The sequence below is a fragment of the Siphateles boraxobius genome, unplaced genomic scaffold (assembly GCF_051911475.1).
Source record: "Siphateles boraxobius isolate OS27281-9 unplaced genomic scaffold, OSU_SipBor_1 7, whole genome shotgun sequence".
Taxonomy (NCBI): domain Eukaryota; kingdom Metazoa; phylum Chordata; class Actinopteri; order Cypriniformes; family Leuciscidae; genus Siphateles; species Siphateles boraxobius.
In genome coordinates this window covers 16,435,200-16,723,557 of record NW_027509197.1, presented here as the reverse complement: position 1 = coordinate 16,723,557, position 288,358 = coordinate 16,435,200, and the positions used below count along the sequence as shown (strand labels likewise).

General features: G+C 41.5%; 15 protein-coding genes and 1 pseudogene across 26 annotated transcripts; 6 read left to right on the top strand and 10 right to left on the bottom strand.

The window, feature by feature from the left end:
• The first annotated feature begins 4,293 nt into the window (after nucleotides 1-4,293).
• Nucleotides 4,294-8,627, top strand: LOC143724027 (gamma-crystallin M2-like). Of its 3 annotated transcripts, XM_077217060.1 has the most exons (4): nucleotides 4,294-4,310; nucleotides 4,801-4,816; nucleotides 7,919-8,161; nucleotides 8,349-8,627. In XM_077217060.1, the coding sequence occupies exons 1-4, from the start codon at nucleotides 4,294-4,296 to the stop codon at nucleotides 8,619-8,621; spliced, it is 549 nt and encodes a 182-aa protein (XP_077073175.1). In that variant the 3' UTR covers nucleotides 8,622-8,627. The 3 variants fall into 3 exon arrangements, with proteins under 3 accessions (XP_077073175.1, XP_077073176.1, XP_077073177.1); XM_077217061.1 differs by lacking the exons at nucleotides 4,294-4,310; nucleotides 4,801-4,816 and adding an exon at nucleotides 7,590-7,610; XM_077217062.1 differs by lacking the exons at nucleotides 4,294-4,310; nucleotides 4,801-4,816 and adding an exon at nucleotides 7,802-7,813.
• Nucleotides 8,628-12,289: 3,662 nt separating this feature from the next.
• Nucleotides 12,290-15,267, top strand: LOC143724028 (gamma-crystallin M2-like). 2 transcript variants are annotated; one of them, XM_077217063.1, is made up of 3 exons: nucleotides 12,290-12,301; nucleotides 14,649-14,891; nucleotides 14,995-15,267. In XM_077217063.1, the coding sequence occupies exons 1-3, from the start codon at nucleotides 12,290-12,292 to the stop codon at nucleotides 15,265-15,267; spliced, it is 528 nt and encodes a 175-aa protein (XP_077073178.1). The 2 variants fall into 2 exon arrangements, with proteins under 2 accessions (XP_077073178.1, XP_077073179.1); XM_077217064.1 differs by lacking the exon at nucleotides 12,290-12,301 and adding an exon at nucleotides 14,528-14,536.
• A 21,198-nt stretch (nucleotides 15,268-36,465) lies between these two features.
• LOC143723996 (gamma-crystallin M2-like) lies at nucleotides 36,466-47,299 on the bottom strand. The gene is made up of 3 exons (XM_077216969.1): nucleotides 47,293-47,299; nucleotides 36,969-37,211; nucleotides 36,466-36,782 (listed from the first exon to the last, which is right to left on the bottom strand). Exons 2-3 carry the CDS (start codon nucleotides 37,161-37,163, stop codon nucleotides 36,510-36,512), a joined length of 468 nt encoding a protein of 155 aa, XP_077073084.1. The 5' UTR covers nucleotides 37,164-37,211; nucleotides 47,293-47,299; the 3' UTR covers nucleotides 36,466-36,509.
• A 15,940-nt stretch (nucleotides 47,300-63,239) lies between these two features.
• LOC143723628 (uncharacterized) lies at nucleotides 63,240-66,811 on the bottom strand. Its single transcript, XM_077216292.1, has 4 exons — nucleotides 66,376-66,811; nucleotides 64,063-64,152; nucleotides 63,715-63,968; nucleotides 63,240-63,512 (listed from the first exon to the last, which is right to left on the bottom strand). The coding sequence occupies exons 1-4, from the start codon at nucleotides 66,809-66,811 to the stop codon at nucleotides 63,240-63,242; spliced, it is 1,053 nt and encodes a 350-aa protein (XP_077072407.1).
• Nucleotides 66,812-86,558: 19,747 nt separating this feature from the next.
• LOC143723627 (gamma-crystallin M2-like) lies at nucleotides 86,559-87,367 on the top strand. The gene is made up of 3 exons (XM_077216291.1): nucleotides 86,559-86,588; nucleotides 86,703-86,951; nucleotides 87,033-87,367. Exons 1-3 carry the CDS (start codon nucleotides 86,559-86,561, stop codon nucleotides 87,303-87,305), a joined length of 552 nt encoding a protein of 183 aa, XP_077072406.1. The 3' UTR covers nucleotides 87,306-87,367.
• Nucleotides 87,368-96,170: 8,803 nt separating this feature from the next.
• LOC143723979 (gamma-crystallin M2-like) lies at nucleotides 96,171-102,780 on the top strand. 3 transcript variants are annotated; one of them, XM_077216941.1, is made up of 3 exons: nucleotides 96,171-96,197; nucleotides 100,402-100,644; nucleotides 100,817-102,780. In XM_077216941.1, exons 1-3 carry the CDS (start codon nucleotides 96,171-96,173, stop codon nucleotides 101,087-101,089), a joined length of 543 nt encoding a protein of 180 aa, XP_077073056.1. In that variant the 3' UTR covers nucleotides 101,090-102,780. The 3 variants fall into 3 exon arrangements, with proteins under 3 accessions (XP_077073056.1, XP_077073054.1, XP_077073055.1); XM_077216939.1 differs by lacking the exon at nucleotides 96,171-96,197 and adding an exon at nucleotides 99,681-99,690 and having other exon boundaries at nucleotides 100,361-100,644; XM_077216940.1 differs by lacking the exon at nucleotides 96,171-96,197 and adding an exon at nucleotides 100,126-100,175.
• A 23,717-nt stretch (nucleotides 102,781-126,497) lies between these two features.
• On the bottom strand, nucleotides 126,498-127,330 carry LOC143723969 (gamma-crystallin M1). The gene is made up of 3 exons (XM_077216926.1): nucleotides 127,322-127,330; nucleotides 126,901-127,152; nucleotides 126,498-126,773 (listed from the first exon to the last, which is right to left on the bottom strand). The coding sequence occupies exons 1-3, from the start codon at nucleotides 127,328-127,330 to the stop codon at nucleotides 126,498-126,500; spliced, it is 537 nt and encodes a 178-aa protein (XP_077073041.1).
• Nucleotides 127,331-169,012: 41,682 nt separating this feature from the next.
• On the bottom strand, nucleotides 169,013-169,781 carry LOC143723970 (gamma-crystallin M2-like). 2 transcript variants are annotated; one of them, XM_077216928.1, is made up of 3 exons: nucleotides 169,761-169,781; nucleotides 169,382-169,624; nucleotides 169,013-169,285 (listed from the first exon to the last, which is right to left on the bottom strand). In XM_077216928.1, exons 1-3 carry the CDS (start codon nucleotides 169,767-169,769, stop codon nucleotides 169,013-169,015), a joined length of 525 nt encoding a protein of 174 aa, XP_077073043.1. In that variant the 5' UTR covers nucleotides 169,770-169,781. The 2 variants fall into 2 exon arrangements, with proteins under 2 accessions (XP_077073043.1, XP_077073042.1); XM_077216927.1 differs by having other exon boundaries at nucleotides 169,013-169,280; nucleotides 169,377-169,624; nucleotides 169,761-169,769.
• Nucleotides 169,782-171,807: 2,026 nt separating this feature from the next.
• On the bottom strand, nucleotides 171,808-181,199 carry crygm6 (crystallin, gamma M6). Its single transcript, XM_077216608.1, is given in 5 exon segments — nucleotides 171,808-171,955; nucleotides 171,957-172,072; nucleotides 172,244-172,445; nucleotides 172,447-172,478; nucleotides 181,185-181,199. Coding segments are annotated over 5 exon segments (513 nt in total).
• A 4,234-nt stretch (nucleotides 181,200-185,433) lies between these two features.
• LOC143723626 (gamma-crystallin D) lies at nucleotides 185,434-186,284 on the bottom strand. Its single transcript, XM_077216289.1, has 3 exons — nucleotides 186,276-186,284; nucleotides 185,873-186,115; nucleotides 185,434-185,703 (listed from the first exon to the last, which is right to left on the bottom strand). The coding sequence occupies exons 1-3, from the start codon at nucleotides 186,282-186,284 to the stop codon at nucleotides 185,434-185,436; spliced, it is 522 nt and encodes a 173-aa protein (XP_077072404.1).
• Nucleotides 186,285-187,665: 1,381 nt separating this feature from the next.
• Nucleotides 187,666-188,851, bottom strand: crygm7 (crystallin, gamma M7). The gene is given in 3 exon segments (XM_077216288.1): nucleotides 187,666-187,938; nucleotides 188,041-188,338; nucleotides 188,814-188,851. Coding segments are annotated over 3 exon segments (609 nt in total).
• A 789-nt stretch (nucleotides 188,852-189,640) lies between these two features.
• On the bottom strand, nucleotides 189,641-190,741 carry LOC143723619 (gamma-crystallin M2 pseudogene; annotated as a pseudogene). The gene is made up of 3 exons (XR_013197153.1): nucleotides 190,725-190,741; nucleotides 190,149-190,434; nucleotides 189,641-189,968 (listed from the first exon to the last, which is right to left on the bottom strand). The product of XR_013197153.1 is annotated as a gamma-crystallin M2 pseudogene (transcript).
• Nucleotides 190,742-196,382: 5,641 nt separating this feature from the next.
• On the bottom strand, nucleotides 196,383-200,262 carry c9h2orf80 (chromosome 9 C2orf80 homolog). Its single transcript, XM_077216777.1, has 8 exons — nucleotides 200,178-200,262; nucleotides 199,952-200,033; nucleotides 199,698-199,780; nucleotides 199,505-199,595; nucleotides 198,691-198,768; nucleotides 197,210-197,297; nucleotides 196,982-197,088; nucleotides 196,383-196,826 (listed from the first exon to the last, which is right to left on the bottom strand). The coding sequence occupies exons 1-8, from the start codon at nucleotides 200,216-200,218 to the stop codon at nucleotides 196,758-196,760; spliced, it is 639 nt and encodes a 212-aa protein (XP_077072892.1). The 5' UTR covers nucleotides 200,219-200,262; the 3' UTR covers nucleotides 196,383-196,757.
• Nucleotides 200,263-201,062: 800 nt separating this feature from the next.
• On the bottom strand, nucleotides 201,063-208,361 carry sgo2 (shugoshin 2). Of its 2 annotated transcripts, none has more exons than XM_077216773.1 (8): nucleotides 208,183-208,361; nucleotides 208,004-208,087; nucleotides 207,696-207,871; nucleotides 207,375-207,452; nucleotides 207,143-207,182; nucleotides 203,933-205,846; nucleotides 203,688-203,742; nucleotides 201,063-201,381 (listed from the first exon to the last, which is right to left on the bottom strand). In XM_077216773.1, the coding sequence occupies exons 1-8, from the start codon at nucleotides 208,247-208,249 to the stop codon at nucleotides 201,297-201,299; spliced, it is 2,499 nt and encodes an 832-aa protein (XP_077072888.1). In that variant the 5' UTR covers nucleotides 208,250-208,361; the 3' UTR covers nucleotides 201,063-201,296. The 2 variants fall into 2 exon arrangements, with proteins under 2 accessions (XP_077072888.1, XP_077072887.1); XM_077216772.1 differs by having other exon boundaries at nucleotides 203,688-203,793; nucleotides 208,183-208,358.
• Nucleotides 208,362-208,830: 469 nt separating this feature from the next.
• Nucleotides 208,831-220,103, top strand: uchl3 (ubiquitin carboxyl-terminal esterase L3 (ubiquitin thiolesterase)). Of its 2 annotated transcripts, XM_077216774.1 has the most exons (9): nucleotides 208,831-209,017; nucleotides 209,171-209,182; nucleotides 209,534-209,662; nucleotides 218,092-218,248; nucleotides 218,372-218,457; nucleotides 218,570-218,617; nucleotides 219,220-219,295; nucleotides 219,462-219,520; nucleotides 219,603-220,103. In XM_077216774.1, exons 1-9 carry the CDS (start codon nucleotides 208,976-208,978, stop codon nucleotides 219,684-219,686), a joined length of 693 nt encoding a protein of 230 aa, XP_077072889.1. In that variant the 5' UTR covers nucleotides 208,831-208,975; the 3' UTR covers nucleotides 219,687-220,103. The 2 variants fall into 2 exon arrangements, with proteins under 2 accessions (XP_077072889.1, XP_077072891.1); XM_077216776.1 differs by lacking the exons at nucleotides 208,831-209,017; nucleotides 209,171-209,182 and adding an exon at nucleotides 209,226-209,249.
• A 992-nt stretch (nucleotides 220,104-221,095) lies between these two features.
• Nucleotides 221,096-287,715, top strand: lmo7a (LIM domain 7a). 3 transcript variants are annotated; one of them, XM_077217026.1, is made up of 35 exons: nucleotides 221,096-221,380; nucleotides 240,724-240,794; nucleotides 244,458-244,527; nucleotides 247,434-247,540; nucleotides 261,742-261,772; nucleotides 263,047-263,160; nucleotides 263,586-263,781; nucleotides 266,240-266,480; nucleotides 267,051-267,341; nucleotides 267,611-267,892; nucleotides 268,574-268,729; nucleotides 269,860-270,591; nucleotides 272,489-272,518; nucleotides 273,047-273,173; nucleotides 273,595-273,734; nucleotides 274,044-274,674; nucleotides 275,320-275,553; nucleotides 275,881-275,995; nucleotides 276,374-276,535; nucleotides 277,485-277,660; nucleotides 277,774-277,837; nucleotides 278,543-278,599; nucleotides 278,743-278,784; nucleotides 279,838-279,863; nucleotides 280,087-280,194; nucleotides 280,406-280,498; nucleotides 280,868-281,373; nucleotides 282,179-282,235; nucleotides 282,404-282,459; nucleotides 282,638-282,796; nucleotides 283,887-284,085; nucleotides 284,221-284,472; nucleotides 285,459-285,567; nucleotides 286,830-286,932; nucleotides 287,012-287,715. In XM_077217026.1, exons 1-35 carry the CDS (start codon nucleotides 221,312-221,314, stop codon nucleotides 287,032-287,034), a joined length of 5,829 nt encoding a protein of 1,942 aa, XP_077073141.1. In that variant the 5' UTR covers nucleotides 221,096-221,311; the 3' UTR covers nucleotides 287,035-287,715. The 3 variants fall into 3 exon arrangements, with proteins under 3 accessions (XP_077073141.1, XP_077073144.1, XP_077073142.1); XM_077217029.1 differs by lacking the exons at nucleotides 221,096-221,380; nucleotides 240,724-240,794; nucleotides 244,458-244,527; ... (2 more) ...; nucleotides 282,179-282,235; nucleotides 282,638-282,796 and adding an exon at nucleotides 247,170-247,219 and having other exon boundaries at nucleotides 247,325-247,540; nucleotides 275,320-275,505; nucleotides 277,560-277,660; XM_077217027.1 differs by lacking the exons at nucleotides 221,096-221,380; nucleotides 240,724-240,794; nucleotides 244,458-244,527; ... (2 more) ...; nucleotides 282,179-282,235; nucleotides 282,638-282,796 and having other exon boundaries at nucleotides 247,357-247,540; nucleotides 283,890-284,085.
• The last annotated feature ends 643 nt before the right edge of the window (nucleotides 287,716-288,358 follow it).

The following is a 288,358-nucleotide window of genomic DNA, read 5'->3' as shown; positions in this document are numbered from 1 at the left end:
ATGGTTAAGTTGCGGTGTGTGCACGGGGTGGTGGTAAGTTATCCTATAATGCCTGTGTCTGCTGCAGGGGAACGGAGTACTCTGGAGAGAACTATCCTCACAGAGCGCGATGATTTTCCCCTGGAGCAGTCCCAGGACGAGACATTAAAACATGCGTTTAATCAGGTCCGTTCTATCGACGGCCAGGTAGTCCACCCAGACCAACCGCTCTCTTATCCCTATTTTGCTACTTTAAAAGATAAGTTGTATCGGGTGACCCAAGACACCCAGTCAAAAGAGGATACAACGCAGTTATTAGTTCCTAAAAGACGCCGGGAAATGCTTTTTCAGGCGGCTCACTGTAATCCCATTTAGGTCAAACGGCGACACTAAACCGTCTCATGGCCCGGTTCTTCTGGCCGGGCATTCACGAGAATGTGCGCAAGTGGTGCGCGTCTTGTCGTGAATGTCAGTTGGTGAATCCACCGGCTAATCCAAAAGCACCATTGTGCCCCCTTCCGCTAATGCAGGTCCCCTTCGAACGGATTGGTATGGACCTCATCGTGCCATTGGAACGGTCAGCACGTGGGCACCACTTTGCGTTAGTCCTGGTGGATTACGCAACGCGGTACCCTGAAGCAGACCCGCTTCGTAACATTTCTGCCAAAAGTGTTGCGAGCGCGCTCTTCTCGTTAATCTCCCGGGTGGGAATCCCTAAAGAGATTCTCACCGATCAGGGCACGGCGTTTATGTAACGAATTATTCGCGAACTTTATGAATTATTGGGCATTAAAGCGATTCTCACTAGCGTCTACCACCCACAGACAAACGGCTTAGTGGAACGGTTTAATCGCACTTTTTTTAAACGCCAAAAATTGGGATAAGTGGCTAGAACCCCTCTTGTTCGCTGTACGCGAGGTCCCCCAAGCCTCTAGGGGGTTTTCCCCCTTCGAGCTTCTCTATGGGCGTCAGCCCCGCGGGGTGTTAGACGTTCTTAGAGAAACTTGGGAGGACAGACCGACCGCTAGTAAAAACGAAATTCAGTATGTCTTGGACCTGAGAACAAAACTCCACACTTTGGGGCGGCTATCAATGGAGAATTTGTTACAGGCCCAGGACAGACAGAGTCAGCTGTACAACAGGGGGGCTAGACTTCGTCAATTTTCACCGGGAGATAAAGTGCTTGTATTACTCCCTACTTCCAGCTCTAAATTACTCGCAAAGTGGCAAGGACCTTTTGAGGTCACACGGCGGGTCAACGATCTCAATTATGAAGTAGTTCGAACAGATAGGGGCGGAGCACATCAAATTTATCACCTCAACCTCCTCAAAAAGTGGGTTGAGGCAGAGTCAGTGATGCTGGCGACGGTAGTGAGCGGAGAGGAGGATCTCGGGCCAGAAGCGAACAAAAAACCTCAATCTTTCGCGCTGGCTCTTGGTGGAGATCACCTCTCACCCTCCCAGCTCACTGACATTAAAAATTTACAAGCTGAGTTTGCTGATGTGTTCTCTCCCCTGCCTGGTCGAACGGACCTCATTCAGCATCATTGAGACGGAACCGGGTGTGCCGGTGCGCTGCCGCCCGTATCATTTACCTGAACACAAAAAAAGGTAGTTCAAGACGATCTGGAATCGCTAGTCTTGCTCCTCCTTTACGGCCAGCAGGGCATGGTGTTGCTCCCTGTGAAGACCCGCGAGCATTTGGATGAGGTCCGCAAATGGCGTTCCTGGCGGGTTCTGCATGGCGGCGGCAGTCTTCTTCTTCCCGGGTTTCGGCACCAGTGTAGTGAAACTCAGCGTGGGTGTAGGAAGAAGAAGACAGGGTCGGCAGAATTGGGACTCGCACTTTATTTATAAACAAAGAAATAAAAGAAACAAAAAGGGGCGCTCGTGCGCATTCACTGTAGTGAAACACTACAGCACAATATATGAGACACTCTGCCCGCTGTACCAGCTCACGCTGTATGTCTCCAACTCTCACAGTTCAGTCAAATGACCACTCTTTCCACTTTAGCAAAACTCAGTCCGTTTGATCGGCAACTCTTTCCCCTTGAGTAAACTCAGTCCGATCTGCTGCGTGTGCTGCGGGTCGCGTGTGAGTCCCAAGCCTCTCTCTCCCCGCTCACTCATTCCTGGCAGCTTATATGCGGTCCCCACGCCAATCACTGCAATCAGACACAGGTGTTCATCATCTGCACTTGACCTACTTACTCACTGCACAGCTCGCTGACTCGTCTCTCTCTACAGACTTCGCGAGACCACGCCCCCCTCGCCACAGGGAACAACTCCTCCTGACTTCGCAGAGTTGAGAAGAGCCACAGATTTGTCTCTCCGGGCCACTAAAGAGGCGGCACGTGCCATAGGCCGCTCTATGTCAGCTATGATGGCTGCGGAGAGACATCTGTGGCTACATTTGTCCGGTATAAAAGAGAAAGACAAATTTTTCCGGACACTCCGCTATCACCTTCTGGTCTGTTCTCCAACGCTGTCTCTACAGTCGTCGACAGGTTTCAGGAAGCGAAAAAACAGTCAGCGGCGTTCCAATAGTATCTCCCTCGCCGCTCTAATCTAGATATAGGAGGGCTGGTCCTAGTGGCCAGCCTCAGCCATCAACCAGCTCCTCCCATCGGCAAGAGCAAAAAGAGAGCATTGCCTCTAGAGCCCCTCCTGCGGGAGCCTGGCAACAGAGGAAGCACTCTTAACCAAAGTCCTCCAGCCAGAAGGGTGACCTGAGGGCCGTCCTTCAGGCGAATAAGGCTTCGGGAAAGAGGTCATAATTGTAGTTTAGGACCTCGGAGGGCGGCCCCCCAAACAGACGGTACTTTATAGTTCCAAAAAAGGATGGCGGACTCAGGCTGATTTTGAGATCTAAGGCTTTTGAATCGTTCTTTGAGGAGATTCAGGTTCAAAATGCTTACTATTCCCATTATCGTGAACCAAATCAGATCCGAGGACTGGTTTGTCACGATAGATTTAAGAAACGTTAATTTTCATGTCTCCATCCTTCCATGTCACAGGAGGTTCCTGAGGTTCGCTTTCGGGGGCGAAGCATACCAATATCGGGTTATTCCGTTCGGACTAGCACTCTCTCCCCGCACGTTCACTAAGTGTATGGATGCGGCTCTGGCTCCACTGAGTTGGCAGTGGCAGTTCGGCATTGAGATATCGTCCTTGGCCACATTCAGAACCGGGGGTTGAGACTCAACACTAAGAAAAACGTGTTGGACCGAGCTCAGAAGACTACTCTTCTGGGCGTGGTATGGAATTTGATTACGGTGCGGGCACGTATGTCTCCCGCTCGTATCGAATCCATCCTGGCCATGGTGTTTGGGATAAAGCTAGGCCAGGCCATCACTGTAAAGCAATTTCAAAGACTGCTGGGCCTCATCACAGCGGCATCCAACATTATACCTTTGGGCCTTCTTCATATGAGGCCCCTTCAGTGGTGGCTGAAAGCCAAGGGGTTTCCCCCAAGGGGAATCCGTTCCGTATGATCAGAGTAACATGCAGATGCCTTCATTCTCTAGTAATATGGAAGAAACCTTGATTCCTGTCCCAAGGACCAGTGTTAGGAGCGTCATGTCACCGGAAGTCCGTTTCGACAGATGCCTCCTTCATTGGCTGGGGCGCGGTCATGGACGGCCGCTTTGCCAGGGGTCTGTGGCAGGACCATCATCTTTCTTGGCATATAATTTGCCTAGAGATGTTGGCTGTCTTCAGGGCTCTGAGGAGCTTCCTCCCAGACATCAAGGGTTACCATGTCCTAGTACGATCGGACAATACATCAGTGGTAGCTTATCTGAACCGTCAAGGGGGACTCAGATCTTGCCCTCATGACATGTTGGCGCATCAGATTATCCTATGGTCCCAAGGGAAACTACTGTCTATCAGGGCAATGTATGTTCCGGGGGTTCAGAATCAGGGAGCATACATCCTGTCGAGGCAGGGGCTGAGGCCCGGGGAATGGAGACTTCATCCAGACGTGGTGAAGTTGACATGGGAGAGGTTTGGACCATTTGAAGTGGATCTATTCGCGTCTCGGGAGACGTCCTACTGCCCACTTTGGTTCTCCCTTGCACATCCAGCCCCACTGGGGTTGGATGCCACGGTACAGGCCTGGCCGAGGCTTCGCCTGTACACTTTTCCCCGATCGCTCTGCTCCCGGGAGTCCTGGAGAGGGTCCGTCAGGAGGACATCAGTTTACTACTGGTTGCCCCAATGTGGCCGGCCCAAGTATGGTTTTCAGACATAATATCACTCCTGATAGGTCCGCCATGGCAGATTCCTCTGAGGCTCCATCCACTAGGAGATTATATGGCCTCAAGTGGAATGTTTTTTCCATTTGGTGTAGAGAACATGAGTTAGATCCAGTTAACTGCCCAGTGGCTTCAGTTCTAGAGTTTCTTCAAGATCGTTTCTCTGCAAATCTCTCCCCATCCACACGTAGGGTGTACGTGGCTGCCATTGCGGAGTTTCAAGCACCACTAAATGTTGGGCCTTTGGGGAGGCACCAACTGGTGATACTATTTCTCCATGGTATTTGGAGGATGAGACCGACAGTCAGGTCCAGGGTTCCTTCCTGGGACCTGGCGGTGGTTCTCGAAGGGCTATCCCTGGCTCCCTTCGAATACCTCCAGTCGGCTTCGCCTAGGACCTCACGTTCAAGTTAACCTTTCTCTTAGCTATTTCTTTAAAGAGACTGGGAGATATCCAAGCCCTGGCATTATCGCCAGCTTGCTTGGGGTGTGCCCCCGGCGGAGTTAAGGCCATCCTGCATCCGAGACCCAGCTATGTGCCTTAAGTGCAATTTAACATGGCTAGGTCTATGGTCCTGCAAGTATTTCATCCTCCACCTCATGTGTCGGCAGAAAAGGAGAGGTTCCTTGCTCTGCCAGTCAGGGTTCCGAGTATTTACCTTGAGAGGTCCTCTTCTTGGAGGAGGTCGGACCTACCAGAGTGTGTTTTGGGTCACCTATTAGGGGCTCCCGGCTATACAAACCATAAGTAGGCCTACAAGGTGCGCAATTTGCCTTCACCTTTGGCCGCAAAGGCTCATTCTACTAGAGGCATGGCATCCTCTAGGGCCCTCCTCTCGGGAGTGCCCCTCCAGGAGATCTGTGAGCCAGCCGTTTGGGCTACCCCGCACACTTTTATCAGGTTTTTAGTCTGCACCTCCCTAGTACGCCTGGCGCACATGTGCTCTCGTCCTATCTAGTGCCTGAGATCAGTTTCACTCTAGGGCAGGCCTTTTTCGGTGCGTGGCCTAGTGGGCATTCGTTCCCCAAAGAGTCGTTTTCGACGACGCAGTTCGAGTTCCCTCGAAAGGGAACGTCTCGGGTTATGACTATAACCTTGTTCCCTGAGAAGGGAACGAGACACTGCGTCGTCCTGCCACGGCCCCTCGAGGCCTGAGAGCGTCTTGCTTCATCGCTAGGCTAATGTGTGTGTGTGCCGGCGTCACTTTTATGTGCCGTCACATGTTACGTCATGACGCAACACCAATCAGGATTGGATCAGTTTCATTCATGCTTCAGAGGCGCACGCTAAGGGAGCGTCCCCAAAGAGTCTTTTTCGACGACGCAGTGTCTCGTTCCCTTCTCAGGGAACAAGGGTTATAGTCATAACCTGAGACGTTTTCTTTTTATGAATGTAATCCCATGCATTTATTCTTTGGTATGATTGTCGTTTTAGAGAATTGTATCCCAATTAAAGCAGTCAAATGGCCGTGATCACGACTGGTTGCTTACTGACGTTACTGTTGCCTGCCTCTCATTCTAAGGAAACTAATCTAATTTGAATGGATACCGTTAGTTGTGACAATAATGTAGATGGAGAGTAGCCTATTAAAATGTGAATTAATCCCAATGACATGAATCTTTTTCATTGCTTTGAATATTTTCTGCGACAACAGGACAATATATACAGCAATGCTTTCTAATAATTCAATAAAAGAAAGCCAACTTAAACTGTAAAATCACGGAGTTATACTCGCAGTTCAATTGTGGCTGGCTGGATTCAGCGTCCAGCGAGCGTCAGTAAGCAACCAGCCGTGATCACGGCCATTTGACTGCTTTAATTGGGATAAAATTCTCTAAAACAACAATCATACAAAAGAATAAATGCATGAGATTACATTCATAAAAAAACAGACAATGTATGTCCTTGCAGCGAGAATGACAGGCAACGTGTTATACTCACAGTTCAACAGCGGCTGGCTGGATTGAGCATCATACAAACATCAGTAAGAAACCAGTGGTGATCTCGGCCATTTGACAGCTTTAATTGGGATAACCGGCCCCAAAACATCAATCATGCAAAATAATCATATCAACAGATGCATATTAAATGAGCTAGAGAGGGAGGAACACAAAGCACAAAAACAGCCAAACATAAATGGTTTGTGAAACTTGCCAAGGCAGACAGCCAGCCAGCCACTGACAGGTCACGTGACATGCCAGTGGCGGCTCCTGCCAGGCAGCTGAAGATTGAACCCCTACTGGTAACTGGTTGGCATCCCTACAGACACCATCCACTCAGTCACTCACCTGGATTTCACCTACCAGCAGCAACTGAGGTGTGTGTACTTCCATTATCCTGGTTCCAGCCAACACAATCTCTAAAGCATCCAGCAAAGATAAGAGACTGATTAATCCATTTGAATTCACCATTCAACCGGCTCAAAGTCTCAGTCATTTACCTTTTTGTTTGTTCTCTGCTGCTGCTTAAAATAAATGGTTAAACATCATCTGTGCTTCTCTTCTCTGACTATACTTGCTATACTTACTTACTTTAGGGGTCGACCCTACTATGTAAAGTAGTATGATCTGACACACTAATTATTATCTAATGTAGATATATAATACTAAATGGATATAATACTAATTCGGATGAATAGGCTACTATATAAATTTGGATGCATTCAATTTAACTATGCTAAAAAATAAACATGGTTACTTCTTCTTCATCACTCTGCAAAGATACTAGAAAATAACAAGGCAATGAGGGGGGAGGGCAGGACATGATGTAACGACTGTTACAATTATTTAAGCACAATAATTAAACAGAATTTCTAGAACCTAAAAGAGAAACCCTACCTCAAATACGTTTTAGAAAACAATACATCTTAAAACATTTTTTAATCATAAAAATGCTTTAATATAAATAAAAGAATAATCTCTCTTGTTTGTTCAGTGTCCACTGATTTTACACTACTATAAACACATTAATTATTTGATAAACGAAACAAAAAAAATACTAATTTTATTATCTGCCAATTACCTACAGGCAACAGAAACTGAGCAGCTTGTATTTAAATTGTATTAAATACAAAACAATCCTTTTATTCATTATGACCTGCAAAATATTTGTTATACTTCTCTAATTTCCAAATGAAATTGCAAGCAGTATAATTTCTTCCTTGAATAAGTAAATTAGTAAAAACTTAATTATTTGAGTTGAACTCAAGTAAAATAAAAATTAAAAATCCTAAAACAATAAGTTAGTATTGTAATGAAGTGCAATTACCCAAAAAATACTTTAAAACCTCTTTTCACGTGTGTTTAGTTAGTATAGTGCTTCATTATTACAATTTAAACTTCAGATATTCTAGAATGACAAATTTGAGTAGTAAGGTCTAGATACTGAGTTTCAGCTTGAATGGCCTCTTTTCCAACTTGCACAGTCAGGAATTGACTAACAATAGGTGCTGTGTAGTCTTTAGTCTTGGTCTAGTATAAAGGTACGGGTGACAGCAGTCAGTCAACATCCGGAATCAGCTTCAGCTTCTCCTTTGTGGAAAAACTGAGGATCAGCCAGAGCAATCATGATGGGCAAGGTAAACTTCATTGCAGCTATGTTTTCCACCCAGTTTAACTCCAAAAACATTTTATTTGTTGATTTTCACTTTAAACAACTCAAAAGATCAACTTTGATTTTTCAGGTCATATTTTACGAGGACAGGAACTTCCAGGGTCGCTCTTATGAGTGTATGGGTGACAATGGTGACTTCTCCTCCTACATGAACCGCTGTCACTCTTGCAGAGTGGAGAGCGGGTGCTGGATGATGTATGATCATCCCAACTACATGGGAAATCAGTATTTCTTTAAAAGGGGCGAGTACGCTGATTACATGTCTATGTTTGGAATGAGCAACTGCATCAGATCCTGCCGCATGATCCCCATGGTGAGCTCCATGAAAAATTTTGTTTGTAATAAACACTTTTTAATAAACTACTTTTATTTGGAAACACGAAGCATAGAGCCAATTCAAATGTTTGGGACATTGAGGAAAATGTTAAAATCTCGAAAAGATGACACTTTCAGAGAATTTCGCTATACTGTAAACATAACTGACTTCTTTTCCACTACAGTACAAAGGCTCCTATAGAATGAGGATCTACGAGAGGGAGAACTTCATGGGTCAGATGTATGAGATGACGGATGACTGTGACAACATCATGGACCGTTACCGCATGTCTCACTGCCAGTCCTGTCATGTGATGGATGGCCACTGGCTCATGTATGACCAGCCCCACTACCGAGGCAAGATGTCCTACTTCAGGCCTGGAGAGTACAGGAGCTTCAGCAATATGGGTGGCATGAGATTCATGAGCATGAGGCGCATCATGGACTCCTTTTACTAGTTTTCTAGTATTTTTCTAGCATTTCTCAAATAAATAAAATAATTCCTCTACAACACTGTCTGGAAACATCATTAAATGTGTAGGGGTGGTGATGGCGCAGTGGATAAGACACATGCCTCTGATGTGAGAGACGCGGGTTCGAATCCACTGTGAGAAACCAATATGTCCCTGAGCAAGACACTTAACCCCTAGTTGCTCTGAAATATACCAATTGTAAGTCGCTTTGGATAAAAGCGTCAGATAAATGTAAATGGCAATAATATTTTTATGAGCAGTCCACAAAAAACAAAACAAAAAAACAAAAAAAAAAACATTCAGGCCATGCAAAATTTCAAAAACCCCAGTAACCCTCCGGACAGGCACTCTTCAGATTTTGGTAGCACAAAATAAATTTAAGACCAAAAAAAAAAAAAATATGATTGTTTCAAAAATCAATCAAAAACATTTTTAAAACACAAATATTAACAATAAATAAAATAATCAAACACTGTAAAAATAAAAGGTGCCTGGAGGAGCCTTTTGGTGTTCTTCACTTTGCCACACCAGCGGAACCGTCTGCAGATCCTCTAGGCACCCTTTAAAAAGGGGCGGTTCTCTGAGGAACCACACAGGTTTCCTGAGGAACTCTTATATAAGGTACTGTTACCCCTTTTCCACCAAAAAAGAACTGGTTCGGAACTGGTGCTGGTTCAAAGTTGGTTCGGAGTTGTTTCAACTTGCGAACCTTCTCAGAACCTGTTTGTTTTTCCACTGACTAGAGCGCCCAGCGAACGACTTCGTTAGGTCACTGTGTACGTCGCCATACATCTTAGCTAGAAACGCTTGCAAACCTACAACATTACTTTGGGATTATCTCTAACTCGTGAACCAAAAAGGCTTTAAAAACAATTGAAATATGTAAGTCTTTTAACCTTTTCCTTTGATATGTAATCTTTTCTGATTAGTTATGTACCCCTGTCTTGTCTTTTTTCTTTCTTTCCATTTATTTGTTTAATATTGTGACTCTTTTCTTCTTTGCTTACATAATGTTTTCAATAAAAAAAAAATATCGTATATCATAGCGTATCAAGCTGAAGCGGTCTCATTTGAAGCAATCTGAGAGGCGTACCGCGGCTGCAGATGCCATATGCCCCAGGAGCCTCTGAAAAAAAACTTCAATGGAACCGCACTCTTGCGCTTGATAGTCTCAGGCAAGTCAGCAATGGCCGAGTGGAGAAGGCGACCAAGTCCATACCGATGAAAAGAGCTCCTCTGCACGGGGCAAAGTTTACTCCTTTCCCAGTTGACCCGAAGGCCCAGACGAGGTAGGTGCCGGAGCACTGGGTCCCTATGTTCGCAAACCTGGTCCCAGGAGTGGTTTAAGACAGCCAGTCACCGAGATAGTTCAGGATGCGAACCCCGTGTTCCCATGAAGGAACAAAGGCTGCCTCAAGAACCTTTGTGAAGGCGAGAGGAGACAGGGCTAGCCTGAATGGGAGAACAGCGTACTGATATGCGCGCGCCCTGACAGCAAACCGTAGGAATGGTCTGAGTAGAAGGAGACCGGAGACATAAAAGTAGGCGTCCTTCAGGTCGATCGCTGCAAACCAATCCTGTGGCCGTACACATCCAGAAATGCGTTTGGCCAGGAGCATCTTGAACGGCAGCCTGTGAAGGGAGCAGTTCAGATGCTTAGGTCCAGGATTGGCCGTAACCCACCAGACTTTTCCGGGACAATGAGGTAGGGGCTGTAAACCCGGACCTCATTTCGGCTGGAGGGACAGTCTCAATCGCACCCTTCGCCAGTAGGGTAGCAACCTCCGCTCTCATGATAGGGGCATAGCCACCGACCAAAGTGGAGTGGACTTCCCTGAAGCGGGGAGGAGACCGTGCGAACTGAATCGCATAGCCGAGCCAATGGTTCACGCGACCCAGCGGAACAGATAGGGAAGCTTTAGGCAGGCTCCCAACTGTGCCAGCGGCGTCAAGAACCACAGACTTCCCCCCGGTGGTGCAGCGGAGCGGGATGACCGGCCCAGACGTGGACGGCATAGCGGCCCGGTGGGGGCAAGGTCATAACCGCACCCTGACAGAGGAGGCCAGGGAAGGACCAGCGTTCCACTGGGGCCTGCTCTGTCAGGGGTCTGGCGACAGAGGGGGACAGGGGCGAAGCGGTCCGTGGACGGCACGCCGTGTCAACCACCTCTGGGACAGAGGGGGACGAGGAGAGCACGGCTTGTGGGCGGCGCTCTGTGTCGTCCGAGAACTCTGTATGCTCAGAGACGAGAGAGTCAGTTCTTTCTGAATAAGGATTCTTCCCTAGCCCTCCACTCGGGAAAGGAGTGGCCCTGCTACCAACTCCTGGAAAGAACTGAGTCTCATCTCTGAGCAGCATATCTCAAAAGTGCCGCTCAACCGGCGTTTAGCGGGGGGCGGGGCTGGAGAGAGCTGTGGCATACCCCTTACGGTCTTCCAGAGCCAGGCCCGGGTGAATGGGCGGGGTTGGAACCGTGGGAGGGAGCCTTCGGCGGTGGGCAGACTGAGGGATCTGAGCTGACGGCGGGGCCGTCGGGCAGAATAACCTCGATCTGCTCACGGGCGGTTGAGAACTGTAGGGCAGAAGCACTCAACCGCACCGCCGAAGAGGCCGACCAGGGAGATGGGGGTGTCGAGCAGACGGGTCCGCCCGACATCGTGCACATCAGACCGGTCAGCCCCAGACTGGTGAACATCACCTGACTCAGAGAGTGTACGGCCACTTTCGTCACTCGGGGAGCAAGGTCAGTGGCGGCGCGCAGCTCACTGAGAGCCTCGGGTCAGTCCCGCCCTCCTGCATGTCCATGAGTATGTGGGTCAGGTGGACCAGCAGAACGGTCATGGGATGCAGTGAGGCAGCTGCCTGTCCTGTGGCACTATAGGATTTCGCCACAGATTAGTGTAGACGAAAAGCACTACAGGCTTTGGACGGGTGCCTAGGATTGCGCCGGGAAGCACTCTGAGGACATAGTAGCATGGCAACAGAGCGTTCAACCGGGGGAACCCCAGTGTACCCATGGCCAGCGGCCCCTGAGGGGAATAAAGGCGGATGAGACCAACGAGAGGACCCGTGATCTCATCATGCACGTCCGGGAGGAAAGATATTGGGGTTTGGCGTGGACGCGGGTCGGCGGCCTCACCCAAAAACCAATCGTCTCGGGAAAGCATGGCCGTCATCTCCGGATCAGACTCAGGCACAGCCGTATGCACACCAGAAGGGTGGCAGCTGTGACGAGTTATCATTTCCAAAAGAATCAAGCCCACCTAGTGATGCTGCTACAGACACAGCATCATCCTCTGTAGCTTCAAATGAAAACACACGGGCCACCCGAGGGTAGACTCGTGGAATCATCAGTTCGCTAGCGGGCACCGTCATTAAAGAGGGGGGGCTGGGGCGTGGACACAGAGTCGGCGCTTTGTTCCAGACCAACACCCTCAGGTCACCCTGGCCACCAGCCGAAGATCGGGTGGTGGATGAGCGGACTCTCACTCTTGCGAGTTCACCGAGTCTCAACCTATATATGACGCGATGATCACGCTCCCAGAGAGAACATGAGTCATCCACGAGCGCTGTTCAAGCATGATCAAAGCCCAAACACACTAGACAGTGCTCGTGCCCATCAGAGTCCGATACCAGTCCGCTGCAACCAGAAATGCACGGGCGAGCCGTCTTTAAAAAGACGTGCCGCGTGCAAGCTCTTTTATGAGAGGAGAAAAAACTCCGCGATGTTGAAGCGCACAGGGAGACACACACACACTGGCAGATCACTGCACAGATCAGCAGGCACTGTGAGCTCGCTGCAGATCGCCGTCACACCAACACCGGAGAGAGAAGCTCGTCTCGTAGAGCGAAGTCAGAGATGGCTGTGGAGTTAAGAAATACTCTTGGCTCCGAAGCGAAAACATATGTGACCCGTCACAGAAACCAGGGACACAAGTCGGCAGCACAACTTTCGAGCAAAATGAGAAAGAAGAGTTTTTTTTCAAAATTGGTGATTTTCAATTTTTTGGAGAATCTGTTAATTGAAATCACGAAGAAGCCTCTCCATGTTTGAGATAGCAGTATTGGTATATTTAAAAGCTTACATTTTGAGGTTGAAATCGGCTTGTTTTCGGAGATTCTAGCATGCAGTAGGGGCGTGGCGTGTCATTGTCTGTGTGTATTTCCATACTGAATAACCCGGCGCTTTTGCCCCCGCCCTCCAAGTCAACCACAGGGCTACTTATTATGCTGTGCTCTGGCCGGCTCTCTCTGATATCAAAATTCAATGAAGATGGATGCCGCAAAGATTGTCGCAGACGAGCTGAACCGTCTGGCAGTTACACCGAAAATGTTTTCGCCGCACTTCGTGGGCTCGGGAAACTGAACCGGAGGTATGGGCGCAGCGCGTGCGCCCTCAGTGCTTCAATTCGGCGGCTCGGCTCGCTGACAGCGGTGGCTGGCTGTTTCATATGTGACGGAGAATCGAAATAGAGGATGCAGTTAAGACCTTTGCTGCGATGAAGGCCTGCCGTGCGTGTTTCTGAAATGTAAGTTAAGCTTCATTTGCTCTTTAGTCGTTATTTAAGATGCTGAACCTGCTGATGATATAATGTGCTTGCGGACATTTCATTTGTGTGTGTATACGCACATAAGAAAGTGGTGTAAAGAGATTTGCAACAGTAATTAGAGGAGGTGAAATGTGATTATTTGGAAAATTACAGAAATGACTGCTTAAAGAAAAATGCCAGCAGGCATTTGCCTCCTACATAAACTTTAATATTGTTGACATTTTGGGCACACGAGCGTTGCGCACTATTTGCGTTATATGTAGGCCTATGGCTTATTGGTCTTTGTTTGTTGTTGCTGGTTTTGCGTTATATGTATATGGCATATTGGTCTTTGTGTGTTGTTGCTGGTTTTGCGTTATACTGTATGTATATGGCATATTGGCCTTTGTGTGTTGTTGCTGGTTTTGCGTTATATGCAGGCTATATGGCATATTGGTCTTTGTGTGTTGTTGCTGGTTTTGCGTTATATGTATATGGCATATTGGTCTTTATGTGTTGTTGCTGGTTTCGCGTTATATGCAGGCTATATGGCATTATTGGTCTTTGTGTGTTGTTGCTGGTACGTTGCAAATAGAGGGGCAGCACAATTGTTTTTCGCCTAGTGCGGCAGAAGTGCACTCATTCGAAGTGTAAAAAAAGCTGTAAAGCACATGGAGGAGCTTTACAGGGGGTATGGCTTATCTAAATGAGATGTAAATGAGCCCTATTGTCACCCCCAGCAGCAGAGACAGGTGAGAACTGCACAATCTTTAGAGCTCGTTTTCTCCTCTTTGAGCTTTTTTAAGTGCCTACTTTAAAATGGCCACAACTTCTCCAAATATTATCAGATTTCCACATGTTACACATCGTTGGAAAGCTTGGATATTACACTCTCAGAATCTATGAATAACTCAAAATGCCCCAGAACCGACTTGTGTCCCTAGTTTCCGTGACTGGTCACATATCTGCATGTTGCCGGCGTGCAGCGTCCTCCTTTTATACCCACGCGGTGGGGCGGAGATACGCTATGCAAATTCCGCAGACCCATGGCATTTCATCGCCATTGGCTCGTTTTGTAATACTCAGTCGATAGGTGTTCTAAGCGAAACCCCCATTCTCCGTCATCCGACGTAACTCGGAGTGACTCAGTTACATTTGATTCAAGAGATTCAGTTACATTTGACATATTACAAAAGCACTTTATCTTTTCATGGGCCTCTATACCATGCTGCTTTGTCAGGAGTTTCCACAATAGGAGGCACATATTCTTTAGGTTTGGGAAGGTATAAATGTAAGGGTTAACATGAGCAGAGGGTCAGTGTACTAGTACGAAAGTGCTCTAAAAGACTACCACTACCATCATGGGCAGGGTAAGTACTACTGATACTTAAATATAAAAACAATAGTACATCTTTAGGATGCTACTTTTACTCATTTAAAAGTACACAAGTGTCTCATTGTTTCTTTTGTGTTCCAAAACAGGTCATCTTCTACGAGGACAGGAACTTCCAGGGTCGCTCTTATGAGTGTATGAGTGACTGTGGTGACTTCTCCTCCTACCTGAGTCGATGTCACTCTTGCAGAATAGAGAGTGGCTGCTTCATGCTGTATGACTGTCCCAACTACATGGGAAATCAGTTTTTCTTCAGGAGGGGTGATTATGCTGACTACATGTCTATGTTTGGCATGAATGAGTGTATCAGATCTTGCCGTATGATCCCTATGGTAATAGCATTATACATACATCTTTACTCCACCTAGAGCAGTTCACTTAATGCTCTTATAACATTTTAGCACAAATTGTAAATTTCTGTTCATACCTTTGCAGCACAGGGGATCCTACAGAATGAGGATCTACGAGAGGGAGAACTTCATGGGTCAGATGTACGAGATGATGGATGACTGTGACAACATCATGGACCGTTACCGCATGTCTCACTGCCAGTCCTGTCATGTGATGGACGGCCACTGGCTCATGTATGAGCAGCCCCACTACAGAGGCAAGATGTCCTACTTCAGGCCTGGAGAGTACAGGAGCTTCAGCAATATGGGTGGCATGAGATTCATGAGCATGAGGTGTATCAATGATTCTTATTTTTAAAATGTATTTTTGTGGTATACAATAAAGTACAGTTGAACCAGTCCATACATTTAAGGTGTACTCAGTAGTTTTTAAATTTTTTTCATTAAAAAAGTAAAGTGAAAGAAAAAGACAATGTTTTTGAACAAAACCAAAAGGCTATTTTATTTATGGCGCTCCTGGAGCCATTTGTGTAGAACAAATGACAATTTATCTCTTGCAATTTGATAGATCTGTAAAGAGAAATAACAAAAAAACCTTGAATGTGCTTAGCATGTTTCATTGGTTAAATGTGCTTTATAAAACATAAAAAGAATATAAAAACTGTCCAAACTAAATGAGCACAAGAAGACAAATTAAATGTTCAAAGAAGGAGATAGACTCTAGTGTGAAGTAGAAGCAGTTAATAAGCAAACTTCATGCATCAATAGGTATCAGTAGAAACTTCAAGGGAAAAACTGGGGTGAAAAAGAATATTTGTTCGCTGAGATTTGTGAAGTTGCACTAAAGTAGCACCATAAGGCTACTGCAGTTTAACCATGAGAGAAATAGGATTTAATTAATAAAATATATTTAGTTGATGTCGATTTATGAAAACCACAAAACATAATGAAGAAACGTCTCAGGTTACGTATGTAACCCTGGTTCCCTGAGAGGGAACGAGACGCTGCGTTGAGACGCGGTGGGAACGCTCTGCGTGATTGCGTCGTGAAGCACGTGTATAATCAGTCCAATGGAAGAGCGAGACGTCATAGGCGGTGACGTCATAGACCAGGAAGCTATAAAGCACACCAGAAAACAGACCGCGACAGCTTCTGAAAAAGCCTGAAGCAAGTCGATCAGGGCATGCAGGAAGTATGGCGGGAGAACGCAGCGTCTCGTTCCCTCTCAGGGAACCAGGGTTACATACGTAACCTGAGACGTTCCCTTTCAAGGGAACTCGAGCTGCGTTGAGACGCGGTGGGAACCCCATACCCACTACGCCATAAGACAAATGCCCGTTCTGTGTGAAGTCCTTGCGCACACTAGAAGCAAGCAACCTAGCCCCGGGAGTGGAGAGGTGTAGGTCATAAAATCTGACAAATGTATGAGGTGAGGACCAGCCTGCCGCATTACAAATATCCTGAAGGGAAACACCCGAAATTAAAGCCTAGATGCAGCCATACTCCTAGTAGATTGGGCCTGAACAGCCACAGGTGAACGCTGTCCGGCCGCTTCATAAGCAAGTGAGATAGCCTCAACTACCCACTTGCTCATTATCTGTTTAGATGCAGGGCAACCTATCTTAGGTTACCCGAAGCAGACAAATAATTGTTCTGATAAACGCCACTGAGCAGCTCTGTGGACCAAAGCATCCAAAGCCCGGACAGGGCATAACAGATTTAAGATTTTCCTGATCTGGGGTATTAAAGGTGGAGGACAGAAGGCCTGGAGCACAAATGACCGCACATTTAGTAGGGACCTAGAAATACAACCCGATCTGGGGTGAAGAAATACTACCACCAACCAGGTGCAAATCCAAGTACGTGCAGGCCTCAGCCTCATGTACCACGGAGAAGACGAAATTAGGGATCTCTCCTCAGAGATAGCCCAGCAAAGAAACATTCATTACAGAAATCAAGTACTGTACCAAAAAGGGCAGAAACGAGATTCAGAAGGCGTTCTCTGCACCAGGCAGAGAACAGCATATTAGTCTTCTCGTGGAGGGAGCTCTAGACTGGAGTATGGTCTCCACGACCTCGGTCGAGAAACCTGAATCTATGAGCTGGGCCCCCTCAGAGGCCGAGCCCACAGTATCCACAACTCCAGAGCTCCCAGGAGCAAAGATATCGGGAAAAGCGTATAGGTGTAGTGGCAACCACACCTATTACATTACATCCAGTCCAAGCGGAGCTGGATGCGTGAGGGAGAAACACAAGGGCAATGCATTGTACAAGCGATGCGAAAGGTCGACTTGTAGTTTGACCGAAGTTCTCCCTAAGAAGCTCCACCACCTCGGGGTGAAGTCTCCATTCCCCGGGCCACAGCCCCTGCCTCAACAGGATATCTGCTCTGATATACGAGACCATCAGTGTGTTGTCCGGACCCTTCGCCGACCAACCACTCATGATTGCCCCCGACTTGTGAGGGAAACATCCGTCGATAGCATTATGCGTCGACAAGAAGCCCCCAACACTGGGCCTGGGCGAGGAACCAAGGTTCTTCCACATGACCGAGGCACGAAGGCATAGCCGCATGACCTTGATCATGCGAAAACGGATTTCCCCTCGGAGAAAACCCCTTGGTCCCGAGCCACCACTGCAGGGGTCTCATGTACAGAGGGCCAAAAGTAACTACGTTGGACGCAACTGCCATGAGCCCCAGCCAAAGACCGTTCACCGAGCGGCCACTCATGACCGCCCCCCATCCTGTGAGGGAAGCATCCGTCGATAGCGTGACGCGTCGACAAGAAGCACCCAGCACTGGGCCCTGGGCGAGGAACCAAGGCTTCTTCCACATGACCGAGGCACGAAGGCATAGCCGCGTGACCTTGATCATGCGAAAACGGATTTCCCCTCGGAGAAAACCCCTTGGTCCCGAGCCACCACTGCAGGGGTCTCATGTACAGAAGGCCAAAAGTAACTACGTTAGACGCAACTACCATGAGCCCCAACAGTTTCAGAGACTGTTTGCAGTGAGTGACTGACCTAGTTTTACATTCTTTACGGCTGTGAGAATCGCAGAAATACGTGCAGGAGACAGACGTGCTTGCATTGTTGTCGAATCCCATAATACACCTAGAAAGTGGTCCTCTGAGCTGGGAGGAGTACACTCTTTTTGGTGTTGAGCCGCAACCCCAACCTCCTTATGTGGGACAGAACGACATCTCGATGTTGAACTGCCAAAAGCTCGGACTGAGCTAAAAATCAACCAATCGTCGATATAATTTAATACGCGAATGCCCTGGAATCTCAGAGGAGCCAGAGCTGCATCCACGCATATTGTAAAAGGTGTGGGGTGATAACCTAGGCCGAATGGAAGAACCCAATACTGGTATGCTTCGCCCCTGAAAGCAAACCTCAGGAACCTCCTGTGATGAGGATGGATAGATAAGTAAGCGTCCTTTAAGTCTTTTGTGACAAACCAGTCCTCGGACTGAATCTGTGACATAATCATATTTAGCGTAAGCATAATATGCTGTTTAATTGACGCAGGTCTAGAGTAGGACGCAACCCCTCATCCTCTTTCGGAACAATGAAGTAATGGCAGTAAAACCCTGACTGTCTGCCGGGAGGAGGAACCCCTTCTACAGCTCCTTTTGCAGAAGTGTCAGTACTTCCTGCTCCATAACCAAAGCCTGCTCGGGGTCCACCACAGTGGGGAGGACCCCTAGAAATCTGGGCGGACAAGAACCGAATTCTGAACCCTTTTCTATAGTGTGCAGGACCCACCGAGAAATATGTGGCAGTAGTTTCCACGCTGCCAGAAATTCTACTAGGGGAACCAGTCTCTCAAGACTGGCCTCTGGATTTGGTTGAACAGTCAGTACGGTGCCCTGAAGCGGCGAACCGGCAGGGAACAACCGAACTGACCGTTCTACGACCCTCCTCGGAGGATCGTATGGGGACGCTGACACCTCGGTGCCCTGAACGGCGAACCGGCAGGGAACAACCGAACTGGCAGCGCTGCGACCCTCCTCAGAGTCGCACCCCAGAGGGCGCCGAGGAGAAACGATTTCTCAAAACCGTCCCTGCCCCGAAGGAGCCCTCAGAAGCTTTCTTAGAGATGACAGTCCTCAGATCTTGCCTCCCTTTAAATAACTTAGTTCCAATGGCCCTCCTCGGAGGATCATTGGAGAAAGCAGGCACCTCGGCACCCTGAAAAGGCGAACCGGCAGGGAAACCGAACTGACTGCTCTACGACCCCCCTCGGAGGATCGTTTGGGGACACTCACACCTTGGTGTCCTGAACGGCGAACCGGCAGGAAAACCGAACTGGCAGCGCTGCGACCCTCCTCAGAGAGTCGCACCCCAGAGGGCGCCGAGGAGAAACGATTTTCTCAAAAACCATCCCTACCCCGGAGGGGACCACCCTTTAGAAGCCTGATAGCCCCGGCATCAGGGCTTCCTATTGTCCAAGCTTTTTTAGAGATAAAATAGTCCTCAGATCTTGCATATCTCTAACTGGCTAGACTGCTACCGCCACCCAAGTCCCCTTTGATTGTGGAGGAGCCCAAATGGCGATGCTCGCTGTGCTGCGAGGAGCTTAGTAGACTGAGACTGCTCCGCCCAGCAGTCTCAGGAACATAGATTGGTGAGGAAGAAACCTCTGGAACGCCGCTGAACGGTTTATTCTTAGTTTTTTGAAAGCGGAGCATCCAGAAGAACAGACATAATTTTATCTTATTTTTCTTTACTTATAAATCAGAAAAACGTATAAATATATATATATATAAATATATATATATATATATATATATATATATATATATATATATCAGTCCGTGGCCACCAGCAGGAAAACAACCGAACTGGCCGTGTGCGACCCTCCTCAAAGAGTCGCCACCCAGAGGACGCAGAGGAGAAACGATTTCTCGAAACCGTCCCTCCCCAGTATAGTTTATCTGTTTTTGCACGACGCAATTCTCGAATAGCGTCAGTGCTGACAACCTCACATTCATCCATGTCTTTATAATTTACCCACCAGCGTTGCCTAATAAAATTTTTTTTTTTTTTTAGATGGCTGGTGGGTAACGTCGGGGTTAAAAATTATGACGCCGACTCGGGAGAGAGAAAGCTAGCAAGCGTCTCTTTAACCCGAGGCACTGTCATACCATGATACTTAATACCCATAGCATTACTATAGTTAGACGTAGGGCATTAAACACATAAAATAGAAACCGACTTATTCCACGATCTTGACACCTCAGTGTGGTGTGGAGATAGGGAAAAACGGCAGTCCCCGACGAGGAGGCTGAGATACAGAGTTTTTCTGTTTTTAGATATATTTCATCTAATAAACTCCTTATTTCCACTCTCCTAAAGCTCAGCTGGCCAGAAAATATTTAACTAGCAACAGCACTAGATAAACCTCCTTTTAAAGCTCCTCTTTATTCAACAGAGTTATGAGCTGACTTATTTATTCATTTATTGAAAACTCAAACATCTGCCTTTTTTTAATATCTTTATTTGTTTTGTTCTCTTTTTCTAAACAAAACACTAACGATACCAATTCCTCGGAACTGGAAATCGCCAGCACTGGATCTGGCAGGTGAAAGCTGAGATAGGGCGGAGCCCGTCCCAACCCCCGCTGTCAGATCCGTTTGCGAACCCCAAAATGCGAGTCGCCGCCGTGCATCGGCAACACCGGGACCCGCGCGTGGAGCGCGAACCGAACCGTCCTCCTCGAAGAACGCCCGGCGGGAGCGGAGCGTCCTCACGGACAGCTTCTCGCAATGCTCACAGTCAGCCCCCTCGAGAACTGACTGTGGCATGCTCCACTCCCAAATAGTAACAAAAAGCTGATGTGTGTGTCCCCACCCGTGATATAACGTGGGCAGGGAACAACACAAAAGCTGCTTGCTCTCTTTTGCCATAATATATATATATATTGCAACTTGACAGACAACAATAAATATGACAAGGACAGAATACACAGATCGCTTGCTGAAGGCAACAGAAGCTGTCGCGGTCTGTTTTCTGGTGTGCTTTATAGCTTCCTGGTCTATGACGTCACCGCCTATGACGTCTCGCTCTTCCATTGGACTGATTATACACGTGCTTCACGAAGCAATCACGCAGAGCGTTCCCACCGCGTCTCAACGCAGCTCGAGTTCCCTTGAAAGGGAACCATATTTTGGTTGATGTCACCATAAAACATGAATGTGGGTTGATAGATAATCATAACTAACATAATTTGAGACTGATTTCATAATGTTCAAAACATATAGTTGCAAGGCAAATATTTTTAACTTAGCAAGAATAAGGTGGCTAGCTGACTTAAAATAAAATGATATTGCCAGTGATGTTGGTAGGTGTAACGTTTTGTTCAAATATCTCACCCTCTTGTCGAAAAGTCCCTCTTACTAATTAAGAATGGATAGACTAACAGACAATATGACTGCCTCTGAGATTTCTATGTCATGTCATGTTTGGGCTTTAGGTGTCAGTATAAAGTCAAACACTGAGAAAATAAGAGTCCTGTGTAATTCTGATGTCTCTGTTATCATCTTCAGTGTAATGGAAGTGATCAGAAGGCTTAGTGGGATTGAACTCTGTCACATTCATGTGACTAAATGGAGAAGAGACAACAAGGGTATGCTTTCCTTTTTCCAAATAGACCTAGTCACCTGGCATACTCTGACCTCTCCAACATCAAGCACTCAGATCAGTGTTACACATTTGCTGTTGCTCAATTGACAATCTAATTAGCAAAGATTAAAGGTACAATATGTAAGCTTTTTTTAAGAAAATATTTAATAAAACACTTTCACAGTGTGTTATATATTAATGCAGTTGTTTACGTACATTATCCCAAAAGTTCCCAAGGATTTGTAAATCCAGAGAAATTCCAGTTTTAAATAATCGCTCGTCTCTTGTCATTGTCGCCTATCAATGACATAATATCCTAGCTAACCTCGGTTCCCTTTCGTTGTCACTCCGAGTTACGTCGGATGACGACGAATGGGGTTTCGCTTAGAAAGCCTATCAACTTCGAGTATTACAAAACGAGCCAATGGCAAAGAAATGCCATGGGTCTGCGGAATTTGCATGGCGTAACTCCGCCCCACCTCGTGGGTATAAAAGGAGGAAGCCGGCAGCAAGCAGATATGTTTTCGCTTCGGAGCCAGGTGTATTCTTCTCTCCACAGCCATCTCTGAATTGTCAGCTTTACAAACGAGTACCTCGAGTGTTGGTGTGATGGCAATCTATGGCGAGAGCGTGCTTCCGGCTGATCTGTTGCAGTGGTCTGCCAGTCGGAGCGTTTCTCCCCGGGTGCTTCAACACTTGAGTTTTCTCTCACAAAAAGAGCTTACACGTGGCATGTCTTTTTAAAGATGTCTCGCCCGTGTACTTCTGGTTGCGGCAGATTGGTATCGGACTCTGATGGGCACGAGCGTTGCATGGTATGTTTGGGCATTGATCATGCTAGAGCAGCGCTCGTGGATGACTCATGTTCTCTCTGTGGGAACATGACCATCGCGTCATTACGGTCGAGACTCCGTGAACTTGCAAGAGTGAGAGGCCCCTCTCACCTGTGACCTGTTTCCTGCCGAGGGCGCCCTCCTGCGGCTCCCGCCCCTCCCGCCCGGACAACGCAGCAGCCTCCACCCAGGGCCGGTCGCGGAGGAAGCCGCAAGAAGGCGCTTCAGCCCTCTCCTGCCCCGCCCCCCGCTAAACGCCAGGCCAAGCGGCGCTCCTGAGACGGGCTGCTCAGGGATGATGGTTGTTTCTCAGGAAGTGGTAGCAGGACCACTCCTTCCCCCGGTGGAGGGCCGGGGGAGAATCTTTTGTTCTCCACTCCCCACTGCTCACCCACGGGTGGGCAGCACCCTAATGTGGTTAAAGACATAAACAATCCCCTCTTCCCTGAGCTCACAGAGTTCTCGGGCGACACAGAGCGCCGCCCACAAGCCGTGCTCTCCTCGCCCCCCTCTGTCCCAGAGGCGGTTGACACGGTGTGCCGTCCACGGACCGCTTCGCCCTTGTCCCCCTCTGTCGCCAGACCCCTGGCAGAGCAGACCCCCGCGGGATGACCAGCCTGGTCCTCCCCTGGCCCCCTCTGCCAGGGCGCGGTTGCTAACTGTGCCCCCACACCGGGCCGCTATGCCGTCCACGTCTGGGCCAGTTACTCCGCTTCGCTGCCCCTCCGGGGGGACGCCTGTGGTTCGCATGGCTCGGCTATGCGATTCAGTTCGCACGCTCTCCTCCCCGCTTCAGGGGAGTCCGCTCCACTTTGGTCGGTGGCAATGCCCCCATCATGAGAGCAGAGAAGGGTGCAATCGAGATTGTCCCTCCAGCCGAGATGAGGTCCGGCTTCTACAGCCCCTACTTCATTGTCCCAAAGAAAACCGGTGGGTTACGGCCAATCCTGGACTTGCGCGTGCTAAACCGCTCCCTTCACAGGATGCCGTTCAAGATGCTCACCGCCAAACGCGTTTTCGAATGCATACGGCCACAGGGTTCGTTTGCAGCGATCGACCTGAAGGACGCCTACTTCCATGTCTCCATTCTTCCTCGACATAGACCGTTCCTCCGGTTTGCTTTCGAAGGGCAGGCATACCAGTACGCGGTTCTCCCTTTCGGGCTAGCCCTGTCTCCTCGCATCTTCACGAAGGTCGTCGAGGCTGCCCTTGTTCCCCTTCGGGAACACGGGGTTCGCATCCTGAGTTATATCGACGACTGGCTGATCCTAGCTCACTCTCGAGATCAGGTTGCGAACACAGGGACCTAGTGCTTCGGCACCTAGCTCGTCTGGGCCTTCGGGTCAACTGGGAGAAGAGCAAACTTTGCCCCGTGCAGAGGATTTATTTTCTCGGTATGGACATCGACTCGGTCGCCATGTCCGCGCAGCTTACGAGCGAGCGCGCGCAGTCACTGCTGACTTGCCTGAGACAATTCAAGGGCAGGAGTGCGGTTCCACTGAAACTCTTTCAGAGGCTCCTGGGGCATATGGCATCTGCAGCCGCGGTCACGCCGCTCGGATTGCTTCATATGAGACCGCTTCAGCTTTGGCTTCGCGACCGAGTCCCGAGGTGGGCATGGAAACACGGCACGCTCCGAGTACCAGTTACTCCGACCTGCCGTCAGTTCTTCACCCCGTGGTCGAACCTCAGTTTTCTCAGGGCAGGTGTCCCCCTGGAACGAGCTTCCCGGCATGTTGTTGTCTCAACAGATTCCTCCACCACGGGCTCGGGCGCCATGTGCAATGGACATGCTGCTGCGGGCTCCTGGACAGGACCTCAGCGGCTATGGCATGTCAATTGCCTCGAGTTGTTGGCAGTACGCCTTGCCCTGCACCGCTTCCGGGCGCTGCTCAGGGGTCAACACGTACTAGTCCGATCAGACATTACCGCCACGATAGCGTACATCAACCGTCAAGGTGGTCTACGCTCGCGCCGTATGTCACAACTCGCCCGCCACCTCCTCCTATGGAGTCAGAAGCATCTGAGGTCGCTTCGAGCCATTTTCATTCCCGGAGCGCTGAACTGTGCAGCCGACGAGCTCTCACGGCTTCAGCCACTCCCTGGAGAATGGCGACTCCATCCCCAGTCGGTCCAGCTGATTTGGGACCAGTTCGGGGACGCACAGATAGATCTGTTTGCCTCCCACGACTCGACCCATTGCGCCCAGTTTTATTCCCTGACCGAGGGCACGCTCGGCACGGATGCTCTAGCGCACATCTGGCCGCAGGGCCACAAGAATGCGTTTCCCCCAGTGAGCCTTCTTGCGCAGACTTGCGCAAGGTCAGGGAGGACGAGGAGCAGGTCATCCTGGTTGCCCCTTACTGGCCCAACCGGACCTGGTTCCCCGAACTAGTACTCCTCGCGACAGCAACTCCCTGGCCGATCCCTCTGAGGAAGAACCTTCTTTCTCAGGGACGGGGCACCCTATGGCACCCTCGTCCCGATCTCTGGAACCTCCACGTGTGGCTCCTCGACGGGACGAGGCAGGTTTGAGTTCCCTACCACCAGCGGTGGTGGCTACCATCACTTCCGCTAGGGCGTCGTCCACGAGACACGTCTATGCGTTGAAGTGGAACCTCTTCGTCAGCTGGTGCTCTTCTCACCGAGAAGACCCCCGGAGATGCTCGATCAGCGTTGTGCTTTCCTTCCTTCAACAGGGGCTGGAGCGAAGGCTGTCTCCCTCCACCCTGAAGGTCTATGTTGCCGCTATTGCTGCACACCATGACCTCATCGAAGGTAAGTCGGTGGGGAAGCACGACCTGGTCATCAGGTTCCTGAGAGGAGCGAGGAGACTAAATCCGCCTCGCCCTCCTCTCGTTCCCTCTTGGGACCTCTCAGTGGTTCTAACTGCCCTGAAGAGTGCTCCGTTTGAGCCACTGCAATCAGTCGAGCTTAAATGCCTGTCTATGAAGACAGCGCTCCTGGCTGCTCTGGCCTCCATCAAGAGGGTAGGGGACCTGCACGCATTCTCCGTTGACGAAGCGTGCCTGGAATTCGGGCCGGCTTACTCTCACGTGATCCTGAGACCCCGGCCTGGATATGTGCCCAAGGTTCCTACCACTCCCTTCCGGGACCAGGTGGTGAACCTGCAAGCGCTGCCCCCGGAGGAGGCAGACCCAGCCTTGGCACTGCTCTGTCCAGTACGCGCTCTCCGCGCCTGTGTAGACAGGACGCAGTGTTTCAGGACCTCAGACCAGCTCTTTGTCTGTTATGGTGGGAAGCTGAGGGGAAAGGCTCTCTCCAAGCAAAGGTTGTCTCACCGGATAGTGGACGCCATTGCTTTGGCATACCAGCAGCAAGGTCGACCGTGCCCCCTTGGTGTGACTGCCCACTCCACCCGGAGTGTGGCATCCTCTTGGGGTCTAGCGCATGGCGCCTCGCTTACAGACATCTGCAGAGCTGCAGGCTGGGCGACACCTAACACATTCGCCAGATTCTACAATCTCCGAGTGGAGCCAGTTTCCTCTCATGTACTCGCTTCAACCAGCTAGTACTGGACCCGCTCAGGTGTCTTCGCTTGCTCGCCATTCCACTCCACCGACTGGATACGTGCGATATTCTCCTCAGGTGAGCTTCCCCGAAAGCCCTGAGTTCCTCCGGCACTCCTGACGTTTGGCGCCAGTGTCTATTGCCTGTGCGTCGGCTAGGTGCCTCCCGTGTGCATGGTCCCTCCCCTGAGCGACCCCCACATGTGTATTTCCACTGTAAGCCTCTCGGAGAATGTGTCTTTCCCTTGGCAAGCCACCTTGCCACCCCTGGGGTTGAAATATTCCACCTGCGGCTGGATACCCCAGTGTTCTCCATATGCTCCTTCGGGTCATATGTGTATTCTCAAAGTCCCCCCCCCCCCTCCGGGTTGGCATTAATTGCATACTTCCCCTAGCTTGGGATATGCTTCCCAGTGTACCTTGGTATTCCTGTGTTAAATGGAGTCCTTCGTCCAGTCTGGACAGGGATCTCGATTTACGCAGGGCACTGGAAGACAGCTGAGAAGGTGGCGTGATTAGACTGGTAATCCCATTCGTCGTCATCCGACGTAACTCAGAGTGACAACGAAAGGGAACGTCTACGGTTACGAATGTAACCCTCGTTCCCTGAGTAGGGAACGGAGACGTTACGTCTGCCTGCCACTTTCCGCTGTACCGCGGGGATCGCCTGAGCTCAGTCTTGGCTCCTCAGCGAAGAAACATATCTGCTTGCTGCCGGCTTCCTCCTTTTATACCCACGAGGTGGGGCGGAGTTACGCCATGCAAATTCCGCAGACCCATGGCATTTCTTTGCCATTGGCTCGTTTTGTAATCCTCGAAGTTGATAGGCTCTCTAAGCGAAACCCCATTCGTCGTCATCCGACGTAACGTCTCCGCTCCCTACTCAGGGACAAATTTACTTTTTGTATGATTGTTTTAAATATGTAAAACGGTGCAGCATTAACCCATCTTTTGACAAATAGTCACATATTAGTAACAGGCTAATATAGCATTACATTTCACATTCCTTGCAGCTAATTCATTACGATGACATAAAATAGTGTGATCAAACGTACAGATAATACAAAAATATTACCTCACCCGTGAACATGATTCGTGAATTATACGAATTATAACATACATTTCTGGAGGGTGAAAATGATATCCACTCTCCTTCATAACGTCATCAAGCTTCGCCTTTGTTTTGAAAATGCGACCCCTGGCGGTAAAAAATTAGATATTGTAGCTTTAAGTAAAAAAAAAAAAAAAACTGTTTTGCTTTCTTTAAACAGAATCCTAACAAAATTCTTGTTTTCCTGTGCTTTTTGATCCATGTTTGATCCACTCTTTTGACTTGAAGGTAGTTATTTTTTTATTCTTAAAGGGGAAATATCATGCTAAATCAACTTTTTTAGCCCGTAAATGCATTTTTATGTATATTTGGAGTGTTTATAAGTACAGAAAAGTTGAAATTAGTCTCTTCAGGTACTTTGTTGATATCTTTATATTCTGTTTTGGTCATATTTTTCAACCTGTTTCGATTTTTCTGTTATCTATGACGTTTTTTGTACTATTATGTCACAGTATTTGCAGCAGAACTGCCAAATAAGGACATTGACTCCCGGCCCAATACTTTGAGCAGTCCGCCATTTTTATTTCTTTTATTTATTTTGTAGTGCAAGCTCAAGGATGCTGAAGTTACGAGAGGGTAACGGTAGGTACAATACAAATGTTCGGTTGTTGGATGTAGTGACCCACACGCTTCATTACACCGTCTCCCAGCATCAGAACCTCTTCGAAGTGCCTGGTTGAGTTTTATTTATCAAGGAAATGTACCCACATCTCTGGGTAAAGTCATTTTTGTGTGCGCGAAGCACTTCAAGGATAACTAAGTTACTTCAGCAACCTCCGCCAGTATAAAGAAGGATTTGCCGACAGACTTCGTCTGATTGAGGGGTCAATTCCTTCTATCTTTGGAGACGAAGAACAGAGCACTTCGGTAAGCTGTAAATAACGTTAATAAAAATAAAGTAACGTTACTTTACTTTCTCAAAACACACGGTGGTCATGGTTTAGCAGTACCTTTGTCTTTCTTTTTATTTTGTTTTTTAAGTACACGTCTGCAGTATTAATGTTGTTGAGTTTCATCATGACAATGGTCATTTAGCTGCTGTATTTTCTAATGCTTTTCTAAACGTACCATATTATCAATACATATTTTTAGTGGTAAGATTAGGCCGTAGTCATTTGTCTTGTTAGTGTGCTTGTTTTAACAAGAGAAATAATCGACTTTGACTTTATTTAGAGGGCTAAACCAACAAGTCACAAAACGTCTCGGTTACGTATGTAACCCCAGTTCCCTGATAGGGAACGTGACGCTGCGTCAAATGCTGTGGGAACGCCCCTGCGTTGTGCGTCATGAAGCACGTATGGAATCAGCCCAATGGAGAGATGGAACGTTATAGGCGGGTGACGTCATCGACCAGGAAACTATAAAGCACCCCATAAACACAAGCGCAACAGCTTCTGATAGGCCTGAAGGAAGTACTAGCGGGAATGCCGGGAGTATGGTGGAATGACCGAGCCGTTCCCTTTCAAGGGAACTCGAGCTGCGTCAAACGCTGTGGGAACGCTAATACCCACGTCGCCATAGGACCAAGTGACCGCCATGTGAGAACTAGCGCACAGAGGACGAGAGCACCTGTGCCCCAGGGGTAGAACTTAAGTCTAGGTCGTAGAAATTAATGAAAGTATGCGGTGAAGACCATCCAGCCGCATCATAAACGTCACTGAGGGAAACTCCTGACAGTAAGACTTTAGAAGCCGCCATACTCCTGGTAGAGTGGGCTCGTACAGCCAAAGGTGAAGGCTGACCAGCCGACTCATAGGCAAGTGAGATAGCCTCGACCACCCACTTGCTCATTCTCTGTTTAGACGCGGGACACCCCTTCTTGGGTGGCCCAAAGCACACAAATAGTTGTTCTGACTTCCTCCACAGGGCAGTTCTGTGGACGTAGGCGTCTAACGCCCTAACAGGGCAGAGTAAATTAAGTTTCTCCTGGTCAGACGACAGAAATGGAGGAGGACAAAAGGCCTGCAGAACTGTAGGTCTAACAACATTAGTAGGGACCTTGGGAACGTAACCTGGTCTAGGATGCAGAAAAGCCTTAACCATGCCAGGCGAAAATTCCAGGCACGAGGGTGAAACCGACAGAGCCTGCAAATCTCCAATTCTCTTTAGTGAGGAGATAGCAAGAAGAAAGATAGTCTTAAACGTGAGAAACTTCTCAGGAACTTCTTCGATAGGTTCAAGAGGAGCTAGGGAAAGACCTTCTAATACGATGGCCAGATCACAGGCCGGCACCCTTGTACGAACTGCTGGCCTCAGCCTCAGTGTGCCACGAAGGAAACTAGTTATAAGCGGGTGTCTCCCAAGAGAAACTCCACTGAAAGGGACGTAGTAAGCAGCCAGTGCCGCCACATACACCTTTAGTGTGGAGGGGGATAGCCCTGTGGAGAAGCGCTCCTGCAGGAATTACAGCACTGCACCCACTGGGCAGTTAACTGGGTCCTGCAGGTGCTCTCCACACCAAGAAGTGAAGAGTTTCCACTTCAAGGCATAAAGCTTCCTCGTGGATGGAGCTCTGGAGTGAAGAATGGTCTCAACAACCTCGGTTGAGAGACCAGAGTTCATGAGCTGGACCCCTCAGAGGCCAAGCCCACAATACTGGGCGGGGGTGAAATATCATGCTGCCCCCCTGAGAGAGTAGATCCCTCCTGACCGGGAGCTCCAGGGGAGAGCCGTCCAGGAGAGAAATCAGGTCCGCAAACCATACTCGGGCCGGCCAGAACGGGGCTACTAATAGTAGGCTGACCCCATCCCGGCGAACCCTCTCCAGAACTCCAGGTAGCAGAGCAATCGGGGGAAAGGGGAACAGACGTGACCTCGGCCACGGCTGCACCATAGCGTCCAACCCCAGAGGGGCTGGATGGCTGATGGAAAACCACAGATGACAATGCGTGGTCTCCTTGGAAGCGAATAGGTCCACCTCGGCGCGACCGAAACTCAACCAAAGGAGCTCCACCACCTCGGGATGGAGTCTCCAATCCCCCGGCCTCGGCCCCTGTCTCGACAGGGAGTCTGCTACCACATTCAAATACCCAGGAAGATACATTGCTCTCAGAAATAGTAACCTCCCTTGGGACCACAGGAGGATCTGACGGGCCAACTTGTAAAGCCGGCGAAACCGCAGGCCCCCCTGATGATTTATATAAGAGACCACCGACGTGTTGTCTGACTGAACTAACACATGATGACCTCTCAGGTCTGCTAGGAAGTGCTTCAGAGCCTGGAACACCGCCAACATCTCTAGACAATTTATAAGCCGTGATAGATGATGGTCCTGCGACAGCCCTTGGGCTGGATGACCACTCGTGACCGCCCCCCACCCTGTGAGGGAAGCATCCGTCGTTAGCGTTACGCGACGACAAAGAGCCCCCAACACAGGCCCTTTGAATAGGAACCAAGTTTGTTTCCACATGACCAGAGCACGAAGGCAGCGCCGCGTGACTTTGACCGTGCGGAGCGGATTTCCCCTCGGGGAGAATCCCTTGGTCCTGAGCCACCACTGTAGCGATCTCATGTGCAACAGGCCGCAAGGTATAACATCGGACGCTGCTGCCATCAGACCCGACAGTCTCTAAAACTGTTTTACAGTAAGTAGCTGGCCTAGCTTTACTTGTTTCACAGCTGAGAGAATTGAAACGATGCGGGTCGGAGCGAGTCGCGCCTGCATCGAAACCGAAACCCAAACGACACCCAGAAAAGTGGTCTTCTGAGGAGATAATACACTTTTCTTTGCATTCAGCCTCAACTTCCAGATATGAACGAGAACGACATCTCAATGTCGAACCGCCATCTGCTCTGTCTGAGCTAAAATCAACCAATCGTTGATGTAATTGAGGACACGAACACCCTGAAGCATCAGGGGCACTATTGCTGCGTCCATGCATTTTGTGAAAGTGCGGGGAGATAAAGCTAGGCCAAACGGAAGAACCCTGTACTGGTACACCTCGCCCCGAAGGCGAACCTCAGGAACTTCCTGTGTTGTGGAAGGATGGAAATGTGGAAGTACGCGTCCCTTAGATCTATCGTGACAGACCAGTCCTCGGATCTGATTTGTGACACGATCTGCTTGATAGTGAGCATCTTGAATTTTGGCTTCCCTACCGAGCGATTCAATAGGCACAGGTCTAAAATTGGACGCAACCCCCCATCCTATTTTGGAACGATGAAATATCGGCTGTAATAGCCTGACTCCACACTGGGAGGAGGAACCCGTTCTATAGCCTCCTTTTGAAGGAGTGCTTTCACCTCTTGTTCCATAACCAGAGCCTGCTCGGGGCCCACCACTGTAGGCAGAACCCCTCTGATTCTTGGTGGACGACACCTGAATTGGATAGCATAATCCCTTTCTATTGTCTGCAGGACCCAATGAGATATTTTTGGAAGGCTTTTCCACTCTGCCAGAAATTCTACTAAGGGTACCAGTCTCTCGAGACTGGCCTCTGGTGTAACTTGAGCAGCAAACGCAGCGCCCTGTAATGGCACACCAGAGGGGAACAACTGGTTTAACCGCTCTGAAACCCTCCTCAGAGGGAGCGAGCGTCCCTCGGGAAATCGTTCGCTGGGACCGTCTGCGCCCCGGCATGAAGAGCGGCCACCAGAGCTGCCATAGATCGACCCACTAGCTTGGCCGACTCTCTGGATTCGCGAACCACGTCAGCACTGACCTCCTCACTCTCACTCACGTCCCTCAGCATGTCAGCCTGGTATGCCTGCATAATAGACATAGTATGCAGACATGACGCAGCCTGACGCGCCGCCGAATACGCTTTACCCATAAAAACCGAAATATTTCTAAGAGGCTTGGTGGGTAATGCCGGTGCTTTAACCGATGACGCAGCCTCGAGGGAGAAAAAACTCGCAAGCGTCTCTCATATATATATATGCGAGGCATAGCCGAATAACCATATGATTTTGCCCCCACAATATTAGAATATGTTGAAGTCTGGGAACTAAACACTCTATATGACACGATATCGACACCTCAGTGTGGAGATCGGGAAAAAACGGCAAGCACCGGCGTGGAGGTTGCACTTGTGACGGCAAAAATCTCTCATCTAATTTTGATATAGAAACAGACTCCTGTCTAGTCACTGGCCATACAATGCTGAGTTTTTCTACAGCTCTTGTTAATACCTCCACTAGCTCATCACTTTCGGGAGTGTAAGGTGGCGAATCCTCCACATCTCCCTCATTTATAACTGGTGCCTCAGCTCGAGCGGAAGAAACCGCAGCGCGTGCTTCCGAACACGGGACTGAGGCACTGGATCTCACAGGTGAAGGGAGAGATAAGGCAGAGCCCGTCTCTAACCCCGCTGAGAGATCCATCTGCAATCCCCTCGATACGTGTCGTCGCTCTGCCTCGGCAAGAGCAGGACCCGAACCGCGGGGAGCGCGCACCGAACCGCTCTCCTCGAAGAACGCCCGGCGGGAGCGGAGCGTCCTTAATGGCAGACGCTCGCAATGCTCACAATCAGCTCCCTCGAGAGCTGACTGGGCATGCTGCACTCCCAAACAAACAACACAAAGAACGTGTGTATCCCCACTCGTAAAATAACGCGAGCAGGGAGGGACACACTTCCTAAACTGCTATTCGTTCGCCATATCTCTCTTAATATATATATATAAATTGTTTGTGTGGTGCAGAGTATGTAAAGACAGACAATATTCACACAGGGACAGATTCACATATAGCGCGACTGAAGGCACAGAAAGCTGTTGCGCTTGTGTTTATGGGGTGCTTTATAGTTTCCTGGTCGATGACGTCACCCGCCTATGACGTTCCATCTCTCCATTGGGCTGATTCCATACGTACTTCATGACGCACAACGCAGGGGCGTTCCCACAGCGTTTGACGCAGCTCGAGTTCCCTTGAAAGGGAACAACATTTGCTGACAAAGGCTGTCAAACAGAACCCCAGTTGTGCTCAGTTGGGACACTGTAAATACAGTAAGATACACACCATTGCAATTCATCCATCTGAAGACGTTGTTCTGCAGGTTCGTCGTCTTCATTTTCAACTCGCTCCGGGTCCGGCTCTGGCTCGAACATGTAAGGCTTGATTGACAAGTCTTCAGTTGTTGAAATTTTGTTAACGTGTGAATAAAAAGTTTCTGTGCCGCTAGATAATCGTATATCTCTAATCAAACTACAAAAATGGCCGAACGGGGTAGAGTTGAACCGAGTGTCACCTCTGCGAGCTGGAGAGGGGGCGGGGTATGAAGTGTCTCATTTGCATTTAAAGAGACCGCACCAAAATGAGTTGCTCTCAGACGCACATCAGAAAGGGGGTAGAAAAGGGGCCTGTGGAGCTATAATAATGAGGAATTCAGACCCAAGCATTGCAGTTCCGCTTTATATAGACCACAAATGTATGATTTATATGTAAAAAGGAACAATTTAAAAGCATGATATGTACCCTTTAAGGGTTGTGGTTTCGGAATAAGGCTGCTTAGAGGTTGTGATGGCTTTAAACCAGCATAAAAATCAACGTTCACCTGGTCAAACTAGAGAGAGCTCATTATCTCATCTAATTTTGCATTTATGTCTTGTAGTGTGTGGAGAATGCAATTGCTGAATTTATATTGTAAGCTGTTGAATGCAAATTTTATTTATTCTTGCTTGTTAATAATAAGATACTTTTAAAAAATAAGTAATTATGGCATGCCTTATGCTTATGAATGTCATGACACTAATTCTCATATCTGAAGATCTTAAGTCATGCCCGTTTGTAAGGTCTTTAGTGTTTAATAGGGCTCAGTGGCGATTCTAGGGGGTGGTCTGGGGTGGCCAGGGCCACCCCTGAAAGCTCATTGGCCACCCCTGTGGCCACCCCAGATCTGATAGGTAGTTGGTCAAGTTCGTCAACACAAGAAACAAGAGAAATGCTGTCAATCAATGATGACAGCTGATCAACTGATTTAGGGCCAGTTTTACATTTTTAACTAACACCACAATGGTCGTACTGAGGCTGTTAGAGCTGATTTCTGCTCAGCTCGGACGTTTGGCCATGCAGGTCAGGTGACCCATGAGATGAGCGCGCTGGCTGCTGCTGCTACGTGAAACAGGAGGACGGTCGGTCACAGTTACAACAGCAACAATGATAAAAACGCTGGAATCTGTAGATATAGAGGTATGGTAATTTAATGTTTAGTTATATCGTAGTTCCCTCTGAATGTGTAGGAAAACTGAAAAAAAAAAAAGAACTACACTGTACTAGCTAGCTTAGCAGCCTGCAAACCAAGTTAAGAGTGCAGACATTTGAAGAGGCCGCGCGCGCAGCTCTTAAAGGGGCCACACCTTATTTCCACTCGTTACACCGTCATGGAATGCTATTTTCTGGACTGAAGACTTGAGGGTGTTTTTTGCAGATGTGTGTGTTCAATAGAGCTAATGTTATATTTTTGGCCAACCCGTGTGTGAAATATAGTGTGACAGTCTAGATTTAAGTTATAACACAAGAACAAGCTGTGACTTATTTATTTGCTCTGTTATTTAAGGGCTGTTTTTGTTGTATCAGTTAGCTCATCTTCACTTAAATTAACTTATTAATGTATGCTGAATCAAAGCCAATGTTTAAATTTATACCTTCATCGGGGCCTTGGATATGAATACTGTCTTAGTTGAAAACCACTTTTTGCACATTTTCATACATCACAAGATATCCTAATGATATTATTCAGTCATCAGGCCATCCTCTGTGCTACCTGTTACCCGTGTTTGCTTTACTAGATTAAGTCCCCTCTTGTGGTTAAATAAAAACACACCTGGCAAAGAACAAATTAAGAAATTCAAATTCCAGTATCTCTAACAAATTATATCTAAGCTAAATAATAACATATACTAAGCATGTAAAGAACAACATATATTTATATTTTTTTTCTTACAAGCTTAGTTTTTCTTTTGCTTTTACAGGTAAGGTCCTATCTTTAAGCATTTTGGTTTGTCCTGTTGGATTTCTGTGTTTTTATGTAACCACAAGATGGCGGTGCCTCAATTAGTAAAGCAAACTCAGGTAACAATACAGGTGACACAGATGATGAGTTTGATGACTGATGCATGTTATTCTATATAGGATGAGTTAAGAGCAGTTTATTTCGCTACTCTAATCTAACTTATGAAGAGACAAGTTAATCCACTACAAGAAAATAGCTCTTAGAAAATGTTTACCCTATCCTGACCATAATTACTGATTAAAAATAGACATGTTAAAATAACCAGAGATACTTGGGGACTGTGATAGGTGGTTAGGACTGTTTTTAACAGGATAGTCACCTTTATTTGACAGTTATGAGACAGGAAGTCATGGGAGAGAGAGAGGATGTGACATGCAGCAAAGGACCGGGATTCGAACCATGGTCGGCTGCGTACATATACACATTAACTTTGCTATGCCATGGCCACCCCACACTAGCTTTGTGTCCCATCTTGGCCACCCCCCAAAAAATGTCCTGGATACGCCACTGATAGGGCTGGGTATCGTGTCACATCAATGCATTGCAATTATTTGTTTCTCAATTCAATATCGATTCATCAAATCCTATGAATTGATTCAGCCCACCGGCCAGTGGCGGCGCTGTGGGCAGCACTCTAATGAGGGCATTCAGCGCTGTACAAGACACGCTTTACCAGCAAGATGACGGACAGTAGCTGCACTCCGTTCAAGCCTGCACCACCAACCAGGGACGTCGCTAGGCCTATTTTAGGGGGGCTGAAGCTACCCCAAAATGTTCCTAAGCCCCCCTAAATGATAATGAGAACAACAATAAGTCTCCGGGAGTCTCCCGCATATTGATAGCGGCTCCCTGATGTACGCAAATTAGTTCAAATCTCTCGAAATTTAGAGCTCCCTAACTCCAAACCGCGTAGCGCACGCACAACAGAGAGGAAGAGAGCCAGAGTCCTTGCGTGTGTGTGCGAATGTGCGCGCGTGTGCATCACTAAGCGCATTTTTTTAATGAGTATGCATATTTTGTGTTTCTGTTTACATTTCTTTTATAACTTGAATGTATAGGAAGAAAGAAATATACTTTCTATTACAGTTACATGCACTTTAGAGGTGTGTTAATAAAGCACCTGTTTGTTACAGTTGTGGTTTGTATTCAACACATGTACAATATTGTACAGTTTGTTTTGCTAAATAAACAATGACAGGAAACATGCTGGGGTCAATTTGTTCTTAAACATTGGTAATACTGCACACATTATTTAAAAAAATACTCAGGTACTTAATTACTTGTGTATTTACTAATTATTGAATCGATATCGAAGCTAATAAATCAATATCGAATCGAAATCGAATCAAATTGAAGCCTCAAGAATCGAAATCGAATCGAATTGTGAAATTCCTAACAATAGCCCTAGTGTTTAATAACATTTCGTGATTGTGAATTATCTCATGAAGCATTTTTATGGGGATACAAATATTAATGACACTGAAACAAGTTTCATGAAATTGTTCTGTTTTATTTTTATAGAGAAATTAATTTGTTACAATGATAAAACACTAGCACCAAGAGTCCATGATACGCCTCATGCTCATGAATCTCATGCCACCCATATTGCTGAAGCTCCTGTACTCTCCAGGCCTGAAGTAGGACATCTTGCCTCTGTAGTTGGGCTGCTCATACATGAGCCAGTGGCCGTCCATCACATGACAGGACTGGCAGTGAGACATGCGGTAACGGTCCATGATGTTGTCACAGTCATCCATCATCTCGTACATCTGACCCATGAAGTTCTCCCTCTCGTAGATCCTCATTCTGTAAGATCCTCTGTGCTGTTGTGGAAGAGAAGTAATGTAAGTTATATATATATATATATATATACATACACACATATATATATATATATATATATATATATATATATATATATATATATATATATATACATTTTTTGTATTTTACAGTGATTACCCCAAGTTGATTTGTTATGGATACATTAAAATCCTCATAGAACTCACCATTGGGATCATACGGCAGGATCTGATGCAGTTGCTCATTCCAAACATTGACATGTAATCAGCGTACTCGCCCTTCCTGAAGAAATACCCATTTCCCATGTAGTTGGGATGATCATACATCATCCAGCATCCACTCTCCACTCTGCAAGAGTGACAGCGGTTCATGTAGGAGGAGAAGTCACCACTGTCACCCATGCACTCATAAGAGCGACCCTGGAAGTTCCTGTCCTCATAAAAGATGACCTGAAAATTAGTCAAAAATTCTGTTAATTGGTTGATCATGTATCCTGAAATAATATTTGGAATTTGGCAACATTACAATTCATATTTAAGTTGCTATATAACAATTTATAATTTAAATCAAAATGTTAAGAACACACTTTGCCCATGATGTCAGTCTGTTAACTGTTAACAAGTGGATATGGCTCCAATACACTGTTCTTTGCGCTTGGCTACCTTTATATACCTGTCCCAGTTCAAAGACTGTGTGTCCCCTATTGTATATGAATTCCTGACCCAGCATTGCAGTGCACTTGCCTTTTACATAGTCAACTGTGTTCTCCATTCTACATGTGACTAGATCATGCTTTCTACCTGTTTCAATGGTTCCTTTTTTATTCCTTTTTTTCAACAAGAATGAGGGGAATGTTTTCAGCGTTTTCCCCAATTAATTTTAAAATGCTTTTTGGCACAAAAAAGATTATTTTGAATGAATATATTTGGAGGAATCATCCAAAATATCTAGAGCTAAGTGGTTCATCTTATTTGTGGTAGATTAATTTTGAGCTCTGTCATATTTTCATAATCCAATTACTAGTAATACCAAAATTAATTCAAAATTTCCTTAGGCCGTGTGTCTACCAAAGCGTTTTTAGCCGGCTGAAAACGCTAGGCGCTCTGCTGAAAACGCCTAGTACTGGGCGCTTGAGAGTGTTTTGGCAGCGCTGCGTTTTTTCAGTTGAGACGATTCGTTGCTATGATACAGAATATCCGCAGCACAGTTCACTTGTAACTGATTTCGTAGACAATTTGTTTCATACTAAAAATGTATTTTTCATCCATTTTGTTCGGTTAGCTCTGCTGCTAGCTCTGTCTTTGTACAGAAATAATGTTTTGACAGTTGGTCGGTGTGATATTTGTCCCGCCCCTCCTCCACTGTGATTGGACGGCTGTGTAAAAAGTGACAGTGATGAGCGCAGCGTTTTACCCAAAGTTGAAAATTTTTCAACTCTCGGCGACCAGTAAAAAACGCTGGGCGCTAAGCGCTTGAGCGCTAAATACACGCTCAGTGCCTCGTTATGCTCATGGCGTTTAAAAAACGTGGCGCTCCCATTGAAAACAATTGGTATTTTACGCCAGCTGCGTGAAAAAACGCTTTGGTGGACACACGGCCTTACAGTCATGGAACTTAAAATGGATGCAATAAGGGAAATTAGATATTGCCAATCTGTGTTGCATATTCCAGGATCCACCACTCTGAATTAATTAGCTGGAATGACAATTCGTCCCTGCCTATACTCTGTTTTTAAAATTATATATTTTTTTATGTATTGAATGTTTTGGTATATGGTCACGGTATAACACAGTAGAGAGTATATACAGTGCTTAGCATAAGTGAACACACCCATGCTAAAGTTGATTAAAAAGAGGAAAAAAAATCATCTTTTGGAAATTGATCTTAATGCCTTAATGTAAAAAATGAAGAAAAATCCTACCTTTAAGGACACTAATTTTCTTTGTGAATGAATAATGTATTGTAAATAATTAAATGTTCTTCCTTAAAATACAGGTTGCATAAGTGAGGACACCCCTATGTTAAATTCCCATAGAGGCAGGCAGATTTTTTTTTTTAAGGCCAGTAATTTCATGGATCCATGATGCATCCTGATAAAGTTCCCTTGGCCTTTGGATTTAAAATAGCCCCACATCATCACATACCCTTCACCATACCTAGAGATTGGCATGGGGTACTTTCCATCTCTCAATGCAAATCAAATCAGCTATTAGGCTAACTGAAATAAAACCGTGCCAATTTTTGTAAACCGTGTAAACATATTTAAATAAGAGATAAATAAAAAAGAGGGAATATTATCTGGAAATGACACTGATTGTTCTCAAATCCGTCATAGTCTAGATACACCATGACTCAGTTAGTGAACGTATACCATTGTTGAGCCTAAAATATCTTGATTTTTGTACATTAGTTTACGTAACAAATTGGGTAGAGTATGGAACAAACACAATGTTCTTAAGTAAAAATTACATTTAAAGAGATAGTTCACTCAAGCATTCTCTAAACAAAAGTAGCCCTCACTGAATTTCATTAAATGGACAAAAATATATATTTTTAAACAATCTTTATCATAAGAAAGTCATAAGATTGCTAAATAAGTTGGTTAATTTACAAAATTAGCATTTTCGGGTGAACTGCCCATTTAAGATAGTATTTTAAATGTTGTTTTTGTGATACAGTGTTCAAAGTCGTATTTGATGTAGTGCAGTCTGATGTTAGTTTGCATTCCAGTATGCATTTGTTCTTGATAAAGGAGCACATAATGTAAGTTGGACTGTTGATTTAAAATCATTCAACAGTCTGTGTAGTTTTATAAATATACTAATAGCCATAAGCGGAGGGTGAACCAACTCTAGGGCAAGGCTACACGTGACTCCTCCTCAAAAACACATTTAAATAGAATGTAATGAAATAGTGCCGTGTAGCCTATCAACAACCTACACATCCCAGCATAAACACTCTTGTTATTGAATGTGGTTATGTTCACAAACCACTATAATTTGAACAGGCAAGCCAGAATATTATAAACATTGCCTTACCTAATGCAGCAAAACATACTTTTTCTTCAAATTCTGAATGGATTATCGTCTAGAAAGCGTGCAGAAAAGTGCTCCCTTTATAATCACTAAACTGTCACTCATCTTAATTGATCCCAATCTCAAAAAGTTCTGCTAATCGATTAAGCTGACTGAATATCTTAATTAGAATTTGACTGCAGGGGTCCTTTCTTCGTACGTCGCTAACTCAGTTAGCTGGATTTGATTGTTGACGATTTGCCATGATCTTGGAATGTTAGGTTCTTCGAAGCTCATCCTGGACTTGCTGTCATAGCAACAGGTCCTTAACCTTAAAGGGATAGTTCTATGGTTTACTCACCCTGAAGCCATCCTGTGTGTATATGACATTCTTCATTCAGACGAATATGACCGGAGTTATATTAAAAATTGTCCTGAGTGAATGGCTGTCTGTCTTTGGAAGTCCATCAAACGCATCTATTCATGATTAAAGAGCTCCACACGTCTCCGAGGGTTAATAAAGGCCTTCTGAAGTGAAGCGATATGTTCGTGTAAGAAAAATATCCATATTTAAAGCTTTATCGACTAAGAATAACTAGCTTCCAGCAGACGGCCGAGCAAGTTGACTTACGGCCAAAAGAGTAACCCTTGAACTTGACGCGCAACATAATGACGGCAATTAGCCTTTTTTTACACTTCCGGGTTCTGTTTCCGGCGCTCGCCAACACCAGGTAAACTTACTTCCAGTGACAACAACAATGGGAGAGTCCAAGAATAAGTGTTGCTGTAGCGTCCCTCGGTGCAGCAATTCTAAGCAAAAACAACCTTGTTTAAGTTTTCACAGGTTTCCTTTGAACGAAGACCAAAAAAAGAAATGGGTCATCGCTATTAGACGGGACGAAGGGGCTACGTTCATAATTCGGAGAGGTAGCATGTATGTCTGAAGTCAGCATTATACTGCTGTCGACTACATTCCAGGAAGTTCGCGGCTGAAGGTTGAATAGAAATTTCCATGTACTCCCTCAAAGGCTGTCAGCTTTTGAGAGATCTGCTGTTCGACTTGACGCGGATGTACGCATTCAAAAGCAGCCGGTGGAAGATGAAGATGCTCCCAACGAACCAGTCATGATTAAGAACATGACTAAGCGGCACGCCCACCTGCCGGTAAGCACTTATGTTAACTTTTGCTTGTGTATTTTGGTGATAACAGTGTAGACTGTGCCGTGACATGAAATACAAAAATAAAAACAGCATCATTAGTTGCTAACTATATTCTTTACATTTTTATAGGTGAAAAAAGATGAAGCTCTGCAGTACATTGAAGTGCTGGAGGCTAGGCTGCAGAAAATGTCACTAGAGAAACAAACAATAATGAGCAGATTTTGTGTTTCTGATCACACAGTCAGATACTATAGGGACGTCCCACGTGACGTCACGTCATTTGGAGCAGCCATTTTGACGGAATAGAAAATGCTGTACCGCCGGTGATAATACAGCTCGTCACGAAATATTTCTATCATGCCCGAGTGATGCTGTGCAGTTGGATGCGATCAGATACGTGATCATACAAAAGGAATATCTTTATACCGTATCCCAAAAGAAACAAAACGGAGAAACAAGTGGTTGGCGGCAATGAACAGGCAAAACGCTGATGGCGGTGTTACTGTTTGGCTTCCAACTCAACACAGTCCAACTCAACACAGCTTTGCAGTCTTCATTTTGGATCAGGTAAGTTGTCCCCTCGAAGGCTAATTAATGATTTCTCGGAGTTCGGGATCAAATGTTATAAATCCACTGTTGCCATAGAAATCCGCAATGTGTGTGTGCACACTACCATTCAGCATAACATAACAGGGCTCTCAAGTGTCACTCTGTCATGGAATGGCAGGACACAGATAGATTTAGTAACAGCAAGGTTTATTAAGAGCACAAGATCGATAAAGGTAGAAGTCAGATGAACAATGTAGACTAGATGAGAACTGAAGAGAATGGGAGTCTGTACGAGTCTCTTAACTGAATGCAGGCACACTTGGAGAACCGGAGAGAGGAAGGGTGAAGACCAGACTGGAAAGAGGATCAGACGAGCCGAGAACCCAAGGAGACTGGATGGAGACCGGATGATGAAGGTACGCAGACTAGCTGGTTTGTAAACAATGCAGGTTTTGAGGTAGAGAGTCCGGTAAGTCGGTGTAAAAGCGACGAGACCGGACAGAGAACTGACGAAGCTGCTGTGTATAAATAGTGCTAGAAAATTGGATACTGAGTGTCAACAGGTGGTGAAGGCAGGTTTAGATAATTAGTATTCCGGGGAAAGTAAACGAGTGGTTGGAGTGAGGATGTCTGGTGTTGATGATGGTGGATCCGTGACAGTACCCCCCTCCCTCCACGGCCCGCTCCTGAGGGCGGAAATGACCGACGGCGGGGACGTCCACGACCTCTCGGTGCTGGACGATCAGGATGAGCTGTATGGAAGTCTTGCAGAAGAGCTGGGTCTAGAATGTCTTCTCGGTGTACCCAGCACCTTTCTTCCGGACCGAAGCCCTCCCAAGCGACCAGATATTCTAGGTGGCCGCCCCGTCGTTGAGAGTCAAGGATGTCTTGTACCTGATAGATGTTGTCTTCCGATGGATCAATGGTAGGAGGAAGAGGTACTTCGTCAGCATCAGCTTCTGGAGAAGGAGGAACCAGAGGGTTAATGTACGGTTTAAGAAGTGATACATGAAAAGAGGGTGAAATACAGTAGTGTGCTGGGAGAGATAACCGGTAGGTAACTTCGTTGATCTGCCTCTGGATTGCGAACGGACCTATGTATCTGGGACTCAGCTTACGACAGGGCTGTCGGAGACGGATGTCCCTGGTAGAGAGCCAGACCTTCTGTCCAGGTTGATAGGTGGGATTCGCAGACCTCCGAGTGTCTGCCTGGCTCTTGTGTCTCCGAACAGCCCTCTGCAGATGAACGTGTGCTGAGTCCCAGACCCTCTCTTGAAACCAGTGATGGACTGCTGGGACATCAGAAGGCTCACCTGACCAGGGAAACAGGGGAGGCTGATAACCGAGGATGCACTGAAATGGAGTTAGACCGGTAGTAGATTGACGGAGAGAGTTTTGAGCGTACTCGGCCCAGGGTAGATATTGACTCCAGCAGTCTTGTTGACTGTGACAATATGACCGCAGGTACCTCCCGATTTCCTGAATCTTCCTTTCCGTCTGGCCATTGGACTGAGGATGATACCCCGAGGTAAGACTCACAGTGACTCCAAGGAGTTGGAAGAAGGATTTCCAGACGCGAGAAATGAACTGAGGTCCCCGATCTGAAACTATGTCCTCGGGAATCCCGAAATGTCTGAAGACTTGATTGAAGAGGTTTTTTGCGGTCTCAAAAGCTGTGGGTAAGCCAGGTAGCGGAATCAATTTACAGGCTTTCGAAAAGCGGTCTACAACCATCAAAACACAGGTCTGGGAGTCAGAGGAAGGGAGGTCGGTAATGAAGTCCACCCCGAGGTGAGACCAGGGTCTTGTGGGTATTGGAAGTGGAACCAGTTTGCCTTCAGGAAGATGACGAGGGACTTTGGCCATGGCACAGACTGGGCAGCTCCTCACATATCGGGAGGTATCCTGGGTCATATTGGGCCACCAATAGCGTTGTTGTAAGAGCGAGAGGGTTTGTTGGCTGCCTGGGTGTCCAGAGCCCGGAGATGTGTGTACTGAGTCCATGAGGGACAGACGCAAACGTGATGGGACATAGGTCCGTCCCTCAGGACCTCCCGGCGGAGCAGGTTCGGTTTGAGTGGCTTCGGTGATTTGATCATCCATACTCCACTGCATGGGACTGACTAACACGGCTGGGGGGAGGATGGGTTCCGGTTTCAAGGAGGTGGATTCTGGTTGATATAACCGGGAGAGTGAATCAGCCTTGATGTTCTTGGTTCCTGGACGGTAGGAAACAGTGAAGTTGAATCGAGTGAAGAAAAGCGCCCAACGGGCCTGACGGGTGTTGAGTAGTTTTGCTTCTCGAAGATACTCCAGGTTACGATGATCGGTAATGACTTCAAATGGGTACTTCGCTCCCTCCAGCCAGTGTCTCCACTCTTCAAGGGCTAGCTTGATGGCCAGCAGTTCCCGGTTGCCAATGTCATAATTCTGCTCCGCCGGGGACAGTTTCTTGGGGAAGGCACATGGATGGAGTTTGGATGACTGAGGGTAGGAGCGGAGCAGAAGGACTCTTTGAGTTTCTCAAAGGCATTGGTGGCTTCAGTGGTCCAGGACAGAGACTTGGCCCCTTTCTTTAACAGAGAGGTGATGGGTGAACTGATCTTGCTGAAACCTTGAATAAATCTTCTGTAGAAATTGGCGAACCCCAGAAAGCGTTGAATTTCCTTGATCTTGGTAGGTCGTGGCAAGTTAGCAACGGCCTCCACCTTCCTCTGGCCCATGGCGATGCCGTGTGGATGTATCACATAGCCCAGAAACTGGATGGTTTCCTGATGGAATTCACATTTTTCTAATTTAAGGAAGAGCTGGTGATCGTGTAGCCGCTGAAGGACCATCTTCACATGGCGGATGTGTTCAGACAGGTTGGATGAGTAGATGAGTATGTCGTCTATATAAACGACAACAAACCGATGGAGGTAATCTCTGAAGATCTCATTCATAAAACCTTGGAATACCGTGGGAGCGTTGGATAAACCGAAGGGCATGACCCTATACTCGTAGTGCCCAGCAGGAGTGATGAACGCCGTCTTCCATTCATCCCCCTCTTGAATTCGTATCAAATTGTAGGCACTGCGAAGGTCTAGTTTTGAGAAAATCCGGGCATCACGGAGTTGCTCCAAAGCGGCTGGAACCAGAGGAAGGGGATAACGAAATTTGACAGTAGAGGCGTTGAGGGTTCGATAATCAATGCAGGGGCGCAAGCCTCCGTCATTTTTTTTCATAAAGAAAAAACTGGAAGCGGCAGGGGACGTAGAAGGTTGGATGTATTCCTGACGAAGAGCCTCCTCGATGTACTCCTCCATGGCCTTCTGTTCCGGGATGGACAGCGGGTAGATCTTACCGCGAAGTGGTGTCGCCCCAGGCAGGAGGTCGATCGCTCAGTCCCATGGCCGATTAGGTGGAAATTTTGTAGCCAGTTGCTTGCTGAACACATCCTGGAACGCCCGGTAGTAGATGGGGATCTCAGGTTCGAAGTCGGTGGCTGGACTTTCAATCGTGGTTGAACCGATGGATAACTTGGAAACTGAGGTGGAAGAGGAAGAAGAAACCTTCTTGACAGGTGACAGACACTGAGAAAAACAGCTTTCTCCCCACTGACGGATTTCTCCTGTAGACCAGCAGTGCAGGGTTATCAGACAGACAGGCAGTGCGGCGTTGAGCAATGCGGATGCAGCGCTGAATGAGACTCTCCACACCGATGTTATCATCATAAATCACCAGTTGCAAATGTCTCGATTGAGACCCTGACGATAGGCGGTAATCAGGGCTGTCTCATTCCACCCGCTGTTAGCTGCCAGAGTGCGGAACTGTAATGCATATTCTGAAACAGATGACTTTCCTTGTCGCAGACGGAATAATTGATCGTGGATAGACAGAGCATTGGGAGCTTGAGAGAAAACTTCTCGAAAATGACCAATGAAACTTGACAGAGACTGAGTGACGTGCACGTCCAGTGAGAAGTGAAATGATGAAAGCGACCTTCGCTCTTTCCATGGGAAACTGTGAGGCTTGCATTTCCAGATATAGTTCGCACTGAAGCAAGAATCCGCTGCACTGCCCCTCCTCACCTGAGTAGGTCGCTGGTCGGGCCATGGGACTGCCAGAGGCAGATGAAGAAGACTGTGTGACTAGTGGATGAAGAGCTTGAATAATCTCCTGCAAAGTGGTGTTTACAGGAATCGGAGGTGAAGCGTCTTCATCGACATGATCCGTTGGCTCTTGCATATTGGTCCGGTCTTCTGTCATGGAATGGCAGGACACAGATAGATTTAGTAACAGCAAGGTTTATTAAGAGCACAAGATCGATAAAGGTAGAAGTCAGATGAACAATGTAGACTAGATGAGAACTGAAGAGAATGGGGGTCTGAACGAGTCTCATAACTGAATGCAGGCACACTTGGAGAACCGGAGAGAGGAAGGGTGAAGACCAGACTGGAAGGAGGATCAGACGAGACGAGAACCCAAGGAGACTGGATGGAGACTGGATGATGAAGGTAAGCAGACTAGCTGGTTTGTAAACAATGCAGGTTTTGAGGTAGAGATTCTGACAGAGAACTGACGAAGCTGCTGTGTATAAATAGTGCTAGAAAATTGGATACTGAGTGGCAACAGGTGGTGAAGGCAGGTGTAGATAATTAGTATTCCGGGGAAAGTGAACGAGTGGGTGGAGTGAGGATGTCTGGTGTTGATGATGGTGGATCCGTGACACACGCATTGAGCGTGACAGTCACTCATTTCGGTCTTTTGTCACGCTCTCCCGCCACACATTGTATTTCTCATGCTGAAAAACTATTTGTAATATATTTCATATGCCGCAGCGCCCAAAACTCTGTCCGCACCACTCTCACTGTGGAACCGGCAGGAATCAAGCTCACAACTCCTCTGGTGTTGTTCGTCGAGCTACACAATAGCCAATCAGAAAATAGCACTATTGTATCTGGGTAAGATTTAACACAACAACCAATGAAAAAAATGTACACGGTTCTAACGGTGTATGGGTTGACTACATTTTTCTACGTTTTTTTTGTAGCAGTGAAAAAAAAACTACCAACATTAGCTAGAAACACTAGTAGTAAAGAGTAGAGAAGAGAGCCGTGGAACTGCTCAGTTAGCTTCAGAGTCAGTAACGTTACTGGTAAATGCATTTACCTAACACACTGTAGCCAAATGTCAAAACGTTTTTATATAATTCTATTATTAGTATAATAATATACTAATAATATATATTACCCACGGCAATAGATCTATTATTAGGGGTGGCCCAGGCCCACCCCTAATAATAGATCCATTGCCACTGAGTAGCTGACGGATGTATTCCGTCAAAATGGCTGACACGCGGCTAGGGGTCACGTGACTGGGAGATCCCTATACAAAATGTCCCTCACATTAAGTTTTCCAGGTGTTCTGGGAGTCTGTTTGTCCATCTGCCAGCAATCTTGTGTACTGGACCAAAGCACAGAAGATGGGACAGGAAGCGTCTCCAAGCCCTAGCCCTGCTAGGGTCTTGGTTACCATGACTACGATCAGATAAGTTGGTTTTATTGCTGTTAAAATGTGGGCACATGGAAAACGCAGAGGCCATAGAAAAGACCCACAGCCCTTAAAACAGACTTTCCTGCATTTATTTATGGATGAACTGATCTGTAAATACACCCCAGGACACTGTGTGAATGATTTACTGTCTTGTGTAGTGTCTTATGACACTATTCTGTCTTTGATATGTATTTTATGATAGAACCAATGATCAATGTAACCCCACCTGTATCGTGTCTCCTATCTAATTAATCCTCATTTAATGACTCACCTTCTTATAGAATGCAGTGTGTGTTTGTTATATCTATCTGAGTATAAATGGACACAAACAGCAAGGCCTATGTCTAACCACACTTAAGACAGAGCCATAAATCCTCCCAACAGAGGGATTTCCCAGTTGGAAATTCCCCATTTCTTATTGGTTGAGCAAACCCTGAGAGGTGGAAATTTTCTCAGAGTGTTTAGTGTTCGCATTTATGAGGAAGAAACAATGGTATGGACGTGACAGTTCTCCGTACGTGAGCGCTCTCAAAGCGGCACTAAAATATGCTTTAAAACTTTCACAGAGACATCAAACAGAAAGCACAAAACCTTTCTTTGAAGTGAATTTCATTTTGTATTAATTGTATCTTAATTTTAATCAATGTTTCATCAACCAATTGCCTGGATTTAATAAATAAGAAGTAAATATAGCAGATGATAGACGCGTGAACTGGAGCTCGTCTCATAAATGAACCGAAACTCTGCGTATGAGGTAACCTACTTGCCTCACAGACATGTCTACTTTTAAACAGAACCATTCAAAACGAAAGAAAACAGACTACAGACTGCTCTCTGCTTATGTAATCCGTATGAAATGTGCATTTCTCTCTGGTGCGTCTACTGAAAAGGTCGCGAGTCAGCATAGCGAGTCACTTCAGAAATCCTTGTGATATATTCTGTTTGTGCTGGTCTGACTTAAATAAAATAGTGTTTAAAAATTACTTTCTGTTTAAGTCAGTTTTGTGTTTGTGTAGACCATAACGCATAAAAGAACATTAATGGGAACATTAAAGAATGTTTTTTTTAATGTAACTAAAAAGTTACTTTTAACAGTAATGCATTACTTTTTGGTGTAAGTAATCAACAAAGTGATTGAGTTACTTTTTTAATGAAGTAACTAGTAACTGTAACTAGTTACTTTATCTTAGTAACTAGCACAACACTGAAGGAGTGTGGCACAATGTCTTCATTCAATGCAGAAGTCCATCGCAACTCCAACCATCAACTCTTTTTCAGTCAATGCCGAAGAAATCGATTGAGACTCATGGGACCATCAAAATCCTTCTTCAGGAACTTCACGAAATGTTTCACTGCAAAGACCATGTAAGTATACATGTAATGAGGTGCTGATGGTTCTTTTCATAGTTAAATGGAACTTTTCTGTAGTTCCATTTCCTGCTTCCGGTTTCATTCTGTCACTAACCATTTTACATATGCTTGTATGTATGTATGTGTGTTTAGTTTAGTTATGTTTGTGATTTAGTTAATAAAAATTGTGCAAAATACGTATTTGTTTCTGATTCTCTGCTTGCAACAAAGTTTATTTTACGATTTAGATTTTGACTTCAGGCTCTTAGTAGTACTGTACAGTAAGAAAGACATTTCCCTCACCCGGAAATTAACATTTCTTAGAATTAATAAACAAATAACACTGAGTGTTCCCGGGATGAACAGGTGGATTGATTGTAATATTAATTTTACTACATTAAAGTTAATTATATTAACTCATCCAAATATTCATAATCAATTATAACAAGTTATGATTGATTATTAATATTTCTTTAGAGCTAATTTGCTACAATCATAACGAGCAATGACGTTGATTTTACCATATCAATCCTGTCACGGAATGGGTAGATTCAAGGTGCAAGGTCTCAAGTGCATAACCAAATGGGTCTATTTATTAAGAAAACAAACTAAACAACAACTACAAACTAAACAAAAACTACAAACTAAACAAAAACTACAAACAAAACTCCCTCGTGGGGGAAAACGAGACAGAAATCAGGCAGGATCAGGAAATATGAGGAACATGGACAACAAACCAGCACAGGACTACAAACACAGGGAGACTAAATAGGGAAGCAAACTAAATTAGTTTGCTTAATCAATAATTAATCAAATAATGAGATGACAACATGGGCGGGCTAGACAATTGACAGGAGAGCACATGGCACAAGGAAATACATGGCAAGCCACATGGAGACCAGACTAAACACAAACACATGACAATCCGGGAGTGTCAGAGCTCTGTCACCAAACCAAGATATAAACCAGACAGAAGTGACAGAACCCTGGCAAATCCAAGCGCGAGTTGGATGTTAAAACACTGGAAGAACAAGTCATTCAACCCGAACCTCCATCGCATTCGCAAGGACGACTCAAGCAGGACGTTTCTCAGTGATACTGGCTTTAACTTCACATTGTAGAGCACAGCGTCTTCTCGACATGATGCTATCCAGTATCCATAGGAATTAGCTGCAGTGTTTGAGGGGGTTCAAGTTTTCTCTGGTGTCTGCGCGCGTAATAAGTGGATGGATAATATGCTAATGTTTCGTCTTGAAGTCACTACGAAACGGTTTAGGATTTGTTTTAAAAACGAATCATTTGATTGACTCAGAGTCGACTCTTACTTTTGAAAGACAATAACATTATATACGGTGCACTTTCAGGTTTAAAACTTTACAGGATGTTTTCATTCACTTACACCCCTTTTCCACCAAAAAAGAACGGGTTCGGAACTGGTGCTGGTTCAAAGTTGGTTCGGAGTTGGTTCAACTTGCGAACCTCCTCAGAACCTGTTTGTTTTTCCACTTCTAGAGCGCCCAGCGAACGACGTCGTTACGTCACTGTGTACGTCGCTTTACGTCTCAGCTAGAAACGCTTGCAAGTACAACATTACTTTGGGATTATCTCTAACTCGTGAACCAAGAAGGCTTTAAAAACATTTGAAATATGTAAGTCTTTTAATCTTTTCCTTTGATATGTAATCTTTTCTGATTAGTTATGTACACCTGTCTTGTCTTTTTTTTCTCTCCGTTTATTTGTTCTATTTTGTGACTGTTTTCTTCTTTGCTTACATAATGTTTTCAATAAAAAATTTTAAAAAAAAGCTAGAAACGCTTGCGCCAACTTCAAGCATAACAATTACAATGGCGGACTACATCGTGTTTCTGCAAATGTTTCTCCTGGCTTTGCGGTCAGAAAAGATGTTTAGGACACATCTAAACCCGCCCCCAGCCCCCGACGTAAGCATGACGTGGTAAAAGAACGGTTCTCTGGTTCTAGTCCAGCAAAGAGTTGGTGCCGCTTTGGAACCAGTTTTCCTGGCAGAGAACCGGTTCTTTGGCTGTCGAAACACAAAGAACTGGTTCGCGCGCAGGCACCGGCTCCGAACCGGCTCTCAAAACGCTTTGGTGGAAAAGGGGTATTAGAGCTATGTTATTGTAACAGTCACCAGCTGGAGTGCCCTTGAGAGCCACCAGAGGCCACTCCACATGCATCCTTCACATGCTACATCTCCCATAACTCCCTGCCCAGACTCTTCATCCATTATCATGTTCACCTGTGTCTCATTATCTTATTTAGCTCACCCCATATAAGCCTGGTTTTCTCATTCATTATCTGTGAAGGGTGACTGTCAGTGGGGCATGCCTTTAGGCGGTTGACATTAGCTGGATTGTGACTGGAGCGCTGATGGAAGGAAGTAGCGTAGATTCCGGAAGTGATCCGGAAATGGAGGATGTGGATAGTGGAGGTGGTGAAAATGAAAGTGGTAAGTGGAGTGTAGTGGAAAATCGGAAAAGAAAGAAGAATTGGGGAAAATCTTCAGACTCGGGCAGTAAGAAAGGAAATATCCAGGCTAAAAGTAGGAAAGAGGAGTATAAGGTACTGTTGAAGTTTGTTGATTTGGTAAAAGCGATGAATCCGTTGAAGCTGACGAAAGCATTGAAAGAAACGATAAGGACGGTTGAAAGCATTAGGACTTTGAGGGATGGCAATCTGATATTGTTTTGTAAAGACAGTAGGCAGCAAAAATCAGCTTTGGGTGTAAAATTGATGATTGGACATAAGGTGATATGCTCGATACCAGAAGAAAATAATTGGGTCAGAGGTGTTGTATCATGGATTCCGACAGATGTAACGGAGGAGAAGATTAAAAAGAATATCACGGGAGCAGCGGTAAAGTTTGTTAGATGGCTCAAGTGTGTTAGAAATAATGAAAAGACAGACAGCCTCTCAGTAATGATAAACTTTGATGAAAAGAAAATGCCAGAGAACGTTTATTTAGGATTTGTAAGGTATGTGGTAAAACCATATGTTCCTCCACCGATAAGATGTTATAAATGTCAAAAATTCGGTCACATAGCGGCAGTATGCAGAGGTAAACAGAAATGTGCGCGGTGTGGAGGCGGAAAAAGGCAGTCAATGTTCAAAATGTTAAAATGACAGAAGGGATAACATACTCTGAGGCATTTTTGAAGAAAGTAAACCAGACTCGTAAAACAAATAACACTAGGAATGAAGAAATTAATGCAAAACAACAGAGGAAAGAGCGAAGAGATGGAAAGGTAGTAGTGGATGATAAGATGATCAGACATAAATTATCATATGCTAATGATCAGAGTTGCAGAAAAGTACTTGGATCTGGGGAATGTTACTGTTGACATGATAAATGAAAGGCTCAAGATTCCAACATTAAATAGTAGCAGTAAATAGTCAGACAACATGTGGTGGATCTTAATGGTGTTATATATCTTTCAATGAAATGCATGAAGTTTGATTGCAAATGGACAGGAGTTTAAAAATGTATAACAAATCAAGAGAAAAGCCCATGTATACAGGACACTTGGCTTAAATCACAATATAATTTTACAATACATGGCTATGTTACTATTCGGAGGGATAGACATCAAAGGAAAGGAGGTGGAGTAGCTACTTTTATAAAACAAGGAATTGAGTATAAAAAAGTTGAGGTAGATAGGGAAATAGAAGTTGTGGTGGAAATATGGGAAGGATCACGGTGTATTAGAATAATTAAATTTTACAATCCATGTGATAGGTTAAGAAAGGATATTCTAGAAAGTATAGGAGGGAATGGAAGTCAAAAAACGGTGTGGTGTGGTGATTTTAATGCTCACAGTTCAATATGGGGAAGCGCAAAACAGATTATAATGGTGAGATCATCAAAGATAATGCTAGACTGGGGAAGATTAGTGTGCATAAATGATGAAAGTCATACTAGAATTGATTTGTATAAAGGAAGTTATTCAGCATTAGACTTGACAATAGTCTCTGAAAGCTTAGCGAGTAAATGTAAATGGAAAGTATTTAAACAAAGTACAATAGGAAGTGATCATTTTCCTATTTGCAGTAAAGTTGGAGTAGATGTAGAACAAAGAGTGGGATATAGAACTCAATCCTATTGAGTCTCTCAAAGAGGAATTGAGACAACTATTACATGTGGCCAAAGACAATGATTGGATCTCTGAATCTGAACTGAGCTTTTTGTGGAATGAAAACCCAAGAGTGGCATCATTTTATATGCTACCCAAAATCCACAAATGTGTTGATAACCCCCCAGGGAGACCAGTTATCTCCGGAAATGACAGCCTCACTGAACCAAGTACATTGACTATTTTATCAAACCTTGTCTGCCTTCACTTCCAGCATATGTTCAAGACACCACGGATGTTCTTAAAAAGATCACACAACTACAAAACATAGACTCTGATACATTTCTAGTCACTATGGATGTAGAGGCATTGTATACTAACATTGAACATACGCAGGGACTTCCATCTTTGACACATTTTTTGAGTAGAAGACCTGGGTCAGAATTGCCCCCCACTGACTTTTTGGTCTCATTAACTGAATGGACATTGAATAATAATATCTTCATTTTCCAGAATAAGACTTTTAAACAGATAAAAGCTTGTGCTATGGGGGCCTGTTACAGCCCATCATATGCAGGTCTATTTCTAGGAAAATGGGAATAAGATTTTGTCCTTAACCAGGAAAAGAATGCCTTTTTCAAACACATTATCTGGTGGGGACGTTACATTGATGATGTTTCCTTGTTTTGGTCTGGTTCAGAGACAGATTTGAAAGAGTTCTATGTTTTTTTGAATAACATTAACCCCAACATTAAACTGTCTTTGGAATACAGTAAAGATTGTATTAATTTACTTGATCTTAACATATCCAAAGACGATCATGGTGCCCTACACAGTTCAGTTTTTAGAAAACCTACTGACAGGAACACTATCCTACATGCTAAGAGCTTCCACCCTAAGTGGTTGAAGGAAAATGTTCCTTATGGGCAATTCCAGAGAGTGAGGAGAATTTGTGACCAAGACAATTCTTTTGAGCACAAAGCAAAAGAGATGATGTCACGTTTTAAGGAACGGGGTTATAAAGAACACAACTGGGTCAGAATTGCCCCAGCTCTCCAAAAAGCATACTCTCCAACCACCACCCTCCAAAAAGCATACAGCAGGGCCAAATCTGCTAATAGGGAATCACTTTTAGAAAGAAACCCCCCTGAGCCTGTAAAAGATAGACCCATTTTTGTTACTACATATAGTACAGAGGCAGAAAAAATCAAGAGAATAATAAGAAATAACTGGGGTATTATCGAGAGGGATGATGTACTTAGCCAGTTGTTCCCTGAGCCACCTTTGGTTACTTTTAGAAGGTGTCCTACAATTCGTGATAAACTGGTTCGGAGCCATTTGAAACCAAAAGGCCAACAAACATGGCTGGGATCTAAACCCAAATGGTCTTATAAATGTCACCATTGTAATCACTGCAAAAATGTTACAGACTAAAACCTTTGATGATATTTTATCCCGAAAACAGTTCAATATTAACCATTTCATAAGCTGCAAAACGTCTCAGGTTACTATTGTAACCATAGTTCCCTGCGAACAGGGAACGAGACGATGCGTCCATCGACGCCATGGGAACGCCCCCAGCGTGACTGCGTCTGAAGCATCTATGTCAACTAGTCCAATGGAAAGAATGAGCGTCACGGGCGGGTGACGTCATGACCAGGATATGATAAAAGCACATCCGGTGCAAACCGGCATTAGCTTCGAAAATTGCCGAAGCAAGCCGATCACAGGGATGCAGGAAATATGGCAGGGTGACGCATCGTCTCGTTCCCTGTTCTCAGGGAACTATGGTTACAATAGTAACCTGAGACGTTCCCTTACGAAGGGAACTCAACGATGCGTCCATCGACGCCATGGGAACGAGAATACCCAAAGCGCCAGACTTTCAAATGCCTGAGTGTCAGCCTGTTGTCACACTGCACCAAGCACCTGGGATCCTGGGGCAGCATCCAGGTCCAAGCTGTAAAACCTCATGAATGTGAGCGGTGAGGACCAGCCCGCCGCATCACAAACGTCTTGGAGAGAACTCCAGATAATACGCTTAGAAGCCATACTCCTAGTGGAATGAGCCCTGACCACCAAATGGTTGGCCAGAAGACTCACAAGCAAGAAGAATAGTCTCGACTATCTATATGCTCAATAGGTTGGATTTTCTCGACAGAGAAGTCCGATGAACATAAGTGTCCAGTGCTCGCACTGGCACAAGAGGTTCAGCTTTTCCTGGTCCGAAAAATGGGGGAGGACAGAAACCTGCAGCACAATAGGCCTCGGAATAATGGTAGGCACCTTTGGAACATATCCATGTTTTGGGTAAGATTGCCTTGGCCATCCCGGTGCACTCAAGGCAGGTGGGGACCGAAAGGGCCTGAAGGTCTGACTCTTATAGGGACGAAATAGCTAGCATAAAAAAGTCTTAAAAGAAAGGAACTTCTCTGAGACCAAATCTAAGGGCTCGAAGGGAGCCCCAGATAGGCCTTCTAGAACTATTGCAAGGTCCCAAGCCAGCACCTTAGTGCAAGTTGCATGCCTCAGCCTCAAAGTGCCACGAAGGAAACGAGTGATCAGGGGGTCTCGACCCAAAAATGTACTACCCACCAGGGCGTGGAAAGCCGCAATGGCCGCCACACATATTATACCTTAAGCGTGGAAGGACATAGACCTGATACAAAGCGTTCTTGCAGAAACTCGAATACTGTGTTTACTGAACAGTTAACCGGATCCCACTGACGCTGGTAACACCAAGAAGTGAAAAACTCTCGAAATAGTGAATATAGTTTCCTCGTAGCGGGAGCTCTGGAGCTTAGAATGGTCTAAACAACCTCGGTTGAGAGACCACTCTCTATGAGTTGGGCCCCCTCAGAGGCCAAACCCACAGTTCCCAAATCCCCTGCCGGGGGTGCAATATTGCATCCCCTGCCTGAGACAGAAGGTCTCTCCTGATCGGGACCTCCAAGGGAGGTCCGTCGAGGAGAAAAATTAGGTCCGCAAACCAAATTCAGCTCGGCCAGGGTGGTGCTACTAAATAGGCTTATTCCATCCTGGCGGATTCACTCCAGAACTCCTGGGAGCAGAGCAACGGAGGGAAATGCGTACAGACGTAGCCTTGGCCACGTCTGCACCATAGCATCCAGCCCCGAGGGGACTGGTTGAGTGAGGGATAACCAGAGTGGACAGTGCGTCGTATGCTGAGACGAGAACAAATCCACTTCTGCCTGGCCGTAAAACTCCCATATTTGCTCCACCGCCTCGGGGTGGAGTCCCCTGGCCTCAGCCCCTGCCTCGACAGGGTGTCTGCTCCAATATTCTGGCCCCCCCCGGAATATACACTGCCCTCAGACAGCGTAATTTCTTGAGGGACCAAAATAAGAGGCCACCAACGTGTTGTCTGTGGGTCAAGAACCAGAGTTTCCTCCATATAACCAAGGCGCGGGGATACTGCCGCGTGATCTTGATCGTAAGGAGTGGGTTTCCCCTCATGGAGAACCCTCTGGTCCTGAGCCACCTCTGTAAAGGTCTCACGTACAGCAGGTCAAAGGGTATCACATTGGACGCTGCTGCCCTGAGGCCTAACAGTCACTGTTCCAGAACAACACATGATGGCCCCTCAGGTCTGGGAGGAGATGTCTCAACGCATTGAAGACGACCATCATCTCTAGGCAATTCATGTGCCAAGAGAGATGATGACTCCTCCACAAGCCCTGAGCTGAGCGGCCTTCCAATACCGCTCCCCAGCCGGTGAGGGAAGCATCTGTCGAGATCACAACTCGATGGCAAAGAGCTCCCAACACCGGACCCTGGGTTAAGAACCAGTGTTTCCTCCATATAACCAAGGTGCGGAGACACCGCCGCGTGATCTTGATCATACGAAGTGGGTTTCCCCTCGGGGAGAACCCTCTGGTCCTGAGCCACCACTGTAAAGGTCTCATGTACAGCAGGCCAAAAGTTATCCCGTTGAACGCTGCTGTCACAAGACCCAACAGTCTCTCTAACTGTTTTACAGTGCGTGACTGGCCTAGCCTCAGCTCTTTTGTGGCTGTTAGGATAGCAGCTACACGAACGGGCGACAGAGTGGCCCGCATCGTCACTGAATCCAATACCACACCAAGGAAAGTGGTTCTCTGTACTGGAGAAAGCACACTCTTCTTGGCATTGAGCCTCAACCCCAACATCTGCATAGGAGCAAGAACGACACCTCGGTGCCGAACCGCTAACTGTTCTGATTCCGCTAGAATCAGCCAGTCATCTATGCAATTCAGAATGCATATGCACTGCAGCCTGGCGGGGCCAGAGCTGCGTCTACACGCTTCGTGAATGTGCGGGGTGATAGAGCTAGACCGAAAGGAAGTGCCTGATACTGGTGTTCTTTGCCCCAAAGAAAACCTCAGGAACCTCCTGTGCTGAGGGAGGATGGAGATATGGAAGTATGCGTCTTTTAGATCTATCGTGACAAACCAGTCCTCGGATCTGATTTGAGTCACGATCTGTTTGAGTGTCAGCATTTTGGACTTGAGTTCCAGCACCAAACACTCCAACAGACGAAGATCTAGTATGTGACGCAGCTCTCCATCCTTTTTTGGAACAATGAGATAACGACTGTAAAGACCCGACGCAATGTCGGGTGAGTACACCTGCTCTATAGCTTTCTTTGCTAACAGGGCCTTTACCTCTTGCTCCATTACCAGAGCCTGCTCGGAATGCACTAACGTGAGCAACACCCCGTTGTAGCCTGGAGGACGAGAACCAAATCTGCCTCTTACTACTAACTGCAGGACCTATAGAGATATATTTGGCAGTAGCTTCCGCGCTGCCAGAAAATCTACCAAGGGAACCAGCCCCTCGAGGCTGGCCTCTGGTGTAATAAAGACAGCCAGTTCGGGGACCTGAAGCATACTGGCAGGAACCACCCGAACTGACTGTTTTCGAACCCCCCTCAGAGGGCGCATTCCGACGCAATGTCGAGTTGACGCTGCGCCAGAAGCTCGCTGGAGACCGCTGCGCCCCGAAGCACCAAGGGTGGCGGGGTTGGCAGAACGGTCCCCTGAGGGCACCGAGATGGAAAGGGCACCGTATAATGAGGTGTACACCATTCCACCCCGGTTGGGGCTGCCCTCACCGGTCTGACGCCGGTGGCGCCAGACCTTTTCTTTTGAGCCGCAGCCTTCTCAGCGTGAAGAACGGTCCTCGGATCCGGCTTCTGCTTTGAAGGCTTTGGCTGCTGTGTTGTGTATGAGAAACTAGACGGCTGGAGCTGCTCACGCCCAGCAGCCCCAGGGGGTTGGACATAGCGAGGGAGAGATTATCTTGTATCTTTCTCTATGATTCCCATCAAATTGAGCCAGAGGTGTCTCTCAGTGACCACAAGGGCTGCCATCCCTGAGAGATAAATCTGTGGCCCGACGGAGTTCTCAAACCCCATCGGGCCAAACTCCCTCACTTCTGTCCAAATACCGCAGCAGGTCAGCCTGATATGCTTGTAGCACTGCTATGGTGTGCAAGCAGGCCCATGCTAGACCCACTGACATATATGCTTTTCCCACTAGATTAAAAAATAGTTTTCTTTAATGGTTTAGTGAGAGAAGCCGACGCCTTCAGGTACGATACTGAACCAGGAGACAGATAGCTCGCAAGCGTCTGTTCTACCCGGGGTATTGCCCCATAGCCATACCCTCTTAACCCCCAAATATCTGAATATACATGAATGTGGGGGCTAAAAGACAAGAGGAGTAAGGCTTTTTCCATGATCTAGACAGCTCGCTGCAGATCGGGAAAAATGGAAGGCCCCGTGATGGAGGTGGAAAAATAGAGGGAAGGAAACTCGTTTAATCTATTTTATTTTTAGGACGAGTGCCCCCTTATTTCTGCTGGCCATAAATATTTAATTTATCTACAGCCTTAGTAAACACTTCCACCAGCTTATTATTTTTTATATATATTTTTTATATATATTCACTTTATTTTATATATAATATATAAACTATCATATATATATATATAGGCTATATATATTTCTCATACGCTGGGGAAAGAGATGGCAAATTCACTTCCCCCATGATTGTGTCACTTTCAATGCCCAGCACATCTACCTCCTCGGAGGTAGAGCACTGAAGCATTGATTTCTCTCTCTCCCCGGGCGGAAGAGACCGCAGCGCGGGCTTCCGAGACCGGCGAGAGAGCACTGGATCCCTCGTGGAAAGGGAGGAGATAAGATCCGCGGACCCGTCTCCAACCCCGTAAAGAGATCCTATCCGCGATCCACAGGAATGCATTCTCCGCGCTGCCTCGGCAGACGCGGGACCTGTCACCCTGAGAATTGCGAGCCCGGCCACTTTCCTCGAAAAGTGACAGGCGGGAGCGGAGCATGCGAAGCGAAAGCTTCTCACAATGTTGGCAATCAGCCCCCTCGGAGGCTGATACCGCATGCTCTACTCCCAAACCCATCACACAAAGCTCGTGTGTGTCCCTACTCGTTAAATAGCGCGAGCAGGGAGAACACAGAGTTTGTGCAATTGTTTAGTTTCCATAAATATATATATCAGACAGACAACAGTAAATATAACAGACAGTTTGACACAGATCGCTTGCTGAGGCAACAGAAGCTAATGCCGGTTTGCACCGGATGTGCTTTTATCATATCCTGGTCATGACGTCACCCGCCCGTGACGCTCATTCTTTCCATTGGACTAGTTGACATAGATGCTTCAGACGCAGTCACGCTGGGGGCGTTCCCATGGCGTCGATGGACGCATCGTTGAGTTCCCTTCGTAAGGGAACTGTGTTTGTTATATATAGACTGGAATGCCCTGAATGCAAAATGTTTTATAAAGGAAGGACAAAGAGACATTTGCAGGACAGATTGGCTGAACACAAATATGCGATCCACATAGGCAATATGAACTATCCTATGGCGAGACATTACATGGAATTCCATAAGAGTAATCCTTCTACTGTACAGATTTGTGGAATTGACCATATCGCACTATCATTACGAAAAGGGGACAGGCAAAAACTACTAAACCAGAGAGAAAGTTTCTGGATTGATAAACTGCAGGCTATAAAATATCCAGGCCTGAACGAAGAACTTGACCTGAGTGTTTTTCTCTAAACATTGTATTTTTCTATTTGATTTTTTCTTTGTACTTTTGTAGTGATATATGTATTTCTTGTAACTTTTAAGTGTTTTTTCACAAATATTCTACTAAGCGTCAAGGAGGCCATCTAGTGGTGTTTGTTATTATCTTACAATTCTGAACATACTGTTGTCATTTGCCAAATGGAGGTTTCTGATTGGTGGTTTGAGACCTTATAAAGCTCTTCCTGTTTGTTGAAATGTAGTGACTCCCGGACGAAGGCTTGTATGCCGAAAGGCGTCGGAGTGTTTTAATAGTGTTGATTATTAATAGTGTTGATTATGACCAAGCCATAGAAATAAAGGCTTTTTAACTTTTCTAAAGAGAGTGCCTTGGATGTTCCTGATGATTTCTACATATTTTTTCTATCCAAAGAGCACCTCAAACTTATTCACTTGAGTCCAGGAAGCGCTTCTCTATAGACATTTGTTTACAGCAATATATAGATCAAACGTATTATAGTGCAGTGCAAATATATACTGATGGTTCAAAAGACCCAGCATTTGGGAAAACAGCAGTAGCGGTATATATTCCACTTTTTAACATTAGAATGTCAAAAAGAACATCAGATCATATTTTGGTATTCACTGCAGAAATAATAGCAATATGTCTAGCACTTCAGTGGATAGAAGAAATACAACCAACAAGGGCAGTGATTTGTACAGATTCTCTATCAGCTCTAAATAGCTTGGAAAGTGGAACATCATCAGCAAGGCAAGACATGATAAATGAAGTAATCCAGAGTCTTTACAGAGCAATACAGTATGGAATTCTGGAAAATCTTGTATGGGTTCCATATGGGTGTGAAAGGAAATGAGGAGGCTGACAATCTGGCTGAACAGACATTAAATCATTCACAAATTGACATTGAAGTGGCATTAGGTAAAACAGAATTTAAAGTGATAATAGCTAAACAAATACAGGAAATTTGGCAGAAGGAATGGAATGAAGGAACAAAAGGTAGACATTTTTACTGCATTCAAGAAAAAGTTGGTTCAGAGAGAAGAAGATTTGGAAACAGGAAAGAGAACGTATTAGTGACAAGAATGCGTATTGGACATTGTTTATTAAATCATTGCTTACAAAGAATTGGTAAACATGAGAATGGAAATTGTGATAAATGTGGGTTAGCTGAAACTGTAGAACATGTGCTTATAGAGCTGACACTTCAGGTTCTACTGGGAGGTTATAAACAATCAAGAATTTATCATGAGTTATTTATATTTTTAAAGGAAACAGGATTATTTAATAGGATGTAAAAATCCCTTATGTGTAAACTTTTTTTTTTATAATTTGAAAGAGTAGATTTAGTCTAAACTTCCTTTTCATCATGCGCTTCACACTCCATTTCAGTAGGTGGCGGGAATGCACCTTTTAAGTTGGTTTGCCAACCGCCATTATATCCTAGAAGAAGAAGATTATCTGTGACCTCTAAAATCCACTGGATCCATCTATGGCACGGAACGTCAGCGTCGCGGATGCCGGAGCTAATCGCGGCCATTATAGTCAATGGTCTTAAGTTCACCAGCTGCGGACGCAGCGCGTCTCAGAAGCGCCCCAGAAGCATCTCTCTGCTCCGCAGAGAATAGGTAGCAGGTCTATTTTCGCCGCTTGCCGCGTCAAGCAGCACAGAGCACATCGTACCGTGCAGGAAGTCAGACACAGAACAGCATAGAGGATCCGGTCGATTTTCAAAATAAAACACCCTGTGGAGACCAACGCGTCTGAGACGCTTCCAGTGGATTTTGACGCCGAGCTAGGGCAAAAACGTGGTGCTGACGTTCCGCACCGTAGACGGATCCAAACCAGTGGATTTTAGGGGTGAAGTCTTGTGTAGTGTTATGCTGCAATTCCGAGCATTCTCCTTGGTTTCATGTCTCTTGGTTTTGAATTTCTTACATGTTCCGTTGATTACTCTTTTGCCCGTGTTCCCTGCCTTGTTGTGTTTGTTTTTATGGACTGCCTGCCTGTGTTTGACCTTGCCTGTACTTTGGATTATGTCTTTGGATTACCCTGTTCAATAAATACTGCATTTGGATCCTCAACCTTCTTGTCTTGGAGCAGTTCGTAACAGATACATACTACATGAAAGGTAATTTTCAAAAATCCATAATAGGGGCACTTTAAAATTAAGTGTAACAAAAAACAAAACATGGTTTGTTTTTTCCCCTACTGTACCAAAGTGGTTCAGAAGCAAGGAGGTGCAGAGGAAATGCAGAAGGGATATAAAAAATATGACAAATTAACAATTTATTAAGACAAGATTTATTCAGGACAATGCCACTTAACAAGCCCAAACCTCAGAGCCCGGACTAGATTTATATCCCATGCAATGTTGGGTATTTGCCTTAAACAGTTGCTGTACATTTGGGTCTGGATCAGTTTGTGGCTCATTCCTGTTATACAGGTGCTGGTCATATAATTAGAATATCATCAAAAAGTTGATTTATTTCAGTAATTCCATTCAAAAAGCACAGACGTATACAAGACATGGGTTTCAGCTGTCGCATTCCTTGTGTCAAGCCTCTCTTGAAAAAGACACAGCGTCAGAAGCGTCTCACCTGGGCTAAAGACAAAAAGGACTGGAATGGACTGCTGCTGAGTGGTCCAAAGTTATGTTCTCTGATGAAAGTAAATTTTGCATTTCCTTTGGAAATCAAGGTCCCAGAGTCTGGAGGAAGAGAGGAGAGGCACAGAATCCACGTTGCTTGAAGTCCTGTGTAAAGTTTCCACAGTCAGTGATGGTTTGGGGGGCCATGTCATCTGCTGGTGTTGGTCCACTGTGTTTTCTGCGGTCCAAGGTCAATGCAGCCATCTACCAGGAAGTTTTAGAGCACTTCATGCTTCCTGCTGCTGACCAACTTTATGGAGATACAGATTTCATTTTCCAACAGGACTTGGCACCTGCACACAGTGCCAAAGCTACCAGTACCTGGTTTAAGGACCATGGTATCCCTGTTCTTAATTGGCCGGCAAACTCGCCTGACCTTAACCCTATAGAAAATCTATGGGGTATTGTGAATAGGAGGATGCGATACACCAGACCCAACAATGCAGAAGAGCTGAAGGCCACTATCAGAGCAACCTGGGCTCTCTTAACACCTGAGCAGTGCCACAGACTGATCGACTCCATGCCACGCCGCATTGCTGCTGTAATTCAGGCAAAAGGAGCCCCAACTAAGTATTGAGTGCTGTACATGCTCATACTTTTCATGTTCATACTTTTCAGTTGGCCAACATTTCTAAAAATCCTTTTTTTGTATTGGTCTTAAGTAATATTCTAATTTTTGGAGATACTGAATTTGGGATTTTCATTAGTTGTCAGTTTTAATCATCACAATTAAATGAAATATACATTTGAAATATATCAGTCTGTGTGTAATGTATAAGTACAATATCCAAATTTCACTTTTTGAATAGAATTACTGAAGGAAATAAACTTTTTGATGATATTCTAATTATATGAGTGTGTCTGTGTGTGTGTGTGTGTGTGTGTGTGTGTGTGTGTGTGTGTGTGTGTGTGTGTGTGTGTGTGTGTGTGTGTGTGTGTGTGTGTGTGTGTTTTGGTGGATTACACATGTAAATATTGGCAATGATGATTATTCAGACAGTTTTTTGTTGTAGAGTTATCATTTTATTGAAACATTTGAACTCTAGTACCAGGAGTCCATGATACGCCTCATGCTCATGAATTTCATCCCATCCATATTGCTGAAGTTCCTGTACTCTCCAGGACTAAAGTAGGACATCTTGCCTCTGTAGTGGGGCTGCTCATACATGAGCCAGTGGCCGTCCATCACATGACAGGACTGGCAGTGAGACATGCGGTAACGGTCCATGATGTTTTCACAGTCATCCATCATCTCGTACATCTGACCCATGAAGTTCTCCCTCTCGTAGATCCTCATTCTGTAGGATCCTCTGTGCTGTTGTGGAAGAGAAGTCAGTTATGTATAAACTAATTAGGAAGAACCATAATCACATGTAGTCATAAGTCTAACTTCAACAACAATATAGGTCTATTTCACACAGTTTACCATTCTGATTTCAAAATAAATGGTTAGAATAAATTTAGGACTGTTGTCTAATGTCATTTAATAAATACGTCAAGCGGTATATGGAGCTCACCATAGAGATCATACGGCAGGACCTGATGCAGTTGCTCATTCCAAACATTGACATGCAATCAGCGTACTCGCCCCTTCTAAAGAAATACTGATTTCCCATGAAGTTGGGATAGTCATACATCATCCAGCATCCGCTGTGCACTCTACAAGAGTGGCAGTGGCTCAAGTAGGAGGAGAAGTCACCACTGTCGCCGGTACACTCGTAAGAGCGACCCTGGAAATTTCTTTCCTCATAAAAGGTGACCTGAAATTTATATAGTTAATCTCTTAGTGGTTTTAAGGGAGGAAAATGCCACATTAAAGTAATTTGAGTGACATGGTATGGATTGGTAGCTGTAATAAAGTTTACCTTCATGGTTGTGCTGGCTGATCCTCAGTATTTCCACAAATGAGAAGCTGAAGCTGATTCTGGTTTTTGACTGACTGCTGTCACCCGTACCTTTATATTAGACCAAGACTAAAGACTACACAGTACCTATTGTTAGTCAATTCCTGACTGTGCAAGTTGGAATAGAGGCCATTCTAGCTAAAGCTTGGTATGTTGGTCTTAGTCCTTTCATTTTCAGGAATCTAGCATTTCTTGAGTTTCTAAATTTCTATTTTTTTTTTCTAAAAGTTTCTAATTTGCTAAAATGAAAAAAAAATGAAATGCAGAACACTAAGCAAAGTTTTAAACAAGGAGGTTCCATTGTTTTGTCTTGTTTCACATTCTTCTTTCATTTATTTTTATTCTAATACACAAGACTTGGACCATGATGGATCCATTTTTATTCCAACTGTAATTTGATAGAAATTCAATTGAGAACATGTGCCATTTTATTATGTTCCTTCTTGATTCCATTTGAAGTTCTTGTGTTATGTTCTTCTTCTGTCTGTTCTAGGTTCATAACCTAATGATTTAGATGTTGTAGTTTTTTTTTTTTTGATGTTGTTGTTGTTTTAAAGATATTATCTGCTGTGTGTAATCCTCATGTCTCTTTTGTCTTTATGTTTTATTGTTCGGTTCAATTATTGTTCAAGTATATTTTTAAGTATACTTTATGTAGGAAGTATACTAATATCAATGTGTACTTGTAGTAAACTTGTAAGTGTACTATTTCAATACTGCTTGGGACTAAATTGGCCCACTTTTAGTATATAAAAGTATATATTTAAGTGTACTATAAGTGTAACAGTAGTAAACTTGAAGTACACTAGGTTTCTCATTTGTAATGCATCTGTACTACAAGTGAACTTAATAAGAATACTAGTAGTTTACTATTTTAATACAAGTACATGTTTTAGTTTATGAAAATACACACTGAAGTGTACTCTCAGTAAACTATTAGTTTAGTAGTTTATACTGCAAATATACTTGTAAGTTTTCTTTAAGTGAACACAACATTATACTTATAGTTTACTATTTATATATTATTTTTGCACTTGCAGTATACAATGTTCAAATGTAGATATTATTTTTTATACTTGAAAAATACCTTTAACTGTAATTTAATTTAAACAACATTTCAGAATCAGAAAGAAAGAGCTTTATTGCCAAGTGTGCTTGCACACACAAGGAATTTGTTTTGGTACTGAGGCTTCCAGTGGACATATACAAATACAACAAGAAACATAATACTACAAATTATAAGAATAAAATATAAAAATATAAATATATGAGACAGTGGCGGTTCTAGAGGGGGGGCCAGGGGGGCCGTGCCCCTGTGACAACAAGCTTGGCCCCCCTTGTGGCCCCCCTAAATGTGGAGTGTGAAATAATTTTTACAAAACTGTTTTTTTTGCTATCGTTGTTATCGTTGTATGCGTATTTTTTTTTTTTTATATTCTATCTTTGTGGATTTGCTTGTCCACGTGACAATTCGCATCACATTCGCGGGAATCGCGGCAGAATAACTACTCGGTTACTCACGTAACCTCAGTTCCCTGAGTTAGGGAACGAGTATTGCGTAGCTATACGCAGTGGGGAAACTCCTTTTCCTCGATTTACTGAAGCCTTTATGTAAAGCGCATTTGCAGCTGCACAGCTAGAACATGAGCGTCTGGCTCGCTCATAGGCTGCGCTGCGGCAACTGCACATCCAATGGCGTGGGCGCCTCTGACGTGCGACCAATGAGATCACTCTGCGTCAAACCCGTCAGAGCCCTTCCTCCTTCGAGAAGAACAGTTTGCAGTGGGTGTTGATTCTCGAGGCGAAAAGGTCTATTTCTGCCTCTCCAAACACCTTCCATATCAGACTGACCGTCTGTGGGTTCAGGGACCACTCGCCGAGGGGAGTGTTGCCCCGAGAGAGCATATCCGCGCCCACATTCTGGACGCCTGGGATATGCGCTGCTCTCAGAGAGCTCAGGTTGGATTGTGCCCATAATAGTAGGTCTCTCGCCATCGCATACAGGTTTCCTGACCTGATGCCCCCCTGGCGATTTATGTAGGCCACCACTGACATATTGTCTGTGCGGACTAAAACATTGTGACCTCTGAGGTTCGTCAGAAATGCCTTCAGGGCCAACCCAACTGCTTTCATCTCCAGACAGTTGATATGTAAGCTCTGCTCCGTGCTCGACCAGAGGCCGGATGCAGGCATGCCCTCGTGCAGCGCTCCCCAACCCAGGTTGGACGCATCTGTAAGAACTACTTTCCTCCTGGAAATTGTTCCCATTGTCACCCCCTTGTGGTACCAGTTCTGAGCCCGCCAGGGAATCAGGGTTCTTAAACCTGAGTGGGTGGGCTGAGTGGGGCGCGGCGCTTGGTCTCGGGCCTTGGCGTTGGGGAAACGGGAAGCGCTTGTTTGCTCTGGGCTGGCGCTGGGCATCAGCCGCAGGGCTGGGCTGAGAGGCCTGTTTCGCGGGCTTTGTCGGCCGAGGCGTTGACGGGGCTCGCTTGTGAGCACTCGACCCCGAGCTAGAGCGCTTAGGCAAGAAGTGACGCATGACCTGGGACGCTTTCTGTGCCTCGCTGTATCTCTCCGAGAACCCCTTCACTGCCGGGCCAAAGAGGCCGGTGCTGGATACTAGGGCGTCGAGGAACCTCGTTCTCTCCGCGTCCTTAATGTCAGTGAGGGTAAGCCATAGGTGGCGCTCGAGCACGACCAAACTCGCCATATTCCTCCCGATAGCCTGCGCTGTGGCCTTGGTAGCTCTCAAGGCCAAGTCCGTGGCGCTTCGAAGGTCCCGAAAGGCCTCAGGGTCCGGTCCAGCCTCGTCCATAGACCGGAGGAGTTTGGCCTGGTAAACTTGCAGCACGGACATCGTGTGCAGGGCCGATGCAGCCTGACCTGAGGCGGAATACGCGCGTCCAGCGAGGGCTGAAGTGCTACGGCACGGCTTGTTAGGATGAACAGCTCTAGTTCGCCAGCTAGCAGCTGTGTTCGGGCAGAGATGAGCGGCCAACGCCTCTTCGAGGGGCGGCAACAACTTATAGCCTTTTTCCGCTGCTCCGGCCACGGAGGAGAGCGTCGCGGACACTGCGGGGCCTCGTGTAGAGTAAGGAGTGCGCCAGGCTTTGGTGAGCTCCTCGTGTACCTCTGGAAAAAATGGCGCTGGCTTGTGACGAGGGGCCTGTTGGTGACCCGGCAGAAACCAGCCATCCAGCCGACTTCGAGGGGGTTCAGCGGGCGCGGCCCACTCGAGCTCGAGGTCCGCTACGGCCTGCGTCAGGATCCAAAGCATTTCCGCATCGGAATTAGTCCTGGTAGCAGAGGCGCTGGGCGTCGGCTGGGAAGCCATGACGGGGTCGAAAGAGCCCGGCCATTCTTCCTCAGACGCGGCGATAGACAGGCTGTAGCCGTGCTCGCTGGGCCCGCCGAAGGAGACAAGGCCCGCTACGTGGGGGGGGCGCTGATGTCCCTCGAACAGGACCGGAGATTAAGGAGCTGGAGAGAGTGAGGCACGCAGGGGCGTGGCCGGCGTGCGTTCACTAACATCCATGCTTTCCGGTAGCCGTTGGCTGTGGCGCTTCTTCTTCTTTGGCTGAAGGGGGGCCGGAGAGGGAAGCGTGGATGAGGCGGCGTCGCCATCACGGGAGAGGGCTAGCCGAGTTCGCAGCACGGAGATGGGCATGCTCTCGCAGGCCGCACATCCGCCGGCCGACAGAGCATTCTCCGCGTGGTGAAGTCCCAGGCAAGGAATGCAGTCCGCGTGTTCGTCCGCCTCGTGCAGCTTGCATCCGCACGTGGTGCAGGTCTTGACACGAGGCATTTGAAACAATGCTCGTACAGATAAAACACACAGAAATGCAAAGAATAATGAAAAGGATATCGCCGGATAGCCACAGGAGAGACGGCGTCAGGAGAAACACGGTTGAATGTGTCGTCTGCTGAACTATAGCTCGCTCAGGCTGAAGGCTTGTTCGACGGCGAAGGCTCAATAAATGGTCAGAAACGTGAAGTTTGTCGCTGAAGGAGTAAAATCTGCTATATTGGCGAATTCGGGGACTATTATAGACTGAGGTCACGCCCCCTCGGCGGGCTCTGACGTGCAACCAATGAGATCACTCTGCGTCATACACGTCAGAGCCCGCCGAGGGGGCGTGACCTCAGTCTATAATAGTCCCCGAATTCGCCATTATAGCAGATTTTACTCCTTCAGCGACAAACTTCACGTCTCTGACCATTTATTGAGCCTTCGCCGTCAGAGGCGCCCGCGCCATTGGATGTGCAGTTGCCGCAGCGCAGCCTATGAGTGAGCCAGACGCTCATGTTCTAGCTGTGCAGCTGCAAATGCGCTTTACATAAAGGCTTCAGTAAATCGAGGAAAAGGAGTTTCCCCACTGCGTATAGCTACGCAATACGAAGTGACCGTTCGAAAGGGAACTGTCTCCTGTACGCGAGAGAGGAGAGAAGGAGAAAGCTGGTAAATGTCATTTCAGTTGCAAGTTCATTCTTTATGTGCGTTATCGGGTGTGTGATGTGTATTGTCTATTATGATATTGTAATCAATGTTTTAACTGTATACGAGGCACTGTGAGCTGACATCGCATTTGTCTCTCTCCTTTCACTGCTGTGTGCGGTTCATAGGTAGGCTATTTCCCCAAATTAGTTTATGTCTTACATTTATATCATATTATGTTCTTATATTAGAATATCACATCAGCAAGAGTGCTGTTTTCCCGTGCACAATTGCAACTGTGATATTGATCTTATACAACAGTTAAATTAACAATAAGTTAACATTCGGCGTTACTTTTTAGACGCAACATTGTCAATATTGTTTGTTTTCCCTTTATTTCGCCGACTAGAATTTCAAAATGAAAACGTAGCAGAGTCTCAATGCAACAGACAGCGGGGATTTCTTGACTGAAATCCGCGTATGGAAGGAATCACTTGCTCCTTTCCCGAATGAATCAGCCGTTTGAACAAATCGGTTGAATGAATGACTCCCTCAACTTACTTATTAAGACCGTGACTTGCCGCCGCCTACTGGCGGTTTTAGTTTCATATTTAAAGTACCCTTTAATTAAAACGTTAAAATTAGAAATCATTTCATGTTTAAATATTGATTTAAAAAAATCTCATAGCTTTATTTATGCAATTGTAAATGGAGCGTAAATATATTAATGCTGCTTCTGTGTCACCTCTAGACTGCACTGCAAAGATGGATTTTGATTGAATGAATTAATTTGACTGGTAACAGTGGTAGGCTACTGTATAATTATTGTATAATTAAGTATTATTGTATAAATAAGTAAAATTACTGTATAATTTGAATGTTAGTATTTGACATAAAAGGTGATTCATAACTCTAAATAAGTTTAGAAAGAATGTCCATATAGAGGTGAAAATGCCCCTGGAAATCAATTTAAGGTGGCAAATTAAATTAATTATAAATTCATTAAAAAATTAATTTCGGTCACTGCTGTTAACTGACCACTGCATAGAATATTTAAAAAATATGAATATATTTGTGAGTGTGCTGTCAACAACAGGCCTAAACCAGCCATGGCACCAGCACAAAAACACAATCAGTAAAATATCATCTAATCATCAACAAAACATTGAAAATATTGAGATATATTTTTGTCAATATTGCACACACCTAATGTACGGTATGAATTTTGATTTCTTCAGGTCTTAAAAAGCCGAAAATTCGATTTTAAAAAGTGTGTAGGAACTGTAGCGACTGACCGAATCCTGTTTTCCTTTCACTACTGAACAAATATGAACACATATATGTTTAATTCACAAAACCTTGAATCATGTGAAATGGTGCCCGAATGTCTGCCAGCAGGTCATTGATTAACTCCATTTATGACGCATTGCGCAATCAAGAAACAGGTCCCCGTTGTTCTCGAAACCCTCACGTGGTACACACCACGGATGGACAGATGCTGACCATAAGGATATCCACACATACCCGCACACAAACGTCCTTTGTGTGCAACTTAGGATAGGAATGTCCTTAATGTATATAACACAGAATTGTATCTGACCTTCCTGTATGCATGCATATCTAATTAGTTTTGTCTTATTCTATAGATATAATTGGAGACTGGTCTGTAACTTCGAATCTTAAGTGTATGTCTAAAGAAAGATTACCTAACAGGATCATCTTCTGTAACTCTCCCTCTTGCTAGGTCATAAAACTTTATGACCCCCAAAAGGAATTCCAAGGGAATCACAGCTCCCACTTGAATTCTGATAAAGAAAGACTAATAGACTCTGCAATCTTGTATTTTCTATAAGTATAACCACTTAAGAAAGGTATAAACATGAATTTGATCTTTCCTAGGTCATGGTAGCCGGTATTATGGCTTTATAGTCGTGTGAGTGAACATTAAATGTGTGTAATTCTGTATATGAATGTAACTTTATGTTTCTTCTACTCTTTCCGGCCATTCTTGGTACCTGTTTGACCGTCTTGTTTTGACTAAACAAGTCATACATAGGATATTACAGTAAAATGTATTGTTCTGTGTGTACAATCTTTCTGGCTAGAAATGACAAAATGTTATACCATAATAAATTATCCTGACAAGACAAAGAAGAACTTTTCCCGCTCGATATGCTCTAAGATGATTAGTTCACATACGCGAAGCAGGCGTGAACCCCTCCTCTCCATAAGAGACTGACACAGAAGTTTCTCAGAGAGCACTTTCCCTGTGAGAGGTTTCCGGTCCCATGGCTCCATAGGGAGCTTTTCACCGTGTTTCTTTTCTTTTCCTTTCTTTACTAAGTTTTATTTTCATTTTCGCCTCTCCCTCCCGAGGGAGATGAACTCTGAACTATTTCCTTGGTAACATCAAGTTCGGTGAACCTTTAAAACTTCCCGTGAGTCTGCTCGCCCCGGAAGACACGAGAGAACAAGCCTATAGCGCCGAAGGACAAACAAGCACACAACTCTGCGTTCCTCAGCAATACAAGAGAACCATACGCAAGTATAGATTATTGATTTAATTTGATTGATGTGATTTCTTGTTGCCTCTCTAAGGGTTACGTTGTCTGTGATTTTTCCCATGCTGCGATCACCTGACGTTAGTTTCACTTTCTCATCCTCTTACTCTCTCTCTCTCCCTCTCTCTCGCATCCCTCTCACTCTCTCTCGCTCTCTCACTCTATCTCTCTCTCTCTCTCACTCCCGTTGTTATTCGTTTGTCTCGTTAGTTTTACTGTTTATTGTACATACATGTATCCCGGGTTTAAATGTAGAATTCTGTATCCGTAGTTTCATTTTATTAAAACCATTATATTCTTGATTGCTAATTGTCTAAAATGCTCATTTTTACAAAGTCAATGAAATGTTTGATCTAGCTACAAAGCTTCACAATTCGTTACTATTTCAGTAACCTAAATTTTATAATAACAAGAAGGTGAATTTTCATGGCCAGAAAATAGCTTTTTTGGAATTATAAGAAAGAGATATTTTTTGTTGAAAATTGATAAGTTAATCTTACGCCAGTTTGCTGGACAAACAGATTGTTCGATAACTAAATTAATTCAATTTAAGGTTATCTCATATAATCGATCTGTAATAAGACTATTGATATATTAATGACGAACCATAACCCATTATGGTGATCATTCATATATACAATCGATCTATTTTCAGCTTCGATAATTTAACTGTAATATGCAATATATTAATCATTCATGATTAATTATTAAATTCCCTGTATATAATTTGAGCTAATTTAATGTAAGACTCAATGTCGCTACAGAACCCTGTAAACGGTTAGTAGTTACCTAGCAAGTCAGTTATTTTTAGTAAATTAATTAATAAGCTTTTTGGTCGCCATTGCTTTTGCTCTATAGTTCTCACCAAAATGAAGAGAAAGAAGGACATCATGTCAATTACAGTTACTGTGACTAATACTGAATATGTAATGCAAATGTAAAAATATAATGGAAATGCAAATACATTGTTGAATGATTATAAGCCTGGTATTTTGCCTGTTAATGCCTGCAGTGCAGTGCAGAAAATGATATGACAACAATAAGGTGTAAATGTAACTGGCCCCTCTAACAGCACAACTGGCCCCAGCTTGGCCCCCCCCCAGTTTGAAATGGTCTAGAACCGCCACTGTGTTTACGGAGTACCTATGTTTTTGTTTCCACTGTTCATCGCGCTCGCGCCTCTCTCTCTCTCTCTCACACACACACGCACGCACACACACACACAGTTCGATCGCGCCCGCGCCTGCTTCTCTCTCACTCTCTCTCTCTCTCTCTCTCTCTCTCTCTCTCTCACACACACACACAGTTCGATCGCGCCCGCGCCTCTCCCTCTCTCGTGCGCGTACACACACAGTTCAGCATTGCAATATTGACATCGCAGTCTGTTCAATATGCTGCGTTCAGACCAAACACGAATTGAGCGAATTTTATCGCTATTTAGAGTTTTATTTATTTTTATACCGTGTATTCTACGTGTAAATTCGAGCACCGAACAATTGGATTTGCTTAGCTAATCAAATGATCGATCTCCTCCTAACTGCACTGTATTGTGTGCTGTAACGTAGGCTAACGGCGACCATCAGTAAACGTTATTGATACAAACAATTTATATTTTTTATTAAGCTGTTCTTGTCTTTACAAAAATCAAAATTAGGCTAATCAAAGGGAAGAGTGCTCTTAGGGAGCGATTTGACCGCTGATTTTGGCTAACGTAATAGACTCGCCTGTTTTTGCTGATGCTGGATCGTCTTTAGCATACACTGCATTCATTAAAAATGAAACTAAGTTAAACGTGTGTTTGACTACACCTGGGAAACGTCTCAGGTTACGTATGTAACCCTGGTTCCCTGATAGGGAACGAGACGCTGCGTTTGAGACGCGGTGGGAACGCTCTGCGTGATTACGTCGTGAAGCACGTGTAAAATCAGTCCAATGGAAGCCCGCTACGACATAGGTGACGTCATAGACCAGGAAACTATAAAGCAACCCTGAAATCAGACCGCGATAGCTTCTGAAAAACCTGAAGCAAGTCGATCAGGGCATGCAGGAAGTATGGCAGGCAAACGCAGCGTCTCGTTCCCTATCAGGGAACCAGGGTTACATACGTAACCTGAGACGTTCCCTTTCAAGGGAACTCGAGCTGCGTTTGAGACGCAGTGGGAACCCTATACCCACTACGCCATAGTGACAAATGCCCGTTCTGTGTGAGGTCCTGCGGACACTAAGAAGCAAGCAACCTCGCCCCAGGAGTGGAGAGGTCAAGGTCATAAAACCTGACAAATGTATGTGGAGAGGACCATCCTGCCGCATTACACACGTCAAGAAGGGAAACTCCCGAAATTAAGGCCATAGAGGCCGCCATACTCCGAGTATAATGGGCCCGCACAGCCATAGGTGAAGGCTGTCCGGCCGCTTCATAAGCCAATGAAATAGCCTCGACTATCCATTTACTCATAACCTGCTTAGATGCAGGGCATCCTCTCTTGAGTGACCCAAAACAAACAAATAATTGCTCAGATTTACGCCACAGGGCAGCTCTGTGAACGTAGGCATCTAAAGCCCGGACTGGACATAACAGGTTAAGCTGTTCCTGGTCAGGGGTATTAAAGGGTGGAGGATAAAAGGCCTGCAGCACTATTGGGCCCCCAACATTCAGTGGGACCTTAGGAATATAACCCGGCCTGGGGTAGAGAAATGCCTTCACCATACCAGGTGCAAATTCCAGACATGAAGGAGCAACCGACAAAGCATGTAAATCACCAATTCTCTTGATAGATGAGATAGCAAGGAGAAATAAAATCTTTAGAGTGAGGAACTTTTCAGAAACCTCCTCGATGGGCTCGAAGGGAGCTAAAGCCAGACCCTCGAGTACAATGGCCAAGTCCCAAGCCTGTGCTCTAGAGTGCAGTGCAGGTCTCAACCTCAATGTACCACGGAGAAAGCGAGTAATTAGAGGGTTTCTCCCAATAGAAGTACCCCCCAGAGGGGTGTGGTAGGCAGATATAGCCGCCACATACACCTTTAGGGTGGAAGGAGATAACCTGGCCGAGAAACGGTCTTGCAGAAAATCAAGAACTGAACCAACAGGGCAGTTAACAGGATCTAACTGACGTTCAACACACCACGTGGTGAAAAGTTTCCATTTTAGCGCATACAGTCTTCTCGTGGAAGGAGCTCTGGATTGAAGAATGGTTTCTACAACATCGGTCGAAAGACCGGTCTCCCTGAGCCTGGCCCCCTCAGAGGCCAGGCCCACAGTTTTCACAGCTCCGGCCGAGGGTGAAATATCGTGCCCCCGGCCTGAGACAGGAGGTCCACCCTGATTGGGATCTCCAAGGGGGAGCCGTCCAGAAGAGACACCAAGTCCGAGAACCAAACTCGGGTCGGCCAATAAGGGGCTACTAGAAGCAGACGAGCCCCTTCTCGGCGAACCCTCTCCAGAACCCCAGGAAGCAAAGATATCGGGGGAAAGGCGTACAGGTGCAGCCTCGGCCACACCTGCACCATAGCATCCAGACCGAGAGGAGCTGGGTGCGTTAGAGAGAACCACATGGGACAATGGGTTGAATTTGATGATGCGAAAAGGTCTACCTGAGCACGACCGAACTTTTCCCACAGGAACTCCACCACTTCTTGGTGAAGTCTCCACTCCCCGGGCCTCAGCCCCTGTCTCGACAGAATATCTGCTCCCACATTCTGACGCCCCGGAATATATACCGCCTTGAGCGACAGTAACTTCCCCTGGGCCCATAGGAGGATCTGATGGGCCAATTTGCAAAGGTGACGTGACCTCAGACCCCCCTGATGGTTGATATAGGAGACCACCGAAGTGTTGTCTGTGCGGACCAACACGTGATGGCCTCTCAGGTCTGGCAGGAAATATTTGAGAGCTAGAAATACCGCCATCAACTCTAAACGATTTATGTGCCAGGAACATTGATGGTCCTGCCACAGACCTTGCGCCGAGCGGCCACTCATGACCGCAGCCCATCCCGTGAGGGAAGCATCCGTCGAAAGCGTGACGCGTCGACAAGGAGCCCCCAACACTGGGCCCTGGGCGAGGAACCAAGGTTTCTTCCACAAGGCCAAGGCACGAAGGCATAGCCGCGTGACCTTGATCTTGCGGAACGGATTTCCCCTCGGAGAAAACCCCTTGGTCCTGAGCCACCACTGCAGGGGTCTCATGTACAGAAGGCCAAAAGTAATAACGTTGGACGCAGCTGCCATGAGACCCAACAGTCTCTGAAACTGTTTCACAGTGAGTGACTGGCCTAGTTTCACATTCTTTGCGGCTGTGAGAATCGCAGAAATACGAGCAGGAGACAGGCGTGCCTGCATTGTGGTCGAATCCCAAATTACACCTAGAAAAGTGGTCCTCTGAGCAGGGAGGAGGACACTCTTTTTGGTGTTTAGCCGCAACCCCAAACTCTTTATGTGGGACAGAACAGCATCTCGATGCTGAACTGCCACCTGCTCTGACTGAGCTAAAATCAACCAATCGTCGATGTAATTTAATACGCGGATGCCCTGGAGTCTCAACGGAGCCAGAGCTGCATCCACGCATTTTGTAAAAGTGCGGGGAGATAAACCTAGGCCAAATGGAAGAACCCGATAATGGTATGCTTCGCCCCCGAAAGCGAACCTCAGGAACCTCCTGTGATGAGGATGGATAGATACATGGAAGTACGCGTCCTTCAAGTCTATTGTGACAAACCAGTCCTCGGACTGAATCTGTGATACAATCTGTTTGAGTGTAAGCATTCTGAACTTGAGTTTCTGAACCCTGCTGTTTAACTGGCGCAGGTCTAGAATAGGACGCAGCCCTCCATCCTTCTTTGGAACAATGAAGTAACGGCTGTAAAACCCTGACTCTCTGCTGGGAGGAGAAACCCTTTCTATAGCTCCCTTTCGGAGAAGTGTCAGTACTTCTTGCTCCATTACCAGAGCCTGCTGTGAGTCCACCATCGTGGGGAGGACTCCTTGAAATCTGGGCGGACGAGAACCGAGCTGAATTCTGTAACCCTTTTCTATTATGTGCAGGACCCATAGAGAAATATTTGGCAGAAGTTTCCACGCTGCCAGAAATTCCGATAAGGGAACCAGTCTCTCGAGACTGGCCTCTGGATTTGATTGAACAACCATTTCGGTGCCCTGAAGCGGCGAACCGGCAGGGAACAACCGAACTGACCATTCTACAACCCTCCTCAGAGGATTGCACGGGGACGCTGACACCTCGGCGCCCTGAAGCGGCGAACCGGCAGGGAACAACCGAACTGGCAGCACTGCGACCCTCCTCAGAGAGTCGCACCCCAGAGGGCACCGTTAGGAGAAACGATTTCTCAAAACCGTCCCTCTTTTTTTTTTTTTTTTTCATTCGACAGGACTTCTTGTCTAAGCTTTATTAGAGATGACGACAGTCCTCAGATCTTGCCTACCTCTAACTAGCTTAGTTCCTACGACCCTCCTCGGAGGATCCTAGGAAAAAGCAGGCACCTCGGCACCCTGAAACGGCGAACCGGCAGGGAGACCGAACTGACTGCACTACGACCCTCCTCGGAGGATCGTATGGGGACGCTGACACCTCGGTGCCCTGAACGGCGAACCGGCAGGGAACAACCGAACTGGCAGCGCTGCGACCCTCCTCAGAGAGTCGCACCCCAGAGGGCGCCGAGGAGAAACGATTTCTCAAAACCATCCCTACCCCGGAGGGGACCACCCTTAGAAGCCTGATAGCCTCGGCATCAGGTCTTCTTCTTTGTACTCTATGCCAGTTTCAGGAACATAGATTGGTGAGGAAGAAACCTCTGGAACGCCGCTGAAAGGTTTAGTTTTCTTGAAAGCGGAGCGTCCAGAAGAACAGACATTTTAATCTTTCTTTTTCTTTATTTTTATATCAGAAAAACGTATACATATAAACATTAGGGCTGTCAATCGATTAACATTTTTAATCTAATTAATTACATACTCTGTAATTAATTAATCTAAATTAATCGCATACACAATCTTACAATGTTTACATGGTACAATTTCTGGTAAGCTACGTTTTTATTATTATTGCTTGACACAAATTTCACGATTTCAATTTAATTTAATTATTGTGATTTGATGCAATATTGACTCATTTGGATAAATATTAGGTACACAAGATAGGCATTCATTTTTCTCAAGAAAAAAAAAAATCTCACCCAATGCTGTAAAAATACAGAGATATTACCATATCAGCTGGTAGTATTTAAGGTTAAAAATAGCTCAAATTAAATATAATGCGTGTTTATTACAAATAACAACATTGATATAAGTAAAAATATAATACATACGTAATATAGTAGTAGGCTACATACATTTTGAAAAATACTCTCTATAGCTCTTTTTTTATAGCCAACTATAACATGCTATATGGTCATGAAATGGCTTTCCTGAGGTAACTTAGGGCTAAATGTTATGTGGCATAATTGTTCTCCAGCTGTTTTATTGACCTCTTTTCGCGGTTGAAAAACACTGATTGATCGAGGAATATACATTTCGGTAAGTTTTAGGCTGCCCTACTGTATCTTTAAACATTGGTCATTCGTGTTTATTTACAATTAGCTAGAGATGATTTACAAGCGCCAAAACGGTATTGTTTGATTTTCGTAATAAAATTAACAGAATCTGAGAGCTGAGATTTTTTTAATATCATAAGTAACGTGCTCTGTCTTGTCTGTTTCCGTGTCCTCTCTTTGGTGCGCGATTTTTCTGTGCGTGAGAAAATGGTTGTGTGACGGGAGAGCGCGTGAAAAGTTACAACACACACACACACACAAGCGCGCTTTCTCGGACACACTCATCGACTCACGCACAAACTCCTGGATGCTTTGCATTTATGTGGTACTTTAGAGTTTGACGAACTCCGTTTGTTATAAGTAAATGTTCCAAACAATGATCCAAGCAGCGCGTTCTTGTCTCCCTCCTTTTTACACGAATGCTAGAACGCCTCCGCAAAGGTCAAAACGGAATGGATTAATCTGCGTTATTTTTTTTAACGCGTTATTTCTTCTAAGATTAATTAATCGAAATTAACGCGTTATTTTGACAGCCCTAATAAACATATATATATATATATATTCTCGAATAGAGTCAATGCTGACATCCTCACATTCATCTATGTCCTTAAATACTTTACCCACCAGTACGGCCTAATAAAATGTATTTATTATTAAAGATGGCTGGTGGGTAACATCGGGGTTAAAAATGATGACGCCAACTCGGGAGAGAGAAAGCTTGCAAGCGTCTCTATAATCCAAGGCACTGTCATACCATGATACTTAAAGGGTCACTCCACCCATTTCAACATTAATCTTTATTGAAAGTGGGTTATATATGTAGTCGAAATGTAAAAGAAATTTTGAATTTGGTGCCCTCTTGACCGAGAAAAGACAGAAAATAACTTTGGGGCGCATTTGTATGTAAGACAACAACTCCCACAATGCAGCTCCGCAAGCCACAGCTCCGCAAGCCACTCCCACTAATCCAGAACAGCGCAAACATCAGAGAAATCACTCTTCCGTCTACAAGAAGGCTAGCTGCCAAATGAGTTTGAAATTCATTTCACAAAAAATGTCTAGTTAGTTGGCTGTGGCGAGCAGGACGAGGGCGAGGGACGTGAGAGGACGACGCGAGTGATAATGAATGACACCTGTGCAGCGGTCTCATATCTCTCACGGAGGAGCGGAAGCACAAAAGGAGCAGGCCTGATTTTATGTTTTGTTTCTGTTGTGTGTGGCCAGCTCAGCTGGCTTATACTTTTGTTTTGTATTTGTTTATTTTACTATTAAAACGTTCAAATGTTCGCCGGTTCCAGCCTCCTTCTTCCCACAACAACGAACCCCGTTACATTGGCAAACTCATTAGTGAATTACTCGTTTGTATTTCTTTCTATATGGTGAATTATTGCATGATACCTGGATGTTCAGTCAGGCGAAACTAGGATGGTTCACATCACAACACAAACGTCCGTGTGGTCGTCTGATTCAGAGATTTCGTCCAGGAGAAATTGCGATCGTTGAAATTCTCTGCAGCAGACGGACTCTATCTGTGTCCGTAGCGCACAGCGAGAGCACACGCACCAGCAGCCCGCCTCAGCTCGACCCAGTCCGGGCTCCTCGTCCGCGACAGGCAGCCGCCTCCTGATCCTCCATCAGCCTCAGCTGCTCTTCACTATATTGCGGCTCGTAAAGATAGCCACGAACAGCGGATTCGAGCAGCAGAATTTCAAAATCCTCTATTCCATATCATGTTTAGTTTCTTCCGTCATTGTCGTAACTTCCTATATCCACAGCGCTTGTTAGCTTAGCTTATAAACAAGATGGCTGATATTGCTTTCAGTATCTGCAAGTGAAGTCCCACCCACTGATCTGTGATAGCTCTGTTAGCGCATTAGGCACAACCCCCTATGGGCGGGTTTGAAAGGGTGGGAATTTGTGCTTGTAGTCTATACAGAAATTCCCCCTTTTTACACTTTCTCCTACAATGACGTCAAATGACGATTTTTGCGTCATTGTAGGAGGAAGTGAAAAAGGTAAATAGTAGATTTCTCTCGTCTCAGGGGAAAATGAAAGAATGTTGCACGACCATTCAATAGTATGACTGGTTGTCTAACAATGGACCTCTTAATGCAAATGGGTGGAGTGGCCCTTTAATACCCATAACATTACTCTAGTTAGACGTTTGGGTATTTAACACATAAAATAGAAACCGGTTTATTCCACGATCTCGACACCTCAGTGTGGAGATTAGGGAAAAACCAGTAGTCCCCGACGAGGAGGCTGAGATACAGAGTTTTCCTGTTTTTTTTTTTTAGATATATTTCATTTAATAAACTCTTTTTATTTTCACTCTCATAATGTTCAGCTGTCCAGTAAATATTTAACTAGCAACAGCATTAGAAAAGCCTCCTTTTAAAAGCTCCTCTTTATTCAACAGAGTTATGAGCTGCCTATTTATTGAAAAATCAAACATCTGCCCTTTTCTTAATATTTTTATTTGTTTTGTTCACTTTTTCTTAACAAAACACTAACGATACCAATTCCTCAGAACTGGAAATCGCAGCACACTGGATCTGCAGGTGAAAGCTGAGATAGGGCGGGGCCCGTCCCAACCCACACTGTCAGATCCGATTTCGAACCCCAAAATGTGAGTCGCCGCCGTGTCTAGGCAACAGCGGGACCCGCGCGGGGAGCGCAAACCGTACCGTCCTCCTCAAAGAACGATTGGCGAGAGCGGAGCGTCTTCATAGATAGACTCATACAATGCTCACAATCAGCCCCCCGAGGACTGACTGAGCATGCTCCACTCCCAAACAAGCATCACAAAGCTGATGTGTGTGTCCCCACCCGTATATAACGAGGGCAGGGAACAACACACCGTCTATAATCTTGCTTGCTCGCCATAATAATGATAGATATATTGGGCTTGACAGACAACAATAAATAGACAAGGACAGATATACAGAGAGCGCTTGCTGAAGGTGCAGAAGCTATCGCGGTCTGATTTCAGGGTTGCTTTATAGGTTCCTGGTCTATGACGTCACCTATGTCGTAGCGGGCTTCCATTGGACTGATTTTACACGTGCTTCACGACGTAATCACGCAGAGCGTTCCCACCGCGTCTCAAACGCAGCTCGAGTTCCCTTGAAAGGGAACTCACTTCACCTTCAGAGGCTCTGGGGCAGCTCAGTCTCTCCAGTCGGGTTGCAGGGCCACCGCACCGCAGCAAACTCGCTGTGTGTGTGTGTGTGTGTGTGTGTGTGTGTGTGTGTGTGTGTGTGTGTGTGTGTGTGTGTGTGCGTGTGTGTGTGAGTGTGAGAGCCAGACTGAGCGAACGCCGCTCTGCACGTTTGAATCAGGGACATACTAAGTATTTGAGGGATAGGGGGAGGGGCTTTAATAAAATTTAAATTGTTCAATTTTGGTAAATGTATGTTTAGTTCACTGTTATGAGAAGCTTGCGAGTTGTTTTTACAAGTACATTTTTTGGATCATCAAAGTTAGGGGGGCAGCTGGGGGGGCAAGGCTCTAGAGTGGGGGGGCACCTGCCCCCCCTTGCCCCCCTGTAGATCCGCCCCTGTTCAAGTCACACATTTAAGCTTTTCAAAAGCCATAGTGTACATTACAGTCACAAGACATCCCAGACTTCAACATTTTATAATTCAAAATAGCTGAATAACTAACCATCTGAGATTTCGGTATAGAGATAAAGGTCAGGATCATAATTTTCAGGAATATTACAGCACAATGGGTCTCAGTCATGAAACATTCGTAAATATACGATTAAATATGCGAGTGATTTGCGTGTAAAGAGACCTTCCCGAAAACTCTTCTCCTGATTCACAAATACTTCGTAAACGTCAGATGTGATAGTGAAAAGTGTGTGTGTGTGTGTGTGTTAATGAATTCCAATCAGTCGTAAATGGGATGCGCGTGTACGTTCATTCTCAATTACCATAAATCCCGCCCATTAAATCCGACTGACAACTATATATGGGCATCATATTATGACATGAATGCGAATGAAAAAGAAAAATTTCTCAGATGCAGAAATTGAAGTTTTATTATCAGAAGTTCATTCAAAACGCCACATTTTATTTTCAAGCGTACATAGTGGCGTATCGGGTCCTAAAACAAAAGGAAGCTTGGCAGCATATTACAGATGCAGTCAATGGAGTTTCATCTGTTAAAGGTACAATATATAAGAATTTTGTAATAAAATATCCAAAAATCACTTGCACAGTGTGATATATTTCCTGCAGTTGTGTACTTACAATATCCCAAAAGTATCCAAATATTTTTTATTTCAGAGAAATTCCAATTTTAAATAATTTGTTGCCTGTCAATGACGCAATATCCGCGCTATCCTCGGTTTCTGCTTATACTGCCATAGCATGACGTAACCATGGCGACAGACGTGGACAACTGCGTAGTGCTTAACGTTTAGCGGCACGCTGTTCTTGTTCCGTTCAAACATCATAGACCATGGCAAGCAGACAAAAAGGAGAACTAAACTGAGGATCAATATTGGTGTGGCGTTTTTGAGATGCCGAGAGCTCCACGTCCACAACTAACTTGGACTTGACAGAGTTTCATGAGTCACGACTTGACAGCGACACTGCTCTTGCACATACTTTATTAGACAGGTGAGCAGATGTACATAAAACAAATCAATGTTATATAGCTCAACATGATGAAATGTTAGAATATGTTTAGTATGCTATTCTAATGTTGATCTAGCTTACTGCTAGTTTCATATAGCAAACGAACTAACACATAGAATAACATTATAACTTTCAACACACTCAAATGCTGTTTAGTATGATAGTGTAACGTTAGACCAAGTGAAACAGCGCTGCGTTACCTCACAAGTTTAATTCGTCAAATAAACTGACCTGTGAGTAGTTATTCAGCACTTGCGGGTAGTTTGGTAGAATGAAATGTCCTTATTCCTTTATATCTGTGGGACTCGCGTGTGGCCCTGATATCTGTCTCTTATTAGCAATCGCGACCTGCTTCATACCACAGTCATGTTAAAAAACATGAATGTTTTCACTCATCCATAAACATTATTAGATCCATCAGCTTGAGAGCAAGTCCCATCATTCAGCTTATCACTGTGTCATAAACCTACACCTTTGTTATTGTAAGAGGTTTGCGACCCCTAGTGGCGAAAATAAATTACCTATTGTAGCTTTAAGTGTGTTCATTACTATGCTAAAGAGTAGGTATTGTAAAGCTCGGTTTAAACTTACTTAATCTAATATCTATAAATATACAAACACTATGGGCCTACCCATGTACACACACACACGGATATATATATACAGGTCCTTCTCAAAAAATTAGCATATTGTGATAAAGTTCATTATTTTCCCTAATGTAATGATAAAAATTAAACTTTCATATATTTTAGATTCATTGCACACCAACTGAAATATTTCAGGTCTTTTATTGTATTAATACTGATGATTTTGGCATACAGTTCATGAAAACCCAAAATTCCTATCTCAAAAAAATAGCATATCATGAAAAGGGTCTCTAAACGAGCTATTAACCTAATCATCTGAATCAACTAATTAACTCTAAACACCTACAAAAGATTCCTGAGGCTTTTAAAAACTCCCAGCCTGTTACATTACTCAAAACCGCAATCATGGGTAAGACTGCCGACCTGACTGCTGTCCAGAAGGCCATCATTGACACCCTCAAGCAAGAGGGTAAGACACAGAAAGAAATTTCTGAACAAATAGGCTGTTCCCAGAGTGCTGTATCAAGGCACCTCAGTGGGAAGTCTGTGGGAAGGAAAAAGTGTGGCAAAAAACGCTGCACAACGAGAAGAGGTGACCGGACCCTGAGGAAGATTGTGGAGAAGGACCGATTCCAGACCTTGGGGGACCTGCGGAAGCAGTGGACTGAGTCTGGAGTAGAAACATCCAGAGCCACCGTGCACAGGCGTGTGCAGGAAATGGGCTACAGGTGCCACATTCCCCAGGTCAAGCCACTTTTGAACCAGAAACAGCGGCAGAAGCGCCTGACCTGGGCTACAGAGAAGCAGCACTGGACTGTTGCTCAGTGGTCCAATAAAACCTCAGCAGTGCCACAGGCTGATTGCCTCCATGCCACGCCGCATTGAAGCAGTCATTTCTGCAAAGGATTCCCGACCAAGTATTGAGTGCATAACTGAACATAATTATTTGAAGGTTGACTTTTTTGTATTAAAAACACTTCTTTTATTGGTCGGATAAAATATGCTAATTTTTTGAGATAGGAATTTTGGGTTTCCATGAGCTGTATGCCAAGATCATCAGTATTAAAACAATAAAAGACCTGAAATATTTCAGTTGGTGTGCAATGAATCTAAAATATATGAAAGTTTAATTTTTATCATTACATTATGGAAAATAATGAACTTTATCACAATATGCTAATTTTTTGAGAAGGACCTGTATATTAGCTCCTCCTAAATGGCACAAGGCAGGCCCAGCTCAAAGGAGGAAGCTGGTATTCAACGAGGTGGGAAAGCAGGAGGAGAGGATGAGATGTATAAAGGCCATTTCCCAGGCCAAGCAGGGAGAGTGGATGAGATGGGAGAGTGTGGAAATGGGTAGACCAAAATGGGCTGGCAAGACCTTTGGTCAATGGAAGAGAGTAGGATCAGTTTCCTTATTAGGTCAACATATGATGTTCTCCCATCACCGCAGAACCTAAACCTCTGGGTAGGAGAGGATCCCTCTTGTCCTTTGTGTTCATCACCTGCCACATTAAGGCACATTTTGACAGGATGTAAGGTGGCTCTTAGCCAAGGTCGGTTTACTTGGCGCCATGACCAAGTATTGCGATGTTTGGCTTTAGCATTGGAAGGCAAGCGTAGTATGACCAATAAGTTGCCGCCTGTTCTAGCAAAACATTACACGCAGAAGACAATATTCCTCCGCCCAGGCGAGCAACCACCAAGAAAAGGTGCTAACACCAATTCTCGCCCAGGACAACTGGAAGCTGCTAGGGACTGGAAGATGCTGGCTGATCTTGATCAACGGCTTATTTTTCCACCTGAGATTGCCACCACTAACCTACGACCAGATATTGTTTTGTGGTCTGGATCAGCACGCATTGTTCAACTAATAGAGTTAACAGTGCCATGGGAGGATGCGGTAGATGAGGCATATGAGAGGAAGAAACTGCGGTATGCTCATCTGGCCACTGAAGCAGAACAGCGAGGATGGAGAGTCCAAGTTTATCCAGTGGAAGTGGGTTGTCGAGGTTTTGTGGCACACTCTACAACCCGGTTCCTCAGAGACGTCGGATTCAGTGGCCAAGAGTTGCGTCGCACAGTAAAGAACTTATCTGAAGCAGCAGAAATGAGCAGCAACTGGCTGTGGTTGAGACGGAAAGATTCTAGCTGGCTGTGTACAGGCCGCCATGCTACGGTTTCGTAGAATTCTTGAAAACTTGAAGAGTCTGTTGGTTTATTTGTATAGGTTGTAAAGTATTTACAGTCATTACGTTCCTGTGTATATTGCGTGAATGACGGGTGGTTGGGCAGATATTGTGTTTTGCGGTAGGTGGTATGCCATACAGAACCGTTGCCACTGAAACTGCATATTAACGCACCAGTGGGGCTCGACAGCCTTAGTCAAACGGGTTGGCGCGTATGGTTGGGTTGCGGAGAGATTGTGAGATTGTGGTTAGGTCTCAGCAGCAGGAGGGATGTAGAGGTCAGTAAGCTGGGCTGAGTTGAGTAGGGGACGGAGGGGGGTGACTCTGGGACGCCAGAGTCACTGTCGAGCCCTCTTGAGGTGTTGTGGGCTAGTCGACGAAACACTGAGGACGGAAGGTGCCCACTTGAAGACCGTAGAGATGTCCCCTACTCAGCTCAATCCAGACGGTTGTCATGGGGGCACCGCACTGTGGTTGCAGCCGTTGTGTGTGCTGACGCGCGTTAACACTAGACAGAAGGAGATTTACATCACCATATGGAAAGAAGCGTAAATGGATGGAGAAGCATAGTTTCCTGTAAAGCTATGTCTTAGTTGGTGCTTATCTTGGCGAAAGCCGAGTACAAATCAGCATGAAGTTTTAACATCTACTCTTGTGTAATGGAAATCATTATATATATATATATATATATATATATATATATATATATATATATATATATATATATATATAAACTGAAATAAATGAAGAAATAAAGAATAAAGAAAATGAGACAATAAAAGGTAAAAAGGATTTGGAAGATGTAAACCACAAAATCATATCCAAATCAAACAATAAAGCACATATGTTTAAAATGATAACGTGTAGCCACTTACTTTACCACAATCATTTTCTTTTCACTTCAATTAAAAATATTGGGAAGAGGAAAATCAGTGTTTTGGACTAACTTAGAGCTGTGTTCATACTGTGTTCAAAGTCCAAATTCACCCATTTGATCAACAGATCAAACCACCAAAAGTCTGTGTTGTAACATTGTTTTTGAAATGTTGAGGTATATTAGAACAATCTTCAATCAGAAGAATTATAATTTAAGAGTTTTTTAAAAGGTATGTTTTGTTTATAAAAATACATTTGAAATGAGTTCAAACTAATTACCTTGCCAAAACCTATTTCCTACATCTCAATATATGTTTAAACATTACTTTAAATGTTGTAAAATTATGGTATTTTAAACAGATCAATTTTGATTAACACTATGTTTGACAAAATGAAAACTGTTATTGTGGAGTGTATATAACCTGTAGGTTCAGTCGAAATGGTCCACAATGAATGCACTCTAAACGTTTCCATACTGGTCTGCTGAGTCAGGAGGTTGTCCTCAATCTCAATAGCAAGCACACAGTTGTATTCAGTTCGCTCGGGTATAAAAGTAAGGGTGAGACCTGTCAGTAGGACAGAGTAGTGCAAACGGAAGAGCATCCAATAATTAAATAAAAAATGACTACCACCAGCATGAGCACGTGCAGGGTAAGTAATCATATAAATAACAACAAAATACTGCTTTCTCTCTCTAGTAGAATGCAATATTTACTGAAATGCATGCATACCTCAACATTCCTAGTAACCTCTTATCTTTAATCTTCTCAGGCCGTCTTCTATGAGGAGAGGAATTTCCAGGGTCGCTCTCATGAGTGCATGAGTGACTGTGCCGACATGTCCCCCTTCTTGAGTCGCTGTCACTCTTGCAGAGTGGAGAGTGGCTGCTTCATGATGTACGATCGTCCCAACTACATGGGAAATCAGTATTTCTTTAGGAGAGGCGAGTATGCTGATTACATGTCTATGTTTGGAATGAGCGACTGCATCAGATCTTGCCGTATGATCCCCATGGTAAGAGAACAATATTTACTGCACAAAATGCTCTTATAACAGTTTAGCACAATTTTTACGTTTCTGTTTATATGTTTGCAGCACAGAGGATCCTTCAGAATGAGGATCTACGAGAGGGAGAACTTCATGGGTCAGATGCACGAGATAATGGATGACTGTGACAACATCATGGACCGTTACCGCATGTCTCACTGCCAGTCCTGTCATGTGATGGACGGCCACTGGCTCATGTATGAGCAGCCCCACTACAGAGGCAGGATGTCCTACTTCAGGCCTGGAGAGTACAGGAGCTTCAGCAATATGGGTGGCATGAGATTCATGAGCATGAGGCGCATCAGTGATTCCTTCTATTAAAAAGTAAATTGTATTAATGTGAGAAAATGTGTGATACTTGACAATAAAGCACTTCAGAACTACTCTCTTAAAACACTTTTATTTAGTTTTAACCATAGTGTAATGAAATCTAGTAAAACAAAACATTATTTATTGGTAAAAAATTATGACATTCATCATAATTCAAACAACTTTAGAAATCCTTTGTATGAAATGATGGACCACTCACTGTTGTCATATTGTTTGGTCGATATAGAACAAAAGTAATTTGATTGAAAACTGTTCTACTCTAATTGAATCTTCATTCAGTTTGGGTCAGGATATCTTTAAACTTCAGCCTGACAAAAAGTATCTGAATGGATTTTCTGTATACAAAATGGTCTATAACATGCCAATGAATTTGACATGAAGTAAACAGGTAATTTGACTGTAACTTGATAGGGCTTTCACCAATTGAAATAACATTTTGTAAGTGTCATTACCAACATTTGCTAACAGTATGAGCAGAATAAGCATGACTATGAAAACGTGTAAACAAATATGGGTAACACTTTAGAAGACGGTTCCTTCGTTAATGAATAACTACACAAGAACCAATGAGTAACACAATATTCTAGTAAACAATCTAGTAACTATTATTAACTAACAAGAAACCCTGATTAACGAACTAGTAATAGCGCACAGATGAAAGTGGTAGTTCACTATTAACTAATCAATAACTACTATTTTTTAATGCTTCCCAGAGAACTACTGAAAAAGTTTATTAACAATCTAGTAACTACTATTAACTAAAAATAAACTCTGATTAACGAATTAGGAAGTAATAGTACACAGATGAAAGTGGCACTTCATACTTCTATGGGAATTACTAATTATTCGGATCCCTATTCTAAAGTGAAGATCATGGGAACTAACTAGTAATGACTCAAGTGTGGGCTAGTCATGATTTGTGCAACCAAACAACAAAAGTAATTTCAAGCGTTTGAGATTTTTGGTGAACTTTAGTATGCTTTTAGAAAATTTCTTTAGAAGTATAGTAACACTTGAGTCATTACTAGTTAGTTCCCATGATATTCACTTTAGAATACGGATCCAAATAATTAGTAATTCCCATAGAAGTATGTAGTAACACTTGAGTCATTACTAGTTTGTTCCCATGATTCTTACAGTAGTTACTAATGAAAAGCCAATAAAGTGTAGAATCTTCTAATCACTCACAAGATACACACACACACACACACACACACACACACACACACACACACACACACACACACACACAGATATATGTATATATATATATATATATATATATATATACTGTATATATATGAGCTAGGAGACATACATAAAAACATATTTTTTGTGAGGTAATTTAAATAATAAATTCACTCTATATGGTATTTGGATGGCTGATGACTCAATATGTTCCAGTCGTCACCGTGACTCTAGTGATTCAATGCCAGTCCAGAGGAATGCCGGAAAATTGGCCAAAGGACAAGTAAGGTCCAGACTACTGTATTTAAAAATCAATTTCTTTAAAATTATTCAGTTGATAAATAGACAGCATAGGCCAATTATTAACAGTCTGCTGTGCTATTACATATTGATAATGTAAACAACCTGGTGTATTTGTTTACAGTAGCAGTTCAAATGTTAATGTAGTGCTAGTCATTTATCCTGCATTGGTTATTGATTAGTTTTGTATGAATTATGAAATTTTTCAGTAGTTCTCTGGGAAGCATAAAAAAAAATAGTAGTTATTGAAGTACCCCTTTCATATGTGCACTATTACTTCCTAATTTGTTAATCAGAGTTTCTTTTTAGTTAATAGTAGTTACTAGATTGTTAATAAACTTTTTCAGTAGTTCTTTGGGAAGCATTAAAAAAAATAGTAGTTATTGATTAGTTAATAGTGAACTACCACTTTCATCTGTGCGCTATTACTTACTAGTTTGTTAATCAGAGTTTCTTGTTAGTTAATAATAGTTACTTGTTAATATTGTGTTACTCATTGGTTCTTGTGTAGTTATTCATTAACGAAGGAACCGCATTCTAAAGTGTTACCTAAATAGGTAATATAATTTGTGAATTATAGCTTAACATAACTAATAATCTATTAAGTTTGGAAGGTTGTATCAATTCAAGCAGAGTTTACCCAGTTTCCTTTAAGAGACTGCAACTACATCTTCAGGTTAGTTCATTAAAAATGTACCCACTCTGACTACATCTCAGTCTGCATATTGTAGTCATATTATATTAACAGGCATGTGCTCTGAATGTGGCATTATATCACAGTCATGTCCACAGGTGGAAAGTAAATAACATTTAAGTAAGTAAATTTAAATAATAAAATATTCGACTCAAGTAAAGGTACTATTACTTCAATGAAATTTTACTTAAGTACAAGTAAAATTACCGGTCTAAAAATCTACTCAAGTAAAAGTAAAAATAATCTAATTTCTCAGAGTAAAAGTTACTGAGTTACTTTAACAGCGGGAGTGGGGTGGGGAACTCTCCCATGTAGGGTGTTAACGATATAGATCTTCAGTCTCAGATACGGTATTAAACTATTATTAAATAAATGGTATTATTAAAGTATGGTTATTACCTGTATTATCAGTTAGAATGACAGATGAAAATGAATTTTGGTTGAACATGCTTCATTATAACAAACTTGAAACCATTTGCTTGTTTATTAAAATTTCAATAATACATCTTCAAAATTCAATAATTGATTATGAATTAGATTAACAACTTATTTTTATCATTAATTATTTATTAAAATGTTTAAGAATAATAGAGTCCTATGAAATGTATTTTATTCAGAAAATACATTTTTCTTTTTATGATTTAATACAAATAAATGTATTAACAAAAACAGTGTTAATCAAGTTAAATTTGTAACTGTTATACTTTTTTACTTTTAACGTCGCGTACTTGAGTAGCCTATGTAGTAGACAAAACGGCGCAGCTCATTCACACCGATTTACACAGACACGTGGAACAAGCCGATTATATATTTATAGCAGTCTTTTGCACTTTAATATTCACCGACCATGTCGCTATTTGATTTATTGTACAGCACTACTTTCGATTTATTCATCCATCCATCAGTTTACGTGTTTTACGTGACATCTGTGTAAGCGTTATTCCCTCTGCATCACGGAAATCATTCAGCCTTAATGAACAGGACATAACCCTATGCACAATACTTTAGGCTCGCTTGTTCAACTTGAACCGGCGCTGCACAGACCGATCGGTTGATGACATCAAAGTACCGCGAGAGCGATTAGAGAGCAGACGGCTCCTTATGCTTTTGAATCGCTGTCGCGGTACTTTGATGTTATCAACCGATCGGTCTGTGCAGCGCCGGTTCAAGTCGAACAAGCCTTTCATCTGCATTGAGGGGGGTTGTTGTGGGGGGGTGTTTTATGTTTTTCTTCCTTTTGCAGCCACTCTGCGTCCCAGAGGGGGTACCAGGATGTCATGTTTGGGGGGGCATTTGGCTTGTTTGGGGGGGCAACATAAACAATTGAAAAAATCGGCGCAAAATTAAGCTATACTACACACAATCTGTTTTAGTGCAGATCTTTTTCTAAGCCAGGAACCCAGAGATAGGCACAGGGCCCCTATTAGACTATAGGGCTATCACATAAAAGTTAATCAAACCAGGTCAACATTAATAATATGATGATGATATTATTATTATTGACAGATTCATATATATCAGATCACGGTGATTGCCTGTGTTTGCTTGTGAGAAGACGTGCTACACGAGTAGGCTACCGAGAAGGATGAGAGTTTTTTTAAATGAATCTGAAGTCACGTTTGTAGACAAGAGGTAAATTAATTTGTTTCTTCTTCTAAACTGTCCCAGACGTAGGTGCTACTTTTAGGGCTTAAATGTTTCGTGAAGTACTCTTAGTAAAACACATTAGGAGTCTAAAGTTATGAGTCACACGCCCATTATTTTTAGGAGTTTCGCCAGTTAGGAGCTACTTGTAGCCTCTTATAAGATTCTTTGTGAATGCGGCCCCAGGTAAACAATTTTGTTATGTTCATTTGAACAGTATGAGAACAGTATTTGAATGTTATTCTCTGGTGGCTTTGGATAAAAGTGTCTGCTAAATGAATAAATGTAAAAATGTAGGCCTAGATAAAAGGAAACATATTAGGCTACATGCAGGGGGTCAGGAGACCTAGAGAGTTGAAATAAAAGCTATTTTTTGTGAAACTATAAGAATTGAAATTATGATATGATTAGTAGAGGCAACATAACTTTTTTTTGTAAATATATATATATATATATATATATTTTTTTTTTTTTTTTTTTTAGTGGTACTTATTCATGGATTTAATCAGGTCCCTGATACATCCAGTGTATCCTATCTACAGGACCAGTCTGCGGCTAGTCTTGGCAAATTCAGAAACAAATCGATTCATGTCCAGACCTTTTGTGATTTTCTTTTCGTGTGCCAAAATGACTAAATCTCTCTTCCTTGAATGCAGCATTGATCTTCGGAGAGGGGTGAGAATGCGGCTCAAGGTAGAAGAAGAACTTTCACATGCAGCTGAGGACACACCTATGATGAGTGCTGTGACATACAGCTTATGCAAAATGGGGAAGGCCTCTTTGTACTGCTGAATGCACTTGCATACTTCAGAGAGGTTAGCATCAGTGGACAGTTTATTGAGCAACATTGCTTTTGCCACAGCAATTTCATTTTGCAAGGTCATACTATTTTGCTCTGTGCCTGCAAGCACTTGAAGTGGCTTCAGGAGAGAAGGGTCAAGGAAAGACGCTGATTTTGGTAGGAGAAATGATGTTGCCCTCATTAAATCAACATTTCTTTGAGAGAATCTCGTCTCCATCTCCACAATAGCCCTATCAAGGATGTTGAACATAGCCCTTTTAAAAGTCTGATTAGGAGCAGTTTGGTCATCAGAGTCACCACCATGCCCTATTGTAGACAAGATAACACTACTGACAAGTTGTGAATTAACTATCCGTCTTCTTTTAGGTGGGTTGGTAGGCCTACTTCCACACTGAGAGAAATGCTCCTCCCAGAATGAGTCGCATCGCATCTCCTTCAGTGTGCCCAGGGAAGCTGTCACCACTTCCCCTGCAGTGCACAAATCCACTGTTTGGGACTGCAGAATTGAATTGGCTGGCTTCAGCGCACCAACACATGCAGAAGAAATTTGCCAGTGTCAAAGAAGTTCTGTCTGTTAAGTCAAAAGACCACATGCCTCTGTGTTAATGTCAAATGGAGCACTGTCATCCTCTGCTATCTCAGACAGAAGCCTCCTGATGACATCCTCATTGTGAACAATAGACTTGGTGACATCATAATGACTGGTCCAGCGAATTTCTAATAGTCTTTTCAGTGTGGGTGTACTGTATCTATTTGCAACATAATGTCTGTGACAAAATGTTTTTAGTGAACTGGACCAGTCAAAGAACTTCTTTGCCACAGGTTCTGCATGCATTGCATGTACCACTGCCAAATGGAGTTGGTGGTTGTAGCAGTGCACATATGGGATATCTTTACCCACTTTGTTTTGCAGCAAAGCCTGCACACCGCCCCTCACTCCTGACATGACAGAAGCACCATCATAACACTGAGACACTAAATTGTCACCATTGTAACCCAGGTCAGACAGATTAGACAGAATTTGGTCACACACATACTCAGCATCAAGCTGATTCAATTCAATGAGGCCGATTAGGTGTTCCTCTGGGATTGAGTTGCGGACAAATCTAATGATGACTGACAAATTCTCAATGTTACACCGATCCCTGGTACCATCACTTTTAATACAAAGGCCAGGAGAGTCGGCCTCCTCATATTTGGTCTGGATGTCTTTTAGTACCATTTTGGCAAGAGTTTGAATTATCTCGTTCTGAATCAAATTGGACGTGTATTTCGCGTTTTCGGGAATGCTTTTTGCAATCTCTGCGAGTTTAGGGTCTTTTTGGAGGGTGTAATAAAATAGCTGAATTAAAAGACCTTCCTCATCCCCACCCCCGTGATGGTGCCCACGATGAGCAAGTTCATTAACCGCCAGACACTTAATAACTTCCCCAATACTTTTTACATAATATCTGTTTTTTTCTATGTGAGTTTGACCAAGCTGGTGAACAATGGTATTATCGGTCTCTGTCCGGCACTGGTATTCCTGCCACGCAGACATGGCTCTGACATGCGCAGTGCCGGAGGCATGTTTCTGAAAACCACTGTTTTTTATCAGCGCTTTTTTCCAATTGGTGTAGCCTACTTTTGTGAATGCGTCATCTCTTTCTGAATTGGAGACACTAAATTTACGGCAGGGAAAGCAAAAGCTGGCATCACGTAAGAGAGAATATTCGAGCCATGGTCGAGACTGATACCAGCCCGCATTGAAACACCTGAGAGCCTGTCCAAATGGGCGCTTAGGATAGCTACTTAGCTTGGGCTGGGATGGGCTATACAAATCTAAGTCAGGGGGAACAGACACGCTAGAGCTGGAGGAGGATTGTCTGTTTTGGGGAGGGCAGAATGTTGCTGGCTCCGACACAGATGCAGAGCTGGAGGATGGTGCATGTGGATTTTGTGGTGGACATGCGTTTGGAGGATTTACCGTTGTGGATGCAACAAGGCTCTGCTCGGTGTTGGAAGCAGAGGTACTGGGCTTGTCAGAGGCAGCATGTTCACTGTAGCTAGCAGGTGAGCTGAGCTCAACAGAGACAGCTTGTATGGAGGGCGAAGGACAAGGTGCCTGTTTTTAAAATAAAAACTGGTCTAATTATTAAATCCAAAAGCCTACTTCAGGGATAGGCAACGTCGATCCTGGAGTGCCTGCAGAGTTTAGCTCCAACCCTAATCAAACACACCTGAACAAGCTAATCAATGTATTCAGGATTACTAAGGCTAAAAGCAGGTGAGTTTATATCAGGGTTGGAGCTAAACTCTGCAGGACAGCGGCACTCCAGGATCGACGTTGCCTATCCCTGGCCTACTTCATTGACTTCAGTCAGTCAGTCAGTGCCAACTTCAGTGACTAGAGACTAGCAACTTAAGTGAGTGACTAGCAGCTAGCTAAGCAGCCTGAGCTACCCAACAAATTAATAGCCTGCTAAAATGACAAAAAAGTGCACACAAAACTTAACTGTTCAACCACAAGAATTTCAGGAAAAGCTTATAAGTACACACTAGCATTAAATGAGAAAAGAACAAAGTTGTGATCAGTGAGACTTTTAACTCGAGCTGCCAACAGATTCAAAATCTATATCGTCTGTGTGCAGAGTGACTGTGACTGCTGCGCTCTCTGGTTGGTAAAGTGATCCGGCAGCAGACTGACACACCCCCAATAACGGCCAATAGAAAAGCAATAGGTTAAAAAAAAATGTAATGAACGTTCTGGTTAGGACTGTTCGTTTTTTATTTAAGGGGCTACTGGAGGAGTTTTGAGATCTATGGTCAAAATAGACTTAGAAAGATGTATTTAATTGCATACTTATATTTTTCACAGTCATCTTTTTACTTTAAGACCGGGGTAAAGCAAGGAAGACTACAATTTACCTCAACAAGGCGACATAATGAACGATACTAGTCTCATTCGTGGAGGTGGAAAAACAAGTTCTTTGTGAAAGCAGGATTTATTGTATTAAAATTTAAATGCAAAAGAAAAGGTATGAGTCTGCTGTTTTTGTCAATTTTAAGTTTTAATTTAAAATGTTTGCGAATCAGATTTTAATATAAATACATGGTTAAATATTTTACCACTTGCTTGAGCAACTAAATATATTCTACATATAACGTTAGCATACGCACTGCACACGGCTTTCTCTCATCCATCATTTGGCCATTTCAGTAGATTTACTCACTAACATTGTTGTGGAAACACATTAAGCGCATGGAAACTAAAATATGATATAGTATAATATGATAGTATCGTGCTACAGCGCACATTCTATCAGCTGCAGTCCCAATACTCGACGTACATTCACATCACATGTTAATGCAGCGGTAGAGTTAAACTCACAGGACACTGCACTTATTCGCAATCACAAAAGTTCATTATTTGCTCGTGCTTTAAAGCTTTGACAGGTAAACATTTCATTGGCGTTCTGTTCTCACATTATTATGCACTTTTTCTGAGTGCGTATACGTCCGAAGCACGCGCACACTGTCAAACAGCGCCTAACTGGATTTTTGTTGGGTCAGACCCTTCCGCTAGCGATGGGAAAATATGCACAAAACAATCCACTTTTATCTTAATTTATCATCAGATGGACAGATAATTTCTCAGGGGAGGCAGGGCTTATCCTAGGGGAGGCACTGCCTCCCCCAGCCTCCCCCTAGACACGCCCCTGCTGCCTCCGCATTTTTTGCCAACTGGATTTCTACTCGAGGACAACCACGCATTCATATTTTCAATTGCAAATAGGCTACTACTAGCCGGGTTGCTTCATAAGAATTCCATGCTTAGATGGGTCTGCTTCACTGGCGTCTCTGTCTGTCCGTCTCCATCTTGTTTTGTGATTTTTGCGCGTTTTTTGTTCTCCCGCCCACCAGTCAGTCAATGCAGTAGTTTATGGAGCACGATTTATTTATTTTTCCTCCCTTGTATTTTTTTTTTTTTTTTTTTTTTACTCAGTAACGAATATGATTTAAAATGTAGCGAAGTACAATACTTTAAACAAAACAATAAATATAGTAAAATTACAGAATTTAAAACCTAGGCCTACTTAAAAAAGTAGAAGTATACACACACAAAAAAACCTACTCAATTACAGTAACGCGAGTAAATGTAATTTGTTACTTTCCCCTCTGAAATTCCATAAATTTAAAGGGTTAATTCACCCAAAATTAGAAATTCTGTCATTAATTACTCATCCTCATGTCGTTCCAAAACCGTAAGACTTTTGTTCATCTTCGGAACACAAATAAAGATATTTTTGATGAATTCTGAGATTCTATGAATTCTATGTCCCTCCATTATTCAAATACTACAGTGTGACGCTTCAAAAAGTTCATAAAGAGATCGTAAAACTAATCCTTTAGAATTGAGTGGTTTAGTCCTAATTTTCCGAAGAGACACAATTTGAAGAGACACTTTATAAACGGAACAGATTTAATTTAGGCTTTTATTCACATAAAAACATTCATCAAGGCACACATTGGTTATGATAAACATAAGCTCAATCACGCTTGCTTGACTTGCGAGAACCAATGAGGGTCATTCTCGTGTGATACACACCATGTTTGAGGTTCCCTAGAAGGTTCGGTTGAGCTTCTGTTTATGTTTGCTGATCAATGTTTATATGTAAATAAAAACCTAAATGTAATGTTTATCATATAAAGCGATCATGTCTCTTCAGAAAAAAATTGGACTAAACTACATATGGATTAGATTTACAATCTCTTTATGAACTTTTTGAAGCGTCAAAGTGGTAGTTGTGTAGTTTTGTGTACAAAACTGGCTCAGATTTGATTAGAAAAATCCTAATTTGTTTTCCCAAGATGAACGAAAGTTTATGGGTTTGGAACAACACAAGGGTGAGTAAATGATAACAGAATTTTAATTTTTGGGTGAATACCTTTAACTTTTTTTAAATAATTAAAAGGAATATTTCAGGTTTTATACTGGCTCTATCAACAGTTTTTGCTGAAAAACATTGACTTGTACCAGATTTTATGTCACATCTTACATCATCTTCTCAGTTCTCGCGCATGCGTCGTAGCGCTCTGGTGAACTCACATCAGAGGCCCACACAGAAGAAAATGAATAATTAAATAAAGTCGTTATTTTTGTTTTGATCAATAAATAAATAAAAATACAGACCTATGGCGTGTGCCTGCAAGCTCCAGACTATGGGCTTACAGATCCACACAAGACATGCAGTAATTGTAACTGGAACAGCCAATCAGCAGGAAGTAGAACAGCAGAGGCTGTGATTACAACAGGTTCTGAGGCATGGTCTGGTGAGTCAAGAAAAACACAATAGGGACAATACATAAAATGAAGACTCTAGACACACAGAAAGAAATGCAGACACGCTGGAACAGTTACAGGCCCAAGAGTATGAACCAATAAAACCGTAACATGAATGAGAGCTGTTACAACAGAAACACACACCTTAATTCATATTTTTGGATTCTTGAATAGCTTTGTTATATTAAGAGAAACAAGAACAGAAACAAGTCAACAAGACAAAAAAAAAAAAACTGACTGAATACATGAAAGGGTACTTATAAAAAATAATAATAAAAATTACACGTCATCACCAATCAGTAATTTCTCAATATCCTGGATCTGACTGAGACCTAGATTCGGCCAGAAGACACAGGAAAACCCTCTGCTCTCTCCACTCACTTCAAAAAGGTTAAGGAAACTAGTTTAGAAAATATTGAATAATGTATAACACATTTGTATATAATTTTTGTATATATAAAAAAAAACGTAGTAGTAAATGTATATCCATGTCTCTCTGTCACTCTCTTTGTAAAATATTATATAGGCTATACCATGTCAACAAAAACAGCACTCACAAACTGTTAAAGATATTCATCTCAGCTCTACAATGCTATGTCTCCCTCAACTCTCCAGCTAATTGCTGACAATGTTCTTCACAAACTAAATTAATTACCATCCTCAATCAATTCTCAGAACTGCAAACTATCAATTGTTCTACTTTCTAAAGGCTGAAATCTCTAAATTCTATAGAGATACATTAAAAAAAATGGATTAGGTGCTCTCATAAAAGCAATATCAGAATTGAAATATCTGCTATATAAGTTGTTCTAGCAACAGTCACTCCAAACACTCCGACAAGCGAAAGCGGGGGTCCTACTGTCATCTGCCCCTTTTTTTCCGCATAGACATGAAAATCACTATCCAAAGTTAAATGGCTGTAATTCAAGAATGCTTTGGATATAGATCTTGGTCTTGTTTTAAAGAAGACATTTGCCAGATTATTGTAGAAGTGAACTAAATTATGAAAGTGAAACAGAAAAAAAGTTGTATAAGTTTGAGATTATGAAAATGTACAATGTAAAAATATAATTATTTATATTTTATATAAAATTTGTATTTATAACAAAATATATTTTACTCTAAAACTGCAAGAAAATGAAAGCCAAAAATCTGGACAAGTTGTGTTCCAAATGTTAGGTTCAAATCTCAACAAATTAGCTTTCAGTAAGATTTTATTTGGGTAGATTTTATAAAGTACCAAACTTTTTCACTAGATGGACAGTCAAGTTTCCTTACTGACCATATAAGGGTGCCTCCATTTTCATTTATGTTTTGAGTGATCTGAACCATGTATTTCCATAATTTTCCTACAGTTTATGAAGTAGACATCCTATTCAGACGTAGTATGGGTGGTTTGGCAGTATTTGATTTGAATTCAACCTCTAATAAACGCATAAAAAGAGCACATATGTGCGTTATAGCTCGCAGCCTCATCACGAATCAAGAATCCATAATATTTTTCTTTTTATTTAGAAAAATGTTTAGAACTTTTTTTCTCATAAAATTGAATTGGTGTTATCTTTGGAACTCTTGGCATGAAAACAAACTGAGGTTTCTACCAATCTTTCATGATTTTTCATGATTATTGCTATTTCAAAATAAAGGCCTAAACACGCTGTTACGGCGTCCAGTCTCCCTGAGTCCATTTCTCAACCACGAGCGCCCTCTCCTGAGTTCTAGTGTGTTGCATACTCTCTTATTAGTATGCATCATCTGCGCTGTGACTACCTTCACCTGTTCTGCATTAATCATTGCTCAGCCTTTATCTGCCTCTTTGACTCAGTGTTCTTTGCGAAGTATTGCCTCTCTATGTGTGCATGTCCGAGCCGTTTCTGTGTATCAAGATTACCCGTATTTCTGATCCTCGCTATACTAACCTACTCTGATTGCCTGCAGCCATCCTCTCGACCCTCTGCCTGATCCGGACACTGATTCAAGCCGCCTGCCAAGACCTTTATGCCTGTTCCAGTTTGCTGCATGCACGCCGCCTGCCTCCGACTTCCAGCCTGATTTCACCCTGCTGCCTGCGCAACCTCATCAGTGGCTACCTGAGTTTATTTCTGACTGTGTCTTTGAGTTATCCTCCAAGAATTCCTGAGATTATTTCTGTCTGCCTTTGAGTTATTAAAGTAGTTGCAAATGGATCTGCCTCAGCCTTCTGACTCGTTACACACGCCTAATGAATATGAAATGTTCTTGTTGCAAATTGACAAATTACTGCTCCTCTGTTATGTATTTATAAAAAAATAATGAAACCAAATATGAAAATTAGAGATTGTAAGCTTTCAAATTGTTTGTTAATATTACTTTAGGTTTTTACTAAGATATTATTGTTTTAAATATATAATGGCAACAATACTTTTGCCTATGTTGATGAAAAAGAGTTGTACAAATTGTTAGGTCAGTTAAAATACATAGAAAGAAGAACTTATGATTTGGTATCCAATGCAACCTAACATTTAAGGAAAATATAAAAAAAAGTTTAACAAAATTTTAATGTGAACAATTTAGTGTCACATACAGTAGACAGTTACTGTAGTTTAGATTAACATTAAACTTAATGATAAAAACAATATATTTTATAACTTCCTCCACAAGCCCATGTTACAGTTGTTAATGTTTTCTTGTCATTGGAATTGCTTTACAAGCAGAAATTTCTCATTTTCTCCACCACAAGGCTTGAAATAATAACCCTTTCAGGTCTGTAGTAGCAAACTGTACCACTCACTACACCATGCAGCTGACTAAGGCCTTTTTAAACAATAGGAATACAAATTCTTTGGGAGTCCATATAGTATAAATAAGGCAGCAGGCTGTTGTTACAGTAGCAAGTTTGGAATAACCACAACCACAATCATGCACGGAAAGGTAAGCCTTGAAACTTCTCAACATCTTACTAAAAACATTATTTATTTGCTTTTCTGATTTATAATGGGATCTCAGCTTTAATTGATATAGAAAATAAAACACTGCAATTCAAATAAAAGAAATTGGTTTAGAAGAATCATTTGGATATTGTGTTGGGTGACGTTTAATATAGTATTGATAAATAGTAATTAAGTCAATGCTGAATTTTTTTTTTTATTTGTCACAGGTCATCTTCTACGAGGACAGGAACTTCCAGGGTCGCACTTATGAGTGCATGAGTGACTGTGCTGACATGTCCTCCTACCTGAGCCGCTGTCACTCTTGCAGAATAGAGAGTGGCTGCTTCATGATGTACGATCGTCCCAACTACATGGGAAATCAGTATTTCTTCAAGAAGGGCGAGTACGCTGATTACATGTCTATGTTTGGCATGAACGACTGCATCAGATCTTGCCGTATGATCCCCATGGTGAGTTCAATGTATATTTTGCATTTCTAAAAACTTACAAAAAAAACAAACTATTTTTAAATCCTTTTGCTCAAAAAGCATAGACGATAATTTCAGAATGCCAATTCATAAAAACGAATGAACCTAAACAATTCATAAAAACGACTAAACCTAAACAACTCCTTCACTACAGTACAAAGGCTCCTACAGGATGAGGATCTATGAGAGGGAGAACTTCATGGGTCAGATGCACGAGATAATGGATGACTGTGATAACATCATGGACCGTTACCGCATGTCTCACTGCCAGTCCTGTCATGTGATGGACGGCCACTGGCTCATGTATGAGCAGCCCAACTACAGAGGCAAGATGTCCTACTTCAGGCCTGGAGAGTACAGGAGCTTCAGCAACATGGGTGGCATGAGATTCATGAGCATGAGGCGCATCATGGACTCCTTTTACTAGAGATTTAATGTTTCAATAAAATAACTTCTATACAAATTAAACATTGTGTTTTGAACAATCTTTAATCCCAATATTTCATTTGTATTAATGAATAATCCACATAATGAATAATGAAATATCCAATGGATAAAATTAAACTTGCAAAGAACATAAAACAAAAATATTATTTTATATATAAAAGAAAATGTCAGACAGATTTCTTTTAATACAACTGTGTGCCCAATGGCTTGTATGATTAAGCAAGGCATAATAGTTGAACCCAGCTAAATAATATTTCTTAAAACAATTGATGATTATTATTATTATTATTTTTTATGATATTTCTTAAAACAATTGACTTCTAAAACTTAAACACATTCAAGTGAACAAGACTGCCACGAGGGCAGCACTCTGACACAGGTTTAGAGAATGAAGACCAGGGCTAGGAAAAATTCTGAATTTAAAAACTTGAATTAGGATATTAACCTTTTACAGAGTTTGTGTAGGCTATGCAATCATGTTCAGTTTAGCTCAGTTTGTGGACTTTTAATTTGTTTTTCCTCAGTTCCTGTTTTCCTTTGTTTGTATTCTCGCACTCTCTCGTTGCTATGGTCGCTGTCATTACGTTTTTTGAGTTCAGCTGTGTTTGATTAATTATCTTGTTTGAATCAGTACTTAAGTTCAATCTTCTTCTCAGTTCGCACGGAGCCCTTCCCCCGGACAACACGCCAAATACGCATAACCCTTACTTTATTTTATTTTCTGTAGGTGTGAACTCGTGAACTGACAGTAAAAATAGAGAGAGTGTGCACTTCTGTTGCATGCTCTTGATCACTGATCGCTTAATCAGCACACATGCATAATTTGGATTAAAACTAAACCGTATAACATTTATTCATTTAGCTGACGCTTTTATCCAAAGCGACTTACAATTGCTATATATGTCAGAGGTCGCACGCCTCTGGAGCAACTAGGGGTTAAGTGTCTTGCTCAGGGACACATTGGTGTCTCACAGTGGATTCGAACCCCGGTCTCTCACACCAAAGGCATGTGTCTTATCCATTGCGCCATCACCACCCCCAGTAGATTTGAAAATCATGCTTTTCCCATTATTGTTGAATCACGAGGCTACACCAGTTACTTTGCCAAGAGATCTCTTATTTATTATGTTATACCTGTGTCAGCATAGGAGAGAAACAGGCATAGAGGAATAAGGCTACAGGTGAGGAGGTCTTCATTACAGATTTATGTTCCCCTTTCTCTATTCCCTCACCCCATCATGCCTTTATGTTTATCTGGGGTGGTACAGTAAGGATGGAGCTTATACACCACTGAGCGACTTTCAACTTCTTTGTAAGGTATAAAAACATGTTGCTTATGTTTAAAAATGGAATGGATGCCTCATGCTTACACATGGTGCAATCCACTTTCCATATTAAGAAACTATTTCTAAGTGTATTGTGGTACAGTACATTTGCATCAGTTGAAAAACATTCATTTCCTTGTAAAGAACATGCCATTTGTACACATTTAATGTATCATCACCATTGGAACACCTCTGCTCAGTGAACGTTGCATTGCACACATGCCTCTAAGCTAAATATATAACTCTCCCAGCTCTATGCTCAGCACACATGTACAAACATACTCTGACTTCATAAAATACATCATGAAATTATTATGAAAATGAATAAAGAAAAGTAATACTAAAATTTGCTGACTGCTCTTTACTGAATGATTTTTGTAATTTTAATAAAGATTAATCTATATTTAATTTATACAGTGAAGACTATGCAGTGTTATTGTCACGCCTGTCAGCCAGAGGAGACCACCACAGTGGAGCAGGTGGAGCATAATACCACCATGGTGGATCTGGAGGAACTAGAGACATCCACGGTGCAGCAGGAGCCCACCATGGTGAAGAAGGGGGAACTGGAAGTGAGAGCACAGAGAGGTTAGCAACAGACACTTTGGCACATACTGGACCAGCAGGGAGTTCATAGATTGCCTCAATGACCGTATCGGGGCAGACATCAGGTTCAAAGATAGCCTCATTGGTAGTAACAGGGCAGGCAGAGGGTTCAAGAGTAACCTCTGTGGTTGTATGAGGGTCAACAGAGAGTTCAGGGCTGACCTCGTGGTCATGTCAGGAAGATTTAAGGGTTCACAGAGATCACACAGAGAGTTTAGGGGGTGACCTCTGTGGTCAATTTGTGGAGCTGTAGTGGTTGCCGCTGCCTCAGGAGGAACTGTGGAGGTGTGTGTGGCCCAAACACATAAGATGGCGACTGCCATTACAGGACAGCACAGCCGATGGCGGTAGGACAACAAGACTTGGATGCACTGATGACCCTGGACTCAGGACCACCAGACTTGGAAGCGTTAGGACCACCAGACTTGGATGCACTGGGAGTACAGGACTTGGGGACACAGAACTTGGAAAACTGGCCACTCGCACCAACATCAGCGGTTCCACATCAGCCCGCATCTATAACAGAGATATCAAGTTAACCATCGAGCTAAGTTCCACATCCAGTACTGATTCTTCCAGTTTACATCTGCGACCCAGTTCAATAAACACTGTTTACATTACTACTCACCTGTCTGCTTCTCTCTATAACCGTGACAGAAGACCAGACCGTATGCAGAGCTCCACGGACACTGCAGCGTATTGCCCAGTCGATCCGTTCGCAGATCTGGTGAATGCAGTCAGTCGATCTCTCCAACCATCATCACCGGATAATCCATCTAACATCCCCGTCGAAGTCATCGATGCCGCACGCCAATCACTTCTCCAACCTTCACCCACTTCTTCATCTACTGCCTCCAGAGGTGGGAGTAAGTCACACATGTGCAAGTCACAAGCAAGTCTCAAGTCTTAACCTTCGAGTCTCAAGCAAGTCCAAGTAAATTTTTTATAAAGGCAAGTCAAGTCAAGTCACTGCCTTATGTCAAGCAAGTCAAGTCAAGTCGTAGCTTGGGTCACAAGTCACTGGCAAGTCATACAAACGTTTGACGATTTCACTGAATTTATATATTAAAATAAGTTAAAACTACAGAAGTTGTGGACTATGGTTTTATTTGCAACTTTATTTTTTTAATATATGCATTTCCACATATAGCTGAGTGGTTACTACAATAAAAATCTAAATGTAACTGAAATTAGGCCAACATTAAAGCATGAAAAAATAAATATGCCTCAAACATTGCAGAAGACCATTAAAAGGTATTAAACAATTCACAATTCAAGTATAATTCCTATGCGACCAAAGGCATTCTTCAAACTGGCATCCCCTTAATACAAGTTATATATTTTTAATTATGAAGTTAAAACCGCCAATAGGTGGCGCCAAATTACCGTATTAATTTACGAGTCATAGAAGCATTCATTTAACTTATGTTCAAAACGGCAGATTCGTTCTGGAACTAAGCAACTAGGTCACTGAATAACAAATACGCATAACTCTTTACTGAACTGTTTTATAAAATCATTATCACATTTGCAATCGCGTCAATATTCTGGAAATATTTTTTTAATATCATATGTTATAATTATGAAAATAACTCATACTAGGGCATTTTTTTTCCACCACATTTTGAATTTTGGGTGCAATATTAATTCTGCTGGCATTTTGATAACATCTAATAGATGTAACCCCTGATAATATCTAACCCTGCTTTAAGAGAAACATAAAACACGACAAAACATTAACAGTTTTCTATGTTGTTTTTTGTCATTGGAAAGAATGACATATTTGGCTTTAAAGCATGATTTAAAAAGAAATGTGGCAAAGGTTATACAAAACATATGACATCATTAATTATCATTAATTATCATTTGCATATTGACAACATTATACATTTGAAAACATAATTGTGTATAAAGAGGCATGCTGTTTTGACCAATATTCTCGATTTAAAGATAGTCAAATTAACTATAACAAACAGGTTAAACAAGCCATAGCTTACTTTTAGACGTGAATGAAGTTCGACTGTTTGAGGTTGTGATGGTCGTCCGATATCCCTTGCCAGTTATTATGCGTACAGCAAATCTTATTGTATGAATATAGTCAATTTCTAGTGTTTATATCCAAAAAGAAACGATGCTGGGAGATGTTTTTGTATTTAGCGCGCTCCAGGGCTGGACTGGGACTAAAAATCGGCCCGGGCATTTTGGCCCAGACTGGCCCACTTCATATAATCATAAACACAACAGATCTTTTCACGCCCCTGAATATATATATACTAACTCCTATTAAAACCACTAATGCCATGTAGCCTAATGAGAGAGTAGGAATGAGTAAGTGTTAATAGATGAAATAACTACTAATTGTAAAATACAATCGAAGTACTCCACAATGATGAATCCTAAAAAAAACTATAAGCTGCATTGGCATTGCAATACCAGTGTTTGACAAAGGATTTTTGGTAAATCTGTGGTGGGTGGATCTCTGTCCTTTTAGGGGGGTTCGGGGGAGCCCCCCGTAGGAAAAAATTGTGCTTTTTAATGTTAAATTAATCAATCTGGTGCACTTTGAGAGTTAAAAATTAAGAGCTCCAACCCATAATAAGTGTGGAAATTGGACAAAGAAAAACTCAAAACTCTTTTAGTTGTGATAGTGTCTGTCTGCATTACACTACTACATAATAATAGTTATAATATTAATTCCATGACAGTAATAGCCATATATTGTAAAACAAATGCACTGAAAAATAAAAGGAACTTTTATAATTAGTTTTGTACTAATTTCCATGCTTGAAAGAGATAAACACGTGATCTTATGATCGCTGACTTTTTTTGTCCAATGCATTACACTGGCACACAGATCCCAGCGCCACCAATTAAGCAAAACTAAACGAATGTGCCGCCGATGTATGAGTATTATGGGCCGTTTAGACAAAAAAATATATGTTTTTATATATTTTTTAAAGAATTATCTGTACGCCTATCGGCCCAAAAAGCACGTCGGCCCACCGGGCAAATGCCCGGTATGCCCGATGGCCAGTCCAGCCCTGGCGCGCTCACCGCGATGTATGTTTTTTCTGGGCTTGTGCAGTGTCACGCAATCGCGCAGAATCTGGTGACTGGCGTCAATGGTTCAGTTGCTTTCATTTTGTTCATCAATTGATGTTGCGATGATAAATGTATATCAAGTCATTCTCGAGTCATACAGTTCAAGTCAAGTCAAGTCTCAAGTCATTGGATCTCAAGTCAAAGTCAAGTCGAGTCATTTTCTTAATTTAGTCAAGCAAGTCTCAAGTCCTTAAATTTGGGACTCAAGTCTGACTCGAGTCAAGTCATGTGACTCGAGTGCCCCGTCTCTGACTGCCTCTGCCAGTCCCATGGCCCGACCAGCAACCTTCACCAGTGAGGCAGAGGAATACAGCGGATTCTTACTTCAATGCTCACTCGATTTTGAGATGCAGTCCCATCAGTTCAACAACGGTCGTGCCAGGGTGGCATTTCTAATCTCATTGTTGTCCGGACACGCCCTCCAGTGGGCTCAGACACTGTGGCAGTCCAACGCTGCCATAATCACTTCACTATTAGCCTTCAGTTACTTTAATGAAGTTTTTGGACAAACCACATCAACCATATCAGTTCCTGAACAACTCTTCAACCTCTTGTCAAGCACAAAATTCAGTCAGCGACTATGCTCTCCAATTTTGGGCCCTGGGGCCCTCAAGGAGCTGGAATGGAACTGCACTCGTGATGCTGAAGTTTGCCAGTTAATGGTCGTGTATGACAATCCTAGTATTCATCTTCCACCTCAAATTAATTCTCTCTCCCGTACCACTGTTCATATCCTAACCTCATCTGTTTGTGTCTCAGCGCAAGCCCTCATCGACTCCGGATCGGCGGGGAACTTCATCTCGACCCAGCTACTCCAAAAACTGGAACACCGGTGAAATCCTGCGATAGGGTGATGCTTGCTTCCAATCCTGTCCCTCTTCAGTCCCGAAGCCATCTAACACTCATTCTCCTTCATCCACGATTCCTGAACGATCATCATTCTCCTCCAACTCCATCGAAAGTCCAGAGGTAGTTCAGCAGATACAGATCCCTTCAGAGTACCGGGCGTTGCAGGATGTCTTCAGCAATCAGCTAGCAACTCAACTTCCACCATTTACATTTACATTTACATTTATTCATTTAGCTGACGCTTTTATCCAAAGCGACTTACAATTGCTATATATGTCAGAGGTCGCACGCCTCTGGAGCAATTAGGGGTTAAGTGTCTTGCTCAGGGACACATTGGTGTCTCACAGTGGATTCGAACCCGGGTCTCTCACACCAAAGGCATGTGTCTTATCCATTGCGCCATCACCACCACATTGGCCATGAGACTGTGCAATAGACATACTACCTGGGGCTACCCGCCCAAGGGCAGAGTATATCCACTGTCCATCCCGGAACAGAAGGTCATGGAGGAGTACATCCAGGAGCCACTACTGCAACAATTAATCCGTCCATCAACATCCCCTACCGCTTCCAGTTTCTTCTTTGTCTCCAAGAAGGACGGAGGCTTGAGGCCGTGCATCGATTACCGTCATCTCAACTCCCACACAGTTAAGTACAGTTATCCACTTCCTCTGGTCCCAGCCACCACTCTCCAGCAGTATTCCAAGGCTATATGAATGACGTGTTCCGGGAGTTCCTTCATCGGTTCCAGATGGACCAGAGGACGGTGGATACCATCCAAAATTGGCCTCAACCATAAAGAAACTTCAACACTTTCTCAGATTCGCTAATTTCTACCATCAATGTATCAATAACTACAGTCTTCTCAGTTCTCCTCTAACTTCAACCCTCAAAGGCCGGCCTAAGTCTCTGTCCTGGACCCCAGCAGCTTCCGATGCCTACCTTCAACTCAAACAAGCCTTTCAAACCGCTCCGATCCTAGTTCACCTGAATCCTGATCTGCAATTCATTGTTGAGGTGGACACCTCATCCACTGGGGTCGGAGCGGTCCTCTCACAGCGGCAGGGGGATCCTCCTGGACTCCATCCATGCGCCTTCTACTCTAAGAAGCTTTCCCTGGCGGAGCATAACTTGCTTGCCATCAAACTAGCACTTGAAGAGTGGAGGCATTGGCTGGAGGGAGCAAATCACAAGTTTGAAGTCATCACGACCATCGCAATCTCGAATACCTACGAGAAGCCAAAAGATTGAACCCACGTCAAGCCCAGTGGGCTTTATTCTTTACCATATTCAACTTTACCGTCTCATACCGACCAGGAACCAAGAACTGTAGAGCAGACGCCTTATCTCATCTTTATCAATCAACCCCGGATGACCCAACTCCAGAACCCATTCTCCCTCCAGCCATGATCGTCAGTCCCATTAAGTGGGCCATTGATACACAGATCATCCAAGCCAACCGCTCCAACCCTGCTCCGCCGGGAGGTCCAGAAGGGTGCCTCTATGTTCTTCCCACCTTTCGTCCTACCCTCAGTAGGACTCAGCTCATACTTCTCCAGGCTCTGGACACCCAGGTAGCCGACGTACTCTCTCGCTCTTACGTCAACGCTACTTGTGGCCCACCAGGCCTCAGGATATCTCCCGGTAAGTCAAGGGTTGCTCAGTCTGCGCCGTTTCCAACACTCCCAAAAAGACTCCCAGAGGGCAAACTGGTTCCTCTTCCCATTCTGCAACGACCTTGGTCACACATAGGCATTGACTTCATTATAGATCTACCCATCTCCAACCTCAACACTTGCTTGTTCGTAGTCGTTGATTGCTTCTCGAAGGCCTGCAAGCTTATTCCCCTCAAGGGATTACCTACAGCCTTCAAAGTGGCCGAAGCCTTATTTCAAGATGTGTTCCACCACTTCGGCATCCCCAAAGACATAGTGCCGGACCGTGGACCCCAGTTCATCTCAAGAGTGTGGCAGGCATTTTTCAAACTCGTCTGAATATCCGTAAGCCTCTCCTCTGGTGACAATCCTCAAACAAACGGCCAGACTGAAAGAAAAATTGAAAGATTCAAGAGATCGGGAGATACCTGAGGTCCTACTGCCACCAGAACCAGGAAGAGAATTCCTCCCTTGGGCAGAATATGCTCAAAATTCTCTACGTCAATCCATCACAGGGCTCACCCCATCTCAATGCATCCTAGGTTACCAACCTCCTCTATTTCCCTGGTCGGGTGAGCCACTGGTTCGAGCAGAGCGTGAGGGTATGGGACTCAGCTCACATGCATCTCCAACAAGCAGTGCGGAGACACAAGAGACAAGCTGACATCCACCGAACACCTACCCCTCGCTACCAACCGGGACAAAAGGTCTGGCTCTCAACGCGGGACTTACGTCTCCGCCTGCCCTTTCGTAAGCTGAGTCCCCGGTATATAGGTCCATTCATAGTGCAGAGGCAGCTCAACGAAGTCACTTACAGATTGAACCTACCACCTCACTACCGAATTTCACCATCCTTCCACGTATCACTCCTCAGTCATCACTCTGAACCTCTGTTTTCTCCGCCCACAGAATCTGGTGACGACGAAATGCCTCCTCCTCCCAACATCGCCGAGGAAGAGCCCATCTATGAAGTTCGAGCCATCCTGGACTCACGATGGCGGAGTCCCAGACTGAAATACCTCATCAACTGGAAGGATTACGGTCCCGAGGAATGCTCCTGGGTGTTACGTGATGATATCCTCGATCCCACACTCCTCACACAATATCACTCTGAAAACCCAAATCGACCAGCACCCAGAGGTCGAGGTGGACCTCATCGTCGTCGTCATCTTCCCATCCAGTCATCAGGAGCCTCCCGTGGAGGAGGGGTACTGTAATGGAGTCACCAGATAAGCACGCTCTGCCCTCTCGTTCACTCTCCCCGGACTTCTGATTCACTGCACCTGCTTTTCTGATTCACTGCACTTTGCGTCACATCATCAATCACCCTCACTATAAAGGGACACTTCCCCTTAACTTCCTCGTCTGGTCTCGTTCTTATGTTACCACACAGACTCTCAACAATCCTTACCCAAATATGTTTTTCACGCAGATCCCGTTCCTTTTCTTCTCTGACCATCATCTCCTGCTGCTTCTTCATCTGTCGTCTGTATGCTGTATCCAGCCCGCATCTATAACAGAGATATCAAGTTAACCATCGAGCTAAGTTCCACATCCAGTTCTAATTCTTCACATATCTCATCACTGCAGTTCACATCCATTCCTCTGTTCAATAAACACTGTTTACATTACTACTCACCTGTCTGCTTCTCTCTATAACCATGACAGTAGGAGTAACATAAGCTTTGACACCTCTCGTGGTTCAAACAAACAGGGCTGGGCAACAAACTCAAGTTCCTCCGACATTTCTCTTTAAGAAATTTATTTTTCTCTTTGCTCTATCCTCTGCGCTTCCGCGTTCGTCAATGCATCATGCGTCATGTCAAAGGTTACTCTTTCGCCGTAAATTGATGCGTACGCCCATCCGCCGGAAGACGGATACAGATACGGAAGAATACAAACTTTACATGAAGACCCTAAAGAATAATATAAATTAGTTGAAAATGGGCATCCAATCACCCCTTTTTTTTAAAAGTTTTAATTTCATTATTAAACTTAGGTCGGTCTTTACCCTTCACGGCTCTCTCTGTGGTGTGTAATTTAATCTGGCCACGTCAAACACATGATCAGCGTGAAACTCAGTGCAGCAGCTTGTAGTTTGTCAAGCTACAGTTTCAAATTAGTTAAACTAAGCTTTGAAGGAGTTTGTAACAGTGGGGGTGGCTGCCCTTAACTTAAATTATTATATTTTTCCAAATTCGGGCGCCAGACAGTTTTCTAAAACTGACCAAAATCAAACAACCCAGGATAGCAAAAGAAAACCACTGACTACACACAAAACAAGTGATTTTTTGACCTTTATTTAACCAGGAAAATCTCTCTGAGATTAAAAATCTCTTTCACAGGAGAGTCCTGGCCAAGAATGGACAGCAGTTACAGTCACAATTTACAGATTGAAACAACAAATATACAATTAAAACACTTAAAAACAATTGCAAATCAATGAGTCTTCTTCGAGTGACTGAATAACAGATTTAAAATGTTCCATAGGCACCAGAGTTTGTAATTTCAATTTTGTTTGGAGTAAATTCCATTCAAATGGAGCTGCATACATAAAAGCCCTTTTTCCCAGTTCAGTTCTCACAAATGGAACAGAGAAAGTAAAACGATTATCAGACCGAAGGGAATATTTCCCAACACTTTTCTTTTGAATTAGGCAACCTAGATACAAAGGCAACAACCCCAGAATAGTTTTATAAATAATTAGATAAAAATGAATTTTCCTTCTAATAGACAAAGATGGCCAGGATACTCTATTATACAATATACAATGATGAGTTAAAGGTTTACAATCTGATATAAATCTTAAAGCGCTGTGATAAACAGCATCCAAAGAAGAAAGAAGTTGAGAGGAAGCAAATTGATACACCACATCACCATAGTCGAGTACGGGCAAGAAAGTAGCAGAAACTAACCTCTTTCTCACATTAAATGAAAAACAGAGCTTGTTTCTGAAATAAAACCCAAGCTTTATTTTTAATTTTTTCTTTAAATTAGTTATGTGAGACCCAAAAGATAATTTATCATCGATAGTGATGCCAAGATATTTATATTCTTTCACTAACTCAATCACATTACCTTGCGGAGTCTGGAGAGGAGTAAATTTGTCTACCGCCTTTTTCGAGCTAGAGAATAACATGATTTTAGTTTTATCTACATTCAGGACAAGTTTTAGTGTATGAAGCCGAGACTGAATAACATCAAAAGCCGCTTGAAGTTTAAGCAAGGCATGCTGTTTCGAAGATGCACCACAATACATAACAGTATCATCTGCGTAAAAGTGAAAATTAACATCTTGTTTGTCCTGATCAATACTGTTAATGTAGATAGTGAATAAAAGAGGCCCCAACACGGATCCTTGAGGAACACCTTTAACAATCTCCAATAGTCTTGAATTTTTACCCTCAGCCTGAACACATTGAGTTCTATTACTTAAATAATTTTTAAACCTGAGAATAACATGATTTGATAAGCCAACACTCCTTAATCTATGCAGCAATATCTCATGATCCACTGTGTTGAAAGCCTTAGATAAATCGATAAAAAGGGAAGTGCAACAATCACCTTTATCAACTGATCCCACAATGTAATTTACAACTTTCAAAACGGCTGTTGTGGTACTATGTTTTTTGCGAAACCCAGATTGATTACTGGATAGAACTTTGTGTACATTTAGATAACAAGTCACTTGATCATTAATAAAACTTTCTAAAATTTTTGATAGAACACAAAGCTTTGAGATTGGTCTATAATTATCTAGTATAGTAGGGTCTCCCCCTTTTAATAGGGGAACAACAAAAGCTGATTTCCAGATTTCCGGAATAACACCAGTATCTATTGAAAGATTAAAAAGATAAGTTAAAGGGGTTGAAATAATGTCAGCTGCCATTTTCAAATAGATACTTTCCACACAATCAGGGCCTGGTGATTTATTTATATCAAGCGCTTTAAGTGCTTTGTGGACATCAGAACTCTTGATGTGTACAAAAGTGAACTCCTTTTTAAAAATAGTTTCTGCACTAACAAAGTCATTATTTGAGGGCAAAAAATTGTGTGACTCAAATAAAGACCTAGAGTCAATAAAATGCTTGTTAAAATGGTTAAGTATTTGCTCTTTATCAGATATGATAGTGGAATCCATAGTTATACATGATACAAGATTTTTACATACAATTTTTACAATTTATTACATAATGTCCATAAACGTAAAAAAAGGTATTTAGTTCAGAAAAACAAAAGCAACCCAAACAAGCAGGAAATAAATAAATAAATAGTTATATAGTTCTTAACGTAACAGTTAAATTTCATAGTTCAAAAAACAGTGTTCACACAATCACATAGACGCTATAAACGTAAACCCAGGTCCTACTGGTCACACTCTGGGCGTCAACACGGGCAGATTCGTGTGTCCATATTCATGCCAAACTTTTCATATAACAAAAGAAAAAGAACAAACATTTATTTCACATTTTGTGGGTGAAAACTTAAACAGAATGGAAAAACTTAAAAGATCAATGACAATGCATTGAACTTAAACAATCAAGAAAGCACAAATAGGCAATAAACAAATGTGCGGATGTGAATGAAATGTGTGTATGTCTAAAGCGTATAAATGGGTGTAGTGTGAGATTGCAAGTCGGGCACAGTGACCAATTTTGGCGAACGGAATCGCAAACAGGAAAGTGTAGTTGGTCTTCGCCTGGCTCCAGGAAGGAAGTTTAACGGCCTTGGACTCGTTGAGAGTGAACCACTCACCAACAACAGTCGGTCTTTCAAGTGCGTCGCTATGGAATCGCCAGACTCCACGTCGCATCAGACAGCATGTGCGGGAAGCCTCAGTTCAAACAAACGCTGTTTTCCACTCCACATGGTAACCATTTACTTAACTCTCCTTCTCACAAAAACAAAACATAAATGTCCTGCCAAAGACATTTCGCCGAGCGACCTCTCATGATCGCCCCCCAACCTGTGAGAGAAGCATCCGTCGATAGCGAACTCGTCGATAAGAAGCCCCCAGCACTGGGCCTTGGGCGAGAAACCAGGGTTCTTCCACATGACTAAGGCATGTAGGCACCGCCGCGTGACCTTGATCATGCGAAAAAGATTTCCCCTCGGAGAAAACCCCTTGGTTCTGCGCCACCACTACAGGAGTCTCATGTACAGGAGGCCAAAAGTTATTACGTTGGACGCAGCTGCCATGAGACCCAACAGTCAGTGACTGGCCTAGTTTTACCTAGGCCGAAGGGAAGAACCCGATATTGGTACACTTCGCCCCCGAAAGCGAACCTCAGGGACTTCCTGCTTTTTTTTTTCTTTTTTTTTTTTATGAGGACGGATGGCTACATGGAAGGACGTGTCCTTCAAACTATCGTGACAAACCAGTCCTCGGACTGAATCTGTGACACAATCTGTTTGAATGTAATCCTCCATCCTTCTTTGGAACGGCTGTAAACCCCTGACTCCCTACTGGGAGAAGGAACCCTTTCTATAGCCTACTTTCGCAGAAGAGTCTGTACTTCTTTCTCCATTATCCAGAGCCTGCTCGGGGTCCACCACATAGGGAGGACCCCTAGAAATCTGGGCAGAAGAGCCAAACTGAATTCTGAAACCATCTCTAGTGAGCAGAACCCAACGAGATATGTTTGGCTGTAGCTTACAGGCTGCTAGAAAATCTACTAAGGGGACCACTCTCTGTAACGGCGAACCGTCAGGGAACAACCAAACTGACTGTTCTACGACCCTCCTCGGAGGATCGTTCGGGAACGCTGACACCTCGATGCCCTGAAGCAGCAAACCGGTAGGGAACAACCGAACTGGCAGTGCTGCGACCCTTCTCAGAGAGTTGCTTCCCATAAATAACATAACCAGAGCCTGCGCGGGGTCCACCTCGTTGGGAGGACCCCTAGAAATAAGGGTGGATGAGAACGGAACTGAATTCTGTAACCCGTTTCTATAGTGAGCAGGTCCCAATGAGATATATTTGGCAGCAGCTTACACGCTGCCAGAAATATACTATGGGGACCAGTCTCTCGAGACTGGCCTCTGGTATTGATCGAACAGCCACTTTCGGTGCCCTGTAACGGCAAACCGGCAGGGAACAACCGAACTGACTGTTCTACGACCCTCCTCGGAGGATAGTTGGGGAATGCAGGCACCTCGGCGCCCTGAATTGGTGAACCGGCAGGGAGCGACCGAACTGACTGTTTTACAACCCTCCTCGGAGGATCGTTTGGGGACGCTGACACCTCGGTGTCCTGAAGCAGGGGTGAGACTACTAAAGGAACCAGCCTCTCGAGACTGGTCTCTGGTATAGCTTGAGAAGCCAATCCGGCATCCTGAAACGGATGACTGGCAGGAAATAACCGAACTGACCCCTCTTAAACCTTTCTTCTGTGAGTCAGACACTGGGACTAGAACTCGCTGGAGGGCACTGAAGGCGATAGCCAATTCTGGCTCCATAGCTGTTTACTCAATTATATCAAATGAATTATCAGGATGGCAATTGTACTCTTGCACGTTGCTTGGCGCCAGGACCGGTAATCGGGAACACCTGGTTGCGCAATTAGGAAATCCTATGAAGGCTATATGGTGCGTCCTTTGAAGGACAAATAGGTTGCGGCCTTCGAAGGATGCAAACTTCACATTGGGACACAGCTATTGAAACCTAACATTGTCACGGGTCAGGGTGTGTCATCGGTTCTTCTCTGTTGTCATGGTCCTGTCATTTTCTGCAGCTTGTGATTTGAGCAATCAGCGCTGCCTGGTAGCACTGTGTGCACAATCACAAGCTGGTCTCCTACACCTGTTGCTCATTTACCTTACCCTTTATATTTCCAGCAGTGTCTACCTCTTGTTGTCAGTTGATCACTATCATTGTTGCGTGTTTGTCTCACATTCTGTGCCCTCTTTCATGTGTTACTTATCTGCTTGTTATTTGTGCTCAGGAACCTAAGACAAGGAGTCTGTAGCAGCTCTGTCTCGCTTACTGGACTCGGGGTCTTTCTGTGGTCGTCCTGTGCTAATTTCCTCTCGGTGGTCTCCTCTGTGTGTGTGGAGCACATGGGATCCACCATTCAGAGAATCATTTATTTTGTGTTACATGAACCGTTTATTTTGTTCCCAAAGTTTACTAATAAACTTTTATCACGTTTGTCACTGCAATTGAGTCCTCCATTTCTCTGAGTTACCTGACAAACATAACCATGACACTTAGGTCACTTTTTTTTTGTCTTTAACTTTCTATGGCTTGAAAGTGGTAGTTGTGTAGGCTGTTAATGGAGGGACAGAAAGCTCTCAGATTAAAAATTTGGAATAGGGGTGTACCAATACAGTACATTGTTATATCAGATATCGAGTTATAAAAATACGATGATGTGTATCATTGATGTAAACGATATTGTAACGAACTGCTCTGAGACACGAAGGTTGAGAATCCAAATGCAGTGTTTAATGGGAAAATCCAAAACCGTATAACAGGCAGTGGTCAAAAGCAAAGGGTAGTCAGTCCAAACAATGACAGGGCACAGGAAAACAGACGAACAGGGTAATCCAAGAGACATGGATAGAACCAGAGAACAGGGAGATGATCGAAATGCAGTGTTACACGTACAAGCCTTTGCAGGAAATGAATGTGAAACCTATAGGGTGAGTTAAACAAGGTCATGAGACAGAGGTGGATGCAATCAGGGATGATGAGTCCAGGCAGAGAGTTATGGGAAATGTAGTTTCATTATGGAATTACAATAGTCCGGGGTGGAGTGTCCTCTGGTGGTAATGATGGGCACTCTCTCTGGTAATCGTGACATATATGACCCTGGACTACAAAACCAGTCACATGGGTCTTTTTTTTAAATTGAGATTTACAGTATTTATCACATGAAAGCTGAATAAATAAGCTTTCCATTGATGTATGACAATATTTGGCCGAGATATAACTATTTGAAAATCTAGAATCTGAGGGTGCAAAAAAAAAAAAAAATCGAAACATTGAGAAAATCACCTTTAAATTGATTGTGCTGCATTCTCTTACAAAAATGTGATATATTTACGGTAGGAATTTTACTAAATATCTTCATGGAACATGATCTTTACTTAAAATCCAAATGATTTTTGGCATAAAAGAAAAATCTATAATTGACCCACAATGTATTGTTGGCTATTGCCACAAATATACCCGTTCGACATGTGACTTGTTTTGTGATCCAAGGACACTGTTACGACCCCTTGGCTCAAGGAGTAGCAAAAAGAATGGAGAGGCCATACAATGTAATCAAATTTGCACAAAGTTGTATTTAATTAGAATAATTAAACATGACTACATTAAAATAAAAGACAAAATATAAAGATACACAAACAACAACATAAAGCCTTGGACTGGACTGGATGAGAGAGTCAGTATGACAACCAAACAGCAAGACCAAGCTCCAAGCTTCCTTTTCTTGAGCTATCCGGTAACACTTTACAATACGGGTGCATGAAGCATTAATTCATGCTTAACTAATGCACAGATAATACTGAATTAATGTGTAACTAATGATTGTCTTAATAGTCTGTATGGTTAATGTGTTAGTTCATACATGAATTGTTATTAATTAAATATGTAATTGTGAATAAATTCCCTAATAACATTTTTTTTTAACTAATAGTGTTAATTAATATGTTAATTACCAGAATGAGCCAAAGCCTTGTATTTCAACTTCCAGATAATACAGGTACACATTAATACATGATTACTTACTTCATTGTTAGAGCAAATTCATGTGTAAATTACTACAATTACTAAATGACTAGTTAATAATGATGTGCCTCAACAAGTAAAGTCATAACATAATGATACCTTTGCAAATCATTAGCTAATGATTAATTAAATCAGACAACTGGTAGTTGAAGTGCATAGCTTTGAATAATTGTGGTAGTTAACACATTCATTTACACTATTAGTTAATAAAAGATGTTATTAAGGAATTAATACACAATGACACATTGAATTAATATCAATTCAGGTATTACTTAATCTATTAATCATATAGACTCTTTATTAGTTGCTGATGCAGTACGAATTAATTAATGGTTTAGTTCTTCATGAATCAAACATTAACTCATGATTATCTGTGCATTAGTTAAACATGAATTAATGCATATTAGTGCACCCGTATTGTAAAGTGTTACCAGCTATCCTCCAGCTTCTTATGAGCAGCATGGTTAATCACCGTCAATTCTCCACACCTGTTTCACAGCAATTAACCCGAGGACACAAATAGCGTTACCCAGAGACACCTATTGGACAAAATAAAGTACTAAACCACAGGGACGTGCACAGGAATTATGAGGGGCAGTTGCTCTGACCTGAAAAAAGGGCTTCCTGTACATTCAGTTGTGCTTCTTGCTCGTATTCAGTTCTGATGGTAGGCTACGGGCAACTACGCATGATTTGTAGTATGATTGCGTAAAGGGAACAGGAATTCCGGTAGGCAACAGAATCGACTGCTAAACCCAGGGCCGATCCTGAACTCCCCCTGGGGCCCTAAGCAAAATGGGCCCTCTACCTGACCTGTGACGCCGTGAGCTATGAAAAACCATTTGCCATTGCCACACAATCACACCTGACACTTCAGTGCTCCCAATACAATCCTCCCTCCTTTAAACAAAACAGTCAAAGAATAAGTACAACAATATAGAACAGAATGAGGTTCAAACAAACAATATTTATTGAATAGAGTATTTTCTATAGAATTTTAACATAACAAGTGAATATTAACGTAAACATAAATAAGAAGAAAATAATAAATTATAACCCTGAGCTTTGGCTTTTGGGATTAACTTTGGTTCTCTCTACAGCCTGGGTATTTTCGGCATCAGTATGATTTTTTTTATTTATTATTATGCATGTTGAAGCAATTCTTGATTTAAGGTTATTATTTACCGAGGGATGTGCATCCATATTGACCAGTATGTCCAGCTAATCAACATTTTAAATTCAATATAGCCTATAAATCAATAGTCAATCAATGTCAAATTGTCAATACATTGCTTTCTATCTTGCATAATTAGTGCAGTTGTTTAGAGTTTTTAACTACACTGAGACTAGATAATCAGTTTCCTGTTTTATAAATGTGACTTTGATTGGGAGTGCCATCATTCACGTGCATGTATTGTACAGTATGTCTGGTCTCCACATATTTCTGCTTGAAAAATGCGAGTTTCATTTCGTGCACGCGCATATGAACGCACAATAACACACGCGACGCGGTTATGTTTTCCGAGCTGCAGTAAACAAACACCGTTGCACTTTGTCGTTTATCAAAAACAAACGTAATATTTTTTTTTATTTTACTCTCACTTTTGTCAGGCACAAAGTGATGCAAGAGATGCACTGCCTGCCCAGCTAGGTTAGCAAGACCGAAAAACATCAAACTTTGCTGACATCAAACTTAGAGAGGAGAGAACACAAGTTTACCTGATTGTTGTTCCCGCAATTCACTCTCATGGGTTTTTTCTTCTTCCTCTTTTCGTGACCAGAAGGATAGTTTCGCTTCATTTTGTCATGGATGTTGTACACATTAATTGACACGCTATGACACGAGATGGAGGCGGGGCCTTAAGTAATTTGTGGGGTCTTACGCACCGGTCGCGTGCAGCGCTGCAGCCACGTAAACAGTTTGCCCTTCCCTTACTGACTTTCACTTTCGGTGCACGAATGGAAGTGAATGAGGCTTTGCGATTTAAAAAAAAAAAAAAAAATGTATCTAGGCCTATGTGAAATTCTGCAGCCATTGTACGATTTTTTTTTTTTTTTTCTCGGAAGGGCAACTTGAGTCGAGAAGCGCATATGGGCAGTTGCCCGGGCAACCTGAGCAACCCCCCCTGTGCACGTCCCTGCTAAACCACATGGTCCATCACACCTCCCTCCTAAAGACAGAGATTTAACCAGATTTAGAAATCAAACAAAATTGAGTCCACTTACCCTCTCTACTTCACCACCTACCCCTTACTTACTCCACCTCCTAATGCTCTCAGGCGCCTTCAGAACACGATGAGGCGAAAGAAATAAAGAGAAGAACCAACAAAAATGTAATAGATCACTAGTTCAATGGAGCTTGTGACAAGGTATCCGCCATAATATTATCTACCCCTCTATTATGACGAATACCCAGGCTGTAAGACTGCAAGAATAAAGCCCAACGAATAAGTCGTTGATTTGGACTATGCAAGGACTGTAAGAAGGTAAGAGGGTTGTGGTCTGTAAATACTACCAGAGACACAGAACCTCCCCCCACATACACATCAAAATGTTGTAAAGCCCAAATTAATGCCAACAACTCCTTTTCAATGGTTGAATAATTACTCTGACACAAATTAAACGTCTTAGAAAAGAAGCTAATTGGTCGATCAATACCGTTGTCATCCTTCTACAATAACGCAGCTCCAGCACCCAGCCCACTCGAGTCCACCTTTAAATGGAAAGGACGGTCCCAACGAGGTGCCGTTAAAACAGGAGCAGAACTCAGCAAAAGTTTGGCATTATCAAAAGCATTCTGACAATTTGCGGACCATTCATATTTTTTGTTTGCCTTTTAACAAATCCGTTAAAGCACCAACCACTGTTGAGAAATTTTCACAGAATTTCCAATAGTACCCAATCATTCCTAGAAATCTCATTAGCTCTTTCTTTTTAGAAGGAACTGGGAAATTATCAATGGCCTGGACTTTTGCCCGAACAGGACACAATTTACCTTGTCCTACCACATTACCCAAATAGACCACAGTGGCACGTGCAAATTCACATTTCACTAAATTTACCGTCAACTTTGCGGTCTCAAGACGAGTAAATAAAGCGTGCAATTGGCAAAGATGTTCCTCCCATGGCTGGCTATACATCACCACATCATCCAGATACACAGCACATCACTCAATCCCAGAGATTACCAAATTCATCAGGCACTGGAATGTAGCTGGAGCGTTTCGAAGTCCAAAACTCATTCGTTTATAAGAATATAATCCGGAAGACGTCGTGAAAGCACTAACTTCCTGAGCACGAGAAGTTAGGGGTACCTGATAATATCCCTGAAGTAAATCAATTTTCGTATCGAACTCAGCTGCCCCCACCGAATCAATGCAGTCTTCAATTCGTGGAAGTAGAAAAGAGTCAGATTTAGTATCGGCGTTCAATCTTCTATAATCGGTACAAAACCTAAAGGTTTCGTAACTAGTAGACAAGGAGAAGCCCAACTGGAACTAGATCGTTCCGAAAGTCCATTCTCCAAAAGATACTTAACCTCTGATTAAAAAAGTTTTTGTTTTTCGGAAGAGACACGATAAAATCACTTCCGAATAGGTTGGGAGTCACCGATAGCAATATCATACTGGATCATGTCAGTGCACGAAGGAGTATCAGAAAAAAGCACTTGAAACTCTGTTATCAGATGTATTACTTCTTTACAATTATCTTGAGATAAATGCCCAAGCATAATCTCCAATCTTTTTAATTGCTCAGAATTGCGGAGTCAAGGTTGAATTAAATATTCGTCAAAAAAATCCTTCTCAACTCCATCTAACAAAGAACCACTTTCACCCCCTACAGCAAACGCAACAGATTTAATTTCAGCACCTCCGACAGCGACATTTGATCCAGTTGACCGAAAACAAATAAGGCTTCAATAGATTTACATGGCACAGCTGAGCCTTCTTCCTATCTGAAGTGGAAATCATATAGTTTTGTTCCGAAAGTTGTTCAAGCACATTATAAGGTCCAGAAAATTTTGCAGCAAAAGAGGAACCAGTCATTGGAAGCATCACCAAAACCTGATCTTTAGAATTGAATTCCCTGTTTTCTGCCTTTTGATCAAACCAGGCTTTCATTTTAGATTGTGCTTACCTAAATTTTCACGGCTACTGTACCGGCCCAATACAACCTATATCGGAACCCATTTACCTAATCCAAAAGATTTACAGGCGGTTCAGTTTCCAATAAATCACCACGCAAGAGCGCGAGCGGTCCCCTTACTTTATGTCCAAATACTAGATCATTAGGACTGAAACCCAAACTTTCTTGAATGACCTCGCGAGCAGCAAGCATCAACCAAGGTAGTCCCTCCTCCAGTCTTTCATCAATTCAGTACACGAAGTTCTCAACAACTGTTTTAGTATTTGATGAAAGCGCTCGAGGTCACCCTGACTCTCAGGATGTTAAGCACTGCTTTTTTGATGATCTATACACAACTGTTTTAAAATTTGGGCAAACATACGAGATGGGAAAATTGTTCCCCTGTCAGACTGATTATTCCAAATATGGAAATAAATTGAGTCAAAGCTTTCACTACAGACTTTGTAGTAATATTTCGCAACGGATACGCAGCAGGATATCGCGTAGTTTGGCACATCATGGTCAATATATAGATGGAACCAGTTTTAGAAGGAGGTAATGGCCCCACACAATCAATCGTTAGATGCTCAAATGGATTTTACACAACAGGTATGGGATACAACGGAGCAGGAGATATCAATTCGTTCGGCTTTCCGACCAATTGACAGACATGGCAAGTTTTTATAAAAGCAGCCACGTCTCTCTTTAATCGAGGCCAAAAGAAATAACGCATCACGCTGTGATAGGTTTTCATCACTCCAAAATGACCAGCTATGTCACCATGAACAGTTTTCAAAATTAACTCCCGCAATCCCTTCGGTATCACTATTTGAAACACCGGGTCCCCCAGAATCTTATCATAACACGGCGTCCATTTACAAAGTAATAATCCGTTCTGTGCGAAATATCCACTAGCTAAATTTCTCATCTCATATTCTGTTTTAACAGATTCAAACAATGTTTTTAGCTGCGCATCATTTTTTTGTTCTACAATCAAATCCTGTAGGGAAAATCGACGGAACAAGCCAAGACAAATTCTTAGAAAGATGATTCTTCTGGATCTTCATAGTCATCCATATCTTTGTTCTTACTCATCGCTCGTGTTATAGCACAGAAACAACAAACTTCAGGCAGTTCTTGCAAACAATTGTCTGATACTACTGAACAGACCGGAGTGGTTTTAACAACGGGAAACACCATATTTTACTCCCAGCCAAATTATTTCCCAAAATCAAATCCACCCCCTCGATAGGCAAAACTGATCGTAATGCAATTTCTACCTCTCCTTTCACAACCTCAGAATCTAGCTGAACTCGGTGCAGAGGAGCCGAAAATATGCCTAATCCAATACCTTGAATTAGAACACTTTTACCCGTATTTGTTTCAGAAGAAAACGGCAGTTTCGAATCCAATAAGAAAGATTCTGATGACCCAGTGTCACGTAATATCTTAACAGGTACCTTCAAATCTTTCACAGACACAGTCCCCATAGTTATGAACGTTTCGTATACTGCTTGCAAAAGATCCTTATTCCTTCCATAAATCTTCACGTCTCCTGCATCTGATTTTAAACTCAGTCTGGTAGTAGACACAAGACCAATGGCTTTTGGAACCACGGACTTGAACTTATTTCTTAAAATAGGGCACTCCTTTTTCCAATGACCCTTTTCCAAACAATACCTGCAACTCGAATCTCAATCCACTTTTCTAGCATGCTCCGATTTGTTTGGACTCATCCTCACTGCATTTCCGCTGTTATTTGACTTTTTATAAAAATAATCACCGGCGAATGTTAACCCGATAGGCGCTAACAACGCATGAGGTGTCGAAATACCTGCAGGTGTCAACTCTTCAGAATGTCTCTGAAGTTAAAATTAATATCCCTCTTAATTTCTCCTCTACAGCCTCTCGTAGCGGTTTTACCTTAGTACTTTTTGTTAAAGCTAATTCAAAATCAAAATGTTCAGCTACTTTAAGTAATTGCTCTTTTGAAAGACATCCTAATTTTCCCATCGTTGGAGCAATAAAAAAAATCCTGTAACAATTCCATTTTTGCCTTATTTTGTCATAGCTAAAAGAACATTTGAACAAACAAATAGGTAATACTCACCAGATCCAACAGATCACACTTCAACTGCAAGAAAAAAAAAAAAAACCTTATCTATCTAATACATAAACAACTAATTATACTCAACCCTAGTCTTTGGTACGCCCACATGCAGCTCAACTGCTAACCAGTCTACCGGCATCCGACGCACCAAACACAAACTAAAATAAAAAAAGTTTTAAGCGCTCTTCAGCCTAACACAGGGTTATATGGCTTACTGCAGTCTAAACCGAAACATTTAAGCAATGTAGTGCAACTGTCGACCGGTTTTACCTCTCTCTCTCTCCAGTCCAAAACGACTAATCAAAACAAACAAACCAAAAAATTATTTTATATGAAACTCCCCAACTTATTTTACCCAAATAATAATCCAATCCATTTTTTTCAAACCAATAATTCTACTTAAAGAACTACCCAAATCGCAATTCTAATTAAAGAATTACCCAAACCATAATTCTAATTAAAGAATTAACCAAATGTCTTCAAAACCTTAAGCCAATTTAGTTTGATCCCGGACGAGCCCCCATATGTTACGACCCCTTGGCTCAAGGAGTAGCAACATGAATGGAGAGGCCATACAATGTAATCAAATTTGCACAAAGTTGTATTTAATTAGAATAATTAAACATGACTACATTAAAATAAAAGACAAAAAATATATAGATACACAAACAACAACATCAAGCTTTGGACTGGAGAGGATGAGAGAGTCAGCATGACAACCAAACAGCAAGACCAAGCTCCAAGCTTCCTTTTCTTGAGCTATCCTCCAGCTTCTTATGAGCAGCATGGTTAATCACCGTCAATTCTCCACTCCTGTTTCACAGCATTTAACCTGAGGACACAAATAGCGTTTCCCAGAGACACCTGCTGGACAAAATAAAGTATTACACCCCGTGGTCCATCACAGACACATATATGATTCACGATATAGAGTTAGTTTTATTCAAGACTCAGCTTACAGTATTTATAAGCTATAATTCACCCAAAAAAAAATTTATGTCAACTTAAACACAAATGAATATATTTTTATGAAACCTAAGAGATTTCTGTCCCTCCATTTAAATTCCATTCCTCTAGAACTTAAAAGATAAAAAAAGTCATAAAGGCATCGTCAATAATTAGTCAAGATTATTGAATTATTTAAATAATTAAATCCAAAGATTTAACTGGCTTTATTTTACATTCGATAATTTTTTTAATTTTTGAATGTTTACCTCAGTTGTTAGACACCAAACTGACTGGAAAGACATTTTATAGTATATTGCTGGTAGGCCTACTTAAAAATAAATATATACATTTTAATTTTTATTTTACTATTTTTTTTTTTTAATTCTTGTACTTTGTTGTTATTGTATTAGTTTGTATAGAATGATTGCTTGATGACATTAAACAGTGTTTCGTAAGATGTTATTAATTGCTTCACACCATTTTGATACAATATTTATATCAACTTTGTATGTAATTTTATTTCAAATAAGACAAGGCGATATTTATATTGCTTTTGCTAATGTACAATAAAAACCTTTATTTGCATTTATTTATTTGTCTGTTTTGTTATTTTGTAAGAAATCACTATTAGATTACATGGCACCAGATGTGGGACTCCGACATGCCCATATCTTATCCTATAAATGATACAAGGGGGGGCTCACATGCTTTATAAGGGGGCCCAGAATTCCCTAGCAATGACCCTGATAATAGTGCATATATTATGATTTTATCGACCATGTACCTAAAGTAACAAAGTACTGTATTAGTCAGTAGCTCCATATTTAATTTATGACAGGAACGAGGATGTGTGGTACAGAACTACAGTGTGTTCAATAGACTGTACTGTTGTTTAAAATAATGCTGGTTAAGCTCAATCCACACACAGAATAGAATCAGCATTTTTTTAAGCCACTAGCTCTCATCATGGGGGTCGGGGAACGGTTGCCGACAGCTGGATTGTTTGCCTTCAGATTCTCTCCCCCCCCATGTTGCTTACACAATGAGGTTCTAATATTTACAAAACTGATACTGGGCTGTGTCACGGTCATCGTCTGCACCATTCTGTCTTCGTCTTCACTACACATCCCAGAATCCCTTGTGTCTCCACACCTGAACTCACTTCCTCATTACCCACCTGTTCATCGTCATCATCATCTGTGTCACATGTCCTCACCTTGTTGTTTTCATTTGTATCTGTATTTAGTCTCCTTCTTTTCAGTTAGTCTTTGTCGGTTCTCGTCAATGTTAATGTCATTGATCACGTCTGTAAATGTTATGTTACGTTAATGTTACTGTGTTTTTGTGAGAGATCCTGCCCGACATCCTGCCTGCCTGCCTGTCTGTACCTGTGAGAGTTATTTGAGTAAACAGTTTGAATTGAAGCCTTTGACTCAGCCTTGACTCGAGGCCTGGCTCGTGGACTTTTTTCTTTTCCTGATTCATGTGTAAAATTCAATTTGGCGTCACAGTATTGTTTGCGCCCTCACAGCTGCAAAACTGTTGAATTTTGAGTGTCTTTTGCCACGTCAGTAGACTGAAATTGCGCTAAACCTTAAAACATTTAGATAATTTACATATTTACTGTTGTAAATGGACTTTTATCTTCACAAACAACAATTCAAACATATTATCTAATAATAACAGATTCAACTCTTCCTTCAGTTTCTATTCACTTTTATCAACTCTGTCTCCACTTATCTTCTCTCTCAAGTTCAGTAGCCTAAATATACAAATTGATAAGGTTTAAGTCTAACAAAAAAGTATTAAATTGTTTAAAAATGCATGATATAATCCTTTTAAAATGTCAGACATTCAGTAATCTAATGAAACAATGGACACGAAAGCTAGTTCTGAAAATAACACTTTATTTGCTTCTAAATTCTAGCGATTTAACACATGTCAGTGATACGTCTCATGCTCATGAATCTCATGTTGCTATATCCCATATCCCTGAAGCTCCTGTACTCTCCAGGCCTAAAGTATATCATCTTGCCTCTGTAGTGGGGCTGCTCATACATGAGCCAGTGGCCATCCATCACATGACAGGACTGGCAGTCAGACATACGGAAACGATCCATGATGTTTTCACAGTCATCCATTAGCTCGTACATCTGTCCTCCAAAGTTATCCCTCTCATAGATCCTCATCCTAAAGGATCCCCTGTACTGTAAAACAAAGAAAGATGATTCATTTAGGAGTTTTTCAGCAGTGCATGCATAATATACCGTTACAATTATAAAACAAATAGTGCATTGCATCTGCACAACACCGATAACAAAGTGAGACCCTTACTGAAGGAATCATGCGGCAAGATCTGATACTGTCGAACATCATGCCCATGCTTATCATCCGCTGCATGTCATGGTACTCGCCCCTCCTCAGGAAGAACTGGTTGCCCATGAAGTTATTGCGCTCATAGACCATGAAACAACCGCTTTCCACCCTGATGGAACCAACACGGCTCAGGTATGAGGATATATCAGAACAGTCATTAATGCACTCATAGTTGCGGCCCTGGAAGTTCCTGTCCTCGTAGAAGATGACCTGTTGATGGAATTAAAAAATACACTGTTTTTAAATAAACTGAATGCTTTTTAGATCTGAATTGCATCAGATTTTAAACAAATACACACTGGCTTTATTATGAACATATAAAGCTTTCTATCAAATATTAAGCAGTTTTATTAAGCATACTTATTGCAAGCACTATTACCTTGCCCATGGTGGTGATGTGTTGTTTTTCTCAGTGCTCACTGTACCAGCTGTACTTTGATGGCCTTCGGTTGTGGTTTTTATACAAGAACCAGGGGCCCACATTTTGTTGTTATTCAAATGCCAAAAGCTGATGATTAAGCAGTACTTCTGCTGAAGTGGTCCTGTAAACTGAAACAATAGATTTTATCCATACATCTCTGGCAGCTTTTTGTGTATTGTCTTTTACAGTATAGACAAAACTTTAGTCACATCCAGAGTGAATGTGACCGTATTCATATGACAGAGACAAAATATGGCTGTTAGCTTTTCCCTTATCATATTAAGTTTTACAAAAGGGACAAAATAGACTTCAACTAACCTCTGGAATTATAAATGTAATTTTTATACTCAAACAATGTAAGCTTAGATGTCAGGACCATGGAAATAAATGCTCTTTATGCACAAGTATAGCACTCATCTCATACAAATATACAACATTTAGTGTATTTGACAATATATAAGTCTCTTTATATTAAGTCTCTTTGTATTTACAGTCTCTTGTAACTATGTGGCATTTTTCATGAAATGTGCTAAATATTTTATTTATAAATATATTTATAAATATACATGTATTACTCATATTTTAAATATTGCACATGGAAACAGAGAAAATTCCATTTCCGCAATTTTTTACATGCATTACAAGCAGGATTGCTCATGCCAAGACAAATTCAATTGACTATGGTTGAGCATCAAATTAACCAAGCAAAAGTATTATTTTTTGTATTAATTAAAATAATTAATTTAATCCAAATAATACATATATTTAAACTATATATATATATATATATATATATATATATATATATATATATATATATATATATATATATATATATGTATACTGTCACGGTCACCAGCTAGTCATCACCTCCTCACTACATTTCCCTTCATTCTCCCTGGCGCACACCTGCATGCACTTCCCAATCACAGAGATCACTGTCACCTGTCACCAATCTTCATTGATCATCATCCAGCACTATATAACTCTTCCCACTGCAGTTTACCATTGTCTGGTCTCGTTGTTCCCTCAAAGAACACTTACCTGACTCCTTACCTACCTGAAACGTACCGGAACTATTTGTCTTCAGTCATCTGCTTCCTTCAGTCATCTACCTCGATCTCCATTTCAGAACCTGCCACAATAAGACTATTACTCATCCAGATATCCATCCTGAACATTATATTCTTCAGTTACTCACCCGCTTCCATTGTTGTGTTCATATACTTCTGCAAATAAACCTGTTTATCACATTACTGTGAATCCTTCTGTTTCATGATAGATATATATGTATGTGTGTGTATTATGTAGTTTAAATATGTATTTGATTTAAATGTGGTATTTTAATTAAAATAATTATATGTATATTATAATAAATAAATTTAAACCCGTGGATGAGAATATTTAGCGAGTATGATTTTAGATGGTTGAAGTGGTATTTATATATACCTTTCATATTTGTTTCACTTCACAGTGCAAGCATTTGAAATATAATTAAAACGTATGTTCCATCTGTTCAACTACAGAATCTCACAGACCTATAATCTATTCTGCTGTCTTTATACAGTCTGCAGGTAAGAGTGATGATTACCTGAAGTATGTGCTGCTTAGTATCAATGGAGAAATAAAACATATTTATTTGTTTATTATTGACTTTAGTTTAGATTAGATTTTATGACCAATTTATGGAAAATCCAGGTAAATATTTTCCTGTATGTATTGTACACTGTAAACCTGGAAAAGTTCTACTAAATAAAATTGAGGCAACTGATATTTTTTTTTTTTTAACCCTTTGGAGTCTTGGGCTATTTTGGCCGTTTTTGAGTACTTTTTTTTTTTTTAAATTTTGCAACATAAAAAAATGTTTACCATACCAATGTTTGGTATAATTTTTTTCAGCACAACATCACCTATATGATCAGACAATTAGTTTTTCACTTTGATGTACTCTATCAACATACTGGACCCAAAATCACACAAAAAACACAAAATCCGAATAGAAAAATTATAGCTTTTCTACTACAAAAAACACAAACATGCTCAATGAAGCATTTTAAAAGGTTTAAAATGTAAACACAAGTTGTAAATGTCAACATATACAGGTACAATTCAGATATAATCAACCTATATACAAAAAAAATATGATTTACAAAAAAAAGCGTGTGTAGCCATAGGCTTTTTTTCTTTCTTTTTAGCTCAGCCACTTTTTAAAAAATGTTGTGCACACAATTATTCAGAGAGCTATATTTAAGGCCTTGCATTCCCAGAGTATGAGGGTTCGCAAATAGTGCAAATACAACATAAAAAATTTAAAATTGAGATAAAATTAAACTATATGCAGCAAAAAGCAGGTGTGGCAATAGGCGTTTTTTCATTTCTTTTTTGCTTAGAAACTCTACAAAACAATTCATGTACAATTACACAGATATCTACATTACAGGGATTTCATTCCTTGAGTAAGAGGGGTTCCTCAATAGTGCAAATATACCATACAATAGGTAAAATGAACACAAAATCAAATTATACATACAACTATTTACTGCAAATATCAGGTGTTTTTTATTTTTATTTTTTATCTGTGCCTCTCCTCAAAACAGCTTAGCTAAATCTACTCCTAAACTACCTAAACTACTCCTAAACTACCTAAACTATCTACACTACTCCTAAACTACTCTCAAAATCTACTCAAACTCTTCCAAAAACTAGCAATAATCTCTCTCTATATATATAACGTATATATGTCTATCTTTATCAACTCCGTAAATCCTCTGCCTTTCAATTTTGCGTCTTAGCTCAGTTGGCTCCTCCTCCATTCCCTAAAATGTGCAGCCTGAATAGCAGAGTCAGCAGATTCACACATTTTTCTCCGTTTTGTTTTATGACAAAAACCGACGAAGTTATTAGAATAAATGCAACGCCTGTCGCATCCCATCTTGCGTTCTTTTACGAACGCGTCAGTATTTTTTTATATAAAGTTTAAATGATTAATCTCCGTTTTTACTTGGTCTATCAACACAAAACAAAAAGTCAACAAACAAGCCAGCACTTTCGACAGAAGTGGACGGCAGCACTCAACGTGACTTTGTTTTTATGCTTCGACGTCTTAAACTGGTCATGTAACTTGATCACGCCGGCGTGATCGGCGACCCCGAAGAGTTAAAGTTTGCAAACTTAAATATCATCAGTAAGCAGCTAGTTTTTTTTTTTAATAACGTACTCGGTTACTAACGTAACCTCGGTTCTCTCTAGAGAGGGAACGAGTACTGCGTAATATCTTACGCTACGGGGAAAATGTTACGTATGTAACCCTGGTTCCCTGATAGGGAACGAGACGCTGCGTTGAGACACGGTGGGAACACTCTGCGTGATTGCGTCGCGAAGCACGTGTATAATCAGTCCAATGGAAGAGCGAGACGTCATAGGCGGGTGACGTCATAACCCAGGAAGCTATAAAACACCCCTGAAAACAGACCGCGACAGCTTCTGAAAAGGCCTGAAGCAATTCGATCAGGGCATGCAGGAAGTATGGCAGGAGAACGCAGCGTCTCGTTCCCTATCAGGGAACCAGGGTTACATACGTAACCTGAGACTTTCCCTTTCAAGGGAACTCGAGCTGCGTTGAGACGCGGTGGGAACCCCATACCCACTACGCCATAATGAGAAATGCCCGTTCTGTGTGGAGTCCTTGCGCACACTAAGAAACAAGCAGCCTAGCCCCGGGAGTGGAGAGGTGTAGGTCGTAAAATCTGACAAATGTATGCGGTGAGGACCAGCCTGCCTCATTACAAATGTCCTGAAGGGAAACACCTGAAATTAAAGCCTTAGAGGCAGCCATACTCCTTGTAGAATGGGCGTGGACAGCCATAGGTGAAGGCTGTCCGGCCGCTTCATAAGCAAGTGAGATAGCCTCAACTACCCACTTGCTCATTACTTGTCTCGATGCAGGGCAACCTTTCTTGGTTGAACCGAAGCAGACAAATAACTGCTCTGATCTACGCCACAGGGCAGCTCTGTGAACGTAGGCATCCAAAGCCCTAACGGGACATAACAGATTGAGACTTTCCTGATCTTGGGTATTGAAAGGTGGAGGGCAAAAAGCCTGCAGCACAATGGGGCCCGCCACATTAGTGGGAACCTTAGGAATGTAACCCGGCCTAGGGTGTAAAAATGCTTTCACCATACCAGGTGCAAATTCCAAACATGAAGGAGCCACCGACAGGGCTTGCAGATCTCCAATTCTCTTGATAGAAGAAATAGCGAGAAGAAAAAGTGTTTTTAGTGTAAGGAACTTCTCTGAAACCTCTTCAATAGGCTTGAAGGGAGCCAGGGCCAGACCCTCAAGTACAATGGCCAAATCCCAAGCCGGTGCTCTAGAGTGCAGTGCAGGCCTCAGCCTAAATGTACCACGGAGGAAACGAATAATAAGAGGATCTCTCCTAAGAGAAGAAGCCCCCAGAGGGGAGCGATAAGCAGATATAGCCGCTACGTACACCTTTAAGGTGGAGGGAGATAATCCAGCAGAGAAACGGTCTTGTAGGAAATCGAGAACTGTACCAACCGGGCATTTAACAGGATTTAAAAAACATTCTCCACACCATGTAGAGAACAGTTTCCATTTCAATGGATATAGTTTCCTCGTGGAAGGAGCTCTGGATTGAAGGATGGTCTCAACGACCTCAGTCGAGAGACCGGATTCTAAGAGCTGGGCCCCCTCAGAGGCCAAGCCCACAGTTTCCACAACTCCAGACGAGGGTGAAATATTGTGCCCCCTGCTTGAGATAACAAGTCCCTTCTGACAGGAATCTCCATGGGAGAGCCGTACAGAAGGGACAATAGGTCCGAGAACCACACTCGGGTCGGCCAGTGCGGGGCTACTAATAATAGATGAGCCCCTTCTTGGCGAACCCTCTCCAGAACTCCCGGAAGCAATGATATCGGGGGGAATGCGTACAGGTGCAGCCTCGGCCACACCTGCACCATAGCGTCCAGTCCGAGAGGAGCTGGATATGTGAGGGAGAACCAAAGCGGACAATGGGTTGTATCGTAAGATGCGAAAAGATCGACCTGAGCTTGACCATAGTTCTCCCATAGGAGCTCCTCCACCTCGGGGTGAAGTCTCCACTCCCCGGCCGTCAGCCCCCGCCTTGACAGGATATCAGCTCCCAAATTCAAACACCCTGGAATATAAACTGCCCTGAGTGACAGTAATTTCCCCTGGGCCCATAGGAGGATCTGATGAGCCAGTTTGCATAATAATCGGGACCTCAGACACTATTTGGCAGTAGTTTCCACGCTGCCAGAAATTCTACTAAGGGGACCAGTCTCTCGAGACTGGCCTCGAGATTCAGTTGTACGGACACTTCGGTGCCCTGAAGCGGCAAACCGGCAGGGAACAACCGAACTGACCGTTCTACGACCCTCCTCGGAGAATCGTATGGGGACGCTGACACCTCGGTGCCCTGAAGCGGCGAACCGGCAGGGAACAACCGATGTGGCAGCGCTGCGACTCTCCTCAGAGAATCGCCCCCCAGAGGTTGCCGAGGATGAACGATTTCTCGAAATCGTCCCTCCCCGGAGGGGACCACCCTCAGAAGCCTGACACTCTGGGCGTCAGGACTTCTTCTTAGCCCAAGCCTTCTTAGAGATGACAGTCCTCAGATCTTGCCTACCCCTAACTGGCCTGGACTGTGACCGTCACCCAGGTTCCCCAGATTGTGGAGGAGCCCGAGTGGCGACGCTCTGTTTTTGATGCACTCTGTGCTGTGAGGAGCTTGTACTCGGACGAGACTGCTCGGATTTAATAATCACTTTCTCCCCAGCAGTCTCTGGGACATCGAAACGTCGAGGAAGAAACCTCTGGAACGCAGCAGATTGTTTTTTCGATTCTTGAAAGAACAGAAGAACAGACCTATCTTTATCTTTTATATCAGACAGATTTAACCAAAGATGCCACTCCGTGGCCACCAGGGCTGCCATAGAACGGCCCACTGATTTGGCCGTCTCCTTGGTGGCCCGGAGAGACAGGTCTGTTGCGCGACGCAATTATGGAATTGCGTCAGCGCTGACTTCCTCACGTTCATCGATATCCTTCAGCAGATCAGCCTGGTATGCCTGCAGTGTAGACATAGTGTGTAGACATGACGCAGCCTGACCTGCTGCCGAATAAGCTTTACCCACCAGGGAAGATGTAGATTTCAATGGCTTCGTGGGTAACGTCGGGGCTTTTAATGATGACGATGACTCAGGAGAGAGATGGCTCGCGAGCGTCTCTTCAGCCCGAGGCACCGTCAAATAACCATAATCAGATGCACCCAAAACATTACTGTAGTTGGAAGTTTGTGGGTTAAACACTCTGAATGACGCCGGTTTATTCCATGATCTCGAAACCTCATCGTGGAGATCGGGAAAAAACGGGAGTCCCCGATGTGGAGGCTGTGTTTTAGATTGTAGAAATCTTTCATCTAATAAACTTTTCTTAGTAACACTCCGAGAATCATCGACTGGCCATTCAATATTTAATCTAGCTACAGCACGAGATAAAACCTCCATAAGCTCCTCATCATTACCGGGAGTATGAGCTGGCGAAGACTCAAAATCCCCCATATCAATACTGACGACATCCAGATCCTCAGAACTGGATAGCCTCAGCAATGGTGCCCCGACCTGGGAAGGAGAAGCCGCAGCGCGGGCTTATTGGCTGCCCTGCGGCAACAGCAGCAGCCTATCGAGAGAGGCCCTGCGTGACACCATATCCAATGGGGGCATTTCGCGCCCATTTCGTCACGTCCCGCCAGAGAGGGCGTGGCCTCGTCCTATAAATATTGCTCGATTAGGCTGATACAACTGGTTTTCATCGCCGGAGCGAACCAGAGCTGTTGTATGCATGGCAAGATACGCAGTACTCGTTCCCTCTCTAGAGAGAACCAAGGTTATGTTAGTAACCGAGTACGTTCTCTTACGAGAGTATCTCTTGTACTGCGTAATATCTTACGCTATGGGAAACACACTGTAACACGCTGTGCGTACTGGGATCCAACACCAAAGTCCCAAGGACAGTAGCCCGGGCCACATATAGTGCACAATCACCATAGACTCACAGAGAGTCGGAGAAGAGAGGTTGCAAGCATCATTCCCTATGAAATAGCATCCTACAGGAGCTGATTATGTTAACAGTGTTTCACGCAGACAGGGTGAACGTGTTCAGCCTGAACTGGGTAATAGTATGTGTTATTCAACACCCATGGAGCTGTTCTATCGATCAGTGAGCGATGCACAAGCAAAACTCAGCATCTGGGCCGGCGCAGCGGCCCTCGAAGGCGAATCTCAAGAATTGCCTGTGACGTGACGCTATTTGCATTTGGAAATAGGCGTCTTTCAGATCTATTGTCATAAACTAGTCCTCCTGGCGAACTTGCGCTAGATTTTCCAGAATGTAATCATTCTGAACTGGCGCTTCACGAACGCTTTGTTCAGCTGTTGCAGATCTAGAATGGGTCTGAGACCCCCGTCTTTTTTCGGTACCAGAAAATATCTGCTGTATAGACCCCCTTCGCTCTGAGTCTGAGATAAATGTTCTATAGCCCCTTTGCTCGGTAGTTTCGCTATCTCGGCTCGAAGTAGATGAGATGTTTCTTTTTTTACCGTCGTTTCGACGAACTGCAGCGAATAGCCTCTTTTTATAGTATTCAGTACCCATTCTGATACCCCGGGAAGCTTCGCCCACGCATCTGCGTGAATAAATAGAGGTAGAATGAAATCTGGGCTCTGGCCGCGGTATAACGGCGGCCGTAGAGCTCCGGTGTGCTGAGAAATAAACACTATGTTTGCAGTGTGCGAGGCGGGGGGTACGCTGATCACAGCGGGCAGCCCGACCGCGCTCAGCTTCTCTCTGACAGGTTCTTGAGAGAAGGCGAGCGGGACGAGCCCCGTGGGGTTCGGCATGTCTGTGAGGGAATGTGGGCACGGGACAGCGGGCACACTTACTGCACTGAGAACACTGTCGGCTCGCGCCGACTGAATGTGTATTGGTTTCGTTTTTACAGAAACCATGGGACATGCTTTGTGTAGTGTTTGTGGGCACTGTGTCGTGGGCACATTCACTACATTTATTGCACAATCGACATGAGTCAATTTTATTTGTTCTAGCCCTGTATTGTGGTGGGCTGTGTCTGCGTGTGGGAATGGGCACTGAGACGTGGGCATTCTTACAACACTCATAACACCATCGGCCGTGGCATGAACACCTAAAAATACACTCTTTATTGGATTTATCTGGTGTAAGGAATTACCTGGGTCAGGCTTTGGGGATACTTATTCAAAGATTAGTAATTTACAATTAATAATCGTTCATACAGTTTGACCCAGATAATCATACATGTTAAATCTCCCAAAAAGGGATAATATTTCCCTGCATCTGCATGTACTTAGGCAATTAACACAAAGTATTATAATTAATTGCATAAGACTATATTTTACAGACAGGTTAAAATTAGCAAAATTGTATATCAATACTCAATCAAAATGGATTATAATTAAATATTTAATATATCAATTATGCCTATCATAGATCGATCGTCGGGATAACCTTAAAGGGGATTAATTTGTGACCGTATCATCTTTTTGTCCAGCTAAAACCTGATCATTCGATCTCAATCAAACCTCACAAAACTATACTACTTTATAGACTTGCAGGATGAGCTTTTCTTCTGGCCAGAAGGAACAGCCTTCCTGTTCTATAACGATTCTTTAAGTAGGCTATCAATAAATTTGTAAAGCACGTAGCTTTGGATCGTATACATTAAAGGGACTTGTATATGAGCGAAAAGAATGAATCAATAAATGAATATAATGTATTTAATAAAGGCAAAGTTACATACACCGGTTATAACAAACAATAAATGTATTTACAAACACAATAATGGCAATGACATAATGAAAGAGAAATATCAATAAAGAGAGAGAGAAAATGAGAGAGAGAATGAGAGAGAGAGAGAGAGATCCGTAAGTATCAGTGGCAAATCACAGACCTTAAAACCTTTAGAGACACCACGGGAAAACACATCTTAATGCTCTGAACACTCAAAAAACGAATATACTTGCACATTGTTCTCTTTGTTGCTGGAAACAGCTGCGTGCGTGAGCGGCCTCGTTTCGTGTGTGTGTGTGTGTGTCGTCGGAGCGTCATGTGGTCTGCAGATGGTCTGGAGCGCGCACTTTCAAATGAAGGTTTATAGGTCTCGGACGCAAAGTTACCAGACAAACGATTCAAGCTTAGTTCACTTACTCGTCTGAGGAAATGAAAAAAAAAGTAGAAAGGAAAAATAAAACAAACAAAAGAAAAGATCCCCAGAGGGGGATCACGCGGAGCAGTTACATGATGATGCGAAGAGAGGAGAAGTAAGAGACAGCTAGGTGCTTGGCGCATCTCTTTAAAGCAATTTGGTTCACGCCTTCTCTCGCGTGAATGAACCAATCACCTGTGAGAAAGGTGCGCGGCAAAAGTGTTCCTATGTCCTGTCGAGACCTACTTTGCATGTTTTATGACAGTGACAGAAATGCATTCAATTTTACTCCAGAGATGATAAAACATAGTAAAATACATTTCAGCACAATATACGATATGGATCCAGCTGGGACAAACCGAGAGATTTACATTGATACCAGACAAAACATGAAAAAGCATAGGAATTACAAAGATATGGCTTGATACATAATTACACACGTTATAGTTAATTTAAAACTACAACAGCAATATATGTATTCCCATCTGACTTGGGCATGCCGACACACATAAAAACATATCAAATATATTTCGGTAAAGTCTACTAAATGAGGAAATTAGTAACGGTCCATGTATGTGTGTGCGTTTTGGAGAGAGCTTTCTCAGTCTCTTCGGAGAGCCGATTAAAATCTCTCTGAAGCTCGGACCTAGAGCTTGGGGGAATGTGTAGATTGTTCTGGCATCGCTCTCAGTGCCATAAAAGTGTTGAAAGGGCCATCTTCCCCAGACTTTTTGGCACTGAGCTGGTTAATTATTAGACAGAGTCACACAGTTTGAAGTTTAAGGAAACTTAGCAAAGATGTAGTGTTCATTAACAATGATGATTAAGCTTACACGAATCATGATTCATCCAGACGCATACGCTACAGTCCCCCTTTTCGTCGGATGAAGTCCCTTTGTGGACATCATCGGACGACACTCATCACAATGGGCGGATGGCAGGTGAATCATGACGGTCGTATAGCAGGGGTTTCCTACTTGTCCTCCGCCTTTGGTTCCTCAGGCTGAAGGTCCATTTCGATAAGGTTTGACATGGTCTCTGTCGTGGCATCCCTTTTTCGCAGGTTCCGTTTGAAGCCTGGAGGAAAAGCGTCTCTGTGCTTGATCATGGACGCACTCTTCTCATTGACACTTTTAAACAGGATGAAGGCCAGGCCCAGGGTCATGGCGTAACCTACTGTTGTAGAAAGACACAGTGCGGTGTCAGCTGCGGTCCAGGCTTGGACGACAGGTGAGGTAGTCGAGATGGGCAGTCGAGACAAAGCTTGGAGGGCTGTGTTGATAGCTGCAATGTCGATTAGCTGGGTTCCCCTTTTTCAATCCCCAGTTCCAGTTCTGGATCTAGGGCGAAGTCGTGCTTCTTAAAGAAGGATGGGATTTCCAGTTCTGATTGATACTCTTCGCTTGGAAGATGGTACGATGCCAGGTCATCAAGGTGGAGGATGGCACCTTTCGGTACTTGAATCCACATGCTCTGGTTGAGCAAGGTCACACGGGTGGCAGTGTCCTGTTGGTCGTAGGTGAGTGTAGCTGTGCGCACTGGGGTGTTAACGAGCCACCTGTCGCCTACAATCTCTGCTCGTGTCTCGGTGACTTGAGTTCGAGGCTTGGCCTCGGCAGGGCAGCGTGTGTCGCTGATCATGGGTTGCAACCCGCAGATTCCGTCAGTGTTGTCTCTGAGGAAGGATTTGCTAGGGCAGAGATAGTGAATGTCTTTGGTCAAGGTGCACATGTGCAGGTTCAGGGCCAGGTGCAGCTGGGTGTCGCTGTCGTGGTAGGCCAGGTGTATTTGTAGAGGGTCAGTTGGCGTGGTGATGGCGGAAGCCAGCACGGTGTTTCCACGGCTTAAGGGTATCAGGTACGGTGGAATTCTACCCATGGCTAGGCTGTCAATGGAGGAGCTCAACTCCCGCAGCATGTCTGTCATCAGGGCAGTGACCAGCTGAGTTTGAGCAAAGTCATTCTGGAAGACAGTAAACAGCTGTTTCATGGAGTTCACTGTCTGGTTCAGCAGAACGCTGTGAGTGTTGAGAATTACCACAGTTCTCTTCAATGTCTTGCCGATGGTCTGCAGGGATGCATTCTGTGTGGTGAGTTGCTGTTTTAGCTGTGGGATCTCAGTCTGAATTTCAGCCACATGCCGCCTCAAGGTGGCTAGGCTTACTGTGTTGACACTGGACATACCAATGTTAAACAGGGTTCCGACAGCAGCAGCGGCTCCGAGCAAAGCTCCCAGGAACCGTTTGGTGTGGCGGTCTTGTCCGCCTAACTCAGGTGTAAAGTGAGTACCTCGGTCCGAGTTGACTCTCAGTGGCAGTCCGAACATGCAGAAGAGGTGGTTCATCAGGAGGTATGCCGTGGTCTGGGCAGTGTTTTTGGGTGCTGGAAGACACTCTACCCACTTTTTGAACTGGCACACGACCGTGAGGAAGTACTTGTTGCCCCTCGTTGACCAGGGCAGAGGTCCTACCCGGTCGATTTGGAGGTCTGACCATGGAAATGTGACTCCTCTGCGTTGCAATGGAGCTTTGTGGTTTGGGTTTGGTGGTTGAAACTGGCAGCAAACCAGGCATTCTCTGACATATTGACATATTCTGCCACGTCTTTCTGCAAGCGGGGCCAGTAGGTCACTTGCTTCAGTGTCTCATAAGTGGCCCTGGTGCCGTGGTGTCCGGCACATGGTGCGTCCTGGGCATACATCAGCATGACCCCCCTTAGGCATTGTGGCACCACAAGCTTTGGCACAGTGATGTCATCAGGTGCATACCACAAAATGTTGTGCGTCACACGCATAATGTGTTTGATGTCATGTAGACGTCTGAGGCACGGGTTATCTGTGAGTTCAGACGGTGCGATGGGGTGGTTGGAGGGGTCTGAGAGGTGGTTCAGAATAGTCTGTATGGATGTGTCAGAGGCTTGCATGTTTGCTATGTCGTTGTTTGACATCTGTGGAGCTAGCGTTAGAGTCTGTGAGGTTGGTACTGTTGCAGGAAAGGTTCGTTTGCTACGGGTTATCACTGCAACGTTAAAGGTAGGTGGGTGGGTCGGAGGTGACCATAGAGTGCCGTGCAGTGCGCCAGTCTTGGCAAGGGCATCAGTTTGGTCATTCAAGTCTTTGTCAAGGCCCGGTTGCCTTGAGTGCCCTTTCACCTTTTTCCAGTAGATAATCATCTTGTGTGTTCTTGTGATGTCATCGCATGCCTAGAACAGGTGTTGGTGTGTGACAGGTATGTTATTTGAAGTCTTAAAGCCATTTTGTTTCCAGCCTGGAAGGTGGCATGTGAAACTGAGTCTGGCATAGTCAGAGTCTGTGCACATAAGGAGTTCTTTGATATTATGTGTCAACGCGATTTGCAGCGTTATGAGAATGGCTGCTACCTCAGCATATTGTGATGACTGCGGGCCCAACTTGAAGTGTCGTGGTGGGCACGTTAGGTCATTTACCCATAGTACGCCCGCACCATCTTGGCGAGTGCCCTCGTGGTTGTAGGAGCATCTATCGACGTAGGCTGTGGGCATACCTTGGCACGCATTCTCATCAAAGTACCTGTGACAGGTCAGTTGTTGCCTTTGGGGTTCTTCTACATCCACCGTTGCAGCTGGTGTGTTATCAGAGCAGTTTTGGTAGGCTGCCAGGCCGTTGATAACTTTTTGGGCTCCAATGTAGTTGGAGAATCTCTGGATGGCCCATACAGTGCAGAGCAGAGCTTTTTCACAGTCTGAGAATTTATTCTCTGGTGGGAGAAGTGTCTTGCTGGCATATGTAACGACTCTTTTGTCTTGATCATGCCTTTGGTACAGGCCAGCACTGACACAGTGGTTGGAGAACCCAGTTTCTAGATAGAACACTTTTTGTGGGTCAGGGTAAGCCAGACAAGTAGCTGTGCATAGGTGTCGTCTTAGCTCATTCATGGCATTTTCTTGAACTTCTGTCCATACAAGTGGGCAGTCTTTTTTCAGAAGGGCAGTTAGAGGTTTCGCAATGTCTGAGTAGCTTTCGCTGAACTGCCGTGAGTAATTGCACACCCATAGAAAGCTTTGTGGCTCTGAGATGTTGGTGGGTGGCTTGATGTTTTGAACAGCTTGAATACGGCTGGACTGCGGTTCGATGCTTCGTGATCCGATGAGTAGGCCCACATAGTTGACTTTGATTCGACACCACTGTCCTCTGTGGAGGGTGTTCTTGGCGCCGGCAGTGGATAATTGGTTCAAAACATAGTCTATCTCTTTGAGGTGGTCAGCCACTGTTGTGCTTTTCATGAGAACATCATCAACGTAGCTAAGGTTACCTCTCATTCTGGCATCTGGGCATGCTTTGTTCAGGAAGATGTTGAACTCAGCAGGTGAGTTGGCATAGCCTAACGGGTACCTGGTGAAAGTGAATTGTCTGTTGCCGAACATGAAGGCTAGCTTGTGCTGATCTTCTGGATGCACAGGTATGGTCCAGAATCAAGAGGCCACATCAAGCGTGGAGAAGATTGTGGCTCCTCTGATTCTGGGTATTTCTTTTTCCAGCTGGGTCATGGGCCATCGGGACAGTGGCACCTGTTTATTCAGTTTCCTGTAGTCAATGGTGGGTCGCCACTTGCCGTTTGGTTTGAGGACGGGCCAGATGGGGGCAGAATAGGTGCTGTTGCATGGAGGGATGACACCTTTTTCAAGCATGGATTCGATGATCTCTTGCACCGGTTCGTGTGACGCGATGGGGATCTTGTACTGCCTGACAAAAGTGGGAGGAGTATTAGGGTGTGTTAGGATGCGCACAGTGTGGAGTTTGGTGAGAGCACAATCTAAAGAGTCTTTGGCAAAGGATGCTTTGAACTTGTAAAGGACTTGTCTGAGTCTTTGTAGATCTGCATCATTTTTAATTGCGTCAGCGTCTTTTAGAATTTGCTGAACTTTAGACTCAAATCCTGGGTACACACTCTGTTGGTGTGTCGTCTGTCGTGTTGGCAGGCAGAGGTGCAGCAGTGTCGTCAGTCTCGTAGGCAGGCTGTTTGGAGACTGTGTATACTGCAAGGTGTTGGTCCTCTGTCAGTTCTGTTCTGCATACATGGTCTTTGTCCATTGGCATGACCGAAGTGATGGAGATGAGTTTGAAGGGTGCTGTGAACACTGTGTGGTTTGTGCTCCCTTCGGGTATCATTGAAGATGGGATTGGCCCAATGATTGGTAGTGTGAGTTCAAAGTCATGGAAGTCGTGGCTCCCTAGCCATCCCACTCGGTAGGCCTTGGGAATTGTGATGTCCCTTGCCATGCAGTTGTTGAAAAGGATGTAGGCTACACGAGATGACACTTCAGTAAGGGGTGTGGCTTCCAGTGTGAGTCCAAGTTCAACACATTCAGGTGAAGGTTGAAAGAAGCCACAACGCATGTTGAGCCGGACGGCGACCCCTTTGGTGCAAGCTGGTATCACAGTTTCCTGTTCGTTGATTAGGGTGCAAACCTCAGGAATGGTCTGACCTGACAGGAGGTTCTCAGTGTTGGTTGGAACAACAGGGGGCTGTAAAGTCAATGGGGCCCACACTACCTCATTAATGATGTCCACATGAGCCTTGAGGCGAGTCAGGATGTCTGGTCCGATGTAGACATCATGGGGCGGGTCCAGAAGGACCAGGAAGTAATGAGTCAGACACCGGTGGTTCCAGTGCAAGTTCCAAGCGCAGACACTTTTGGCCGTCATCATGGTTGATGGGCACGTGTTTAAAGGAAAACGGGTGGGCTTGCTGGCAGAAGGAAGGTCCGGTGTGTCTTCAATGTGAGCATTGAATATTGAGACACTGATGGCTGAGTTGTCTGCCCATAGTGCAAGTACAATGTCAGTAATGGTTACATCATTCAACTGCAGGTCAGTTGTGACCTTGTCCAGACGAAGATCACCCAGGGCCTTTTGAAGTCTTTCCGCTTCTTTCTATAGCGCTGGGTCTGTTGCATCCTCTGTCCCGCGCTGTTCGTGGGTCTCGCGGAGTAGTTGATCTAGACGCCTCTGCACGTGGGCCTGGTTCCTCCGGGCCTCCTCCGCTTAAAGCATTAGCGTTGCGGCTTCCTGCTCCAGGTTGATGCTGCTCCTTTCTCTGAGCCGTGCCTGAGCGAGGTTTCCAACGATTTTGGCCCAGTCTTTGTAGTTGTAGCTCTGGGTCGGATCGTGGGCCATCAGCTTGTCCACGGCAGCGTCCTTAGGCAGGAAGGAGGTCGTCATGGCTCTCGACCATGACTGTTGGACCGGAACATACTGGCTCACTGTGGGCGAGAGGAACACAACACACACAAACAAAGAGACCAATGCAAGTTCGTTCTAAGGTTAACAAGCTATACTCAAACGGGCTATGCCGTTTATGAGAATTTTGGGGCTAACTGATGTAAACAGTTAGCGGAGCCAATTAACTTGGGTCGACGAAGGATCCGAACTAGAGATTTGACAGGCAGTAGCCTAGCGGGTCACGTGATGACACCGGCTGCTTGGTTTGTTACTCTATTATTTAGCTTCCTTGGTGGCTCTCAGAGGTTCTGTCTCTAGGTAAAATGAAAGGACCAGATCACAACAGAACAGAAAAATAGCAAGATGGAAAAGATTGAAGTATTTTATTTATATATTTTATATTTATTTACTTCTTTGTTTCATAGAAGTAAATAAATGAATAGGTCTGAACGGGCCAACCGCTTAAAATATCCGGCAGATATCTAGTATTCTGTGGCTTATAGTAAGTGGAATGGGTTTTACTAAATTTAGTTTACCTGCGGTGAATTGAGGCCACTCTGGTGGGAACCCGTGGCTCAGTCAACTCCTCCGACGGTTCCCGACACTTGACCGCAGTTTTCTCGGGCAACTTCGTTGTCTCCCTGTACCTTGCTGCGCCCTCTCAAACAACCTGACTTTAAACACAACCGGCACTCCAAGGTGTCATCTGCCAGACAGCACGGCAAAGTGGATTTTCCCCAGAACCCTCAAAAAGAGTGGCTCCTCTTTAGGCCTCGGTTTAGGTAATTATTCCAAAATTGCCTTGTGTGTCGACTGACGTGGTTGACGTTACCTTTTGGAGTGCCAAATTGCTGATTTGGAAGTGTCCGAAACTCACACACGGCCAGCATCACTACCGCCGGTCGGGTAACCTTGCTTGCGGGATACCACTCAGAGAATACCACAACTCACCACAGTGCTCTAGTGAATGCCACCTATAAATACACAAAGGTTAAACAAGTGAAACTTAAAGTGGATTAAGGATTCCTCGTTTAAACCAAATGGATTGATTTTTTTTATTTTTATGTAGCAATAAGAGTCAAAGGTTTTACTAAATAATAATAAAAAAGGGAAATTATGATAATGATGGTATTTTATCAAAATAACCTAACCCCAAAAAGAGAGAAAATAAAGAAAACCAGATGGAACACAGGAGGAGGCAGGCTGTAGTGGCGTCTTGGTGCCACCAGGGTGCGACTTCCTCAGTGGTGGTGCACCTGACTTAACAGACAAACTTAATTAAATTCAAAGTTATCAAATTTAAATAAGCATGTAAGAAGAATTAAGGAAAATCAGAATAATATCCAATAACTACCAATGATAACGTTAAGGTATCATTAATAATTATGAAATAATCAAAAGAGAAAAGTAGAAATAAGCCAAGCAGGATGAAACACAGGAGAAGGCAAACCGCAGTAGTGGTATTTCACCACAAAGGGGGCACACTTCCTCCCTGTGGTTGACCTGGTTGAATCAGACATTTTTATTTAAGTTTAAATTCAAAGTTGTTTGAACCAATCTTAAATAAGCGTGTAAAAGAATTGAAAAATCAGGATGATATCCTGAAGTGTCATCAATAATTATAAAATAATCAAAAGAAAAAAAGTAGAAATAAAACAATTCACAACAGAACTAAAAAAAGAGAAAAGAGAGCTGAGTGAACCGACTGAGCGGTTGGTGGCCACTAGGTGGCGGATTTCCTTCTAAGTGGGCTTTAGATGGCTAGGCTGAGATTTTAATCTAAGTTTTAATTCAAATCTTGTTTGACCAAACTTAAAGTAAATGTACCAGTCAAAAGCAGGAAAATTATCTAACACAAAATAATATTTGCACGAGCAAAGCTGTAAATGCAAATAATTATTGAGAATTTAGACAGGCTAATTCACTAGTCACACTAGAATTTAGCAGTGGGAGAGCATTCTCTGATAACGCCACAAGATGGCGCTATTGCGCTCATGCAGAATGACATCAGAGGGTGGTCATTTGAGAAATGTTAGACATTTGAGGCTGAACCCTCTAGTGTTTGTCAGCGGAATTACAACCACTCGATTTCAGTTCTGAGAGAGTTTTCACTCTTAGTGAATTTTCACAATTCACAAGATACAATTTTAAATCTCGGCGGATTTTTCGGTGCTATACTGCACAAAGACAGGTTTTATGGGCAGGTTTACACTACGCATAAATATGGACACAGGAATTGTACTTCTGTTGTCCGGCTCTCGTAAACATTTAATCACAATAGCACTCTGATTTAAATGTCTTAGGTTTTCGATTGATTAGCTACGTCAATGTTAACCAGGAGTTATCGTTAATCTAACGATTATAATAGAAGATCAGGCCTTTTAACTGTAGATGGAGAACATCGTCCATCCAGTTGTATTCGCACACTGGAGAAGATTTCTTCGTTCTAACGGCGGATTTGATAATATTAAAAAAAATGTAGTAGCCTACTGCAAAAGAAATTTTCGTCGTTTTTGCAGGAACAAATTTAATACTATGAAACTGCAGTTTACTTTAGCGATTAACAGTGACCAAAATATTTAGACATATTTAGGGCTGTTAATCCTGCTGAACTGAAATTGGCTTTGTGCCAATTGGCAAACCGCGACTCACGGTTTGAAGCGCGCGTACAATATTAATAACAACATACACATAGATTGAAACTGAATTGCTCATAAACAAGTTTAAAATGTGCCTGGATTCTCCACCAAACTGTAAGGAATTACCTGGGTCAGGCTTTGGGGATACATATTCAAAGATTAGTAATTTACAATTAATAATCGTTCATAAGGTTTGACCCAGATAATCATACATGTTTAATCTCCCAAAAAGGTATAATATTTCCCTGCATCTGCATTCATATATGTACTTAGGCAATTAACACAAAGTATTATAATTAATTAATTAATTGCATAAGACTATATTTTACAGACAGGTTAAAATTAGCTCAATTGTATACCAATACTCAATCAAAACGGATTATAATTAAATATTTAATATATCAATAATGCCTACCATAGATCGATCGTCGGGATAATCTTAAAGGGGATTAATTTGTGACCGAATCATCTTTTTGTCCAGCAAAAACCTGATCATTCGATCTCAATCAAACCTCACAAAACTATCCTACTTTATAGACTTGCAGGAGAAGCTTTTCCTCTGGCCAGAAGGAACAGCCTTCCTGTTCTATAACGATTCTTTAAGTAGGCTATCAATAAATTTGTAAAGCACGTAGCTTTGGATCGTATACATTAAAGGGACTTGTATATGAGCGAAAAGACAGAATCAATAAATGAATATAATGCATTTAATAAAGGCAAAGTTACGTATACTGGTTATAACAAACAATAAATGTATTTACAAACACAATAATGGCAACGACATAATGAAAGAGAATGCATCAATAAAGAGAGAGAGAGAATGAGAGAGAGAGAGAGAGAGATCCATAAGAATCAGTGGCAAATTACAGACCTTAAAACCTTTGAGAGACACCACGGGAAAACACATCTTAATGCTCTGAACACTCGAAAAACGAATATACTTGCACATTGTTCTCTTTGTTGCTGGAAACGGCTGCGTGCGTGAGCGGCCTCGTTTCGTATGTGTGTGTGTCTGTTCCTTCTGGCCGAGGCCACGGGGCTGGCCAAAGTCTGGCACAGCCGCCCTCTGTATGCCTTCCCTCCGATCTCTCTGCTACCACAGGTAATCAAGAGGATCAGGGAAACGCGCCACTCGGTGCTCCTCATAGCCCCACGTTGGGAGAATCAGATTTGGTTCCCGGAGCTGACGCGGCTGTCACTGACAGCCCCGTGGCCGATTCCGGTGAGAACGGATCTCCTCTCACAAGCTCACGGCTCGATCTGGCATCCCCATCCAGAGCGCTGGTCTCTGCACGCATGGGTAATCAACGGGTACCCGTTGCCCTGCCAGAAGGAGTGATGAACACAATCACGCAGTCTAGAGCTCCCTCTACTAGAAAGCTTTACGCATCTAAATGGTCAGTGTTCTCAAAATGGTGCACTGACGAAAACCTGGACCCACGGACGTGTGGGGTCTCGCGGCTGCTCAGTTTCCTACAAGAGCTGTTGGATAAGGGGAGGTCCCAATCCATGCTCAAAGTCTATGTGGCGGCCGTTGCAGCGTTCGGTGAGTCGACGCGCGGCCGGTCGCTAGGGAAAAATGAGCTTGTCATCCACTTCCTCAGAGGAGCCAGAAGGATGAACCTCCGCGCCCCCCGTCGGTTCCTATGTGGGATCTTTCATTGGTCCTCGAGGCACTGAAAGCTTTCCCCTTTGAACCTCTAGACTCCGTGGAGTTAAAGTACCTATCACTCAAAACCATTTTCCTGACAGCAGTGTCATCAGTGAAACGTGTGGGGGACTTACACGTGCTGTCTGTCAGCGCCGCGTGTCTCGAGTTCGGGCCAAATGACTCAAAAGTCATCCTCAAACCTAGACACGGCTATGTTCCTAAAGTGATTGGCACTCCATTCAGAGAGCAGGTCATTTCTCTATCGGCTCTGCCTTCATCCGATAATGAGAGCGACGTTAATCTCCTCTGCCCATTCAGAGCACTGAGGATTTACACTGCGCGCTCCGCCCCTTTCAGGAGCTCGGAGCAGCTTTTCGTCTCGTTGGTGGGCGCACCAGTGGTCTCTCCGCCTCGAAACAAAGCCTATCCAGATGGATTGTGGACGCTACAGCAGCCGCTTATGCGTCGACAGGTCTGCAATGCCCCCTGGGCATCAGGGCTCATTCCACCAAAGGCATGGCCTCTTCGTGGGCATGGTCCAGCGGAATTTCTATTCACGACATATGTGTGGCGGCGGGCTGGGCCTCCCTGTCCACCTTTGTCAGGTTTTATAACCTAGAAGTTCCCGCTCTGCAGGCAAAACTTCTGTCAGTTTAAGTGAGATGTACATTCTGTCCATAGATGTTCGTGCGCAGGCTACTCTCACGTATACTAGCTCTTCTGGTTGAGCTGCACTATTGGGTATGTGCTATATGCTTATACAGACCGGCGACGCCGCTCTGTATTCCCTATGAGTGATTATGTACAAGTGCTGGCCCGCGTTGCTGGCCACCTTATTTCCCACTTATTTGGGTTCCCCGGAAAGCCCTGGGACTCATTGTGGATGCTTGGCGCGCACGGCGTTGACAAAGGGTTCCCGGAGCGTAAGCTAACTTACGCAATACGAGAGAACCTCTCGTAAGAGAACGTATCGGTTACCTAACGTAACCTCGGTTCTCTCTAGAAGAGGGAACGAGTATTGCGTAACCTGCCGTGCTTGCGCCACGAGCGTTTTTCGCTTCAGTCGATGAAAACCAGAGAATACAGCCTACGAGCCCTGCTTATATACGCTAAGCCACGCCCATTTGGCGGGCTTTGACACTGTGAAGGGGCGAGCGCCCTTCATTGGACGTGACGTCACGTCGGGCTCAGTGGTAGGCTGCTGCAGTTCCCGCAGGGCAGCCTATGAGCACGCTAGACAGCCTGCGTTGTCAGTCACTGCGTTGACAATGGATTCAAAAATTAAGGATAATTTTTTGGCTTCAATATCTCGAGAACATGAATCTTTCCCATAGTGTAAGCTAACTTACGCAATACTCGTTCCCTCTTCTAGAGAGAACCGAGTTTACGTTAGGTAACCGATACGATTTACATTGATACCAGACAAAACATGAAAAAGCATAGGAATTACAAAGATACGGCTTGATATATAATTACACACGTTATAGTTAATTTAAAACTACAACAGCAATATATGTATTCCCATCTGACTTGGTTATGCCGACACACATAAAAACATATCAAATATATTTCGGTAAAGTCTACTAAATGAGGAAATTAGTGACGGTCCATGTATGTGTGTGCGTTTTGGAGAGAGCTTTCTCAGTCTCTTCGGAGAGCCGATTAAAATCTCTCTGAAGCTCGGACCTAGAGCTGGGGGGAATGTGTAGATTGTTCTGGCATTGCTCTGAGTGCCATAAAAGTGTTGAAAGGGCCATCTTCCCCAGACGTTTTGGCGCTGAGCTGGTTAATTATTAGACAGAGTCACATATTTTGCAGTTTAAGGAAACTTAGCAAAAATGTGTTCATTAACAATGATGATTCAACTTACACGAATCATGATTCATCCAGACGCATACGCTACACTGGGTAGCCGTAAAAATGGCTTTTGTGTGAAGGCAAGCGGGCTGTGGAACCGGCTTGTTTACAGTGAAGTGCGCTGGGGCAAAATCCGGCCGCAGCGGGATTTGAACACCGTCGCTTTCCTAGGGAGGCCAGGAAGGCTTTGAGACCTCGGGTTGATTTCAATTCTCGGCCGGGGCCCGCGCTGAGGGGTGCGGCGCCCAGCAGAGCGAGAGTGCGGTCTTTGGTCTCGGGCCTGGCGGCGCTGAGAAGCAGCGGGTGGTGCATGCTGCGGCTGAGAGCCCCGGGCAGACGGCTGTTTCGAGCGGCCTGCTGCGGAACCAGAGCACTTCGGCAGGAAGGGCTTCATAGCCTGTGATGTCTTCTGAACCTCGACGAATCTGTCGCAGAAAACCTTGACGGCAGATCCGAAAAGGCCATCAGTGGAGATGGGCGTGTCGAGGAACACAGAGCGCTCAGCTTCCGTCATCTCAGACAGGGTTAGCCACAGATGTCTCTCAGCCACGGTGAGAGAGGCCATGTTGCGCCCAACGGCTTGTGCAGCGGCTTTTGCAGCGCGTAGAGCGAGGTCCGTATCCCTTTGTAGATCCGCCACGCAGATAGCTTCCGGTCCTTCCTCATCCATTTTACGGAGAAGGTCGGCTTGGAAAATCTGCAATATAGCCATTGTATGCAGCGCTGACACAGCTTGCCCGGCGGCGGTGTAAGCGCGACCGTGCATGGCTGACGTCAATGGGTAGGCTTTCGAGGGTAGCGCCGTCAAAGCACGCCATCCAGCAGAGGGCGGGCAGAGATGGGATGCTACCGCTGCTTCCACTGGAGGAAGAGAAAGGTACCCTCTATCTTTCGCACCGTCCACAGTGGAGAATGCTGCAGAGACAGAGGTACGCATCCTGGCCGAGAAGGGGCCATTCCAAGACTTCGCGACTTCCTCGTGAAGCTCAGGAAGGAAAGGCACGGGTCTCGACTGTGATGGGGCGGTGTCCTTCTTGAGGAAGCATCCATCCAGCCGGTTGCGCAGGCTGCGCGGCCGCCTTCCAGTCGAGGCCGAGGTTGCCGACGGTGTGAGAGATCAGACGCATCAGCTCAGTTTCAATTCCGGCTCGTCTCCCAGACGGCTCGCGGGCAGCAGGGGGGATGTCCACAGAGCTCGCCCAGTCCTCGCTGCCCGATGCCAGGATAGAACAGGCCTCGGCTGGTTCGTTGAGCTCAATGGCGGAAGCGGTGGCAGACGGCGGCCGCTGTCTATCGGTGAGCGACTCGAGCGATGCCGGCGAAGCGAAATGTAGTCTACATTTTACTTGTTCTCAACTTGAATTGCTTAAGTAGACTAATACATACATTTAATGTTCTTGTAACCTTAAAGTGAAATTTTTTATAGTATAACCTTAGCTAATTATAACAAACTAGTTAAATAAATGCTGAATTGTTCATCTGCTAACAATTTAACAATAGCATGGTATAGCATTTGTATGAGTGCAGCAATTTAAAGCTTATAACATTGTTCTCAAACCAAGCCGCATGCACCACTTGTCACCTTGATGGTAACTCTCCTAAAATCAACATTAATAGAAATTCTTCTAAATTAGTAACAAAACAGTGACCGGTCACGGAAACTAGGGACACAAGTCGGTTCTGGGGCATGTTGAGTTATTCATAGATTCTGATCTAGTGTAATCTCCAAGCTTTCCAACGATGTGTAACATGTGGAAATCTGATAATATTTGGAGAAGTTGTGGCCATTTGAATTTAGGCACTTAAAAAAGCGCAAAGATGAGAAAACGACCTCTAAAGATTGTGCAGTTCTCACCGGTCTCTGCTGCTGGGAGTGACAATAGGGCTCATTTACATCTCATTTAGATAAGCCATACCCCCTGTAAAGCTCCCCCCTGTGCTTTACAGCTTTTTTTGCATTTCGAATGAGTGCACTTCTGCCGCACTAGGCGAAAAACAATTGTGCTGCCCCTCTATTTGCAACGTACCAGCAACAACACACAAAGAACAATATGCCATATAGTCTACATGTAACGCAAAACCAGCAACAACACACAAAGACCAATATGCCATATACATATAACGCAAAACCAGCAACAACACACAAAGACCAATATGCCATATACATATAACGCAAAACCAGCAACAACACACAAAGACCAATAAGCCATAGGCCTACATATAACGCAAATAGTGCGCAACGCTCGTGTGCCCAAAAATATTCAAGTTTATGCAGGAGGCAAATGCCTGCTGGCATTTTTCTATAAGCAGTCATGACAGGAATTTTCCAAATAATCACATTTCATCTCCTCAAATTACATTTACATTTATCTGACGCTTTTATCCAAAGCGACTTACAATTGCTATATATGTCAGAGGTCGCACGCCTCTGTAGCAACTAGGGGTTAAGTGTCTTGCTCAGGGACACATTGGTGTCTCACAGTGGATTCGAACCCCGGTCTCTCACACCACAGGCATGTGTCTTATCCACTGCGCCATCACCACCCCTAAATTACTGTTGCAAATCTCTTTACACCACTTTCTTATGTGCGTATACACACACATATGAAATGTCCGCAAGCACATTATATCATCAGCAGGTTCAGCATCTTAAATAACGACTAAAGAGCAAATGAAGCTTAACTTACATTTCAGAAACGCGCACGGCGGGCCTTCATCGCAGCAAAGGTCTTAACTGCATCCTCTATTTCGATTCTCTGTGCCAGTTCATGTTCTATGGAGATTGTTGCCAGTCCATTAACTCTGTTCCCTGTTCAAAAAACGTTCCCCATTCAAAGCAATCGGGACGTCACATATGAAACAGCCAGCCACCACTGTCAGCGAGCCGAGCCACCGTATTCAAGCACTGAGAGCGCGCGCGCCCCGAGCCCACGAAGTGCGGCGAAAACATTTTCGGTGTAACTGCACGGTTAATTTCGTCTGCGACAATCTTTGCGGCATCCGTCTTCATTGAATTTTGATATCAGATAGAGCCGGCCAGAGCACAGCATAATAAGTAGCCATGCGGTTCACTTGGAGGGCGGGGGCAAAAGCGCCGGGTTATTCAGTATGGATATACACACAGACAATGACACGCCACGCCCCTACAGCATGCTACAATCTCCGAAAACAAGCTGATTTCAACCTCAAAATGTAAGCTTTTAAATATACCAATACTGCTATCTCAAACATGGAGAGGCTTCTTCGTGATTTCAATTAACAGATTCTGCAAAAAATTGAAATTCACCAAATTTGAAAAAAAAACTCTTCTTTCTCATTTTGCTCGAAAGTTGTGCTGCCGACTTGTGTCCCTGGTTTCTGTGACGGGTCACTGACCTCCCACTTAACATTAATCTTGCACAAAAAACATATTACACTTAATTTTAACATTTACTCTCCCCTTTGTGTACCATCGGCAAAGCATGCTGGGAAATAGAAATTCCAGCCCAGTTTCAGTTAAATTTAAGTTTGTCTGTAAACTTAATCCTGAATAAATTGGCAAATCTCAGGTAATTGGTTACATCAAATTTTTTAATTTAAGAAATGTATTGTTTAAGCAAGCAGAACTTGCAGATTTTTATTTGTACTCATACATTTTTATTGTTAACTTGAAATATGTGAGTAAGCTAATTAGTTAACTTAAAATAATCATGTAATCTCAACTTTATTATTTTAGTGGAAACTTGGCTAGCTTTAACCAGATAATTGGTAAAAGCTTTGATAGCTTTTGAATAGCATAGCATTTGATGAATGAGTACAGCAATTAATATACATGTATCATACACTGGTAACCCCCCCCCCCCCAAAAAAAATAAATAAATAAATAAACAAACAAAAATATCTTCTAAACTAGCATAAAACATTAAACGGTACTAAATTTCCTGCTTAACATTAATCTGGCACAAACAATTTTTACATAACACTCAATTTGAGCATTTACTCTACCTTTTAAGTGTCATGGCAAAGAATTCTGGGAAATAGAAATCACAGCCCAGTATCAGTTAAATTCAAGTTTGTCTAAATTTAAATAAACAAGTTCATGGAACTCAAAACAATGAGACAATTCAACTTACTTAATGTGTCACTTTTGTGAACTCAAAAGAAGAAAATTTCTAAATACTCAAAGTTAATTTGATTGAACAAATTTGTATAATGTATAATAAGACATTGCATGTCTTGGCCTTTTTTTGTTGGTCTTAGCAAAAAGATGGCGCCGCTGTGTTTGGCCTGCCACTTGCTCCTCTGTTTTGTTATGTTTGTTTTTGCTACCGTCTCGCCGTTTATTGTTTATGATCGCACTACGCTGTTGGAATTGCGTATTACAACTAATTGCCTCCTAAATGCCCAGTACTTCAAACAACCACCGCCACTATTGACATCAATTCCTCCTTTCCTGAGACGCCCTGTCTGCTTGCTACCAAGCGGTAAGCGCCGCAGAAGACGCGGTCGGAGAGGCGGATTATGTGTAAGGCTGAGGACTTTCCTGGATTCTCCATCGTCGAGGAGTGGAGATCGATCAAGGCTTGGCAGTGTTAGAAGATCGCGGGAATGCTATCGGTGGCTTCGGCCGGTTGGCTCCGACACTGGCATTCCATTTTCGTGCCCCCGCCGCGTGAATACATCCACCCGGGGCTGCGTCAAAGGAAACCTCTGTTCAATTCCTCGTGTTACACCAACGCCTGTCAACTCGACCACGCTCAGCATGGCTCTTTGTAACACCAGATCGCTCAATAACAAAACATTTGTTCTCAATGATGTCATCTCATCTTACAAAATTGGATTTGTTTTTCCTCACCGAAACCTGGCTTCCCCCAGGTGACGTCAGTGTCACAGTGTCTGGTTTGTGTTTCCCGGGTGTCCACTAGAGGTCTCTTCCCCATACTGTCACCATTCACTCTGGAACTGCATTCCCCACAATCCTTGTCTGTACCAATCACTGTTCATTGCACTCAGCTGTTCCCCGTCATCATTGTACCCAGCTGTTCCCTGTTATACTTTGTTTAGTTCTGTGTGTATATATACCCTGTCTGTTTTAGTGTTTGTCACGGAGTCGTTGTTGTATGTCACGCTACACTTCTGAGGTCTGTTACTAGTCTGTTTCTTGTTTATTTTGTGTATTTGTTTTTGGACTGATTAATATGGATTTCGACCCCTGCATGGATGACTACGATTCTGATTACTTGGATTTTGACCTTTGCATGGATGATGACGAATTGGATTGCCCTAACAATAAACATACTGTTTTTGGATCTACCTGTTCTCCTGTGTGTTCCCGTGACATACAGTGCCTTTTCAGACCTCCTCCCCGCTGGCTATCTTTGCTTAAACATTCCGCGGCAAACGGGTAGGGGCGGGGGGATAGCTACTGCACACAGACAGTCCTTGAAGTGCCGCCAGTTGCTCACTAGAGGGTATTCCAGCTTTGAGTTACAAGTATTTGTACTCACACTGCCCTGTCCTATTTTATGAGCAGTAATCTATCGGCCGCCTAAATTAAATAGGGATTTCTTAAATGAGTTCTCAGAGTTTTTGGCAAAGTTTGACAATATTTTAATCTGTGGTGACTTTAACATTAATGTTTGTTGCCCCTCTGATAAACCTGCTAACGATTTTAATGCACTTTTAGACTCATTGGATCTGACTCAGTCCATATCTAGTCCCACTCATAGGTTAGGTCATACTCTTGACCTTATCATTACTCGTGGGGTGACTGTGTCAACTTGTTAGGTCCTGGATTTTCCCATCTCTGACCACTCTCTTATATGTTTTGACATCTGTGCTGTTCCTCCTGCTGTTCCAATGCTGTTTAACCAATTAATAACCAATTAATTTAACCAATTAAATCTTCATCGCAGGCTGTGACGTGGCAGAGCACAGTGTAGTGCGTTGATGACTCATCGGTCTCTCATAATTATTGAGACACTGTCTCTTAATTATTCATTACACCACGTGGATCTTTCCACAGACAAGTCCAACTGTGATATCGCTTAGTAAAGGAGAGAGACAATCATGGGACGCAAAATTTTCGTGGTGCAAAAGTCAAAGTTCAATATATTTCCCCGCGATGCTGCCAGGGCTAGACTCTGGCTCCGGGCGGTTGGTTGGCCATCAACCACGGACACTTCAATACGTGTGCCGCAAACATTTTACCCGAGAGAGCTTTGAGAACTGGAGAATGGTGGACTTTGGCCTTGTCGATGACCAATGCAAGTTATGTCTTGCGAGTAATGCGGTACCAAGTCCTTAGGACTTTTCTATCCCTTCAGAGGTAGGCTATGTGTATGTCTAAAATGTAACCCTGGTCATTTTACTTGCCTTTTGTTAAATAAGCGGTCGATATGAACATTTAAGATATTTCGATAATATATCAATTGTATGCTTAATGCGGGAGACTTGTGAATGTGTAGTGTTGACGTGTGGGCCGGGCGACACCGTGTGGTGCCTGTGTGTGTGTGTGTGTGTGTGTGTGTACGTGCTTGCATGCAGGCAGGGCGAGCCTGCGAAATGATTCGGGGTCAGAGAGAGAAGCAGTAGGATGTGTGTTTGGACGAACGACTGAAAACTCTGAAATTATTGTTCATTATTGATCGTACATTGTACAGAGGTCAAAATTATTGTACAAATACGATAATTATCGTACATCTGGCAACACTGCTTGCTGAGGACAGTTCCCCCTCTCCCCTGCCGTGCCACACCCACTCCCTCCCTTCTTCTTACAGCCATCCACGCCCATTTAAGTAGCATTTTTCAAAAAGATTTTGAGCTAGACTTGAGCTGAAAGAGGGGGGTTTCATGTCCCTTTAAATTGTAATATTTAGAACAGAACAAGAATTTAAAAAATAATAACTATAAACAAGCCAAAACGAAATAATTTAAAGTGAAAGTAAAAGTAAGGGGCATTATGCTCACGTAACTGTCATGATACAACCAGACACAGGTAGATCCAAACGCAGCGTGAGTTTATTAGAGGGTAGTCAGACAGGCAAGGGTCACAGACAGCAAACACAGCATAGGAGACAAGGCAATACTCAGAGTCCGATAACCAGGCGGGAAGACAGAGGCAGGCGGCAGACAAGACGGAATCCAGGAAACAGGCGATGGGTCAGATACACAGACAGGACTAGACTAGGAAAAGCTTGGTGATGTCCACAACAGTAAAACAAGACTTAGCAATGAGTGATAGTTAGAGTGGAGTATAAATGAGTGTGGAGCTGCGTGAGGAACTCGATGCAGGTGTGAGAGTGATCAGTGGAAACAGGTGTGTGTGAAATCAGTTCAGGGTGTGTGCATGATCAGTCCCAGGGAAGGCAGTGCAGGGGTGGAGCACCCTCTAGTGACACTCGAGGGCAATCCAGCCGAACATCGTCACATAACCCCCCCTTTAAGGAGCGGCTTCCAGACGCTCCAAAGAATATCCAGGTGGGGGGCAGAGTGAAGACGATCCTGGGGGAGGGACGGAGGGCCAGGCCCGTGCAGGGGAACGGGACAAGGAGGTAGCCAAGGCGGGCCTGGGCCGCAGAGCGTGGGCGACCAGGGCGGAGCAGGACGTGATGGCGGCCAGGGCGGAGCAGGACGTGATGGCGGCCAGGGCGGAGCAGGATGGACCAATGGCCAGGGTGGAACCCCCTCAGGCCTCCCTGGGTGTGAAGACCTCACGGGCAGCCACGGCAGAGACGACCCCTCAGGAGACCACGGTGGCACGCCCCTCATTGTCCCTTCGTGGCCTCTACTGCCCCCCTCCAAAAAATACTTGGGGGAACCTACGGGGACATAGACTGGAACTGGAGGCTTCGGGGGTTCGGCTGCCGGCTTCACTAAAGGTTTCGGAGGTTCGGCTGCAGGCGGCTCTGGCAGTTCGGTAGCAGGCTCTGGTTCAGCTAGGCAGACGTGAAACTCAAGCTTGTCATGGCTGACGTGAAGCTCTGGGTCATCGAGGCTGACGTGAAGCTCTGGCTCGTCGAGGCTGACGTGAAGCTCTGGTTCGTCTAGGCTGACGTGAAGGGCAGGTTCGTCAAGGCAGACGTTAAACTCAGGTTCGTCAAGGCTGACGCGAAGCTCAGGTTCGTCGAGGCTGACGCGAAGCTCAGGTTCGTCTAGGCTGACGCGAAGGGCAGGTTCGTCAAGGCAGACGTTAAACTCAGGTTCGTCAAGGCTGACGCGAAGCTCAGGTTCGTCGAGGCTGACGCGAAGCTCTGGTTCGTCGAGGCTGACGCGAAGCTCTGGCTCGTCGAGGCTGACGCGAAGCTCTGGCTCGTCGAGGCTGACGCGAAGCTCTGGCTCGTCGAGGCTGACGCGAAGCTCTGGCTCGTCGAGGCTGACGCGAAGCTCTGGCTCGTCGAGGCTGACGCGAAGCTCTGGCTCGTCGGGGCTGACGTGAAGCGCAGGTTCGTCAAGGCAGACGTTAAACTCAGGTTCGTCAAGGCTGACGCGAAGATCAGGTTCGTCGAGGCTGACGCGAAGATCAGGTTCGTTGAGGCTGACGTGTAGCTCTGGCTTGGCAGAAAGGAACCCTGGAAAGGCGACCTTTATGGACTTCCGCGTTGAGATCAGTGGAGGATCAGCCATGCTGGAAACCAGTCCTGGGTAGCAATAGACCGATCCGATGGCAGCTTTGATGGTAGGTTTGACGTGAGGATTCTCCGGCTCGTCAAGCGTGACATGACTATACCCTGGTTCGGTGAATGCCGCGGCGTCGTGGAGCTCCTTCTCCATCTTACTCACAGCGAGAGCAGAACCATTCAGTAGAAGGGCCATGTCAATATACTGCATTAAAGTACAGTGGGGATCATGAATGGGCATCAGTGACCGGAGCGGTTCAGATAACCCTCCGCGGAAAAAGACCATTAAACATTCGGTACTCATTATCGTGAAACGTGCCAGTTCAACAAACTCTTTGACATACCACTCAATCGATCGATCCTCTTGACGAAGTCGCATAATCTCAGCTCCCGTATCCGTGTTCGGTATTGCTGCGAAAGCTCGACGTGGAAACTTGCTGTCCAATTTTACCGGGAGAGCTTGGCGTGGTACTGGGATTGGCTCAGGGCTGACAACTGTGAAGACAGGTTGAGTCTGCGATGGTCCCGGTGTGGAAACCTGAAGACCGCGAACCATTTTGGCCAACCTCTCCAATGACGAGGTGAGTTGATCCAGCTGATCCCGGTGTACAGCGATCAGATCCGCATTGGCTGACTGGGAGGCATACAAGGCTGACATGCTGCTGGATCTGTTTATGGCTTAGTCTTCTGTCATGATACAACCAGACACAGGTAGATCCAAACGCAGCGTGAGTTTATTAGAGGGTAGTCAGACAGGCAAGGGTCACAGACAGCAAACACAGCATAGGAGACAAGGCAATACTCAGAGTCCGATAACCAGGCGGGAAGACAGAGGCAGGCGGCAGACAAGACGGAATCCAGGAAACAGGCGATGGGTCAGATACACAGACAGGACTAGACTAGGAAAAGCTTGGTGATGTCCACAACAGTAAAACAAGATTTAGCAATGAGTGATAGTTAGAGTGGAGTATAAATGAGTGTGGAGCTGCGTGAGGAACTCGATGCAGGTGTGAGAGTGATCAGTGGAAACAGGTGTGTGTGAAATCAGTTCAGGGTGTGTGCATGATCATTCCCAGGGAAGGCAGTGCAGGGGTGGAGCACACTCTAGTGACACTCGAGGGCAATCCAGCCGAACATCGTCACAGTAACTCTCTCATTAGAATCAAAATGTTTCAACATTCGCGAATCGCGATGTATATGATGGTAAACTATTCTTTTTTATAGGCTTTGTACAGTGCTTGAAGTGGGAAAAGAAAGGTTCCAGTACTCTCTTGCATTGGCAAATCATGACATTTGAGATTTCTACAGTGAAAAACTAAACTCATAACAAAACTTATTGTTATTTATTAACAACATAAATGTATTAAAACAAGTAGTGCGTGTGTGCACGTGCGTGCGAAAACGGAACTCCTCCAAGTCTGCAAGTCCAAAAATACATTTAGATTACTACATTTTATTTAATTAAATGCATTTATGGTGAGATTATTATATTTTCATGTCAGGTGTTTTGACCACGAACCATATGAGCTGTCACTTTAATTCACCGCGTGCAGCACAGCAAAAATAGACTCGGAATGATCTCTGTACTGCTGTATACGCACAGCACCAGGAGCGCATTGACGGACCGCATGCGCGTGCAGTGTGAAAGCTCGAACCTGTTAACATGGGTGCGGAAAAAATAAGCACTGCATACGCACTGCAAACGAAGTATATCAACGGGCGTGACACTGGCGCTTTTTCTGTCAGTGGTCGGGTACCGGCTACATGCGAGAAGTAGCGGTACGCAAGAAAAAGTGCAGGTACGCTTAAGAGTAAAATGTAAGTGCCGTTCCTGTGTACCGGTGTGTACCGCCCCACTTCGAGCACTGGCTTTGTCAACTTCACTCACGTTGCAATATCGACAGGAAAAAATCATCCTTTTCACATGCGCAAAAATGTGCATGGAAACATCACAGTTGAGCGGTTCTTAGGCCGTGTGTCCACCAAAGCGTTTTTAGCCGACTGAAAACGCTGGACGCTCTGCTGAAAACGCCTAGCTGTGGGCGCTTGAGAGCGTTTTGGCAGCGCCGCGTTTTTTCAGTTGAGACGATTCGTTGCTATGATACAGATATCCGCAGCACAGTTTACTTGTAACTGATTTCACAGATAATTTTGTTTCATACTAAAAATTTATTTTTCATCCATTTTGTTCGGTTAGCTCTGCTGGTTGACGTCGTTGTACAGAAAGAATGTTGTGACAGTTGGTCGTGTGGTATTTGTCCCGCCCCTCCTCCACTGTGATTGGACGGCTGTGTAAAAAGTAACAGTGATGAGCGCAGCGTTTTACCCAAAGTTGAACATTTTTCAACTCTCGGCGACCAGTAAAAAACGCCGGGCGCTCAGCGCTTGAGCGTTAAATACGCGCTCAGCGCCTTCGTACGCTCATGGCGTTTAAAAAATGTGGCGCTCCCATTGAAAACAATTGGAATTTTACGCCAGCTGCGTGAAAAAACGCTTTGGTGGACACACGGCCTTACGCTGAATGGTACGAATTGTAGCTTACTACTGCTATTTAAACAGAGCAGTGTGATTTTTATATTAGGTAGACTATTTTATTATTTTAAAACACAAAATATTGTGCTTTTGTCAAACTGTAAACTCTTGTCAAACTTAACCTACAACTGTCACCCAACCAAAATCACTTCACGAAGTGATTCACTTCACGAAAATCACGAAGAGTTTAAAAGCAAACATATTTATAATTCAAATGAGAATAAAGTTAGTGTTAATTACAATTTTAAGGAAAACAAATATATTGATCTGAAATGTGTGTGTTGCTGCCAATGGACTGAACGAGAGTGTGTTGCGGAAGCCGCAAGGAACGACGAGTGTTTGTGTGTTGCTGCCGATGGAGCGAACGTGTGTTGCGGATGGAGCGAACGAGTGCGTGTTTTGTGTATATATATTAATGAGAAGGGTGGGCCTGCTTATTCAGCATAATCTGGTCCCAAGCCGGTTCGCAGGACGAGAGGGCAACACCCATGTCAGGAGAAGCATTCAGTTTGTTTCGTTGTTTCGTCTTCATTTTGGTCAGGTGACATGTGGATGATTTATTTTGCATGAATTTGAATGGTTTTTTAGTGTACTTCTAATCAAAGCTATTATTATTAATATTATTAGAAAACGGAATTTATTTATTTTTTTTAAATTTAAATCACTGGTATAGGATTACAAATTTATTTAAATGTTTTAATTTAGGTTCAACAGTATTTTAACTGAGAAAGTGCACACACTGTTTTTCATTTTTGAGGCAATCAAGGTTTTGGACATTAACCTCTTGTCACATCTCAAAGGTCAGCTGGGCCTTTTGTTGATCTAATCAGGCTGATTGGATTAGCATCTCAAGGCTCTGAGTTACACTGTTACCTGATGAAATCAGGTAACCAGCTGAATCATGTACTTTCCTTTACATGTTTTGTTCAAGAGTCCCCTCCTCTATGAAATTAATCCAACCCCCTTGAAAGGGTATATGAACTAAATGTATACTGCCTTAGTTAGACGTGATTGAGATGACTACAGCGACGCAATAAAGAACTTATACCTCAACTATCTCCTGGTCTGCAACTCTATCTTTTCTACACTTGAGAAGAAATAGTTCACAACAGATGGTGCCGTGACCTGGATGGAGAAACTGAAACTCAACAAAGAATGAACTTTTCCAGACTGATTTGAAACTTCAAAGCTCAAAGATCTCAACAAAGCTAACTGAGTTCCAGAACTGAAGTTCAACAAAGATCTCAACAAAGATCTCAACATCTGACTTTCCAGTTCCAGACTGAATCTTTTGAATCCAGATTGAGCTCAACAAATATTTGACTTTCCAGTTCCAGACTGAATCTTGAAACTTCAAGCTCAACAAAGAAAGAACTTTCTGACTGAGTTTCCAGACGGAACCTTTCCGTACAGCAAACGATTTGGTGAGTTTCACTCTATTCAAAGAACCACTGAAGACCAGTACAAAATTTGTCATTCCTCTGCGCCGCCAGAGAAGAAGTTAACAGACAGCTGTAGGGTTTGTTAACTAAAGTTATCCTCTAAAGTTTCTGTTAGAGATGAAAGTGATCCTCTGTTGTCAGGCAGGGAAGAATTTAGCATTACGTGTTATTATTTGGTGATCCTCTGTTTCAGGCAGGGAGGTTTAGCATTACGTGCTAGTTATTTTGTTTTTGTTTTTTGGTGATCCTCTGTCCACAGAGTAGAATTAGCATTATGTGCTAGTTATTTGTTTTTTTGTTGTTCATCCTCTGTTCACAGAGAAGGTTAGCATTACTTGCTAATATTTGCTATCCTCTGTTTTCAGCAGAGAAGAATTGTTTTTATCCTCTGTAAAGTTAGGGAAGACTTATCCTCTGCTTTACCAGGGAAGGTGATACATCCACTGTGTAGTCATAGAAGATTAATCCTCTGTTCAACAAGGGACGTTTAACAACAGTTAATAGTTTAAACTGTTAACAGTAGTTTGTCCTCTACTTTGCTTAAGAAGGTTCATCTTCTGTTTAATCGGGAAAATTTAACAACTGTTAAAAGTGTGTTAGCAAAGTGGTTTACCCTCTGCTTTGCCAGGGAAGTGGAAAAAGTTTTTTTCAGGCAGGGAAGATTTTAGTATAAATTGCTAATATTTTGTGTGTTACCCTTTGCTCTGGGCAAGGAAGGTTAACTGTGTTATCGAGTGTAGCCTCTTTTGATCAGAGAAGATTTAGTGTTTTTGTTTGTTTTATCCTCTAAAAGTTAAGAAGGTGAAAGATCCTTTGCATTTTTCTTTTAGGGAAGATTAGCGTAACATGCTAATAGTTTGTGATGTGTTGGTAACAAGGAAGTTTAACCAGATTTGATCTGTGTTAACAAGTATACCCTCTGTTGATCAGAGAAGTTTATTTTTTGATTGTGTGGTAACAAAAGAAATCCACAAAATGGTTATAAGAAATGCTAGGCTAGCTCCATCAACTGTGAAAAAATTGACTAGCTAGCCCTTTATGGACAGACAGTGAGTTCAAGTCATTGTTAGGAGAGAAAATGGATTTGATAGTGACTGAGTCAATTAGATTGGATTTGACAAAGAAATTTGGTATTGATCCAGACAAAGTTTGGTCTATTGAAGAATGCAAGAAGGTGTTAGGTGCATGTATCAGAAAGAAAAACATGAAAGGCATAATCTGTTGCCATAGAGAATATAGCTTATCCATTGCACAAGAACAAACTAGGTGTATTGATAAGTTAAATGAACAAAACAAACAATTGCAGACTCAAGTGTCCTGTTTCAAGACAAAGGTGAGCCATAATCAGGCCTCAACCAAATGTGACTCTGAAGACCAACAGTCAGATGAAAGCTATCCTGATTTACAGTCTTTCTGTAGACTAGAAAACACTAGAAATTCTGGTTTGATAGATAAAGATGTAAATGCATTTGAAGTGTGTGGAGCAAGACAAAAGGCTCAGACTAGGGCAAAAGGGATTGACTCTGTTCAATCTGTAACCCCCATACTGCAGCTCCAAGCAGTCAAATTATCTTTAGGTCCTAAAGAAATCGAGAGAATCGCTGAAAATTTGCCATCAGTGCAAAGAAATTTTTCTGAGTTTAGGAGAGAATTGTCCAGAAAGATGCGGCTCTACGATATGTCTCTAGCTGAAGTCACCCAGCTAATATCACAGATCTTGACTGAGTCCGAATTCAGTGATTTTGAAAATGCTGTAAACTATTTTGAGTTTCAAAATGCCAGAAAAGATGACTTGAGAGAGGGAGTTATGAGAGTGTTAAAAAGCATTGTTGGACCAAAAGTGGACTGGTCAAAGATAACTAGTTGTGTACAGAAGAAGAATGAAACTGTTAGTGAGTACACTCAAAGATTTTGTCAGTCAGCAGCAGCATACAGTGGTATAGCTGACACTTCAGAGAAGGTGCTAGAAGATAATGGTCCCCTAGTTCGCACATGGTTTGATGGTCTGTTGTCAGAACATAGTAAAGCATTGCCCTTCTTAGACTTAACATGGTCCACTAGAACCATACAAAACAACTTGGAGAGGTTAGCTACTTGGGAAAGAAACTCTGATGTCAAGGCAAGAGTGAAAATTGCAGCAGCATCCTTTAAGGTCAACGCAGAGAAGCAACAGAAACGCAAATGTCCTAAGAGAGAGGGCAGCAGTTGTTATTATTGTGGTAAACATGGACATTGGGGAAAAGAGTGTAGAAAAAACAAAAAGAATGTTAGAGAAACTAACAATGTAACTCAGCTTCTGCTCAGCCTGCTGGCTGCTCTGAAGCAGCCCCTCCCCTCGTCATTAAGCTCGTTGGGCAGCTGTTTTAGTTGTTAACCAGTTGGGCTGTGAGTGCTTTATTTCCCCACTAACTTGCAACAGAGATAAAAGACTTCTGTTTTTGTTTAATAGAACAAAAGGAAAGTGACTGTCTCAGTTTTTTCCTTTGGGGGACACTGGTTAAAGTAGACTCACAGCCTTAAATTTTATTTTACAGCACAGGCCTTTCATCATGAATAGTGTTAGGTCAGACTGTAAACGTAAAAAAAAGCCATCATGCAGTGTCCACAATAATGCAGAATATTGTCTTCCAGCGTGCACCTGTCACGAATCCGTCCTCATGTATGATGTCTGCTATGACTGAAGTTTTGTTAGAGGATGAAGGAGAAATTACTACAGACGAGCAGGTTATGCTGTAACGTCCATCACGGAAGTGTTAGCTTCAGGACGTCTTCCAGATCATTTTTCAGCTCAAGCTGCAGTAGCCCTAACAAGAGCATGCACGCTAGCTTCAGGATCAGTTGCTAATATCTACACAGATTCCAGATATGCTTTTGGGGTAATTAATGATTTTGGTGTCATTTGGCAAACCAGACAGTTTCTAACTTCTACTGGATCCCCCATTAAGCATGCTGAATTAGTGAAAGATCTAATGTTTTCCATGAAACTTCCAAAGAAATTAGCAGTGATCATAGTGAAAGCACATCTCACAACTAATACTACGGAAGCATAAGGTAAATGCTCTTGCTGATATGGCAGCTAAACAGGCTTGTTTCTATGCAACTGTACAAGTTTGTTCAGGTAGTGCAGCACAGAAGAAAATTATGCCTCCTGAATCAATAATTGATCTGTACAAAGACGTTTCCTCCATTAGAACCAAAGTGGCATGGGCCACATTAAGTGATGTTGATTACAGCAGCTGCAGTATTGTGTCAGAAAAAGAAAAAAAAATGAAAGAAAAAAACATGAAAGAAAAAAAAAACCTGGACTTATGTTTCACACTGTAACGTTGTTCCCCCACCTACAGGGATAGGTTAGGACACGGAACCAGTGAGGAGCCGAGGGAAGAACCGATTGCAACAGGCGTCGGAGGCCAACCCTTCGGTGAAGAATCCCTCATAGGCCTTCCCATCCATTAATCCATCCTCACCTCACTGCGTTCTTTAGGTGTCATAATTAAGAAATAGGGAAGGAGGGAACAAAAATAGCAGACTCAGAAAAGTTTACAACCATAGTGTTTGAACAAATACTGCTCCACTGTGTAGCAGAATCAGAAAAAGTTCACAATCCTAGTGTTTGAACATCATAGACATCGCACAAAGTGTGGACTCCAGAAACAACATATTCTTAGAGCTGATGAATATGTCAAGAAACGCCTTGTTTGCTGGGAAGAATGTTTGCATGCCACACGCACCTTCAGCAGGAATCCCATGGGTGGCCCACCCTATCTCCAAATGTGACACGTGTACCTTATTCAATCATCATACCAGTGGATTATACAACAAGGATACATGTCACAACATAACAATTCCTCCCGCTTCTCTGTGTTGCATTCCAGGATTACCATCCTGCAACCTAACTTCAGCTACTCCCATCATGACAGATCTAGTCCTGCCAATGATGTTCTATTGGTACGTGGAAAATTATGCTCCAGCATCGACTCCACTGGGTGAAATTCCTCGTGAACGTTGCAGCTTTGTGATTTAAAGAGGAACAGAATCCCATGTGTACGTTACTACCACAGATAAGAAAGAGGAAAATGACTTAACAGAGTGTTTCTCCAGAATCCCATCCCTACCCAATTTTTTTGCAATAAATCAGTTGTGTATGATCTCTCCACCAACTGACACTTTTTGGTTATGTGGAACTTCTGTCTACAGCATCCTCCCCGGCCAATTCAACGGAAGGTGCACCCTGGTTTATGTTCTACCAGCTATCAGAGAAAATACACACTCCACCCCAAGCTCCCCACAACTACAAAATTCAGCTCCTACCACTAACGAAGCAGATGGCTGCATTCCAGGACTCACTTGTGCACAAACATGGTGGTCAAGAACTCTTGGAGCATTAATACCATCTTATGGTGTCATGCAAGCCATTGATCAAGTCAGAAGCTTATCGAATTCTGTACAGAAATTGGCCAATGATACGGCTTTGGCCCTTGGTAACATCACGGACACTCTCGCTTCGCACAAGATAATGATCTTACAGAACAGAGTGGCCTTGGATTACATTCTAGCGACGCAAGGAGGAGCCTGCACCATCGTCGGACCTGAGTGCTGCACCGGGTTAATGGATCCAGCAGAGAACTTGAACAAAATCCAACAAGACATTCTTGATCTTTCAGCAAAATTACATCAGATGACTGAAGATAAGTCTTCATGGTTCGGAAACTTGATTGGTAAACCCTGGCTGTGGATAAAGGAAATAGCAATTATGTTGTTGTTTGTTCTACTGGCGTACTATCTATGCGTCCACAGTATCAAGTGTTTCATTCAACATATGAATCACGCCTCTCTCGAGAAAATCACAGTTCCTACCAGAAAAGACTATTACCCGTAGGGATGTCACGGACCCTAAAATTGCATGTTTGTTTAAGTGTCTAAATTTGTATTTTGTGAGAGTTATTTAGAACTCTCAAAGGGGGAAATGTAGGATTACAAATTTATTTAAATGTTTTAATTTAGGTTCAACAGTATTTTAACTGAGAAAGTGCACACACTGTTTTCCATTTTTGAGGCAATCAAGGTTTTGGACATTAACCTCTTGTCACATCTCAAAGGTCAGCTGGGCCTTTTGTTGATCTAATCAGGCTGATTGGATTAGCATCTCAAGGCTCTGAGTTACACTGTTACCTGATGAAATCAGGTAACCAGCTGAATCATGTACTTTCCTTTACATGTTTTGTTCAAGAGTCCCCTCCTCTATGAAATTAATCCAACCCCCTTGAAAGGGTATATGAACTAAATGTATACTGCCTTAGTTAGACGTGATTGAGATGACTACAGCGACGCAATAAAGAACTTATACCTCAACTATCTCCTGGTCTGCAACTCTATCTTTTCTACACTTGAGAAGAAAAAGTTCACAACACTGGCGACCCATTTTTTAATTTTGGGTCGCGACCCAGGGTTTGAAAACCACTGCTCTAACACCTCAGTTTGCACAAATTGTGCGTAACTTGGGTGTTATTTTAGACACGAGTATGCGGTACGATGTACAGATCAGTGCAGTCGTGAAGGTGAGCTTTTACCACTTAAGGCCACTTAAGGAGTAAGGTCAAACCATTTTTGTCCAGAGCTGACCTTGAAAAGGCCATTCATGCCTTCATCAGCTCGAGGATAGACTATTGCAATGCCCTTACCATTGGACTTAATCAATCATTGCTCAATAGGCTTCAACCGGTACAAAACACAGCAGCACGTCTCCTTTGTAATGCCTCCAAAGGCTCACATATCACCCCAGGTCTCTGTTCGCTCCACTGGCTTTCGGTGCTTTTTAGGATGGAGTATAAGGTCCTGCTGTTCGTGTTCAAGGCCATCAATGGTATGGACCCGGCCTGCCTCGCAGAACTATTAACCGTCTATAAACCAGTCAGAACCCTGCGCTCCTCTGACTACACCTCTTTGGTGATTCCTAAGTGCAAATATAAAAAGTTTGGAGGTCGGTCTTTTGCCGTCCAAGGACCTATGCTGTGGAACGCACTTCCACCTCACCTACGAAGTATTACTATATTGAGTACTTTTAAATCGCAGTTGAAAACTCATCTATTTAGACAAGCTTTTAACACGTAGCTTCCGTCCCGTTTCAATTGCTTTTTATGTACACTTATGTTTTTTATATATTGTTACTCTATTGATGTTTTACTGGAAAGCGCCTTGTGCACCTTTTGGTTGTTGTAAGGCGCTCTACAAATAAAATTTGATTGATTGATTGATAATTTAAGTTGGCCCTACTCAAACCAATTAATTATTTTGAGCTTTAGGGTTTACCGTGAGGTTGAATGTTTGACATTAAAATATTTGATTATGGTTGAATCTATTTTTTCAAGTTCCCTAAACTCTAAATTTATGAGAGTTGTAAAAACTTCAAAAAATATTTAGTTTTACCTTAAATCTCAGGAAATTAATAATAGTTAGCTAAACTTTTTGGCACATTTTGAGTAAAAGGTACTTTCCATTATACGTTAGTGATACTGTTTGGGTTTACATTTGTTGATATAAATGCAAATTGTTGTTTTTATTGTTTTATCTTTTAATAATTGTAAGATTTGTAAATGTGTAAAAATGTAAAAATCAAATGAACCCTCAAGCCGTATTTGGGCAAATTGGGCAAAATCTTAATCTTAAAATCTTAAATCAAAAAGTCAAATTTGTCTAAGCATATTTTGGCATCTTTGTATAGTCTCACCTACCACAGATGTTTTTTTTTTGTTGTTTTTTTTTTTATTACAATTTTAACTTGTGATAAAATTAAAAACTTAAGAGGTTAAATTCGTTATAACAATGGTTTATAGGTCAGCCATATGCAGCCATTGAGTACTATACAACCATCTAGCGGCTATTAATATGATTGCTTTTTTGTTATTTTTATAGCAACATATGACACCAGTTTTTAGGTTTTGGCTGTCTGAACTTAGTGGAATGATTTTTTTTTTACTGTAGTTAAATACATATGACACAAAAATAAGCATATATTAAATAGTTTACAACATAGTTTGTAACATACAACATAACATACATAATTTTAGAGGTAAATAAATTAATAAATACAAAAAAGAAATGGCATAAATTGATAGTTTTTATTTTAGGAGATAGTGATATAGCATTTATAATCAGATCACACCTGTGACCTTCGTGCCCAAATTTGTCCACGAAGGCGTAATTAAGGGCTGCTATGTGAATATGGCTTGAGGGTTAAAAAGTTTAAAAATGCCAGTTAATTCTGTTATAATAGTCTAATTTAGTGCTGACAATTCAGTAAAACAAGAGTACTTTATTATTACAAATATCATTTTATTCTTATTTATTTTTTTTATATCCAGGCACAAGAAGTGAAAAATCTAAATGTTTATAAACAGTTATGCTTATAAACAGGAAATGAACAGTTCATATAAATTAGTGCAAGCAGAATGGCTAATAATCGTTGACTCGTCTGAAGGAGCCCACAATAGCGCAGGTAGCACACCAGTCTCGGTATCTCCTGTATTCCCCAGGTTTCAGGAAGTACTGCCTCCCTCTGTAGTTGGGATATTCATAGAAGACCCAGTAGCCATTCATCACATTACAGGAGTACACATGCCGATGGTGGAAACGGTCAGACACACAGGGGCAGTCATCCATGAATTCCATCATGTGACCTCCGTAGTCAGCCTTCTCATAGATCCTCATTCTGTATGGTCCCCTGTACTGTTGACATCAAGATCCAAAGGAAGGATTCAGTACACTGGCATCAAAGAAACCGTCATGTATGTCCACAAAAGCACCACATTCAGTAAACCTCACCATTGGTATCTGGCGACAGGATCGAATACAGCTACTGAAGCCCATCCATCTCTGGTAGTCAGAATACTCGCCTCGCTTCATAAAATACTGGTGGCCCATATAATTTGGACGTTCATAGATCATGAAACAGCCACTCTCTACTCTGATGGAGTTGCAGCGACTGAAGTAAGTGTGTAGGTCTGTGCAGTCATTGCTACACTCATAGCTACGACCTTGAAAATTTTTGTCCTCGTAAAAAACAATCTGAAAAAGTTAACAAAATCAACACTTAAGTTTAGTGTCACTATTAGGAGAGTAATCCGTATGCATCAAAGGTTAGTATACATAGGGGAAGTGCAATTCAATGTAAAAGTCATGAAAGTGGTGCCAAAAATCCTACCTTGCCCATGGTCACCGTTGGAGAGATTCCATATGCTTCCCAAGCTTTTTATACTGCCTCTTGACAAACAAAGTATTGTTATTCAAATTATCACAGGAATATGTCAGGGTACTGGCACATGTTACCTTTTTGTTAGAGCACAATATTGCGTTCAAAATATGGATTTTACTTGAAAAAGGATATATAATTACATGTTTGGTGTTTTCTCTTGCATGGTCCAGGGAAATGACTGGTATGGCACCCACACATTCACAACACAATGCTCACAGAACAATATGGAACATCCATTTTGCATTAAAGAAGTTGCTCAACAGAGGGAGTGTTTGCTGAGATTCCATTCTCAATAGGATTTTCAACTGCACTGACATATAACTTTTTCAGTAAATTCTTACATATGAAAAAAAATCAGAAATTAATAGGGAAATTAACAGAGGAAAAAAAATATTGTAATCATAACTGTTTTGGGAATGATTAAACACAAGTGTTATGTGAGCATTGTTTCATTCAAATATCAATTTGTCTCTAGAACAGGGGTGTCAAATTCAGTTCCCGGAGGGCCACTTTCCAGAAGAGTTTAGCTCCAACCCTAAATAAACATACCTGAACCAGCTAATCAAGATCTTTAGAATTACTAGAAACTTCCAGGCAGGTGTTTTGGTGCTGGACTGCTGGTTAAAAACCATAGATATTGGTTAATAAAACTTTTAGTTTGCTTTAGCTATTAGTTAGGCTGGCAATATTAGCAACACGCTAAATGCCCAAATAAAGTACAAAATAAATAAATTAATATATTGTGGCATGTAAATTATGCAAAAAGTTTTGTTGTGTTTATCAATATGATGGTCATTTTCAATTTCTTACTAACACAGCTGTGGAGGCAGCATCATGCAAAAGTTAAGTAGAAAAAGTTAAATGTAGAAATATTCTATTTGCAGTTTGTCCAACAAATGTTCTGTACATCCATTTGTATTATTTATGTGCTTTTTGTAAATCTCTTCTACATGTGGATAAATAACCTAAATATTTGTATTGGCTTATAAATATTTTATAAGTAAAATGAAATGCAAAACCTTTTAAGTGGAAAAAGAATACAGTCATCTTTTAGAAAAAGACCTAGGATACACAGTAAAAAGCAAGCAAGCAGTAATCATTACATGTTCTTATGATATCATAAACTACAAATTGACTATGTGTGCAAATAGTTTTTTATCAGTCACAAAAAAGGCAAAGTTATTCACAAACCTGTTAGCAATAGTATTCCAAGAATAAAAATAATCACATAATCACATAGCCATACTTGCTTAAATACAAGTAAAGTAGGACACTTCTTCATCTACCATGTTGTGTATATATTGTATATTAATTACGAAATAGTGTGGCATGGCATTGATGTAGCTATTTTGATTATACCTTAAAAACAACGGCCAGATATTATCAGAAATGTAACTGTATCCACCCAGTCACAACTTATATTACTTACTTTCATTAAAAATCCAGTATGACTTAATTGATTGACTTTGTCTTGTTATTCAGTCTTCTTCTTTACATTATAAAGCTAAATAGGTGTTTCAGAGAAAAAACTTTGTAATTTGGTATTTGATAGCTACTTTGTACCACAATAACATGCATGCGTATTAAATATGTCCTCTAATTTCTTTGAGGTCAATGTGCATTTAAATAGCAGAGCTGCTTTTGTTTTTTGCCATGGTAGTGATATAGATTTAACTACAATGAGGACATTTAATCCAGACTGAGCCCCACATTGTTCAGTCAAAAGCATAAGCTGTGTGATAGACAGTTTGCCCTCAGTTGTGCTTTTCTGAATTTTTCAATTAATATTTTTCAGTCTGGTAACCAGATTTGCACTGATAGGTCAGTGAAGGAAATTAAGTTTAGAATAACTATAGTTACTGTTTAATTATTTAAATGATTTTTTATGGTGATTTTAAGTTCACATTAAAACACTACAGCAGAATAACAGCCAGACAAGAAGATGTTTCAGTCAAGAGAATTTATTTAGTGCATGTTGCTACACAATTTATGTTGTCTAGTTGAAAGTGGTCATTCTCCTGAGGGACCCAATTCTTGGGGCCGTTCCTCCCCATTCGCTGTACTTCCTGTATTCACATGGTCCAAGGTAGTACATTCGTCCCCTGTAGTTGGGCTGCTCGTACAGAAGCCAGTGGCCGTCCATCACAGGAGTGGATGTCAGATGTATGGAAGTGGTCCATGATGTTAGGGCAGTCTTCTGTGAGTTCAATCATCTGTCCTCCCATATCAGCCCGGTCATATAGTCTCATTCTGTAGTTATACTACAAGAAAACACGAATTTGGGATATACTAAGCAACACATTTATAATTTCATGTGGCAAGAACATCGAAGTGTGTTTCAGCAGTCAAAAGCATTATATTTATTTGATTTCATGAACTAGTGCATGGTTATTTTTTTAATCATTTAATATTTATTCCCTTAAATCACTTACCATGGGGAGCATACGGCATGATCTGATATAGTTACTGAACCCAATCATACGCTGACAGTCAGAATACTCGCCCCTTTGCAGGAAGTACTGCTGTCCCATATAATTTGGGTGCTCATACACCATGAAGCACCCACTCTCTACCCTGATAGAGTTGCATTGGGTAAAATAGGGGTGTAGGTCTGCACAGTCACTGCTGCACTCTGCCCTGAAAGTTCCTGTCCTCGTAGAAGATGATCTATTAATGAAAAGTGGTACAGTAAATCTACTACTCAAGTTTGCAATAATATGAGCTTACAGCTTCATGTTATAGACTTAAAAACCATTATAAGTCTATAACTTAGTCTGAGAGTTCACGAGTTCACACTTACATATAATTTTGAGGGAGTAAGATTTAATGCGTATTTGGCGTGCTGTCCGGAGGGAGGGCTCCGAGCTCGGAATTCAGCCCGAACCCAGAGTACTCCCCCCGTATGTAAGTGATTTTTAGAACTAGGAGTGTGGAGAACTAGGAGTGTGGAGAAGGGGTGGAGGGGGGATGCTGCAAACTGTCAATGGATCGAGGTAAGACTGCTGAGTCTATATGTACCCTCTTATCATTGATTGCTGATTGCTGTCCACTCGTGTTAATTATCTGAACGTGCTCCTCTCGAACTTAGTTAATAAAACTTCATTTCACGAGTTCACACTTACATATAATTTTGAGGGAGTAAGATTTAATGCGTATTTGGCGTGCTGTCCGGAGGGAGGGCTCCGAGCTCGGAATTCAGCCCGAACCCAGAGTACTCCCCCCAATAGGCTAAAGAGCAGAGGACAGCCGCCGGACTAAAGACCCCCAAATGAGTGCCGAGATTGGCGGGCTGGCATCTCGAGAAGGGGCCTGGATGCTTAATCGGGGAGGCCCGTGATGGTGGTTCACTGCCTGGACTGACGGCCCCTGTTTGTCTGCGAACGAGGAGCGGTTGTAGTGTACTTGTCCAGGAGGTTTTCACACTGCATCCGCTGTGAGACCAAATGCTCGCTGAAATGAAAGAGAAAACGTGAGTGCTTCTACCGGGAACGTTCTCGTTCCGTCCGCTGTGAGACCAATGCTCGCTGGATGGAAAGAGGAAAACTAAAAAGAGAAAAATGAGTGCTTGCCCAGGAGATTTTCTCACACTGCATCCGCTGTGAGACCAAGTGCTCGCTGGATGAAAGAGAAAACGTAAGTGCTCTACTGGGAAAGTTCTCACTCCGTCCGCTGTGAGACCAATGCTCGCTGGACAGAAAGAGGAAATTGAAAGAGGAAAAATGAGTGCTTGCCCAGGAGATTTTTTCACACTGCATCCGCTGTGAGACCAAATGCTCGCTGGATGAAAGAGAAAACGTAAGTGCTCTACTGGGAAAGTTCTCACTCCGTCCGCTGTGAGACCAATGCTCGCTGGACGGGAGAGATTACGAGAAAAGTACATGGTACGTCCGCTGGGAGACCAGTGCTCGCTGGACGGGAGAGATTTAGAGAAAGTACATAGTATGTCCGCTGGGAGACTGATGCTCGCTGGACGGGAGAGTGATAGAGGTAAGTATGTAGTACGTCCGCTGGGAGACTGATGCTCGCTGGACTAGAGTTTTGGAGATAAGTACATAGTACGTCCGCTGGGAGACCAGTGCTCGCTGGACGGGAGATATTTTAGAGAAAAGTACATAGTACGTCCGCTGGGAGACCAGTGCTCGCTGGACGGGAGAGATTTAGAGAAAGTACATAGTATGTCCGCTGGGAGACTGATGCTCGCTGGACGGGAGAGTGATAGAGGTAAGTATGTAGTACGTCCGCTGGGAGACTGATGCTCGCTGGACTAGAGTTTTGGAGATAAGTACATAGTACGTCCGCTGGGAGACCAGTGCTCGCTGGATGGGAGATATTTTAGAGAAAAGTACATAGTACGTCCGCTGGGAGACCAGTGCTCGCTGGACGGGAGAGATTTAGAGAAAGTACATAGTATGTCCGCTGGGAGACTGATGCTCGCTGGACGGGAGAGTGATAGAGGTAAGTATGTAGTACGTCCGCTGGGAGACTGATGCTCGCTGGACTAGAGAGTTTGGAGATAAGTACATGGTACGTCCGCTGGGAGACCGATGCTCGCTGGACGGGAGAGTTTTTTTTTTTTTTTTTTTTTTTTAATCAATGAGGGTTTGGTGTGCTTTTTTAATGTGGAACTGGTTGGTCCTTATGTAAGTTTGAAAGGCATCTGAGGACCATCTTCCGAGGGCTTGGGTCTGCTGTTGAGAGAGACCTTTTTGAGCTGCGGAGGTTGCTGCCCCGATACGGAAGGAGTGGCTTGAGAAGTTTTTGGCTGCGATGCCCGACTGTTGGAGAACTAGTTTGAGGTGGCTCTGGAACCAGAAGCGTGTTACGGGTTTGTTGGAGTCATCTATGAACAGGGGTTCGAGATGGGATTTGACCTGAGAAGTTCTCCATTGAAGATATGCCAAAACAGACTGGTATGGTTGGATTGGTGATGCGAGGTTGAAAATGTAAATGAAATGACCTTTCCTAGTTTGATCTGTTTTGCTTTGTTTGATCAAAAATGAGATTGTTTCGCTATCTAGAACTGATAGATCTGAGATGGTGGGGTGGATTGATGGGTCGAATTTGGAAGTGATAGCGAGTTCGGAACATCTGAGAAAACCGAAAAAAGCTAAAATGAACATGGCGTCTAGTGTGCGGGCAGTATTGAGGGACTGAAAGCCTGTGCGGAGGGTGTAAATACATTTAGTGAGAATATCTAATGTTAAGGGTTGTCTGGTGTAGGGACGGGTTGGCTGGGATCGTTGAATCCCTTTGATCAGAAGGGAGGTTTGTGAATTGTTTATCTCTGCGGAAGGAGCGCCGTACATCAATTTATGGAAAAACTGGATGCCGCTCAAATAACCTTTAATGGACCCGACTTGTAGGCCCTTAATGATATTAAGGTAGGAGATAAAAGAGGCGATTGAAAGAAGAGAAAAATCAGGGAAAGGCAAGTTATAAGAGACATGGAATGTTTTAAAACATCTCCAAGCAGTAACGTAGGATTGAAGGGTCCTGGGAGATACTGCTTGGAGGATACTGTCGAGTGATGCGTCAAGCAGGGGTTTTAATGGGTGGGTTACGGGAATATTAGTTCTGAATAGCGAGGAACTAGAGTTGGGAATTGATCCGCCTCTGGAGCCAGCATCCTGAATTTCTGAAACAGAAAACGAGACAGAGAGTCTTTATCCCAGGGATGTGTTTAGCAATGATAATGAATTGGTCGCAAGCTGAAATCCAGGTGAGACGCCTTAAGAGTGGCATTAGAGCAGGTGAATGGGAACGGCCTTTGTTATTGCAATGCACTGTTGCGTCATTGTCACAATGCACTAAAACGCTGCTAGTGGCCCATTCTTTTCCCCACAGGAAAGCTGCTACTACGAGAGGGTAAAGCTTGAATAGAGCTGAGGATTGAGTTTTGTCCTGGAGCTGTGGTGGCCACGGAGCCGCGAACCAACGACCTTGATAAAATCCCCCGAACCCGATTGAGGGGGCGGCGTCTGTGAACAATTGGATGTCAGTGGGGTATGAAACAAGGTTGTTGTAGAAAAAGGATAGGCCGTTCCACTGTTTTAGAAATGTTAACCATAACCTGAGTTCGTCGCGACATACTAGAGTTATAGAAATGCGGTCTTCTAGCGAGTGGACAGAGGACGCGAGTAAGAGGAGATGTGAGATGAAGGGGCGGCCCTGCGGGATGATGCGTATTGCGAAGTTTAGATGTCCGAGCAGGGACAGGAGTTCGCGTTTTGAAAAATTTGATTTTTCAAGGAAAGTAGAAGAGACGAGGATTATTCGGTTGATTTTTTCTTTGGGGAGGGATGCTTGGAATTTTTCTGAATCCAAATTAATTCCTAGGAATTCGATGGATGTTGCAGGGCCCATGGTTTTTTCCTGTGCTATAGGAATTCCTAGCTCAGAGAAGACGTTTTGAGCGTAAGGATGTGCGCAGCTGGAATAGCATCGGGAGGCGAGATTATTAGAAAATCGTCTAGCAGGTGAATGAGGTAAGGAATGGCGTAGTTGTTCGACAAGATCCAGCAAACGGCTTCTGATAGCATGTCAAATATTTTAGGGCTGCTTTTGCATCCGAATGTTAAACGTACTGCGAAGTAATATTTCCCGAGCCAGCGAACTCCAAATAGGTGCCATGAACCTGGATGGATAGGCATTACTTTGAAAGCAGCTGTAACGTCGATTTTTGCAAGCCAAGCACCCCGACCTGCGATTTTGATCTTGTCGATAGCCTGATCTATGTCGTGGTATTTGAGTGAAAATTCATCGAGAGGGATCAAGCTGTTTTCTGCTTGGGAACGGAGAATTGTGCGGGGCTGACAGGTCGATTATTAGGCGTTTTTTACCTGAGAACTTCCTTGTAGCCACTCCAATAGGGCTGATACGAAACAGATTAAATGGAGGATTGTCGAACGGACCGATCGTAAAGCCTGACTCAACTTCTTTTTTGATCAGTTTGTCTACAACTTCAGGTTCTATAAGGGCGGATTGGAGATTATTACATATGATGTTTTGGGAAAGCGGGCATTCTAAGCCGGGTTTAAAGCCGTTTTTTAGGCCTGACAGCAGATAATCGGTAAATTCGGCATCCGGGTGATGAGCTAGTTCGAAGTGCATGCGCGAAATATTCACAGGAGTCGCCAAATAATTTTTTTGATTTTTTATTCACAGACTTGAAGACTGGACATACAATGCGAGCATGGGCGCCGCCACAAAAGCTGCAGATGTGCATAAACCGGCAGCACGCTCTTTGACATCTGCCCGCGTTGAAATGATTACAAGGCTGCCTGCTTTCATCAAAAGCAGAGTCCTGCATTGCGCTGGTGGTCGCTGCGCACGGCACATAGCTAGTGGATTTAGCATGGCTTGTTCCCACGTAGGGAAGAGAGGATGGGTTAACCTGTGGGCACGATGCGGTTGAGTGCGCCACTGACCTGCAAACTGCACAGGTAGTGTTTTTGCAACCTAAAAATACCCTGCTGTGGAGATCCGAGTCAAGTGCACCCCAGTATGTGCACTGATTCCATTGTGCGACTCGCACGGCACTTTTTACAGAAAAGAGTTAGTGGTACGTGTAGAAATGCCCGCCCCCATAGGACAGCGTGAGTTCGGCAATGATTGCTTGATAATCGTTCAGTTCGCGCCGCCTGTGGGGGAAGGCTGAACAGATGATTTCAGTGAAACGTGAAAAAGCGATCGTGGATTCGGGAAATGAAAGGACGCGAGATGAGTGCGTGTTTGTGTTTTTCAGGGTCACTGAAAAATCACCGCAATCCACTTGGCGGTCTGATTCAGCTGCAGGGAGGAGAGACAACAGAGAAGAGAGGTCTACATCCGTACCTGAGAGGATCTGAGCGCGGATGGATTGAGAAACTGGTGGGGGTTCCATAGCAACTGCGTTGGGCGGCACGGGCATCGGAGTGTCTGTGAAAAGAGAATTTGGTGATTTAGTTTGTATGATAGAGCTGGGAAGGGTATAATCCAGAGCTGCGAATGTCAGCGGTGCCCTTGTGATTGGATGACCTGCTGTAAATTGAGAAGAAAAGTTAGTCGGAGAAAGTGAGGGATGATAATGATTTCCATTACACGAGAGTAGATGTTAAAACTTCATTCTGATTTGTACTCGGCTTTCGCCAAGATAATCACCAACTAAGACGTAGCTTTACAGTAACCTATGCTTCTCCATCCATTTACGCTTCTTTCCATCTGGTGACGTGAATCTTCTGTCTGGTGTTAATATTGCGCGTCAGCACACACAACGGCTGCAACCACAGTGCGGTCCCCCCATAACAACCCCCTGGATTGAGCGGAGTAGGGAACATCTCTAGGGTCTTCAAGTGGGCACCTTCCGTCCTCAGTGTTTCGTCGACTAGCCCACGACACCTCAAGAGGGCTCGACAGTGACTCTGGCGTCCCAGAGTCACCCCCCTCCGTCCCCCACTCAACTCAGCCCAGCTTACTGACCTCTACTTCCCTCTTGCTGCTGAGACCTAACCACAATCTCACAATCTCTCCGCAACCCAACCATACGCGCCAACCCGTTTGACTAAGGCTGTCGAGCCCCACTGGTGCGTTAATATGCAGTTTCAGTGGCAACGGTTCCGTATGGCATACCACCTATCACAAAACACAATATCTGCCCAACCACCCGTCATTCACGCAATATACACAGGAACGTAATGACTGTAAATACTATACGACCTATACAAATAAACCAACAGTTGCTGCTGAGACCTAACCACAATCTCACAATCTCTCCGCAACCCAACCATACGTGCCAACCCGTTTGACTAAGGCTGTCGAGCCCCACTGGTGCGTTAATATGCAGTTTCAGTGGCAACGGTTCCGTATGGCATACCACCTACCGCAAAACACAATATCTGCCCAACCACCCGTCATTCACGCAATATACACAGGAACGTAATGACTGTAAATACTATACAACCTATACAAATAAACCAACAGACCTTTCAAGTTTTCAAGAATTCTACGAAACCGTAGCATGGCGGCCTGTACACAGCCAGCTAGAATCTTTCCGTCTCAACCACAGCCAGTTGCTGCTCCTTTCTGCTGCTTCAGATAAGTTCTTTACTGTACGACGCAACTCTTGGCCACTGAATCCGACGTCTCTGAGGAACCGGGTTGTAGAGTGTGCCACAAAACCTCGACAACCCACTTCCACTGGATAAACCTGGACTCTCCATCCTCGCTGTTCTGCTTCAGTGGCCAGATGAGCATACCGCAGTTTCTTCCTCTCATATGCCTCATCTACCGCATCCTCCCATGGCACTGTTAACTCTATCAGTTGAACAATGCGTGCTGATCCAGACCACAAAACAATATCTGGTCGTAGGTTAGTGGTGGCAATCTCAGGTGGAAAAATAAGCCGTTGATCAAGATCAACCAGCATCTTCCAGTCCCTAGAAGCTTCCAGTTGTCCTGGGCGAGAATTGGTGTTAGCACCTTTTCTTGGTGGTTGCTCGCCTGGGCGGAGGAATATTGTCTTCTGCGTGTAATGTTTTGCTAGAACAGGCGGCAATTTATTGGTCAAACTACGCTTGCCTTCCAATGCTAAAGCCAAACATCGCAATACTTGATCATGGCGCCAAGTAAACCGACCCTGGCTAAGAGCCACCTTACATCCTGTCAAAATGTGCCTTAATGTGGCAGGTGATGAACACAAAGGACAAGATGGATCCTCTCCTACCCAGAGGTTTAGGTTCTGCGGTGATGGGAGAACATCATATGTTGACCTAATAAGGAAACTGATCCTACTCTCTTCCATTGACCAAAGGTCTTGCCAGCCCATTTTGCGTTGTTCCACACTCTCCCATCTCATCCACTCTCCCTGCTTGGCCTGGGAAATGGCCTTTACACATCTCATCCTCTCCTCCTGCTTTCGCACCTCGGTGACTACCAGCTTCCTCCTTTGGGCTGGGCCTGCCTTGTGCCATTTAGGAGAAGCTAAACTGAGCCCAAAACCCCCTCTTCCATGCTGTACCTGTCCCACGATATCCCCAATTTGAAGGTCAGCCTTTGCCTCTACTACAGATTTCTTTGCTGACCACTTTCTACCAGATTTTACCACAGGGGCTGCCTCCCTTACACATTTGTCGCGTGACTCTGCTAAAGTCATTTCCAGTCTGACCTTGGCACACTTAAACTCCTCGGTTAAAGCAGAGACTGGCAGCTGCAATACTCCTTTACTATAAAGTCCCACTCTGCTGAGGAAGCGTGGAACTCCCAACCATTTCCTGATGTATAAACTTATTAACGCTTCCAGCTTATCCACTGTTGTCAAAGAAACCTCATACACAGTCAGTGGCCACAGCAACCTTGGCAGTAGACCAAACTGAAAGCACCAGAGTTTCAGTTTGCCTGATAGAAAAGCAGTGTGAGCTTGGGCTGCGAGCGGAGGCGGGCCCGCACTTGTTTGAGTTACTTGTGCTGCAGGCCACAGGAAGTGGGCGGGGTTGTAACCTGTTGGGTAGAACTGTTGACATTGTTGGGTCTGTGATGCTAGCGGCGATAGCTTCGCGCTAGTGTCTGTAACTGGAGCTGGGGCCTCTGAAAAGGAAAAGGGTTATGTACAGCAGGAGAATATAACTGAGCGGCTGCGGGGAGGCCGCTGGGCCCGGCTGTACGTGGTGCTGCGGCGGCGGAAGCAGAGGTGGAGGGCTGGGCCTCGTCAAAAGGTGGTAGTGGACCTGCCGTGATGAAAACTGGAGCGCGGCCCTGGCTCGCTGAGGGCTTGTTGCTGCGGCGGCTCGATGGGCGAAGCGAGCCGCGTCCTGTGCAGGGAGACGAGGGTGGTGATTGGGCAGGCGAATTTTGAGCCCTGCGGGCTTTGCTGTGCCTGTGGGTCGTCTTAGGAGTTGACTTTAAGGAGACATACAAATCATACAGCTCCGCTTTATTCATTTTCCTTGAAGCTTGTAAATCGGAGTTACCCAGCGCTTGCCTCAATCCAGCTACAGTCCATTTCCCGATGGGTGGGATTGTCGGGACGGCCGAGCGGTAGGAGGAAGCTGGGGAAGAAGATGGAAGTCTTGCCGGTGCGCGGCCGCGAGGAGAGGCCGGGGGCTCAAGTGCGCCGACAGGCGTAGGAGGGATGACCGTGGGATCGACGGAGTGAGAAGATGCACCCCTGGTGATTTCTTCGTCGGAAGAGGAGCTCGTAGGAGACATAGTTGCAAGTAGCTGAGCAAAGAAGCGAATACTAAATGCTGAAAACTGTCAATGGATCGAATTAAGACTGCTGAGTCTATATGTACCCTCTTATCATTGATTGCTGATTGCTGTCCACTCGTGTTAATTATCTGAACGTGCTCCTCCCGAACTTAGTTAATAAAACTTCATTTAGAGAAATTACAATCTTACCTTGCCGATAGTCATCTTGGCATCTGGCAGAGCTAATACTGCTGGACACTGGCATCCAGTTTATCACTGTCTTTTATAAAACCTAGAAGCAGCTGTGATTGCACAGGATAAAGTATTGTCATTCAAATAAATCTAGCCCAGGGAGTAGTAATAGGGGCTATCAGGGGGGCAATGGAAAAAAAATCTGATTATGTTTGGCTTGGCCTGGTGCAGTTTTTCCATATTCAACAAAATGCTTCAATCTGGCTGCAATCAGCACAATTAATCAATGCAAAAGATCTTTTACTGAATCAGTTGAGAAACAAATGCTTAGTATGGATGAAAGCTGCAATATTGTTATATGATTCATCTTATATAATGACCAAACTAAAAAAAAAAAAATACCAGTAAACTAACCTGAAAGTGGAACTGTCTCTGTCTATTTTTTTTATTTTTTATTTAACCTTTATTTAACCAGGTTTGTCTCATTGAGATATAAAATCTCTTTTTCAAAAAAGACCTGGCCAAGATAACAGAACAAATTAGATCACACAATCACAAAACAAACACAAAAGAGGCAAAGACAACTCAAGTGCATTTCAATTAAATAAAAGTGCCATTAATTAAAACATTTGCATGTGTGGAGGGACTCATGTTCTATAGTTTTAAAATAACCTTTAAAATCATATAAGGAAATTAGACACTGTAGTTTAACTGTTTTCTGTTGGTCATTAAAAGTAGAAGGTGCAACAAACGTGAAAGCCTTTTTGAACAACTCTGTCCGGGTTTGAGGTAAATTCAAATAAATGGTTTTCTGGGACCGTAAACCATAAGTACTCTGTGTAAAAGAAAGAAATTCAGATATGTACATGGGAGCCTGCCTATAATGCCCTTATATATAAAGATATAAAGGTGAGTAAGCCGGCGATTTGACAGAGAAGGCAAATTCACTGTGGAGTAAAGTGTACAGTGATGAGTGAGGAGTCTGCAATTTGAAATTAATCTTAAAGCTCCATGAAACACAGCATCCAACATCTGAAGACACTTTGATGGGGCATTCATATACCATATATCATATCACCATAATCAGTAATAGAGAGAAATGTGGCATCGACTAGCCTTTTTTTCTGGCAGAAAAAGTACAACAAGATTTATTCCTAAAGAAAAAAACTAGCTTCAATTTCAACTTTTTTACTATATTCTGTAGTTAACAGGAGACCGTTAAGTTAAGGCAGGCGATATTCCCGTGGTGGTGGAGACAGCTGAGGTTGAAACAGATGATCGTCCAGTGTTGGAGACAGCTGAGGCTGTAGCTGGTGACAGCCTGGTGGTGGTGGAGGCAACCAAGGCTGTAGCAGACAACAAATCCAGCGATAAAAACAGCTGAGACACTTAACAGACGGCAAACGCGGTGGTGGAGAAGAAGACAGCTAAGGCTGTAGCTGACAACAAGTCCGGTGATGGAGGCACCTGAGGCCGTAGCAGGCGACAAGTCCAGCGAAGGAAGATGCGGCTGAGACTGTAGCAGATGACAGCCCAGAGATGGAGGCAGCTGAGGCTGTAGCCGATGACAGCCTGATGGTTAAAGCAGCTGAGGCTGTAGCCACTGAGGCTGCAGCAGATGATAAACTGGTGGGATGAAGGGAGCTGAGGCCATAATAGGCAGGCCCACTGAGGTGGTGGTAGTGAGGAGGTGAGGACCACAGCTGAGGTAGGCAGATGCGCGATAAATGGGTTTTAGGAAGGCAGCAGCTTGGTGGTAGAAGCAGTAGCTGCTCGGCCACAAACCGTTCACTGTTCTGCCCTCCTGGGTGGCACCCCAGCCTGTTAGGGCTGCGTCTGTTGTCACAACTTTCCGCATCATAACCGTCCCCAGAGGGGTTCCCTGTGCGTAAAAGTCTGCACTCTTCCAGGGGAGCAAGACTTCCGAGCAGGCGCGCGTCACTGTTACAGGGCGGCAAAGATTGCGTATCGGGCTGAGATGTAGTGACAAAACCCATTTCATGTACGCTCTCATTCTCAGGAGTTCCAGCAGCAAAACCTGGATAGATGAAGCCATAAGACCCTGCAGCCTGTGGCATGTATGATATTGTACTTTTGCCCCCTCTCTGAACTGCGACATACAGTTCATTAGAGAAAGAACACGCTCTTGAGAGAGACGTGCTCGCATGCAGACTGAGTTCAACTCAGGGTTAGGCAAACGCGCAGGGGGGCGCCTGGCGTGGGGCCGCCTTCCTGGGAAGGCATAGCTTGAAGGCCTCGTCTTCCTTTTTGTCATCGCATCGTTGCTGCATTAGTGCGACGGCGGGGCCAAAGAAAGCCCGGCCGGCTCTCCTGGGGCGCACGCGATGCGCCTCTTCTCACTGTCAGGAAGGCCTGACAGGTTCAGCCAGAGCGCGCGCTTTTCCACCACAGAAAGCGCCATGGAGCGCCCGCAGGTTTGGATGGCCTGGCGAGCGTTACTGAGGACGAGGTCATTAACAGTAATGATCTCCTTCCACAGCGCGGGTGAGGGGGATCCCTTGTCCAGCTGTTGGCCTAAGTCGTCCAAAATCTCTGCCTGGTACGCGGAGAGGAGGGAGGAGATATTCAGGGCCCTGACAGCCAAGGCCGAAGCTATCTGCTCCATTTTGTTAGGCAAGACCACCTTAGGGGGCTTTAAAAAGACTGTAAAACCTCTCCAAATGGTACAGAATAGTGCAGCCAGGATCCTTACAAAAACTAAAAGAATAGATCATATAATTCCAATTTTAAAGTCCTTACACTGGCTCCCAGTTAGATACAGGATTAATTTTAAGGCACTTTTATTAGTTTTTAAGTCAATAAAGGGGATGGGACCTAAATACCTTCATGATATGTTTCAACAGCATACTCAACTCAGACCCCTTAGATCACAGCATAAACAGCTTCTACTAAAACCTATTGTTAGAACAAAAAAAGGGGAAGGTGCTTTTAAATACTTCGGTGTCCATCTCTGGAACCAGCTTCCAGAAAACATGAAAAATGCTCCAACTATTACAATTTTTAAAAATAGATTAAAGACCAAGCTTTTTTCAGATCATTTTTGTAGTTAATGCGTAATGAATGCATGTGTGTATGTGTATATATATAGGTATATGTGTGTATATGTATGTATATGTATGTATGTTCATTATTGAATATTTTTGTGTATTAATCTTTTCAATGTCTTTGCTGGTGTTTTATATGTATAGAATTTTATTTATTTATACTATATTGTGTGAAGCGCATTGTATTGCTGCTATGTATGAAATGCGCTATACAAATAAAATTGCCTTGCCTTGCCTTGCCTTAGGGGGAGCGAGCAGCCCATCCTGGACTGGGTTGAGGTGCCTGGCGATGGATGGCTCAATAGCGGGGGGATCACCCATGCCGAGAGCCGCCATATCCCTCACCTCTAGACTCGCAAGAACGAGCAGGATTGAGCGGGTCGCTCCAGTAGTGCCTCATGCGCTTTGCGCACGCTGGGAGGATGGGGAAGAGTTGTTTTCTCAGCCCAGAAGGGTGTCCCAGCATTTTCCTGTCATAAATGTCCCTCTCCAGGTCGGTGATGGCCTCCTCGTCCTCTGAGTAAAGTGAGCAGCGTAAATCCAACCGAACTGTGTAAGTGCAGAGATCGCGAGAAGCGAATGTCAACTGGAGAACAGCAGCACTTCCAGGCGTTAAATGCCCTCAGGTAAGGGGGTGGGGCCTTACCTGGCATTGGCTGCGCGCTTTTGTCTGTCTAGCCAGACTTGGTGCAATTGGATGCTTCTGCAGAGGTCAGGTACGGATGCCTTCCCATAGGTGGATCTCGAACACGAGATGATGAAAGAGAACATTACAATAATTTATAAGCAGTTTTATTTGATTGATTAGTCGTAGAAACAACATTACATTATGGAAATTATACTGTCAAATATGAAGTAAAACATTCTATAAGTCAAAAATAAACAAATTTAAAGATTCAGAGTTTATAAACATTTATTTTTGAGGTAACATAAGTGAGTGTCAAGGCTGCATGAGTTGTTAATCAACATGTTTGCTTGTGTTACTCAGCATGGCAGGCCCTAAGTAAGCAAATATTGCCAATTTGAAGTCTGTATTAAGCTTGGTGTGTGTTTACAACGTTACAATAAAAAATGAACAAGTAATAAAATAAAGCATCTAATGGTAATAATTAAATATAGCAAATATAGCATCTAATTAAATATAGCAAAGTTTTAAATGAGGTTTAAAAATATTAGGTTGATTTTAAGCTTGAAAGTTAATTCTAGTAATCCATGATTCGTTTGATGGAACCCACACGGGCACTCATCCCTCCCCATTCAGTGAATCTGGTGTATTCTCCAGGCCTTATGAGGTACATTCTGCCTCTGAAGTTGGAATTTTCGAAGAAGAGCCAGTTTCCGCCAATTACCTTGCAGGAGAATATGTGGTTTGTTTGGAACATGTCCATCACATCTGGACAGTCTTCCACAAGAGCCATCATTTGACCTCCATACTCCATTCTCTCAAAAAGCTTCACCTCATGAGAAGATCCCTGTGTATGATAGATAGAAGAGAAAAAAAAAGTGTATGTAAATCAGCTACTATCCATTCGTTTTTTAAGAAGAAATTCCTGGAATTTAAAAGAATTATTGGAGTGATAAAAAAAGTGAAGTTTGTAATTTATTTCAATGTAAATCACATATATAGTAGCATTTTATCACCATGGGAATTACACGGCAGGAGCAGACAGAATCATTTTTGCCCAACCAGCTTTCAAACTCTGTGTACTCTCCTTTACGGACCAGGAATTGCTGGCCGTTGTAATTTGGTTGTTCATAGATCATGAAGCATCCACTTTCCACCATGATGGAGTTACAGCGGTTAAGATAGCAGAGCATATCTGCACAATCACCACTGCATTCATATTTATGACCCCCAAAATGTTTGTCTTCATAGAAAATTATCTGTTAAAAAAAGAGATACAAGAAAAAAAAAATTCCATATACATGCACAATTTACAGTAAACCATCATACATGTCTTCAATATAACACAAAACAAAAGCCTATTTTTGTGGGTTAATCCAAACCCTAACCCTTTCTCACTTTCCTCACAGTATCGCATACCTTCTCCATTTTTGACAGTGCAGTTGTACCATGGGAGTGTGACACTGCTCATTACTTTGAGGACACTCTTATACAGTAGAGTCAATATGCCGACATTATGTGTGTCATTCATATTACAATTGCAAAAAACAAAACAAACAAAAAAACAAGGGAAAAAAAGGTTTAAAAAAGTGCTACTGTTATTCTTTGTTAAAAAAATATTGTCAGTACTGCCATTTTGTTAGATAGATTATACAATTTAAGTCTTTTTATTTTTATTTAAATCTATGAATTTACAATGGTTTGTGGGATTTGCATATCTCATAAAATGATAAACATGCTTAATGTAAATGTATGTATTTTTATTAATTAAGTACTTAATGTTATTGATTATTTAATTTAATTGTAACTTTTATATCTATATTTTTATATCGCTATTTCTAATGGATACGTTACGGTTGTAACGACTGTAAGGCCGATTATGAATGTAACTTGATACTTACGAATAATCATGCCCAAATGCGCCGAGTCAGAGACAGATGCGTTCAGCCAATGTTCACAGTCGGTGTTTAAAATCTGCTCCAGTCATTGGAAACAGTCTGTAAGTGTGTTCAGTTCAGTCTTAGAATGTTTCAGCTAGTTGTTAAGTGTGTCTCCTGCATTAGCCTACTTCACCTTAACTAAACTGGGGTTAAGTGTATTGCTCAAGAGCCATTAAGCCACACCCCGTATTTAGATTATATGTGACCCTGGACCCTAAATGCAGAAAAATGTAAACATTGAGAAAATCGCCTTTAAATTTGTCCATTTATGTTCGCGATTGTGCTGCATTCACTCACAAAAATAAATGTTTTATATATTTACGGTAGGAAATTTACTAAATATCTTTATTGAACATGATATTTCCTTAATATCCTTATGATTTTTGGCATAAAAGAAAAATCAATTATTTTGACCCATACAATGTATTATTGGCTATTGCCACAAATATACCCGTGCTACTTGTGACTGGTTTTGTGATCCAGGGTCACATATACACAATCCTATTTTTTTATTGTTCATCTACATAAACAATGTAAAACATTGGCTGTACTATTAAAAAGCAAGTTTTTTACACTTAATCTGTTTATCATTAGTTATTCACCATGAGTGAGTTTAATGTGCAGCACAAGCAAAGAACACTCAACACTTGTCTCATGGAGGAAAATGTCTCTATGGTTTTATTCAGGTTACTGAACAGTGTAAATTAGTCTGGCAGCCTGTATCAAGTGTCATCATCAGGCAGTGACCCCCCCCCCCCCCCCAATGTAGAGGGTGCAAGAACAAAACTGAATACACTTGAGCACAGACACAATTTTATTTAGTGTGTGAAAAAGGGCATACAGCAGACATTTCAAAAGGACTCCTTTCATTATAGATCCATGATTCGTCTTATGGAGCCTATCCTGGAACTCATGCCACCCCAGTCACTGTACCTCTTGTACTCGCCAGGCCTCATGTAGAAGTGCCTGCCCATATAGTTGGGCTGCTCATACCCAAGCCAGTGACCATCCATCACATGGCAGGAATGGAAGTCGGACATATTAAAGCGGTCCATAAGATTAGGGCAATCATCCATGAGCTCCATCATCTTGCCGCCCATGTCAGAGCGCTCATAGAGCCTCATTCTGAAGGACCCACGATGCTAAATGGGTAACAAAACAGGAGTTAAGGTTCAGTACTTAACTTCAATGTATTAAAACAAGACCATTGATAACTTTAGATAATGATTTGCTTCAGTCTTTACCATTGGGATCATACGACAGGATCTGATGCAATCATTCATTTCCATCATACGCATGTAATCGGGATACTCGCCCCTTCTCAGGAAGTGCTGGTGTCCCATGAAGTTGCTTCGGTCGTAGACCATGAAGCAACCACTTTCCACTCTGATGGAGTGACAGCGATTGAAGTAGGAATGCAGGTCAGCGCAGTCACTCATACACTCATGATGACGGCCGCCGAAGTTCCTGTCCTCGTAAAAGATAATCTAGAGTAAACGATATTTAGATAATGAGAGAAGCACAATAATAATTAATTTATGACTAATACGTAATTGTTATTCATACAGACCTTTCCCATGTTTATAGGGGCTTTGAAATCTTTCCTGTGCAGGTGCCAAGTGCTGCTGGAACTATAATATATATCCGAGAAGATAATGGTACTACTGTTTGTGTTGTCATCTAAATCACAGTGTACTCATGTCAGCAGAAACTGTGCAGGAAATTTGCAAACATGACTGTCTGTTTTAGCCTAAACAATCACTTTGATTGCCTCCGTAACATTAGTTTTTCCAGCAAAAGCTGCTCTGTTGAAAGCTGCTGGAAAGGTCTGGGGAAACAACACAACAATAGTTTTAGTCTGCATTTATTTTAGGATTACACATTTTAAATAAAGTAATTGAATTTAAACTGAATAGTTTTGCTTCTGAAATTGTGAAATGCCTTTAGGATAGCTGATAGTGGATGTATATATGTTTCATGAGGGTATCTGTTAAAATAATTATGTCAGTTGGATTACAGTTTGATGTCAATGACAGTCCCATTGCCATTATTCATCTCACTAAATAATGTATTGGACCAATTAAATGTTTTGCAGGACCTTGTCAGTGTAGGATGGCTACTTCATCAAAATAATTGTCAATGACAAAATAATGTTACCAGCATGGTATGATTATGTAATTGGTACATGGTATGTATTTAAAGCCAGTAGTGACATTTAGTTTGTCATTACAATCGTTATAATATATAACAGGTAGTATATAACTTGCTTGATTCCAAAAGCAAAAGTGCCATCAATTTACAGTATATTGATATGTAATGCCTACAGTGTATTTCTAAATAATTTACATTGGCAAACATGAAGAAATACTAATCTTGGGAACACTTTTAAACACCTTTCCCCCGCTTTAGACATTCTACTAACTAGAAGTAACTTTGCAACTACGTCAACTAACTCTCATTAGAGTAGTAGACTGTCTGTTTAATATCTGCTAACACTTTATTTTGATGGCCCCCCAACAGACATTCTAAAGATAATAAGAAACTTTGTGACACGTCAAATTATTTTACTTACTCAGACCCTAACACCTAACCGAGTCTACTAATACTCTGATGAGAGTTAGTTGACATGTAGTTGAGAAGTTACTTATAGTTAGTAGAATGTCTAAAGTGGAACATCAAAATAAAGTGTAGCCCTATTCTCTTTTAGGAATCCCCACAGATGCCATATAGTCTGAAATATATATATATGTTTGATCATGGACAGCTGTAATAATCAACCTGAGTGTTAATGACACACCTGCAGCATGAATACATACACTGCAAAGCATATGGTTTTGTGACATTTTATTGACACGTCAATGCCAGTAAAGGCAAAATTATTTTAATAATGTGAACTCTAAAAATCAATGATTTTGCGGAAGGAGCCAATGGTGGCACACATGGCACCCCAGTCGCTGAACTTGCGATACTCGCGGGGTGGCAGGAAATACTGATGGCCTCGAAAACTGGGGTGCTCATAGAAGGTCCAGTATCCCTCCATGACATTGCAAGAGTGAATGCTGTGGCACGGGAAGCTTTCATGGATGGACTCGCAGTCATCACTGAATTCCATCATCTGGCCTTGGAAATCTGGCCGATCGTAGATCCGTATGTGGTAGGATCCACCATTTTTCTGCAAGTTTCAAATAGTTAAAGTTAAGAGTTTGAATGTGTGCCGTGTTAATGTGTACAACAACACAAAATACAACAAGAGGCTTACACACTGTGGGTCATGAGAACAACAAAGTTTTTGTGTGTCAGAACAGCAAACTACAAAGATGGAATAATAATCGTTAACATGCATATTATTCACATTGGAAAATGTACGGCATGAGCAAATTGTGTCATTGTAGCCCATCCAGCGCTGATATTCAGGATACTCTCCCCTGGTTAGCACATACTGGAAACCAGAGTAGTTGGGTCTTTCATACAGGACCCAGCAGCCACTCTCCACTCTGATAGAGTTGCATCGACTGAAATGAGGGTGGATGTCTGGGCAGTCTGTGCCACACTCATAGGAGCGACCCTGCAAGTTTCTATCCTCATAAAAAATAATCTGCAAGCAAGCAATTAAAGCAATACACACAACTCTTTTGGTTCTGTTGTTATGTTCATAGTCATAGTGCAGTTAAGTATAAGAAGCATTTGGCTAACAATTGTTCATAGTCAAATGGTAACCTAAAGATTCCTCAAGACATGCAAAAGTCTTTGACCATGTAATTTACCTTACTCATTATGATGTGAACCTCAGGAAACAGTCCTAAACAAGAGAAACAGTCAAACAAACTAGAGTATGAGGTCTGCTTTATAAACCTCCATCAACATGGTGGATCAAACTTTATTTGTCCTCTCAATAACAGGGATTTGGCACTCTGATGGTGCTGCTTACCTCTTAATCCTATCCATAGATTTAAAAGCCCTGATTCATCAAATCAAAATTCCTACCTGGCAAATTAATGACCTCAGCCGCCCTCCTCTGTTTTGATCCTGTTATGTCTTGTCATGTTATGTCTTGTTCCTGTTCTTTCTCTTTACTCTGTCTCCCTCTGCTGGTCGTTATAGGTTACTTTCTCTTTCTCTGCTCTCCCAGCTGTTCCTCATCTCCTCTAATTACCTCGTTCACCCTCTTCCCACCTGTTCCCTTTCTCCTCTGATTAGGTCTCTATTTCCCTCTCTGTTCTTGCTTCTTTCTTTGTCAGATTCTCATTTGAGTTTCTCATGCTAGAAGCAAACTACTGTCTCGTTAGTTTCTACCTTGTCCTGTCCTGTTGGCATCCGCCTGGCAAGTGCAATCTGTTCTCAGCTAATCTTCATATTATTTACTCTGTCCAGTTCATCTGATGCTACGAGAGATCAGGTAATCACCGTCTCTCTTCGACCCGCGTCTTCCCAGAGAGACCTGCAGCCTGTCGCCACTACCCAGCTATTCTCCACTGCTACCTAAAGCTCTTTTGAAGTTATCTGAAAGACTTTTGTGTTTATTTTATCGCCCTCTCTGTGGGTTGTTTATTTTTCCTTTACCACTCAAAAAGAAGATCTGTGTGCTTCTCGGTAGCTACCTTGTGTTGACATTAAAAGACTCTGTTTCTGTTAAATCGCTTTTGGGTCCTCACTTACCTGCATAACAGAAGAATCTGACCAAGATTGACCCAGCGACCCCGGATAATTTCCAGTCAGCCGTCGAGATCCAGGGAGCTATGATAGGCAGATACGAGGAAGAATTGTCTGCTGCTCGACATGCCGTTGAGACCCTGGCTGCTCAAATCTCTGACCTCACAAGACAGGTTCATCATCTCCGCCTCGATCCACCGGTCGTTTCCAGGGCTCCCGAATCTCCTGAACCCGGAATCAATAACCCACCGTGTTACGCCGGTGAGCCCACAGAATGCCGCCTGTTTCTCACTCAGTGTGATGTTGTTTTTTCACTCCAGCCCAACACTTACTCCAAGAAAAGAGCTCGTATCGCCTACGTGATATCTCTCCTTACTGGACGGGCTCGTGAGTGGGGAACGGCAATCTGGGAGGCTGAGGCTGAGTGCACTAACCAGTATCAGGACTTTAAGGAAGAAATGATTCGGGTTTTTGACCGTTCTGTTTTTGGTGATGAAGCTTCACGGGTCTTGTCTTCCCTATGTCAAGGTAATCGATCCATAACAGATTACTCCATTGAATTTCGCACTCTTGCTGCCTCCTGTGACTGGAACGAGCCGGCTTTACTCCCTCGTTTTCTGGAAGGTTTCCACACGGAAGTTAAAGATGAGATTCTCTCCCGGGAGGTTCCTTCCAGGGTGGATTCCTTGATTGAACTCGCTATTCGCATAGAGAGACGGTTCGACCTTCGCCGCCGAGTTCGTGGAAAGGAGCTCACTTTCTCCGTTGCTCACCTCGCCGCATCACTACCATCTCCCTCCGCCAGTTCGAGTTCTGAGCCCATGCAGCTGGGAGGCATCCGCATCTCGGCTAAGGAGAAGGAGCGGAGAATCACGAACTGCCTCTGTCTCTATTGCGGTTCCGCTGCACATTTTGTTACCTCATGTCCAGTAAAAGCCAGAGCTCATCAGTAAGAGGAGGGCTACTGGTGAGCGCGACAACTCTGGTCTCTCCTTCAAGATCCTGCACTACCTTTTCGGTCCATCTCCGCTGGACCGGTTCGTAAGCTATCTGCAGTGCCCTGATAGACTCTGGGGCGGAGGGCTGTTTTATGGACGAGACATGGGCTCGGGAACATGACATTCCTCTTAAAGTGTTAGAGGATCCCACGGCCTTGTTCGCTTTGGACGGTAGTTCTCTCCCCAGGATTCAGACGCTACCTTTAACCCTCACTGTCTCTGGTAATCATAGCGAGACCATTTCTTTTTTAATTTTTCAGTCACCTTTCACACCTTTTGTTTTGGGCCATCCCTGGCTAGTTCGTCATAATCCCTCTATTAATTGGTCTAGGAATACTATCCTTTCTTGGAATGTCTCTTGTCATGTGGAATGTTTAATGTCTGCTGTCCCTCCTGTTTCCTCTCTCTCTTCTTCACAGGAGGAGCCTGGTGATTTGACGGGGGTGCCGGAGGAATATCACGATCTGTACACAGTGTTCAGTTGGTCCCGGGCTACTTCTCTCCCTCCGCACCGGTCGTATGATTGTAGTATTGATCTTCTTCCGGGAACCACTCCCCCCCCGGGGAAGACTATACTCGCTCGCTCTACCATCCCGAACGCAAGGCTCTCGAAGATTATTTATCTGTAGCTCTCGATGCCGGTACTATAGTTCCCTCCTCCTCTCCCGCCGGAGCGGGGTTTTTTTTTGTTCAGAAGAAGGACGGTTCCCTGCGCCCCTGCATTGATTATCGAGGGCTGAATGACATTACAGTTAAGAATCGTTATCCGCTCCCTCTTATGTCTTCAGCCTTCGAGATCCTGCAGGGAGGCAGGTTTTTCACTAAGCTGGACCTTCGTAACGCTTACCATCTCGTGCGCATTAGGGAGGGGGACGAGTGGAAGACGGCCGTTTAACACTCCGTTAGGGCACTTTGAATACCGGGTTCTTCCTTTCGGTCTTGTAAACGCTCCAGCTGTCTTTCAGGCATTGATTAATGACGTCCTGAGAGACATGCTGAACATCTTTGTATTCGTTTACCTTGACGATATCCTGATTTTTTTCGCCGTCATTCCAGATTCATGTTCAGGACGTTCGACGCGTCCTCCAGCGCCTTTTAGAGAACTGTCTTTATGTAAAGGCTGAAAAGTGCACTTTTCATGCCTCCTCCGTCACCTTTCTCGGTTCCGTTATTTCCGCTGAAGGCATTAGGATGGACCCCGCTAAGGTCCAAGCTGTCATAGATTGGCCCGTTCCTAAATCACGCGTCGAGCTGCAACGCTTTCTCGGCTTCGTGAATTTCTATCGTCGTTTCATCCGTAATTTCAGTCAGGTGGCGTGCTTTAAGTGGTCCGTTTCCGCCCAGGGGCTTTTGACCTTCTCAAGAATCGTTTTACGTCCGCACCGATCCTTGTTACACCTGACATCTCTAGACAGTTCGTTGTCGAGGTTGACGCGTCAGAGGTTGGCGTGGGTGCCATTCTTTCTCAGCGCTCGCTCTCTGACAACAAGGTCCATCCTTGCGCGTATTTCTCTCATCGCTTGTCGCTGTCTGAACGTAACTATGATGTGGGTAACCGCGAACTGCTCGCCATCCGCTTAGCCCTAGGGGAGTGGCGACAGTGATTGGAGGGGGCGACCGTTCCTTTTGTCGATTGGACTGACCATAGGAACCTTGAGTACATTCGTTCTGCCAAGCGACTTAACGCACGTCAGGCTCATTGGGCTCTGTTTTTAGCTCGTTTCGAATTCATAATTTCTTATCGTCCGGGCTCTAAGAACACCAAGCCTGATGCTTTATCTCGTCTCTTCAATTCTTCAGAAGTCTCCACTGACCCCGAGGGGATTCTCCCTAAGGGGCATGCCGTCGGGTTGACTGTCTGGGGAAATGAGAGGCAGGTAAAACGAGCACTCACTCACACTCCGTCGCCGCGCGCTTGTCCTAAGAACCTTCTTTTCATTTCCGTTCCTACTCGTCTGGCCGTTCTTCAGTGGGTTCACTCTGACAAGTTAGCTGGCCATCCCGGCGTTCGGGGGACGCTTGCTTCCATCCGTCAGCGTTTTTGGTGGCCCACTCGGGAACGTGACACACGCCGTTTTGTGGCCGCTTGCTCGGTCTGCGCGCAGACTAAGTCTGGGAACTCCCCCCTTGCCGGCCTTCTCAGACCGCTTCTTATTCCCTCTCGACCGTGGTCACACGTCGCCTTAGACTTTATCACCGGACTGCCTTCGTCGGCGGGTAAGACAGTTATTCTTACGGTTATCGATCGGTTCTCTAAGGCGGCTCATTTTATTCCCCTCGCTAAGCTCCCTTCTGCTAAAGAGACTTCCGTCGGACGTCGTTTCGGACAGGGGTCCGCAGTTCACGTCTCAATTTTGTCGTTTGATTTGGGCTTCAGTCAGTCTCTCGTCCGGCTTCCACCCTCAGTCTAACGGTCAAGCCGAACGCGCCGATCAGACTGTTGGTCGCATCGTACAGCCTTTCTTTCCGTAACCCTGCGTCGTGGTCAGAGCAGTTCCCCAGGGCAGAATACGCCCACAACTCGCTTCCTTCGTCCGCGACCGGTCTATCTCCTTTTCAGGGTAGCCTCGGGTACCAACCTCCGCTGTTCTCGTCTCAGCTCGCCGATTCCTGCGTTCCCTCCGCTCAGGCTTTTGTCCAGCGTTGTGAGCGCACCTGGAGGGGTGTCAGGTCTGCACTTTGCCGTTATAGGGTTCGGACTATGAGAGCCGCTAACAAGCGTAGAACTAAGAGCCCTAGATATTGTCGCAGTCAAAGAGTATGGCTCTCCACCCTTAACCTTCCCCTTAAGACAGCTTCTCGTAAACTGACCCCGCGGTTCATTGGTCCGTTCCGTATTTCTCAGATCATTAGTCCTGTCGCGGTACGACTTCTTCTCCCTTGATATCTTCGTTGCGTCCACCCGGTCTTCCACGTCTCTTGTGTTAAACCCGTCCTCCGTGCCCCCGCTCGTCCCCCCCCCCATTCTTGTCGAAGGCGCTTCTATCTACAGGGTCCGCAAGATCCTGGACATGCGTCCTCGGGGCCGTGGTCATCCGTTTCTGGTGGATTGGGAGGGGTACGGACCAGAGGAGAGGCGTTGGGTTCCCTCTCGGGACGTGCTGGACCGTTCGCTGATCGATGATTTCCTCCGTAGCCGCCAGGTTTCCTCCTCGGAAGCGCCAGGGGGTGCTCGTTGAGGGGGGGGGGGGGGGTACTGTTATGTCTTGTCATGTTATGTCTTGTTCCTGTTCTTTCTCTTTACTCTGTCTCCCTCTGCTGGTCGTTATAGGTTACTCTCTCTTTCTCTGCTCTCCCAGCTGTTCCTCATCTCCTCTAACTACCTCGTTCACCCTCTTTCCACCTGTTCCCTTTCTCCTCTGATTAGGTCTCTATTTCCCTCTGTTCTTGCTTCTTTCTTTGTCAGATTCTCATTTGAGTTTCTAATGCTAGAAGCAAACTACTGTCTCGTTAGTTTCTACCTTGTCCTGTCCTGTTACCATCCGCCTGGCAAGTGCAATCGGTTCTCAGCTAATCTTCATATTATTTACTCTGTCCAGTTCATCTGATGCTACGAGAGATCAGGTAATCACCGTCTCTCTTCGACCCGCATCTTCCCAGAGAAACCTGCAGCCTGTCGCCGCTACCCAGCTATTCTCCACTGCTACCTAAAGCTCTTTTGAAGTTATCTGAAAGACTTTTGTGTTTATTTTATCGCCCTCTCTGCGGGTTGTGTATTTTTCCTTTACCACTCAAGAAGAAGATCTGTGTGCTTCTATGTAGCTACCTTGTGTTGACATTAAAAGACTCTGTTTCTGTTAAATCGCTTTTGGGTCCTCACTTACCTGCATAACAGATCCAGGCACTAATGAGATGCTTTATGTGATGGAATTATTGCTTATGACATGGAATGAATCAACAGAATGAAATACATCTGCAATGTACCACGCGTTACTGAGTTAAGAAGTAGTCCAAGAACTTTATTGATTACTGCATATATTGCATCTTCATTCACATGTATAAAATGAAAATGCATGGGCAAAATAATTACACACACCTTCCATTTCTAAAAGATACTGTGTGAAAACGTCAGACATATATTAAGAAAGTCAGTAAAACAACTCATCTTGGTATTCTTAAAATTGATTAGGCCTACTGTTAATTAACCTCCTATTTTTATTATTCCCTGGCTGTGAACAAAGTCTTGGGAAATAACCACTATTTTAACAATAAAGACAAACCAGGAAACACCTGCAAGGATGTTAAATGTGTAATCATAGCAGTGTTTAATAAACCGTCCAAATGAATAGTTGCTTGTTGGGCAGCTGCTGTTTTCAGTCCTGCAGAGATTCTTGCGAGCCCTCATTGTGAGCAGTTTCGTCTTTTAAAGAGTCCCCACTGTCCTGTTTTTGTCAAAAGACAGGTGCAACAATAACAGTACATAATCTGAGCACATGATGGCATTAATTTTCAACTTTATGAGTGCATTGTTATTTTACTGAGTGTATAGTGTTATAACAGATTTTGGTAGAATGTATCTGAGGAAAAGCAGACTTACACTCACACTAAATGAGGAGCTGGAAGAGGAGGAGGACTCCAGTGTCTCTGTTACTGGAGAGACTTTCTGTTTACTGTGTTCTTTGATCCAGCGTTTCAGCACCTGGGCTGGTAAATAGACAAAAGGGAATGATAAACAATCAACAAAACATTTTATTCTGTTTTTAGTGATCACTTTCAGTTTATGCATTAACAATATTTTTATTAAAATATGTAGAAGGTCACATACTGTGTTTTCTTGAGCGCTCTACTGCTTTGAATGAACTAAGCATAGCAAATGGATGATAAGAGAGGGAGAATGGGTGAACAATGTTGCCCTGTTGAGGAAAAGACATTGAAATAATTTTAAAACTATGCTTTTTCTAATTTTCTAAACTGAAATTTGATGACATGAAACTCTTCAGCTAAAGCAATTAAAGAGGGATTCTGGAATACCTTTCCATGACACTGTACTGTGTGTCTGTACAGTAAAAAGTAGCGGCTCTCAACCACTCAATTTGAAGGCCCTCCATATACTGTATGGTAAAATATTGATTTAGGTATTCCTGCTGTCATTATGACAAGGCTGCTCGTTTTCAAGATTTTTTTATTAACATAAACTGATATATAATTTTTAATCATGTTTCAGTTGGTAATTTCAGAAGTTTAAAGAACTATAGGCCTATATTTATCAAGAAAAGTTTTTTTTATCATTAACTATTACTGTTTTCATTTACTATTTTTATTACATTTTTAGTAATGTTAGATTAATGCATACAACTCTAAATAAATGAATACATTTTTAAAAGATATATAAAAAAAATGTGTTCATTTATGTCATCCTGCCGACCTCTTTTATGTTTGTTGAGAGCCCTCTTGTGGCCTGACCTCCTGGTTGAGAAGTATAATGTGAAATGACAGACTAAACAACAATTAAAGGCTTTCTATTTATATATCATGAGCCCGTACCATGATGGTAGTTGAACTCAAGATTACAGGATTAGTTTTGAGCTTAGTACCAATTAGTACCAACAAACCAATCAGGATTAGTACCAACAAACCAATCCGCTTTGTTGGTACCATGACACTGATCATCAACTTTCCCCGTAACTCAGGCTTCGATCCTTTGAGTTTAGGATGTAAGTTTAGGAGTTAGATGTGACATCACTAGCGAACAGCCAATCACATGCTGTGGAATAGTGAAACTGAGATTCACTTCTCGCTTCTGCAGAAAATTACGCATTTAAACAAATTTACACAGCAAGAAGAAAAGAGCTGTCTATAAAAGGACAGCTAAAAGAAAAAAATCTTGCTATATCAATGCAACTAAAAGTTGTGAAGTTTGTCTCTTGATTCTAAAGCTTATTTATTTTAACTTTATATGTTTATAATCATTTAAACTAAGGGCATAATAATAGTTGATCAACTACATCTTTTGCTCACAGCTGATTTTGATCCAATTTTGGTTTTAGATCTCTTACCTGTATTATAACCTGCCCCAGAACAGGTTAGCTGTGGAGCTTAAGTTACTACGGCGATGAACACAGCTAAAAGCCAAACCACTTTCATGGCGCCTAAAACCCAGTGTTGGCACAAACAAAACTGAAACATACCTAGCCACCTAAACTGGCTTATAGGCCCCCATGTATATCCCTCCCCATTTTTATCCTGCATGACATCTGCTCAGTTGTGTGACAAACACACTCTCAAATAATAAATACTCTCAAATACCTTATCGTGATTATCAGGGTAAGATGCAGATGGTTTGCAACTGTACAGAAACAGAATGTCTTCTATAGGTAAGCTGTTCTGAAAATGAGAGGACATGGATACAACTTGTCAAAAACAGAATTGCTGTTGAAAATCTATGGAATTCCAAAGCTGACAAAATAATAAATAAATACACAAATAAATTAAAAAAAAACATGATACTTTTATTTCCTTATTTATGTATAATTGTATTTTTTCCCCAAATTTATTTAGTTTTAATTTATTTATTTTCATTTATGTATATATATATTATATCTACATTTATTGATTTATTTATACATTTTGCAGTTAGTTTGGTCACACCACAAGGTGTCACTGTGGCCTCAAAACTTCAGCACTGCCACTGAGCTCTGGTCTGTCTGTCTGTCTGTTAATGAAGGGGGCGTTTTACCTCAAATAAATGTGAAAATAAATACATGTATAAATAAATAAATGTGGGGGAAAAACACAATTATAGTTGTAATAGAAAGTATTCAACCCCCATTGCAAACCAAGTTGCATTTTCAGTTGAATTTGGGGAAACCACTTGAAATATTTGTGTTGAGATATTTCAATTACTTTTGTCTGATGTGTTCATTGATGTGTTCAAAAGCTGAAAGTCTGTAAATTTTGCCAACAAACCTGATTTGCAATGGATGTTGAATTATTTTGATTACAAATAAATAAGGAAATAAAAGTATAATTACTGTATTTTTGTTTTTTACATATCTTTATTATTTTGTCAGCTTTGGAATTACATAGCCACCAGCAAATTATACTCTCTTCTGAACCTTACCAGAAGCATTCCAGCAAAGGAAGAAAGGATCATTGCTTCTCTTTCCAGATGATTAGGGTACTGGCTAATATGTCGTAAACTGCCAATTCCTCTACAAAGACATAGCACGGTCAAATGTGATTTTATGCAAACACTGAAAAGATTGCATGAAACTATTAAACATACACAAATTCCAGTTATATAAATTACTCACATGTAGTTGTTCTCAACTAAATTCTTCTCATCATCTTTATTGAGCCACCACAAAGCCACAATTATAGCCAAATCATAATGGGCCTATGAATGTGTAAAGATGCATATTTAGCAATACAAGGCTAAAGCTAGTTGAATCTTGTTTTTTTCCCAATAACATGTATGATTTTAACATGAACTCACAACTAAATGTTCATCTCAATAGTACAATATAACCTTTGAATTTAAACTGTTGTTTTAATATTGACCACTTACCAAATCATCTAACATTGTAAAAGTGCTTTTCCCTTTTGGATCAAAACCATTTTCTCTGAGTCGCTGTCCAATATATTCACCACTAAAAGATGTTAAAATATATATACAGACATTTTCAGCAGCAGATACAAGTTTTAAAATTTGTTCTAAATGTGTGTCCTTGCATAAGTACAATTTATGATCCTATTATCCTGATACACTTTGGTGAATTTATTTCACTACTTACAGCAAAGTTTTAACATCCCTCTTCAATCGCTTGGCCTCCATGTTGTAGACCCTCAGTTTAGACACTTAATTCTTTATGCCAAAATTCAGTCTGAGAAAACAGTTGAAATTCCATTATAACAGTAATGCTAGGAAAATTACAAAAATAAACATTATAGTTTTAAAAAAACAAGTTCAACTTTACCTATAATATTAATAATAATCTTTATTTATAACCAACAGTACAAAGTGCTTTACAAGAATCAAATAGTAGGCTACTTAATCCTCTGCCAGGGGCAACACTAAACACAGGAAGCAAACTGCAAACTTTGGCTTCCAATGAACAGGAAAAGTGAGACGAAAATGTGACAGGGTATCTAACAGACTTGTGTCAGGTTACCTGAGGCATCTGATAAGACTAACATTTGCAAAATAATCAAACAAGTTACTAATGAAACGAGAACAGTCCATGAATATAAGCCAATTACATTTTAATGTAATGTATCTACTTATGCCATGACGCAAAAAGACTAATATAATACAACATAAAAATTGTTGTAAACTAAGAAAACACCTAAACTTACCTAAAACTAGCACTTCCTGATAGCAAAATAAGATGCCTGTATCAGAAGCTTCCATTTGCTTTCAGACAGTATAAACTGGTTGAACAGACACTCCTATCGATCTCAGAATGGTAGTCCTCTCATGTGAACAGTCCTCTAAATAATTCATTCAGTCCTTTAATCACTTTAACACTGTCGGCCAGTGCTCGGTTACTTAACACAGATACAACGCTCATGTATATATAAAATGAGTTAGGAAAGAGATTAGAGATTACTTCCATATGATCAGTAGGAACACAACTTAAGGGTTGGAAAGCAGAATCAAGTTAATAATAAACAGCAAATAGAGCAGGTTCTCTTTATTAACCACAGAAAAAATATATAATTTAAAATTCAAACAAAATTGCCTAAATGCACAAGAATGCTGAGATCTGAAGGCTAAATAACAGCTGTCATTAAAATGCTTACTTTAAGATCAATCCATTAAACATTTTAATTGTATAAAAAGGTAAATAAAACAAAATAACAAAAATTAAAATTAAATAAAAGACTCAAATCAATCAATGGGAAATTCACTCCTAAGTTCGTTTCTTCTTCTTATCTTTGAACACCGGAGAGTTTAAGAATTTTGTATCAGAGTATTTGTCCCCACGCCTCATTTTGCTGAAAAAAAAAAAAAAAAAAAAAAACAATGAAAGAAAATACCAAAGTTATTCAACATTTTTACAGATTCTGTATCAAGGCAGAAATAAATCATTTTATATTTTAAATCATTATATTATTCAAGTGCAGGGATTAAAGTGAAAACAATTCTTCTGACTGAACTTTTTTTCAGGCCAAGTCATATTCCTTTAACTTTATTTAAATTGTCGAGACCATTAGCGTTTTAGGGGAGATGTTTTAAACCGCTTTAATATTGCCAGTTTGCATATTTTAAAAGCTATTTTAATCAATGAAAAATAATTACTTAGCTTGACAAATAATCAACCATCTACATAACTTTTCAGTGCATGTTTTTATTTATCTTATAAGACCAAACAATGCTAAATTATATTAATATATAGTTTGTTCTATTGCAAATCGTTTTGGCTGAGGGCAAAGTGAAGTTTCATAACTTTATATATTTAGGCTATTTAACTTAAGTCAGCTATCTAATAGGCTACAAAGTTAATGTTTGACTGAATTGTTTGATTTATTTCTCATTGCATAGCTTCTTATAGCCTACCTATTAGGCTACTTATACTTTTATACTGGATATTATTGATCATTAAAACTGACATTTAATGACATTACATTGACAGGGTTGTGTAATGTTATATATTCTAAAATATATAAAATATTATTTATATATATTTTACTATGCATTCTCTTCACTGTTTGTGTACATGTATAATAAAATAAAACGATACAACCCTGTCTCTGTTTGTTAAATGTCAGTTTTAATGATCAATAATGTTTCATATTTTTAAAATCAAATCAAAAAGCAGCAGGGTTGTGTTTTATATTTCGTATTGTTATAAATATATGCAGTGAAGGTAATCAATGTGTGTGGCCAATATGTTTATGATACTATGTTAATTTATAAATGAAAAGAGGTGTTTTATATTACATTTCGTTTTATTGTTGATGAAAAGAGGCAGAGTTGTATTTTATACCATATTTCATTTTATTGTTGCCTAAAATATACATAAAGAGATAACCGGAGTAGCCAGAGCGAGCTGAGTGACGCGATCAAGAACGCAGCTATTCCATTTGCAGAATAACCGGACTCGCGTCCTTTCGTCCTCGGGAGTTGTTCTCCTGAGTCGAACTGAGTCCCACGTTTGCGTACTTGGTATTGAGAAACGACCAATATTGACCCGCGTTCAGTTTTCTATCATGCGCCATGCATGTTTGTGATGACGAAATATGCACGCAAACGCACCAGGGTTCGATTGAATTAAGCTGAATGTGAAACAAGACCAACGCTGCGGGGGGCGCGAACAAACGATAGACTGTAAAAAATATGGACAAAGCGTCTGTGACGTCACCCATAGACTTTCTGAAGAACGGTTTTGAGGCCGTTTATGGGGGGTATGGGCGGCGTCATCTCGGAAAATCTTTTCAGAAAGGATACAGAAGTTGTATGGATGTGTTGTGTCAGATCATGGCCGAGACGTCAAATTTCAGGAATTCCACTCGGCGCAGCCCGTTATCAGCTGTCAGTCAAAGTTAACCATGCCCTTATTTGTCAAACATTTTATATCTAAATACGATCTAAACTAACGAGTTAGAAAAAAATTCACCCCCCTCACAGTTGTCAGCCACTCGGAACCTATCGAAAAATACTATAAAAGTCCATGGGACCAACCTGTAAAAACATGAATGTATGCTGTGAAAACGGACATTTTAACATGGGGGTCTATCGACATTTGCTCCCTTTTGGGACCTGCCCCTAGCGGATTTTCGATGTATTGCAGTTTTTCGCACTTCCGGGTAGGCTTCATTTTTCAGATTGGAATGTTGCCGCTTGGAACAAACCCGCTCGAATTCGGACCGCAGCAAACCAGCTGTAGTCTGACATGCACTTCTCCAAAACTTAGATTAATTGAGTGAACACGGAGCAGTTTTTCCGTGAGCGGGAATTGAAAACCCGGAGTGGACCCAAAGCGAAGTGATTACAAAATGCTTACAGTGGAGAGAGGAACGTGCTTTCGCTCCGGTCCAGGCTTTATCACATCCCCCTCAGCAGGGTGAATACACCTCGTCTTCCCTTAATTTAAGACCTATTCAAACTAAAATTAAGACATTTATCACACTATTTGAGAAACGGAAGCCTATTTACGGCCTTAAAATTATGAAAAGTGAATTTAAGGCATGGACAGACGGGAACCCTGCAATTGACGGAAATCCGTCAAAGACTCGCTGCAATCAACGGAAATCCGTCGTAGCGACTGAGAACTTTAATCCCTGCTTCAAGTGTGACTCACCAATTGAGAGTTGGCTCTCTGTAGGAGACTGGTGCTGCTCTTCTTCGTGTTCTCCCTAAAGAGTTAACGTCTGTATTTGTTAGACTCTTCATAACCCTGCTTTCTTCTGTTCACAGAATAAAAACGTATAAAATACAAACAAATATAAGCCAAATATGTGAAATGAAAAAATTAAATGTATTATTTGATTCACCTTGCAAAATACAATCATTGACAAAGCATTTAGACCAATTTATAAGGATTACCTGGAGCTTGGTTCCTCAATCCTGAGTCCTGGTCCTGGTAAATGTTCACAGTTTGAGAGCGGGCCTCTGGTTGAGGGCTGTGGGCAGAGTTTTCGACCCAGAGCATTTCAGCGTAACCATCTATGCTCTCCCATGGAGGCCTCTCCTCTGTAAGCTGAAGGTCTTTTGTGAGTTCACTAAAACGGTCTGAAGTCGCATTATATTTTTCTATGATAAACATGCTAGAGTTCATGACAGGTGAAACATCCTCCGTTTCAGTTGTGAGAAGATGATGATCAGAAGATGATGTTCTGCTGGAAGCACCACTGTCAGTCATTTCTTTATTTAGAGATTCATGAGAAGATGAAATTACATAGGTTTTCCTGGACCTGCTGTCATGACCTTTGTTGGTTTGGTTCAGATCTATGTTAAGAGCATCCATATTGATATGGTCAGCCTGATCAAGCTTGTCAACAGAGGAAGGGGAGCGTATTTCAGGGGTTTCTGCATTATGTTCATCCCTGACATCCTCCTCTGAGCAATGAGATATCCCTGGTAGTTGTAAAGTATTAGACAAAGACCTGTATCCTGCTCCATTCTGAAGACCAATCACATCTTGCCTTTCAGTCGACACATTTTTATCCATACTCACAGCACAACTGTTTTGTTTCTTTGTTATTGCTTTGGATTTTTCTTTTCCTGCAGCATTCCATTTTTTTATTTTATTTGCCCCCTCTTTTCTGTGTTTCTTAGCTTTACCGGGAACTGATGATGGAAATTCAGAGGCTTCCTGTACAAGGCTGATATGCACATCTTGTGTACACTCTGGATGATAGGCGTTTTCCTTCAATATCTCATGAGAAACATGCTCAGACTCCTTGTGCTGCTGTGCAATAGTATCTAAACCAATATCTTGAGCTGTCATTTGGGTTCCTGGTGCTACCTCCTGTGATCCTTCTGGACTGCTGAATGATTGACTTGGCTGTATCACAAATGTTCCTCTGTTTTTTTGTGCTAGAGTTTTGTTTTTATGTTTTTTAACTTGAACTGCACTCTCACTTGCATGCTCATCAGTACCAGCAGTTTCTGACCATACAGTACCAGCAGACTCAACATTTTCATGCACATACAATGCACTGTGATCCATCATAAGGGATGAGACTTTAGTCCTCCTTCTCTTCTGAGGTCTTATCTCGTCAAGAACTATAAATGGTCTTCTGGGTTCCTGGGTAAAATGAGACTCTTTTGGTTTGTTTTTAGCAGCTTTACTTGAAATATTTCCATCTAAAGAAATTGTCTTTCTTTTTTCAGATTTCTGAAGCTCAAGATCACTGAAAAAATCATTAAAAATGTTATTAGAAGGATCTTGGGCGATAAGGTACGTGTTCCTTGGATCTGGGTTTGGTTCTTTCCGTTTACATGTGCGCCTGCTACTTTTAGTGCGACGAGAGGTGACGTGAGTCTTCCTGCGTGCAGTTATTGATTCCGTTTCATGCTCATTCACCACCTCGTTCTGAACAGTGGGAGAGCACTGCTGTGTCACAGTGGTCAACTCTTTTGGCACAGCTGATGTATAATCTGACCTACTAAATTCAATTGGTAGGTCTTCCTCTGCAGATACACGCTCATTACCTTCTCCTGGAAGACACAAATCCTTCTTTTCCTGATGTTCTTCTGTAACTCTAGAGGTTCTTTTTGCATTTGTGTCAACTGTTACAATTTCAGCAGCAATGTCATTAACAGTCACCTCCATATCAGAGTCATATAGGGTGTTTTGATGTGCTGGACTATGTCTCTCTTGGCTGAGAACATCACAGGCTGTAGGTTCTTTAACCATAGCTGTATCCACTGGTACAGACGCAACATTGCCCTGCTGTGTGCACAACGGTCTCTCTGGCAAATTCTCAACCTCTTTTTCCATTTCAAACATTTGGTCTGAAAAATGAATAAATAGCTAATTAAAATTAAAATAACGACATCAAGATACATTGAAAATTCATAACTTTTCTAACAGTGCCAGTCATTAAAACTTAAATATATTTTCAAAATTAAGCTTGACTGACATTAAAGGATTTGTTCACTTCAAAATGAAAATGTCCTGATAATTTACTCACCTCAATGCCATCCAAGATGTTCATGTCTTTCTTTCTTCAGTGGAAAAGAAATTAAGTTTTTTAAGGAAAACATTTCAGGATTTTTCTCCACACAATGGACTTTACTGGTCACCAACATGTTGAAGTCCAAATCAATGCAGTTTCAAAGGGCTTTAAAGTGCTTCAAAGGTCTCTGCACGATCCCAGCTGAGGAATAGTGTCTTATCTAGCGAAACGATCGGTTATTTTCTAAAAATAAATAAAAATGTATATACTTTTTAACCACAATTGTTCGTCTTGTGCTGGTCTGCGACGCGTTCGGCATTACGTCATCACGTTGGAAAGGTCAAGTGGAAGTACCGCCCCATTGTTTTAAACATCCAGGATACACACACAAAAGGACCATTTTAAACAATAAACTGACACAAAGACATAAATATGTCATTCAACATACAGTAAAATTTGAACGATCCTCCTTCTCCAGACTTTTAAATCAATGGGGCGGTACTTCCACTTGACCTTTCCAACGTGATGACGTAATGACGAGCGCGTTGCAGACCAGCACAAGACGAAGAATTGTGGTTAAAAAGTATATCAATATATATATATTTTTAAATGACCGATCGTTTCACTAGATAAGGCACTATTCATTTACATTTACATTTATTCATTTAGCTGACGCTTTTATCCAAAGCGACTTACAATTGCTATATTTCAGAGGTCGCACGCCTCTGGAGCAACTAGGGGTTAAGTGTCTTGCTCAGGGACACATTGGTGTCTCACAGTGGATTTGAACCCGGGTCTCTCACACCAGAGACATGTGTCTTATCCACTGCGCCATCACCACCCCACCCCTATTCCTCAGCTGGGATCGTGCATAGACCTTTGAAGCACTTTAAAGCCCTTTGAAACTGTATTGATTTGGACTTCAACATGTTGGTGACCAGTAAAGTCCATTGTGTGGAAAAAAATCCTGAAATGTTTCCCTCAAAAAACTTAATTTATTTTCCACTGAAGAAAGCCAAACATTGTGGATGGAATTGGGGTGAGTAAATTATCAGGAAATTTTCATTTTGAGGTGAACTAATCCTTTAAGGAAACTTGTATACAATGAACAGCTTACACTGTCTTCTCATACCTTTACTGGTGTTGTGTTCAGGGTCCATACTACCTGGAACCTTTAAAAATAATATTAATAATTATTATTAATGAACAACAATAATAATTTAACAATTAGCTCTTTGTGAACAATCAACAAAGCTTGGCTGAAGTCTTTAAAATAATACCGATTCATATCATTCTGATTATTATTAACAACAAGAAAAATAGCCATATAATCTAATTATTAGAAAATGATATCGACAGCTTACCTCATCATTACAAAAAATGTCAACAGCCTTTGTCATCCAGTTAAGAGAAGAGTCATAAAACTCTCGTATAATGGAAAACTAGGGAAAGAAAATAAACTACATTAACTACATCTATTGTAAATAATAATAATACAGATAATAAATGTTAATTTTTTTTATATGCGAGTCTTAGAGAGACTTTGTGCCTGTAATATATTGTATATTAGTCAGGGAACCAAGGCTTAAGTCAATGCGAATGACTAATTTTAGAAAGTAGCCTACAAAAACAAACCTCAGAATAATTAAATTCTATATAACCAGACTTCACTCGAACAGTCTCACCAATTGTTTGCTTTTATGACGCTGATAAGCAAGATCGAAATTAGTGGTCTGCGCATCTTTCCTCAGCCGCACCACCTCTTCCTCCAGTTCCCTGCTCTTCTTCTTCTGAGCAACCAGAGCCAGGGCCAAAGCCTTGTTGTTGCTTTTCAAAGAGAACTTGAAGAATGATGAGGTATCTGGAAAACATTATTATTATCGTCATTGCCATAATAGAAGTTCATCGGTCAGCTTATAGAAGAGCACAAGTAACTTAGCCTACTGCAAACAGATTAACCTGTTTGGTATTTCTGAGTAACGTTATTTCTTACTGTGTATTTTCGTCTTTATCTTGGCTGCGTATACAGACGCCGTCTGTTTGCCCAGTCGTATGTTTTCCTTTTTATCAGTGGGGGCTGTAGAAAATACATGACTGATTATAACGTTACAATGTCGGTATAAAACACAGCCGTTAAGAATATGATGCTATATTCTGACTAACGTTACTCACCAGCAATAAAAGAAGACGACAAACTCGAGGCTTGATGTGGTTTATCTTTATTCTTGTTATAATGCATTTCTATGCGGATAACAAATACTGCGTATACAAATTACCGGATGATACAAATAAATTTAAAACCAAACATTGCCGCGGAATCTTAAAATTCTTCTTCGCTTGCGGCGGTTAACGTTAATAGCGTGTATAGAATCAACTGTTGAGAAAATACCGCCACCCACTGGACTAAATCTGTTGCGTGACAGCCTACAAACATCAGAGGAACTAACCAGCCAAAACTTCTGATGGACCTGAAAAAGGTCATAATATCACTAACATAAAACTAGAGTAGCCTTATGAAAGAATAAGAAGAAGCAACTAAAGGATAAAATAATTACAAAGCATAAAAATAGAAGATTTCAGATCAAAGGTTTAACCACATTATAAACCTTAATAGAAAACTGATGTGCATGTAAGCGTGGCGAGACTATCAAAGATCTTCGTGATACTACAACACGAATGATGCCGCATAAAGGCACGTTGTCCCTAATATAAAATATCGTTTCTATTTTAACGTTACTTTGTACTCGTTTCTATTTTATCCTACTTATTTTTACTATTTTACAACTTTTATTTTGAAATTTAAGCCTGCATTTCCGCTGGGATATTAGGCCAGTCGCTGAATTCACACACACACGAGCGCGCACATTTTCCATTGAATTCCTCCTCAGCTGTCAAAGCGGCCACACCATTGCTCGTGGAAGCAATCATCTTTTTTATTTAGGATATCAGACAGGTTTATTCTGAGATGGAGGGCCAGCGCTGGTTACCACTGGAAGCTAACCCAGAGGTATGAATTTCTCCCCTATCTCACGGTCCTTCGCCGTTCATTTAATTTTGTATCGTTCGTGGGTTCATTTTATCAGGAACGGTAAGCTGCAGCTTATGTCTTTTACATCATATTTTATATGATACTGTTTTGTGTTCTGTGTCTGCTTTACAGGTTATGAACCAAGTGAGTAGATGTCTCGACTATCTGGGTGTGTCTAGGATTCAAAACTTGTGCCAAATGAATGAATCAGGTTTATTAAAGCACGCTTGTGATAAAGCTAATTATCAACTTTGATTTATAATGTTTATCAATAATACTGCGCTTGGTATATTATTTGTAACTTTATTGCATTTGTACTAATGTAAAATGTATTTTATGTCCCACATTAGTTTATTATTCATATGTTTAAATATAAATGCTTTTGGATTGTGTAACGTTAGGCCCTTTGGTGTCTATGTTCATACACTTCAAACCCCTTTACTAGTATTATATGATTTGTATTTAATTTACGTGTTGTGTTTTACTTTTGTTAAGTTTTTACGGCAGCTTGGCTTGGTACCCACATGGCAGTTTGGGGATGTGTATGGTCTGGAGCCCGAAGTTCTCAGTTTGGTGCCAAGGCCTGTGTGCGCTGTACTTTTGCTCTTCCCTATAACAGAGAAGGTATGCCTGTTCTTTACAATCATATAGACTCCATGTCTGTAAACAAGCTCAGTGTTTATAGTTCGTTGTCTGTTTGTAAATGATGGTGGACATGAAACTGGATATGGTTGCTTCTGGCATCAACTCTTTCCCTATATATATATATATATATATATGTATGTATATGTATGTTCGATCCACTGATATAAAATTTCTCAGCCAATACCGATAGTTTTTTTTTTCTTATGAATACAAAATCTCTCCCAAATAATGTGGTAAACTATACATAGAACCTTCTCATTTGGTACAGTATAATATTAGAGGCTAGAATTAACAACAGAGCTATTATATTCAACTGCTATTTATTTCCAGATATAATATTTACAATCAAATAAAAGCTAAAATGTTTGTATACAACTCAGTTACACTTATAATATAGTTTTCATAAACACTTGTATTCGTGGCAAATTTATTCAAACATGTATGTATAATTAACAGAAAATAAGCTCTTTAGTTTTTTTTTAGTTTTTTAAAGCTAACTAACAAAACGGATGAATTTCCTGATGTAAATGCAAAAGCGATATTGTTCACAAGCTTCACAAGTAGGGCTGCAACAACTAATCGATAAAATCGATTATAATCGATTATGAAAATCGTTGTCAACGAATGTCATTATCGATTAGTTGGTCTGCTTACGTCACGGGGAGCGTTTACTGGTACGCACACACACGCAAGGTCTCTCTCCCTCAGGCGCTCTGCCGAGCGCGCGCGCTACACGGTTTGGAGCAGTCTCTTCTGTCTCGCAAGCGCGCTCTTGCTTGCGCGCTCTAGATTTCGGGAGTTTGAACTAATTCGCGGGCATCAGGGAGCCGCAATCAATATGCGGGAGACTCCCGGGACTTCCGGGATGTCTGTATTTTGTCTCGAGCATCAGGTTGTGCAATCAGTTCGCTCGCAACGTAAGTGATGGATTAAAATAGCGCTACCGCAGAAATAGGTTAAATTAAAACGGTGTTTACAAAGTGAAGCATTAAATACAAAGGCAGTTAATAACAGCAGCAGTAAAATATTGTTTTTTAGTCACTGTACTCAGTGGTTTTCAGCGAATGCTTGTGCACTAATGCATAATTTATCCTGTCCTTTACTCAAGCCTGTTAGCTTGCTGGGTAACGTTACCTCCATTCCGTTCTCTTTTTATAGCATTTGTCTACTAAGTTTTAATTGTTTTTCAAACGCGATCTACTGCGGCTCTACATTCACACAATTGTTTTCAGTCTTTCTATATTTATTTAATCAATGTATCCTTATATTATATTCTTTTATATATTATATATATAATATATATTATATTCTTTATCCTTATATTCCTTATATATAATTAATTTTAAATAAAAATTAAATGAATTATATATTTTAGATGTTTTTAGTTTGTTTTTAGTTCAGATATTCACATCTGAACAACATGTCTGTGTAAATTTGTTTTAACAAAAATTGTGTTAAAACATAATATGTTGGATATCATTTTTTTAACAATAATCATGTTTGTCAACTTGCCATCAGCAATTATCATTAAAAACAATGCAAATATTGATAATAGTAAAACTCAATGTGTGGCTTTTGCACTTTTTAAAGTACACTTTTACACATAAATACCCTGATTTACGGTTTTATTTAGTTATAATAAAAAAAAAACTAATTTAATTTCTATCCGATTAATCGATTAATCGAAAAAATAATCGTCCGATTAATCGATTATCAAAATAATCGTTAGTTGCAGCCCTATTCACAAGCATGTTTCAAGCTTCACAAGCAAGTTTTATTGACATCTTTCCATGGTTGAAACACTGATTGAGTGATTACATTACAAGATATGAAATGGATTACTGGATGTCTCCAGTATGTTTAATGCATTAGGTTTTGGTTAACAAATTATAAACATTTACTTTGCACCCTTAAAACCTTGCCAAGCGTTTACATCAAATATTTATATCAACTTACTTAGAAATTGAATGAGCTGTTCCTGAAAATAATGTTTTAGTATAGTAATAAATGTTTAGTTTGACAATTTTACAATCTATTCATTGTGTTTCCAATCTTTAATATAATACAGTGATAAGCCAGTAATTATGTGATATTGTGCTATTTTATTACACTTACTGATGTTCAACAAAATACTTAAGAAACATGCATTTCGTCCCCTCAGAAAAAATTGCACGCATGCTCCGCTCATCAGCTCTCAGTATGTCAAACGAAAGAAACAGTTATCGGTTCTGTACTGGTGATCCGAGAACCGGTATAGCTGTACGTTCGGTAGTACGCGCATGCTCAGTATCAGCTGCTCGTGCTAATGAGTCATGACTGAGTTCTCTCAGCACAACATGTCTCAGTTCAGTGAACTGTTGGAGTTACTGGAGTAAAATGTACTCCGAGATATTGGTTTATTTCGAGTCTGATGGACTGTCAGGCATGTTCCAAGTGAGTAACTTTAGTAACTTGTGGGTGTCTGGGTGTCATCAGCATAGCAGTGGTAAGAGAAACCATGTGCCTGTATGATGGGTCCCAGTGATGTGGTGTAAATGGAGAAGAGGAGGGGTCCAAGGACTGACCCCTGGGGAACCCCTGTGGTCAGTCGATGTGCTTTGGATATCTCGCCTCTCCATGCGACCCTGAATGACCTACCTGTGAGATAGGACTCAAACCAGTGGAGGGAAGTTCCAGTGATGCCCAGTGATGAGAGGGTGGACAGAAGGATCTGATGATTCACAGTGTCGAAGGCAGCAGACAGGTCTAGGAGAATGAGAACTGATGATTTGGAAGCAGCTTTAGCGATCCGCAGGGCTTCTGTGACTGAAAGTAATGCAGTCTCGGTCGAATGCCCTTTCTTGAAACCAGATTGGTTAACATCCAGCTGGTTGTTCAGAGACAGGAAAGATGATACTTGGTTGAAAGCAACTCGTTCAAGTGTTTTTGCAATGAATGGTAGGAGAGAGACAGGTCTGTAATTCTCTAGAAGTGATGTGTTTAATGTTGGTTTTTTAAGCAGTGGGGTTAGCCGAGCCTGCTTAAATGCTGTAGGAAAAATGCCAGTATGGAGGGATGAGTTGATGATGTGTGTGAGTGCTGGTAGAAGTGTGGGAGTGATGGCTTGAAGAAGGTGTGAGGGGATGGGGTCTAGAGGGCAGGTGGTAGGATGACTGGAGAGGAGAAGTTTAGATACTTCTTCCTCGGTTAGTGGAGAGAAGGAGGAGAGAAGGTTATTGGCTGTGGGAGAGGTTGGCCTAGGTTTTGTTAGTGAAGAAGTTAGCAAAATCATCAGCAGTTAGCGAGGAGGAGGGTGGTGGTGGAGGTGGACAGAGGAGAGAGTTGAATGTCTTGAAAAGTGTTCGTATGTTAGAGGCGGTGTTGATCTTGTTGTGGAAAATGAAGATTTTGCGGCGTGAACATCAGCAGAATTAAGCAGTGAACATCAATTAAGCAGTTCGTCCAACGAACTCTTTTGATTATTCATTTATTCTAAGAAAAGGGTATCTTTCATTTCTACAGAAAAAGAAGTCTTTCCTAGCATGTACAGCGCTTAGAGCATGTAACAGGGTCAAGATCGTAAATTAAATATTGCATGCAAGCAGGGAGTCAGAACCAAACACATATTGTGCACAAGTTTTAACAAAAACACGACAACATAACTAAAATACAAACAATTACACATTCATTCATGCATTCATTCATAGGTAGATGGTTAAAGTGACAGAATGAAACCGGAGGCAGGAAATGGAACTATGGAAAATATCCATTTAACTATGAAAAGAACCATCAGTTTATCATTTTCAAAGCACCTCATTCCAAGTATGTTTGCGTCTGCAATGGACACAATTCTTGAAGTTGTTGATGATTCCGTGAGTGTCAAATGTTGAAGTTGCAGTCATTTTCTTCTGAGTTAGCTTGAAGAAAATATGAAGAAACTTGCGTGGTTAGTTCGACTCTGTTCTCATGGCTGGAGTGCAGCTTGTGGAGTGCAGCTTGTGGCCTGCCGGCCCTGGGCCTGGGAGGACATGCAGAGCAGATTTTGAGATGAGATGTTGAGTTGAGATGGACTTCTTCTGCGTTGAATGAAGACGTTTTGACCAACTCCTGAGGTTGTCCTTGATTTTGTTGTGCTTGAGAGAGTCCTCTCTCTCCTGAATGAGCACATGGCTGGTTTGGTCAAGGCCTGGGGCCCTGGTGAGGCCAAGGAGGACAGCACAACACCCAGAACGTTCTGAGAAACCAAGAGAGGGAGGGCTTGTTGAGGATGCTATTTGAAGCTTTAGAAAGGTCCTGCCTCTCAGGATTGGCTCGACCAATGAGAAAGGTGGAGTTTCCAGGCGGGAAATTTTTATTTATGGGTCTTTGTTACAAGAGGGCTCATTTGCATGTGCACGCTGGATGGGTGTTAGCTTGATGAAGAACTATGAAATATTCATGTAATACTAATATGTTGTTGTTATCGACATATCATGTACACAGTCATTTCGATCTTCAAAGTACCAAGTTATAGAGACCAAATATGCCATATGATGTTGGCTAACCATAGTATGCAAAGTCTGAAACATTAACCCATTAGAGTTTACAAGAAAACATAGGCCAAAACAACATCAGAAGGAAAATCATGAGATGTGAAAATTAGATGCATGTTTATACATGTCTCAAGTGGTTATATATATATATATATATATATATATATATATATATATATATATATATATATATAAATATATAGGATTAACAGGGTTTATTTCTCCTTCTCAGGAGAATTAAGGGAGTGCCACATCTCTCAGGAATTCCCTTTTAGAGGTCGTAAAAATCCTTATCTATGTAACAGGACCCCGAGTTCTGCCAGTGGTGTTAGCTTCATTGGGATGCTAGTCGGGGGAAGTTACACTAGTCTTTGTTGGGAGAGTGAGTTTGCCAGACTATTCATTAGATAAAATGAATAATTTGTGTGTGTGATTGGTCCAGAAGCACGCAGAGAAAAACATCTCTGAGAGCGCGCAAGTACTGAATAGTTTAAAATCGCTTGAATGTTTAAACTGCTAAGACTTAAAAAGAAGTGAAAATTATTAACTTTAGTTACGATCAGAGCTGGCCCTCCCTATACGCAAACTAAGTGGCTGCTTAGGTCTCCGCCGCCACTAGGGGGCCCCCAAACTATGGTCCGACCATAGACCCTGACCGTGACCTGAAACTCGACGCAGCGGTAGAGTTACGGCCGTTTCACACCGCAAGCGTGAGCGGCGCTTGAGCTGCGTGTCAGCGGCACTACATCGTCACTGCAGCTGCAGACGCGTGAGAGTATTCACACTGGAAGCGTTTGTACAGTGTCACAGCAGCGGCTCCAAAGCTACATAAGCGAACAATTCTTTACAAATACAACTATACATTTGTTTTTAGAAGTTGGTCATTTCTAAAATTGATAGTCTTGAAAGTTTGTTATGGGGAGGTGTACAACATTCGCATATTTAAATGGTAAACATTGACACAACACAGAAAACAGCTCCAATCTTGTCGTTTCAGTTATACTTTCGATATGTTTACAAGGCTGCAAACTCCGCAGATAATAACAAACAAAAAAAAAAAATGCGCTGCTCCTGCTTCTCGTGTGAATGCACTCGCCGAAAAAAATACGCGCTGCTCACGCGCCACTGATGCTTGCGGTGTGAAACGGCTGTAACTCACGGGACTCTGCACTTAGTCGCAATCACAAAAGTTTATTATTTCCATTTGCTTTAAAGCCTTGCCGGTTAAACATTTCATTCGCATACTGTTCTGACATGTGTTTTTTTTTTTTTTTTTCTGTGCGCGTACACGAGCGTGTGCACACTAAAAACCTGTCAAACAGCGCCCGATTACTGGACTTTAGCTAAATTGTGCAAATACTGTCAAATACACATAAACGCATACATAAACACAGTTGGTTATGTCTAAAGTGAAATTAATCAGTTGTCTGTCACTTTGTTAGATCGGGACAGCAGCCCATAGTATACATGGATAGTTAAAAGGTTAGTTCACCCAAACATGATATTATTTACGCAGGTCCCCATTGACTTCCATGTAGGAAAAAAAAAACTATGGAAATCAATGGAGTCTATCAACTGTTTGGTTACTCACATTTGTCAAAATATCTTCTTTTGTGTTCAGCAGAAGAAAGAAATTGATAATGGAGAATGAGTAAATGACAGAATTTTCATGGGTGAATTGCCCCTTTAATGTTAATAAATTTATTATTGTAATCTTGTTACAGGTCCATCTGATTCTGATCTGTTCATTTTATGTCTTATTTAAGTATTTATTTTAATATGGTCCGTTTTGTAATTAAATTATTTGTTTTATATAAGAAGATACTGTTTATGTTAAGTTAATTAGTTAATTGTTCTGCACGTTTGCACGCAATTTATTTTTATACCAAAAGTAGGTTTGCTGGTTTATGTAGTACTCCACATTGAGTATACCACTTAGTACTTGTAAGACTTTGAATATTAAAGTGCAAAAAAAGACCTGGCCACTCTTGTGGGTTTCCCACTGTTACAATTTGAAACCGTAGAAGGGTAAAAAACATGCACACATTGATGCAAGTAACACAGCTACAACTAATACAATTGATAATGGGTGAGTTTTGTAGTCTGCGAATAATCAAGCATTTTTCAATTGTCAATCATATTGGTGGGCGGCACCATGGGCCCCCAAATGAAATTCTGCTTAGGGCCTTATAAAGGCTTGGGCCAGCCCTGGTTACGATGCAATACTGGTCCGATTGTGCAAGTGAAAATTCCGTCATGTCCTGACTGCTAAACGCGAGAGTGTGGTATTAGGGCTCCACAATTAATCAAATTTCTAATTGCGATTACGATTACGGATGCCACGATTACGTAATCGTTCAAAGCCGCGATTACAAAAGAAAATCCACTCTGCGTGTGTGTGTTTAGAGCATAATTATGTTATGAGAGGAATCACGACTACTTCAGAAACCCCAGCACAATATGACATACCAGGCAGTGACGTAAGTGTACGCTGAAATAAAAAGTCTTTCACCTCAGAAAAACGGACTTTACTGCCCTGTCAGCCGGTATACTGTGCTCGTAGCGCGCACTCTTCAATTGCACGCGCAAATGCGGCGGCGCGCGCTGTGTATCGCTTCACTGTATGAAGTGCAAAAGAAACTATGTGCATGCAACGTCGTTACAATGTAAATTATTAAGTCACGAGATAAAAGTTAAATACCAATAAATCACGTGTTAGCTGAGAAGGATTTGCATGCAGGTATGATTTTCATTCTATTCACCAGGAGCTGTTTCATTAACAGTTCTTGTTAGTATTGTGTATTCACCATGGTAACTGTCGTTTCCATAAGCCCAAAATGCAACTTTATTTTCACTTTGTGTTATTTTTTATATTATTAAATGACTGTGGTGGCTCATATCAACATTGTATTAACAAAAACTAGTTTGGGACTGCTATTTAATTGCTTTAGCATAGTCCTAATGTTTTTCTAGTCTTCACTATGAGTCATTCTTACAATTTATGTGTATGTTAAGTAAAGGGGGACAGTACTTGTGTGTGTTAACAATTTTTGTGTAAACATGTATTATAAAATGCCTATATATATTCAATGTAAATTGTGATAATCGTAATTAATAATCGCAATTACAATTTCAAGGGAATAATCGGCAATTATGATTTTTGTCATAATCGTGCAGCTCTATGTGGTATCAACGCTTGCCTTGTTTGCCACATGGTGTTCCGATCGGCTCTTTAATATGACTTTGCAACATGCACTCGTCTCAATGAATGTGACATTTGCGTCTGCAAAACGTGACGTTTCCGTCTGCCGAACGTGATGTCTGGTGAATGACGCGTGATGTCAGACTTGACACTTCACTCCCACACGTGATTTACGTGATGTCTGCATCTTAAATTGAATGGAAGAAGTAGCAGAATAAAAATTAAAAAAATATGTTGAATGGGACGATCATTGAGACGACTGCATGTTGCAAAGTTATATTAAAGAGCCGATCGGAACGCCATATGTGCAACCCATTTTGAGAGCGAGAGAGAGAAGACGCTGCAACGTTGGACCAGGACACGCTGATCGGATAACATTCCAATCAGAAACGTGTTTACACTTCTTTTCAATTTATATGTGGACAACATCCGGATGCAGGTCGCATGTTAATGCCAAGTGTAAATGCAGCCAATGACACTCAAAACTGTCCTGTTACTGTAGCTCACATTACAACAACAGCATATCTTGGTTCTGTGAAACAGCAAAACCAATGTAACTCGCGTATGAAAAGACTATATTCATAATCAGTCAGTAGAATGAAGCGTCTTCGTCATTCTTTTTTATTATTATTTTTTGCAACATGACATTTACTGTAGATTTATTTTTAATAATATAATTCTTTTGCTCAATGTAGTATGAAACCTTTAGACAGGAAGAGGAGGCACAAATTAAGGCACAAGGACAAGAGGTGTCCTCGGATGTGTACTTCATGAAACAAACCATTGGCAATGCTTGTGGTACAATAGGGCTGATTCATGCCGTGGCAAACAATCAAAGGCATCTGGAGTTTGGTAAGTATATGAGTTGCTCATTTTCAGAATGATTTCCTTTATTTTGAAAAGTATATTATTAGTCAGTTCATTTGTATGTTAAATATATTTTTTAAAGGTATGTTCATGAAATTCTTTTTACAGAGCCAAATTCGCCCCTTAAGGCATTTTTACTGCAGTCTGCAAAGATGAGCCCAAAAGAAAAGGCAGCTTTCCTTGAAAAAGATGAGGTGATAAAATATTGTGTATTTTAGTGCAGCAGCTTGCAACTGGAACTGTTTTTGGAAATTTAAAAAACGTCTGACTTTTTTCAGCAAACCTCTGATATTTTTATGATTTCAGAGTATCCGAGTAACACATGAGTCAAGCGCTCAGGAAGGACAAACAGAGGTTGGTATTTGCTAAATATAGTAGTTGATTAGTTGTTAATACAGCATTCAAAACAGTAACAAGTATCTACACACATTTTGAAGTTTTATCCCATTGCTGAATGTTCCATGTTATGTTTTTCTTTTGTTGTAGTAGCAGAAATGTATTTTGAAATGCAGACTGTATTGGAAATATTGAAGTGTTAGTCCTTGTTTCTTTTTAAAAACAGACAACCTTACATAACAGCTTATCACTGTCCTCATCTTCCACTTAATAAATCTCTTGTTTTAAAATCGCCTTTGTTCCTTTGAACTTGAAATTTGCTGCTTTCTTACATGTAAGAGACCCACTTTAAATGCTTCTGAAATTCCACACCCAAAATGTTTTGCTGCAGTCACCTACAGTATAACATTTCAGACCCCTTCCAATCTGGTTTCACGTCTTTTCAAAGGACTGAGATGACTTTCCTAATTCTTAATGACCTTTATTGTTTTCTCTAACTTTGAGGCTTTTAAAATTATCTTTGTGTTGGGTCTCAGTTCTGCTTTTATGTCTTGTTGCTACTCCACCAGTGTCGTAGAAAAAGTCGAACCTGAACTTATTTGTTTTGCTCACCTTTATAGGCTCCAGGTTTAGATGAAAAAGTGGATTTGCATTTCATTGCCTTTGTAAACATTGAGGGATATTTATATGAACTGGGTAGGTACATTTTAATAAATGTATTTTTTTCATTTTGTTTAAGGTGCTTGTAGCTTCTGCAAACAAAATGTAAAGATTAACAGTATCAACACCTATTTAAAGAAATATACTTCATATTTTTATACATAATTATTACAGGTGTTAATGTTTTGTTCATGTGTTTCAGATGGACGTAAACCTTTTCCAATTGTCCATGGGAAAACCACAGATGACAAATTTCTTGAGGTGTGATCTTTCTCTGACAAGGTTGTATATTTGAAACTTGTTTTTGTTTGTAGGCATTGTTTAAATTGTGTTTGATCCACAGGATTCTGCAGAGGTCTGCAAGAAGTTCATGGCACGTGATCCCCAGGAGCTCCGATTCACTGTGGTGGCTCTTTCCAAAGCATAAATGTTCTTATTTTACCTGAAAGAAAAACTACCAATCATTCAGAAGTGCTGAATACTTTAAAACTTTAGCATTTATACAGTATAGGTTAAATTTTGACTGAGTCAAATAAAACTTTGTTGAAAGTTTTCACCACAAGGCAAATGAGCAGCAATTTAGAATTAGCCAATATCAAGGAATGTACATGCACATACATTATTTTGTATCTGAATGATGACACTCTGACTAAAATACTTTGTTGTGTTCATTTCTCCAAAATGATATAAAATGTATTCTATTAATGATACAAATTGACCTACAGGTGTTGTTTTTCTGACAGAAAAGAAGCCATTTGAAATAAAAGTTCTCATGATGAATATGTACACATCATATTTTGACAAAAAAAATAAATGTTCTGTTCTCACAAAAGTGTTACACCGATACCAGTGTTTCAATACATATGGTGTACTACTTCTAAGTACAGTTTTCTCAAGAACACAGCAACAAATCAGTTAAGACCAAAAGAATAAAGAACCAATATCCAATGTTTTCATCTCATGTTGGCCTCATTGCTGTATTATGAGTGACAACAGTTCACTCCATGAACACTCAAGCAATGAATCATTTCTATCTTTTGTTTTTACATCCATACTTTTCCCCATTCAAAACAGCAATGTTATCAAAAATAAATTAAAATGTTAACCACAATAATTGATTCAGATTTATATTTGAATGTGAGATTTAATTATATTTAAGATAAATTAATTGTTTTTATACCACATTCAGGTCACGTGTTTGAATAATGACCATGGAAATTCAAGATACCTTTGTTTCTTAAATAGGTGTGATGATGTATTTGCGAATTATTTGATAAATACCCTTGAAATAAGCATGTTATGTACGGTCAGCTGGTTATTATTACAAAATAAATGCTGATAGGTTCAGTGTTCCAGGAAGATCTGTCTTCTCGTAAGGAAAATAATTTTGTTATTCGTTAATTGTAATTTAGTCAGAATGACTAGCTAACTGAAATTCATTCCTTTTGCATATTAACTAGTATGTACTTGCACTTTAAAAATCAAAGCCTATTGTGATGAGAAATTACATAAAAACTTGGAGGCTATTTAAATGATTAAAAGACGCCATTTATACAATTTACCATTTTTATTTATGCTATGCACTTATATTTAAACGTTTTCACTCTGTTTTTACTACTTGTAAACATGTGTTTAACTAAATCTTAGACATTAGTTTTTATGTTTTGTTTTTTCTCCAGTGGCGGTTTATCCTACCTTTGGCACCTGTAACGTAACCTGCCGGTAGTTATAGCCTGACGCACTAGGGGGCGTATAAAGTACACAACACAACTCCAAAGTTTCTCTTGAGTTGGTAAAAGAACAAGGGGAGATTTAAGAGTTTATCCTGCGTCCTTTAGGGTCGTTGACTTTCGATTGAGTAATAGTTTTGAAACTGGTTGTCGAATAAGAAAAGCGTTTCACCGGGTGACTTCTTTTTTATTTCTTTTTTTAAAGAAAGCAGACTTAGTAGGCTATTAAAATATTCACGCGACGCGGTACCGTAGAACAGAACTCTCGCGTTTTGGCTCTTGGATTAGACGCCTGTTTCAGCTTCACCACTTAAGACCGGTGATGGAGTGGCGAACTCAGTCTGCATTGGGTTATGAGGCCGCTTACTCAGAAGCACAGAGATGGATTGAGGTAAGAACTGTTCTCACTTTTACACGTGCTGTGCTTTCATTAAATACATTTAGCTCAGGAAAATGACATTTGACACTGACAAATTATGATTTAACTAAAACGATAAAGCACTGAATATATTAATTTACGTATTTTGACTTTTACCCAGACACACCTGTTGAATTCGTCTTTAACAATGATTAGAATTTATTAAAAGCTGACAAAAAAGAACAGTTGGTGTTGCATATGCGAAATGTAATAAGTAGCCTACACAAAAGCATCTCCAAAAACGTTATGGTGTCTGTTTGTTTATGATGGTTTTGAGTGGGGGGTGCAATCTTCAGCTGGCTGGTAGGCAGGCAGGAGTCGAGTCACGTGACCTGACAGTGGCTGGTGGCAGTCTGATTCTGGCAGAATCTATAAACATTGTTTAATAAAAATCTTAAAAACACAAATGTACGAGCCTGAGTGTAGTTTGTAGAGGACTACAGATTTGGAACGATCTTGAGGAAAATTTGAAATTGTTGCATTCTTTCTCCATTTTTAAGAAAAAAAATTGCTTATATGATTGTTGAACATTCCGTAAGAGTTATACTTGTGCTGGATCGTCTTGCTTGTAGTGTTTTGTTTTTTGTTGTTTTTATATATTTTTTTATTTTTGTGTCTTTGGTATATTGAGTTTTTGGTTTTTATATGTTATTGGGCCCCCTCCTAAAAGCTTTTAGTAGCTTCTTTGGGGTTCCCCATTTTCACACGACTTACATATGACCATTGTTCTTCTTAAATTGTGTATAAATGATATGAAAAACGTGTGAAATAAACAAAACGAAAACGAACTAACGTTGACAAAATTGACGGTGTTGACAAACTAATCGAGAATCAAACTGAAAATGGATATTTACCTACTTTTGACATGGCAAATGGAGAGAGTATCAAGGGAAAGGGTATCAAACTTCAAACAAAGAGTACCTGGTGACAGGATCTTAAGTCACACATGAAAATGTCAAAATGTTCCTGCTATCAAAAGAAAAAAGCAAATGTATCTGGAGGTCCTCTATTGGTCATCTATATTTGAATTAAACTGTAAATCTAACAACTGATTTGTAAGAGGACACAATAAGCTGAGAACTATAAAGGTAAAAGAGCAGCAAAACTCGAGAGCACGTGTGAATTTGAGAACTTGTGCAATAAATATTCGTACTTGTACGCTAAAATGTACACTCACAACTCCAATGTGAAAACCTGTAAAATAAAAATCTGAATTTGAATGTTGAAATTTGCGCTCGCAGACAATAGTCACAAACTTGTATTGTGAATTTGAAGCTGCAGACAAGTAGTCACAAATGTGTAAAATGCCATTTACAGAAATACAATGACAGACACAAACTTGAAATATATACACTTATTCTTACATTCACATTTGCAGTAGCCTACAACCTCAATTAGGCACTTGCAACCTCTCAAATCTATCACTGCAATTTCAAATTTCGTTCCTTGACTTTTGCTACTCTTTTCACGATATACCGGTATTAGATGCAAAACTAACTTGTACACTTGCAACTCAGTGGTGGCGAGAGAGGCCCTGTCCCAAATGGCACACTGAATGACTTGTGGACTTCCTCAGAGTCCAGACTTTGGTGACGTCATGTAGTGCTGAGGACACAGACCTATAGAGCCCTTGGCACGAATCCACGAGGGCGCATTGAGAGGTATTTTTGGGACAGACTCGATCGTCATGCCGGAAATAGGAAGACTGTCTGGTTGTTGTTATGGACGAGCTGCAGGTTCAGGGAAATATGCTGATTGTTGATGTTGTTTTTACCATTGTGTTTGCAAAATGGCTTGCCATGCAGAGAAATCACTATTTTGCATCGATCGAGAACAGGATTTCTTTTCTTTTCCCAAATCTTATCTCCATGTCAACTACACAGCCTGCTTTTGCAGTTCTATATTTTGATATTGTGTATGCCACCTGGGCATTATACAATAGATACATGCTTATTTAAATGATGTATTGTACATAATAATACATGATGCATTTGAACAAAGATTACAATTTTAACACATAATGAAAATGTGCGTGAGTTTCAGATGAATTTACAGGTTTAAATATTCATACCACGTTTACATATGACTTAGTAAAGCCCTGACATTCGGTTCAATTTATTAAATGAATCATAATGCGATCATATTATTCAGCGCGCTATTATTATGTTTGAGACAACAACCACTGGTCGATGGCTATTATGTTTGTTTGTATAAACTGTAGGTAATAACTGGTAAAATGTACAACAAGGTCATAAAAACCGTAATGATACTTACACTTAAAGGAATAGTTCACCCAAAAATGATAATTCTGTCAGTATTTACTCACCCTCATGTTGTTCCAACCTCGTAAGACCTTCGTTCATCTTCGGAACACGAGTTAAGATATTTTTGATTAAATCTGAGAGCTGGTTCACTCATCCGTAGGCTTCTTAAGGGATTGAAGCTTGCCAGCCCCTAAAAGTTATTAAAGATATCGTTAAAATAGTCCAAGTGTCTACAGTGGCTCAATCTTAAGTTTATCAAACGACGAGAATACTTTTTGTGCGCAAAAAATAAATAAATAATGACTTTATTTCAACTATTCGCAGGGATTAAAGTTCTCCGTCGCTACGACGGATTTCCGTTAATTGCAGCGAGTCTATGACGGATTTCCGTCAATTGCAGGGTTCCCGTCTGTCCTTAATGTCTTAAATTCACTTTTCATAATGTTAAGGCCGTAAATAGGCTTTCACTTCTCAAATAGTGTGATAAATGTCTTAATTTTAGTTTGAATAGGTCTTAAATTAAGGAAAGACGAGGCGTATTCACCCTGCTGAGGGGGATGTGATAAAGCCTGGATCGGAGCGAAAGCACGTTCCTCTCTCCACTCTAACATTCTGTAATCACTTCAGCTATGGTCCAGTCCGGGTTTTCAATTCCCGCTCACGGAAAAACTGCTCCGTGTTCACTCAATTAATCTTAGTTTTGGAGAAGTGCATGTCAGGCTACAGCTGGTTTGCTGCGGTCCGAATCCGAGCGAGTTTGTTCCCTGCGCCCCCCGCAGCGTTGGTCTGGTTTCACGTTCAACTTAATTCTATCGAACCCTGGTGCGTTTGCGTGCATATTACGTCAACGCAAACGTGCACGGCGCATGATAGAAAACAGAACGCGGGTCAATATTGGCCGTTTCTCAATACCAATAGGCTACGCAAACCTCGGACTTGCGTCCTTGATAGTTCGGACGTGGCAAGTTCGACTCGGGAGAACGAACTCCCGAGGACGCGAGTCCGGTTATTCTGCAAACGGATCCGCGCCGATCTTGGTTTCGTCACTCATCTCGCTCTGGCTACTCCGGTTATCTCTTTATGTATATTTCATAAAATGAAATATGGTATAAAATACAACTCTGCCTCTTTTCATCAACAATAAAACGAAATATATACAAAACACCTCCTTTCATTTATAAATGAACATATTATCATAAACATATTAGGCCTATATGGCCACACAAATGTGGTTCAGATAACGCACATTGATTATCTTCACTCCATATATTTATAACAACACACAATATAAAACACAACCCTGCTTCTTTTTGTTTTCATTTTAAAAATATGAAACATTATTGATCATTAAAACTGACAAACTTAACAAACAGAGACAGGGTTGTATCATTTTATTTTATTATGCATGTACACATACAAGAGAATGCATAGTAAAATATATAAAGAATATTTTATATATTTTAGAATATATAACATTACACAACCCTGTTGCTTTTTGTTAAATGTCAGTTTTAATTATCAATAATATCCATAAAAGTATAAGTAGCCTAATATGTAGGCTATAAGAAGCTATACAATGAGAAATAAAGCAAACAATTCAGTCAAATATTAGTCAGCTCTCTAATAGGCTACACAGTTAAAGTTAAATAGCCTAAATATATAAAGTTATGAAACTTCACTTTGCCCTCAGCCAAAACGATTTGCCATTAAACAAACTATATATTAATATAATTTAGCATTGTTTGGTCTTATAAGATAAATAAAAACATGCACTGAAAGGGTCATTATACGAAAACGTGCCATTTCCCACTTTTAATGTTTGATTTTCAAATTACTGTTTTGAAAATCTTTAAGCCCCTTTTTCAATGAAGTAGATCCTTACCTCTCAGGAAAATGTGCCGTGCCATCTCAGGCTATCTTATTTTTTTTACTTTTTTCATATAACCAACGTAAATGTGTGTGTTTGGTCAACCCTGTTACCGACATATTAATTACTTTTTGAAAAGGTTTTAAATACATATATAGAACAAATCTGATATACTGTGAAAAATAAACCCCCTCTTGTTACATTAAGAGTGTTTGTGAATTGAGAATATTGAAAGTTTTATTTTTTTTAGTGGATGAATACGTTCATTTGCAAATGACACTCTCCCAGCATCTTCTGTTTTAAGAAAAATGTATGGAAACAAAAATAAAACATCTCAATTCAACTTTGAGTGGATTATTAGCCTCTCTTACTAAACATATACAATTAGTTGATTACATTTTTATCTTTTTATTTTTTAAATGATATTAGAATATTATACAAGTAACAGGGTTGACACATCAGTAACAGGGTTGACAACAGATATCATATTGGTTATACTGCTTGTTTGAGTCACAGTTATGGGTGTAATGGAGTCTTAATTGGACATTCATAAACCTTTAATTCAACATGACTAATCAGCATATTTTGGAGACAGCTCTATTGAGATATTTTAGCATAACAATTATGAAAAATTATGATGATTCTGCGGATGTAAATGTAAACCAATTGTTTTATTAAAACATTAAAATTACATTGCAATTAAATGATCATTTGAACATGTTTGGCCTTAACAGAATAAGCAAAAACTACTAACGATCACTTACTAAAGGCCACTATAAAAAAGTATAAAAACAAAATGCAGATTTGGTGAGTGTGTTTTAACATGGAGGATATAAGGCTGCGCTCTCATTGTTACAGAGTCGATAACTGTGCCCAAAAAGATTACATTCTGGCTGGGTGACAGTTTGCTTTTGGAATAATTGATCCTGAGACTCAGACCTTCCAAATGGCTGAGTATCATGGATCTGTGCGCCAGTAATTCGGTCCTCGACTGAGACATAACGAGCCAGTCGTCGAGATAATTCAGCACGCGAACTCCCCGTTGCCGAAATATTGAAGCAATAATTTAAAACGCAATGCAGCTTGTACAGCGAAACACAGCAGAGCGTCTAGCGTCATTGGCTGTGCTGCGGCAAATGCACATCCAATGGCCGAGCGCCACAGACGCACAAACCAATCAAGTCAAGTCATCCTCATTTATATAGCGCTTTTAACAATGTAGATCGTTTCAAAGCAGCTTTACAGAGACAAACATGTAATTTAAGGTGACAGAGATTGGTTTAGTTTTATAGTGGTTCTTGAAAAATGTTTTTTTCCAGCTAAAGTTAGTTTTGATTGATTCCATTCCGTCTAAATCATCATTTGTTATTAAATTAGGGGCCGCTAAGAAGACACCGTTCTCTCTAAACAGACTTTAAACGTGAACCTGTGATAGACGCTGATGGCGTTCACATGCGCATTAAGAATTGATTCTATAGTTATGTGCGTTTGCCTAAACAAACTACTTGTCTTGTCTATAAATTTTGATGCAGAATTTTATTTTATCTTATCACTTCGGGTAGGTACGCGAACCAAAAAATTCCACAACGCTTGATCTGTAGAGTGGTATAGGGATCCTCCATAGGGAGAAGATCAATCAACGGGCTTGCACCAGAGCGCGCGCTCTCTATACAACATACAACAGCCTCCTTCAGGGTAGGTGCGCGCGCGCCCCTCAGGAAGTTTCAGAGGCTTCCCGGTCTCATGGCCGCTACATCGTCAGTACTCCAGCTGGGGTTACTGCATATGCGCCCCCTTCAACACTGGCTAAAGCGCCGTGTGCCGGCCCATACATGGTAGTCAGGCCGCATGCACATCATGGTGAACCAGCGCTGTGTGGAAGCTCTGGTCCCTTGGAAAGCCCAGACCTGGTACCAGTCGGGTGTAATTATGGGTGTGGCCTCCAGGAGGAAAGTGATTTTCACAGACGCCTCCAACCAAGGTTGGGGAGCACTGCACGAGGGCAGGCCTGCCTCCGGCTTTTGGTTGAGCCCGGAGAAGAGCTTACATATCAACTGCCTAGAGATGAGAGCAGTTTTGTTAGCCCTGAATATTTTTCTGCCAGACCTCAGGGGACACCATGTCTTGGTTCGCACGGACAACATGTCGGTGGTGTCCTATATAAATCGCCAGGGCGGCCTCAGATCAGGCAGCCTATATGTCATGGCCAGAAAGCTCCTCCTTTGGTCGCATGCCAACCAGCGCTCCATGAGAGCTGCGCATGTTCCAGGAGTCCAGAATGTGGGCGCGGACATGCTGTCTCGAGACAACACTTCTCCAGGCGAGTGGTCTCTCAACTCACAGACGGTTCGTCTGATATGGAGTGTTCTCGACAAGGCAGAGGTCGACCTCTTCGCCTCGAGGAACAACGCTCACTATGCAACGTTCTTTTCGAAGGACAGGGACGCGCTGGCCCACCCATGGCCCAGATGCCCGCTGTATGCATTCCATCCGGTCTCTATGATCCCTCAGGTAGTCAGACTGGAAAGCCCAAGCGTGGTTTCCAGAGCTGGCACAGATGACGGACACTGTTCCCTGGCCAGTGCCAATGAGGAAGGACCTCCTCACACAAGCGAACGGGACAATCTGGCATCCTCGCCCCGACTTATGTGCCCTCTATTATGGCCCCTGAACGGGTATCCTGGCACCTCCCAGAAAAGGTCTTAAATACCATCACTGAGGCTAGAGCACCGTCTACAAGATGCCGCTATGCTTTGAAGTGGTCAGTATTCACTGGCTGGTGCTCAGCCAGACACTTGAGCCCCACTCATGCGAAGTTTCGGTGGTGCTCTCCTTCTTACAAGAGCTTTTGGATGCGGGTCGCTTCCCATCCACGCTCAAAGTATACGTGGCAGCCATGGCAGCTCACCGTGCTCCTGTGGCTGGCATTTCATCTGGGAGAAACAACCTTATTGTTCGTTTTCTAAAAGGAGCCAGGAAATTAAACCCTCCCAAGCCTCCTACTGTACCGGCGTGGGATCTTTCCACGGTTCTTGGCGCCCTGAAGGGCCCCCCTTTGAATCACTACAGTCGGTTGATCTCAAACCTCTTTCGCTGAAGACTGCTCTGCTGCTGGCTTTGGCATCAGTCAAGCAAGTGGGGGATTTACAGCTGCTCACTGGCCCTCCTGCCTGGAATTTGGGATAAATTACTCTAGAGTCAGTCTCAAGCCAAGGCATGGTTATGTACCCTAAAGGGCTCTCAACCTCATTCAGAGCTCAGGTTATTACTTTATTAGCACTGCCACCCTCGGAGTATGATGGGGAGGCTAATCTGCTTTGTCTTGTTAGGGCTCTAAAAATATACTTAGAGCGTTCTGCGCCGTTTAGGCAGTCAGAACAGTTTTTTGTTTGCTTCGGTGGCCGCACCAAAGGGGTCCCGGTCACGAAGCAGAGGCTATCTAGATGGATAGTGGACGGCATCTCGCTGGCATACGCCTCTGTGGGCCAGAATTGTCCCATAGGCGCTAAAGGCCATTCCACGAGAGGCATGGCCTCCTCGTGGGCTTGGTCCAGTGGTGTACCAATTCAAGACATTTGTGCGATGGCTGGCTGGTCTTCGCCGTCCACGTTTGTCAGATTTTATAATCTGGAGGTACCTTGTCTGCAGGCCAGGGTCCTCTCAGTATGATATTTAACCCGACGGTGTCTGTTTTTTTTTATCTGTCTAGCATGTTACTGTCCATAAGCACAAGTAGTTATAGGACTGTTATGAGTCCAGTTTTTATTCATGACACCCGACTCTGTCTGGTTAGTGTTACTATGCTGGGAGACTTATTTTTGGCTTGTTCTGTCGAGTCTCGGGGTTCCCTAGGCTCCAGTTTATTCAGCCAGTTGCTAATGTGCGGCGTTTTACATTGCGTCCTCACTGCATATTTGCTACACAATACGAAGAGACCGTTCTCGAAAGGGAACGTACTCAGTTACTAACGTAATCTCGGTTCCCTAAGAGTAGGGAACGAGTATTGCGTAGCCTGCCGCACTATTGCAATCTGTCAGGTGTGTCGCTTCAGTCGATTTAAACCTGATATATTGGCCGAAATGAGCGATCTTTATAAGCTTAGGCCACGCCCATTCAGGCGCGCTCTGACGTACTACGAAATACTATTAGTAAGAAAAGTACGTCTGTGAAAATTCTCAGTCATCCAGGTCATAGTTATCCAAGAAGGGTTGGCTCAGGGGTGACAACTCCACAGAGGTTAAATACCTGGCACTCCCCATCAGTCATTTAGAACTGAAGAAACCCCTTGGATGAGAGGCAAAACATTTTCAAATATGGAAGTACCAAGTCCAGTTGCCCTTGATTTAACCCTTCTTGGGTATAGAACATGGGTAAGACACACAAAAACATATACTTTTGTCAACCCTGTTACCCTGGAATGGTAACAGGGTTGACGGTAACAGGGTTGATGAAAAATGTTATTGGCAGGCCATTACTAGCCATGAGGTATAGGTAATGACACCACATTATGTGCCTTAATGAGAGGCTTAAATGTTGTTATATATGTACATTTTTAAATATGTACAAATAACTTGTTAACGTATGCTTTTCTGGTAACAGGGATGACACAATGAGCGTGTCCCCGTCTTTCAGACATTACATAAACTCAAAGAAAATTCATTAAAAGAAGAGAACACTTACTTGTCTTCTACCATCAACTTTATGAAAGGCAGATGATGTCACTTCCTGGAACTGATGCAACTTTTGGAAAAGTCCATTATCTTTAAAGAGGTGTTTTCATAAAAAGTAACAGGGTTGACGAGAACCTAGGGACCCGACTAAATTGTGTTTTTGTTTTTCAAAATTTGACACGTTAAGAATAAAATCCATTCATGACTAATGAACTGACACTTGAGGCTTTATACAAGTATATGTTTTTTTATGATAGTTTGACTTTTTTGGCCTCAATAGCAAGTAGAAGTAGAAAAATCATACTGAGGGACAGGCCATTTTCAACATTTCTGCAAGATGCTTTGCTCAAAAATGTGATTAAAATCCTTTAAAAACAAAAGAAACAGAAATTAATTTATTCTTATATTATGAGACATATTATGGAAACTAAATTATAAAATATTTTATTTGTTTTATGGTTTATTAAGATTTACAGAGCTTTTTTTTTCTGAAGGACACAAAATGGCACGTTTTCGTATAATGACCCGAAAAGTTATGTAGATGGTTGATTATTTGTCAAGCTAAGTAATTTTTTTTCATAGATTAAAATAGCTTTTAAAATATGCAAACTGGCAATATTAAAGCGGTTTAAAACATCTCCCCTTAAAACGATATTGGTCTCGACTATTTAAATAAAGTTAAAGGAATATGACTTGGCCTGAAAAAAATTTTCAGTCAGAAGAATTTTTTTCACTTTAATCCCTGTATTCGTTTCCTTCTCTGTGGGCCTCGAGTCAGTTCACTAGTGATATAGCGCAGTTCTTCTGTTGTTGTACGTCACACGCATCACACACATGACCAGCGTAGGCCAATAGTGAGCCTACGTGTGACGTAGCTCTACGCTATCACACTAAGTTAACTGACTAGAGGCCCAACAAGGAGGAAATGAATGAAATAGTTGAAATGAAGTCGTTATTTTTGTTTGTTTTTGCGCACAAAAAGTGTTCTCATCGTTTGATAAACTTAAGATTGAGCCACTGTAGTCACTTGGACTATTTTAACGATATCTTTAAAGCTGCCAGGGTGGGAAGTTAGCACCCGCCACCAGCCAATGGCTGGTACTTTTTCAAAGTGGCAGGTGACTTTGCCTTGTATACCAGCCACAGTGGCGGGTAAATTGTACAAAAATATTTTTATTGGTTACTACTTAAAACATTCCTTGTAACGGATTGGACATCTTTTGTCAAAGAATGCTGTTGCTAAGTAAAAATAATGCACTTTTGTCGAGTAACTAATTTGATTGGTTTTCAGCGCTGTGCTTTACGGACACAGCGCACGGACATGGCGCTGAACGGACCGTGACACATATAGCTGAGGTACAGACGAAAGGAAAATTAAAAAAAATATACCCGGTGTTAAGAGGCCCCCCGCGGAGTCAGCAGTATATGAATGTACAACCTGTTGGGGGCGAAGTAAATAAAAAGTGAAGGTACTTTTCGAACAAGTGGCGCATTGATGACGAAGGGAAAACGAGGGTTCGCTTAGTTCGCTTACTGTCGAGCCTATGCGTCGTCTGAAAATGCAAACAATTCGTTCGTTAGAGGAACAACTAACCTTAAAATAGAGTCAATGAAAATGACCAATTCTATTCAGAAACGTCCATGCGATCGGCAAAAAGGGCAGACCTTTTCGGGACTACGTTTGGATGTGCAAGTAAGTAAATTACTAACTTGAAGTTGTGTTTTGTGATGGCTAGATAGCTATAATTTTTTTAGTTTAGCGATAGTTTTAGCAGCGGCGAGGATAGGAGCCGATACCGTGGGTGCTCCGGAGCTCGATTACGTGTCAGTTAAACTTTTCATCTCCAATCCTATCTGTATTCGTGAGAAGTGGTGCTGTCCTGAGTTGAAAGATAGCCTACTTTACGGCTTTATTATCGAGTTAACCCTCTGGGGTCGACAAGCACACGGGCGCGTTTTGCTGGATTTTTTTCAAATAGCAGCAAAATACATTTAAATACTCCATCGTTTATGGTCATACAGACTTAACTAATATTAAAAAATAAACTGTAAAATAACCATGCATAAAACTCTCTCAAAAATACAAACATGTACATACATGTTGCTTACATGTTTGTGCTAATAGTGCTTTTTTTTTTTTTTTTAAAGGGGCGTGCGTCTGTGAGCATCCACGGAGGAAAACATAAATTGGCTCCTGAGTGCAGCATAACTCATATTGTTAAATGTATAAAACGAAAGACATATTTGTAATTGACGTCAATGTTATCAAAGTCACAGTTCTCATTCATAAATTTGAATTCCAGAAAAAGTGGCTGGTAAAAAAATACAAGTGGCTGGTAAAATTGGGCATCCACCAGCCACTGTGGCTGGTGGGCAAAAAAGTAAATTTCCCACCCTGAAAGCTGCAGTAGGGAGTTTTGGGAAAATGTTGACTTAGCCTGAAAATTTGAACAAGCACAACTTACAGGTCCAACGCCCTTGCTCTCTGCTGCGCTACAGCCCTCCCTCCACAGCTCCTCCCCCACAGCGGAGCCTGCTGTGAACGCGCAGGCTAGTAAGCAGGACCACCGATGACGGCGGATTATAAACAGTTATGGAACATTCACTAATAGGGACGAAACATAAACAATATGTTTCACATTGACTATTGCCTGCCCATACTTTGACTACAAACTTGGTCCTCAAATCATTATGTATTTTGCAATACATGTAACTTTATAAGGTTGCACTCTATCTATAAGTTATAAATAGCTACTAAGATAACGTTAAAGGATTAGTTCACTTTAAAAAAAAAACTTTTGCTGATAATTTACTCACCCCCATGCAGGGGTGTGAAGTAACGAATTACAAATACTCACTTTACTGTAATTAAGTAGTTTTTTTCAGAAATGGTACTTTTTTGAGTAGTTTAAAAATTGTGTAATTTTACTTTTACTTGAGTACATTTTGAGTGATGTATCGGTACTTTTTCTCCGCTATTTTCCTTCTGTTTGTGGTAATTACTCGTTACATATGCTTGTTTTAGCATAATTTCATTTTATTTTTATCCATCAACGTGATTGGATTGATTAATCGGTCTCGTGACTGTCATCAAATCAAATTGTGCATAGAAAACTTTAACCGCCTATTCCTGCTGTTACTCGTGACTGCTGTGGAAGTGCATTCTTCACGCATCAATTCAATCCAGATATCAGCGTCTTCCTCTAATATGCTAAGGTAGGCTACTTTTCACATTTCTGCTTAATATGATATTTATATAGGCTGGCCTGTCTACATGGCCTAACATTTGGTCTGAGGTTGGGGGTATTGCGTGACGAGTTCATAATGCGGTGAATTCCCGCTCCCATTTACTTCACAATCACATTATAGTCACGATCTGTGCACTGCCGCGTCTCGCGCTCGCCATGCCGCCAGATTCAGAATCAGTGCACTCTATGAACCACGGCGTTAACTTGAACTGCATTTCTGTCAGTCTGTGACTAACGTTACAGCTCGTTAATAAACAACGTTTTTTGATTGATCCATTATACAATCCGTCTTGGCAAGTGCACTTGCGCAAAAACATTTTTCATGTTGAACTTTTGTTTTTTTGTGTGTGGATGCTGCTGATAAAACAGCTTCGCCGAGACTACAAAGAGACATGCGTGTGTGTGTGTGTGTGTGTGTGTGTTTGTTTGTTTCTTTTGTAAAAGTTTCCTGGATATAACTTCCCTATTTAATGCACAATTTTCCTTACAAATTATATTATCAGCAGCATTACAATGTGAGTAAATGTAGCCGTGTAAAATGTAAGGGATGATGCCACCCTTCTAGAACAATGTGCATTTACGTTTAAATTCTAACATATTTAATAGCATGGAATTAAAGTGTGTAATTAGTGTTAGCTCACTATCTTAGCCTTTTTCAGTGCATTAGGTGGGGTAATCTGATAATATTAGTGATTCTCATTTATCAAAACACTTACATTGGTACCGTTTTGGAGAGAAATTGGGTATTTTTTAATCTCTCTATTTAACCCATCTCATGCTGTGTGATGCTGAACTATCATATGAGTTTCTAAAGGTTTTTGAAATCTTTGCACAGTTATGAATATTGATATTTTATGTGCAACAATAGCATGCTCAGGCCCAGTATCTTTTCGCCTAATTTGAAATGCTTTTTCCCCCCAAATAATATGATTTAAATGGTGATGAGTGTACTGATTTTATGCATTTTAAAAAGATGGATGATATATATTCTTCAATCCTTCTGACAAAGAACAAAATATAATGTGAATTACAGTATGTGTATTTTTTTAATTTATAAATTGTAGTGCACAGTGTTTATTATAAGGGGTAGAATCCGCAGCTCAGTACTCACTACTCACTACTCATGAGTACTTTTAAATAAGCTACTTTTTTACTCTTACTCAAGTAGTTTTTTGGACAAGTACTTTTTACTCTACTCGCACTACATTTTTTGGAATGTAATGGTACTTTTACTTGAGTATGTTTTTTTCAGTACTCTTTCCACCACTGCCCCCATGTCACCAAGATGTCCATGTCTTTCTTTCTTCAGTCGAAAATAAATTAAGGTTTTTGATGAAAACATTCCAGGCTTTTTCTCCATATAATGGACTTCAATAGGACACAAACGTTTCAAGGACCAAATATGACAGTTTTTTTCAGCGCAGCTTCAAAGGGCTTTAAACGATACCAGATGATGAATAAGGGTCTTATCTAGCGAAACGATCGGTCATTTCAAAAATAAATAAAAAACTTTAAGTTTTATAAGCACAAATGCTCGCCTTGCTCTGTTCTGTGATGCACGTTCGTGATCCTGTTCGAACTCATTCATCCAAATGAACGAATCTTATTTCGACTCCAAAAAAGACTCGATCAAAATGAACAAATCTTTTTTCTCGAAAAAAGATTCGTTCATTTGGATGAACAGGAGAGTCACGAACGACGGTACGCGCTCGCGCTGTGCAAGAGAGGGGTGATCACCGCGTACACGAGCGTGATTGACACTGCTAAGACATTCCTCCTGGCTCTGATTGGTTGTTTCCGACCGGGAGCGGTGTATTTCTGCAAATGGCAGTAAGACCACAGGGAGGAGCCAGAGGAGCTTTATTTTTTTCACAGATTATCTGTCTCATATTCTACTTTCAGGACATAATGACAGTTTTAACAAATATTTGTTTACAAAAGCTACCTACTGCAGCTTTAACTTTTCGGGGCTGGCAAGTTTCAATCCCTTAGAAGCCTATGGAAGAGTGATCCAGCTCTCAGATTTCATCAAAAATATCTTAATTCGTGTTCTGAAGATGAACGAAGGTCTTACGAGGTTGGAACAACATGAGGGTGAGTAAATACTGACATTTTAATTTTTGGGTGAACTAACCCTGTAAATAATTTCTTCTCAGCCATTTTAACAATTGTCCATTAGTGAAATTCATTTTTCTCTGGTACTCTGTTTCTTTTTCTTTGCTCCTCCACTGACAGTTTTTGTCTAGACATGTCTGGCTACAGTACAGATAAAAACAATACTTTTTATAAGTTATTATTTGGCATTAGGGTATATTCACATATTTTAAGTCAATCAGCATGTATACTTGGATATTAATGAGTATTTGGGAGCACTTTTCCACTCCATCAGCTTACATGTCAACACCGTCAGACAAACTGTGTTTTTTTTTTCAACTTAATCATGTCTAATAAATGGTAGCCATTTTGATTTTCCTCAGTTGCCAGCTGCCACTAAACTAAACAAAAAATACCAATTTTATTTCTAAATCCTTGATTAAAATCATCCCTACTTTGAAGACAGTGTTGACACATAAAAGCTGTGACCACAGGGATTTCAACTGCATCCATCAATAGAAAGAAGTCAAAGGGGGTCCTCAGAGTTAAACTGACCAAAAATATGCCTGGTTTATTTCGAATTTGAAATAAATATCCGACAGAGTTAACAAGAATTAATGACTGATTTTGAAAGGCTGTTGTTTATGTGTAAAATAATGCAATGTTCACTTAAGTATTTTGTGATATTTTTTTAAGCCATCCAATTAACCTCATATTCATATTTGTGCATTTTAAAACACTCTTTTTTGCAGTTTGATACTGTGACCTCTACGGAGTACGAGTTCATTTGCATCGGCATTGTCCCTTATTTCAAGAATCAGTGATATAAAAATATATAAAAAATAAAAAACCCATATATTTATTCAATTATAATAAAGCCACAAAAGAAAAACATTCCATGGGAATCAGATTAAAGTAGGCCTATGAAAGATAAAACACGAAACTCATCATATAGACCAAAGGAATTCAGCACAAATTTGTTGGAGTTTGCAGCTTGGCCTATTTTATTACAGACGTAAAACGTGGGTGGCGGAAAATAATTCCTTGGAATGAGAGTGGGAGTTGGAAACGTAAAACTAACCAACCAGTAGGGATGACGGCCATTTGACTACTTTATTTGTGATAAACCTCTCTAACATGTCGATTGTTTAAATTAATGTATTCATAAGTAATTCATAAAATAATATATTTCCTTGCAGCGAGAGTGATCGGGAACACGTTATAGCTCAACCGCAGCTGGCTGGATTGAGCAGCTAGGAAAGCGTCAGTAAGCAGCCAGTCGTGATCAACTACGGCTATCTGATTATTTTAATTACCATAAAATAATCTAAAACACCAATCATGTAAAAGAACATAATCATATCAAGAGATACACTATAATAAATGAATGTAATTTACCAGAGCTAGTGAGGGAGTAATACAAAACAAAAAATCTGCCCAAAAAAATCATTGGTTTCTGAAACTTGCCAAGGCTGACTTGCCAGCCACCCGCAGGTCACGTGACCTCCCAGAATCAGACTGCCCGCTGCCACCAGCCACTGACAGGTCACGTGACTCCTGCCAGCCAGCTGAAGATTGAACCCCCTACTGTTAGTTTGAGATAATTGTCTGTTCTCATTTATTTTTACCAAACGCTGAGGGTGAATAAATGAGGACACAATTCACATTTTGTGGTGAACGATGAATTTAATGTATCACCATTTACTTTATATGAAATTTTCTTTAATCTATAATGGACACACTCACAAATACCATTTCTAGTACCCTGTCGCACTTCATATCATGGTCAAAAACAAATTTTGGGTATGTTATTAAGAGGACATGACAATGCATTTTTGTATCTTATTCCGCAAACAGTGATGCATTAAAGGAATAGTTCTCCCAAAAATGTAATTGATGTCCCTAATCAGTCACCCTCTTGTCGTTCCAAACTTGTATGACTTTCTTTGTTACACAAAAGAAGATATCTTGAAAATTTTTGGTAACCAATTTGGTGACCATTGACCTCCATTGGGCATAAAACAGTGAGACATTTCTCAAAATCCGTTCCACAAAAGAAAGAAAATCATACAGGTTTGGAACGACATGAGGGTGCATAAATTACAAAAGCATTCTCATTTTTTGGGTAGAACTATCCCTTAAAGAACTTCTTAGAAAATAATTAGTGCTCAAGATTTTTTCATCATGCTCACGGTGGAAAAACTAGTAGTTCTGCAACAGTTTGCACATACTTTACTGGGTTTATTCTTCCAAACCCACTTAGACCAGGGAACAAATGATTAGGACTTTCCTATCCTTGTGAATTCCCTTCTCAGCGGGAGATGGCAGGGCCAAAGCACTGGCTGTAACTGAACAAATATTGTTCTTAATTCATGAGGGGTGAATCTAAATGCTTTCAGTGTGACATCAGTCTCTCACACATGCACACTTGTTCATTGTCACTGGCAGTGGACCTTGGCAGGGCAGTTTCAGCCCCAAGCCGATTGCTCCCCTGCAAAGGACGGTGATGTGCCGCTTGGCGTCCAATCTGAATGACTAACGGGTTGTCAAGCATGAGGGCGCACATAGCAGTGCTGGAGTCTGAGTGTGTAGGGTGTTATAGTCAGCTGAACGATCTGGAGTTTGTCACATGTGCTCATTCTTGCACCTGGTCTGTGGGCAGAGACATTCCTGTTTTTTCTCCAGGGTATTTCTCAGCTTGTTAAAGTCATACCTAAAATGAACCACCCTTCTGAAGTTGCATGGTATAGAAAGTTGTGATTAGCCACTGTGGCTAAATAATTATTGTAGTGAAATCATATTAAATAGACGTTTTGTTAAATATCTCATCCATTATTGTTTAGGTAAATCAGGGTCATCTAATTCAAAGTTTAAATTTGTAGTTGTGCATAGGGTAATTTTTTTTAAAAATGTTTTACAGATTTGAATTGATTGTTCTTTTTAGCCTAAAATGACCCTCGAGATGTGGTGTTGAGCATTTTCTCCCAATATTCCTTCTTGCTCTGCAGACTTTACTTGGGCAAAGGGATTAAAGCACTTTGGCACAATTAACGATGTGCAGCATTCCGTGTGTCCAAACAACTTGGAATGCCTCATTGCTCCTTAATGAATGAACAATTGCTGTGTGCAAAAGTGCAGCTGAATTGAAATAATGTCTTGCATTATCAAAACCTGCTATTTAAACATACATTACAGTATGTGAGCTTGAAGGACAAATAGTTTGTAATAACTCCTTTTTGGAGTAGATGTGTTGGTAGAACAGGTGCATGTGTGGAGGTAAGGGATATGAGACTGTTTAATTTGAAATCTTTAGAGAATCTCAAATTTGTGTTTTTGAACAGAAATACAGTAAAAACAATAATATTGTGAAATATTATTACAATTTTAAATAATTGTTTTCTATTTTAATATATTTCAAAATGTAATTTATTCCTGTGATGCTAAGGCTGAATTTGCATCATCATTACTTCCATGATGTCACATGATCCTTCAAAAATCATTCTAATATGCAGATTTTTCTGATCAAGAAAAATTCTTATTAATACCATTGTTGAAACCGGTTGTGCTGCTTCATATTTTTGTGTAAACGGTGATACTTTTTTCAAGGATTCTTTGATTAACTGTCACTTTTGATCCATTGAATGGATTCTTGCTAAATAATTTCTGTTTTTCCTTTTACAATTATATAATTATATTATAACAATTATAATAAATATATCATTTAATAGTAGCCAACTAATATAGTTTCAAATTTTTGTTCAGTTGTTTATTGGTTATGTAAGAAATTTGTTCAAGCCCTCAAATTGTTCTCCTGCTACAGAGATTTGTTTAAAAACAATAAGCCATCATGGACATTGCAATGACAGGAACAGCAGGGGTCAGGATTTCATATGCCATTGAACACTGATGTTTACTACACCATGCTGTGTGATGATTGTGCTTCATATATGATTAACCTCTTGTCTCTTTACACTCCATATCTGTGAGGGTTTGTAATGGTTACATAAATCTACATTAAGGGGACAGGAAGCTATTTGACATTTCATTCCAAAAACATTGATCTTTAATATTCTGACAACTTACAACTTTTTGGCTGTATTATAAGATTATCTTGTTTTTTTGTTTTTTTTATAACTCAAGCTTTGAAAGATTTAGATCAGTGTGACATGGAATACAAAATTCCTGTTGAAATAATCTACCTTTAGTTTGTAACTTGTAGTGTAACTGGATCTAGTACTATATGATCAAATTGATCATAGTATTTGTCCATACATTATTGCTGTCCGTGTTTTGTTCAGCAGACATAGAAAGTGTCCTTTGAAGTTCTGCTTCTAAAAGAGAACAATTGCGGTTCAAATCTTGCAGTCAATGCTGATCTCAACATAACCAGTGTCCTTTTGCATGTAAGGCCCTCCACACCCTCTGAATAGATGCCATGTTTTTGAGTGACAGTCAAGTAAAAGCAGCTTAAGAGTGTACTGTTCTACACAACAGACATCAATACGTGGTTACCCTTTATTGATTTCATATCTTTTGCATACTTTGTTTTTGCAGCAAGACCGTTTTGGAGACATTACAATACAGTATGTCTGGCCTGATTGTTTGTAGTTAATGTCTTAAATTTAATGTTATACCAGTGGCATATTATAAAACATACCTAAAGTATTACTCATAATGACATTGTCTCATGAAAGCTAAACTCTGTAAAATGTTTTTACTGGTGTTTAAACTTGGAAATTGAAATCATTTGCATCGGAAAAAGGGCTTTACTCATAGATTGTTATATGAGGTGTGAAGAAACAGGGCTCACATTGTAACAGTGTAGTCTGATGGAATAAACACAACATAAATGCTTCCCTGTGTGTGAGCAAAAACAATGGGCTGCCTGCCTTCTGTATCCTGCAGTAGTTTGAGATCATTGGGAAGGCATGAAGCTGTGTGTAGAACTGTGACATTCCTCCAGATGCTCTCGTTCTTTGTGGTTTGGCCACTGGGCTCCAGCTTTGATTACTGAATAACCCACGATTCTCCAAAAGAGGCTGTGTTATTGTACTGGTGTGCTAGACGCTTGGACTTAAAGCTTGGAAGAACAACTTTCCTCTCCTTTCCCTGGACATCCTACCTTCCCACTCACTGGTTCTTAGTGCTTCCTGTGTTTGTCCATGTCTCGCAGGCAGTCACTAAGAAGACGTTTGGGGGCAGTAATTTCCGGAGTTCTCTGGAGAATGGACTTCTGTTGTGTGCGTAAGTAAAGCTATGTTTATTTATACTTTCTTTTTTTACTATGGTTTTCTTGCTTAAACCATGAAAAGGATTCTGCTATAATTGTCTGGCTTAGGCTATCGTTTAGTAATGGTTTTTAATATTCATTGCACTTTTTGTGCACCACAAACATAATATAATTTGGACAGTTCATTAAAATAGGGAACATTTAGTCTTCATTTACTCACCCTCATGTAGTCCCAATTCTGTATTTCCAGTACAGTGGAAATAACCCCCCCACACACACACAATAATAGGGGTTATTCAATCTCAAACCTCATTGACGCTTGTCATAATGTTAAGCAATGACATTCACTTATATGTTACCTTTATGTCCTATTTGGAATTTAGAATTTATATAAATACATTATACAGTGTGTATACAATGTATATAAAAAAAACACACCTCCTAAACTAAACCATATTCTAAGCCTGAGCAATAGTGCTAACAAAAGCAAAAAGTGAGTTGGGGAAAGTTACTTTTAAATGTAATGCGTTACAATATTGCATTGTATTTACTTCCTAAAAAAGTAACAAATTGCATTACTTATGGCGGTTTTCCATTGCATGGTATGGTTCGGCTCGCTTTGCTTTTCCACCACAGTTTAGTACCGCTTCAAAATGGGTGGGATTATAGACTGCTTGTTAAAATTGATGAAAAACGTTTTAATTCCTGGTCGCAATATCCAGCTCTCGCTGGATCCGCTCCTCGGCTACCAACGAGAGGAACGTCTGCACCTCGTCTACAGACACCACGATTCAGCCATTTCTTTTTACAAGTTTTTTTTTTTTTTTTTTCAAGCAAGTCGTTTATAAAAATATTGCAAACCAATAATACTTGGGTGGCTTTTGCTGACTATTTAAATCTAGCAGGTTTGGTGTCTCATGTTGCAAATCCAATGACGTTGGTTCTCTCAGACCAATCAGTGATCTGACAATTTTTCACGTCACATTTTAGTATCAGTACGGTATGCTTGGAACCTTGACAGAGGTGGTACCATTTAAAGCGAGCACAAATGTGATGTTTATCTGAAGTAATTTTGGTTATTAGATTTGGATCATCGAAGGTCAGTAGCAAAGGCATTGGTTTATACATTTATTTGTGTTATTTAACATTTATTTATTGCAGCTTTGTAAAATATTCTGAGTTTGCAATGCATTTCACTGTTTTTTTATTAATTGAGGACTAATAAATCTGCTTTTATTTATGCAAGAAGCATAAAGGAGGAGCGACGACAGTGAAGATCGAGAGAGACCAGGCCTGGATTTATGTTGTGTTTTGTTATATGTGACAGCAGTCGTCCGTGAGGGGCTACTGTCTTTTATTTTCGTTTTGTATTTGTTTCATTTATTGTATTAAAAGTCTTTGAATGTTCACCGGTTCCCACACCCTTCTACCCATAACATCGAACATTTGATACAAAGACATCTTACTTACTTAAATCGCATTAATTGTAATGCATCACAGTCAAGACTGTGCTGAAGTAACCATTTAGCCTGCTTCTCCAAGACTTTGAGCTCTTTTATGACTTATGTTTCACTGGACTCATACTCGCGCGTTCTGCATTGCAAATGAAATGCAGTACTAGGTAAGTTACCAAGCAAGTTTATATCATACAAGCCAAACATAAGGAGCTCAAAATTATGTAGTTTACAAATCAAGCAGCATAGTGTGTTTGAGGTCTTAACATAGTATTGTGGAAAGAACTGTGCAAAAATAAGTCTTTGTTAATCAAAAATATGCTCATGTAATCGTAATTTGAAATGCGAGTAGGAAAACAAGTTGCATAATTGTGGTTAGAGGCACATTTTTCCAGTGAGCCTATGTTGGAGCTATACTTTTAACTACTTTTCTATAATGCACTGAAACAATATTTTACCTGTTGGCTGAAATGTGATGCAAGCTAACCTGAACTTTTTTATTTGGAATTTGCATAGATGTGCAGCTGCATGTAATTTAACGTGCATGATGCCATGCAGCTATTTTTAAAGCAAATAATTTGTACCCTGCTGTCACAATCAGAGACTCTTCCATCCCAGGAAGCATTAGTAAGCCCAGCAGAGGAAAACAACATGGATGGCAGAGCATTTATAAGGACAGCTGTGAAGAGGTGTTCCATAGTGCCAGCTACTCTAGCCGGGGTTCAGAAACCTGAGTAGAGGGCAGGCACATCGAGGAGAAGCAGCTCTCGGGCCTCTTGTGCTGTTTATGTAAAGAGAGCGTTGGGTCGGTGGACTGGGCGTAACATGCTGCAAGCTCAGGGATTTCAGCACATTTCAGAACATGACTGGATGGTTTTGGGGCAGTGCGTGGGCCGGTTTGACACGCTGGTGTCAGTCGAGTGACTCAGCAGACTAATTACCACAGTCCAGTGCAGAATGTCATCGTCCTGATCCTGCGCTCTCATGCTGCCTGCTTACAGTCTGTATACCGAGCCATTAGCTTTGCTATTTCCACATGAGCTAACAAAAGCGTACATTACCTGAGGAAACTGTCACTCTGGTAAACAAAGAGTCCTGTGAAACTGCTGCTGGGGCCGGCACAGCAAAGGCTTTACTTGGGCTTAAAGAGTGTACAAATACTACTTAGATGTGTGAATGGGTAAATGTGTTTTAGTGATTACAGACAGCGAAGAAATAGCCAACACTACATATTCTTTAGATACTGTATCTATACTTTTATTTATATATATATATATTTTATAAAATATATACAATTTTTGGTGGCTTAAGCATATTTGTTTTTTTACATAAAAATTGTTTTATATATATATATATATATATATATATATATATATATATATATATATAATTTTTTTTATGTAAAAAAAAACATTTTAAGGCCACCAATCGAATTTAAAAAAGCTTTGTGTAGGTCTAGATCCGTATATAGATACTGGAGTTTAAAAAGTCATTTATTTTAAAAGGGGGCACACATCTCTGACTTTGTTACCATGTTATGACCCGACTTTTGCAACCAATCAGATTCTACATTTTAATCAGCTTTAATTGTAAATGTTACTGTTAAATTCAGCATTCAACCAATCACATATATTTACACATTATTTTGTTATTTTTATCATGTTATTAAATACACTACATTACTTTGATATTGATTCTAAAGCCTGTATTGACCTATAACAAAAATGGCAGCTATGTTTTTTTACAGTCTATGGTTATTCCCTTAAAGTTTTTACCCAGAATGAAAATCCTGTCATTTTTTACTCACTGACTGACTTTCTTCTACCACAGAAGGAATTGCGCATCACTAAATGAAAGAAAATGGCTTGTATGAGATGAGTCATAAAAATGTTAATGACTGCCTCTCCCTTTAATGCACATCAGTTTCTCACATTTCACTACATACCTCACATTATATTTCATGCTCTTCACTCAACCGCATGCCTTGTATTTTGCAATTTAATGTTTCTGTCTATTTCCCCAAACCAGTTTTACATACAAAACTAGACTTGGAGGCTATTGACTGATGTCTGTTTCCACAGAGAGCTGTTTGTGTTTTTTCAGGGCATTAGATGGGTTTGTAAACTGAAGCCAGATGGTCAGAATTAAAAAAAGCCATAAACTGCCAACTGACACGCGATGTAATTGTTTGTGTTGAATTTTGTTCTGCTTTTCTTTTTCTAGACTGATCAACAAGATCAAGCCTGGCATTATCAAGAAATTAAACAGATTATCCACACCTATTGCTGGCTTGGTAAGTTGTTGTTGTTTTTTGTACTTTGACATGCATACAGGATTTTTGCTCTAGTATTCCATCCTAATAAGAACTTTAACTCTTAAAAAGAAGATTGAATGATTTACTAAATGGTTGACATGTACATGGGTATTTAGTGTGAATTGCAAAACGTGTATATACTTCTACCTGTTATTTAATAGAAATCATTTGTCACCATTTTCCAAACAGGAAGCATTGCAATTTTCTATTTTGAAAGATCCATACACATACGTGTAGAGAAGGGGTAATTAGATTTTGATATAATGTAATATATTACTTGTACAGTAAAAAAACTTATGCTCTTGCTATGGTCTATGCTCTTGCTTTTTAATGCCCTTTAAAACTCTTGACCCAAGTAAGCTTAGATGTGCATCTGCATGTCCAACAGCATCACAGCGGTATTTCCATAAAATGCTTCCAACCCCAAAACCTATCGAGTACAGCCTAAACACAGTTGAGGGCTTACATGGCACGGACCAAGCAAAGGCATGCAAAGAAAAAAATATAGTTTGGAATATATTTTAGTTTTGCTAAATACTGCTGAGCCTGTAAAGTTTGTCCAAAAGAGACCTGTTTCTGAGCTGCAGCAAACCGTAAGATGCAAAAGAACATAATGCACTTATCCAACTATGTTTATGACTGATGAGAGATTTTTTTCCACAGAATGAAAGGCTCATTCAAGCCTCTGAAATCTTCCCAGCACTATTATTGTTCCTTCTGGCTGCTTGGCTTTTGTTAGACGCAGTTTTATTCTAATACTGAGGTTTTATATTTTGTTAAATCAAGGCTCATCAGTGCAAGAGTGGAAATCTCTGGTTTTGTGGACTGTGTAGCGACTCTGGCTTTGGATCACTAAACTCTACTCAAGGTTTGGCTTTGGTTGATCTCTGGATCACTTTCCCATAGTTCCATCAAATCCAGAACCGTGGTTTACCCTTGTGTTTCCCTGGATAGCTGATCCTCCTTTTAACAATTTGAAGAGAGGAAGCCTACACTTGAGTGGCACGCTGGTCGGCCACATTAGAAAAGTCATTCTGGCAGGAGTTTGGCCTGAGGTTTAGCAGAGACATGACTCTGTAGAGCACAGCCCTTCATAAACCCCCTATAATTGAGCTGGATGGATATATTTGCAATGAGTCTCACCACTGTGAAAAGAGAATTGGCAGAACTGATTATTTGAATAGGATTTTCCACAGGCCACCAGGCTTGTTTGCTCTTAAAAGTGTGCATTTAAGCATTTATATTTTATTTACTTTAATTAAACCCTTAATGTCTAAGTGTTAACTTTATATTTCGTCTAGCATTATTGCCTATTTGCATAATAGTTTATTATGTGAATAGAATTCAACATGATTCATATGAGAGCTTGATCTATGCTATCACAGTTTATCACAAGAATTGAACTTTAGCATACCTCAGATTACATGCATATCACCAGTAATGCCTGTGCAACAAACCAACAACCAGCAGTTGCAAAAAAGTGTTTGACGGAAAGCTTGGTAGTTATTTTCTGATGCCTGTAATCGCTAAATGAGTATTTCTGACAGGATTACTGTATGTGCACTGGCTATAAAGATATGTCATAATGTCACTGTCCCAAAACTATCTGTGAAAAATTATTAAAACATTAGTGTTTTAGCCAACATGTCCTGTTGAGGAATTGTAGATCATTTAAAATTCCAAGTAAAGGTTAAACATGTAATAATCTGTTTGTTCCTAACCACCTGCTTCAAGACATTTAGCATTCAGGTAAACGGGTGACTTGTTGGACCTTTTCACATCTCAGATATTTTGCAGAGGTTAGACGTTAAGGACACTGATCAAGCTGTTGGAGTGTGAGAATTTGGTTGAGGAACAGAACAAACAATAAGAGACGTCTTGCTGTTGACATTCATTTTCTGTGCGGTGTATCTCATTTGTCACCTTTAAACACAGATTAAACATACTTCAACAGACCCTTTGACTCCCACACACAGGGTCATGGTGAGACCTTTGACCTTGCCCCTCAAGAAAGGATTTAAACAGCAGGCGAGGAGGTGATTCAGAAGTAGAGCTCCTCATTGCCATCTGCTAATAGGCATGTTTGCTGTTTAAATATAGGCCAAAGCACCCTGTGATTATTTCAGCGCAAGCGGGAAAGCAGGAAAGGGTGGGCTGCACGCTCTGAACTATCATCCAGATGGTTGATCAAGTCTAATTGAAATAATGTCATAACACGAATTCAGTACCATGATAGTCTACATTTCTCAACATACCAGATGTGTATGTGAATGAACACACACAGTTTTTAGTTTCCTTAATATTAAAAGCATTTGCTTACCCACCCACCGAGCAATTTTAACAGTTACTTGGGGGAAATACTTTGTCGTTTCAGTCACCTGTGTTTCATGGCAACCCCGTCTCCAAAATAATCAATCACCCTGAAGATTCCTCAAATATTCTGCTGAGAGATTTGTGTGGCGGTTTCTGGGTGTGAAAAGTGAGAGTATGCTTGAGTTTATTTGTTTGTGCACATGCAGGTATGTGTTTGGGTTAGTCTAGAGCGAATGAAAAGAGAGTGCGTGTGTGTGTTTGTGTGACTGCCGTACATGTGTGTGGGAGGGTACTAGTGTCTTTGACTCTCTCTGTCATACTTTTGCACCGCCCCGAGGCCAAACTCCTGCTCTCACAGGTACAGTCACAGGTCAATCAGTGATATTCTTCCTTTATTCTTTGCTCTTGTGGTGTCACTTTTTATTTGCCTCCTGCCCTCTTTCGTCTCCTCCCACTGCTTCAGCTCACTGGACTGAACTTTGGAAGCAATGATTTCTGGACTGTGTGTGCCAAAGAATTCCCGTATGAGTGCTGTCTAACTCAGAAGGTGGACACATATTCTCTGTCGACAGGACAACATCAACCTCTTCCTAAAAGCCTGTTCAAAGCTTGGACTAATCGAAGCCCAACTTTTCCACCCAGGAGACCTGCAAGACTTCTCCACACGTGTGACTATCAAGTAAGTTTTGGTTTTCTCAACTTACAATGTTCGGTAATATACTTGACCTTCCGCCAATGTGAAAATAGCTGTGGTTTAGCTATAACAGAATGTGTCCAACCACTGTATATGGCTCACTAGATGGTGATTTTGGCCGATCTTATTGTCCTCTGGTCTCAAATTCACATATTTTTGTAAAACAGGCTTGTATTACTAAACCAGTCATTTAAATTCAACTGAGCCAGTATGTAACTCAATGTGAATGGCTATTTTAAAAAGATTCATGGGCATGTTGTTGACATTATAGCTTAATAACATTTATCATACAGTCATGACTGGCTTGTATGAATGTCTTGTTTGTGAAAATGCATTGAATATTAAATAAAAATCATGAATTAGCTATGCGCTCTTTGTCAGGTGAGAAATTAAAGTTAGAGAAGAGTCAATAAATGAAGAAGAGCAGAGGTGAGTTGCAATGAAAGTATAATCTGATCATAAAAACGCAGAATCACCCTCATGAGTGAAGCATAAACTCTTGCTATCACTGAAACACAAGCTGACAATTGGCCTGTGTATGTGTAAATTCGAGATGAAGAGAGATTAAAGACTTTCTGTGTGTGTGCTGTGGGCAAAGTTGCCACTTGCAGGTGTTTATGTCCTGTGCATGCTGTAATCATGCTATATTGTTGTAGTTTCAGTGTTTCGGATCAGCCCAGATCTGTGAAAAGGGTGGAAAAACAAGGCATGTTGATCAACCTGTTCAGTATTTTCACAGGTGTGTCTTTGGTAGGTAGTGACGTTGTGAGATCTGTCAGTCCAGCTCTGACATGTTCATCACCACAAGCACTATTTGTGAACAAAAACACAAGAAGTCCTATGCTATCATATTTTCTTGGTGACTTAAAATAGAATGTTTCATAATTCATTGCAACAGTTCACAGAAAAATAATATTTCTGTCATCATTTACTTACCCTCATGTCATTCAAAACCTGATTTTATAGTCTGATGCACAGAAGGAGAAATGTTGATAAATGTGCTGGTTGTTTTGTGAGTTGAACTTGAAAAGTTTATAGGATCAGTTCAATTTGTAAAAAAACAAAAATTATAATAATTATATATTATATATCTCAATCAGACTTTTATGATCTGTTTAATAAAAAAAAAGATGGGTTAATTTGTGAATTGGCAATCACTAAGCACTCTCATAAGCTCTAATGAATTCTCATGACCTTGCCAGTGAGAGTTAGGACAAATGTCAAGTTTGTCAGTGAATAATGGCTTAAAGTGGGTGTATTCCACTCACAAATCATATGTCAAGACAAAAAATAAATAGCACAAGTCATGTAAACCACATTAATCATTTCCCTATGGTGCTTTTTATGGTGAGTTTGTTATCATTCACTTTAATTATTTAAAAAAAGAGTTCTGATGATATTCTTTAAAAAATTCACCTTATGTGTTTTAAGGAACATATTCATAGGGTTGGAACAACATTAAAAATATATATTTGTATTATATTTAAAAATTGTATTTATTTAGTGGACTGTCTGCAAATGACTGTTTTTCTTTTCCTGTGTTTTCCGATAGTTGATCCTTTTGTGAGCTTCATTTGACTAGGTGTGTTCAGCTCTGGCTTGAACTGGTCCAGCACAAAATATTGGTGTGTGTTGGGGCATTGTAAGATATCAAAGCTGTATGACGTCACATACAAATTAGTAACGATTCAAATATGTGAAATCAACCTGCCCTAAGACTGCTTTGAATAGGGCAAGGGAGGGCTTTATGTTTCTGCCCATCCTGTCATTGTTACCTCAGCAGAAGTGACAGTGCTGTCAGACACTAACCTGTGGGCCGAGATTAAACAAAGCAAGCCTTGCTGCATGACGGTTACCATGCCACACCCGTACTGCCATAGAAACTGTACAGAGGCTCTGATTAAACAGGACTCATTCAATCCCTATAGGCTATAATTATAATAACTTACGCCACTTGTATATGTCTGAGGGTGTGTGTCTGTGAGCATGAAGTGAGGGTTTATCTGCGTCCACTGTCAGGTATTTGTCGGAAGAGTTCCAGGGTTCCTAATTTTAGAATTGAAAGGTCACTTTGACACTAGATGAAGTGCAGCAGTGATATGATTCCTGACTGTAACTATTTTTGGCTTGTTTTCTCCTTCATGCTCCTGGTGTAACTTTACATCCTTCAGAAACATGTTTGTGTTTACATCAAGAACACAACAAGAAGGCTACCATTTTGGCTTGTATTTTCTGTTCCGGGTTTGTGTAGACCATGTAATTTGCATATACTAACTGTAGGCTGGCCAAGAATTAGACTACACCTATCAGCACTGTCAAACACCGATATATGGTAGGGCTTATTAGGGCCCGAGCACCAATGGTGAGAGGACCCTATTGGAATTGCTCTGTTTTTTTAAAATGTTTTTACAACGACCCCTGCCAATTCATTCTAGAAAATGCATTTTTTGTGTTCTGAAACAATACATACAACCAGTAAACGATACATGGCAGTAAACCATCTGGAATGTGAGTGGAGAGTTTGCACCCATCATTAACGTTTTCAGATCTCTCACACTGATCTGAGATTTATAGCCCTTGTCGAGTTTGATGGCGACTGTTCACAGTCACACAGAAGGCAACGTGAGCAGAAATTGCAGCCTGTTGCCGGCAGGCTTGAGATAAGCAGGGCCTACATTCATTATTACTTATCAGTCCATGAAAAGCAAGTGTCTCAGAGAGGGAAACAACTCCAGGTCATCTGTCCCACTGGCAGCCTCTTCCAGCATGACAGCTGCTCAGTTTCATGACCTGTTTACATGTGCCAATAAACAAGATCAACACTACTTTACTTTTAAACACTGTAAATCTTATATTATTATTTTATAGTATTTTAAACACAGTGTTTAAAATACTTTTAAACACTGTAAATATATATATATATATGTGCGCATATGATATATATTTATACATGCACACAAACGCAGCCGTGCTGATACAGAGCCATATCGCACTCTTGCTTGTGTGATATCATATTCCATATAGATCTTGCATGTGTGTGAACAAGAAATATTTAATCATTTTAGTATTTATTTTTAAATGTTAATATCCTTTAGTTTAGTAACAATGTTACTGAAATATCATTAAAATACTGTTAAAGTTTTTATTTATAATATAGTTTTTATTAGGGATGCACATACCACTTTTTTCAGAATGAGTCTGATACTGATACTTTCATTTTTGGTACTTGCTGATACGGAGTATCGTTAGCTGTATTTCTATTGCATTTGTATTTTTTCATATTGGTTATAGAAACCAAAAGAAAATTAATCATATTAGTTTGCTTAATTCACAAATAGACATGTCTTTCATTTATTTTCATGCTTAATTATTCCTGTTAAACTGATTGTACGAGCTTCTGATACTCTTCTGTTCTGTTCACTGTTCATTATATTGCTCGTATTTTGTATATCGTATTTCATCTACAGCGCACATTAGAGCTATTCCAGTGCAGCGGCACAGTAATCACATGACCTTTTTCTGGAATAATGTAGGGTTAGAGAACCACACGTTATACATAAATCACATAACTTTAACTAAAATTTAATTTAGTAAGAGTTAGTTGTAATCCAACTAAGCGACCAGCAATCAAGCACATGCAACGGAAGTGTGCATGCTCTCTTTGCTATTGACATAATTTTTCAGTGTTGTCTGTGAGAAATAGATGTGCGTTCGACTAGCTTGTGCATCTATCAATCCACTTAGCCTGCATCACTTATCAGCTCGTGCACAGCAGCTATACATAAATATTTTTGTTTAATATTCTTTTAGTTAGATACATTCATAGACATCTTTTAGCTCTTGATATCTCCATGTCTCTGTTTGTTCTGTTGTCTGTTTCTTTGTCTGGACACAAACACTGTACACACAATGCGTCATATCGGTTATTGGTATAAAAGCATTTTAATGAGTTGAGTACACAAGCACAGTATTGGGACCGATGGACAAGGCATTTGTTGGTAGATGTAATCTGGTGAATCATAGTTTACAGGGTTTCATTTCTTGTCATTGTAGATGGTGAAATCTTGGTAGCTGTGTGAACTTTGTCTGTTTTATAATTGTCTCGTCCAGTGAACATATTGCCATGTTACTAGCACTTACCAAATGTTAATGATAAAGAATTGTATCTCTTTCTGCATTCCAGTAGTTTATAGACTTGTGCATTTGAACTGATTATGAGTCTTGATAGCACTTCACTTTTCAATTTCAAACCATATTAATTATGGATAGTCATCAGTTATTGACTTTAAGAGCAGCTCCAAATAAGAGGGCCAAATTATTCATAAAAGAAATGTGATCACAAATGCTGTCATGTCATTAATACAAACCTCTAAAACTGTAAGAGATATTGGGATGTCAATGTGGTGACTCTACCGAACATGAGAGCAACGCAACCTGGCTGTTTAGATCTTATTGGTTGTTTGCTTGCCAATGGTAGCATGCTGATTTATCAAAACATCTAATAGGCTGTTTAAGATCTATGGGCGATGCCAGGCATTTTAATGAAAATATCGAGCGCTATATCTAACTTTTTTTTTATATCGTTACCGACAATGGTGTACCTTCGATAAATACCGATACCGTTTTCTCGCCCAGCCTTATTCTGTATGTTTCAGAGTTTTTCTTTTTCAGCAGCAATACAGTGTGGCAGAGTTTGACAGTATTGTTCTTATTGACTGCAGATGCCATCATCTCATGCCCCAGCACTAAACTGATTGACCAAAATCATTTTTAAAGCAGTTATCCTAGTACATGAAAACGTACTCTGAGGTCGGCTGCTGGATACGTTTAGCTGATTATTGAAAAATGCTTGAAAATAGATGTGCTTAATGTTGTACTCCTAATTATTAGATTTAAATACACTACCGTTCATCATTATCAACAATCATCACAGCTTGATTATTGTATCTCCCTCTATATTGGAATAAGTAATCAAATATAAATCGTCTTCAGATGGTTCAAAATGTAGCTGCCAGACTTCTGACTGGCACCCATATATTTGATCACATCTACTCTGTATTATGCTCTTTGCATTTACTCTTTGAGTTTCATTTTTTGTGTGCTTTAAAAAAAAAAAAAACTTTAAGGCTCTGAGGAATGGCTCCTGAATATCTCCTTGATCTTTTAAATCTAAATTCATCGGTTAGATCTCTGAGGTCTTCTGAGCAAAGAGTGTTGATGGTTCCGAGATCCAGATTAAAGTCGAAGGGGGACCGTGCCTTTTCTATTGTTGTGCCGAAACTGTGGAACAGTCTTCCAGTTTCCCTCAGATTAACCTCTTCAGAATCTGAATTTAAATCCAAGTTAAAAACTTGTCTTTTTACCTAGGCTTATAATTTTCCCTAGAGTATAAGTATTATACTCAGTGTTTTGATACTCTCCTCCTTCTCATTGCATTGCGGTCTAAATTGTCTATATTTATTCTTGTCTTTTTTTAGCAAGGTTTTGTACAGCACTGTTCAACTTCTGTTATTCTTATTGTGCTTTATACATTTTGATTTGATTTAGTTCTGAATACCTTTCGTTGGTTTGGGATCAGTACGTGACATTAAAGTTGTAAAAAAAAATTGTTTCATATAAATTCTGCTCTTTCGACATTCATTAAACAATTCTGAAAAAATATATAGATATTTCCACAAAAATATTAAGGAGCATGACTGTTTTTAACATTGATAATAATAAGCCAAGTTTCTTGAGCAGCAAATCATCATACTAAAGTGATTTCTGAAGGATTTTGTGACTATGAAGACTCTGAAGTATCTGAAAATACAGCTTTGCCATCACATTTCTATCAAAAACATTAAATGATCTTATCTACCACAAACTTTTGAATTTTAGCAAGTCTGTTTAGGTCAGTAAAAAGTACTATTGGTGGACTGTTTGTTCAATTATTTAAAAGATCCACTTTTCAGTGTTGTGAATTATAATATAATGTTTTCATTATAAGTGCTGTGGTAGAATGAATATGTAATTTGCTCAATGGTGTGTGGCACTGGATGGCATCAGTGGTCTCTATGACAGGGACACTGGTATATTGTGAATTACTCAATTGTCCATGCCATGAGTAGACAAACAAGAGCTGCATTTGTGCAACACTCGCTCATCCGACTAGTGAAAATTATTCTTTATACAATTTTTTACTTATAGCTGGTGAATCGGATAAGAATGTAACGAGCCTTTTGGGAGATATTAAATCAATCACAGCCAATGCCTCCATTTAAAGGTATATGTTGTATCATAGAGCTGAGTAAAAACACAAAGAATGATTGATGCAAGCTGGCATGACTAATTAGTGACATTCGTATATAAAATCAGGAACATTCTTTACCCGCTGAATGTTACTGAACTGGGCTGTGAGGTCTTACTCTCCCAGCTATGCACACACACCCACTTTATAAATGAGGGGTGTTGATGTGTCATGAATCTGCCCGTCCATTGTCACAGTGTCATTTTATTGCATTTCCCAAAAGGGTTTGGCAGGCCTTTTATGGACTAAAAGTATTTCGAAATAGAGGACGGATGTACGACTGTAAAATTCCAGAAATATGCTGTGGATATTGTGTAACTGAAGTCTAGTCTTGTGTCCATGTGTATTTTACATTATGTGTAGGTGATATTCTCTGTTGTAGACTATCCTACTTTTTCACTCACTTTGTGAGCCTCTGTGGTTTGGACATTGTTTGGAGGGAAACAGAACAGTGCCATTTAGAAACTTCTATTGTGTTTTATTTTGAAATGTTCCTACTCAATAATCGCACATACAGAAATGGTTTGGTTTCTATAGAGAGACAAATCCCAATTGTAGCTGTGACTTTCCCACAGACTGGTACAATACTTTGTTATGACATTGACCTGCTCAGACAGTATCTTTAGGCCCTAAAATGGTCAGAATAAAGTAAAGGAATGTAACTTAGTTTCTGAGTTCATTACACATGAATATTAAAGAATGCAGCAGGTTGATGTCGCCTTTTGTGAGAATGTAACAGTGCAAACATTACATTCTCACAAATGTGCAAACATTATATTCTCACAAATCTGCAAACATTATATTCTCACAAATGGTCATTAGCGTAAACAAAAATTTTTGCCTTGGGAACAGACGGGGGATTTTATAAGCAATTTAACGCAGTCTTGTACTTGTTTAGACACATTAGTTCAAAGCATTTAAAGCCTGATGTGTGAATAGTGACCCTATTGAAAAGCATGTGTGCTCTGATTATGTCTGACAGTGTTTTGAATAGAATAATGAGCTGTTGTAATTGGAATGTTCCAGCCACAGTTCTCTTACTAAAGGATGGAGAATTAAAAGTGGCAAGAGTGGCTGTTAAACATAAATGCGCTAGTTGGATAAGTGTCAGTTCACCCAAAAAAGAAAATCCCATTAGTATGTATTACTCAGCTGGAACACAATAGTGAATTTTTAATAAATATTCTGTCCACACTTTTTAATATATTGAATGAGGACAGGGGCTGTCAAGCTCCAAAATGATTTTAAAAAGCACCATAAAAGTATTGGAAAAGTGGTCTGTGCTCCTCATGTGCTCTTTCTGCATGTCTTACGATGCATATTATTAGGGCTGCAACTAACGATTATTTTGATAATCGATTAATCGGACGATTATTTTTTCGATTAATCGATTAATCGGATAGAAATTAAATTAGATTTTTTTTTATAACTAAATAAAACCGTAAATCAGGGTATTTATGTGTAAAAGTGTACTTTAAAAAGTGCAAAAGCCACACATTGAGTTTTACTAATATCAATATTTGCATTGTTTTTAATGATAATTGCTGATGGCAAGTTGACAAACATGATTATTGTTAAAAAATGATATCAAACATATTATGTTTTAACAAAATTTTTGTTAAAACAAATTTACACAGACATGTTGTTCAGATGTGAATATCTGAACTAAAAACAAACTAAAAACATCTAAAATATATAATTCATTTAATTTTTATTTAAAATTAATTATATATAAGGAATATAAGGATAAAGAATATAATATATATTATATATATAATATAGAAAATAATATAATATAAGGATAAATTGATTAAATAAATATAGAAAGACTGAAAACAATTGTGTGAACGTAGAGCCGCAGTAGATCGCGTTTGAAAAACAATTAAAACTTAGTAGACAAATGCTATAAAAAGAGAACGGAATGGAGGTAACGTTACCCAGCAAGCTAACAGGCTTGAGTAAAGGACAGGAGAAATTATGCATTAGTGCACAAGCATTCGCTGAAAACCACTGAGTACAGTGACTAAAAAACAATATTTTACTGCTGCTGTTATTAACTGCCTTTGTATTTAATGCTTCACTTTGTAAACACCGTTTTAATTTAACCTATTTCTGCGGTAGCGCTATTTTAATCCATCACTTACGTTGGGAGCGAACTGATTGCACAACCTGATGCTCGAGACAAAATACAGACATCCCGGAAGTCCCGGGAGTCTCCCGCATATTGATTGCGGCTCCCTGATGCCCGCGAATTAGTTCAAACTCGCGAAATCTAGAGCGCGCAAGCAAGAGCGCGCATGCGAGACAGATGAGACTGCTCCAAACCGTGTAGCGCGCGCGCTCGGCAGAGCGCCTGAGGGAGAGAGACCTTCCGTGTGTGTTTTTTTTTTTTTTTTTTTTTTTTTTTTTTTATTGAAGAAATGTTTTACAGTAGTGCAAATATACATTTCTTAGAAATATAGAACATTTCCAAAAAAGCATCTATTGTACATAGTCAAATTTGCACTGTTAAAGGATACAGAACGAGAATAAAAAAATAAAAAAAATAAAACAATACATAAATAAATAAAAATAAATTTTAAATAAAAAAAATAATAAAAAACGGCAGAGATATAGCTCATGGAACATGGAGGATCTCATCATATTTTTTCAGAAAAGACGTACATTTTCTATTATCAATTGTTCTTAATGATTTGATTAAATAATTGACTTCACAAAGGAAATCATTAAAAGAAGGAATTTTCTTACGAAATTTTTGCTTGTGAAAGTAAAATTTTGCCACAATGATAAGAAAGTTAACAGTAGACTCTAAAGATTTGTTAGGGTTTTCAAAACGACAAATTACATCCTTTAAGCATAGATTACTAATCACATTAACTTTCGAAAAACAATAAGCACTTAAATCATTCCAGAAAATTGAAGAAACATTACAAGAAAAAAACAAATGACAGACGTCTTCAACTTCATTATTACAGAAGGTGCATACCTCAGCTACATCACAGTATTTGGATAAATGCGCATTACAAGGGTATATATTATGCAAAATTTTAAAGTGCACTTCTCTCATTTTATTGGGTATACAATATTTAAATGGTAGTAACCATGTTTTCCTCCACTGAATGTTATCTATTATAGAATTCCAAAAGAATTTTCCTTTTGGAGTACATAGATTTCTAGATTGAGAGAGTTGACGAATAAGTTTATTATTACAATCTTTACTTAAAAGTGAAACACCACCCAAACATAACAAGGATAAATGTTTAGAACATGCCTCATAGGTAAGGGAAGCTTTCATCAGACATAATAAACCACTCGGAATAGCCTTTGTAACAGAGTTAAATTCTTTAAACGGGACAGGATATTGGTAGATATTCATAAAACTCTCATAGGATAACAAATCACCATTAGAGTTGAATAGATCTGCAATAAAAATTATGTTTTTATTAAACCATTTCTCAAGAAAGAGTGATCTATTTCTTATTTTAACATCTGAATTATTCCATAAGATGGTTTTATGGGGGGAAAAGTTGTGGTTGTAAACCAATTTCCAGGCTAATAGAGCTTGTTGATGAAAACTAGCCAATTTAATGGGTAATTTACCAGTGGAGTAATTACATTTCATCAAAAAAGAAAGGCCACCTACCCTTTTAAATATGTTATTTGGGATAAAATACCACATAGTGTCTGACCCAAGCAAGCATCTCTTCAACCAATTAATTTTGAATGTATTATTTGTATCGTCAAAGTTCAGGACTTCAAGACCGCCCTCACTTCTTTTGTTTGCTAAAATATACTTCTTCAATTTGTGAGATTTATTGTTCCAAACAAAATCAAGAAAAATTTTATCAATATTTTTGGAGGTGTGATTATCTACAGCTAAAGACAGGGAAGGGTACACAAACCTGGATAATCCCTCTGCTTTGGATAAAAACACTCTGCCTAAAATTGACAGATCTCTTTGTAGCCAACTATTAAAAATAAATTTAGTTTTGGACAGACGTGAAGAAAAATTCAGAAACTGTCTACTAATTAAATTTTTCGTTATATGAATCCCCAAATATTTCACTTCATTTTTAACTGGTATATTTTCAATTTCAGATTCTACATTGTCAAATAAGCAAATAATTTCACACTTGGATAAATTAAGTTTGAGTCCAGAAGCATTAGAGAAGGCATTGATTGTAGTTAATACTGGAGAAACTTGCATTTTATCTTTTAAGAATACAGTAGTATCATCTGCTAATTGTGAAATACGAATCTCTCTGTTAAAAATACTAAGACCAACAAAGTTATCATTACGCAAAATATCAATGGATAATGTTTCTACAACCACTAAAAATAACAATGGGCTTAAAGGGCAACCCTGTCTTATTCCACGAAGAATAGGAAACCTTGGTGATGTTCGTGAATTTAAAATTAAACAGCTATCAATATCTTTGTACAACATTTGGACAATATTAATAAAACTGGATGGGAATCCAAAGGCCCTTAAAGAGCTTATAAGGAACTGGTGCTCTACAGTGTCGAAAGCCTTGTAAAAGTCAAGGAATAAGATGATTGCATCAGACTCAATTTCTTCTTTGTAATCAATAAGATCCAGAACAAGACGAGTATTACAGCTAATATGACGTCCCTTCATAAAGCCGGTCTGTGTTTCATTAATGATATGATGTAAATGTTGTTTTAATCTCTTGGCAAATATAGAAGCAAATAATTTATAATCAAAATTTAAAAGTGTAATAGGACGCCAATTATCAATTAAAGTTACATCTTTGTCCGGTTTGGGAATAAGAGATATCACTCCTTGTTTCATAGTGGGAATCATCGTTCCAGATTTAATACATTCTTGAAGCATTGAAAAAAAGGGTTGCTCTAAAATTTCCCAGAAGTGTATAAAGAATTCTAAAGTGAGGCCATCGCAACCAGGCGACTTCCCTTTTTTCATCGATTTCATTGCATCCCTAATTTCATTTAATGACACAGGAGCCTCACATAATAACTTAAATTCATCACTAATTTGCGGTATATAGTTCTTAATTTGATGTAGGTATGAATCACTTTGGTTTGCTTGAAAATCAGAGGAGTATAAGTTTCTATAAAAATTTGTGACAAAATTTTCTATTTCTTCCGGGTGTTTTGAAACAGAATTTTTAATTTGCAAAGCAGAAATGCTTTTCCTTTTAAAATTCCTTTTCTCAAGTGAAAAGAAATAGCTTGTATTTTTCTCTCCCTCCTCTATCCATCTCGCCCTAGACCTGACGAAGGCACCTTTAACTATTTTAATATATATCTGGTCTAATTCTAATTGCATGGTTTTTAACTGACTAATTTCTGTAACAGAGAGATTCTCTTTTTTGATTAAGTTATTAATGCTGCTTAACAAGTTAGCTTCTTTATCAGCATTAACCACTTTAAGGGCCTTAGCTCTATTAATAGCTAGTGATCGAGCTTTAAATTTAAAAAATTCCCAATTAGCATCATGTGACTCAAACTCATTTTTAAAAAAAATTTGTTTAACTAATCCCTTGATCTGATCATTAAATATTTTATCTTTTAGCAGAGTATTGTTCATCTTCCAGTAACCACGCAAGGTATTCTTCCTTTGTTTTGTTTGCAAATTCAACTTAATTACTAAGTGGTCCGAGAATGGAGCATAATGGTGACTAACATCAAACACATACTGCAGTATCTGTTGAGAAATCCGTGTGTGTGCGTACCAGTAAACGCTCCCCGTGACGTAAGCAGACCAACTAATCGATAATGACATTCGTTGACAACGATTTTCATAATCGATTATAATCGATTTTATCGATTAATTGTTGCAGCCCTACATATTATATCTTTTTGTGAGAAACAAAACCAAGATTGAAATGTTACTGACTGCTTTTATGATAGCTTTTAACATACCTTTTATGGTGTCTTTGCGTCCTTTTTGATGTTTGAAAGTATAAGTCCTGATGTTTGAAAGTATAAGTCCTGATTCATTGTAATTGCAAGGAAAAGAGTTCAAAATGTCTTTAATCAGATTGGATCATAAATGTTGATTTTGCTGATTTAGCTTTCCCTTTCAAGATCAGTGCATTCTCCATAAGATAACAGATTTTGATTTTATTTTTTCAAAAAGGATTTGCTGATAAATAAATGCCTCATATTCATGTGAGTGAACAGCTGATCAAAATACACCCTAGAGTTTCCCAAAATAAAATAATTTCCTTCCATCTCTTCTCACCCCAACAAAGAGTCCTTTGGCTTTTTCAGAGATCATAAATTATCATTAGGTAACAAGCATTAGAATGTTCATGACCATTTTTTTCTTCTTCTTCAAACAGCTTTATAAATGTGGACTTTGTTCTGATGGCAGACACAGACCTTTTTTTTTTCTTTTTCCTCTTGCAACTTTTATTGGAGCAATAAATTGCTGTTATCGTGACCAGGGAGCGCCTTCATTCAGCTTGTTGAACATGTCATACAGGTTCACCTGCTTGAAAAACACAGGTTGCTGACTAGCATAATCACTCTTCAACCTCTCAGCTGTTGAGCTCTAAAAAATAATTCCCCTCCCACTTGACATAAGCTATAATTTAAAAATTAATTTAAAAAAATGTTGATGTGCATGGACAAATCATTTATAATAAATACTGCAATATTCCATTAAAAAATAAGAATTGTTAATTTTGATTTCGTGGTGACTTTAAATACTCTGGATACTCAACATACTAAAATGTACGGTCTAGGCCTGAGCTACTGTACTATTGTATTACCTATATCTCTAGGAAAATGGGGCATATGTAGATGAGGGCCAAATGATTACATGTTAATATCCAAAAATTACATTGTGTCATGCGATAATAAAAGTAAAAATAAGACTGTGGCAATGAGTTTTGTAAAACCGTAAGGTAGGCCACATACATTGAATCATTATAACTGGAACAGGAACTTTTTTTTAATTTTTTTTATGTAATAACAAAAGCAAGACAAAAGGAGTCAAATGTTGGCTAGTTAGCATGGGCCTATTTGCACCTGCTGATATATACCTTAAATATCCACTCTGGACACACAAAAAAAGCATTTTTCTTCATTCACATATCCATTTAAAAGCTGTGTATCTATTTTTTAAGTAATGTGTTAAAAATAGTAATGATGAAGATAATGATTATTATTGTTGTAGTTTATATCTTAATTCCCTGCATATATACATATTAATTTAATATATAATATCAATAAACTATTGTTGTAGTTTATATCTTAATTCCCTGCATATATACATATTAATTTAATATATAATATCAATAAACTACTATTTCATTATATTGTAGTACATGTTTATCCAGTGCCCTATTTATGCGGGCTCTTAAGGGGCCACAACAAAAGGATTCTTTACATGCAACAAAAGGATATCAGGAATCTTAGATTCAAAATGCCATAGATGTTTTACATCTATGAATATGGCATTTTTATAGTGATCCTATTTGGTTTTAACCTTAGGTGACAGTGCTCATAAATAACCAGTCAAGGACAAGATTGTGACAAAAAATAAGAACATATGCAGTACATATACTGTCTTATTTTTTTTTCTGCTTATTTTGCTTGTTGCATTTAATATATTGTCAATTTAGGGTGGAGCTAGTGTTAGTAGGGTTGTTTTTCTGTTGTTTTTCTGGTCTTTATATCTGCTGTCAACCATCCCTATGTCGCTGTGTTTGTCAGTGTGTTTGAGTGAATATTTTTTCAGTGTGTATCCTTTTGTATAGAGCTGCTGGGAGCCGGCCTGATGGGATTGTGCTCTCACCTTCTAGCTCATTCACTAGGGCACACAGAAACCCAAAACATGCCCACTGTTCTTTTATTGTCCTTTTCCCAGACTGTGAGTGATTAACCAAACACATTTTCTCCCCTACAGACGCCAGGAGAGCAGCAGGAGGCTCAAAAATGTAAGTGCTAATGCTGAATTATTTGGGTTGATGTGAAATCATGTTTATCCCCTAATTTGCTCAATTGAAATATGTTGTGAGCTTTCAGAGTCTTTGCTTCATTCATGTGGTATCAAATAAAATGCTCACTTAACAGTTCATATTGCGGTTTGTGTTTCTCTGTTTATCTCTTAAAGTATCACAGTAGCAGTATGTCATAGTAATATTTCAAGACGCTTCAGCTAAAACTCAAGTACACTGATCAAGACATCCCTGACCTCTATAGAAAACATGCAGTGGCCCAAAGAGTATCTGGACACAAGTGTGAATGTCTGAACAAAATACTGTATCTAAGCAGGCCTTACTATTGTAACGAATTAAACAAAAATATTTAGATTATTAATAAATTTAGTTAGATTTCAAGTTATAAAACAATAGATAAAGTACACAACCGTTCAAAAGTTTGGGGTCAGTATATATTTTAATGATTTTGAAAAGTTTCTTATGCTCACCAAGCCTGTGTTTACTTAACATTTTACAATATAAATATTTTACAGTATCATTACAATTTAAAATAACCTTATTCTATTGTACTGTTTTCAAATGTAATTTACTCCTGTGTTGTCAAAGCTGAATTTTCAGCATCATTACTCCAGTCTTCAGTGTCACATGATCCTTCAGATATCATTATAATATGCTGATTTGATGCACAAAAACATTTCTTATTGTTATCAATGTTGAGAACAGTTGTGCTGCTTAATATTTATGTGGAAACTATGATAAAAAGAATCTGTATTCGAATATAAAGATAAAAAGTACAAAATCTGTAAAATTCTTTACTGTCACTTTTGATCATTTTAATGCATCCTTGCTAAATAAGAGTATTATTTTTTTTTTTTAACTTTCTGATCCCAAACTAGTAGTGTATATTCTTGACAATTAGGACAAAATAAATAAAAATAAAAATGATTAAAAAAAATATATATATATATATATATATATATATATATATATATGTATAATTTTTAATATGTTTGTCCTAATTGTAAAGAATATATAAACAGTGAACTGATTTTATGTATAAACACTAAAATGACCACTTGAGTATAGGAAACGTCTCAAAAAGGGTATATAAAAAAAAAAGTTCAATATTTTTTAGGGCCAGTGTATATAATATCTTAAAATTGTACAATGTGATTTATCTAGTTTCTGTTGATATCTCGGCATGCATTGTTTATTGACATACAACTTTGTTGCAATATGCACTAATACAATTGTGTTGATTTGTCTCACAGGTTCTGATCACCATATATTGGCTGGGCAGAAAGGCACATGCTGATCCTTTTTACAATGGACCTTACCTAAAACTAAAGGCTTTTGAGGAATTACTTGGCACAGCACTATATAAGGTAAGATTATTCAGTATTGGACTGTAGTATTTACGCTTGGATATTACTGTATATAGGAGTTTGTGAATACTGTGGATTCTTCTATACTATCTGACCATGTACAGTAAATCTAATTTTACAACCATTCTGGCATTTAAAATGTCTTGCTAAGAATACAGCATACTAGTCTCATGGTATGGAACACAGTCAGCCAATAGCAATTAATTCAACTGATTGCATTGATACTGTTGACCATTACGTATTGTAAATAAACCCGCAAAAAACATGTCTTATATGATTTTGAACGGAATTTGACCGTGCTTATTCTTAGTCAGAATCATCTATGTTGATGGAGGCTGTATGATGTGTTTGTTGTTTGTGTTTTTCCCTTGTGCATGCTGTGTGTCGGCCTGTCTCCCTCACACTCACACCCTTGTGCTCGACAGGCACTAGAGGATTGCACATCACTGCGGGGCAGTGCACAAAACAGCACTTGTAGTGATAGCTGGTACTCAGAGAAAGAAGAGCTCTTCCCGCTACGGGCTGGACACAGGAGAGAAGACTCTCTAGACAGCCTCGACTCGCTGGGCTCCAGAACTTACAGCACATCCTCAGACGCTACACTCAAAGGAAGCAGCGAGGGTAAGACTCTTCAATCTCTGAAGTCACTCTTGTGCATTCTAGCTTGACTTTGAGAGTCAGAGATGAGTAGTTGTACGAGAGGTGGAGGTGGATATCTCCACCTCATTATCTCCATATCATTTTGTGTCTTTTTAAACAAAACGCTCTCCACCAGTGCAAGAAAAATATGCAGTCAAGTTTAAAAACCTGACCACAGATAGCTTTGGCTGAAATGTAGTTAATAAATTAATTAAAGGATTAGTTCACTCCAGAATTAAAATGTCCTGATAATTTACTCACCCCCATGTCATCCAAGATGTTCATGTCTGTCTTTCTTTAGTCGAAAATAAATGAAGGATTTTGAGGAAAACATTCCAGGATTTTTTCTCCATATAGTGGACTTCAATAGGGTACAATGGTTTGAAGGTCCAAATTGCAGTTTCAATGCAGCTTCAAAGGGCTCTATACGATCCCAGCCGAGGAATAAGGGTCTAATGTAGTGAAGCGATCTGTCTTAAAGAAATGAAAATGTATATACTTTTTACCACAAATGCTCATCTTGCAGGTCCACGGCGTCAGTCTTTACGTAATCACGCTGTAAATGTCACGCGTGACGTAGGGGGAAGTACCGACCCAGTTTTTACAAAGCTAATGTGACTGGTGAAATGTGAAAGACTTCACCCTTTACAAAAAAAAAGGTAAAACAATGATGTCAGACGATTTTGAAGTTGGAGGAGAAAATGAGATAATTATATAAATGAGTTATTCGCCCTAGCTTTTTGAACCGGAAGACGCGTGACCTTTCCAACGTGATTACGTAATGTGTGCACATCGCAGAGCTAGTGCCAAGACGAGCAATTGTGGATAAAAAGTGTATATACATTTTTAATTTTTTCAGAAAATGACAGATCGTTTCGCTAGATAAGACCCTTATTCCTCGGCTGGGATCGTGTCGAGCCTTTGGAGCTGCATTGAAACTGCAATTTGGACCTTCAACCCATTTGTCCCTGTTGAAGTCCACTATAATGGAGAAAAATCCTGGAATTTTTTCCTCTCAAACCATAATTTCTTTTTGACTGAAGAAGGGAAAACATGAAGATCTTGGATGACATGGGGGTGAGTAAATTATCAGGAAATTTTAATTCTAGAGTGAACTCTTGCTTGTCAAAACAAATGCCTGGTGCCCTCTAGTGGTATTCAAACTATACCTTTTAATGCTTTAGTGAGCTATATTTTGCTGTCTGTGACAGTCAGCAGATACTGTTTTGATGGAAAGTGCAAACTCCCATCAATTCATACTCTTCTACATGTTTGCGTTTCAATGACATTAGCATCTTTTTACGCTGTCATGGTCCCAGGGGCTCAATTGCAGCTCATGAGGAAGGTGCTGATGTAATTAGCTGCTGATATAATTAGTGTGCTGGACTGTCTACTACACGTTCACCCCAGTGAGAAATTTTTTCTTATTCCCCACTGACCTGCCAATGAGTCAGACGCATCCCTCGATCATGTTTACTACAGAGAAGTGTGTTAAAAAAAGCTGTCTTCTTTCCGTGTAAAATATGTACATCAATACAAATTGTGTAAATATATATTATGATGATAAAGACATTTTCAGAGAATTCCATTCAAAAGTTTGGGGTCGGTCAGATTTTATAATGCTTTTTAAAAAAAGAAGTCTCTAATGCTCACAAAGGCTGCATTTACTTGATCAAAAATACTGGGAAAACAGTAATATTGTGAAATATTATAATTAAAAATAACCGTTTTCTATTTTTAATAAATATAAAATGCAGTTTTTTCCTGTAATGGCAAAGTTGAATTTTCAGCATCATTACTATCTTCAGTGTCACATGATCCTTCAGAAATCATTCTAATATGCTGATTTTCTGCACAATAAACATTTATCACAATTGTGCTGCTTAATTTTTGTGTAATTTTTTTTTAATTTGAAATAACAATTCAATGCAGTTTTGTTGAATAAAAGTATTAATAAAAAAAAAAATTCTTACTGCCACCAAACTTTTGAACAGTATTACACGAATAACATGTATTTTCTTAACCCATCAGCAAAGAGTTTTTTTCTTGCTTTAAATTTTGTGAGATTTGTGTTTAAAATAAGAACAAATCTAAATTCTTATGAAGAAAATACATTTTTGCACTGCATATTTTGTGTGGATAAAGTTGTGTCTCCTAGGATAGTAAAGTGTGAATTCACCTATGGGGGCCACCCAGAAGTCCCTGTAAGAAAAACAACTTTGTAAGAATACAAAATATGTCTCAATGAAAAACTAAAAATTCAAAAAGATTATTCTGTTTCATTCTGTAAGGTTTAGGGTTATGGATCAGAAAACATCATTAGCTCAGTATAAAAACAATAAAAGTCAATGGAAAGTCCCCACCAGGAAAGAAAAACAATCATGTGTGCATGTGCGTGTTTATACGCTCACACTCCTGGCTCTCTGTGCTGTTTCTCCAGGTTGTGGTAGTGACCCCGAAGCAGATCTGAGCTTCATGATGTCAGAAAATAAGGAATACCGCCGTTCGATGGTCTTAACACCTAAGACCACCACTCCGTTCAACCAATTCCTGCCATCAAAAGATAAGCAGTCAGGCTATGTTCCAGCACCATTACGCAAGAAACGTGCCGAGCGAAATGAAGACAACAGAAGAAGCTGGGCTAGCCCTATGTTCACAGAAGATGACGGCACTTTTACTAGGTAATGCAAGTCTACACTCTAAAGATTCAATGGGGGTTTTCATTGGATGGTATATTCAACTTCGCATAGGTGAAAGATGACCATCTGATCATTGATTTATGATGTAATATAGACCATGCTTGCCGAAGAAAAATGTGCTTTTCTTTCTTTGAGGAAAACACCCATAGAATAGAAAAGTCACAAATGAGGTCTCAGTAGTTTCTCCTAGGCAGCAATACAAATTTTTTTTTTTTTGTCTCCAACTTTGAGATTTTTCACCAGACAAAAGCCCTAGCAATCTTAATTCTGTCTCTTCTAGAGTTTCAAAAAATACATCAACAGTGTCTCTCACATTGTGCTTTGATACCTGCCATCAAAGGATCTGAATGTGAACTTTTCTCAAAACAATTCTCAAAATTTGTCTCTTGATAATTTGCTTAGCTTCCAAAAAATATTTATCATTATATGCCTCCTTTGTTGGGTGAGATGTTAGCTATGAAACATTCTTGATGTTTGAATGCCGGTGCTTATTATTCCCACTATTTCTTGGCATTTTGTGCTTTCGTGACCATCATTGGTGGTGTATCCCAGTCATGAGTGTGCTGGTTCAGACCCTTCATCTATCACCGAGTTGAAAACCCAGACAACTGCCCACCAGTCTTTGGCCTATGAGTATGAGAGCAGTGATTCAGATACAGATCGACCGGATCCTGATATGGTTCTAGATGACCTCGCTAGCCGTAGATTTCACAGCCCGACCCCTGTCACTCCGACCAACTTTGCTTTACCCATGAGCCCGCTGGAGAGAGCTGCTGTCTCGTGTACCACCAGGCCACAGGTGGCTGTCAGTAATGTGCCCCGGCATTTATTGACCCATCTCAGGTCAGAAACTGGCTTCTTTGACACGTTTCTGTTTGATATTTTATCAGTGTTAACTTTGGGTCTATTCCAGAAACCTTCAAAGTTTGGTTTTGAGTTGCTGTGATGTCATTATTTCGCTTGATTTTCAACCCATAGCGTGGACTTTTTGAAACAACATTTTGTTTTCAATGTTTGATTTTCATTTGGTTTGGTGTGCTTGATAACCATGGATGGTTTGATGTGCATTGATTGTTGGTGGTATGTAACAAAAATGGCTGTCTTTTGAGCAGCGGTAAGTCACAGCCTCTTCAGAGGACTTACAGAGGGCCTGTGTCCGCTGACGCCTGCATTTACGATGACTCTGAAGAAGAGGATGATGAGTTTGGCTATGCTGATCCTGTTCAAGATGACCTTTATGCCCGTAAAGTAGGCCTGATGCCACAAACATCTGCCACAGTGACTTTTGATAAATTTCTGCCCAAGTTTTGGACACCTGAGGAGGATGCACATGTGAAGAAGATCAAACTGGGCTCCCAGCGCCGTCCTTGGTACAAGAAGATTCAAGGTTTCAGGTCTGTCCAGTACTGAGGCAAAAAAATAAAAGAACATAAATTAAGAAAAGAACATAAATAATTTTGATAAATAAAAATAACCCTATACCTAACTCCAGGAAGACATGCTTGATATTCCAAAAAATATTTAAATAAATCAGCTGTCCCATATTTATTATAATTGGCAACTATCCATTAAAGTAATTTGGAAATTAAAATGAAAAATATATATACATTTTTTTTTATGAAATCTGACTAAGAACCTGTTTTCAATTCTAAGCCCTATTGATTAGTCCATCAGGTGTTTTTTCAGATTATAATTTCTAATTCTCTGACATGTTTGGCTATCCAGTGGCTCCAAAAAAGTACAGTAAAGCACAAAACAATATGTTATACAAACTAATGGTCTTATACCTGTTAGATGGACGTTTCATAAAATTTGACAACCAGTACTGATGTCCAAATATTTTTGTTTTTAATTTTTATCTTGATTTTTAGCAGTACATCTGTTTCCATATATTTTTAAGCATTGCTTAAATGTACAAATTTATTGAATGCCACTGTAAACCCTGAGATTTCTTTTTTGCTTATTTACTTTGTTGCAAAGGCTTTTCTGTTACCTCCTCCTGTCTTCACTCTGGTGATGGTTACTAACTTTTCTCCATTTTCTTTCTCTGTGTTCTTTCACCTCACATTTTCCAGTCACAAGAAGTCAGATTCGTCCTCTGAAGAATCAGATGGTGACGCCAATCCCTGGCTCTCTCTACCTGCTTTCTCTCGCACTCAATCTGAACCCCCTCCCTCTCACTTCCATGCACCTGAAGGCCTCGCTCAGTCCAGCCTCACTTCCACACCCAGGTCCTTATCACAGCCCCATATGCAGTAGGACCGGACATTCACTCACTTCCCCTGATCAACTTCTCCACATATTCTAATAAATCTATCAACTGATGCGTATTAAGTAGTGTTTTTTTTTAATTATTATTATCATCTTTGTGAATGTTAATGATCTCAACAGACCATTGAAATGGTGAGAAGGTCCAAATGACTCATGCCAAACATTACAAGTTTTCTGAAGCTATATATGATTTGTGTGAGGAGACAAAGCCATCCAATAAGCTGTTCATTTGAGTCAGTGAGTCAGTTGAATTCGAAAAAACAGTTCATTGAACAAGTCATTCTCTAGAGTCTGATCTTTTCAATGAATACAGCTGATTCAGAAATCTCAATGATCAATTCCTTTACAAACACACTAATTTCATTTGACTCAATTAATGGTGCCACAACTGACATAAGGGTAATCTCATCAGTGAATAATTACATTTTGGTCTGTTCCCCAAACAAAGCTATCATATATTCAGAAAATGTGGAATATTGCAAACAAGTTGTATGGACCATTTTACAGATTATTTTGGTGCATTTTTAGAGCTTAAAGGCCCGCTCACACCAAGAACGATAACTACAGAGAACTATAAAAATAACTATGTTAGCGCCCACACCAACACACCATAACGTCCTGTTTATTATAAGCTTGCGCTGCAGTTATATCATCTGCTGCTTTAAATGCTCAAGCTCTTTAAAGCAAGATACATTCTGATTACTGTCAATGTTTTCATTATTCATCAGCTGGGGGAAAAATCTATCTGAAAGTGATTCCAACGATATCATTCCTCTGTGTGGTTATAGTTGTGGTGTGGTTATAGTTGTGGTGTGTATCAAAATTCTTAAAACTACTTTTATTAAATCTAAATTTGAAGTAACTTTTAGTATTTTGAGGCAGAGCGCTCACACTGCTGCTTTTCCAAAATTTAGAGCAAAATGAGTCTGCTTGAAAACTGCTGCTGTTACTTATATATTGCATGGTTAGTTGCTTCCTTCTGCATACACTACTCGTTTTAACTGGTCTTGACTGATTTCTACTCTTTTTACTGTCCCCTTGCATGTTCTGAATCTTTTCTTTACTCTTTTCTCCTTTGATTCACCCACAGTTCTCAGACACAACACCTCACGGTTGCTCAGCAGAGTGCTGGGCTCTCTAAGTCAAAGCCCCCTGATTTTTGGCCCACATTAGATCCCACCTCTGGCCCCAGACTCATAAAATGTGAAAAGCGCCCCCTCCTTGGGCGTGAACACCCTAACGACCCATACAACGTTTCTGCCGACATCTTGCCTGATTTGGAAAATGACGATATGTTTACACGTCGTACAAAAACCTTCCACTCGAGTGATGATCTGGCTCAGTTGAAGTACGGTAACTTCCTGGTGCCTCGCCGGAGATCAGAGGCTGAAGTCACGGTGGTAATTCAGCCCCGCCATGAGGGTGAACCCATTTATCCTGACATTGAAAAAGACGATGTGGTTTTTCGAAGGGCTCAACAGCAAATCAGACATTACCCTCTGTCTGGGGCCCCTGATAACTACCACCCTGTTCCTATTCCAGAGACATGGGCTTTGCCACCAAAACTGCTGGCCAAGCTAATGTTTGGCCCAGGTGAACCCAGACAGAACAAACCCAAGTCCGAGTTTAAACATGGTGCAGAGCAGCACCTGAAAACAGATGATATGCTACTTAGAAAGCTAAAAGCTTTAAATACCCAAGGGATGAAGGAAAAGGGATCTCCCAGTGTTTCTTTGTCTTGCAATGAAGAAGATATGCAGAAATGGCAAGCCATCAGAGAGGCCAGCCGTGTGCGATACAGGAAGAGGCTGATGGTTGAGAGGTTAGGTTTCTGAGCCTGCAGAAATACCTGTGTGCGCTTGTCATCATGATCTAATCTGCGGTGTACTTTTTCTCATTCTCGTGTTAACTATGATCTTACACTGGCAATGGCAAATGTTTGTGAGTCTGACATGGGCTTGACTTTGATTGCATGAGAATGATTGTAACAGGTAGATATTTGGATTTTTTTGTGTTTTTCTCTTAAATAATTTTGGACCAACTTAGAAAATGTGCACTCATTTAGATAAGTTTGTGCGTGACGTGATGAGGTCAAAATACTTTTCAGCACTGAAATTTATTTTTATCTCATCTTATTTTCTTGAATGTGCAAGGATTCCATTGTCAGCCGCCTCCACTTATTTTAGCTGTACAAAAACAGTCAGTTATGCTGCTTGATATTACAAACTGGTATTTGTTATCATATTATTTTAATTTATTGTCATAATCATAAACATGGTTTGTAGCACATATAGTTTTACAGTTTAATGCACTTTCTTGTTATTCTTCTAGTTATTTACCTATAGTGGCTAATGAATCAAAAGTCTATTTTCTTAATTTTACTTTACTGAATTATATAAAATTAAAAGCATTTTTATTTATTAGCTGGAACACCAAATAATGTGACATTTACAGATACACTTTGTTTGACTTTGGAGAGACTGACCAATTGCCTGTGAAATGCATTTTGCTTGTCTTTAATGAAAGACTGAAAGTTTTGGTCATGAAAGCATCTAAGAAACTGATACATTACGTACTACAGACTCAACTGCTTTGACTTTCGTTTAAGTCCCAAAGTCCTAACAGATTTAATAAGGTGTGAGTGTATCCAGCTAAGCTGTGGTGGAATTTTAAAACCTGAGAAATGTCTAAAAGTAATCCAGTCAGACACATTCACTCTTTACGAAGTAACTTGCAAATGCGCTCTAGCTCCAAATTCCCCACACCCTTGTGATTCTGTGAAAGCTGGAACTTACACTTATGTGACCATGGAAACACACCTAGCACTTGAACCCCAGGTACAACATTGCATTTGATCAGAGTCCATGTAATGTCAGGGCATTAAAAAGAGCACTGGGATTGGTGGGGAATTTTACAAGTTTCCAATGATGTCATTCTACCATGAACTGAACCTTAGTTACAACTGACAGTTAATATTACGTTTGCACATTTTAAATGTCAGACAGCCAGGTCTGTAATCAGCGAATTAACTGAATGCTAAAGCATGACTTTGTACTGTAAAAATAAATAATCATTATGCACTTCATAGCTGGAGCGGTGTGGCTAAGCTATTGACGTGCAATACCGTTCGAAAGTTTGGGGTCAGTACCGTGAAATTAATTAATTAATTTATTTTTAAAGAAGTTAATAGGGGTTTTTTTCAGCAAGGATGCATTAAAGACATTTATAATGTTACAAACGTTTTCTATTTCAAATAAATGCTGGTCTTTTGTACTTCCTGTTCATCGAAGAATCCTGTAAAAAATATCCGTTTCCACAATAATATGAAGCAGCACAACTGTTTTCAACATTGATAATAAGAAATGTTTCTTAAGCATCAAATCCGCATGTTAGAAAGATTTCTGAAGGATCATGTGACACTGTACACTGGCTGCTGAAAATTCAGCTTTGCCATCACAGGAATAAATTATATTTTTATACATATTAACATAAATATCAACATAATTTATTCTAAATTACAATATTTCACAATATTACTGTTTTGCTGTATTTTTTAATCAAGTAAATGCAGCCTTAGTCAGCATAAAAGACTTCTGTCAAAAAAATCCCAAACCTTTGAACAATAGTGAATGTTTCTTTTATTGGTCATTCAATACAAACTGTCAATCAACACACCAAAATATGACTCTTTTGTTACTGTGGTTCTCTTTGGTTTCTAGACTGTTCCAGAAAAGCTCTGATAGTAAAGGGTGAGTTGTGGCAGTAACGGCATGTTTTTGTGTGTGTGTTCATGGCTGCTGCGTAGGCCTCTGCCCTCCCCTATATTAAGCACTGACACTCACAATGTACTCAATGCTATGATCCCCATGGGCAGCTGTCTAAAACATTTTCACTGCAAAAAAAAAACGTGTCGACTACAGATATGCGCACTGCTGGCTAATTTAATCTCTGTTCAAACGTGTCCTTCTGGAAAGATCCAGAGCATGAGAAGCACAGATGTACTTCTGCAATGCAGACATATTGTGCTCTCACTGGTAAGTCACATGATTGGAAGTGATTGAATGAGCAAATCCTGGAAAATTATTAACCAATTAAGTTGCCACATAACATAATTTGCTAGTTGTCTATTATGAAAACTAATTGTGGCTTGAATAATATTCAGGACATTCCGTTTTACTAACCCTTCAATTAAATCTTTTTTCCATCCTAATGCATTACTTTTTTTTTCTTAAGGAATTAATAGGACTTCTAAAGTTTTTTGAAAAACCTGTTTACAGGAGCAAATCAGTGAGTGACATCACTGATAGTGAGAAGAACCTCAATACCTCGGCGTTGGAGTTGCGCTTCGAAGAGCTGCAGAAGATGCGTACTAGGATTAAGGAGAATGAAGATAAGTGGCAAGATGTGAGTATCGGATCACGTCGTTTTGTTATTGATAATATTCATAGCTGCAGATGTTCAGCCTGTGATTCAATGAAAGTTGAGACTAGTAAGATGTCCTCATAAGGACCTTGACTACTTCGAGTCACAACAATAAGTGGTCTGTAACTGTTCAGTGATATTTCGTAGTGTGAATGTGATTGGACTGAGCTTCAATTCAGCATCTAGGTCATATACGGGCCTCTAATTCACACGGGAAAAGAACTTGGGTGGAGCCAAACAGGCAAAATAGGACACCGGCAAAATCTAGTCCTCCCTCACTCCTCAATCTGTCCTCGTATCTCTCCACCCTTCCCCTGCACTGTCCCTCATACCGTTACTGCTTATGAATAAGCACCTGTGCTCCAGTTATGGTGGCTGAGCATCTCTCTCCTCGTCCCTGCAGGATCTTTCAAGGTGGAAGAATAAGCGCAGGAGTGTGAATTCTGACATTGTGAAAAAGAAAGAAGAGAGGGAACAGATCGAGCAGATCACTTCAACCGGCACCAGGAAATCAAAGACCTTGAAGGAAATGCATGATGAGAGGTGAACATACATTCCTTCAAATCAAGCTGTAGTTGTGTCTCTAATGCTTAAACGGTACAAAACTGTATATTTAATTTAAATAATTATTTAATTTTGTTTTATTTTATTTTCCTAATTGTATTTTATTTTTGTTATTGTGTGTGGTGTACTATGATGAAATGTTGCTGTCACTGTTTTTTGTAATTTCTGTTGTCTGTTGTTAGTGCGGAGAGTGTAGCGTGTTCTACTTTGTCTGATCCGTTGTCTGCTCATTGTAAAAGTGTAATCTAATCGCGGTTCTTGTCCTGCCTCCCTCCTGCTCCTTTTCAGGCAGCAAAGCAACTACAGGGACAGCATTAACTCCATCGTTGATGATGTCTTTGAAAAACCTGTACCCCGAAGCAGAACTCTGCCAGCACGTAGCTACACCATTGACACCCCTTACGCCCCCACGGAAAAACCGTCACTACCCTCCATACCATCTATGAGAGAAAAGGAACCTGTGGCTGGCACCCTGGCATCACATCAGCCAGATTTTCCTACCAAACCTGATCGCTCTAGCCCAGATATCCCACTTACAATGAATAACAGCATTCAGGAGAGCAAAACAACAACCCAAAACCTTCTGGATGATCCAGTTCCTGCTTTCTCCTACAGCAACACCAGCCTGATTAAGCCCACCAGCATGATCAAGCCCATCAGCGTCAGTAAACCCAGCAGTGTTCTGAACAGCTCAGACTCGATTAGCAAAACTAAGCCAGTTGAAAACTACAGCAGCACCATTAGCTCATTGTATAAGCCCAATTCAATGGATACAAAGCAGTCTGGGCTGGATCAAGTTTCTGCCTCCCTCCCCAGGAGCTACCAGAGATCAGATAGCGCAAGACTCACCTCTGTAGTTACACCCAGGCCATTCGGCACACAGGCCACCCGAATAACCTCTCTTCCCAGAGCATTCACGGTGAGTTGGCCCTGTTTGGTCTCAAACATCATGATGGCATTTTTCTTTTTTAATGAATGAAGGTCTTTGAGAACATTATGCTACCTGCCAACATGTGCGATCGATTTACAATGAAGTTGTGATGTAATTACAACTCATATGAACAATAAAGAATTTAACTGAGTTACAACACTACCATAAAACTGTAATGTGGAAGCCAGATTTTTTGGTCAAAGCGTACAGTGTCATTAAAAAGTGCAGTGGTTCTGGAAGTAAAAATTTATTTTCTCCATAGATTTTTTTTAAGATTTTTTTAACTTATAAACCGTTAAATACCTACTGTGTGTGACAAGGTTGTTACATTTGTTCTATTAGTTGGTATAATTGATGGTATATGCTTTTGAAGCCATCATCTTATAACTCTTTAACAGACATGATTTTTTTTAATTCCTATGGGCAAAAAATGAATTTAAATACTTCCAGAATCAAGCCAGCTGAACAGTGGACTGTTGCACTCTATTCCTGTTTGACTTTTCCCATGGTTAAAATTATCAGTCATGATCTCTTCTGCTTTATTCACTATAACTGTAAGTTATGAATGCATCTCAAACAGTGAAGAGTTCAAATTGGTTGTGAAAATACAGTATATGCCATCAAACCTTTTAGATGGATGACTCTCTTAAGCGCACCAGTGGAGAGACAGACAGCCTCAAGAAACCTACAGTTTTCAACAGCTATGCTCAGTATGTGAAAGAAGATGAGGATACGTCCCAGGAAAGCCCTAAGCAGAGCAGTGACGAAGAGGAGAGATCAGAGGATAGAACCCCGTCTCCTGTCCCTCCGATCAACAAGGTGTTGCCCCTCCCTGAATCTTCATTCCCACTGATCCCTCCAATTGAGGCAAGACGCTCCCGAGCAAATCTCAACTACAGATTGTAATAACATTATATTTCCTAAAGTAAAAGCAAATTTAACATGCAGAGACAGACATACAAGCACTTTATTTTCTGTAAATCTGACTAAATCCAGATCAATCATTTAAAAAGTTTATAGCAACATTTTGTGGTCTGGGTTGCCTTATGTAGATTAATGGCAATTTGGATGTCAATGTTCCTGCTCTTCAAAGTAATTTTGATTTTATTGCAATAAATCCCAATGGCACACTCCCAAAAACCAGAAATCACTTCATGTGAAATCACTTATAGCTGACCTGTCTGTGTCTTCCAGGTGGACTACAGTGAGATGAGGATCAGTCTAAACCAGAAACCCAACAGTAGCCGGGACTTTGGCTTCCAGAACGACTGGGACTCCACTGGGGTCCGTGTCAAATCTGTAGTTCCAGGTAAAAGAAACTGTTTAAGTCCTCTGAAATAGAAGTGATGTCAAAGGTGATCTCATGTGCTGCTCAGTGAATTAATGACGCACACAGTACAGGCTCTACCTGAAGCTTCAGAGAACGTCTGCTACTCACAAAAAACACACATGTAATGTACTGCTACAGTATATAGGGCAGATATTTTTCTAGGTTAAATCTGATGAGGCTCTAGTTGCCCAAGATAGCAATGGAACAAAATGTTCATGAAACAAAATGTATTGTCTGAGGTGCTAAAATAAATTGTTTAATTAAATAAATCACAGTTCGAGCATCATTGTCATTCCTATAATTGTTTTGAGGAGTTTTTAACATTTATTTTATGTATAATGCATGTGTTCAATGCAGGCAGCACAGCGGAGCACGGTCAGGTTAAGGTTGGAGATGAGATCCTTGCGGTGAACGGGCACCGGGTGGCAGACATGAGCTATAATGAGTGGAAGAACAGTATGGAGGAGGCCTTGCAGCAGGGAAGTCTGCTTATGGACATCCGCAGACATGGCAAGAATAGTAAGTCCCCGCCATCTCAGCGAGTGCACCACTGACTACAGCAAGCCTTGGTAAAGCTTTCAACAGAAAAAAACATTGCCTTTTGCTACATATATATTGCAGACTACGTTCCTCTGTTGGTTGTCCCTGCAGTTAAAGTCTATATATCTACTGTAGTAGCAACACATAGTGTTTAGTTCATCTTGTATATGCTTGTCAGTTGTGTGTTTGGCTTTCTTGTTGCTGATATTCTTTCGTCTGCTTTTTTCCCCATTTAAAGGAAAAGTTCACTCAAAAAAAATGTAAATGCTATCAATATTTCCAAACCTGTATGCTGCTGTTTTTGTGTGTGATTTTTTTTTTTTTTTTAAAGACAATTTTATTAAAAATATAAATGCTTAAAATAGATATAGTGGGCTGTGTCAAGCTCCAAAAAGGACAAAACTACAATAAAGTACCATGAAAATAGTCCATATGACTTTTGTGCACTATATTCCAACTTCCAACTTTTTATTTTGTTTTAAGTTTATTTTATATGAAGCACATATAAAATAAACGTTTTTCATTTTTGGGTGAACTATTCCTTTGTCTACCTTTTCCTGGTATGGTTTCTTTAGTATATATGTAGTATGTTTGTATTTTTCTAAACAGTGTATTATCTTAGTTTATAAAGTAAGTGGTTCTTTATATTTTCAGTGATTCATATGTTCAGTATTTACTAACAGGCTTATAGTTTGTGACTGAAGGCAGATCAGAGGGCATCTGTAAGCTTGTTGGTAAACCTGGTGTGCGTGGAGCTCATTCTGACTGCATGGCAGGGGAAGGTGGTCTGTCTTTCATCCCCACATTTTTTAAGTATTTACCAGACACATTCAGTTTTTAGTATCTGTCTGTAGTCATACATCTGTTTTCATAATTTGCTAATTCTGTGTTTTTGAAATGAATGGTTTTGTTGACATGCCACAATCAGACTGGGGCAGAGACCTACCTTCCCTTCCATTTAAAAGCCATAAGACCATCAATCTGACCAGTCTGGATCCTCTAGGTCCCTCTGAGTCATACCTCAGCACCAACCTGGATTTCACATCCCAACAAACCAAGGACAACGTTGTGAAAACCGTGAATGTCAGATCACAGCCAGGCAATGTGAGCAGACTAATTAATCACCTACTATATATGGCACTTTATTTTTTAATTGGTATTTGAAGGTATTTTAAAGCTTCTTTCATAATGCTAAACCGATTACCTTTTTTCCACAGAATAATGGTACAAATGGAATAAATGGTGGTTTCCGTGAGGATTCAGAGAATATGAATAATAAAGGTAAATTGCTTCTTTTTTTTTTAGCTAATTGCTTGGAAATATTCTGTAAAGGTTTTTTGTTGGATGCTTGTTTTAATAAATGCATGTTTGCAGAAAGTTTGCGAATCTTGTTCTGAGATTGTTTACTAGCTTGACAAGAATGGTTGTTTTTGATTAACTTCAAACAGTGTGAGATAAAGATTATGCAAAATGAGATCAGCTATCCAAATTCTATGCACATACTGTGTTTATACAATATATATATATATATATATGTGTGTATATATATATATGGTAACACTTTACAATAAGGTTCATTAGTTAACATTAATGTATTAACTAACATGAACTAACAATGAGTAATACATTTGTTAGTTAATCTTTGTTAACGTTAGTTAATAAAAATACAGCTGTTCAATGTTTGTTCATGTTAGTTCACAGTACATTAACAAATGTTAACAAATACAACCTTTGATTTTAATAAGGTATTAGTAAATGTTGAAATTAATATTGATTAAGATTAATAAATGCTATAGAAGTATTGTTCATTCTTAGTTCATGTTAACTAAGGTAGTTAACTAATTAACCTTATTTTAAAGTGTTACCATATATTTTTAATTCTACCAAACTTTTTTTAAAGAAAGCAGTGTGGATTAAGAATGAATAGCTAAATCTACTTCCCCAGGACAAATTCATCTTCTTCTAACATTTTTATCTCCTGTGTAGAATCTGAATCCATTTCTGTGAAAAACTTAAAAAGGAGATCAGAGTTTTTTGAACAAGGTAACAGAACAGCATCAGTGCAGTGCTGATGCGTTCAGGCTATATGTTTCGGGGCTGTGGGTAAACCGCTAAGTCTTCATCCTGCCATCCTCCTCTCCTCTCTCTAGCAGAAACCCCTCATAACCTCTGTGCTCTTCCCTCAGGCTCTGCAGGGCTCACAGTCAGTTCTCTGGTCTACCTCTGTGGTAAAGGGGGGTTGAGTGTGCAGTGTCCACTTCCATCTTGTGCGCTAACATGCTGTCTACAGGAGCCAGAGTACTTTAAAAAGTAGAGGAAAATTGGCGATTAAATAAACCAGTTTTGATTTGTTCCTCTGCACTTATCTAAAATGGCAACTCTGCCATCATTAATCACTGATAATCTTCCCTCCAATAGGCTGTGAACCACTGACAGATCAGAGTCAGTAAGGTTAACTGGACCATTTGTAAATCTGATTCATTAATTAAACTTGTGAACCAGATCCACTTATTCATCCAAAATATTCTACTCGCGCTGTTAGTGCAAACAAACCTTAAGAGTTTGTCAATTGTTTTTAAAATATATATTCATTAGTCATTCTCTGAGGCCTCTGAAAGACAGCATGTCAGGACCATGCCAACATACAAAGCACTTTAAACAAAATTTGGAAAGTACTTTAAAAGAAAAGTTTATCTTGCTGATACCTTACTTGCAGTCACATATTAATATAATATCAGAGATTTTCCCCACAGGTATAAATGAAAGAATTTAGGATAAGACGGATATGAATATGAGACTGTTTTACCTTCACACACTCAAGTCATTCTTGCTGTATATTCTTGATTGTAGAAGCAGCTCAGGAAAAGAAATCCGTAATCAGTGTGGAGTGTGTTGGTATTGTGTTGTGAATGCAAATAGTGCATGCTGTGCTGGGCATGGATGTGGGGTTTGGTTTTACTAATAGCCAGTGCTTCTGCATGTGGCATTGCATATGGGGACTGGCCAGCGGTGTTTATCTACAAGATGTGTTTATGCATTATTCATTTGGTTTGTTTATTGAAGTCTTGCATGCATTTTTGTTTATCCAAGTCTGCATGTGGTTCTAATTTAACATTTATTTATGGTACTGTTGGGTTATGGGTTTCTTATTTTAATAGATTTTATGTTATCAGATGTTGGGATGGAATGCTGTTCATGTGTTCCCTTCATGCTATGATGAAGGTTGTTTTTTTTCCCCCAAAACAGTCTAAGTAGCATCTAATTGTAGCTCTTTTTTACAGGTGGATCTGATACAGCAATATCGAATGTAAGTTGAGTTTCAATGTTTTCTTTTAATACAACCACTGCTGCTTCCAAGCATTTGATCTGATTAATTAATAATAAGTGAATTATAGGGGTTTGGGTGCACAAAAAAAAAACCCCAACTTTTTTTGGATATTTGACATGCCAAGATATTGTAAAGGATATCTGGGATATTTTATTTGACCAGTGTTGGCTCCAATAATTCAAAGTGTTTTCTGTGTGTGTAGCTTCCCATGCCCTCCATCACTACATCCACTACCCACTGGTCCTGGGACCCAGAAGAAGAGCGCAGACGTCAGGAGAAGTGGCAGAAAGAGCAGGAGCGTTTGCTGCAGGTGAATATTATATGAGCTCGACCGTTGGGCTTTATATAGTTATGGCCTAAATATGGGTTATGTTGACGGGTAGAGGACAATATATAGCATTTAAATGAATAGTTGTGAGAATTTTTTCCAAAGGTTGTAAAAACTAGTTCTGGAAGGAGATATGTATTGTGCTGCTGATCATGCAAACTCGAACTGTTTTTCTCTTGTCCTCCTTGTGCAGGAGAAGTACAGAAAAGACCAAGAAAAACTTGACGATGAGTGGAGAAAGGCACAGCAAGACCTTGCGAAAGAGGGCCCCAAAGATTATGAGGAGGTATGTTGTGTTATGTTATGCTATGCTATACATTTATTTACAGTAAACAATTGTTGTATCCAGGTAAGTATTTTATGGATTCCTCAGCAATAATTACACCATGTTCACGGGAGAAAGTATATTCCAAAAGAAATATAAAAATAATTACATTTACACAAATAACACTTTTCAAAAGTTCATATAAATAATCTGTTTTTTTTCCAGCAAAACAAAACCTATTATTCTATCTTGTGGAATTTATGTAAATGCCTGTAATTTCATAAAGCTTCATAAGGGCATGCAAACACATTTTTTCTTCAGATTTTGTAAGGGGTATGTAAATGTATGTCATTGTCACTGTCAAACTATTCTTTGATTGTTGTTGAACAGGAGATGGAGCTGAACAGACACAACCTCTACTCCCCTCTTCCCTCCATCAGACAACCTACTGTTTCATGGGAAAAGCAAGAGGCGTCCAGATTGGCCCATCAAGAGGAAGAAAGGAATAAAACAGAGGAGGAGAGGTTACGTTTAGAAGAGAGGAGAAAAAGCGAGGAAGAGAGGCTGCGGTTAGAGGAAGAGATGAGAAAAAGAGAGGAAGAGAGGCTGCGGTTAGAGGAAGAAAGTAGAAAACGAGAGGAAGAGAGGCTGCGGTTAGAGGAAGAAAGTAGAAAACGAGAAGAACAACAGCGTCTTGAGGAAAAGAGAAAAGAAGAGAGGAAGAGAAGAGAAGAGGAGGGGCAGCGTTTAGAGGAAGAGAGGAGGAAGATAAGAGAAGAAGAGCGCCTTGAGGAACAGAGGAAGAGAGAAGAACAGCGCCTCCTTCAGGAAAAAGAGAGGAACAGAAGAGAGGAGTGGAGGCAACTGGAAGAGCAGAAGAGGTTTCAGGATCAAGAGTGAGTTTCTGTATTTCAACAGTCATTAGCTGGTTTCTCTCGTTTAAATTTTATGTCCCATCTTTCATTATCTGTGTCATGCTAATATGAATGTATAATTTTCTCAAGCATGCAGCTTAAACAGTTTTGGTTGTTTTACTTCCAGAACAATAACATCAAGGAATGGCATTGAATAGCATGCTTGACAAATACATGTATTAGTCCTGCTTTAAATACCAAAGTAACCTGACTAAACTAACATTGTCTGTTTTAGGGCTGGGCGGTATGACACTATAAATTTGTAATACATTCTATGCACCGGTAGATGCTGTATATATATATTAGTGAGCATGAATGCTTTGCTTTATTTACACATTAAGAGCAATGAAGAAACCTGGAATAATGCGAAAATACATAGTGAAATTAGTTAAGATGAGGAAGCCTATAAACTGAAAAAAAAAAAAAAAAAACATTGAAAAAGTTTCAGAATTCTTTGATGAATTAACATAAAAAGGAACAGCATTTATGTAACTGAAGTCTTTTGTAACAGTTTTTACTGTCAACGTACTGACCCCAATCTTTTGAACACTATAGTATAAAAAAATCAGTAAATTTTTACAGCGAAAATAACTATATTGTGATGAATGCTGTTGCCGTGATACAAGATACTCATTCCACAATTTAAGATTTTAATCCTACTACCCAGCCCTAGTATGTGTTTTACTCATGCATTAATAATCACACTAATTTATCTTCTATTAATGTTGTCCAATCATGACTGTGTGAACATCTGCTTGTCTGTGCTGATTCTGCTGTTTGGCCACAGTAAGGTGGACTCCTTTGGCTATACCAATGTTTACCCTGAATTAGCCTACTCGCACAGGTAAATTGGACTCTGCTATTTGCACAACCATTTTATTTAACAAAGATGTAAATGAATGCAATGCTTTCAGGCTATGCGTCCATACTGGAGTTATACATTGATAAGATCTTTCATCTGAATGTTTATCGGACTGAGTAATCTTATTCTCTCTTTCGGTTCGGTTTGCAGGTCCATTTCCAAATCTACTCCAGAACTTGATGAGGTTGCAAAACCGGACATTAAAGGTCAGTGCAGCTTTTATCTTTTCCTCTAACCCTTTATGTGTGTCTATTGTTGGTTTGACATAAGGAGCCGCTGAGACAGCATTCCTGCAGAGCGTGTTGTCAGTGTGCCACATGTTGTAAGGGCTGGATTTAAATCACACCGACAGAACAGTGCTGTAGAGTGTGTGGCTCTCTCCAGGTGTGTACAGCAGACACAGGGGGTTGGCAGGATGGCTGCTGGAGGAGGAATTGAGGCGAAAGAAAAACCCTCAGATCCAGAGAAAGCAGGCAGCGAGTGAGCTAGAGCTTGAGAGGAGGAGCATCCTCAATGCCATGAAATACAGAGACCCAGAGAGAGGTGGGGCGGCTCGGACCCACGCCAATCAATCAGCTCAACCAATCACCTTGGCCTTATTTTCTCCAAATTTGACAGATACAATGTCAGCAAAATCAGATGTAATCGAGTCTGTGTCCACATGATCAGTGTGCATTTGATTAAAAACTGTAATATAAAACAGTGGGGTCAAACAGCATGAGACCATAAGTGAAAATGTTTCTATTTTTCTAATTTAATAACTTTTTTCAAATTATCTAATATATGTTACACTACCATTTAAAAGTTTGGGGTCAGTAAGTGTTTTTTGTTTGTTTGTTTAAAAAAAATACATTTATTCTGCAAGAATGCATTGTTAAAATATTCTATTTCAAATAAATGCTTTTCTTTGGAACTTTCCATAACCATAAAAAAAATTGTCACCGTTTCCTCAAAAATATTAAGCAGCACAGCTGTTTTCACCTTTAATAATAATAATAATAATAATAAATGTTTCTTGAGCTTGTTATTTTAAATTGTAATAATATTTAACAACATTACTGTTTTTCTGTTTTGATCAAATAAATGCAAGTCTTAGTGAGCATAAGAGACTTCTTTGAAACATTTTTTAAAAATCTTACCAACCCCAGACTTTTGAAAGATTGTGTATATTATCAGTAAAAAAAAAAAAAGTTAAATTTTTTTGAGGATTTCTTAATTTTGGTTACCCTCGTTTTGCTTTAATAACAGCAACACAAGAGCAGCATTAACTTTATGTAAAAAACCTGATGATCATGTTCTTATGCTTGATTTGAGATGATCCAAAGAGCTTCATATTGAGCTTTAGTGGAAGCAAGAACATCTGAGCGTCTGTGACTTTTTTTTATTTATTTTTATTTATTTTTTTATTGCCAGGTTTACATTATATTTTGAACCCCAGATTTTCACTGTGATCTTTCTGTGGACATTCAGACCCCACTATATATATATAATCATATGAAGATTATCTGAAATCAATTGCTGTTGATGTGAAATTATGTGATGTTTGTCTAATTACAACTTGTCACTTTGTTATTAATGGTAATATATGTTAATATTAATTAACAAAATATTAATGGTAATGGTTAAATTTTAGCAGCAAGCGGTGGTCTGGGTGAGGTCAGCAGGGACTATAAGAAAGATCCTCTATCTCGGGCTGAATTGGAAAGGCAGCAGATCCTTCAGGAAATGAAGAAGAAGACTTCCTTGAACACAGACAACAGCTGGATTCGCCAGCAGAGCTCTGCCACTGCCAGTGTCACTGCCAAAGAACCGGTCGATCTTCCTATTAGGAGGTTAGTATATGCCAATTTTTCGTACTTTGTACAGTAAGTAAACAATGAGGAAAGAAAACGATTGAGTGCTCCTGTAAAGATACAACTGAGGTTACTTGTGAGCTACAAACATTGACAAACTCACTTTGCTTGCAGGGGCGAGTCTCTTGATAACCTTGATATGCCTCGTTCTTCCTGGAGATCATCATGGAGCACATCTAACAGCTACTCGTCCATACCAGACTTCAGCCGCCCTCATTCTGCCCTTTCTGGCTCCTCGTCGTACCATAGTGGACGTCCAGGGTCTGCTACTTTGGAGACTTCTCAGTCCATGAGCTCCCTTAGGCAATCCTGGTCTCCATCCGCAACCACACCAGAGCCAGAGCCTCGAGCTGCACCACGAAATAGGTATTCTTCGCTAAAAGAAATTGTTATTGGTTTCTAAATACTCTAAAACAGTGGTTCTCAACTGGTGGATTGATGACAGCAGAATAATAAAATGCAACTAATTCTGGATAGCAAAACAAAGGACTTATCAGCTTTTAAAAGGTTGGAGAAAAAAAACATCCATCATTTGTGTTGTTGACATCAAAGGCCATATGTCCTATTAATGCACTAGGATTTTTTTTAACTTAATTTAAATTAAAAATTTACAGTTTAATACAAAATACATATTTATTTTGTTTTAAGGGTTTTTACATGTTTTTACTAAAAACAAGTAAAAGTCCATATAAAAATGAAAATTATGTCATTGTCTCCCCCTTATGTCATTCCAAATCTGTATTTCCTTCTGTGGGAGACAAAAGAAAATAGTTGTTAATTAAACAGTCTTGGTTCCCATTTACGCCCATTGTATGGACAAACAATATAATGGAAGTCAATAGTAACTAAACCTTTTTAGTTGATAACATTGTTCAAAATGTGTTCAGCAGAAGAAAGAAATGCATACAGGTTTGGAATGACATGAGGGTGAGTAAATGATGACTGAATTTTCATTTTGAACTATCCTTTTAAAAATGCTTTTCTGAAACTTAAAAAAAAAAAAGTTTGCGGTTAATATATAATTTGGCCCAGTGCTTGTTCTATGTGATAGGCTAATAAATGAATATGGTAAAGTTGCACTCAACAACTTGTTGTGATCACACATTAAGAATGTTTTGTTGACATTTTATATGATAAACAGTTTAGATACTATGTTGAGCTGCGACTTGATGTCCAATTTGGCCCGTCAAGCAAAACCATTTGATAACCACTGACCTAAACAATTCCATCCATCCATCCCCATGTGTCTCCCATATTTTTGTTGTCTTCAAAATGTGTTTGAACCCCATATAAGCCATGGGCTGTCTGCAAGTCTGTTGCTTAGCCCTCAGATCATGTTTTGTGTAATCTAGGTCAGTGAGTGGCAGGAAAATCTGTTCGTTCTGTAGTACACCACTGGGCAAAGGAGCAGCCATGATCATCGAGTCCCTGGGGCTCTGTTTTCATTTGAATTGTTTCAAGGTGAGCTTTCAGCTACTCCGAGGTCAGGTCCAGCCTGGCTTCATCAGTGACTAACCTGACTAATCTGCCCTGCCTGCTTTTACGATTATTCTAATCAGTTGTTGTGTGCATATATAAACTCAGCCATCAAAATGTCAACCCAGAGAATCAAAATGCCAATTCTAACCCTCTAGCTGATTCGTGGATAACGACACTGACAGCTCTGCCCTGTGACTTTCCTTTCTTTCCTAAAAGACTGCCATTTGTTTCTCTCAAATGGAAACAAACAAACCATCAAGAAGAAACCATGTGCATTTTTAAACGGCTGGACTACACAAATCTATTTCTGCCATCATGGTATAAGTGTGATTTTGCTTCAATAATTGTTGTATTATGAACATTTTCGTTGCATCTGTGCGAAAAAATCCCATGAAAAAAACACGTCTATCTTTAAAAGTCTAACTTTACCAGTTACCCTATATGTGCTGGATTAGCACTGCACCATGCCATTTTAAATAAAAACGAAGTTGCGTAAACACACCTCATTTATATGCGAATTAGAATAGAACAATAAATTGTATAAACATTGTGCTATTATAAAGTTGTATTTAAGAGAGGTGTTTGTGTATGTGTATAATTTGCAAGAGTAACTCGTCAAATGATGGTGAAAAGTGATATGATGGGACATATATCCAAAAATGTTGTGTAATCAAGCATACTTTGTGTGCTATTTAACTGTCACATTGGCCCAGTTAAGAAATCCAGATTGCAGTAATGTGCTGCATCTTCCATAATTTAGCACTCAAAAAATGGCCTGCAAGATGCACAAATTGCACTGAACATAGTACGTTTAGCACATTTCTGTAGAAAATCGGGTGCTAAAACAGCATAGACAAGTGCGTGTAAATAAACAACGGTATCAGTGGGCGTAATTCATTCTTATTTAATTCCCTTCTGAATTTATTCCTGTCTTTACCTTCACAGCAGCCATATGTGGCTCATCTAGAGCTTTATCATTCCTTGCACATACTCGTCATTCTCCAAATGCCAGTCATATGTATTTTTGCTCATCTTTTTATTCACACTGCATTGTCCTCTTTCTAATCTTGTTGCCGGGTCCTTTGGGCTGGTGTTACTACTTCAATTTCATATCTTTTGCTGCTGCCTTTGACCTCAAGCTAGGATTCTCTCTCTCACTCTTAGACGGAGGTGACTGTATGATATGGCAATACATTGAGGATTCTGACTGTCTAACAATGTGTTCTTTCATCTTGCGTTTGCAGTGCTCTGACTGCAGGTCTGATTTGGGAGGCTCAGAAGCAGGAGCAGAAGTCAGAATACGAAACCAACAGCTCTATTGTAACTCCTGCTATATGCGACTCAAAAGTAGGCCAGACATCTCTGCAATGTGTGCAATATAATGATTTCTGATCTTCTTTATGACTATATTTTTTTCTCTTTCTAGCTGGGCAGCCCACTGCCATGTGATCTTGCTGTACTGCAGCAGATTGAGGAAGAACCAATCACAGACAAGGAACTGTAAACACTAAAGAGTGTGTTGGAGATGTGATAACCATTGAGTGATTCAGCCAACCTTGATAATTCAATGAGCTTCTATTCTTCCTTTTTTACTTATGAGAGGGTGAGATTCCTAAGGTTATGTTTGTTTGAAAGTATTAGTAATTGTTTGTACAAAAGGGACGTGCATGTACCTGAATATGAACTATGCATTTGAAACGATAAATCATATACTGTCTTTTTCATCATCACTGATTGAAAGATTCTTATGATTTCTGGCTGGTTAACGAATATCTGTATGGTCCTAAAAATGTTTATAGTAATTATTAGAAATATGCTATTAAATTGTTATTGCTTGTCTAGATTTCTCCTGCAATATGTGTTATATAAGGGTTTACTGACTAAAATATCCTGTTAATATTCCACTTCATCTGTGTGCCTTTTTTGTTTTTTGATGGGGAAACATAATTAAGGATAAATGCATTAAGAATTTATTTAAAATGGCATGGTTAGTAAGCAGCACTCAGTTATATACTGGTAGCATCTATTTTATGCATCTGAGCAATTTCTCTGCTGGGGGAAAGATTTATCTAGAACTAAAGCAGCGTACTCAGTAATAATTGTAAATAAAATTTACCAAACTATGTCTTACCTGGGTGTGATTTACTTGACTAATCTCTCATTAATAAGATTTCTACACCTAAGACTAGGCTGAATTCATTGTTGCTGTCTCCAAGTAACATTGACTCATCTTTCATAGAGTTCATACTGAAACCTCATCACAGTTGCAGGGGAATTTCATCCAAAACCTTTTCTAATGGTTCATGTATTTTTATCACATAGTACACTACATTTCCACGATACTGTTTTCAATGAGTGTGTATTTTTGTTGCAGTTCTCTAATTATATTACAATTGCACACTGCCAATATCTGTTGGCAACTTACTGCTGGTCCTCTGAATCGATGTATCAGGGCCTTGGGAGCATTACGATGAAAATTTTTCAAAACCGCTTTCTGGTTTTCTTCTAATGGAGAGCATCAGCTGATTCTCATATCAGAGTAGTATTGCCAGTTAACTAGCAAGTAAATGCCTATCAATGTAAACATTTAAAGAGCTTTAGATTGCCTTCAGTCTCCCCATGTGTATTTCACTGTCTTTGTGCCTATTTGTCCCTGTATGGAACATTAGGCTTCAATATGCCACAGTTTGATCACCTGAAGCTAAAAACTGAGTGGAATTTTTTTGTAAATTTAGATGGGAGTTTCCTTCCAAGAATTTCCAGTAGGCTACTT

Excerpts from the sequence above, each read along its gene's own strand:
- LOC143723626 (XM_077216289.1), bottom strand. Across the intron at positions 185,704-185,872 it reads CCTGCCGTGTAATTCCCATG|GGATCTTCTCATGAGGTGAA; the intron begins GTGATAAAATGC and ends TATCATACACAG.
- LOC143724027 (XM_077217060.1), top strand. Across the intron at positions 8,162-8,348 it reads CCTGCCGCATGATCCCCATG|TACAAAGGCTCCTATAGAAT; the intron begins GTGAGCTCCATG and ends TTTCCACTACAG.
- LOC143723970 (XM_077216928.1), bottom strand. Across the intron at positions 169,286-169,381 it reads CCTGTCGCCAGATACCAATG|TACAGGGGACCATACAGAAT; the intron begins GTGAGGTTTACT and ends TGATGTCAACAG.
- uchl3 (XM_077216774.1), top strand. The coding sequence starts at position 208,976 with ATGGAGGGCCAGCGCTGGTTACCACTGGAAGCTAACCCAGAG. Across the intron at positions 218,249-218,371 it reads TCAAAGGCATCTGGAGTTTG|AGCCAAATTCGCCCCTTAAG; the intron begins GTAAGTATATGA and ends TTCTTTTTACAG. Across the intron at positions 218,618-219,219 it reads CTCAGGAAGGACAAACAGAG|GCTCCAGGTTTAGATGAAAA; the intron begins GTTGGTATTTGC and ends TCACCTTTATAG.
- c9h2orf80 (XM_077216777.1), bottom strand. The coding sequence starts at position 200,218 with ATGGAGGCCAAGCGATTGAAGAGGGATGTTAAAACTTTGCT. Across the intron at positions 199,781-199,951 it reads TTACAATGTTAGATGATTTG|GCCCATTATGATTTGGCTAT; the intron begins GTAAGTGGTCAA and ends ACACATTCATAG. Across the intron at positions 196,827-196,981 it reads GCTCCTCATTTAGTGTGAGT|GACAGTGGGGACTCTTTAAA; the intron begins GTAAGTCTGCTT and ends TGACAAAAACAG.
- LOC143724028 (XM_077217063.1), top strand. Across the intron at positions 14,892-14,994 it reads CTTGCCGTATGATCCCTATG|CACAGGGGATCCTACAGAAT; the intron begins GTAATAGCATTA and ends ATACCTTTGCAG.
- LOC143723996 (XM_077216969.1), bottom strand. The coding sequence starts at position 37,163 with ATGGGTGACAGTGGTGACTTCTCCTCCTACATGAACCGCTGTCACTCT. Across the intron at positions 36,783-36,968 it reads CCTGCCGTATGATCCCAATG|CACAGAGGATCTTACAGAAT; the intron begins GTGAGTTCTATG and ends CTTCCACAACAG.
- sgo2 (XM_077216772.1), bottom strand. The coding sequence starts at position 208,249 with ATGCATTATAACAAGAATAAAGATAAACCACATCAAGCCTCGAGTTTG. Across the intron at positions 203,794-203,932 it reads ATTGAGGAACCAAGCTCCAG|AAGAAAGCAGGGTTATGAAG; the intron begins GTAATCCTTATA and ends TTCTGTGAACAG. Across the intron at positions 201,382-203,687 it reads AGAGAGCCAACTCTCAATTG|CAAAATGAGGCGTGGGGACA; the intron begins GTGAGTCACACT and ends TTTTTTTTTCAG.
- LOC143723627 (XM_077216291.1), top strand. The coding sequence starts at position 86,559 with ATGACTACCACCAGCATGAGCACGTGCAGG. Across the intron at positions 86,589-86,702 it reads CCAGCATGAGCACGTGCAGG|TCTCAGGCCGTCTTCTATGA; the intron begins GTAAGTAATCAT and ends TATCTTTAATCT. Across the intron at positions 86,952-87,032 it reads CTTGCCGTATGATCCCCATG|CACAGAGGATCCTTCAGAAT; the intron begins GTAAGAGAACAA and ends ATATGTTTGCAG.
- LOC143723969 (XM_077216926.1), bottom strand. Across the intron at positions 126,774-126,900 it reads CTTGCCGCATGATTCCTTCA|TACAGGGGATCCTTTAGGAT; the intron begins GTAAGGGTCTCA and ends TTTGTTTTACAG.
- LOC143723628 (XM_077216292.1), bottom strand. The coding sequence starts at position 66,811 with ATGGCGAGTTTGGTCGTGCTCGAGCGCCACCTATGGCTTACCCTCACT. Across the intron at positions 63,969-64,062 it reads CAGCCAGCACAACCATGAAG|ATAAATTTCAGGTCACCTTT; the intron begins GTAAACTTTATT and ends GAGATTAACTAT. Across the intron at positions 63,513-63,714 it reads CCTGCCGTATGATCTCTATG|CACAGAGGATCCTACAGAAT; the intron begins GTGAGCTCCATA and ends CTTCCACAACAG.
- LOC143723979 (XM_077216939.1), top strand. Across the intron at positions 100,645-100,816 it reads CTTGCCGTATGATCCCCATG|TACAAAGGCTCCTACAGGAT; the intron begins GTGAGTTCAATG and ends CCTTCACTACAG.
- lmo7a (XM_077217026.1), top strand. The coding sequence starts at position 221,312 with ATGGAGTGGCGAACTCAGTCTGCATTGGGTTATGAGGCCGCTTACTCA. Across the intron at positions 278,600-278,742 it reads ATCAGAGTTTTTTGAACAAG|GCTCTGCAGGGCTCACAGTC; the intron begins GTAACAGAACAG and ends CTCTTCCCTCAG. Across the intron at positions 284,086-284,220 it reads GTCGATCTTCCTATTAGGAG|GGGCGAGTCTCTTGATAACC; the intron begins GTTAGTATATGC and ends CTTTGCTTGCAG.